This window comes from Mesoplodon densirostris, chromosome 11, assembly GCF_025265405.1.
Source record: "Mesoplodon densirostris isolate mMesDen1 chromosome 11, mMesDen1 primary haplotype, whole genome shotgun sequence".
In the NCBI taxonomy this organism is placed as follows: Eukaryota; Metazoa; Chordata; class Mammalia; order Artiodactyla; family Ziphiidae; genus Mesoplodon; species Mesoplodon densirostris.
Window position 1 is genome coordinate 31,980,408 of NC_082671.1, and position 230,822 is coordinate 32,211,229.

Sequence of the window (230,822 nt, forward strand, 5' to 3'; positions counted from 1 at the left end):
TGAACTGAACGGACATGAATCTGTTTATAGTCTTTTTCTCGTTTCGTGTTAATATTCGCGCAGTTTGCCACAGAAATGTTGATGTGTTTGATTGCAGGGTGCTTCCTCAGACTCCACTGGGGGTTTTACATAATATATGGGATATCATTCCCAATATAGTCTATTTTTCAAATCCTCCAACATTCTGCATTTGCAGCATCTGTGAGCTTGACATTTTTGACAAAGGGATTATGAACCTATAAACATTAGCAAACTTTGGAATATTCATCTCATAAACAATTTTCAGAAAAAAGACAGAAAAAAGGAGCGTTAGAACTTGTTGGATGAGGAAAGAGAGGGAAGTACCTTCGAAAGCACAACCCAGAGAGAGGAGAAAGGAAGTGGTCAGCTCAGGTGAGTGAGTGGCCATCACTGGACACATTCTCCTTTGCAGAGTACAGGGCAGAACTTCCTGTCTCTTCTTCTGGGGACATATCTGTAGAGTAGCTAGTAGAAACCATTCTATATGTTAGGAATGAACTCTATCTCAAACACTAGAGAATAAATAACCATTGATAAGCATATTTCAGGAAAGAAAAACCAGAGGTGTTGAGCAGATAGTAATAGTAAAAGTAAGGGGAAGGTATTGTACAGCTCACTTAGAAGAACAAATTTATGGATTTTATTCCATGGACATGCAGGATTTATAAAGGAAAGTAAACAAATAGAGAGCACGCTATTTCCCCAAATGCTTTGTTTTGATAAGTCTGGTGTATTTTAATTGAGTATGCATAGTAGCATTTCACTGCAAGCGCAGTCTCATAAAGCAGGGCAAAATATATTGTGCAAACATTGTGGCTCAAGTCAATGAGTCATAATAAAACATTGTCCAGATTGCTGCAATTAAAACTTACAGAAGCTTTTTGTTGAGTGTTGTTAGGTTTGTGGATTAATAAATTGAGCCTGTTTGTTTTACTTTTTCTTTAACAAGGATAACATTTTGATTTTAAGTTTCATAGATTTTTCTTTTGCATAGATTTTAGATTGTATTTAGTAGGAAGAAATTTCATTGCAGCTTTAAAAATATATAGATATTCTAAATACATTTTCTAAGAGGCGATCCCTCTCCTTTTCTTCCCATCCTTCACTCTCCTTTGTTCACATTCTGTCTGTTTTTCCTCCTCCCATTTTCTCCCTAACTTCCCATGGGGATGGCTGGGAGAGGGTGGAATGGTGTGAGGGTCATTGGCTTGGTCACCTATGAGAAAGGCAGCATGACATAGCAGCACAGTACAGGTTTTGGGTTCTCACAGACCAGGGTTCAAATCTCTGCTCTGTCATTTACAAGTTGTGGGACTTGGTGGAACTTCATCTGTGAGGCCCAATTTCCTCATGTGCACGATGAGGACAATTGTACCAACTTTGTAGAGCCATTAGCAGAACAAGACAATGTGTTACAGGGACTTCCATGCAGTTAGCACTTAATATATGGTAGTAATAAAGGACCTTCCATTCTTTTCTTGAATTTTTTCCTTGAGAAAGTCTATTCAACTCTTTAGAGCCTTTCACTTTTTTCTTTCGCTAATGACATGGTACTTCGAACATTTACTGTGGTTTCACATGAAAGTAGAGTGTTTCACAAAATTGTGAGATCACCTTGGTCGGGAACATTTGCTAGTGAAACAGTCTGAGTTACATTTATCAGGCCTCGGTTTCCAGTTTTAGTAAAGCCTCAATTCCCAGTTTTAATTAAAATGTATCTATCCAAAGACATATATTGCACATTCAATAGATGCCAAGCACTGGAAGTGTGGGGATAAATACATATGGCGCCTGCTTTCAAGTAATTCACCACTGAGTTGAGAAGACAGACGTGAAAAACAGAAAATTAAAATGCAGGATAATAACAGGGATAAAAAAAATGCTGCTAGGGTAAAAAGGAGGGAGGAACTAACTCTGCCTCAGAGAAAGGCTTCACAGAAAAGGTGAGGTGTGGAGCAAGTTCTTGAAGGCTCAGCATGAGTTTGTTAAATGAAGAGAAGTGGAAGGCCATCCCTGGGAGTGTGATGAGGACAAAGTAATTTTTAGACAGTGATTAGCATGGTGCTAGCTCAGGGTGAACATGTGTGAATCTTGGGAAACTGGCATAAGGAGAAGCTGGAGAGATACACTAAGGCAGAGGGATTGTGAAAAGGGTGTTATATGCCATCTTATTAAGCTTGGGCTTGATCCTGGGTGCAATAGGGGGCCAGGGCATCTTTAAGCAGGGGAATGATGTCACATTTTATCTTTGGGAAAAGAGAACTTTAGTGTCAGCATGGGGCACTGTGAGAGCAGGTGTCAGGAGTTATCACTGATTTCAGTATGTGCATATTTGGGCAAGAGGTGAGAAACACTACAATCAGTATGTAGCACTGGACATGGCGAGGTAGTAGGTGTTAGATTCCTGAGATATTTCAGGGGTGGAATTGGCACACCTTCGTGCCTATGATACCTACAAGGGACAGAATGGTTGTAATGCCTTTGTTGCCTTTAGCCTGGGAGGCTGGATAGATGATGATTATTTACTGAAAACTGTTGTTACCATTTTTGAGTCCTTATTTGTGCCAGGTGCTGTGCTAGGTGATTTAAATGCATCTTTTAAAAAATTTATCCCTGTCAACAACTTGTAGGGGAAATATAATTATCCTCTTTTAAACAAATAAGGAAAGTGAGGCTCAGAGAAATTAAATAACTTTCCAAAGTTTCTTTTCCAATAAGTGGCGAAGTTGACATTGAATCTGTGGTCCAAAAGGACTCCAAAACCGCACTTTTAAGCCCCGGAAGAGGATCAGGCTTTGAAAAAAAGATAGTAAATTTAACTTTGGACACGTCAAGTTTGCAGTTGAAAAAAGTTTTCAAAAATCACTTAGGGTGCTGACTGTAGCTTGGAATTTTACAGCTTCAAATCTTTCTTGTGGACTCTTTGATTTAAGCCAGACATAAATTCTTGATCGCAGGCTTGATGCAATGGCCTCCGTGTTTGTGTTGCTCTCTCCCAATGGTAGATCACATGCAGGGCTCAGAAAACCCAAAATTTAGGAGCTGTGACAATGTCCTAACCAATTATGGTGGCAAATATTTTTGGCAAGTGATTTCTAAGGTTCTTTATTCTACTTGAGCTTTTTCCAGTCACATAATGGCAGAAATTTAATGCATTTTGAAGACATAGAAGAGTTTTCCCCCTTTTATGAATGATATTACCGAAGTAATTAAAACATTTTTCCTCTTATAAACTGTCATTTTTCTTCATCTTTCTGTTTCAGCAGGCCATAATGTAGTTTCTGAAGGCATTTTATAAATGTTTCTTTGATAAGTCAGTTACAAGAGGAATGAATACAAGCTAGTTGTAGAAATATTGAAAATAAGCAATTACAGAACACAATTAAAATCATGTGCAACCCCTCCACTTGAACATAAGAGCTGTTAACATTTTACCTATTTCATTTCAGTGTTCTTAGTACATATATATATATTTTACCCAATTGTGGTAGTTCTCCACTTATAATGGGAAAATATTATCCCTCATTAATAATATTTGTAAATACCAGTTTTTTTTATGTCTTCATGATGGTTTATTCTCCCTATCCCACAGATGAGGAAATTGGTGCTCAAAGAAGTTGAAAAACTTCCCTAAGTATGAAGCAGATTTGACCCCGTTCTATACACTATGTGACCTCTCAATTTAGCAAGGAGGATTCAAGATTGAGAGAAATGACCATACTGGAATGCAGGGTACGGGAAGTTCGTTAGGAGAAGTTCAGAGGTTATGGGAGTTTGGAGGCAGAAGGGAGTATGTCCTGCTGGTAGAATTAGGGAAGGCTTTATGGAGCAGACTGCATCTGAGATGCATCTTAAAGCAAGGACAGTAATTTGACATTGGAGAAAGATATTTAAGGACAGGGAACAGTATGAACAAAGGGATGATGGCAGGAAAGCTTGGAACCTATTTGGGAAATTGTGTTTAATTCAAACTTGGTTGACTTTTGGGCTTTTAAAAAGTTTTTGTGTGCAAAGCTATAAAATTGAAAGTTAGGAGAAGATTGAATTAATTTCCGATAGATGGATGGGTAGGAAAGGAATTATGCCTTAGGAGCCTAACTTTGGCATTGGGGCCTGGGGCTGATTGAAGGGAGAAGGTGGCAGAAAGACTACTGATTCAGTGTACACTTATTGGGCACTATTATATTCGGGGTATACCAGCTAGAACAATACAACAGACAAAGTTTCCAAGCTGGCTGGTTGTGCTATTAAAAAATGAGCAGATGAGGGAAAGAAAAGTCCAGATTTGGGTACGTTGAGTTTGGGTGGCCCAGGACTCAACTGGATATTCAGGCTGGTTCTTCAGAGAGAGGGGAGGGATAGACGTCCATATGTTTGGGAATTCTAGCTGATGAGGTGGTCATGGTTGATACTGATATTGAGAGGTGATGGATGTAAGTGTGGGAACTGGCGGAATTGTGGAGGAAGGGATTGTAGATAAATATCTTACATTTACTGACAATTCATCAGGCACTGTTCTAAGCATTTTACAGGTATTATCTCATTTAATCCTCAAAACAACCTCATGAGGTAGTTACTATTTACTTCCCCACTTTGTAGATACCCCCATTTTACCTAGAGATATGGGTTTGCTTCCAGACGACTGCAATAAAGCAAGCCACACAAATTTTTCGGTTTCCCACTATGTGAAAATTATGTTTATACTATGCTGTAGTCTATTAAGTGTGCAATAGCAGTATGTCTAAGAAACTGATGTACATATCTTAAAAAATACTTTGTTGCTAAAAAATGGTACCCATCATTTGAAACTTCAGTGATTCATAATCTTTTTGCTAGTGGAGGGTCTTGCCTTGATGCTGATGGCTGCTGACTTTTCAGGGTGGTGGTTGCTAAAGGTTGGAGTGGCTGTGGACGTTTCTTAAATTAAGACAACAATGAAGTTTGCTGCATTGATTGACTCTTCCTGTCACGAACAGTTTCTCTGTAGCATGTAATGCTGTTTGAGAGCATTTACCTACAAGCAGAACTCCTTTCAAAATTGGAGTCAATCTTCTCAAATCCTGCTGCTGCTTCGACACCTAGATTTATGTAATATTCTAAATCCTTTGTTAACAATCGATTAAATTCACCTTCTCATATGGGTACAGTTCATGCACCCAAAACAATTAGAGTAGTAACATCAAAGATCTAACTAAAGATCGCGGTAACAAATATAATAATAATGAGAAAGCTTGAAATGTTGCAAGAATTACCAAAATGTGACACAGAAACACAAAGTGAGCAAATGACGTTGGAAAAATGGCGCTGATAGACTTGCTTGACACAGGGTTGCCACAAACCTTCAGTTGTAAGAAATGCAGTATCTGCAAAGTGCAATACAACGAGATATGACTGTATAGTTGAGGAGACTGAGGCCCAGGATCACACAGCTGGAGAATGTTAGATCTGGGATTTGACCTCAAGCAGGCTGACTCTAAACCTATGTTGTCAGGCTCTCCTTTCTGCTTCCCAAGGAGAAGAGAGAGAGAAGACAGATCTGAGAAATCTCAACACTTCGAGGAGAAATCAGGAAGAGGAGTCAGCAGAGACCAGAAAGGAACAGTTACAAAAGGGCATTGGAAGGAAGCCCAGAGAGGCTGTCACCAGGAGGATGGGTAGGCACAGTGTCAAAACTATAGGCACATCTGTTGAAAGGCACATCATTGTGGGTATGAAGCAGGTGTCAGTGAAACACTAAGGCTGCATCTTTGTGGTTTGAAACAAGATTTTGTTCAGTTACTTAGCCAGGAAGAATATTCAGAAGAAGTATGGTTATTAAGCAACGGGTACCTGGTCGGTTGATCATGGTCTATATCTACATTTACATATTCTTAGTTTTCAATACCAGGACTAATCACTTATTCATGGAAATCTGACGTAACCTCACCCACTAATAATTTTGAATAGCTGGGGGAATAACTCATTTGAGGGAGAGAAAAGTCTGACTCATATGCTTTTTGCTGAAAAGAAATATGTTTACTAATTTAGAGTACGAACAAGAAAGAAATCTACTCCTGGAATTGGGTTTAACAAAATTGCGTCAAATTAAGCACATGCCTGAAGGAAAGTTACAAATGACTTACAATTATTATTTCAGTGGTTTTATGAGTAAATTTGTAGTTCCAGAACCACCTTCCTTAAGGCTATCCTCTTAATTTAATTCAATAAGAATTTATTGACCACTATTACAGATTTAAACTGTGCCAGGTACAAAGAGTGCTGTAAAAGGGATATTTACTTATTTATGGAATAAATATTTACTGAGAACTTACTTGGTTTGGCACTGTGTTTGGTACTGAGGATAGAACGGTGAGTAAAATGGAAATGGTCCCTGATCTCCTGGAGCTTCTGGTCTAGTGGGAGTGATAGACGTTGATTAAAAACAGACACACCACAAATAAGTACTTGTTTACAAACTGATCTGAGGGCCATGAATGATCTTTTTGGGAAACAAGATTTACCAATGAGAGAATAAAATAAAATGACACGCAAAAATGAGTGGCATTGCCTAGAATGATGTTTATACCATTAATTTGTTTAGTAATCTCTCTTTTAATAGACAGATGAAGTAAACACTATTCCAAACACTAATAAAATTATTATCCTTCTCAATTAGTGCGAGTAATTGAGTTTTACTCAACTGAGTTTTACAGTTTTACTTTCATTCACCCTTTTCCTTTAGGCATTGTTTATCTCTATTTTTCCTTTGCTTGTAAAACTATATAATTGTGGTGGCAGCTCATTGGTCTGCAGGTTCATGCTAGTGGCAGGCAAATGAAGACAATGGAGGAGGAATCATATTAATAAGAGTTTTAACACTTCAATTTTGAGGCTGCTTTGAGTGTTGTAAAGGTGTGTGTGTCATCTCCAGCAAGGGGACAGGTGGCTATACTAAGTAGCTGAACTTCCTCAGATACTTACTCGGTTGAAATCTCTTAAAAGAGAGATCAGTGTTTTCTACAGTGTTAAAAAATTTCTTGCGTGGGCTTCCCTGGTGGCGCAGTGGTTGAGAGTCCGCCTGCCGATGCAGGGGACACGGGTTCGTGCCCCGGTCCGGGAAGGTCCCACATGCCGCGGAGCGGCTGGGCCCGTGAGCCATGGCCGCTGAGCCTGCGCGTCTGGAGCCTGTGCTCCGCAACGGGAGAGGCCACAACAGCGAGAGGCCTGCGTACCCCCCCAAAAAAAAAAAAAAAATTTCTTGCGTGACCACTTCAGTGCCAAGTCACTGTGGACAGTCAATTGTTGATCGACATTAATGTTGACTTCCAGTGTTGGCTTGAGCCGTTGGTTTGTCTGTATATGAAATGTCAGAAGAGGTGTTGTTTTTCCAGGAAATTCAAAACCTTTGAGAATGTGCTTTTCATTTCATTTCCAAATGCTTTTCAACCTTCACAGTGAGCTTGTACTCATAGCCCAGGACAGAACATGTGGCAAAAATCTGGCAAATCTTTTTCAGAGGAAGAGGTGTATTAGTTACAAAGAAAGAAAAAGTGAATATCACAGAGTTTGGAAATGGAGAAAAGCTAAAAGAAGAGGCCATCTTGAAAAATATAATATGATTTCTAAAATTAACTTGTCTTTCTTTAGAAACTGTCAAGATAGGCAACTCTTTTTCACTAAAAGTCCTTTAAAAGTAAAGTTTTTGTTTATTTTACATAATGTGGGTAAGACAAAGGGAATTTTTAAAAAGTTATAAAAAGTCTATGGTGGAAGAGTATTAAAAAGAGTAATTCCTTAGATGGTAAATTTAGAATAGTAAAGGAAAACATTTATTCTAATAATAATATTTAGTTACTGTCTCTGGCTGGTAGAACTTGAGTTTTTATGTCAATTTACTGGCCATAGCTCTAGGGTGGCTTTTTATAAGAATCAGGATTTCTTGACATACTAGAGGATAGTAAAAACAAAAACCAAACACTAAAACCCAAAAAATGTGGTTAACAAAAACTTGTGATGGAATTTCACGTCCTGTGATTTCTTCCCCTGTTGGCTGTTTCACTTAAGGTTCCAGGTTCTAGGATGAAGAAATGGATTCTTTTCATGTTATTGAAAACTCTTAGGAAAAAGGGGAACTGTTTCCTGACTTCTAATTTAAATTCTTATGTATATTAACTATAATTCCCCCAAAGTGCTGTTTTGCAAAACACATATTATGTAGTACCCCCAAAGAGAAACAAGAATGGAAATCCTTAGAGGAAAAAGAGCAGCATATGAGTAAGGTTTAAGTTCTGGTTTGATGTATAAACTAAACTTAGTGTGGTGCTATAAAAGGAATGTGTTTGCCTGTAGTTTATATTTATCTATGAGTAAATATACATATATATATATATATAAATATATACACAGAGTATATACACAAACAGAGGATCTTAAGGGACCAACTATTTTACGTGCTATATAATAGAATTTGTTTCATAAGCAAGTTAAAATTTAAAATTGATCAACTTAAATGCCAAAAACCTTAAGGTTTTAATTATATTTAGGAGGTTAATTAACATTCTATTCTTGGCCTAGGAAAACTATCCCTTCATCATTTTCACTTGTTCAACAAATATTTATTGAGCACTTGCTATGGCAAGATGGCGTTCTTGGTTCTGGAGACACAGCAACCAAACAAAATAGACACAAATTCTTGCCCTTTACATTCCAGAGTGAGTGTACATTCTAGACAGGCACACAATGAACAAACTGATAATTAAAATACATAGAATGTCAGGTGGTAATTAGCAAAAGTAAAGCAGGAATGGGGAGGTAGGGAATGTGAAGGCAGGGAGGGTGAATTGCAGTTTTAAGTAGAATGACCAGGGTAGGGTTCAAAGAGAGGTGACATCTGGATAAGACCTGAAGGAAGTAAGAGAGTGGGTCGTGCAGGCGGCGGTGCAGAGGACCTTTCTGGGAAGAAGAAATAGCAAATGCAAGGCCTCTGAGTGGCAGGGGCAGGACTACCATGTTTGAAGGACAGAGAGGAGACCAGTGCAGCTTGAGTGCCCTGAAGACAGAAGGCAAGGCTACTGTAATCCGGGTAATGGGTTTGGGCCTGGGTAGTAGCAGTGGAAGTGATGACAAGTGGCTGGTTTAGGGGTTAGAGTCTGGAGATGTTCTGAAAATAGAGCTGACAGAATTTGCTGATGGATTGGATGTGGGGTTTGTGAGAGGGAGGGAGGAATCAAGGAAGAATCCAAGGTTTTTGACCTGAGCAACTGGAAGGATTGAAGTTGCCATTAATTGAGATGGGGAAGACTGCAGGAAGGAAAGGTCTGGGGGAAAGAAAAGAAGGTTGGAATTGGACATGTTCATTTTGAGAGCATATTGTATGTCTGAATGGAAACACTGAGTTTGTAGTTGAATATGTATGTCTGGCATTCAGAGGAGAACACCAGGCTGGCAATTTAAAGTTGATAATTGTCGGAACACAGGAGGCATTAAAAATGAGCTTTTCTTTTTTTTAACAATAATATCCTTTCAGAAATTTCTAACTACTTTGTAACTGCATGACTTAACCTGGTGACAAAAGCAGTTATTAAAAAGACTACCTTTTCCAAAAAAAGAATAAATAAATAAATAAAATAGAATAAAAGCAACAAGACTTTTTGAGATCATTAAGGGAGTGAGTGCAGATAGAAAAGAGAGGAGATCTGAAGACCAAGCCTGAAATACTCTGAAACTACCCTATAAAAAGTCTACAGTAGAGGTTGGGGCTCTGAAGCATTACCAGCAAAGGTTAAGAAGGAGAATGCCCAGTGTGGGAGGAGGAAAATCAGGAGAAAACGGTGTTCTGGAGGCCATGGGAAGAAAATACTTCAAGTGGGAATGAGTGATCAACAGTGAAATATGCTCCTAACAGATTTAAGATGAAGAGGGAGAATTGTCTATTGGGTTTAGCATAGTGCAGGTCATTAATAAATCTTAGCAAGAGCAATTCTGATGGAGTGATGGGAACAGTCAGTCTACTTGGAGTGCATTCATTTAACCTGTTTGAAACAGAAATACAAGTTATCTAATCTATTTGAGAATGTCTGAGATAAATAAAACAGTCAAAAATATTCTATGTTCAAAAGACCTAAAACAGGCTTTCAGATATTGAAACAAAAAATAACAATGGACATTTATTCAGCACCTACTTGTGCCAGGTACTATGCAAAAGTGCTTTAGAGGCACGATTTTATCTTTCACAATAAAGCTATGAATTAGGTGCTATTATCTTCATTTTATAAGTGAGGAAATTCAAGTTTGCCAAGTTTAAGGGGCTTTTCTAAAGTCATGTAACTAGTAAGTGATAGAGCTGAGGTGTTGGAAGTATTTTCATAATACCCTTAAACTGACCAATGATTTTGCTTCTAAGTTATATCTATTGATTTTGGAAATTAACAACCTCATTCTTAGGAAACTATTATTCTTTCATTTTGTTCATTCCATTTATTTCATGTATCTATTTTCCTAATATCTAGCACTTCTGCAATATTGAAAATTATAACCAGTTTCTTTGATAGTTGTTTGATTTTTTTTTTGATGCAGAGAATTGAACCTCAAAATGTTTCAATTTATTGAATTTGATTGACGTGGTCAATCATGTTAAAATGTTATCAAAGACCTATATGGGAAAAGAATCTAAAGAGTGGATATGTGTATAAGTATAACTGAGTCACTTTGCTGTACACCTGAAATTAACACAACATGGTAAATAACTATACTCCAATAAAAACTTAAAAAAAATAAGTAAAGCAAGCCAAAAAAATGTTATTGAAGAGAATGTAATTTTCTAGAATGATTTCTATTTTTTGTACAGAAGTTTTATTTTGAGGAACTTGATTAAATTTTTGGAAGTACATTCTTTTTTTGATTGAAGGATAGTTGATATACAATATTATATAAGCTACAGGTGTACAATATAATGATTCACAATTTTAAAGGTTATATTCCATTTACAGTTATTATAAAATATTTCCTATATTACCTGTGTTGTACAATATATCCTTGTAGCTTATTTTACACTGAATAGTATATACATTCTTAAAGTAGTGATGTGGAAAGCCACTGAGCATTGAACATGCTCATTTCATGTTCACGACCTCTCCGTGAGGTGGACATTATTATTATCTACATTTTACACTCACGGAACCAGATGTTTGCGGACGTCAAGTAAATTGCCCAAAGATACGACTTGTAAGTGGTGGAGTAAGGATTGACCCCACGTCCTCTGAAATTATAGTCCATGCTCTTTCCACTACAACATGCATGTAAATTTAGTTAATTCCAAAGCTTGGCTTGAAATATTATATCTTTCCTCATCTGTGTAAAATTGATTACCCTCATTTGATGCACCATTGTAATTCTAACAGCTGGTGCAACGAGGGGTTGCAATTTTAGGAAGCATGTATACATTTTTAAATTAGACGTGTTTTCTCTGGGAAACATGTGTGTACATTGATTTTTTCCCCCCTGTATTATTAAGAATGGCTCTACATAACTTCAGAGAGGGAAAAGCAGTGTTACTGTTTGCTTGGGTATGCTTTTCATAGTTGCTGATTCTTTTTGAAGATGTGGCTAGGATTGGTGTTGGTAGAGAACTAGGGTAAACACAGATTATGCCATGGATTCTGGAGCCTGCCATGAAATGGGCCTGGGAGTATGTCATTGTTTTTCTAGAATGACTCTTAAAACTTCCCACCGCCCCTCAACCTCACATTTCATTCACAACAAACTGGATGGTTTCTTTCAACTAGCATGCCCTTCCCACTTCTGCTTTTGAGACTCTTTAATCAAGTTTCCACTTTATGACCAGAGTGGTCTAATAAAAATGCAACTCTGACAACCCACTTGTGTGCTTACAATTCTTCAGTGGCTCCCCGTTACATTTAAAGTAAAATACACCCCCCTTCCTAGAGCCCACAGGGCCTTACATGACCTGGCACTTACCCTACTCTCTAACCTCTTCTAGCACCATGTTCCCTCTGCTCATTAGGCTCTAGCCCAAGCCTTCTTGAAGCTCCTTCAAGTCTTTTCCTGACTCAAGATGCACACAGTACTATTTCCTCCACCTAGAACATTCTGTCTTCCATTGTCAGTGTAATTGCTAACTCCTCAGAGACTTTCCCTGACCGCCCAATCTAAATTAGACACACCTGTTATCATTTCTCTAATTACCTTGTGCTTTTCCTTCAGTGTACTTATTATAATTTAGGATTACATCTTATTTATATGTTTGTTTAATATCACCTTTCCCCCACCTGAGTATAAGTCATAAGGACAGTTTCTATACCTGTTTTTTCCCCACCACTGACTAGCTTATAGTAGATATTCAATAAACTTTCTTGAATAAATAAATGACCTTTCAAAAGCTGTTTCTCAGCCTGGAATGCAACAAAAATAGCTAACATTTATCTTGCACTAAAATCCTAAGCAGTGTGATAATATTACAAATCAGTTGGTCCCAGAGCTGGAGCAAAGATGGGAGGTGCAACTAGGTAGCGAGTAATGATAAAGACATTCTATACATAGGATGCTAACTTTTTGTTCTTCTGCTGGATTTCACTGACTGTTTTAAAAGCAATTTATAGGGAAAGAGCACAGAAGTATTCGGTCAAACATCATAGTCTATCCTATTATAATCTAGATATTCTTGTGTTATGGAGAATACAATGTAATTGAAAAGCTGAGATGTGTAAGAGGATCGATGTGGGTTTGTTTTAAAGAGATGAATGCTCATATCAACTTTTCAATCCTTTTGGTGGGGATAAGTAAGGATAAAACTCAACTATCTTTCATTTTCTCTAAATTGAAAATAGTCTTTCTGTCCTCACAGCTGTTTGTGATTGGGAGCAGAGAACGGATAAAGCTATCATTTGAGCTCCCCCAGCTGGTCGTGAGTGATGCTTTTACCAGAAGACAGATGAAGAGAGTGCAAGCAGTATGGCTGAAAGGTGGGGATGAAACACCTCTACCGTTGCTGTTACACTCCCCATGGTAAAGGTAGGAAGCAAACATGCTCATTTTAAAACAATTTTTAACAGCCATGTTGAGATATAATTTACATGCCATAAAGTTCACCCGCTTAAAGTTTACAGTTCAATAGGCTTTTTTTTTTTTTTGGTGGTACGCAAGCCTCTCACTGTTGTGGCCTCTCCCGTTGTGGAGCACAGGCTCCGGACGCGCAGGCTCAGCGGCCATGGCTCACGAGCCCAGCCGCTCCACGGCATGTAGGATCTTCCCGGACCGGGGCACGAACCCGTGTCCCCTGTATCAGCAGGTGGACTCTCAACCACTGTGCCACCAGGGAAGCCCTACAGTTCAATCGTTTTTAGTATATTTACAGAGCTGTGCAACCTTCACCATAATCTAATTATAGAACATTTTCGTCACCCTCCAAATAAAACTTCTATCCATTAGCTATTATTCCTTATTTCTCACTCCATTCTCCCCTGCCCTTAGCGCCTGGCAACCACTAACTAATCTTTCTGTCTCTGTCACTTACCTATTTTGGACATTTTGTGTAAATGGGATCATACAATATGTGGTCTTTTGTGATTGCCTTACTTCACTTAGCATAATGTTTTTGAGGTTCACCCATATTGTAGCATGTACTGATGTTTCATTGCTTTTTATTGGCAGATAGTCTCCCACCGTATAGATATACCACACTTCATTTATCTATTTATTAGTTGCTGGACATTTGGATTATTGTTTCTATGTTTTGGCATATGAACAATGCTGCTATGAACATTAAACATTAGTGTACACGTCTTTATGTGGACATGTGTTTTCAATTCTCTTGGGTGTATACTTGAGTGGAATTGTTGGGTCATATCTGTTTAACATTTTGAGGGACTGTCAAATTGTTTTCCAAAATGGGTGTACCTTTTTACCTTCTTACACGATGCTCTCTTGGATAGATTTTAAAAGTAGTACTTCAGATAAAGATAACTTCAATTTAATAAATGTGCTTTATCAATTACACATTCTTCTATTATACTTGTGTTTTTTTGCATTGTCCCCATTTGCTTTTTTATTGTTGCTCCATCTATCTCTTCTTCATTATACTGTGAAATCTCTCTAGTTTTCTCCCCTGTAAAGATGGGTGATGAGCTGATGTCCAAGTTCTTGCTCAGCTCAGAAATATTAGGTCAGGATGAAAAACGAAAGTGCTGTCTTGATTGCCTGCTTCCTCAATGATATTCCTGGACAACTTCTAGAGAAGCATATCACAATGGCTTAGACTGTTGATTCTGGAGTCAGACCATCTGGGTTTAGATTTTTGGTCTTACCACTTTCTCATTGCATAACCTTGGGCAAGGACTTAATTTTCTAACTCTCATGCATGAAATGGGAATACTAGCAGTAGTAATCTAATGGGATTGTTATGGAGACCGAGTGAGAAAAAATGCTTCACAGAGTGCTGGGTACATATATCAGGAGCTCTCAGTAAATACTGGCTATTATTGAGTCTATCTTACTCTCAGCTCTCTGAACCTGGCACTGGAACTACAAATAGGTCTGTAGGTGTAGAGATTGCTCCTGGAATGGGTATTTCATTAATTTGGGGCTCCTGTAGAAAGGAGGAAGAGAACAGGATAAACAATCAAGACGGCTGCTATTTTATCAATGTCTTCAATCAGCAGAATCTTCAATCTATACTTCTATCTTCAGATGCAAGGTGCTCAACCATGGCAAAAATTTTGTGGCATTGAAGGGCTGAAAGATAGTATGAAATAGAAAATTTGCACTTCTTGTTAATTTAACTCCTCTAAAACTTGTTTTGGGGGGCCATCTACCATATTTAAAATTTTATAAAAGCAATGAGCCCCATCTACATAAAGTACTAAAATGTGTATGCACCCTAAATTTGCATAAACTTTCCGGGTAATCGTGTACTGAAGCATTGAAGGCCATAGGAGTCCATGTTAATAAGCGCTGCATTAGACATAAAAGATTATTTATTTATGTAGCTTCCTTTAGGCATTCTGAAATTCTTTTTTACTTTGAAAAATTTTTATTCCCATTCTTCTTAGAAAACTTGGGAAAATGCATGTAAATCCTGTGCTTACACCATTAAAATGGCCAATCCGTTTCCCGCTCATACTTTAAAAAATTATACTCATGGGATTTAGGGAAAGATACTATGAATCTAAAGTTCTCGGTACAATAGAGACAAAAATGATACTCAGAGAAAAATGCATGTCTTCCATGTATGTAAAGATTTTTGAGCTCAACTCTGGGATACTAAGCCTGTGTTATGAGAGCCTTGAGCATTTTGTACATGAAGGTAAAGAGAGTAGAATGGAGAATGTGATGTCTTTTCTCCACATTGGGATGGACAGGAAGGCAGCACTGAGTGGGACTCTGTGGTCCCTTCTGAGGTTTCCAGAGGCCTGGAGATCTGGGAATAGTCCAAAATCATCTCCCAGATCTTGGAGCTCTGTCAGCTTCTCAGAGACTATGAGGACAGAGGAGGTGGAGAGTGCCTAGTGCTTTGGGATTCGTTCCTTGATGGCTGAGAAGTTCCCACTTTATCTCTAGAACATGCAATATAGGGTTGAGATTAGATATGGAATGAGGCACTTTTTTCATCTTTACATAGATGCTGGTAGAAGAAGATGGTACCTCAAGATTTCTCCTCTGTTCCACCCTCCTCTTGGACTGCCATTCTATTACCTCCTCAATTCTTCTCTGCTTGCTTTTCTCCTGCCCAGTTCCAAGCCCTGTGTGCACAATGCAAGACTTACCCTTCCTATACCCAGGAGCTCTCGTTGGATCCACTGTCTAATTTACTCTCAGGAAATTGAAAGTTGTAAACTGTAGCTCCAATCTGCTACTGTGAATAAGTTGATAACCAAAGGTTTTGTTTTATTTTTTCATGAGGGCTCTTTGGACCTGTAATGCAAGAGGCATTTCAAAGTTTGGATCGCCCTTAAAAAAGAAAATGCCAAGTATGTTAAATTGTGCACTTAGCTTTCAGTGTGGAGGAACAAATCCCAGATTCAATGAACTAACACAATTTTTCAGAGCTTGAAAGAGCATTTTCAATTAAGACACTGTACTTGCTGTGCACTGGCCGATTCTTTCTCTTGGAAAGCTTTGTTTCTCTGTGAAACTGAAAATCTTGTCATTGATCTGTACTCACAAAACCCCGTTGATTTAAACAGGACTCCCAGAGGTGGAACAACAGCAAAACCAAGAGACTCAATTTACTGAGCTTGGGTTACAGGAAACATATTTAATAGCAGACAGTTCCTGTTTTCATTGTTTTCCATCTAAGTTCCTACAAAATCAGATTGTCTTTAAATAGATGCTGCTGCCATTGGGACAAGGTTCAGTTTCACATCCCTAAAGAAATAAAGAGTTTTGTAAAAATTCACTCTACCTTGGCCTCACATATAATGGGCTTAGGTCAAGCCAAAAGGATCAAGATGGATATCACGCTAAAACAGTGATAGAATAACGACACCAAAGATGTGAAACACATACTTTTTTAGACTCTTTAATGTAGCCCTCAATAACCAAGGAATGAGTGCTGGTGGAAGGAAGTGAAAAGGGATTTCATTTGAGAGCAACCTCTTTTTGTCTTTTTTAGAAGCATAATACAGGTTGGTTTTAAAGACCTCTAAGGAAGAAAAGCAGGGGAAGTAGTTTGAGAAAACCATCACTTAATGATTGATCTCATTGTTTGGAAAGATCCTGCGTTTGGCAGGATTCCTGGAGTTTTGCGTTGAAAGAGATGAACTTTGACCAAACAGTGATAAAGCTAATGCTAATAATGATTATGATGGTGATGATGATGGCTAATATTTATTGAGCACATAGTATATGTCACAGGTCCTATGCTAAGCATTTTCTCTCTCTACAATCTTGCTTAATATAATAACAATTCATAGTGCTTGGATTAAGGCTCTACCCTGGGTGGCTGCATAGTATGATAGTTAAGGGAAGATACAGGGTTTTAGTTCTTCTCCCACCATGAAATAAGTGACCTCAAGTAAGTTATCACTGAGTCTTTGTTTCTTAATCTGTACAATGGCACAGTAAGGCCTACCTCATTGGTTTTCAGAAGGATTAAATAACACAGGCCAGCAGTGGAGACAAACAAACTGCCTTACAATTTGAATACAGTGAGATCCATGGGATATGGATTAAAGCACTGGGAGCACCTTGCGGGAGGATTTTCTGCTCTCCCAAGACTCTGGGGATGCGGGACTCCTGGAGAAGCTTCCCTCTAAGTGGACCCCTGGGCTATGGATGGAAATAAGTCAGGAGAAGCTGAGGGAAGGGTGTGCTAGGTTGAAGGATTAGCATGTTTGTGGGGAATTGCGTGTTGCTGAGCAGCCTTGATGCGAGGAGGGGGAAGGCTGAGAGACAAGCCAGAGAAATAAGCTGACCCAGGTCCTGAAGGCTTTGGATGGCGTGCTAGGTAGTTTGAACTTTCTCCTGAGGTCAGAAGGTAGCCGTTGAAGAGTTTTAAATAGGAGATTGACATAATTAGATTTGCTTTTTTGTGAAGTTCATTCTCTTTGAGATTAAAGATACTGTCTGTCAGGACTTCCCTGGAGGTCCAGTGGTTAGGACTCCACACTTCCAATGCAGGAGGCATGGGTTTGATCCCTGGTTGGGGAACTAAGATCCTACGTGCTGTGCAGCGTGCTCAAAAAAAAAAAAAAAAAAAAATACTGTGAACAGAGACCCTTTCTTGACCTCATGTTTGAGCAGATTCATAACCTTGACCTCTTTGGTTTGGGGACTGTCATCAAGTGAGCTAGCAGGTGTTTGACTCGCACTGCTCTGACTGCTGTTATAGGATTTTATTGCTTTGAATTGTTTCTTATCTGAGATAAGTGTGGTGGTTCAGAGGATGGAAGGCTTCATCTCTGCTCACAGGCATGGCTGTGGTCCATGGGTGGGCCACTCGAATACATTTTTTTTCTTCTTTTTTTTTTTTTGACTGTGTTGCATGTGGGATCTTAGTTCCCCGACCAGGGATTGAACCCGGGCCCCTGGCAGTGAGAGCGCCAAGTCCTGACCACTGGACCGCCAGGGAATTCCCCTTTTTTTTCTTGAGTTGCCTTGTTTGTGGATTATATACTTACTATATTATATGCAGCTAAAATTTAATCTCAGATTGACTTTCAACTGCTTTCTTCTGGATTGCAAACATTTCTGAGAGGTGGTTAGGCAAAGAGAATCATTTTCTAATGTTAATCTAAGTAAAACAATAGTAAAGAACATTTGTAGACATCCTGTCTCTTCTTATCCTCAACCTGGCTCCTTGTTATTTGAGTAAAACACACAATAAAATTCAATTGCATGAGTAATTTTTTTTGGAGTGGGGAGGGTTATCTGTGCTTCTGCTCACCTTGAATAGAAAATTGACTCCATTTTATGACAATATTATATATTCCCTGAAAAGTCCAAGAAAATCATATTTAAAAAAAATTAGGTAGTAATGTCTTTCTAGGTTATATTTTATTAAATGATTTGCAATTACTATTTTGTAAAATATTTGTCAAAATATTAACTCCTGCATAGTTACAAGGTTAAAGTTAGATATGACGAGAATAAAAAGTGACGTTAGACTGTTGGATTTCTGATGAAGCAAACATTTAAATATTGAAATCAGGTGAATGCTTATTTAGAACTCCATATGTTCTATACTTGTGGTAAAATTAGAAAGTTGTTAATATATCCACAAATAATAATCTGTGCATAGTGTCCAAAGGGTAAATAATTATAATTTAATTTTAAGAGAAATTAAGTGTTTGAGGACTATGATAAAACTTTTATTGGAAAATTTTAGAATTTCTTAAGAAAGAAAAATATGTATAATGGAAATCAAATATATTTGCTTTGAGTTGTTCGTGAAGTGACTTAGCGCTCTTGGAGCATTTTATGTTTTAGTAATGCTGTTAAATCCCATCTGGTGTTTGTAAAGTCTTTTACTATCCCCTGCTGGGACAGGCAGACATTGGTTTGCATGACTGTGTGTTCCCAAAATATTTTTAAAAAGTATCTAGTGGATTTATACCAACTGTAGCAGGATGATAGAAGACCACATTTCCATTATAATGCCTTCAGAAATGGAGACAAATGTCATCAGGTCACAAAAGATCCATCAGTTTTACACTGTGTGACATTTGGGGAAGAATGTGAATGATTAGTGGTTTTCAAAGGTTGTTTGGAATTCAATATCCTGTGTAGATATTACTTGAAAAATATTTATAGGTTCTGAGTCAGTGAGATGCAATTTATTCCTCCATGGAATTCATTCTAGAATGCGTGGAATATTGCCTTGAACCTTAGTTGTTCCGTTATATTCCCTGGAAATATCATTATTGTCAACAAACAGGTTGTTCTGCCTCCTTGAGTTCTTTTTATTGTATTTTGACCACCCAACATCTCTGGAAATCAACAAGATCTTTTTGTAGAGAGAAAATAATTTAATTCAGCAAGAATTTATTGAAAAACTTCTATATTTAAGGCAGTCTGATAGGCATAGGGAGAAATGAAAAAGAATTAGACACCATCACTATCTTCAGACAGTTTATAGTCTAGATAAAAAAGAAGGTAAGCTAAGAGTCAGGAGAGCCAGATAAAAAACAAGGTAAGTTAAGTTTCCAAAATGAAATATAACAAAGATGTTATACTAATACTGAGAAAGGATTGATTAAATTTGATTGTGTGATTAAAAAAAAAAGCACCATGGTGAAAATAAAACAGGCCTTAAAAGGTAAGTATACTTTTAATTTAAAGGAGGTGGTAGGTAGAGGTTAATATAGGTAAAGTAAGTAGCACATGTTAAAATTTATTATATTCGGTGGGAATGTAAGTTGATACGGCCACTATGGAGAACAGTATGTAGGTTCCTTAAAAAACTAAAAATAGAACTACCATATGACCCAGCAATCCCACTACTGGGCATATACCCTGAGAAAACCGTAATTCAAAAAGAGACATGTACCACAATGTTCATTGCAGCTCTGTTTACAATAGCCAGGACATGGAAGCAACCAAGTGTCCATTGACAGATGAATGGATAAAGAAGATGTGGCACATATATACAATGGAATATTACTCAGCCATAAAAAGAAACGAAATTGAGTTATTTGTAGTGAGATGGATAGACCTAGAGTCTGTCATACAGAGTGAAGTAAGTCAGAAAGAGAAAAACAAATACCGTATGCTAACACATATATATGGAAGCTAAAAAAAGAAAGGTTATGAAGAACCTAGGGACAGGACAGGAATAATGATGCAGATGTAGAGAATGGACTTGAGGACACGGCAGGGGGAAGGGTAAGCTGGGACGAAGTGAGAGAGTGGCATGGACTAATATATACTACCAAATGTAAAATAGATAGCTAGTGGGAAGCAGCCGCATAGCACAGGGAGATCAGCTTGGTGCTTTGTGACCACCTAGAGGGGTGGGATAGGAAGGGTGGGAGGGAGATGCAAGAGGGAGGGGATATGGGGATATATGTATATGTATAGCTGATTCACTTTGTTATAAAGCAGAAACTAACACACCATTGTAAAGCAATTATACTCCAATAAAGATGTTTAAAAAAATTTATTATATTCCAAGATAAAGTCATGTAGAAGTCAGAATGCAGTGAAAAGAATTGGTGGCTAGACATCTGAATTTTAATCTTGGCTCTGGAACTAACAGTGTAAACTTAGGCAATGCTCAGCTAACATTTATTGAGTACTCATTCTCAGTCACTGCTTTACCTCCTGGAGTTACAATGCAGCTGACAGTCAGGGTATCTAATAGTACGCATTTTAGCTGGAGGAAATGAGAAGAAATAAATACAAAAATTAAAGGAAAAAAAGAAAACAGCTGGGTTCCCTGGTGGCGCAGTGGTTGAGAGTCCTCCTGCCGATGCAGGGGACACGGGTTCGTGCCCTGGTCCGGGAGGATCCCACATGCCGCGGAGCGGCTGGGCCTGTGAGCCATGGCGCTGAGCCTGCGCGTCCGGAGCCTGGCTCCTCAACGGGAGAGGCCACAACAGTGAGAGGCCTGCGTACTGCAAAAAAATACAAACAATAAAAAAAAAAAAAAAAAAAGAAAACAGCAAGTAGTAACTAGTACTGTGATAAAATAAAACTGGGTAATGTGATAAGGAGATAAGAGTGGGCTGCTTTAGGCTATCATGAGAAAGGACCCATCTGAGGAGGAGGTGACATTTCAGCTGAGACCTGAATGACAGTGAACTTTCCATGTGAAGGTCTGTGTAAAGATAGTTCCAGAGCAATAGCAAATGTAGATATCATCTTTCTATTCTTCACTCCCCCAGACTCAAGAAGAAGAGATAGCAGGATGTAAACTGGAGGGAAGGCAGAATGATCGCCAGGTTCTAATTAAAGAACTAGTAATAGAGCTAGTGAGTTTAACCACAGGGCTGGGCCGAGGGCAGGGAAGCAGGTAGAGGTAGTATCATGGGTTGGTTGTAAGTAAGCACATTAAAATGGTTCCTCCATTTGTTTATATTTTTCTGTATATCAAGGTCTGATCAGTGATATTTCAAACATCATTGAGCTGACTGATCTTTTGCTTTCACAGTAGTTCTTCCGATATCTTTTCATTATAATATCATGTTAATCCATTACCTGCCTTTAAAAAGTGGTTAGTTGTTGTCACATCTTGAAAATGTGTTGCAGAAATAGTTGCTTTCTCTGCTGCCTCTGATTTGGAGTGTGATTTGTGTTGACTTTTATGGATGGAGAAGAGGAATGAAATGAATTATGTGATAAAAGGGCACTGGACTGGGAGCCAGGCATACTGAGTTTTAGACAGTCCCAGCTCTGGCAGCTGTGTGACCTGGGATAAGACACTTAATATCTTTGGACCTTGGTTTTCTAATTTGTATAACTAGTGAGTTAGATGATCTGTGTAATTGAACAGTCTGTAGTATGCTAAAATCCAGCCCACGAGAAGACTATAGAATGTAATTTGAAATACTCATTTACATTAGTCAGTGTTATCAGTGGGTTGGCAATGGCTGCAAATAATAGTGGAAAGCACACACTGAAAATAGCTTTAAGAATAGGGGAAATTTACTATAACATAAGAAAAAGATTCTGAGGTAGGTTGGCTCCAGGTTTGCTTAATAATATTTATTACCTCCTAGGATTATTATGGTTATTCTATGAGGTGATAATGTTATTATCCCTACTTTACAGATGTGTCAGCTGAAAGCAAGAAAATTAATTCATTCATCCATGGTCACAAAACCAGCAAGTGGCAGTGCAAGGTTTTACCCTGCCAGGCTGTCAGACTCCAGACCATATTCTTAGATGCTCTGTCGCCTCCTTTTGGCCGCTAAATCAGGATGCTTTAAATTACATTGTTTGCTTTGTTGACTGATTATCAAGATTAAGTGGAAAACCATGTGGAAACTTGAAAAATAGTCACCAGATTGACTACCACGTATCAGGCTGTGGGCAGGGAGAGCTGATCCTTGATCTTGTGACTGGAGAAAGTTTTCTATTTTTACATGCAGTGAGAGCCTTTGGACACTAGAGGACACTTTGCAGATTATGTACATACTTCAGGACAGCAACTGCCTTCACTGAGCTTAAGTCTTCAGGCAGCACCATGTTTTATGGCCTCAGAAAAGAGGCTACTTTTACATCTGGCTGCTGCTCCAGTTCTGTGTCGTAAACTCCTAGAGGCCATGTTGGGGGTCTTATCTTTGTTTCAGGGCAGCCCCCATGTTGGAGTTGTCTTCCAAATCTCAGTATGGGCTCCCTCAGCCCTTTATGGCCTTCCCCTTTTCACCCAAGGTACCTATTCTGCAGGTAATGCCCCAGATATTGTACTTTCTAGTTAGGCTAAATGTCCCCATCTTCCCATTGGCACATCTGCTTCGGGTAACAACTGCCTGTGTTCTACATTTAGTTAAAATGAATTATGGTTTTCATTCATTCCTCTGCTCTTCGAGTAATCATAATAACTTAACTATTAGAAAAAAATTCTAGCATCGGCTATTGTTTGTTTTATTGTTCCTTTTTTTATAAGTAAGTTTAGGTTTGTTCATATCGATATTAGTTAGTATGATTTTTTTAAAATCCTTTTTTTTTTAAAACAAAGTCTTCAACACATATGGGTACTTAAAATGCCATTAAATGATGAAGTTGATTAATTATTCATAGTTAAAATTCAACAGGACAAATTTAAACAAGAAATACAAAGTTTTTCTGGATAATAGACAATTTAATTTACAGGTTCTTAAATATGCTTGCCACACAGTCATAGGGTAGAGAGGACAGCGTGACAATAGAAGTCCTGCTGTGTCACTTCAGTGGGTGAAGATGTGAGGAGACCTGGGGGCAGGATGGAGAGCAGCCATGCTCTTCTAGCCTTGCAGCTGGGTCAGCCTGGAGGAGGGAAATTCTCAGCTATTGATACCAGTACTGAGCTAGGTTTTTAAAATGAACTACTTTCCCTTTGTTAAAAATTGTAGCATAGATTTATACTTAGAGTGCTTGAAGATATGGTGTCTATGAAATTATTAATTGGGATACTTTGTGAAGATAAAAGTATAAATTTTTAATATATTTATAATTTATGAAATCTATAGGAACCTATTACAATAGATCTTATATATTTTTCTTTTAAATTCAGGCATGAAGTGGGACATTATTATACCTTAATTCTTAATTCCATTTGTTTTTAAAGGCCTAGGCCTTCTGTTACACCTATTTACCACCACTTATTACATAGCTTTGCAAGTCAACTTGTCTCTTTCCTCCACCAGACTCTTTGCTTATCTGTTGTTGTCTTTAGTAGACAAGAGGGTTTGGAGAAGCTTCCTGTTGCAAACACCTCACTAGTTGTTTGGTGGGAGAGTTAACTTGCTGTTGGTATAACGGCACATCCAAGCACAACAGAGGGTAATGGATTGTTTCGCAAGGTGAGGGACAGGTACCATGAAGAGGTACACGTACAGGACTCCTCAGTCTGTTTGATATGATCATCAGCTATAATGAACTTAAAAACAGATAGTAAGTAAATCATTCCTTTTGAGTTTTCTTTCGATTCTTCTAATTAGCTCAAAAGAAAGGTTTAGTTTGGCATTAATCACACTTACAACATCTAACACTTTGAATCTCTCATTTGAAGAGGGGGACTAAGTCTCACACTCAGTCTTTGCAGGTATTTATGTAGCATTAAAGACATCTTTTTGTTCTTTTTTAAACCTTTAAAAATAAAGGATTTTTTAAAGAGTTGATTTTAAAGAAAAACATAAGTAAATAATAATACAGAAATATAGATTGTCTACAAATATTTCAACCATGTGAAACTCATATCTGACTGATAAAAGCTTGTGAAACATTGATGTAATTGTGTAAGGGCACAGCCTTTGGACTTGAATACTGTCTCTTCCATTTCATCTGTGAGGTATGTGGGCATGAAATTCTCTCTAAGGCCTGGTCTCCTCAACTCTAGAATGGGTTGATAACAGTACCTATATCATAGGGTTATTTTGAGGATTAAATAACATTTAATATTAAGTTCTTAGCACATTGTAAGTCAAAGGGTGTTAGCTTCCTCTACTTCTACTACTATTTCTGTTACCGCCATTACTTTTATCTGTATTTTTTGTCAAATCATATACAGATTTTGAGCAGCAATTAAAAATTACAAATAATAGGGATCTACTTTCATCACTATAGCTTTATTTTTATGAGCACAATAAGGCCCTCTACTTCCCTTTAGATAACTTAGTGACTAAATATATTGAATTATGATTGATAAGGTTAGTGAGATCTCTGAGGATAGTAAGGGTAAAGTATGGGGGTGGATGGTAGAGCAAGGAAAATTTAAGAAGGAAAACACAAAATCAGGATAACTCTTGGGCCTACCTTGAGGAAATGACTCTAACTCCTCTAGGAATCCAGACAACTGATTTGTAATACTTTTTATTCTCCCTATTTTAGGTAGATTTTATTTCTCCTGTATGAAACTTAAGGACATTTCTTTAAACATTTGTTCTATTTTATTATAATATTCAAAAGTTTTCTATATTAATTGAGTATAGGTGATCTATAACAAAGTGCACTGTGCCTTTTAGAGTCAAATAATTAGAAAAGTAAATCCATGAAGCAACATAGTATAATGATTTTCTGCTCTGTTGATAGAAGTGGGTATGGCCTGTAGAAGAAGTGAATTTATTATTCCAGGTAATAGACTGCAGTTTTATTATTCAATACTTATAATAGAATTTATTATAAGGTGAGTTATTTAAAATGACATAAACAGCATGCTAAGGCCATCCAATGGGAAAAGGACAGTCTTTTCATCAAATGATGTTGGGAAAACTGTATATTCACATGTGAAATAATAAAATTGAACCCTTACCTTACACCATATATAAAAATAACTTGAAATGGATCAAGTGGACCTAAATGTGATCAATGGACCTAAATGTGAGAGCTAAAACTCTAAAACTCTTAGAAGAAAACATAGGGCAAAACCTCATGACATTGGATTTGGCAATAATTTCTTGGATATGACATCAAAGCCATAGGAGATGAAAGAAAAAGTAATAAGTTGGACTTCATCAAAACTAAAAAGTTTTGTGCATCCAAGGAAATTATCAACAGAGTGAAAAGGCAATGCTTGGAATGGGAGACATTTTTGCAAATCATATATCTGATAAGGGATTAATATCCTGAATATGCGAAGATCTTCTACAGTTCAACAACAGCAAAATAACCCAATTAAAAAATGGTCAAAGTGAGGATGATTATAATTTTTGTGACTTTCTGTTTGAAAAAAAAAATGGTCAAAGGACTTGAACAGACATCTCTCCAAGGAAGATATACAAATGGCCAATAGCACATGAAAAGATGTTCAACATCACTAATCACTAGGGAAATGCAAGTCAAAACCACAGTGAAATGCCACTTTACACACATTAAGATGACTATTATTAAAAGAACCAACCAAACAGAAATAATAAGTGTTGACAAGGGTGTGGAGAAATTAGAACCTTTGTGTGTTATGGGTGAGAATATAAAATGGTATAGCTGCTGTAGAAAACAGTATGGAAATTCCTCCAAAAATTAAACATAGAATAACCATATGATCTAGAATTCCACTTCTGGGTATACACACAAAAGAAATGAAAGCAGAGAGTGGAACAGATATTTGTACACCCATTTTTATAGCAGCATTATTCACAATAGCCAAAAGGTGGAAGCAACCCGAGTGGCCACTGATGGTTGAATGGAGAAGCAAAATAGGACGCATACATAAGATGGAATATTATTCAGCATTAAAAGAGAGGGAAATTCTGATACATGTGACAACATGGATGAACCTTGAGGACATTATGCTAAGTGAAATAAGCCAGTTACAAAAGGATAAACATTGTACGACTTCACTTATATGAGGTCCCTAGAGTAGTCAAATTCATAGAGACAGAAAGTAGAATGGTGGTTCCCAGGGGCTGCAGGGGTGAGGAAGGGGAGTTAGTGTTTAATGGGTACAGAGTTTCATTCACCCAATCCCAACATTCCCCAAAGTCTCAATGTATTATAGCAGCAACTTGAAGTCCAAATAATCTAATCTCATCTAACTCTCATTAGCTCAGAGTCCCAGATCTCATAATCTAGCCAGATATGTGAGATGCTCATCTCTAATCCATCCCGAGGCACAATTTCTCTCTATTAATGAACCTGTGAAACTCAAGAAACAATTAGCTGGTGCTAAAATACAGTTGTGAGACAGGCATGGGATAAAAGTTATAGACCTTCTCACTCAAAAAGGGAGAAAAATGGAAGAAAAAAAGGGGTCACCAGTCCCAAGCAATTTTGAATCCAGGAGGGCAGGTGACATTATGTTCTAAGGCCTTGGAACAATCCAGTGTGGTTTCTGGTTCCACCCTCTGGGCTTGGGCCTCCACCTCTGGAGCTGTCATTTTTTTCATGAAGGGTAGCATGTACTTGGAACTGAATAGTTTTGTCAGTCTGTTTTCTGCTTGTGGAAAACCTTTCATTCATCCTCTCTCTCTCCAAACTGGTTCTGCTTGTCCAGACTGGTTCTGTTTGTATAAAATTCTCAAGAATCTTGTGGGTCTCTTGTGTATGTGTTGGAAATTATTCCATGAAACAAGAGGTTCTTCCACAGGTCTTTCTTAGATAATCCCGTCCTTATTTTTGGCTTTTGTTGAGCTGGCTGGGGAGGATCTATTAACTACATATTTAAATTTTTCAAAATACTCCAACATTTTGACCCTTCTAAGGAACTAGCAATACATATTACACACATATGAATACTTATTTGAGGTATGATTAATATTCAATAAAACTTATAAATTTTAAGTAAACAGTTTGATGGATTTTAGCATGTGTATGCATCCTTGTAACCGCCCAGATCACACTATAGAACATTTTAATTTTCCTAACGTTCTTTGGTGTTGTTTCAGCAATTCCTTCAGCAACTTCCCAGAGGCAATGATTATTCTGATCTCTATCACCATAGATTAGGTTGGCTAGTTCTTGAATTTCACGTAAATTAACTCCACTGTATATACTCTTTTGTGTCTAACTTCTTTGGCTCAAAGTAATATTTTTGAAACTCATCCCTGTGTGCTTGCAGTGTGTGTGTGTGCATGTGTGTGTGTGCCCTTTTTCATTGCCAAGTAGTTTTCTATTGGCTAAGTTGGGAGAGTGAAGCCAAGAAAAATTTCTGTTGGATTGGATGTAGGATGTGAGGGAAAGAGGAGAATCAAGATGATCCCAAGGTTCCTGGCCTGAGAAACTAGAAGTTGCTATTTACAGAGATGAGGAAAACTGTGAGGGGAGTGGGTTGGAGGGCAGGGAGTTTAAACTATCAGGCACTCAGCCTAATGGAGATGTTGAGTAAGCAGTTGGGTGTATGAGTCTGGAGTTTAGAACTAGTGTTATAAATTTCGGCATCCCTGGCTTTTTGATGGTCTTCAAAGCCCTGAAAGTTGAAGTGATCTATGTATAGAGAGATGACTGAAGAAGAAGTGCTTCAATATTCCAGTTAAGTGTTAAGAGATCAGGAAGTTGAGGAGGAACCTGCAAAGGTAATGGCGAAGGAGGAATCTATGAAGTAAGAGGAAAAGCAGTAGCATTGCTACCCTGAAAACCATGTTAGAGTCCTATGAGACATTATAACAATGCTAAATATTTATTTTGCGTTTATTTTAACATAAAATCACTTTTAAGGTTCTTAAAAAGTTTATAAACAACTGCATTAATACTGTTTTTCCAGGACTACAACTAGGGAACTGGTGGCTATTACAAAAGTGGTCAACAAATTCTATCACTAATAATTTTGAAATGACTAAGGATCTATTAATCAATATTCTTTTATGGTGACTGCTTACTTTGGACTTCAATTTGATACTTGGGCTTTGTTAGTCCCTGAAACTGAGCTTCTCTCATGAGAAAATTGGCCGTGGTAAGCTTCTCAGGAAACAGATTATAGAACTAGAGACCCAAGAAAAATATCTGAAATCCATACAGCATCAAATAGAGGTTTTAAAAAAAGTCTTGTAATTCCACACGAACGAACAGGCCGTGTGTTTAGACATCCCTCAACTTTTAGAGAGAGTAGGGAGTTTCTCTTTAAATCTCACCCTAAAAGTTAGGATTTAGCTGGAATAAGCTTAAACGATGCACCTGGATAAGCTAAGTCTGGGCTAATTTCCACCCCAATATCCACTAACAGTCAGCCAAATGACATCCCAATTGTTCTGAGTTTCTCCCAAGCAGTGATTGTCAGCTCTGCTTATATCATTGCTGGCTTTGGTTTTCTAATGAGAATAAATGACTCCTGGAACTAGGTAGCTACCATTAAATTTTGTTTTTGATGTGATTGTAAGCAAATCACAACCATAGAGCCTTATATTACTTATGATACGTTTATGGAACTTTTGATGCTAGTGATGAGAATACCATGTGTGCTAGTCTGATAGCATAAAACTGTAAGTGGGAAATTATACACCAAGTCATATTCTCCATCCTAAACATTTTTCAGATTTCCCAGAGCTGTTTAACACAATGGTGCTATGTGACCTTCATGCCTTCAGAGAGGAAATGATATAGAAAATGACTCTCAGCAGATTGACTGATGACTTGCTAATGATGGCAGTGTAACCTGTCCTAATGGAAGAGTTGTCAGCAGCATTTCAGATGTCTGACCACATGGTGCTGTGGTCTCTGTTACAGTTCCTGGTTGGTTTGGTTGGCAAATGCCTGCTTTTTTAAACTGGCTTTTGGAGGTAGGTGAAAAGGGCATTGAATTCCCTGGAAGAGCTTTCCCTCCTGTTTTAAATATGATTGGAAACTATTTTTTATTTATTGAGAGTGAAGTCATGGCCAGATAAACAAAGATCTGAGCAGTGAACTAATCAGCATCAAATTTAGGTATGATTAACCAATAGATGCCTTTATGTATTGTTATCTTTTTGCTTAGTTTTCTGTGTGTGTGTGTGTGTGTGTGAGAGAGAGAGAGAGAGAGAGAGACAGAGACAGAGACAGAGAGAGACAGAGAGAGAGGTATGTGTTTTCTGAAGATGTGGAAAGTTGCTTTCTTTTATGCAAATATTGAATATCAAATATGGAATTGACAAGGATGTTTTTCCACTCCAAAGATGTGGGGACTCAAAATGTATTAAAAAAAAACAACCCATAGTCAATGCTGATTAGATTATTTGGTTTTACACTGTAGGTCTTGTATTTTTACAAGGTTTAACTGCCTGGCTCAGAGCAGTTGATCAGTAAATACTCATTGAATTTAACTGGGGAATTAAGTTGGGCTGGGCTAGAAATCTCATCATCATTAATCAGTTTCTTTTGCTAGCTTATTAATTAATTCACTTATTCAATTATTTTTATAGTTGATACCTGACATCAACTATAAAATATACTGTATTTTATAGTAGAGTATAGTTGAATGTGCTAGGTCTTATGAGGAAATATAAGGAATTTGACATGGACCTTGATTTCTAAGGGTTTATAATTTCAAGTGGGTGATGATATATATGCAAGGAACCAGAAAATAAAGTAGGGAATTATTACAATTGGAAAAGATATTCTGAGTTCCAGGTTTATAAGTTCCAAGCTCACAGATTTTTGAACCCAAAATGGTAAGCTCAAGGACACATGTGAACATTTATTTATCTTTATTTACCTGTTAAAAACTCTTTAAAAATGATGTATACAGAATTTTCATTTATTTATTTAAATTTATTTATTTATTTATTTATTTTTAGCTGCCTTGGGTCTTCGTTGCTGCGCGTGGGCTTTCTCTAGTTGCGGTGAGCGGGGGCTACTCTTCGTTGTGGTGCGTGGGCTTCTCATTGCAGTCGTTTCTCATTGCGGAGCATGGGCTCTAGGCACGCAGGCTTCAGTAGCTGTGGCTCGTGGGCTCAGTCGTTGTGGATCTTCCTTGAAAATATGAATGTGAAAACTTAAAATATGATAGTAAAAACCAGTTCCACTATTTATACACCTCGTATACGGTGTTATAGAACTTGTGTATCTCTAGTTCAAAGCATAAATTATTTTAGCCATTTTTCAGATGACTATAATACTGTTTCTCTATCCCCATGGTCAAAATTTGGCAAAGGGAAATGAGAAAACCCAGGAGGTAAAAGCACAATTAAAACCATTTTAAGTTGGAAAATGTGTTCAAATTTTTAGTTTAGTTTGGAGCTTAGTGTTATATTGGCAAGAAATTCTATCTCCCAAAATAAAGTTTTCAATTTCTTTGTTAATAAAAACACCATTAGACATTGTGTTGCCTAAGTAGCAGATCCAGTAGAAATGTTCAAACATCACACTTAACAGAGAAACCTTAGAAGCCTTCCCTTTAAGGTCAGTAACAAACAAGGACGCCTGCTATGACCCTTTCTGTTCAACAAAGGACTGCATGTCCTGGCCAATGAAAGATGAGAAGTAAGAGAAATAAGGGTTAAGACTAGAAAGGAAGAGACAAAACTGTCAATATGTGTAGATGATTTAATTATTTATATAGAAAACTCAAGAGAATCAACAGACAAGCTATTAATGCTAAAAAGAGAGTTCAGCATGGTTGCTTGAGCACAAATCAATAAGCAAAAACCAATAGAATTCTTTTACACCAATAGCCAGTTAGCAAAAGTAGTAGACCATAATATGATATTTACAATTGTCAAAAGGAAATAAATAAAATATATAGGAACTGACTTAAAGATGCAAAAGTTGTTATGGATAATATTTAAAAACTTTTTTAAAGGACAGAAAAGTAGACTGGAGTAGGAAAAACTAATGTTGTATGTCAATTGTATCTCAATGAAACAAAAACAAAAAAACACATAAAAATAAAAAACCCCATCAGCAGTGAATTGGGCACATACAAATCCACACATAGCTAAACCAATTCTTAGAAAGAAAAACAATGTGGAGAATATCTTACCAGATATTAATACATGTTATCAAGCTATAGTAATTCAGTGTGATACTGGTTCTAGAAATGCCAAATAGACAAAGAATAGGATATAATCTAAGACAAATCCATGTATGTATGGGAACTTGATGAGTTGTTGGTAGATCATTGAGGAAATGGGAGAAACAGGATTTTGAAAACTGACAAAATATTTGGAGAAAAAACAGCCCCCAAACTCACACCACAATATCATACAAAAATAATCTCCTATTGGAATAAAGATCAAACAGTAAAAGACAAAACTATAAAGCTATTATAAGGTAATGTTGGAGAAAGTCTCAAAACTATAAAGCTATTATAAGGTGATGTTGGAGAAAGTCTTTGTAGAAACAGTGGGAAAGGTTTTCTTAAATGAGGTGAAAAAAAAAAACACAGACCATAAAAAAATGGTGTAATTGATGACATGAAAATGAATGATTTCATGTTTTGTGTAAGAAACTATCAACACAATGGGAGAAGATGTTTGGGATGTGAACAACCAATAAAGGATTAAAACATAATATAAAGTGACAATTCACAGAAGGGGAAAACTAAAATACCTAAAAAGCAAATGAAAAGAAGCTCGATTGTATAATTGCAAATTAAAACTTGGCACACGAGAATGGCAATGATAAAGAGAGTTGGATAATATCAAGTACTGCCAAGGCTGTGGGAATCAAGAACCCTTCATCATTGCTGGATGGGTATATGTTTGTGCAGCCATTCTGAAGACTTAGGGACATAAGGAGGATTTAGGGACATGGCATGTGTACAAACCCATTGCCATACACTTCTGTGACTGGATATATCCCCCAGAGGAAATCTTGCACAGGGGAACAAGGAGACATGGATGAGAATAATCTTTTTCAGTATTGTTTGTGATAGAGTTTTCTAAACTTATTGAATACCTACTTTTACTCTTAGAATATCTAATTGGACTGGAATTCTGTAGCAAACCCTAGGGAAACAGTGATTTTAGTGAATAGTTCTTTTTTTTTAATTTTAAAAAACTTTTTATTGGAGTATAACTGCTTTACAATACTGTTAGTTTATACTGTACAGCAAAGTGAATCAGCTATATGTATACATATATCCCCTCTTTTTTTGGATTTCCTTCTCATTTAGGTCACCACAGAGCATTGAGTAGAGCTCCCTGTGCTATACAGTAGGTTCTCATTAGTTATCTATTTTATACATAGTACCAATAGTATATATATGTCAATCCCAATCTCCCAATTCATCCCGCCCCCCCTTTCCTCCTTGGTATTCCATACATTTGTTCTCTGTGTCTGTGTCTCTATTTCTGCTTTGTAAATAAGATCGTCTATACCATTTTTTTCAGATTCCTCATATATGCATTAATTTGTTTTTCTCTTTCTGACTTCACTCTGTATGACAGTCTCTAGGTCCATCCATGTCTCTACAAATGACCCAATTTTGTTCCTTTTTATGGCTGAGTAATATTCCATTGTATATATGTACCACATCTTTTTTATCCATTCCTCTGTCGATGGACATTTAGGTTTCTTCCATGTCCTGGCTGTTGTAAATAGTGCTGCAATGAACATTGAGGTGCATGTGTCTTTTTGAATTATGGTTTTCTCAAGGTATGCCCAGTAGTGGGATTGCTGGGTCATATGATAGTTCTATTTTTAGTTTTTTAAGGAACCTCCATATGGTTCTAGTGAGTAGTTCTTAAATTTAAGGTCATGCCCAATTAGAATGTCAATGAGCGTAAGTACATTTCTACATCACTATCAAACAAGATCAGCTTGTCTGGCATAAAATGATCTCTTTAGTACAAAATAGAATTGTACTCAGTAAAAGTGCTCTAGACTTGTGCAGCATTTAATCCATACCAAATGTAATTTATCATAGTTTGAGAGTTTGCTAAACTCTCAAACATAGTAACAGAGTTTGCCATCTCTCTCTCCAATTATCTAAGGTGGAGAGTGAAGAGACCATTTAGTTCTGAGAGCTGTAGCAATTATGGATATGATTATGCTTTAGAATACCAAGTTGAGAATTTCTTTAAATAGAAATGGAGTATTTGTGGAGCCATTTTTAAATATACCATCTAACATGTTAAACAGGATCTTAGCTAATATATGTATACAAATTAAGATTATGGACCAAATGGATATGGCTTGTATCTCTGGAAAATGAGATTGCTAATGTTTATTTTTTTCTTTATACCTTTCTGTATCAAGTAAATCTTTTATAACTAGTATTTATTGATTTTTAATCAGAAACACAATAAACCTTTATCCTTTTGAAAATAAATTGTGTATTAATTTCTCTAACAATGTAAAGAATGAAATAGTAACTATTTTCATCCTCCATATAAGTTGAGGAATGTATTACACTTTCAATTCCTTCTCCTATCTCATCCCACTTTTGAGTTTTGTCAAAAGAATCTGGGATTTTTAGATCCAGAATATTATTACTAATGTTTTTTAGCATCCTGTATCATATCTTTTAAGGTATATGTTTTTTACTTTTGAACAGTTTTATGGCAATATTAACAACAATTAGGTAATACATTATGTTTCATTTCAGGATCTATTGCTATGTAACAAACCACTCCAAAAGTTAGTGTCTTAAAAAACAGCAATTTGTTATTACCTCTCAGAGTTTTCTGGGCTGATGGGGCTTATTTGGGTGGTTCTCGCTTGAGGTCTCTCATGTGTTTACAGTTAGATAGAGGCTGAAATTGGAGTCATTTGAAGGCTCAACTGGGCTAGATGTCTGGGGCGCTTCATGGCCCTCTATGCAGCCCCTCTCTCTAGCAGAACTGCTGGTCCTTCCTACAGGGAGCTCCGAGAGGAAGGAAGCAGAAGCTGCCAGGTCAGTTAAGGGCTTTGTCTGGACTGAGCATAGTGTCCTGTTTATAGCGTTCTACTGGCCACAACAGTCACAGGTCTAACCCAGAGGCATGATTGTGGAGAAATAGATTCTACCTCATCGCTGGGGAGCAGCAAGGCCACATCACTGAAGAGTTCGTGGGAAGGGAGATAATGTTGCAGCTGTCTTTCAAAACTTATCACAGTTGTTCATTTATTCTTTTGTTATGCTTTTTCCATCCTTAAAATACTTTGATTCAAGTCTCGGTTGGAATACTTCTTAGCGTAATTATTTCACAGAACTGATATACTTCCTGAATCTTTATAAAACTTTTTGTCCTTAGATGTGAATGAATTCAGAATCCTTGGATCACAGTCTTTGTCTTTAAAAGCATCCAAAGCATGTAGTGTTGTAGAGGAGATGTCTGTTTCTAAACATTTTTCTCGTCGTGCATTTTCTCTTCTCTTCTCACCTCCCATTCCCTGTCTGGTCTGGGTATATGTAGTTTTCTTTTCCTAAAGACCTCAAATTCATTGATTTTATCAGTAAATATCTAGGTTTATTTCTTTCTACGTAAATTTGACCTGTCATTCATTAATCCATTTGGGCTGAAGAAACAAACCTTCTCTTAAGGAAAAGTTGTTCCATAATTTCTAATTTCTATGATAAAGTAATGATTTACTTTATATGTTCTACTTCTACACAGAGTTCCTATTATAAGCAAATTTTACTTTGTGGATTTGTTCTCCATATCTCTTATTTTTGCATCTTTAAAAAAACAAATTTACAGATTCAATTTTCTATAGTAACCTCATATAAAAATTGATATCCTGTGGTAATAATAATTTTGAATAAAACAATATTTATATACTTTAGGTTATTCCTTTTTCATAGATACAGTGTATTTTCAACTCTTGCTTGGAATACAGGTAAAACATTTGTAATGCTGTCTCCCATTTCTTTCAGAAAAGTCTGTTTAGAGGGAAATGTTTACCTAGTGCTTCAGACCCCTAACCCTCTTTCAAACTACTAAATTATGTCTTAAGTTGAGTGATCTTTCTCTTTTTTGCAAATTCTCACACTGGGGATGCAGGGGTTGATGTTTTCCCACCATTTGGAGTTATGAATTTTGTAGATTATGTGGATTGCCATTCAAATCCTTTAGATGGTAACAAAAGAATAAAACACTTGTTTGTTGTCGTTACCAGTTCAGAGGCTGGTGGGTGGAAGAAAGGAGGTTTGGCGCCTTGTGCCTTTCAGGTTTCAGTTGTAATGCCACCTCTTCAGAGAGACCATCATTGACCCTTTTATCAAAAATGATCCATCGCAATTTTTCTCCCTCTCAAGGGTTGGCAAACTACAGTCCACAGGCTAACTCTGGCACACTGCCTGGTTTTGTAAATGACATTTTATTGGAACACAGTCACACCCATTCATGTATATTTCACCCGTAGCTCCTTTTGTGCTGCGGCAGCAGAGTTGAGTCATTGCAACAGAGGCCATTTGGTCTGCAAAGCCTAAAACATTTACTGTATGGCCCTTCAACAGAAAAAATTCTCTTACACCTGCTCTATCTCATCATCCTATTTGTTGCCTTTATGCTGTGTATCACACTTGTAATTGTCTTATGTATTTCTTTGGTTATTTATTATCCATCCCCACAAGGATGAAAGCTTCGTGAGGTCAGATACTTAGTCTGCCTCTTCATCTATCTCTGTATCTCCCATCCTGGCACAGTGTTTGAAATGTGATATTTGCTGAATACATAAATGAAATAGATTTTTAAAATGTTATATTGATCTACTCATTTCACTGGGAATTTGGGAGCAGGATGGGGGAATTAAATGTATCTTGGCTCAGTTAACATATTAAATTGGAAATAGGTAACAGGAATATTTAGGGTATGAAACAAAGAAAATTTAGAAGGGAAGGTTCAGATAGAGGAGGCTAAGAGCTATGAAGAAACCCATAGACAGTGGTGCCCAAAAGTCAAGAGCAGGAGGATTTCAATGGCAGGGAGTAAAAAATTTTGCCAAATGCTATAGCGAGACATCAAATTTAAAAAGTCTTAAAAATTGCCCTCTGGATTACAAAGAGCCCATTATGGCATTGTTTCAGTGCAGTGGCTGGGAGCTGTATTAATTTGCTAGGGCTGCCATCACAAAGTACCACAAACTCAGTGACTTAAAATAAGAGAACTTTATTCTCTCACTGTAAAGAATAAATCAGAAGTCTAGAAGCTAGAGGTCTGAAATCAGAGTGTCAGCAGGGCCATGCAGACTGGAGCGGAGGATCCTTCCTTGCCTTTTCCTAGCTGTTGGTGGTTGCCAGCAATCCTTGGTGTTACTTGGCTTGTTGATATATCACTCCAATCCCTGCTTCCATTCTCACATGGTGTTCTTTAGGTGTGCCTCAGTGTTGCTATGCTTCCATATGGCCTTCTTATAAGGACACCAGTTATTGGATTTAGGGCCCACTCTAATCCAGTATGACCACATCTTAACTTAATCTCATCTGCAAAAATCCTATGTCCAAATGAGGTCATATTTACAGGTACTGGGGGGTTAGGATTTCAACATATCTTTTTTAGGGGTCACAATTAACCCACAGTGGGGGCCAAAGTCAGGTTGCAGGGGGCTGAGAAGTGAATGCTGCAAGTAAGTAAAGACAATAAAATCTTCAAAAATCTTGGTAGTGAAGAGAAGGAGAGAAGTAAAGCGGTAGTTAGAGAGAGAGACAGGGTTTAGAGAGATGTGTGAAGGGCTAAGAGGAAGATGCACTAGAGGGAAAATGAAAAGATACAGGAGAGAGAAAACATGAATATACTGAAGAACACGAGAAGGAAGGAGAGGACTGTGGTTGACACTGTTACTTCTCCCTCAGTATCCATTCTTCCTCTCTCTGCTTCCCTTGATTTTTAGCTATGTTCATTTAATTGTTCATATTAAGAATAAATTTCCTAGCTTCTTTTGCAGCTATGTGGGCCTTATGATTAAGTTCTGGCCAACAAGAGGGAAGCCGATGCATTGTTTGTTGACTGGAATGCATACACATTGGCTGGAGCTCAGTAGTTATCTTGGACCATGAGGTGGAAGCCGTGGGTTGAGAATAATGGAGACACATGTCAAAAGGAACCATATCTCTGATGATTGTGGAGATACTATATTAGCCCTGATTTGTTTATGTAAGGTCTTAATTTTTACAAAAGGGAAATACATTTTGTGTATTCCCTTCCCTCGTAGTTGAACTTAATTGTGCTTGAACACAGATCTAGAACATTATGTGAAGATTAGTCTCAGTTCAAGCAGAAGATAACCTAATTCACTGAAATGGGAGGGAAGGATGGAATAATGGTTGTGAATATAGATGCACTGCTAAGTAGATGGTAGGAAGTTTAGGAGTTCCTATCTTAAGGCACTGATTTTCTCTGTAAGTTAAATGTAGAAATTAGTTGTTGAGAACAGCAGAAGAGAGATTTTAGTAGAGCAGGTTTGAGGTTTAAGGTAGATAGTGAAGATTTAACAACAAGTTGTGAGGCATGAGAGAGAGCTAATAAGTAAGGGTTTGGGAGTGGCATTGAGATTAGAGACTACATAATTATAATAGTCAAGTGAATTCCTCTTGTAGTGTTCTGTGGAATGGAAGAAGTTTCGCAGTAAAGGATCAATGACTAGAACTTATGCTTTATGGGAATAAATAAGGGACCAGGGGACTTAGCTACTGTCAATTCGACATTTTCTATATGGTAGGTGGACTACACAAACATGCCAAAATGCAACAATTCAGACTTCACTCCAACTGTGAAAGGAACCAGCTTGGAAGATTTGGCCCTTGAAGAAAGCTCCTGAACACAACAGCAGAGTGTGTGGGGAAATGGGTGGTTACCACTTCTGAACATGTTGAGCAGTGAAGAAATGACCTAACATTTCATAGTTTATACCATTATTACCATCTTTAAGACAAAGGGAAATAAATCGAACAGGGCAGGTAACTCACTGCTGCTCCATGCTTAATTCTATTCAGAGTTATTAGGACTTTTGTATAAGTAACACAACGTATGGAGAATGCAGCAAGCCCTACTTCAAACTTTTTTTTAATGTAAAGAAGTCTTTTAAAAAAATTTATTTATTTTTGTCTGCGCTGGGTCTTCATTGCTGTTCACGGGCTTTCTCTAGTTGCAGCGAGTGGGGGCTACTCTTTGTTGTGCTGCATGGGCTTTTCATTGCGGTGGCTTCTCTTGCTGCGGAGCACGGGCTCTAGGCATGCGGGCTTCAGTAGTTGTGGCACATGGGCTCAGTAGTTGTGACTCGCGGGCTGTAGAGCACAGGCTCGGTAGTTGTGGCACACGGGCTTAGTTGCTCCGCGGCATGTGGGATCTTTCCGGACCAGGGCTCGAACCCGTGTTGCCTGCAATGGCAGGCAGATTCTTAACCACTGCGCCACCAGGGAAGCCCTGTAAAGAATTCTTTATCGGACTAATATTTTGTTTCGGTTTTATCACTGTGGTGAAAAAAGTATTATCATTTAGAGACAAAAGGAAGCATCTGAACAAACAGTGATAAAATCATGATGAAATTTGTGTTACAGATTTAGTACCTGACAGTTTTCAAGATATATTCCAAATATATGTTCCCTCATTTAATCTATAAGCATCACTGTAAGGCAGGTTTTATTATGACTACTTAATTTACAAATAAGGACACTGAGACTCAGAGGTTAATGATTTTTCCAGATCATATAACAAGCAAATACTAGAATCCAGTTTTGCCTCCAAAGTCCAATGGGTGCATTTTACCATGTTCATCCTCAATATGATGATTACTCACAATAAGTAATTAGTCTGGACAGCTCCACCATGAAGTAGGCAAGGTTTTCATTTTCCATGAAGGTTCTCCAAAAGTCTGAGGCTTTTTCAAATTATTATTTAAAGCTTCAATTTGTGGTTTGTGGTTGTTAGTTCAAGGCAATATATCCACCTAAAATGGAACCTCTCTTCTCTTGAATTTGCTCTGTTTTCTAAAGCCTATAAATCTTAAACTCTTGAAGATTGTACTTTGAGGCACTGTTGAATGAATAAAATATATCACATTCATGTTGGCCTCTAGAGGTCACAAATGCAACAGAATCTTGTTTCTCTTCTCTTCAAGAGTGATTTTGACAGCCCACAAACCACAATGGTTTTGATGCATGTGTGTGGTCACTGTAATTCTTGTGATTCTAATGATTGCATTACAAGGATAAGTTTGCTTACAAATATGTTCAGAACCTTACTTTTAAGACCAGCATTTTCTAAATATTAATAGCCTTGGAGAATAGGAGAAAGCAATAGAAAGATGTCTTCAGCATCTCTGCAAATGTTTTTTAAAAATGCAGAAAGTAAGGATATATTATTCTGAAGAAGACCAGCTGGAATTGTTTGCTATCACTTTTGTGTACCAATGACAAATAAAAAACATTTATTTTATATATTCAATAAAAATATTTGAAAAATACTTTATGTATTTGTGTATAAAAATAAATGGAAAAGTACTGTTAGTGTGCTATTTACATAAAGTAGTTAAAACATAATTTAAGTTGGTTAAAATATTATGAAAACATTTTAAGAAGCAATAAATTTGGTGGTCAGTAGAGCTCTGAATTTTTTAATATGTTAATTTTGTGGTGTTTTCTAATAAAAATCTCTACCACTTATTGGTCATTTACAACCCATGAGGCATCACCTAAATGCTCTTTAAACATATTATTCCATTTATTTTCACAACAACCCTATGCAGACCTTTTGCTAAATTTAAAAACTGATGCTTTTTATTTGCTTGTTTTTTCTTAGGAAGTGTTTCCAACAAAGAGTTGGAAAGACCCATTTATATTAATCTGGAGAAAATAAGCATAGGTATTTCAAATTTTAAGTAACTATTTTAAATGAAAATATCGGTCAAACAAGTACATAGATTCATTTAATTGAGAGACAATTAAAAAAAAGAATTCCAGGTCAATATAGGCAGTTAATAAAACATGACTATTATTGCTATATCACTATCCTAATTTTTGCTTACTTTATGTTCCCTAGAGATTACTTCATAAAGCCACTTCTCAATATTTTGCAAGCTATGAATTGCAATAATGCATACTAAGTATTTAGTAGTACTACTGAAGTGGAGCAGGACCCTATGGTCCTTGCCCCGCATATCCTCAGTCTGCCTTTTTTCTGTGGAAAAACTTTAGCCAAAGAATAAGTTTAATCAGAGAAGTGAGAAAATGCAGAAGCAAAGAAAAGCAGTCAAACAGGACAAAACAATAATAGTTTAGTCAGTAAGCATAGTCAAGGACCTTTAGTTCCTTCTCAAGGGCTGTAGATAATATTCTGAGCCATATCCTATGAGCTGTCTTATAGATACTGAAATCCCCACCAGGTGGAAGAAGTTAACTACGTGATGACCAGACTGTCATAAGATGCCACAATTCTGAGAATTGGCCTCAAGGAAATGTGAAAAAACCGACCCGGAGCTGAAGATTAACTGTACTTAAAATAATCAAGATGACGCTGGTCAGACCACCGATGACCAATTTCAAGATGACTGTCAGAGCCGACTATCGTTTCTGCATGTAGCCCCTCCCTCCACCTATAACAGCTCTTGCCCACTGACTGTCAGTGCGGGGGAGTCGGCCTCTGGACAGAAGTCCCCCCTCCGCCCCGCACTGGTTGCTGTCATCCAAAATAAAGCAAACTTTCCTTTCCACTAACCTTGCCGCTTTATTGGCTTTTGAGCGGCGAGCCGCCGGACCCCACTTTTGGTTACAATACCAACCCAGGAACCAATGTTGAAAATTACTCAATATGTCATTTTTATAGAAGAAATGTTAAGACCCAGTGAAATGTACAGATATCATCAAGGGAATTGTCGTCTCCCGTCTGAGCTTGCTTCTTCACAGTGTGGAAAGAACATGCCTGGGCTTTGGAGTTAGAGCTGGGTTTAAATTCTGACTCCTTTATCGTGGGCAAGTTATTTATCCACTCTGAGCCAGATTTCTCTCTGTGAAAGGTGATAATTATATATTCTTAGCATGAAGCTGCCAGCATGGTGACTGCCCAGCCTTCCTCTCCTTCTCTTTACCTTCCTCTGACAGGCAGTCATTAACTCCTTAACGCTACAGGAAAGAAGGAAGGAAACAGCTGTGAGGTGGAGTCTTCCCTGCTCTCCATTATCTTCCACACTTCCTCCCCAGCAGAGTTCTATTAACTCTCAGCAGCCACTCTTTTTTAATTAGATGATTGGAAAAGGAAAGGGATCATGGAGACTACTGGCTGGCATCTGGATTAGTTGGCAAGGGCAGTTTGGATGCACAAACAACGTGAAGAAAGGGTTTTGTACCTACGCCCCAGGGGTCTCAGAGCAAATCTTCAAATACAAGAGATGGTAAAAGAGAAATACTATTTGTAAAGTGGACAGACAATACAGCAGAAGAGTTGTGAGAACGGGTTCCAAAGCCAGACCGTCGGGCTTTAAATTCCATCTCTGCCACTTGCCCGCTGTGGAACCCTTTGCAAATTACTTAACCTTTCTGTGCCTCAGTTTCTTCATCTTTTTTTTTTTTTTTTTTTTTTTTTTTTTTGCGGTACGTGGGCCTCTCACTGTTGTGGTCCCTCCCGTTGCGGAGCACAGGCTCCGGACGCGCAGGCTCAGCGGCCATGGCTCACGGGCCCAGCCGCTCCGCGGCATGCGGGGTCCTCCCAGACCGGGGCACGAACCGGCGTCCCCTGCATCGGCAGGCGGACTCTCAACCACCGCGCCACCAGGGAAGCCCAGTTTCTTCAACTTTAACATGGTGATTATTAGAGTCCTCACCTCAGGGGCTGTTGTGAAGTTTCCATGAGTTAATATGTGTGAAGCGTTAGAACAGTGCCCAACATTGTAAGCTCCACATGGGTGTTTATTGCTGTTATGAATGATTACAAAATAAACCAATGCAAACGTGACTGCCTAAGTTAAGAAAAGTTTAAATTATGCTCTTTAAAAAAAATGTCATTAATATAGGCTACTTCCTTCCCCACCTTGAATTTTGATCCTGGTATATGGGTTTGAATAACTGAAAACAATGCACAGTTGAAGTCAGAGTGTAAATTCCAGGAGATGAAATAGAGCAGAGTCACTGCATTACAGTTTTCATACCAAACCTAAAATGAATCCAGGTTTGCTTTAAGCTGGCACCTTTGTTTTGTTTGGTTTGGTTTTAAAGAGTAGGTTGTTCCTAAAAGGCAGTATGGCTTTTGGTAAGTGTTTCAAAGTCTCGGATGAAGGTTCAGTGTTTGAACTAAGACCAGGCCAGGTGATTTTGTTATAAAAAAAAAATTGTGTTGGGGCTTCCCTGGTGGTGCAGTGGTTGCGAGTCTGGCCGATGCAGGGGACACGGGTTCGTGACCTCGTCCGGGAGGATCCCACATGCTGCGGAGTGGCTCGGCCCGTGAGCCATGGCCACTGAGCCTGCGCTTCCAGAGCCTGTGCTCTGCAAGGGGAGAGGCCGCAGCAGTGAGAGACCCGTGTACCGCAAAAAAAAAAAAGAAAAAAAAAATTGTGTTGATTTGCAAAATGCAGTTAAGACCTCTGAAAAAGAGGACTAAATCGTGCCAAATCTAGTATTATAAAGACACAATGATATTATCTACCTTTGTTTGTCTTTTCTTTTTCCCTTTTCTTTCTTTTCTTTTTTTCCCCTGCACACTAATTTAAGAAAACTCAAAAAATAGAGTAAGACCTGAATTTAGACTGCATTTAATTGCTTGTGCATGGATAACTCCCCTCACATCCGGATGAATTTTTACATAGATATCTATAGTTATTTCAAACTCAACACACTCTAATGAAACTTATATTCTCTTTTAAAACTCTATCATTTGTGGGGCTCCTCTAGTTCCATTAAGAGCACCGTCACCCACCCAGTTTTCCGTCTTGATACCTTTGAGTCATCATTTTGATCATAGAATCTTGTTAAATCTACATCTGGAATAACTGTGAAGTCTGCCTTTTTCTTTCCCAGGGCCAGCCTCACCCTCTGCCCCTCTTTGTCCCACAGCTTTTGCTCGTCCATGTTGGATAGTCTAAGTAACTTCCTGGTTTTGGGCCTCAAATCTAAAAATTTGCAACAGGTTTTTAAAAATATATTGTTTTAGTTACTCCCTAGACTCTCAGTTTGATTACAGTATTCAGCTTCTCTCTTTAGCCATCCTGGAGATCTTCTCTTGTCTTTGTTTCCTGAGTATTGTGTGTCCTAGAACATGGTAGATGTTCCACGAATGTTTGTTGAATGAATGAATAAGCCCCCCAAAGAGTGTCAATTTATTCATGTGCCAAAATGGTTTCACACAAGGAGGTGTCAACTATGAAGTAGTTCTAAGAAAAAAAATGTAAACATAATTTATTTGAATTGATGGCTTGAAGAGATTCTAGTTTCAAAAGCATACACATTTTGGTAGGAAATCTAAGATTTGAAGAGAAGTATTTGTGAAGACCAAGTTTATTTAACACTCAGAGAGAATCATAGATGAGATCCACAATCAGATATTTTTTAAATGTGGTAGGAAAAAAAACCCCAATTCCCCTCCCCATCCACAAATGAAATCTATATCAGGAATGGCCAGGTGTCCACCAGAGATTTGTGCTCCACCCTCTCTAGTGTTGAGTTGTTGCTGGGAAGCAGCTGCCTAGCCAGCCGTCCAGGTGTCAGTGGGGCTATGTCATCGTTCCCACCAGTGGGTAGTAGGGAAGGTGAGTTATTTCACTTCTGGACTAAGGAGGTTAAGAAGTGGCATACCTTCTTTATTCTATCTTTCCCCATCCACCAGCTAGTATCAGAGGACTACAAGACTTCCAGAAAGTGGCAGAGAAACAAGGTGGAAAGAGCCTGTATCTCTGCATCATTGTTGTTGTGATTTTTAAGAATTAACCTTTGTTACATAGAGTCTGGGGTGTTGGATGGTGAGCTCTGATTCAACAAAAGGCCACAGGGGAATTGAAATAGAGAAGCTTGTTACTCAGAGGTCCTGGAGGAGGTACATGGTATGCCTCAAGGACCTTGTGGGGAGGCCAAGAAAGAGTACAGGAAGAGAGACAGCAGAACTTGGGGCTCATGCCTTTATTAGGGTCTCTGGGTAGAGTAGTTTGGGATTCCTTGGCTAAGACCAGATTGGTCAGTTCAAACCAAGAGTGGGTGAGAATGCTTATCACAAGTTGGTTGGGGGAGCATATCAGGAACTTACATCTACTTGCAACTCTATGGGCTGTTATCTAATGCATGTGCTTGAGGGAGGGGCTAGTGGCAGTTTAAGGCCCCCCACAGGCTACTTAGCCACACAAAACGTATGCCAATGCAGCGATATTATATAATCATCAAATGGAGGGAAGCCACCTTCAAACAAGGAACATGCACAATAGACTCTTACATGAATACGAAATAGACTTTTATTGGGTTAGGCCAGCAGAATTTTGGGGTATATTTGTTATAGTATTGCTGGTATTTGTGTGTATTATATATGCTAGTATTCCTCTAACTAATACACTGTCTGATTCCCATGTGTTCATATACTGACTCTATAATAATATTGCATGTCCTTCGCAGGCTGGCAATGTGTCTCATAAATTTTTGTACCTACCATAACACTTAATCTAGGGCTGATCACATTCTTTTCAATTCATAAGCATATATGTTTATAAAATTGTGTATATCAGATAAGATGATTGAACGTTGTTTTTTTTTTTTTTTTTTTTTTTTTTTTTTTCTTTTTGCGGTATGCGGGCCTCTCACTGTTGTGGCCTCTCCCGTTGCGGAGCACAGGCTCCGGACGCGCAGGCCCAGCGGCCATGGCTCACGGGCCCAGCCGCTCCTCGGCATATGGGACCCTCCCAGACCGGGGCACGAACCCGCATCCCCTGCATCGGCAGGCGGACTCTTAACCACTGCGCCACCAGGGAGGCCCTTGAACGTTGTTTTGAGGGAAACCATCTTCTACGAAATATCTCTTGCTGTCTTAATACATAGGGCAGTCATTTGAATGGTAAAGTCATTAAACTTGGTTGCTAGTTTTTTTTTTTTTAATAACTTGAAATTTATTGAAGAATTTTCAGCTCGAGTTTGACTTTACAGAGCATTTCCTGACAACCTTACCTCATATGCCCCGAGGTAGAAATAATTAATCCCTCTTTTAAACTTGTAAAGACCATTCTATAGTAACTACAACCCTGTATTGCTTAGTTGCTTGTGTATCTGTCTGTCTCTACTATAAGCTCTTTGAAATCAGGCACCATGTCATATGCATCTTTTTATCTCAATAGGCTAGAAATTCACTAATGACAAGACTTGGCCTGTGGTGCTTACTGTCTTTTACTTACTAGTAAGTAAGGAATAGATGTTTCAATTTTTACTTTCTGTATTACTTTCTCTTCCTAAACTAAGATCACTGAAGAAAATTGTGATTTGTTATCAAGAGCAGAAATATCTGAAATGAGATCAAGATAATAAAATAATAAAAATTTAAAATATATCAAAAGTCTTACCCATATGCAAACCTGAAAATGTGAGAATGTTTTAAGATAAAGCAGCTACTATTTCTAGAGATGAACTCATAAATGAGAGATGAACAAGACAATCACATATTTGAAAAACATGGTACTACACTATGTGTTAAATCTCAGCATTTTAATTTATTAACTTTTTTAGTATTTTTAGAGAGGCAAAATTATAAAATAGAGGATGGCTATATTGTGAGTCTTGATTCTAAAGTGGACTGGCTATATATTATTGGATAAATCAGTCACTTAACCTTTCTGGGCATGAATCAATTTCTTACCTGTGAGATGGGATTGTTAGACTGTGCATTCTAATTTTATGGTTTCAAGACTCATTATGAATGCAGGATGATTAAAAAATATGATATTCATTTAAAATGTTTTGTCTAGTATTTATTCTACTCATATATATTATCTTCAAAAGGTTGCATTTTAAACATTTGCAATCACTTTAATCTTGTGGCTTAGTTTCTTTTCTTGTTTATCAATTACTAACCTTTTAAATAATGTAATTTAATAGTTATTTTGATTTGATTTAAAAATACATAAAAGTATAAAGAAAAAAGTATAAATCACTTAGAGTGTTTTCACCAAAAGGAAGAAAGCACTTCATATTTTGTTATAGGTCTTTTCAGTATTTTTATTGTACATATTTTAAAAATTAGAATTGTGTTCTATATAAACATTTTCTCTTTCTCTTTCTTTCTTTTTGATTGTAACATTATCTTTAAAGCATTTTCACTTGTCACTGATTTGATTTTTTTTGGTATGGAAGATCCAGAATTTATTTAACCATTTCCCTGAATTTACTGTTTAATTATTTAGTCATTTTCACATTTTTAGTTTAAAAAAAGCTACTCTAAACATATTTCATTCACATCAAGCCCTGTTTATCAAAGCTGATTTTGAAATATAGTAAAGTGTACTTCAAATAGAAAAGACTAAAATTCTATATTCTTAAGTTAGTTTTCTATGCACAAGAAGTCAGCCATCTATTAACTTACATTTTACTTTTAACTAAGAATTCCTTAATTACTAGTAAAGAAAAAAAACCTGGAAAAACCAAATAGCATGAGAATACATTTTATGGATCAGGAAGTGTTTTGATAAACCTTAAATAAGTGATTAGCATGGTTTATGTTCTACTCTTTTAAGAAATTATTAATTCAAGTGACACAGAGTCAAACTTATAAATCACAATAAGCCCATTTATATAATTTTCTTTCAATAGTATTTAGGCCTTGTATTTAATCACTATTATGTTTATATTTCTTAATGATGGATAATGATGGATAGAGTCATTTGTAAAAAGTTGCTTTGTGTTCATAATATTTTCTGCAAATGAAGATTTCACTATTTGTATTAAAACACTACACATATCCAAATATTGTTCTGAAAAAAAAATGCATCCTGATGAAAAATTTCTACTACCACATTATTTAAAGAGGCTGAACACTCCAGAGAGCTAAGGCCATGGTGCAATGGAAGGGCACAGATCCAGAAAATCTTTTTATCTTGGCTTTGTAACTCTTTAGCTATTTGATTATAAGTGAGCAAACCTCCTTGTGCTTCCACATAGAGTAAATGAAAGGATTTGAGAGCATAATCACTCAATTCCCTTTCAGCTCTAAAATTCTATACACCTCTGATTCTCCTTTCCTAAGGTGAGGAAACAGATTGTATCAGAAAAATCTGATTCTGATCTATGATACTTTGATTGCAGAAATGGCCCCAATTTTCCACCCCTCCCTGATTTGTACCCATTGCCATGTGACTTTGAATTTCTTCCCGTTAGAAGGTAGAGTCTATTTCTCTACTCCTAGAATCTGAGTTGGCCTTTGACTTGCTCTGGCTGGTAGAATGTGCAGAGGTGAAGCTGTGCCCAGTTCTGAGCCAGGCCTCAATAGCCCTTGTGAACTTTCACGCTCCCTGGCTGAAACTTGCCACCGTCTTGAGAATGAGCCTGTTGGAGGATGAGAGATTATGCTGGGCAGTGCTGAGTCAGCCCAGTTGTCACAGCCAAAACTTTAAACCCAGCCAAGACAGCTGGTACCTGACTACAAAAGCATGAGTGAGTCTAGCTGGGACCAGAAGAACCATTCAATCACCAGCAGAATCTAGAACTAAATAATTGCTTATTATTTAAAGCCATTGAATTATGTAGTTGTTTGTTATGTTGTGCAGCATCCTTGTGGCAAATGGATAGCTGGTACATAATCCTTTAGAGCATTGTACATACTTTGTTTGGCCCTTACTCTTGAGAATTCAGCTAGGGGTGTTATTTTCTTCTACCAATCCAATAGCTTACCTGAAATTACTTGGTCCTGTGGGCATTGCACATGCAATGTATTTATGATTGATGTCATCATTTCTCCCCCTCTGCGCCACACCAGAGCTGCTCCTTATGTATTTCCCATCTTGGTAGATATAGTACCACAATTCTTCCAGGTTGCCAACTAGAAACAGTCCTGGAGACACACTTAATACTCTTTCTCTTCTCCACTGCCTCACTGCCCCTTTTACTGCTGCTGTCTTTGTTTCAGCCTTAACTTCGCTTCAGAAAAGTTGCATTAAGTTTCTAACTGAGCTCTCTTAATATATAAATTCTCCCATAAGCTAAGCCTGGAGGCTCTGAAAGACAAGAGCCCATGCTAAACCTTCCATAGAGAAAAGAACTGTGTCATTTTTCTACACTTGATCAAACTATCAAAAGAATATAAGATCAGCTATATACACTATGGACCCAAGTCAACAGTTTTTTTGAATCTGCCAAAAAAAAAAAATCTTAAAATCTCAGCAATACAGGAAAGAAAAACCAATTGTTACCACATCTAAATAATTTTCTTTGCTGAAACATCATTTCTTTGGGGAAACTTAAATACTTGCTGGGAAATATTAATGAAGGAATTCATCAATCATGGCACTGAAATCACTAAAATGCTATTTTTTTTTAATGAAAGTTTTTGTTTATCTGTCCATTGCCTGGCACATATAGACACTCAGCAAATATTTGTTGTTGTTGTTTTTCTTTATTTTAATCATTGGTGCTGTGTGTCTGAATTTCGCAAGTGTGATGGGTGGAATTTCACATTGTTGCATTGAATTCCATACTTAGGTTCTGTAAATATTTTCACATACTGATGTGTGTAATCAGGGCAGAAGATATTTAAACTGACACATGGTTTTTCTTCAGTCAGAACTAGAAACAGTCACTTTATTTTGTGGCTTTATGAAAAGTACACTTCTGTGTGTGAACATCAGCCTCTGTTTTCAAAGATTGGAATAGCTACAAAATGAAAGAGGGTCTGTGGTTGTTAAGACAGATGCTGGGCTTACAGTAAGAGTAAATAGGATTTTGTGGCTGGCACCTAATTTTTGGTGAAGATCAAAAGGATGAAAATAAAATCTACTCACTGCTGAGAAAAGGAATCTGGGGCCTCTTGAATCATCATTAAAGTGTTGACTAGATGCAGCAGTCTTGCTGGGAGAGTCTTCTGGTGCAGGGGTTCCCAAATCTGAAATGCCGTGAGGACCATCTGAAGAGTACCCCAATCAAAACTAACAGAGTCCTCAGCCAGACCCTTTAGTGGGGCCCAGTCCTCTGTATGCTTTAAAGACTGACCAGATAATTTCAATAACCAGGCATATATGGGCTCCAGTATAGGATAAGGTAGCTACAAACTTTTTATTTTTTTTTTTAGGGCAGTGCTAGTTTTCCCAGTGCTAATTTTCTGAAGCCTCTAGATACAATTTTTTGAAGAAAAGAAAGATATTATAGTAAGACTTTTTGAAAAAATAGATCAGAAAAAGGAATGGAAGTCAGGTATATTTTTTTCTATCCTGAATATTGAGTTTTTTTTTTTGGTTGAGAAACTATATAGGCCTCTGCCAGTGGAACCTAAAAACGTTGAACTCATAGACACAGCAGAATAGTGGTTACCAGGAGCTGGGGGTAGAGGAAATGGGGAGATGTTGGTCAAATGTACAAACTTCCAGTTATAAGATGAATAAGTTCTCCAGAGATAGACTCACAGACTTAGAGAAGGAACTTATGGTTACCAGTGGAGAAGAGTGGTGGGGGGGAGGGATAGATTGGGAGTTCGGGATTGACATGTACACACTACTACAATATATTTAAATAAATGCCTTTCCGTGAAAAAAACAAGAATAAGTTCTGGAGCTCTAATGTACAGCATGGCGGCTATAGTAAATAATAATGTATTATATACATGAATTTTGCTGAGAGTAAGTCTTAATGGTCCTCACCACACGTAAAAATAGGGCAACTATGTGAGTTGATGGATATGTTAATTAGCTTGATAGTGGTAGTCATTTCACAGTGTATATGTATATCAAATTATCATGTTGTAGACCTTAAATATATGCAATTTTTATTTGTCAACTCTAACTCAATAGACCTGGAAGAAAAACATTTAAAAAAAGCTAAGCAGAAAAAAAAAGAAACTATACAGGTCTCTTCTTATGATGAATTTTTGTTACAAACCTTAATACTGACATTTCTCTATTTAACTAGAGGACAAATCATTTATTTTGGGTGATTATTATTCTTCTTTCCTTTATTTTGCCACCTGAGCATCTTATGATAGGGGATATTGTGCAAATGCCTTAAAAATAGTATGCTTACCGATTCATAAGGCTTATTTGCAATGTCACCTTGTTTATTTTGCACTGAAAGTTAAAAACTCTTTTTATAGCAGTAAGCTATCAGCTGTGACAGTTGACTGCTAAAAGAGAGAATTCCTGAAAGAGAAGGAAGATATGAAGCCTTTCTGGGAAAAGTTGGTCCGAAAACAAGTTTTAAAACTGAATAATTTCTCTAGGGACAGAGGGTTGAATTTTGTCAAAACATTGGCTGCCTTCATTACAAAAAAAAAAATCAACTGCCAAAGTTTTAGCTAAAACCACTGAGAACTGTCAAGAATCAACCAGATGGCAGCCTACCTGCCTGATGAAGCTGAAAAATTAAAACAACATGTGAATGGGAACACACGAAAAAGAAGCAGCTCTTCAATTTGTCTGTTTCTACTTGGAGCACTTTTTTAAAAAATTATTTATTTATTTATTTATGGCTGTGTTGGGTCTTCGTTGCTGCACGCGGGCTTTCTCTAGTTGCGGTGAGTGGGGGCTACTCTTCATTGCGGTGTGCGGGCTTCTCATTGCAGTGGCTTCTCTTATTGTGGAGCATGGGCTCTAGGCATGCAGGCTTCAGTAGTTGCGGCACACGGACTCAGTAGTTGTGGCTCATGGGCTCTAGAGCACAGGCTCAGTAGTTGTGGCACACGGGCTTAGTTGCTCCGCGGCATGTGGGATCTTCCCGGACCAGGGATCGAACCTGTGTCCCCTGCATTGGCAGGCGGATTCTCAACCACTGTGCCACCGGGGAAGCCCTACTTGGAGCACTTTTTAAAGGAGCAAATATATGCAAGGCCACAGACTAAGTTTTAAAGCATCTTTAAAAAAAATTAATTATTTTTATTTATTTTTGGCTGCATTGGGTCTCAGTTGCTGTGCACAGGCTTTCTCTAGTTTTGGTGAGCGGGTGCTACTCTTCGTTGCGGTGCGCGGGCTTCTCATTGCATTGGCTTCTCTTGTTGCGGAGCTCGGGCTCTAGGCTCACGGGCTCAGTAGTTGTGGCGCATAGGCTTAGTTGCTCCGCGGCACGTGGGATCTTCCTGGACCAGGGCTCGAACCTGTGTCCGCTGCACTGGCAGGCAGATTCTTAACCACTGTGCCACCAGGGAAGCCCTAATGCATCTTTTAATGATGTTTTAAAACAAGAATAAATTCCCAAAAGATAATCCAGTGCATAAGTCAAGAATAAAAAGACAGATTAATCATGGGTGTGAAATAAAATGGAGTTCCAGTTATTCAGCAAATGTTTCTCTACTGACAAGTTACTTTGTTCCACACTGACAGGTGTGAAACACTACCCATTTGCTATTATGATTGATCTAGGATAGTTTCTTGGTCCTTTGAAATTTGTTCTTATTCATTTAGTTAACAGATTTGAATATCCACAGTGTGCTAGGTGCTAGGGACACAAGAAGAGATCATTTCTTGCCCTCATCAACCTTTTGGTTTAGATCATGATCATCAAACTATGGCTACATCTGGCCTGTCACCTCTTTCGGTAAATAAAGTTTTATTGAGACACAGACACATTCATTTGTTTACATATTGATCAGGACTGCTTTCACGTTACAATGGCAGAGTGAGTAGTGGTGACAGAGGGACTGTATGGTCCTTGCCTAAAATACTTACTATCTGACTTTCTCAGAAATGTTTGAACGTGTTTGCTGACCCAGGACTAGGTTCTTTCTAAAGCAGTAAATCTAGGATGGGGAAAGTAAAGACAAGACACAAAAACACTGATTTTTTAAAAATCACTGTGCCATACATATAGTACATAGGTACTAAAAAAGTTTTTAATTGGATAAGAAATATCTTTTCCTGGCTAGCTCAAATAGTTATAACAGCATGTTAACAAGTCCAAGACCATATTATTGATCCTCATAAGGGACAGTTATCTTCCCTCTAGGTATTACCATCTAGACTATGAACACAGACTTAACTATCAATGCCAGTGAACTCTGCTGCACATTAACGGTGCTGGTTATAAGGGTGAGAGATTGAAAGTGTGTGACTTAATCAATGCAAAATTTCCAACATGGCAGAACAAATAACTTAAAGCATATCCCTTTCCAGTGATGGGCTTATAGTGTCTTTGCAGGTTAAACTGAGAAAGAAATGTTGAGGAAGAGTAATGGCAGACAGAAAAGAGACTGCCACCAGTCTTAGCACTTCTAAGATAGCCTTTCTGCTCAATGGGAGTGGCTGATGTCACAGTCAGATCACTATCCCCTTGGAAGATATTTTAGTTGGGAAAAATCAAGATTCCCATTTTGTAAGACAAAATTAAGGGACAGGGGCATAGTGCTGCCTCTGTATCACTAAACTGCTAGTTTAAGAATCTCCAGTATTGCCCCTGTAACCTTGAACCACATGGAGAAAGCCTGCTTCTAATTTTGGGCTGTAAAGTAGAAGGGTCACCAGGGAGGATGTGGACATTACTGAATTTCTTGTCTGCCTATGAAGGTGGAATCCGTCACCAACTCCATGCTGCCATGACTGTGCATCTATTGAAGCCTGACAACCCTGCAAGGGTACAGAGGAAGCGACTAGCTTTTCACTGCATTGCTCTACTAGAGGAGGAACACTGGGCTTCTCCCAGCTCTGGGAAATTGGGGCTAAAGATATTCCTGACTTCCTTATGTGACAGATAGAGGCTAAGCTTACTGTATATGCAAAATGCCTGGGGTGGGATAGGGAGGGTGGGAGGGAGGGAGACTCAAGAGGGAAGAGATATAGGGATATATGTATATGGATAGCTGATTCACTTTGTTATAAAGCAGAAACTAACACACCATTGTAAAGCAATTATACTCCAATAAAGATGTTAAAAAAAGAAAAAGCCTAACAGTTGATTTTAAAGTGGCTTGGATAAATGACCTCAATGCAATGCTTTGGGTTGGGAGAGAAAGTGAGATAATGAACAACTCAACTTCACTGAATCATCAAAGAATGCAGGATCTCATTTTCTTCAATTAAATTAGCTTTACTTGTTCATAATTTGACTTATATCAAACTTGGTGAAACATATAAATTGTCTGATTTTTAGTAAATAGGGGTGACCAATTCAAGCAAATGACTTCACTTGATCCAGGAAAAATCTAGTCAGTACTCAGTAGAAGCCCTAGAGAGAGAAAGGAATAACATCCCAGCAGAGTAAATTTATTTAAAAAGATCAAGCTTGGTGAATTAGGCAGACTATCTGGTTTCAGCACTTTGGCCTTTAATCTTGGCCTAGTGAATTCCTTGCTGTGTCACTTTAAGTTAGCTTCCTGCCTTTGTTTTGTCTTCAGAGGTTTTTTGTTTTGTTTTTGTTTTTAACAAAATCAAACATCCAGATTGACTAAATGTATAGCTCTCTCCATTTTCTTCTTCTACTTAAAAACAGAACTGGAATTTTGGGAAACTCAGTTACTTTCCTAGAAAGTATCTCCATAGTAAAATCAATACTGCTTAATAGGTAGTTGAAAAGTGCAAATATAAGCTGATGTATATAAGCACTGTTGAATAATAATCAATATAGAGGCTGCAAAGAACAAAGAGCTTTATTTGGGGTCTTAAGAATTGCGATTTGGGAGACACAGATTTGGATAAAACTGAAAGAGTGTTCCAGGGAAGAGAAAGAGTCAGGAGCTTATAAAGGCAAAGGCCACAAGGCTGTACTCTGACACAAGAAAGGAAATACTTCTCCTTAAGGGATAGGCTGTTATGAGTTGTTTTAGGTAAAGGGTCTGATAATAGATAGGCTGTCACAAGTTATTTTAGGGTAAGGGTCTGATAAGTATCTTGAGTTTCTGGCTGATGTTCTGGATGTGTTCGTTAGGACAATAAGAGCTCAAAAATTCAGATTCCATCCAGGCTGAGATGTGCATAAGTCACACTTCCTCTATGGCCACCAGGTTCCTTTTTAGAGAGCTCTCTTAGCAATACCAGCTCCGTTTGGATTTTCCTTTCACAATATGAAAAGGTGTTTTTTTTTTTTTTTTCTCCTTCCTCTTCTTATAAGCTTATTCTTTTCTTTTTTTTTTTTTTTTTCCATACACGGGCCTCTCACTGTTGTGGCCTCTCTCGTTGTGGAGCACAGGCTCTGGACGCGCAGGCTCAGCGGCCATGGCTCACGGGCCTAGCCGCTCCGCGGCATGTGGGATCTTCCTGGACCGGGGCACGAACCCGTGTCCCCTGCATTGGCAGGTGGACTCTCAACCACTGCGCCACCAGGGAAGCCCTATAAGCTTACTCTTATTGGTGGTTCTCTCTAGTTCTTATGTCCTTCAGCTCCCTGTTCAATCTGGTTGAGCTGATAACTAGGGTGGCCCCAACTTTCCATTCCTCCTAGAATCAGGGGGAAGGATACTTTCTTTGACACTGTTTTCCTTCTTTTATAAAATTGGGATTATTATAATAACTAACTAGGTTTCTCATGAGGCTTAATAACACAATGCAGAAAAACACTTAGCAGAGTGTCTGGCACATAGTAAGTGTTAAATAGATATTAATTATTGTATTTCAAAGTCCAAAATAAAATGTGGCAAACATTTACCTACCCAAACAGTGATTGTGATTGAGGGGGTGTGTCCCTTGCTGGAAATCAGAGTTTGTGGGTTTAAGTCTCAATATGGGATTCTAAATATTTAATTCAGGAGAATCCAGCCTATTTTTCTGAGCAGGAATAATTTCTATTCCTCTGAAGACCCAGATCTTTTGGGTGTGATGGGATGCTTTGTCCTGAGCATCAGGGCTGAACAAAGGGGAAGTGAGGAGCCCTCATCTTCCCAGGAAAAGAGAGTGTGTCTTAGATGTTCTAACCATTCAAGGTGGGTTTTACATTATGTCTAGGACCTGGGTAAGAGGCATGATGATAAAGACCTAGAGAGGGTAGATATCGCTTCTGGAATCTGTATGTGTATTGTGAGTCAGAATAGGTATATTGTAAAGGAGATGTGACACAGTCTGGGAAGGCAAATTATTCACTTACTGACTGTGATTTGCTTTGATGACAATGGAGTGGTTGCATGAGCAGAACCATCAGAGAGTTTTTTAGAAAAGAGTGAGATTGTTGGATTGAGGATATATGGAATGCCCACTGTGCTATGTGCTTAATGTGGGTTATCTCATGGGAACCTCACAACAACCATATGAGATGGCTATTATTACTCCCGTACACAGATGATAAAAAAGAGGCTACAAGAGGTTAATCCATTCTTCTGAGATGCATAGCAAGTAAATAACAGAGCTGGGATTAAAATTCAGTTCTCAGACTCTAAAGTTCATGTTCTTTTATTTTAACTTTTAATTATAGGTTAAAGGATGTTAAAATAGGATGTTCTTTTAAAATAGGATGTTTGGACAAAAAGACAGAAACACACACAGAGAAAATTCATATACTAAATACCTGGCATTTTGGGGTTGAGAAACAGCCTTAAAGGAAAAACCAAAAGCTCAGGGCACAAGAAATTGAAAACAGAGGCTGAGCCATGTTAACAAAAGTTGGGATTTGTGAATGGGAAATTGATCTGAACCACTGTGCCTTCAACCCTTCTTACTGCATCTCACACACCTCTCATTTAGAGTGATGTGGCTGGAGAAAAGGGAACCCTCTTGCACTGTTGGTGGGAATGTAAATGGATACAGCCACTATGGAGAACAGTATGGAGGTTCCTTCAAAAACTAAAAATAGAACTACCATATGACCCAGCAATCCCACTACTGGGCATATACCCTGAGAAAACCATAATTCAAAAAGATACATGCACCCCAATGTTCATTGCAGCCCTATTTACAATAGCCAGAACATGGAAGCAACCTAAGTGTCCATCGACAGACGAATGGATAAAGAAGATGTAGCACATAGATACAATGGAATATTATTCAGCCACAAAAAGGAACAAAACTGAGTTATTTGTAATGAGGTGGATGGACCTAGAGTCTGTCATACAGAGTGAAGTAAGTCAGAAAGAGAAAAACAAATACCGTATGCTAACGCACATATATGGAATCTAAAAAAACGGTACTGATGAAACTAGTGGTAGGGCAGGAATAAAGATGCAGATGTAGAAACTGGACTTGAGGACATGGCGGGGGGAAGGGGAAGCTGGGATGAAGTGAGAAAGTAGCATTGACATACATACACTACCAAATGTAAAATAGATAGCTAGTGGGAAGCTGCTGCATAGCACAGGGAGATCAGCTCGATGCTTTGTGACCACCTAGAGGGGTGGGATAGGGAGGGTGGGAGGGAGACGCAAGAGGTAGGGGATATGGGGATATATGTATACCTATAGCTGATTCACTTTGTTGTACAGCAGAAACTAACACAATATTGTAAAGCAATTATACTCCAACAAAGATATTAAAAAATAAATAAATAAAGTGATGTGGTTGGGAGACAGCAGGATGCAGTAGAAAGAGTCTAGACTTCAGTGATGGATAAACTTGGGCTGAAAGTTTTTCAGTTAATTGGTGGCTCTGTGATATTAGGCAAATCACTTAACCTCTCTTAATCTGTCGAATGGGGATAATCACACATGTAGTTGAAGAGAAAAACTATGCGAATGATCTAGTATAATTATAATATTAATCATTCATGATCTCAGAAAATCCCTGCTTCTTCACATTGAACTAATCCACCCTCTCCTCCACTTATATTACCTTTTATCCTAGGGAGATAGATAGACTTTGAGATGGAAATTTGCAGGCGGGAGATTTATTTGGGAGTGTTCGCAGGAACAGCACCTGTAAAGGGAGGAGGGAAGCTGTACTGGGCAGTGGGAGAAGTTGATCTGTGCTGCATTCGCAACAGAAATCCCAGTGGATCCCATCCGGCACTCTGAAGCTGCGACGGCACTTTATGAATGTCCTGAGTTGAGCCTTTGGATGCCTTTTCCTCCAGCCATTGAATGCAGCTGCCTCCGGGACGGGGTATGGCTTTGGGAGAGACACCTCCATTCAGGCCATTCCCTGAAAGGGACTCTGCTGTGACCTGTCAGCAGGCAACACTGTTGGTGGCTGTAGGAAGTGGGGCTCCGGCAGCACACCACAGCAGCCACTGCATCTCTGTTGTCCCAGGTTAGCTCATCATCCACTTGCATCCTTCACTGTCCCTTCACTGCTTCCTTCTCCTACCTCACTCCTTCAGTCTAGGGGACAGAGCATTCATGTTTACTATCTTTTGTGTACCTGGTACTGTGGTGGTATGTAGCACATATATAGTTATATGTGTTATGTAAGGCATATAACATATGCAAAAAAAATCTTATTTAACCCTGTGAAGGAGAAAAATTTGCCACCCCAAAGTGTGTCTCTTTGGCCTGAGGTTTCAATTAAGTTGATTATTTTATTTTATTTTATTTTTTTGTTTTGTTTTGTTTTTTTGCGGTACACGGGCCTCTCACTGTCGTGGCCTCTCCCGTTGCGGAGCACAGGCTCCGGACGCACAGGCTCAGCGGCCATGGCTCACGGGCCCAGCCACTCCCCTGCATGTGGGATCTTCCCGGACCGGGGCATGAACCCGCGTTCCCTGCATCGGCAGGCGACTCTCAACCACTGCGCCACCAGGGAAGCCCTAAGTTGATTATTTTTAAGGAACAGAAGAGTCAGGAAGTCTTTCTTTTTACTTCCCCCTTAGTTGCCTAAGGAATTTAAATGGAGGACCATTCCAGAAAGGGAGGTATCACCATAGTTCACTATAGTATGAACTAGGTATAGTAGACAAGGAGGAGTCTAGCAAAGTCTGCTTGTTAAAATTCCTCTCTGTGTCCCACTGTCTCTGCAGGGCTCAGCAAAGATTTATTTACCAAACATTTGCTTTTCTATCTTCATGTCACTTACTTTCCTCCTCTTCGAAGTTCCAAATCACTACTCCCAACATCTCTGTTGTCTTTAGCTGAAGGTGATATTTAAGGTGAAGTTTTCAGCCATTTTGGTGAGTTATTCAGTTTTCCTGGGTCTCTTCCATGTATATGTGTTATTAAACTTTCGTTTAATTTTCTCCTGTTAATCTGTCTCATGTCAATTTAATTCTTAGACCAGCCAGGAGAACCTAGAAGGATAGAGGAAAATTTCCTCCTCCCTGACTCTCCTCAAAACAGTTCTAAGAAGTAGGAAGAAACTGGTTTATAGAGTAACTTGCTAAAGGTAGCAAGAGCCAGGGCCATGTTTCAAATGCCAAGCAGTTTATGGCCAAAGGCCATGGCCCTCCCCCAACATTGCTACACCTCTTCTTTGCCTGCATCATCTCCATTCCATTTACAGTTTCCAATATGACTATTTCTAGTGTTCCCGCTGCAGATATCTCTAAAATACACCTTACCATGTAGCTTTTTGAAAATGTGTTTATTTTATTTAAAAATACCTACATCATCCCTTTTAATACACTGTATTTAATTTACAGGGAGTTATACAAGTTAAAGTCTGGTAATCATCAAGGATCTATAAATATTAAGGTGAAGACAAAATAATTTCATTATGTTTGTTGGAAGCTCACTAATTTAATTTAAAATTTTTTCATCAAAAATCCTTACAGTATGATAAAAATATATCTTTAGGTTGGGATCAGTTTTTTTGACCTCACATACTGAGTCATTAAATTCTGTCTTCCCTTAACTTTCAGTAATGGAGTTAAGAGAATCACCTTGGAGAATCACCTCTTGAAAGTAAAAACAATCAAAGAAGGTCATCTGACTATAATAAATTGTGAAGTTTTTCAAAAAATGAGGATAGTAAACTAATGTCAGCTTAGTAACAGATAAAAGGTAATTTTCTCTCCTTGATTTTTTTTCCCTGTGAATTTTCATAGTACTTCCTAACCCCAAACAGATCATCGTTGTTGTTTTAAAGAGGTGTCCAAGGGAGAAAAATGTTTCTTGGTCAAATTCTTTCCTTTCATAACTGTTGACAGTTTAATAAATCTTATAACAATTTCCAGTTCTATCCTTTCCTCCAAAGAAATCTTTAAAATATCTTTGAAAAACTTTTGTGTGTTAGTCCCACACATTATCTCTAAAATATATAGCTGTGAATCAAACTTTCAAATCAGTGCCTTCTTTTCCCTACTGTAAATGGTAACATAATTCTTTAGTATTCTTTGGACACTAAATTTCCAAGTCCCAGACGCTACTGGTTTTTTATACCCACCTATCAAATCAACAAATCCTGCTTATTACAGAGATGCCTCTAGAGAATGCTGAAAAAAATCTTATTGCTTCTTTGCTCCATGGAAGGAGCTACCTTCTATTTTGTGCAGTTCCCTACAAAGAGTAGATTTAAGAAACAAAACTCACCTGTCAAAGTCAAAATCATGGTGCTTACCAGGGAAATGTGGCAAAGTCCATGGCCAACATGCCTCTTTTTCTTCCATTCTAGGAGCAATGGCAGAAGTGAATTTTAGTTTCTGACCTAGTAGTTCATTTGGTTTTTCAGGTAGTTCACTTTTTAAACAAAAGATTTTTATTTTATATTGGACTATAGTTGATTTGCAATGTTGTGTCAGTTTCAGGTGTACAGCAAAGTGATTAAGTTATACATATATCTATTCTTTTTTTTTTTTTTTTTTTGCGGTACGCTGGCCTCTCACTGCTGTGGCCTCTCCCGTTGCAGAGCACAGGCTCCGGATGCGCAGGCTCAGTGGCCATGGCTCACAGGCCCAGCTGCTCCCTGGCATGTGGGATCTTCCCGGACCGGGGCACGAACCCGTGTCCCCTGCATCGGCAGGCGGACTCTCAACCACTGTGCCACCAGGGAAGCCCCCATATATCTATTCTTTTTCAGGTTCTTTTCCATATAGGTTATTACAGAGTATTAAATAGAGTTCCCTGTGCTATACAGTAGGTCCTTGTTGATTATCTATTTTATATACAGTAGGATGTATATGTTAATCCCAACCTCCTAATTTATCCCTACTCCCTTCCCCTTTGTTCTTTTTCTTTTTAAACATCTTTATTGGAGTATAATTGCTTTACAATGGTGTGTTAGTTTCTGCTGTATAACAAAGTGAATCAGCTATACATATACCTATATCCCCATATCTCCTCCCTCTTGCGTCTCTCTCCCACCCTCCCTATCCCACCCCTCTAGGTCCTCATACTTGCAGCTAGACTCCTGGGAAGTCTGTCCCCAGGAGCCTTCTCTGCTAGAGTTTCCTAAACGTTTACTTCATGCAGACTGGCCACCCAGTATTATAGCAATATAACTTTTGGAAGGCTCTCTGTTTCTTTCATGCCATGTCCTTCTCCATTATTTTGTTTCATTTAAAACCAATAGTACTTTTTTTTTCTTAAGTACCCTACTGGTTAAGCATTTTCCATCAGCATCTCAAAAAAGAGAAAGTGTTTTTGAGTTTTGACCACCCTGACTAGTAAAAACATTGAAGCACAAAATGATTTAAAGTTTGTATGCTTTAAAGATCAAGTAATTAAAAAATACTCTTTGTTCTTAGTTTTATGTGTAGGAAAATGTTGAGGTTAATTCACTGACCGTGTGGGATAATTTGACTCTCAATCAGTAAATTTAAAAGATCTTTCATAACATAAAAAAGATCCAGCCCTGCCAAGGACAAATGACTGGCACTGAAATTCCTTTGTTAGCTTAAGTCATTGATATGTAAAACAAAAGAAAATTCTTTGGCAGAAAACAGAAGAATGTCCAGATGGTTTCTATCTATTTTCTCATTGATTGTATAATTAAAATCCCCTTTAATCATCAGAAAAATTGAGATAGAATGCTTGTAATAGAACAGTACTGTGTTTTAAAGAAATACTTCTTTTGTGGTAGGTTCACTAGTAATGAAGTAAGAAAAATTGAGATAGAATATTTGTAATAGAACAGTACTGTGTTTTAAAGAAATACTTCTGTAGTAGGTTCACTAGTAATGAAGTACTGGCAGCAATATTTTGTGAATTTGCCCTGTGCAGAAAAGATATCCAGATAGTTCACCAGGGGATGTGACTGTCTACTTGTAGCATTATGTTGGTTGTGTCAGATAAGATCAAACACTGATCCATTAAAATTGATATGAATTAGCAATGATCACCTGATTTTCACGTAATATTTTTCCTTACCTGAAGCAGGATTCACACCTTAGATTAATTAAGAGGTGGATTAGTTTCTTTGTGAGGTTAGTTACTAATAAAAGCACTAATAAACTAGTTAGTAAACTAATTATGATGACTTATGTCATCAACAATTATGAGGTGGAATTTACTTACTCAGGGAAATGACCTAATCTTGCTACACTATATTCTGTGAAATGATGTTTCTGCTGATCAACATGAATGATATTGGTCAACGGAACTACATTCCCTTGTGTTCCTTCTTCATTCTACATCATTAGGTTGTATATTATTACTCTATACATACAGAATGTGCATGTATATGCATGATTTTAGTTGATGATGACTTCATCTTTTTAGCTTGAGTGACTACTTAGAACTTTGTGGTGACCTTGCATGACATTACATCTATGTCTAGATCCAGATCTAGATCTCTTTGTATCCTTCGTTTATAAATGGTGTCAGTAATGGTTTTAAAGTGGAAAACAAACAAACAAAAGCAAAAATTACAGCGACTGATCTATAATTTCTAGGGTGTTTTTTTACTTAGTGGTTATTTTCAAGGTCTTTACTTTGGTCTGAGGAATGAGGCCATATCGTCATGATTTAGGATGCTGATGAGACAAAATACAGGAACATAGGATCTCCTTCCCAGCAGTTCTGAGAAAAGGTTATAGGGGTAAAGTTATGGTGGACCCAGTACTACAGAGAAAGCAGTACTGTTATTCTAGTTGCTGGGTTCAGGAAGAAGGAGTGGAGAAAAATGAGGATAGGTTTTTTTTTGTGTGTGTGTGTGGTACGCGGGCCTCTCACTGCTGCGGCCTCTCCCGCCGCGGAGCACAGGCTCCGGACGCGCAGGCTCAGCGGCCATGGCCCACGGGCCCAGCCGCTCCGCGGCATGCGGGATCCTCCCAGACTGGGGCACGAACCCGCGTCCCCTGCACAGGCAGGCGGACTCCCAACCACTGTGCCACCAGGGGAGCCCAGGGTTTTGTTTTTTTTATGGCTCCTTGCAAGCTCCTCGTGTGGTTTCTGATGGGTAATGACTCACAAAAGGCACAAGAGGATAGGGTAAAAATCATAGGTTCAAATAACTGCTATGCTTATTAAGTATTTACTATAAGCCGTGTGCAGTGCTAAGGACGTCAGACGGATGATCTCATTTAACAGCCAGAGATGTATACTGTCATTATCCCCATACCATGCACGAGGAGAGAAGAGGTTTAGGGAAATTAGTTAATTTGGAGGATCTGCAATTCAAATCTGAATAATTTGACGTGAGAAGCATGTCTCAGTCATTACATTGTTCTGCCTCAAAGAAGGACTTTGAAACATCTGTATCGATACCAGGGAACATTCCAAGAAGGGAAACTGCTGTCTGCTTCTGTCTGTTGCTTTCCTTTCCTCTCTCTGAGCCTAGGAGGTTCAACAGGGAGTAATGGTCATAGGAAAGATTGGAAAGGGGGTTTATGGCACTCAGGGTTTGCCCTGTAGTGACTCTGCTTGTCAGTTGCAAGAATGCCTCAATACCTGCTGTGTATTTCCAAGCCAAGATTTGTTTTTGTGTAGGTTTTGTTTGATTTGGTTGTATGTGACTGTTGTTTTAGCTAATAACTTAGAACTCTGTGGTGATTCTGCAACATGACCTATTTTTTAGCACACTGCTTTATTTAATTTTCCGATAATCCAAGGAGGCAGATATTATTACTATATTTCCTCAATTCATTGCATCCTCCCTTCCCCTCATATTTTAATATCGCTAAGTCAGAATGTCTTTTGGAATTGATGGTATGTACAAATCTAGTTTAGTTGGTGGTACTGTTTTTTCTTTTACTTAGTGGCCCATAGAATAATATCACAGCTTTAAAAAAGATGGTGTTTTGGATGCAATGAGATACAGTATCTCCATTTTTCAGAGGCAACTGTAGAGATTAAATAATTTTTTTAGGTTACCCAACTAGAGATTGGTTGTGACAGGTAATGGATAGCTGTTGAGAAAATCAGTTTATTTTTCATCCTGGGCACAGTTGATCTATATTTTAAAACCTCTCTTGCAGTTAAGTTAGGCATGAGGCACAATTCTGGACAATGGAACATAGATGGATAACTGGACCCACAGAAACCACTTGATTTTCTCCACTCTTTCTTTTTCCTAGTCAGCCAGTTGGACACCAATGTCCAAGGCAAACGTGGGAGCCCCCTGTTGAAGACAGCTGAACTTCTGCCAATACAGCTCATGAATGACTCCATGGAACAGAGCTGCCTTCCCTCCCCCACATTCTTTAGTCTACAGACTGGCTTTACATGCATGAGAGAAAAACATATTGTGTTAAAAAACTGAAATTTGGGGATTAATGGAGCCTTGTAAATGCGTTTCAAATTATACTTATATAGAAACTTCTCTAATCTTAATGATTTTCTGGTGTTACATTTTCCAGCCTAGTCAGTAAATTTTCTATCCATTCAATGACCTTAGTTACTATATAACTGATTTGTGTAAATTATCAAATAATAATTTTTATTAAAATTCTTTTGAGAACAGGGTCTGAGGTTTTCTTATTTACCACTGTATTCACAGCTCCCTGGCACAGTATCTAGTGCATGGTAGACACTCAGAAAATATATGCTACTCTTGTTAAAGGGGTAGCATGGGGTAGTGGAAGGGATGTTGAATTAAGTGCTAAAATGTGTCCCTAATATGGAATCTCTGAGTCTCAATTTTCCTCATTTATAAAATAAGAATACTATTATTCCATTTACTTAAAAGGATTCTATGATGATCAAATGAAATAATATATACATGAGTGCTTTGTGAAACTGTAATGTAAGATACTAGTACCACTACTGGAATTAAATGTGTAGAGTTCAGGAGACTATTTAAAACATATATTTTCCCACAACTGTTTGGCTTTAGTACAGACTTTACATTACATATGGGTGATAAAACTGAATCATATGTCTTTTTGCCTTGGAACATGAGGGAAGTTGAACCTCAGTAAAACTTGTGTGCTCATCCTTGCTTAGGTCCCAGAGTTATCCTGTTTTCTGAGCATGTCACAGTCACATGGAAATGCATTCAGCAAGTACTTAAAAGAAGGATATAAAGAACAACAGAAGCACCAGAAAAAGTTAAAAACCACATAATGAATAATCTTTTAGATAATTTATTTGAGAAAAACAGAATTCAAGTTTGGAAGTCTTTTTTCTTCCTTTCTGAATGTTGCTGTATCTGCCTTAGAAGGAGCAACACGTTAATAGTCAAAAGCAGATTAGTGTTTGAGTAAGTGTCCTTCCCATCAACGTCTGATTTCCCTTCGGTTCTGTGTAAGAAAGGGCTCATTACTTTCATTGGCATAAGCTTCTGATTTTGAAAAGTGTTTGGTTGGAATGTGCCCTGTGGTACTGAGTATTCTCCTTGTTAATGTACCTTGTATATTGGATGTGTTGTCGAGTTTATTTGGACCCTCTCTAAGTGCTAGCAGTGAAATTATCTTGGATTGCTTTCCTTCAAACGTGAATCTTTTGTCACTGCTGGATGCGATGTTTTTATTGCCAAATTATAGGACCACATGTGTGGGATATTTTCAGGCAGCAATATATGGTGCTGTAGCAAGAGAAGGCAATAAAGCTTTAGGTTTTGGTAATGAACTGAATGGCTTACTCCCTTTTCCAACAAACAATTCCAGAAACAAAATGTTTTCTCCTGAGCTTAAATGAAAAGCAGATACAACAAAGGCTTTAAACTGAGAAATAATAGATTCCCTGGCATCAGGTACTGAAGAAATTGTACATTATTTAGACTTCTCAAAAAATTGGCTATGCTTCTTAGCTGGGGGTCCAAAAATTCTCTGGAAATTATTGTCTATGTTAACCATAAAACTACTAAACAGTTTATTATTGTCAAATTCACTTAAAATGAATAACCTTGATCTCTAAGTAATTCCCTTTAGGGAATCTCCTGTGGTAAGAATATATTTTAGAAGTCCATTGTTAAGCATTTCAATAAATCAATATGATTGAGGAAAATTTGATATTCCTATGGAAATTTCCATGCTTTCATTGCTCTTTCCATATTATTAAGATTAGTGATTCCCATGCTAAAGAATCTGGGACTAACATTTTCTCAGTTTAAAGTATGGTTTATGAATACTGATGGAAAGAATGTTACTGTGGAAATTCATTTGTTTTCCTTAGTCTACATTATCTATCTTCTTATTCTCCTAGTTTACCTTAAACTCCTGTCAACCTAAATTAGTTCTGTTATCCAATCATAGCTATAGCCTACATATTTACCATGAGAGGGAGGCAGGCCCCAAATATTTGCTTAATCTAGTTTTCTGATGGAGCCTTATAAAAGTTATTGTTGAGATCGTATAGAGAAAGTATAATGCAGATTTTAGTGATAGGTAAACAACCATCCGTGTTTGCCCAGGACTGAGGAGTTTCCTGGGACATGGGACAGTTCTCTGAAAACTTGAACAGTCATCCTAGTGTATTAATAATATACATTAAAAATTATATGAAAAATACCTAACTCGATAGCATAACATTAATTATGAAATATATATCCCAAGTGGGTCTTCAGTTTTTGGGGGATTACCATTAGGATTTAACTAATTCTTTGAAATATTACTTATTTTTTTTTTTAAACCCACATTTGTTTATTTTTATTTATTTTTGGCTATGTTGGTTCTTTACTTCTGTGCGAGGGCTTTCTCTAGTTGTGGCAAGTGGGGGGTCACTCTTCATCGCGGTGCGCGGGCCTCTCACTATCGAGGCCTCTTTTGTTGCTGGCGCACAGGCTCCAGATGCGCAGGCTCAGTAGCTGTGGCTCACGGGCCCAGTTGTTCCGCGGCATGTGGGATCTTCCCAGACCAGGGCTCGAACCCGTGTCCCCTGCATTAGCAGGCAGATTCTCAACCACTGCACCACCAGGGAAGCCCTGAAATATTACTTATTTAAGTATTGATCTTCTTAGCAAGGAGATAATTGGATATTTCTGACTTTAAAAAAAATTTAGTTATTTATAGATCTATATTTAGCCCAGATTTTACTATGTTAAAAATACAGAATTTGCTGTAAACCTTTTACATTATTTCTTAGTTTTCATTCAATAAAACATAAGAAATTACTGACCAAGAACCTCATTAAGAAATATTTTTTATTAATTTCTTTTCCAGTTGCTTATTTTCTGTGTTGAGATATTTACTTTTAGAGGTCACTAAACATATTTCTACTTCTTTGTGAGTCTGAGCAGAGTAATTATGAAGTTCCCCATGTACTGTTTTTGCTGAGAATCAGACACTCGGGTTTTACATGTCTGAAAAATAAATCTCTTGTCAACACTCCTTACTCCTTTTTCTTTTCCCAGAGCTCTGGTTTGTGAAACAGGCTTGATGTGCGTTGGCTTTCTCTTATAGACAACTCTGCTCCCTCTCATGAAATGCTGTAATCCAAAACTCCAAAGAGCTTGAATTATCCCAAATATTGAGTATTTTAAGATTTATTTCAGTGAGACATAGCATATGAGACAAAGAATACCTAGCAGATTCCTGGAGACATTGAGCTTGGAGGAACCATCTTAGAAAAAAAGGCTCTCCTTTCTTAAACTTTAATCTGAAGGGCTTCCTTCTTTCAGAGTTGCAAAGAATCAATTTTAACCTGCAGGAGTAAAGTGGGTCATAATATTGAACATAAAATGTTACAAAAGCTCATTAATTCACTCTGGTTATAACTAATAGTTGCATTGTATGGGCACCCCTATCTGGTCCGTTTATTCCTGCTGATTGGACATGGAATGACAAATGCGTTGAATGTCCATTTCATTCCTGAAGGTGTGAAAGGAAAATAAAAATGGAGTTGGTACTAAGAGAGTTCTCTAAAATGGAGCCAGGGGGCCACTGAGGAAGTGTGACTTATGCACATCTCAACCCAGATGAAATCTGACCTTTGACCACTTACTGTCTTAACATAGACATCCAGAACATCTGTCCAAAGTTCCAGAAATGCAAGATACTTATCAAACGCTTACCCTAAATAACTCATGACAGCCTATTCCTTAAGGACAAGTATTTCTTTTCTTGTGTCAGAGTACAGCCTCATGGCTTTCCCTTTATAAGCACCTGACTCTTTCTTTTCCCCAGAACATTCTTTCAGTTTTACCCATATCCGTGTCTCCCAAATTGCAATTCTTAAGACTCCAAATAAGACTCTTTCCTTATTTGCAGGCTTCTGTGTGTTTTTGTTTTGTTTTATTTTTGTTTTTTGTGGGTTTCTTTTGTTTGTTTTGGTCAACAAAGAAAGTGAGAGGAAATAGAAGGTCCCCTTCTTTAGGAACTTAGGGAAATAGATGTTCTAATATTACATGTCAGGGGATGGCCATATTAAATGATAGAATTAGTTGTAACCACGTTTTCCTTTCTTTTGTAGTTCATGGGCTGTTTTGCCATACTGCACATAATCAAGGCCTCAACTGCCCTCTGTGGTCTTCTTCTCCTCTTCATTCTTTAATAGTGAGCAGACCCTAATATAAAAAAGGGCAAAGGCAATAAAAATGGAAGAGATATAATTACTAAAAAAAAAAAAAAGAGCAAAGAGTTGAACTGCATGCCATACCTAGTGTCAGGTGAAATACCGCTTTCAGGAAGAACTAGTATCATTTCCTTTGTAGGTCCTATGTAGGATCAATCTCTCAGTATATATATATTTTATAATTATATTTTAATTATATAATTATATATAATTATACTTTAAATATTTTAATGTTATTTAATTATATTTTAAATATTTTAGTTTTTAGTATATTTAATATTTTTAATATTCATATTATATATTTTTCCAATGATAAAAGACAGATTTTAATTATATCACAAATAGCTTTTTTAAAAAATTGGTGTATAATTGCTTTACAATATTATGTTAGTTTCTGCTGTACAGCAAAGTGAATCAACTACATGTGTACACATATCCCCTCCCTCTTGGACCTCCCTCTCAGCTCCCCCCATCCCACCCATCTAGGTCACCACAGAGAATTGAGCTGAGCTCCCTGTGCTATACAGCAGGCTCCCACTAGCTATCTGTTTTACACATGGTAGTGTATTTATGTCAATCCCAATCTCCCAATTTATCCCACCCCCTCTTCCCCCTCTGTGTCCACACATCTGTTCTCTATGTCTGTGTCTCTATTCCTGCCCTACAAATAGGTTCATCTGTACCATTTTTCTAGATTCCACATATATGCATTAATATATGATATTTGTTTTTCTTTTTCTGACACTTCACTCTGTATGACAGACTCTAGACACTATAAAACTCTTAGAGGAAAACATAGGCAGAACACTGTTTGACATAAATCACAGCAATATCCTTTTTGACCCACCTCCTAGAGTAATGGAAATAAAACCAAAAATAAACAAATGAGACCTAATTAAACTTAAAAGCTTTTGCACAGCAAGGAAAACCATAAACAAGACAAAAGACAACCCTCAGAATGGGAGAAAATATTTGCCAACGAAGCAACTGACAAGGGATTAATCTCCAAAATATATAAACAGCTCATGCAGCTCAATATCAAAAAACAAACAACCCGATCAAAAAATGGGTGGAAGACCTAAATAGACATTTCTCCAAAGAAGACATACAGATGGCCAAGAGGCACATGAAAAGATGCTCAACATCCCTAATTATTAGAGAAATACAGATCAAAACTACAATGAGGTATCACCTCACAAATAGCTTTTCACGACACTAATTTATATCTACAGATCTGGCTGTAGATATATTCCTTGAGTGTAAAATAGATATAGATAGATAGGTAGAAAGATAGATGGATAGATAAACAGATAGATAGGTAGTCTTCTGTAAGGGAATAAAGCTGCATACTAACTCAGCAGTATTTCACGATGCCTTTTCCTACTGCAGTAGTTCAGTCGCCTATTCAGGATTTCTACCTGACAGTTGCACAAAAAATGTTACTTGTTTTTGACTTTTTTTAATTATTTTTTTTAAAAAAATAATTAATTAATTAATTTTTGGCTGAGTTGGGTCTTCGTTGCGGCACGCAGGGTTTCTCTAGTTGTGGTGAGCGGGCACGACTCTGTTGCGGTGCACGGGGTTCTCATCACGGTGGCTTCTCTTGTTGCAGGGCACAGGCTCTAGGTGCGTGGGCTTCAGAAGCTGTGGCTCGAGAGCTCTAGAGCATGGGCTTCAGTAGTTGTTGCACACAGACTTAGTTGCTCCGTGGCATGTGGGATCTTCCTGGGCCAGTGATTGAACCCGTCTCCCCCGCATTGGCAGGCAGATTCTTAACCACTGCGCCACCAGGGAAGTCCCTTGTTTTTGACTTTTGAAGAGTAAATTTGTGTTTCTCTCTTTGGGTAGTAATGGGAAAACCAGGAAATGTGAATTTTAACCCCTAATGACCACCCTTAAGATTTTGTTTCCAGGTCATTCTTTTTTTAATGGTTAATAGTCTTCCTTATAGTCCTAAGCAATGTATAGCAAGCTATCTATATCCTAAGAAATGTAAATCATACATTATCTTTATTCAGAATTAGAACATCTTCTGGGTTTTCCTCTCCAGCAAATTATTCTTTAACCACATGTACTAAATTATTCATTCCCACCTGTCAGCAGTTTTTCAAATGGAGCAATGGAGGAAGCCTGAAGTGGTCAATGGTTAGCTGTTCTCTGGACAGTCATAAATATACAGTATGTGTAGCTCAGTACCCATGATAAGGGCAGAGTGCCAGAAGTAATTAGGCATCAGGGCTGTGCAAAAGTAAGCTGAGGGGTTAAAAAGGAAGTAAATAAACACAGCATTTCCTTCTGATGGCATCTTTTGTCAGGCATGCTGTTTCCAAGGAAAGGGTAATAGTTCTTCACCAGACTTTAATACTGAAGCAAATTAACCATCCTGTACTTGTGGGGCCCAAAGAAAAGTATTCTGAGTCTTTCTTCCTTACTTTGTTTAGATAAATGAATTAGACATGAGAGATCTCTAGGAATCTCTGTCTTTCAGAATATCTATTGGGGAAGAAAATCTGAGGAATTCGACATCTTGATGAAATGAGAGCTAGTGAAGTCCACGAGAGCAATGCTGGAGGAAGTGGGACCTGATAAGTTCTGAGTCTTTCTTGTCTTCTCAACATTTTACTGAGGTTGCAGAAGAACCTGCTGTTCTTTGGCAAATAAAAATTGTATGTATTTAGGTTGTACAACATGATTTTTTGAGGTGTACGATGTGATGATTTAATATATGTATACATTGTAAAATAATTGCCACAGTGAAGTTAATTAACACATTAATTAACTCACACAGTTACCATTTGTGTGTGTGTGTATGTGTGTGTGTATGTGTGTAGAGTCTTAGCAAATTCCAAATACACAATACAGTATTATTAACTACACTCATCTACATAATGGGAGAAAATATTTGCAAAACATATATCTGATAGGGGTTAATATCCAAAATATATAAGGAACTCATACAACTCAAATAGCAAAAACAAAACAAGAAAAAACCCAAATAATTTGATTGAAAAATGGCCAAAGGACCTGTATAGGTATTTTTCAAAGATGACATACAAATGGCCAACTGGTAGATGAAAAGGTGCTCAACATCACTAATTATGAAGAAAATGCAAATCAAAACACAATGAAATATCACCTCACACCTGTTAGAATGGCTATCATCAAGAACACTGAGATAACACACGCTGACAAGGATGTGGAGAAAAGGGAACCCTTGTGCACTATTGGTGGGAACGTAGATTAGCGCAGTCACTATGGAAAACATTATGGAGAGTCCTCCAAAAACTAAAAATAGAACTACCATATGATCCAGCCATTCCACTGCTGGGTACATATCCAAAGGAAATACTATTCTTTGAACTTGCCAAGATCCCATGCTAAGCCTCAGAGACTTTGCATTTGCTGTTCTCTCTGCCAGGAATGCTCCTTCTCCAAATCTCAGAGTGGGTCTTTCACCCTCCTCATTCCAGTCTCAGCTCAAGTGTCTTCTCAGGGAGGTCTTGCCTTGTAGACCACACTATCTGCTTTACTGTTTCCACTAGAACACTTACGACAGAGAGTCTGAGACTGCACAGCTGTATTCACTCACTCATTTAGTATCTGTCTCAGCCACTAGAATGTAAGTTCCATGTGGGCTGGAGGTTTGTCTAGTTTATGACTGCACCCCCAGCCACATATACTTCAGGTGCTTGATAAATGCGTGTTGGTGAATGAGTGATTGAATTTAGGGTAAAATAGAAAATGTCATATATTAGCTCTTTTACCATAAGGAGGAAATACTAATTTTTCAAGTAAGAAGCACAAAGAATCTGTTTCTGGCTTTAACATATGCCAAGATCAAGTGAGAAATTGTAAATTATAATAGACACTAGATGGTGAGTTGTATTGGAACAAAGGTCCGACTGGGAAAAAAAATGACTCTTAAGGTCTAAATCAGAAGAAGATCCTGGATTTGCTTCCTCTGCAGTCAATCAACATCAGCATCATCCCGCCAGGAACACATGCTTTTTGACCAGTGAAACTGTACCTGCCTCTCTTCTGACAATACCTACAGGCAGCAAGGAAGAAGCAGGTGGTGACTGCAAATGAGAACGAGCATGAGAAGGGGCGTAAAGATTATGGGGCCATATAGGCTCTAAATCTCTTCCCAGCCTCACTTTAGTTAATCACCCAAGAGCATATGGCACTGATCACTCACTACTTCTTGAAAATATTCCTCCTTCTTGCCTTCTATGAAGATAGTTTCCTGATGTTTGTCTACTGCCCTGTTATCTTAACCAGCTCCTCTTCCTTGTCTACACCTTAAAAATTCACTAGAACTCTGTCCTCTGTCCTCTTCTCATTCAAATCCTGCCTAACAGCCTCCTCTGTCATCTTCATGCTGATGATAATTCCTTAACATATGCCTCTAGCATCAACATTTCTTTCGGTTCCCAGGTTTGAATTTCCAACTGTTACTTGATATCTTTGCATAGATTTTCCTTTTGGTACCTCAAGATTATGATGTGTCAAACCAAATATGTTATATTGTTTCTTCTACTTTTCTCATTTTATTGGGTTGGCCAAAAGGTCTGTTCGGTTCTTCTATACCATGTTATGGATATTTTCTAGTCAACTAAGGAGCTATCGACTTCTTATCCCACATCTCACTTGCTGTCTTTTGTTTTTCTCCTCATCTTCTTCTCAGTCACTCTGAAGCTTAGACTTTCATCATTTCCTATGTTGACTAATATAGTAACCAACATGGCTTCTGATATCATCATTTCCCTTTCCTGCAAACTCCTTGCTTTTTTTTTCCCCCCAGAAGAGGTTTCCAATTTCTTTATGAAGTCATAGAAATTCTCCTGAAATCTGGTCCCAAATATCTTTCTAGCTTCACATGCTCATAGTCTCAACACACCCAACCACACTAGATTGTTTGTGCCCCTTGGGTGTCCCCAGGTCTGTCTCCTCTGTGCCTTTAAGCACACCCTGGTCTCAGTTTATGTGCCTTTCCTTGAGTCTTTACATATAAAAAAAATCCCATTCACTCTTTGAGATGCTGTTTAAACGTCTACTATGAAGCCTCCCTTTGCACTTTGAGAGCTCATATCTCTCCATTTATTTAATTCTACCTTGTGTTAGGATGGTTTCTCCCTCACTAGACTGCAGTCCCCATTCAGATCAGTTGCCTGACCTGTCTCTCTGATTCCCTTCTTAGCATCTTCTAGTATAGTGTCTTGACTATAGTAGACATTCAATAAATGTTCCTTAAAATGACCTCTGTTGTATGTCTTGGGCTCATAGTAAAGTGCCCATTCTAAGTGATGGCTGATAAACTATTGAAGATTCATTGTCTCATATTTGTAGGATGCCATTCATAAGCTCTTCACATTTGGCAAAGTGGTTAAGACGTGGGCTATAGAATGAAGCAGATCTGAGGTTGAGTCCTGGCTTTGCCATATACTAGTTCTGAAGCCTTGGGCAAATTACTAACCTCTTGTAAACTTCAATTTATTTACATACAAATGGGGCATAATAATATTAGATAAGAATATCTAATGTAGGGTGGTTGTTAGGACTGATGAAATACTAATATAAAGTACCTAGCACAGTGTCTAGCACATAGTAGGTTTTCAATAAAAACGACTTATTATTTCAAGCTTCTAAATAGTTATGTCCAGTCCAAAGATATCTTCATATCGAATGTTAGCTGGAGAGCACACTTCCCATGTAACTACTTTATGTCTTTGGAAATAGATGTGTCTCGTGATACAACGTCTTTGATGGTATAATTTCTTGATATGCTTCTTGTCATTCTTGTCTTTTGTCTATGGTCTTTTGAAAAAGCAAGACACATAAGTATAAACATTATTCATGGCATAAACAATGCTCATCAATGATATGAAAACAAAACAATTGTAACCTGATGTGGATTACAAAGATAGCACACTGGAGTCACCAAGATTGTCCTTTTTACTTTCCTTTTGAACAGCCATTTAAAGCTAAATTAATTTAGATTGCTGAAATATAATCTTGGCTACAGTTTCTGGCATCTTAAAGGCAAAAGTAAAATTGCATTTAATTGGCTTCCCTGACTTTGGCAATAAATAGTATAATAGATTTTCCTTAGGAAATTTTGACATTTCCAAAAGAATCATGATTTTTTTTAACAGTCTCTAAAAGACTATATTTAAACCTAGGAAGAAAGAGAAGGAGAGAAAGAGGGAGAGAGAGAGAGAGAGAGAAGGAATCATGAGAGAAGTTTATATTCTGGCTCTGGACAAGTATAATTTTTGGACAAGAAATTGGGCTGAGGTGGTGTTTGTAAGGCAGTTTAAGCTTCATGAAAGGAAATTGGCATTACAAACACAGAGTTATTATCTGCATATGTGTTCATGTGGCATCTATCTATATGCTGTAAAAGAATTTAGAAAGAGATATTAAATTGACGTTATTGAACATGAAGGTTATCAGGTTAGCACTCCAAGGAACACTGTATCCTAGAGTCTCTAAGGAATCCCCAGAGTTGTCTAGCCAAGTCCTCTCCTCTGCCCAGAAATATACTTAAGGTCTACAAGGAAATGGCTTCTCTGGGTTCATCTAAAGGCTTTCCACAGGTAAAACCTGTTCGTTGATCTCAATGTGTAATAATCTTTCCTGGGAAAAATGCTTCCATTTCCTGAAAATCTAGTCATCATTGGTGTGAGGCTACTATTTTTGTGCCTCTCTTATCTGAACACAACTGTCTTATTTGCATGTGCACTTAAAAATTGCTATTAAAGAGTGAGTAGACTTACTGTAGTGATCATTTCACAATATATACATATTTTGAATCATTATGTTGTACACCTGAAACTCATATAATGTTATATGGCAATTATATCTCAATAAAAAATAGCAACGTATGTGCATGCAAATAGTTAAAACAAGATAGATATGTGCACATGGGAACAGGAAGTTTTCCCTTTCCTCACCCTTGTCTTACTCTTCAGAGGAAACTTTTTGATCTCAGGACCCTTTTAGACTCTTAGAAATTATTAAAGACCCCAAAGAGCGTTTGCTAATCTATCAATATTTATCACATTAGCAACTGAGAAAATTATAAAATATTTATTTATTAATTCATTTAAAAATAATGATAAACCCATTGCATATTAACATTAAAAAATGCCATTTAAGGAAAAAATAATGAAAAAGATTTTCCATGATAGTGAGAAGAATAGTATTGTTTGTTTTTGTACATCTCTTTAATGTCTGGATTAATACAAGGCAAGAGGATTCTCATCTCTGCTTCTGTGTTCAATCTGTTGTAATATTATTCATCATGTAGCCTCTAGAGAACTCCACTGTACAACGATGTCAATGTAAGATTGAAAAAGGAAAATAACATTTTGGTATTATCAGGAAAACAGTTTTGACCCGTGGATCCCCTGAAAAGGGTCTGTGGAGTCACTTGGTCCTGGGCTATATTTGGAGAATCACTTTCTCCAACAAAACTATTTTGGACCATTTCTGGATTTGTCTTTTCTGATTATTAAGTATTAATGTTAAATATTATGTTTACACCTCTAGTTGTTTACTTTTTAGTTAAAGTTGTATCTGATTGCTCCCCCTCCTTAAATTGTCTCCTGATAATTGTTAGACACTTCTCTTTCCTTCCAATTACATAAGATGAACACTTTGGTCCCCCTCCTCCATTTCTTCTTTTCCTGTCTCTTTTCAAAATCTGCCAACTGTACTAGGACTTTACATGTACCAGTACTTTACATGGTCAAGTTTTATAGCTTGAATTCTTTGCCATTGTTATAAACAGAGTTTTCATATCATTTCTGTAAATTGAATTTCAAATGGAAACTAATAAGAAGCATTTAAAATATGATGATTATGTAAATATTTGTTTGTGTAAAAATCCATGGAAAAAGAAACAGAATCAGAAGAGAGTGGCATTTATGTGATGGGTGAGAAGCACTATCTCTTTTTTAAAAAAATATATATTTCTGTATTTGCAATGTTTATGAATGCTTGTAATGTTTATATTCATGTATTGAGTAATTTAAAAATACAAATACATTTTATAAATGGTTAAAAAAAAAAAAGAAACAGAATCTTACATCCCTAAATCTGTACAGTTTGGAAGAAGTTGCTCTAAGCATAAAAGTCAAGCAGGTTGTCTTTCTCAGATGTCTATTGCCCCAAACAATGACTGGGTTTTTTTTTTTGTTTTGTTTTTTTTGCCACATGGCTTGTGGGATCCTAATTCCCCAACCAGGGATCAAACCTAGGTTCCCGGCAGTGAAAATGCAGAGTCCTAACCACTGGACTGCCAGGAAATCCCCAAACAATGACATTTTAATATGCTCCTACTTGGATCATAAATTTCTTCTACAGTTTTAAATTCTTTTTAGAGTTTCTAAATGCCTTTTGTGTTTTTTGTTTTTTTCAGAAAAAAACTTGTGCCTTAAAAAACTATATTCCTAAGATAATTCAGTTTCTTAATTATGCTATTTGTTATATACACCAATATGTGTCCTAGGCCTGCTGTAGAGGCATTATTATGGGTCGGCATTATTATGGGTTCTCTTGGATCTTATTTCTTCATTTTTTTTTTTTTTTTTTTTTTTTGGTTTCCTTCTTAATTTAAATGTAGTGTATCTTCAAGTAATGTTTTTTTTCACAGAAAGGGAAATATACCTACTGATTATCTGTAGGTACAAAAATGTTTTTATAACCTCTTTACAGTTTGATTGAAAATTTGGCTAGGTACAGAATTCTAAGTTGAAAATAATTTCCTGTTTTATCTGAGAAGCCATTGTTTCCTTAGTTTCCAAGAGTCAGTGTGTCTGATGAGAAATGTGATACTAATCTGTTTTTTCTTCCTTGTAGGTAACTTCTTTCTTCCTGTGGATACTTTTTGGTCATTTTGTTTGTCTTGCTATGCTGAAGTTTTATAAGTATGCCCTTAGGTATGGGTGTGATTTCGTTTATCCTGCTCTGCAGCCAGTGAGACAGTTTAATTTGAAGACTTATATTTTTGGTTCTGACAAGTTTTATTCTATTATTTCTTTTATTATTTCTTTCTCTTGATTTTGTTTGTCTCTGGAACTCTTATTAAGTGGAAATTGGATATCCTTGATTGATTATCTTTTTGTCATTTTTCTCTCATATTTTAAATAATTACATCTTTTTTCTTTACTTGTGCATTACCTTAACTTTTTCTTCCAGATTTCTAGTGAAAATTTATCTTGGCTATCAGATTATTATTTTCCAAGAGCTCTTTCTTTCTTATTACTCCTTTTTAAGCCTTTTCTTTATGTGTTATTAAAACCTTTCTTGATGTCATTGACAACATTAATTAAAAACTCTCTTGATTGGATCTGAATTATTTTTGTTTCCTCTTGGGTCAGTTCTATTTTTATTCAGCTTGATCCTTTTCCTTGGCTTTGCTGGTCTTCCCCACGTGTCTGATGACCTCGGTTTTCTATTTATATTTGTGAATGAAGAGTGAGGTTTGACTCATACAGATAAGTGCTTTGCTGTCCACCTGACTTTACTAACCTGTGTCCTGAGTGAGAGAGGTGACTGAGCTCTGTGTAACGTGAACAGCTTGTTGACTGTTGATCTCACTCCAGGCTGTATAGGCTTGGAACAGGAAAGCAAAATTCTCCACCTTAACCCCCTAAGACTTGCCAAAATAATGAGAGCTCTGCTATGTGTGTCCAGTCCCTGACTTGGAAGCCTTAATTCTTTTAAGGCAGATAGCTCAATTTCTTCACAGCATAATTTTCTGCTTCAGCTTGGGTGCATATGACCCTGCTGCACAGGAAGGAGTGGGGACAGTCACTCAATGCAGGCATACTGCAAACAGTTCTTCAACCCATCGCCCTGTTTTCTCTCCTTCTTTCTTCTTACTCTCACTCTCTGTTTATTCCTACTTCTGCTCTCTATCAGCTGTCTGGGTTAGGACAGGGCTGGAAAGAGAGCTCAGCAATGAGGAATTCTTCTATTCCACTGATGTTTTCTCTTGAGGATCCCTAGGCTTGTAATGCAATGTTCCTTAGTGTATTTTTGGCCCCAGTTAAACAAGGTGGTCATTAGTTTTCCTTTCAGCCTGGTTGAAATAGCATGTCTGGTCAATTCTCATTTTCTACTTATACCCGGAGAAGACAGTTTTGGAGCCTCATGAGACCAGATGGGCATGTGTAGGCAAGCACATCTAACTGACAAATTAATTGGTGAAGCATCCTGCTGAAGAATTCTTAAATGGTTTGCCCTTTATGATTTCAAACATTATTTCAGGAAACCTGACACCGAGACCTGCAAACTTGGCTCCATTTGAAAGAGGTATGGAGTCCCCTAGAAGTACAGGGAGGCTCCAAAAGCAGTTCTTTGGAACATAAGCTGTGCTTTTGGGCAGAGAGAAAGAATTCTGCGTATTAATTAAAATGAAACAAGCTTGATTTAATGAATGCACGTACATTTTTACAGCAGCTTTCTAAGATGACGCTCTCAATGATGTATATAAACCTTTATGAACAAAACAAGAATGTTTGCCAAATGATATTTTTAGGAAGCATTTAATGAGTGCCAATACACTTACAGGACACTGAAAAGAGAATAACAAGTGTTGCATTTTATCGATGTCAGTAATAGCTTGTAAATCTCAGATGTGACTTCACACCCAGGGGTGGCTTCACTGCCCGGAATGAAAAGCCATTTTCAAGGGAACTCCTGGCATCTGTTTTAAGAGAACGGCGTGCATGGCCACACTCCGAGGCTTCGTGTGAAAGGCAGAAGTGGCAGCTGGTGAGTACACAGGCCTCTCACCTCTGGAGGTCTGAGTTTATAACTCAGCCTTGCTTTGGCCACAGGAAAAAACTTACTTGGTTCATTCTCTCCCTGCTTAGCTTCATTAGAAAACCACCACATCATCTGGCTTGGTTTGCTCCAACTGGCAGTGTCTGTTGAAGGGGAGGCCCGGGTTGGGTAAACAGGATCAGGCTGAGGTGTGCTGGCTCTGCCTGCCACCTGCCTGGACGTGTGCTTGCTTCAGGCCAAGCGCTATTAATCCTTCTCTGTCATGAACATGAAATCCATGACAAAGTGTTTTTTATCTTAAAACCAATTCATTAGGTATTTGCTCTTCTGAAGTTGGAATTGGCAAAGGGTTAAAACCTCAGACCGATTGTAAGTAAAACTGTTAACTGCGATGGGGTCCTATTTTTGAAAACATTTTGTTTTTATCTCACCAGGGTACTCCCTAGCCATTCGTGCATTACGGTTTTTTTTTTTTTTGTGGATTGGAAGTAAGGTGTGAGTGTTTAAGGTTTTCCATCTGAGACTAAAAATAATGGGAAGAGTGGAAGCCTTTTTTTTTTTTAACATCTTTATTGGAGTATAATTGCTTTACAATGGTGTGTTAGTTTCTGCTGTATTACAAAGTGAATCAGCTATATGTATACATATATCCCCATATCCCCTCCCTCTTGCATCTCCCTCCCACCCTCCCTATCCCACCCCTCTAGGTGGTCACAAAGCAGCGAGCTGATCTCCCTGTGCTATGCCTTTTGAAACAGCTTTAAGGGAAACAAAGGATTATCAGTTCTATAGGGTGGGGAGATACTGACAAATTCTGCTCTTTCTGCACCATGAATCCTAAGGACCGTCTTGATCCAATGACAATAGGAATCTCGCAAGGTTTTATATTTGAGATATAAAGTTTCCTCATCGGCTTTTCTGGGGCACCACACCAGGGCCCCTGCTCCAGCCCAGGCAGGTCCTCACTTTCTGTCCTTTTCTTTCATGGACGGCATCCACCCCTCCACCCTCTCTTGTCTCTGCCCAGCTTGGCCGCTGCACCTGAACATAAGCATGCTGGCCCGTTCAGTTTTAAAATTGTCTCCAAATTAGCCTCAAACCTCCTAAGTTCTTATTAGGATTTTAAAAACTTTCTCTGAAAATAAAATTACACATTGTCATGAAGTCAGATCAAAGAACCAACAGGGAGGAATCTTTTTTAAATTTTGGGAAAAAAGAGATTCAGGAAAAATTAATTTCAGTATTTTAAGGGGATGCACCCTGATTATCCCTTGACAGATCTGTTTTTAAGATAAGCTGTAAATGATCTGTCATTCACTTTGCTGCTCCAATCCTGCCATTTGGGGAGGGAGGGCAGAAATTTTTAAGAAGCTGAGATTCAAGAGGAAAGAACCCACAGAGGACACAGAATCTCTGAGGCTACATTCCTTGACCCACTAGAGGCAAAGAAGTAAAGATATAAGATGTTTATACTAGCAATCTAAAAGACAAAAGCGTTTCTGGAGAGGCTTTGTCTCTGAATGATATTTTCAAATTCTCACAGCAGAGTAAAGAGGAGACTAGAGGAGTAATCAGAGTTCACACCTTAAATGTCACTTCCTTCATTAAACGTTTGTCACCAAGGAGTCCCCAGGGATCACTCCCCCTCACTTTTGAATTTAGATCTCTACCAAACACTTGTTCCACAAATATTTATCCAGCACCATCTATTTGCTAGGTACTGGACTAAGTGCTGGGGATACAGTGATAAGTAAAGTAGACATCATCTCATCTTGGAAGGAGCTTACATTCTAGTGACAGAGACAACCTAATAAGTTCTCAGTTTTATCCTCCTTTCAAGAGTCTGAGTTTCATCCTATTTGCAAGCTAACAAGTTAGCTGCTGGAGTTTCACGAATGCTGTTAGAAGAGATGAGACACCTGGATCAGAGATAAAGGTCATTTTATTACTCAGAGTAATAGCAGTTGCTGGAGAGTCAGCATTTATGTGCAAGTTCCTCAAAGCCCACTTCCCGCAGGGTGTATGTGAAGAGGGCCAGATGATACCTGCAAGGGCAGGAGAGGACTGCTCCTGTTTAGCAGTTTAGTAGCCTGAATCCACAATAATGGGCAGTAAGCATGCCTGGCCTTTATTTTGGAGAGAGACATTATCTTTTATTATGCTGGAAAGTAAGCATGCCTGCCCTTTTCCCTAGAGGGAGACCCTGTCTCTGCCTTCCAAAGCTGTTCACTATATAAACATCCTGAAAAAGGTGGTCTGGAACAAAAAGCTCTCAGTACCTCATTTGCAAGACGTGCAGAAACAAGAGAGACCTGTGGAGAATTCTTTTCCAACAGTTCAAAGCCATGGGCTGATTCATCAGATTAGAGACAGCTCTACTTATAGGGGTGAAAAGCAGTTTTTTCAAATGCTGCCTTCTGGGACTTCTGGATGTGACCACAATACTAAAAGGGGCATGTCTTTGGGTGGGACAGAGGAGGAACAGGGCTGAGCCAAGGAAATCTCTGATGTGTCAGTTCAGTTGGCAGCTTCCAACAGTCCTATGACAACATGAAACATTAACTATGCATCTCATAGTTAGAAGGTTGGGCTGCAGGTGTCAGCCACACCAGCCACCAGGGTGACCAGGCATCCATCCAGGGTGTTGGATGAAGGACTTGGAGAAGAGATGAGAGCTAGGCATGGAATAGTTGCATTAAAAAAAACCAAAACCTGGTTTTGATGTGAATTAGTTTAAATAAGTGTCTTGTGTTGGCCAGGATATATTTTATTTGAGCCTGATATACAGGAATTTAGAAACAGCCATATGGATTTTCTTGAAGGTTGGTCGAAACAAAGTGTGCTTCTAAACTCTCTGCCAAGTTTCAGCCTTAGTTAATTTTTATGGATGAGTTTAAACTCCTAAGACACAAATGCACAGTAGAAGAGCTGATGTAGACATCGACTTAACTGTAAAAACATGCAGTGGAAGCTGAGACAGACATCATGGAATTTTGCAGGAAAAGTTTGATAAAGGTGCATTTGGTATGAGAATAAATTTGAAACAGAAGTAAAATGAAGTAAAAATAAGAAAATACTTATTGGTGAGAAGGATGTGTAAAATGAGTTATAATGTCTCTTAATCAGAAATCCAAGAATACAGGATGTATATTTCCTGAAATTCTCAGGGCATATCTGTCTGGAGTAACAAATTGACCTGATGAAAATTGTTGTTGATAGGATTCTTGTCTGAATTCTTCCTCACTAATACCATTCACATAGTAGTAGCTGTATAACTAATTTTCCAGGCTGCCTAGGAGAGAAGCTACTGTGCATTTGTTTAGTCTTAAATTCTTTTTTAATCCCCCTTCTATACACTCGCTGTGCCAAAGCTTGCCATATGTGTGCTGGAAAAGAATATTTGTGTTTAATTTTTTTTAACATCTACAAAGTGCTTTTGCTACATTGTTGTGTTGGATCCCATTTGTTCCCAAGAATTACACTTTGCATAGAGGAATTATTATCTCCTTTTTACAGATGGAGAAACTGAGACAAGTGGAACCTCAGTGGTTGCCTAGAGCCATATCACTAATGAGAGCACAGGATAATGAATTGTCAAAAAATACTCCAACTTGGTTCCTCTTGAAACAACCTCATTATGTAAACAGCTTATTTACTTGGTGACATGGCAATTTCTAGTTTTAGATAACCATTACAGTGAAATTATCTCCATTAAAAAAAAGTAATAAAAATATGTAAATAAACAACACACACAAGTGTTTTCTGTGGTTCAGTTTTATAAGAGGAGAAATTATACCAGTTCTTTCAATGCTTCAAAAATAAAGAAAAGGAGAAAATTAAAGGGAAAAAAAAGGATGCCAGGCAATGCCTGAGATTCTTTTTGGACCTTAATTTCTGGCCTATGAAAACTTAAGAAATAGGGGCAAAACGGCTGGAAGATTTGGAATTCAGGAGATCACTTTCTCTTTTAAGAAATTATACATCCTATTTTGCTGAATAATTAGGGGAAAACATAAAAAATTCATTTACTTAGTAAATATAGTCTAAGAAAACAAACGTTTTTTAACAAGGAGATCAATTTTAACTATTCAGAAGATGTTAAATGTATTTAAACAAATTTAATTCTATCCCATACAGTTTTGAATGATTTCCAGTTTAAGAGATAAACAAATTTTAGGGCTGGTTTAGTACTAAATTCAATGGCAACTGACATTTTCATGGTAAAGAAAGCTTTACCATCATATAGATATTAAATTCAGCAGTAGCTTAGCAAATAGAATTAGAAAACTGTGTCAGTATTAACATAATCATGAATTTTTAAATCTTTATGCAAAGAAAGTTGAAGTCAAAACGGATATAACTGCCATACCTCTTCTTCTACACTGAGAATTATGACAGTCATAAAACACAAAATAATATGAGACCACAGAGATCCATTCTGCCTATGCTTCTGTTTCTAATAGTGACCAAGAAATAGATTAACCAAATCCATTGCTTTCTGAAATGGCTATGGTAAACTTTTCAATGAAAGCCCCCCTTCTCCCTAACCTCTCCCTCCATATACAGACACAGAAATACGAAAGGCATAACTTGCCTCATCCTGAAGATGGGAAAGGTGGAAATAAGTTGAAATTTAATAAGGCGTAGAGAATGAACTTATGGTTACCAGCAGGGAAGGGGGGGAGGGGTAGATTGGGAGTTTGGGATTGACATGTATACACTGGTATATTTAAAATAGATAATCAACAAGGGCCTACTGTATAGCACAGGAAACTCTTCTCAATATTCTGTAATACCCTAAATGGGAAAAGAATTTGAAAAAGAATGGATACATGTATATGTATATAAGTGAATCACTTTGCTGTACACCTGAAACTAACACAACATTGTTTTTTGTGGTACGTGGGCCTCTCACTGTTGTGGCCTCTCTCGCTGCGGACCACAGGCTCCGGACACGCAGGCTCAGTGGCCATGGCTCACAGGCTCAGCCGCTCCGTGGCATGTGGGATCTTCCTGGACCAGGGCACAAACCCATGTCCCCTGCATCGGCAGGCGGACTCTCAACCACTGCGCCACCAGGGAAGCCCCAACACAACATTGTTAATCAACTATACTCCAATATAAAATAAAAATTAAAAAAATAAGGCTTACAGGATTTACCAAAGTATTTTCACAAATACTATCATGGCTATTTGTGTGGTTCCCTGCTCCCAAATACAAGCACTACCAGATATCCTAGTGCTTAAAATTTCACCAGTGGATTTATTATTTTGGGTTTCAAATGGCTTTGGGTCACTGAGAATCTTTCTGGGAGAAATAACACCCAGTATTGGGTCTGACACACAGTGAATGCCCAATAAATGTTTTTAAATGGAATTTTTATTACCTTCTTTTGGGGATTAGTTGACAGCTAAGTGAGAGTAAGTTAGGTCCTCAGTTAAGACTGGGAGCAAATAGAGAGTATCTCAGAAGCCAAGAGTGAGGATATGGGATATGAAAGAAAGCACAAAGGAAACCCTTTGTTCAATTCACAGATTCACTGAGGTTTGTCTTTCTTATAAATAATTTTTCAGAACTTATTTTCTCTTCCTTTTATTCTTTCTCCTTTATTAATTTTTCACTTTTACATCTTCTTTGTCCCTTCCGTTTCTTCCTTATATGTCTAGTCCCCAAATGGATTTAAAGGTGTACTAGAAGTCAGCATTATTAGAATCATAGGTATTATGAGCGATAAGTAATTTGTATGGATGGTAAACTAGAATTATTTCAGCTATGCATCAATTCAGAGAATTTTCTGTATCTTTCTTATGCCTTTCCTCACTGCTTTTCAGGATATTTAGAGACATTAAACACATTTGGAAATAGTGTACATTTTGTTCTGAATTCACAGAGGAGCAGCCAACTTGCCTTACTGTCTTTTCCTTTAATCCCATAGTTAGCATTAAATAAATCTTTATTGATGTCAGAGGGTGGTGAGATCACTACTTAATATTTGAAATAAAAAGACAGCACTGAATTTGTTCATAAGGGAGAGCTATGCCTGAGAAGTCTCCCTGAGGAGAGTAGACTGCTGATGTTTTATAGGGGTTTTGAACCGCATGGGGTTCAGGGATTGGTCTACTTTGAGAGGCATAAGTAGGTTGACATCATCTGTTTAAGCATGATTACTCAAGTGAGATTGTTGCTGATTGGTTGGCATTCAGAGGCATTTTTCTTAGAGTGAGTTTGTTTCTCATTGGCTGACTTTTTGAAGCGAAGACCTGTTATTGATTGGTTGGCTTGCAAAAGCACGTTAATTGAAACAAAATTGTCATTGATCAATTGAATAAATGTAAAAGTGGTTGTGCTGGCTACTTGCTACTGCAGTTATAGAACAATCATTCTTTGTCCTAAGATTGTGAGAATATCTTTGTTTGCACTCTCCCATTTTGGTCCTTATCCAGATAAAGCTGCAGGAAGATTGCCAAGATATATACTACTTTTGTTTATTCTCAGGAAGATGAGATTTCATCTTTGACTAACATGTTTTCATTTTTTAATTATTTGTTAAATCATCTGTTTGGACAGTGGCTGTGCAGAATCATTTAAGACAATGAATAACAAATATTGAATAACTGTGGCACAAACAAGTATAACTAGAAGTGTTACAAAAAGGGCCTAGAAGACACTCTGGAACCATGACTCAAGATTTCTCAGGCCTGGTCAGGAAAATAAGAATTCCTGGAGTCTAATTTAGAAAGAATACTTTTTCTTTTAGCTTAAATATATATCATTCCATCTCACCTGTAGCATTAATCCAGGTATAACATGAAGTGGAAACAATGGTGTAGAATCCTCCTAGTTGACCAAAGTAAATAAGTAAATAAATAATAAGTAAACAAACAAACAAATACATGCACAAATAAAGAAAATCCAAGGCTATTGTATTGGATTAAGGAATTAAATTGGCTTATTGTGCCCTCATTGCCTGAGCTGATTTGTTAGTGAGGAAACAAATATTTTTGATGACTACACCAAGCTATCTAGCTCATCTTTAGGAGAGTTATTACTTATTTCCCCAGTCATTTTCTGCTGTGTTTATTAAAAAATAAAATAGACAATTTCATGGAAGATCTGAGTTAAGAACAAAAAAAGAAAAATTATATAATATTAAGTATGGTAAAGGAAATATAACTCTAAATATTAATAAGATTAATAAAATTTTATAAATGTTATGTGGAACTGTCTGGTATAAATTGGAAAATTTATCACATAGTTTATTAGGTAATTTAACAAGCAAAATATAAATACCGGATTTTGCCCTAAAAAAGATAAAAAACATAAGTAGACTAGTTGCTGTAAAAGAAATTAGAAATGTTGTTATAAAATGTTACAGAACACTCAGAATTTTTGAACATATGAGGCCCAGGTGGTTTTACAACTGTGTTCTAAGTAACATTCGAAAAGAAATAATTCATGCATAATACAATAATTCAGGATCACAGAAAAACTACAAATACCATTTACAAAGCTAGCATAACCTTAATATCAAACTCAATACTGAGAGTATAAAAATTATAGATCTAGAAATGTATAGGCAAATAACATTTAGCAGTGTATTAAAAGAATAATACATCAAGTAAATTTTGTTCCAGGAATGCAAGGATGGTTCAATTAAAAAAGGCGAGCAACATAACTCATTTCATTATCATATGAAAGAAGAAAAAAACCCCAGTATCATTCTACCAATAGTCTTTAAAAAGCAGATTAAATTAAATTTAAAATTAACTGCATTTATAATAAATAATGCTAAGAAAAATAGTGACAGAGGAAATTATCACAACACAATAAAACCACTTATCAAAAAGTTTGACAGCAAACCTCAAAGTAAACAATAAAATATTAGTGTTATTCTCATTTAAAGTAAGACTAATGCTAGGATACTCACTGTTTTCCTCACTGTTAAATGCTGTTTTGGAGGTTCTAGATAAAGCAATGAGACAAGAGAACAAAGGAGTGGTATAAATATTAAAAGGGACAAATCTCCTTATTTATTTATTTACTGGCTGTGTTGGGTCCTCATTGCTACACTCAGGCTTTCTCTAGTTGTGGTGAGCAGGGGCTACTCTCCATTGTGGTGTGCAGCTTTCTCATCACAGTGGCTTCTCCTGTTGCAGAGCACAGACTTTAGGCATGTGGGCTTCAGTAGTTGCAGCATGTAAGCTCAGTAGTTGTGGCACATGGGCCCTAGAGGGCACGGGCTTCAGTAATTGTGGCGAGTGGGCTCAGTAGTTGTGGCACGCAGCCTCTAGGGCACACAGGCTTCAGTAGTTGTGGTGCATGGGCTCAGTAGTTGTGGCTTGTGGGCTCTAGAGTGCAGGTTCAGTAGTTGTGGCACGTGGGCTTAGTTGCTCCACGGCATGTGAGATCTTCCTGGACCAGGTATCGAACCTGTGTCCCCTGCAATGGATGGCGGGTTCTTAACCACTGTGCCACCAGGGAAGTCCCCAAAGAGACATATATCCTTAATTGCATGTAATTCAAGTGATTCTACTAAAGGTATTAGAGTTTGGTAGAGTGGCTGGATATAAGATTACTGTAAAAACAAGTTGATTGTTCTTCATATTAGTAAACAGCTAGAATGGAAGGAATGCATTTAAAAGAACATTTAAGGATTTGTGTGGACAAAACTATAAGACATTATTGAAGGTTCTAAATAAATGAAGAGACATGCCCTGTTCCTGAATTGAATGAGTTAATATGATGAAACTATCAGTTACTCAAAAATGAATATATAAAATCAAGTTATATATGTTCAATCAGAGTTTTCACATGTAATTTTTAAAATAGGAAAAAAATTTTTTAATTCATCTGGAAGAATATGTGTTGCAGAATTGCCAACAATTCTTGGGACAATATTAGTGGTGGGGTTCTTTCATTACCAGATATCAAAGCTTATCATAAAGCTGTTATCTATAATCAAACCTGTACAGTTTGGCACAGAAGTAGATGAGTAGAGCCAAATAGAGAGTATATGTGTATAGTAGAGCCTAATATATTATGAAGATGACATTTCAGTTCAGTGGGAAAAATGATATGTTTAATAAATGGTGCTGGCAGAAAGACAATTTAGTTGGGAAACACAAAAGTTAGATTCTTACCTGTTGTCATACATTAAAATAAGTCAGTCAATGAAGGCAGTCAAAAGGTACAAACTTCCAGTTATAAGATAAATAAGTACTAGGGATGTAATGTACAACATGATAAGTATAGTTAACACTGCTGTATGTTATATATGAAAGTTGTTGAGAATAAATCCTAAGAGTTCTCATCACAAGAAAACAATTTTTTTCTATTTTAAAAAATTTTATATCTATATGAGATGATGGATGTTCACTAAACTTATTGTGATCATCATTTCATGATGAATGTAAGTGAAATCCTTATGCTGTACACCTTCAACTTATACAGTACTGTATGTCAGTTATATCTCAATAAAACTGGAAAAAAATAAAAGTGAAAAAAAAGGAAAAGAAAAATTACGACAGAAGGAACACAAAGAAATAAATAGATGGATGACTATAGAAAACAATTAAATTTCTCTATATGTGGAACTACATCATTAAAAAAGTCAAATGACAAATTCGGAGAAAATGTTTTCAACGCTAATAACAAATAAAGGGTTACTGTTGCAAACATTTAAGGTATTGCTACACATTGATTAGCAAAAGCCTAGTAGAAAAAAATAAAGTCAAATGTCCAATAAATATTTGAAAATGTGATCAAACTTACTAATAGTCAAGAAAATACATCATAAAGTAATAATGAAACATAATTTTCACCCATTATATTGGAAAACATTAAAGAGCTTGATAACATTAATATTCATATACCTGGAGTGAGATCATTTAATCTTCAGGAAAGTTATTTGTCAGCAAATTCCTCTTTTGGGACTATGTCCAGGAGAAATACTTGCCCAACTGCATAAGGAAACATGTACAGTTGACCCTTGAACACTACATGTTTGAACTGCGCGGGTCCACTTAAACATGGGGGAACTCAGCTCAGTGCTTTGTAATAACCTAAATGGGAAAATAATTTGAAAAAGAATAGATACATGTATATGTATAGTTGAATTACTCTGCTGTACACCTAAAACTAACACAACATTGTTAATCAGCTATACTCCAATATAAAATAAAACTTTAAAAAATTTAGAATATTATATAGTAAAAAAAAAAAAGTAAATACTACAGTACTGCACTATCCACCAGTGGCTGAGAATAGGAAGGAACCACGTATATAGAGGACCGACTATAAGTTATATGTATATTTTCTTCTGCGAGGTGGGTCAGCGCCCCAAACCCTATGTTGTTCAAGGGTACAACCGTATATGGATGTTTGTAGTAGAAACACCTGGAAACAAACCCTGAACGTCTATCAGTTTAAAGAATTACTGAAAATATTTAATTTAATAAATCTACTTTGTGGAATATGATGCAAGTCAACTCAATTATATATATGTGTATATAATATGTATATTCATCTAGAGGCATGTCCAAGATACATTTTTAAGTGAAATAAAACAAGTTGCAGAGTAATATATAAAGAACAATCTGAATTTTTAAAAATATGAAGTAAGCAAAATTCAATATATGTATATATATGTTGGTATATACCTTAATGAGTATAGAGACAAGATTAGATACCACACAGATGACACTGGTAATCTCTTGAGATGGGATTGATTGCAGTTAATGGAGATTATTAAGTTTTCTTTTTACTACCTCTCTATTGTTTACTTTTTAAAATGAGCACATACTACTTCAAATAATTAGAATAGTAAAAAAACAAGCAAAATGGATATTTATTCATAGACAAATAGATCATGTAAAGCATTTTAAGATGTTAGACCTCTTAGAAAATTAGGAAACCTAAGTAAAAGAATAAATCATACAAATGAAACAGGTACACTAAAGGCGTTTCAGGAACCAAGGGAATGAAGAGAGATGATAAAAATCCTATGTATTTTTGGACTTCCTATAAACCATAGCTCTAACATTGTTATAACACTAGATAACTAGTTATTAGGTATTAGTTATTATATCCTACATCTATGTATTCATGACCAACTTGAATTAGTATATATAAAAAAGCAAGCAACAGGCAAGCAAGAACCTTGAAGACTGACTGTTGGAGATTTATCTAGTGGTGGGGATCTGGAATTATCAGTCCTGAGTCTTGTGTCAAAAACACAACCTCTGGTTCTCTTGGTTCTCATCCAGCTTTGCTGTCCGTATACAGATATGGTATTTAAAGTATTCTCTGAGGACTCCCCTCGTGGTGCAGTGGTTAAGAATCTGCCTGTCAATGCAGGGGCTACGGGTTCTAGCCCTGGTCTGGGAAGATGCCGCAGAGCAACTAAGCCCGTGCACCACAACTTCTGAGCCCACGTGCCACAACTACTGAAGCCTGCATGCCTAGAGCCCGTGCTCTGCAGCAAAGAGAAGCCACCGCAATGAGAAGCCTGTGCACTGCAACGAAGAGTAACCCCTGCTCACCGCAACTAGAGAAAGCCTGCATGCAGCAATGAAGATTCAACTCAGCCAAAAGTAAATAAATTAATTTATTAAAAATAAATAAAGTATTCTCTGAATCACAATAAGTTAACCAAAATAATTATCACGAGAAGTTAACAATGAGGAAATTGTGATTCAGGAGGTTCTAACTTGCCAATGTTCAGGTGAGTCAGTGGTGAAGTTGAGATGGGCCCCCGACAATCATTTTAAATAAAATTCTCCCTCTCCTTCTAAATTTTAGGTACTAAGATAAGCCCTTGTAAGATTACACCTTTCCCCCCAGCAAGCCATAAATAATGCTGCTTTAACATAAAAATGAACACATGTGATAAGACTGTACTTGCTTGATTTTTAAAATACCTAAAGGTTGTCTCATTATTCATAGTTTTGGTTTTCAGTTTGCTTTCTATAGCCAATATATAAACTGACTAGATTAGTAGAGATTTAAATCTCACAGATATCCTGTTCCTGTTTTTTTCCTGCAGTGACATTTTAGAGGAGATAGAGCCAGAGATAACAGAAATGCAGTGTAAGTAACGATGTGGATGCTTATCTGAACTCTGTAAACATATATGGTTAATTCATTTAGATTCTGTGCATGAGTTTAAAGTGAACAAAAAATATATAATGAAACTTAGGCCCTCAAGAAGATCCTAATGGGTACCCTTATATTCATGGAACAACCTTTGATTTTCCCTATAAATGATCATTTAGAAGAAGAAATGTTTACATTTAAGGGAATATATCTCTTAACTGAGTATGTTTTTTCTACTTATATTTATAGTAAAGACCCTCATGTGTCTATATCATGATGCAAGCATATCAGGTCAACGATTCGAGGTTGAAAATTAAAATAAAGTTACCATTTGTACGTATTTTGAGTTTGGTCCCATATAAAAAATACTTGTCGTGTTGGAGAAATGGCTTTAAATTCAGCCCCTTTTTCCTAATTGGAAACAGCTTTGCATGGGAACATTTACCGATGCTTGTGGAAATGACCAGAGTCTAGGACAGCCTGCCTGTTTGTGTACTGACCACGAGCTGAGAATGGTCCTTACGTTTAAAATGATTGATTGAAAAATATTTTTAAAAAGAATATGTTATGACACATGAAAATGATAGGAAATTTAAATTTCAGTATCCATAAATCACACAGACCCATTCGTTTTTGCATTGTCTATGGCTGCTTTTATGCTCCAATGGGAAAGTTGAGTATATATGACAGAGACTGTATGTTCATCAAAGTTTAAAATAGTTATGGTATGGTCCTTTACAGAGAAAGTTTGCTGTCCTCTGGATTAGAAAATTCCTTAGTGTACTTGCTGTGAGGACTTGTTTATGTTTTGTTTCTTTTGTGGAAGCCTGAATGACATTAATTAATTCATTTATTCTTTCATTCAATAAAACCTTTATTGAGTACTGATGCTGAACCAGGAGAAGGAATAGAGAGATGTGTAGGACAAGTTCTTTGTCCTAGAGAAGATTATATGAAACGATTACATGTTATTTAGACAGTCATACTAAAAAATTTTTACAAAAAAATACCGAATTGGGCAGAGAGCCATAGTAACTTTAGGTCCTCCAAATTCTTTCCTAAGAAGAGCTCTATCCCAAGGTTTGATGCAATGCGTGCAGACTGTGAACTTTTCTCTCTCCACCGTCTATGCCAGCATCCTGAACCTCCTTTTCTCTTCCCACATGGTTACACAAGTTCCCTGCTCTCTGGAGATGAGCACTGTGCTTCCCTATCGTGACAGTTTTAGAGGTCCAGATTTGTGGCCAGAGGCTTTGCTTAAATGATGCCATTTGAAATCTCACATGCTGCAAGGTAGGCATGATCACCTCCTTGTAAATGAGGAAACAGAATTTCAGTAAAGTCAAGTAAACTGCTAGTAAGTGACAGAGGCAGGGCTTCAAACAAGGTTGTGTGTTTCCAAGAACCAATTCTTTCTGTGCCAGTTTACTAAGTTTGCCTTGTTTTTAAGACAGATTTTCTCCCCGCAGTGCTGTCTTTTGAGGTTACTTTTGAGATGTCAGTTGTTAGCTAAGTTTTCTAGGCTGTGGCTATGGGATAGAAAATAAATATTTTTCTGGAAATATGCTGTTTCCATGTTTGTGGGTGGCAGTGTCTTTATACAAGAACTAGTTTCACCCTGAATTCCACTTTTGTTTCCTACCTTTGTTTTTAAAGCATTTGTGTTTACTAGGATGAGAAGAATTTTCCAGGCAGTGACTCACTGTAGGTTAGAATCACAGGGTAGGTGGCAGAAGAAACACGGGTTCAGATTTAGACTCTGCCACTTTCTTGAGTGAGCCCTTGTCAACATCACTTCACTCTCTTAGCCTCAGTTTCTTCATTTGTAAAATCATTCGTGGTGGACTTTAAGATAGGTGTCTGTCTGTTCCCTATAGGAATAGGGCTGTCTTTAGAATGTTTCCCACCCAGTCCTATTAATGGTGATGTCTTTGGCTGGTAGGATCATAGACTCTTAGAGTTGGGAGGAGCAATAGAATGGATAATCTTTGAAAACAGACTGAAGTCACTACTAGCTGAAGGATCTGAGGCAACTGACTTCACTTCCTTGAGTCTCAATTTCCTTATGTGTAAATGGGGGAAGTATCATACTACCTCAAAGGAATGTAATGTTAAGTGCTTACTATGTGCCCAGCACTGTTCTAAGCACTTTGTATGAATTGAATGATTTAATCTTTATAACTCTATGAGGTCATTACTGATATAAGCCCCATTTTGCAGGAAAGGAAATTGAGATGGGGAAAATTTTAGGAAGTCAGAATTTGAACCTTAATAGCTTTGTTCTTGAAACCAAGTCCTTAATAATTATGCCATAGCTCCCAGAGAACTATGTGGAGGTTTAATTAAGAAAAACCACACAAAGCCATTAACACAGAGTGGATTTTCAATAAATGTTGACTACTCTCCTTTGAAGAGTGTTTTTAAAAATGTGACCCATGTTCACATGTATTGAAATCACCTGGGGTGGGGGGCAGGTTTGTCAGAAATGCTGATTCTTGGACTCCAATCTGGACCTACTGGATTCTGGGAATTCTACCTTTTAAAAACATGCTTCTTGGCTGATTTTTAATACACCAAAGCTTAGGAGACTCTACCTTAGCATGAATCCAGCCCAGTTTGCTAACAATGCAGAAATCCTTTCATGGCATTACTACAATCATTCCCAGGCTTCTTGGGAGTTCCTGAGGATGGCGAGCTTCCTCTCACAAAAGGAAGCCCAACTTGTTTTTAAAAAGGCTTGGATTATTAGAAACATCATCTTTGTAACTGAATGAAAAACATCTTCACCTTATTTTCTCTACATCTGACCTATTCAGTCTTCTGAGCCACGAAGATTATCGGCGAGGGAGGCAATGGGAAAGCCATTGTGGGAGCATATGGGACCTGAGGATTAGATATGTTTACAAGTCTGACAGGTGGAACAGTCTCCAGAGTCAACAGTTCCATAAGGAATACGTCCTCAAGGTGATGTCTATCCCAGCACAGTGACAGGGAACCTGTGCATGGATCAAACACAGAAATCCAGGTGGGGAGGCAGACAGGTGATAACATCATCGGGAAGATGATCAAAGCATACAGAACACCAAGGACTCAGATGCTGAAATGGAGAATGGGTTATAGTTTGGTCACAGGATAAGAGTCCATAAACTCATTGTGGAGTCACCAGTAATTTTACTTGACTCTGAAACAAGTGAGTTGCTAAATCAGGGTTCTTTAAGTTTTCCCTTAGTAGAGACAGGATTCATGTTTCCACATAGTGCACATTAGAGGTATTTAATGAATGAATAAAAATGGTGCCAGGTGGAGATCTTGTGGAGATCGCAAGACAGAGAACAGGGCATATTTCGATCATCAAAATATTCAAGGGGGGGCCTCCCTGGTGGCGCAGTGGTTGAGAGTCCGCCTGCCGACGCAGGGGATATGGGTTCGTGCCCCGGTCCGGGAGGATCCCATATGCCGCGGAGCGGCTGGGCCCGTGAGCCATGGCCGCTGAGCCTGCGCATCCGGAGCCTGTGCTCCGCAACGGGAGAGGCCACAGCAGTGAGAGGCCCGCATACCGCAAAAAAAAAAAAAAAAAAAAAAAAAAAAAAAAAAATTCAAGGGAAGCCTTTCCTTCTCCAGCTTAAAAAATTCCGAGTTTTTTCTGCTGTCCAGCATTGGAGCATAGGATCTGTTTTCTGGAGCCCTTTCCAATTGGCAGCATCTTCAGACACTTGGGTTTGTCAATATCCCTCTTAAAATATGGTACTCAGAGCTGAACACAGGGTACTGATGTGGCATGACCATACTGAGTGCAACAGGCCCTCTAATTCCCTTATTTTATGTGTTACACCCTCACTAATGGCCACACCAAGCTATTTCCTAATTAAATGGGCTTATATCATAACTAACTCACTTCTGCTAAGGCAGCCTACACTCACACTAGCTTTTCTAGCCGCCAAAACATGCACTTGGCTCATATGAAAAATTCTGTCAGTGAAATCCTTGAAGTTTTTTGTCACATAAAGTACTACTAAACTAAGACAAATTTGGCTTGTAGTTGTGCAATTGAGTGCTTGAACCCAAGTGCAGGATTTTACATTTATCTCTGCTAAATTGCTTCTTGTTAGTTTTGGCCCAAAAGTCATGCCTCTAGAGGTATTTTTAAATTTTATTTCTGTCATACAATATATTTAGCTAACCCTTCCATCCTTGTGCCATTTAAAAATATCACCAAGCTTTCTATACCCTCATCCAAGTCACCAATAGAAAATATTTAATAGTAATAGGCTTGTGCATTTCCCTAGGATCTCCCTTCTAGATGACATTGCTGCACTTGTCAGTATTCTCTTAGGTACCTATGATATACCAAATGACACATTATGTCCTAAGGATAAATTATGAACTGCTTATCTCTGCTATCAAGAGGCCCACAGCCTAAGGAAGAAGACTAACACATTAACAGACAAATCAATACTAGAAGGATGCACGAGATACGCAGGTAGAATCAGGACTTGGGTAGAATAATCATAGAATGATGAAAATCCATTTGGGGTCAAGTAGACCTACATAGTTTAGAAACACTTGTCTCAGGTAGTTCCAATCTTATGAACCCTTTTTGTCACTCTTATGCAACATTTAAAAAATTACCACCATTGTGGGTTTATTGGCCATTAAGCTGAAGGCCCAGCAATGGTGTGGTACTGAACTCTTTATCTTGTCTGGATGCTCTTTACCAGATAGATGAGATCAACCACTTACTGCTCTCTTGTGAAGACAATTTTTGACCTTTTCCTTTTACAGAATTTATCTATGCTCCCCCCACCCCCGATTCTGCCCCATACCCATGACTAAGGTGACTTTGCTTAGTCACAGATGGCAACAATTAGCTGTTTCCATTTCCAATTACACTTGTATTTGTATTTAAAGGATAGTTGCTCTAGTCTTGTTTAACCTAAGTTGGGGTAGAATGCCAACGCTGCTTTAGAGTGCTTCTAATTGGGTCTCCCACACAAAGCAAAATAGTTAGAGGAACAGTTAGCTTGCTTCTCCCCACCCACTCAACATCATTCAGGCCAAAAACCTTGCCTCAAGATTCCATGGAAAATATTAGTTATTTTTATATATACAAGTCAGCTCTGAATTAGTTTAGAAATCTTTTTTTCTTTTAAGCATAAAATGAAACTAGAGAGATTTGAGAACCACCCAGATGGAAACTGGACTAATTCAGTATTTGTAACTCGGGCCATTTCTAGTCATTCCCATGTGTAAAAAAAGGGGGGAGGTGCTGGGCTTCTTTGGATTGAGTGCTGGTAATGGTGGGTGGGGGAGACAGAGCTGATTAAGTACAATTTAATTTCATCCAGCAGCTCATTAAAAAAATCTTGTTTTTTTTTCTCTTTCAGGGAATTGTCTTTAAGTTCTCTCCTCTGGTTTCTATTTCTGTGGCTATTTTGTGGGGTGTTGTGGATTAAGGATTTGCTTCTGGAGTCAGATGGACCTCGGTTTGCATCTCATTCCTTTGTAGCTGTGTGTCCTGGGTGGCTCACATCCTCCCTATGCCTCAATTTTCTTGACTGTGACATGGTGACAAGAGTTTATCGCTCATTGGGCTGTGGGGAAGATTAAACAATATGTGAAAATGCTTAGGAAGGCACGTGGTATAAAGAGACTGCTCAGTAAATGTGAGCTATTTTGTTGTTGATCTTAAGATAATGCTTTGAAGATCTGGATGATGAAACTGAAAAAATAAAAGTGAAATTATTGGATTCCCATAAGTAGAGTACGATAGTTCTAGAATATTTCTAACATTGTCTCAGGGATTTTGTTCTCTGAAGTAGTATTGATATGTCGGACCAGATGATTTTCTCTTTTTTTTCCTTTGGGGGTGTTGGTGCTATGGTGTGCCTTGTAGAATGTTTACCAGCATTCCTGGTCTCTACCTACTAGGTGCCAGTTGCACCCCACCCCCAGTGTGACAACCAAAAATGTTTTCTGACATTGCCAAAATGTCCTTTGAGAGACAAATAGCCCCTGGTTGAGAACCACTGTTCTAGGCAAAGAATGATCAAAAGTCACTTTCTTCAGCTGTAGGATCACATAGTTCCTATTGTCTTTCCCGAGAGCTGTGAAATTGAGTTTGGCTTTGGCGGAGTGGATCTCTGTAACATTTCATTAGGTGTGTTCTTTAGAAATAATATTCATGTTCTAATATTACTGACAATGTACCTATCTGACACACATGTACCACTCCAGTGGGCTTCCTGGTATAATTCTGGAGTGGAGAATAACAGTGCATTGCATTTTCAGGTTATTTCAATTTCACTTGCTTCCTTTTTTTTTTTCTTTTCTTTTTCTTTTTTTTTTTTTTTGTAGTACGCGGGCCTCTCACTGTTGTGGCCTCTCCCGTTGCGGAGCACAGGCTCCGGACGCGCAGGCTCAGCGGCCATGGCTCATGGGCCCAGCCGCTCCGCGGCATGTGGGATCTTCCTGGACGGGGGCACGAGCCCGTGTCCCCCGCATCAGCAAGCGGACTCTCAACCACTGCGCCACCAGGGAAGCCCTCACTTGCTACTTTTGATCCAGCACTGAATTCTGCAGGAGGAAAGAAGTAACTTTCATTAATAATAAATGCCGTTTTCAATAAATATTTTTAGGACTCATTAAAGGCAAAACACTGAACTAAGAAAAGGAGATGGCAGAAAAATATTATTCACGTAAAATAAATGTGTTAATTGGCAAGAGTGGTTCAACAGGACTTCTCTGCTCTCCAGGCACTTTGAACTTTGCCCATTTTTTCCTTGGCAGTGCGGTATAAAATTGGATTCTGTGAGCCTCTCGATGACATTTTTTTTAGATGCTAAGACATACTGCATTTAGATTTGTGATCTGCAAGAATTCCATCTGTACCATTCACTGGAGACAGTGCCACTGATTATGATTCCAAATGGTCTACTTTTATTATTTATTTACCTGGCTAATAAAAGTGAATTAAACTGAAAGAATAGTTTAAATTGATTTGGAGAATTCAGTCAATTATTTTATGTCTTAGAGTGGTTTGTGTGGAACGAAAAATGGTCCACATTTTGTATAGAAATAGTTAATTTTTTTTTTTCATTCCCGAACCCACCTCAGAGATTTTTAAAGAAACTACTGTCAAAGGACCCTCTTACCAGGTGAGTGGTAGAGGTAAATAGCATAATAAAACCTACAATTATTTTATATCAATTACTTTTTGCCTTTATCCTAACCCAAGTTAATAATGTCAATTAATTTAATGAGTCAACATTGTACCACTTTCTAGAAGCTGTGATTCTTTGAGGTACGGCCCCCATGAGAATGAAACACAAGCCGCTGGCTCAACCTTGGAGGAGCAATTATGTAGATTCAGTTGGTGGCTATTGTCATGGCCACTTAAGTGTCAAGGCTTTTGATATCCATTTGTAACCATAACCTTACATTTAAAAACACTACTACTTTCTTTGGCAGCCATCCTAACCTAATTAGGAACTAACGCAGACTTGTACATTTCTTGTAAACACATCCCAGACCATAGCGTCTGGCCAGGGCTAGGGCATGATTGGAGCTTGATTGAGGGGTTTATCTTTTTCCTCCTTCCTATAATGCTCTTACAGGTCTGGACTATATTCAGCAGAGCTGCTTTTCCTTTTATTTCCCAGTTTTGACATTTTAAATAGATTTACGCTCCTGTTCTCATTCTCTTGCTCTTAGTCCTCTTTGGCTTTGCTTCCCCCCCCCCCCTACTATTTTGTTTTGCTCTTTTTAAAAATTGTTACAACTTTATCATTTAAATATTAACAGAAGAGCTAGTCTGATAGTGAGGAACAAGACTTAGTGATGACATCAGGGATGATTGTATTTTTTAAAATGAGAATTGTATATTATAAGTTTGATATTTTTTAAAAAACTTACTTTGAGAGAAGGGCTGCTCTGTTTCCTGGATGGTTCTAGCAGTAGTTTGCCATCTGATGAGCACACAGAATAAGATACCTATTCTGATGTAAGCCGTGGTAAAATGAGCACTTTTGAGTCGTCAGGGCATACAGTTCTACCCTAGAGATGAGTTTTGGTGGACCATGTAAATATTTTACATATTGCAGATCACCAGTGATAAGGACATAGTCACCAATCTGGGTTGTAAAAAGTAGTAATAGGATTAATAGCTAATTTTATGTGTCCACTATGTGTCAGGTTCTGTGCCAAGTACTTGACCTATTTTTCATATAATCTTCACAACAACCTTATGGATATGAAAATCATTTTCATCACCATTTTGAGATGAAACTGAATCTCAAGGAAGTTATGTAGCTTTTATATAATCATGCAGCCAGTAAGTCTGATTTCAAAACCTATATTATCAGACACTACCTTTGACTGTCTCCCCATTAATTTGAATATAATTCTTTCTATAATCCTCTAGAAAAAGAGCATGAAAAATTGAATTGATAAGATAGAGATGAGCAAACATTGTTCCTGGTAAATGTCTATCTGGACCTGGGCTAAGAAAAATCCTGTTGGGTACTGGTATTGTCTGTGCCTTGTATTACTCCCTGGGTGTACTAACAGGTTTTGGCAAATGATAAGGGGCAATGTGGCTTTTCTTTCAAGATTTGTTACATTTCGTCTGTAAAACCTGTTCTTTGAAACTAGTTCCTCTACCAACTTTGGAAACAGAGAAGTTTGTTCAGCATAGAAGTGAGCATAACGTGCAAGTAACACCTTTTCCTGTGGCCCTTAATCTCCGGAGTGAGGTTTCAGCTAATTGGAGGTGATAAGAAATGGAGCTAAAATTATAACACAGTTCTTGAACTTCAAATGATGTTGAACTAGATGGTGTTGCTGTTGGCCAGATGATCTTCCAGGTTTTGGCTTTTAAGATGAAAATGCTGAAGAGTTGTTTAGAGATTTGATGTGAGAGTAATAAATGTGGAAAGTTAAAACCAGGGTTTTGTTGTGATATTTACAGGATGGGCTGCTCTAGTACAGATAATTAGGTATCTGGTCCTGCCTGCTCCCTGTGTGGCTTGGGAATGCCTGTGGGTACGAGGAACAAGTTGGGGCAAAGGAAAAAGCAGGAAAATAAGAGTTAAGAGAACAGAGCAGAAAAGGAAAGGATGGAAAGGGAAGGGAGACCTGGAAGGAAGTAAGATTGATGGAGTAACAGGAAACCAGTAGAAGAAAGCTGTGTTCATGGTGGGAATAATTTTTTTTTTTTTTTTTTTTTTTTTTTTTGTGGCAAGGAATAGTGACTTTATTTGGAAAGTCAGCAGACCTAGAAGATGATGGACCAGTGTCGGTGGGAATAATTAACTGTTGTCTCAGGCAGATGCCAATGTCATGGTCTATAGTTTAATTCCTGTAAACACTGGTATGGGAGAATTTATTCTATCATTGAATGACTTCCTTGATGGGATAACAAACCCCTTGAAGAATGATTCTTTTTTTTTTTCCTTTTCTCTTTTATTAACCAAAAAGGAAGCATATGATACATGGCTGTTTGCCTCTTGCTTTTTACACTTCATCATATATCTTGGAGATTGTCTATCTCAGAACACTGAATACCTCCTCAGTTTTTTTGTAAGTAACTTAGTATTCCTTTGGTGATATAGGCTGGTGCATATAATTAGTCCCCTGTGTTTTTTTTTAATCTTTATCTTTTTCAAACAATGAGCCAATTACCAATATTGTACACACCATGCTGTGTGTGAGCAGGTTTATCTGTTGGACAAATTCCCAGGCTCAGGATTACTAAGTTAACAAGTGAATGCCAAATTGACCTCCACTGAGTGTTACTATTTTGGGACTTCCAACAGCAGTGTATGACTATTCGGTAAACCACTGCGTTAATACTGATGACAATAAACATTAAATGACTGCTTACTATTTGCCGTATTTTGTGCTAAGAGCTTTGTATTTAATGTACCCTGATTTAGGTAGTATTATCTCTATACATAAGGAAAATGAGACACAGAGAAACAAGTAACTTGAACAAAATTGAAGACATTTCAAACTCTGGTAGCCTGACCTCAGAATTTACATTCTCACTGTCACAATCTGCTATTCCACTGAAACCGGGCAGGTCACCAATGGCTATTTGTTTCCAAATCTAACAATTCTTAGTCCTTATCTTTATCTTTTTCAACTTCGTGGCTGCATTCAGTGCAAGGGACTAAGTCTTTGAAGAGTTACTCCTTAATTACCCCTCATTATGGGTATTTTAGGCCTTTACTACAAGTAAAATAGAAAATAAAACATATGTAATTTCCAAAATTATTTAGGAAGAAAATGCCATATGTCAGTTCAGACTTGATGAAAACATCCTTGAAGGGCTTCCCTGGTGGCGCAGTGGTTGAGAGTCTGCCTGCCAATTCAGGGGGCACGGGTTCGTGCCCCGGTCCGGGAAGATCCCACATGCCGCGGAGCGGCTGGGTGCGTGAGCCATGGCCGCTGAGCCTGTGCGTCCAGAGCCTGTGCTCCACAACGGGAGAGGCCACAACAGTGAGAGGCCCGTGTACCGCAAAACAAACAAACAAACAAAAACTCCTTGAATAAAAAATTAAAGTGTCAACAAGAGGTCTCAAAAAGGTTCTGCCATTTAATAATAATGTTAGAAATTTGTAAAAGTCTCTACTAAAACTAAGATTTTAAAATTTGGAAATATCTTATTTTAATGATTTACATATTTGGAGGAAATTTTCTTTAGCATTCTTAAATATTTATACTTTGTTGTTCATATAATTACTTAAGCAATATTTATTTGTAAGAGTAAAAATTTTGACACTATACATCAACTTTCTGGCCTGCCCTTGAGAATTCAGGGTAATAAGTAGGATAATAAATTACACTATCTCTGACCCTGATTTAGTCTTGGATAAAAGAGAATATGTGGATAAATACGCATATATTGATATTTTTCAGGTCCATGATTAGGTGGAAGGTAGAGGAAAGTAGAAAATCTAGTTCTCAACTAAACCATATGTTAACTGGTAATTAAAAATTGCCCAACATCACTAATCATCAGAAAAATGCAAATCAAAACTACAATGACCTCCCTGGTGGCGCAAGTGGTTGAGAGTCCGCCTGCCGATGCAGGGGATACGGGTTCGTGCCCCGGTCTGGGAGGATCCCATATGCCGCGGAGCGGCTGGGCCCGTGAGCCATGGCCGCTGAGCCTGCGCGTCCGGAGCCTGCGCGTCCGGAGCCTGTGCTCCGCAGCGGGGGAGGCCACAACAGTGAGAGGCCCGCATACCGAAAAAAAAAAAAAAAAAAAAAAAAACTACAATGAGATATCACCTCACACCAGTTAGAATTTCTGTCATCAAAAAGATAAGAGATAACAAGTGTTGGTGAGGGTGTAGAGAAAAGGGAACACTTCTGTACTGTTCCTGGGGATCTAAATTGATACAGCCACTATGAAAAATAGTATGGAGGTTCCGCAAAAGATTAAAAACAGACCTACCATATGTTCCAGCAATCCCACTTCTGTGTATATCTCCAAAGAAATTGAAATCAGGATCTCGTAGAGATATCTGCACTCCCATGTTCATTGCAGTGTTACTCATGATAGCCAAGATATAGAAACAACCTAAGTGTCTGTCAACAGATGGAACAAATCAAGATAATGTGATACACACAGACACATGCAGACGCATGCACAATGGAATTATTCAACCATAAGAAGGAAATCCTGCCACTTGTGACAACATGGATGGACTTTGAGGGCATTATGCTAAGTAGAATAAGTCAGACAGAGAAAGACAAATACTGTATGATCTCATTTATGTGTGGAATCCAAAAAAAAACAAAGTCCTGGAAACAGAGTAGAGTGCTGGTTATCAGGGGTTATGGGGTGGGGAAAATGGGGAGATATTTGGTTAAAGGATACAGACTTCCAGCTATAAGATTAACAAGCTTGGGGATCTAATATACAGGATAGTGATTATAGGTAATAATACTGTATGAATGTTGCTAAGACAGTAGATCTTAGATGTTCTCACCAAAAAAAAAAAAAAAAAAAAGAGATGTGATAGAATGGAGGTGATAGTTAATACCATGGTGGTAACTTGTAAATTTATAAGTGTAATTTATGTTGCAATTTATAAATGTATCAAATGAACATGTTGTACACCTTAAACTTACACAATGCTTTGTGTCAGTTATATCTCAGTAAAGTCGGAAAATATGTTGCCGGGAGAAAAAAACTAAAACATTGACTATAGTCTTGAACTAATTGCTCCTTTTCTTCATTTCTGAGAAGACAATTGAACTCCTCTTGAAAATGTAAAATATGCTTTAGTTAGTTGCTGAGAGTATCTGACCTCTCAGTTTCACCCCTGCCCTTCTCTATCCTCCTCTCCATTTTGGGGGCCGAAAGCCTGCATGCCACTTTCCCTGGATTCCCTGGCCAGTTGCCTTCCTATTAAGTTCTGCTAATGGGAGACACTGGCAAGTGATTAGGAGTTGGGAAGAGGGCAGGAGACATGTTCTTCCTCCTGGCATCTGGCAGCTGCGTCTGGCAGTAGATAGATGTCACTAGACAGCGTGGGCTCTGGATTCTTGCTCCAATGGCAGCTACGGTGGGTGTTTGAAGAGGCACTGGCACCAGGAGCCCCAGTGGAGCATCGCTAGTAGGGGTTCTCAGCAGCTTCAGATGCCCACACTCTGGGTTCTGGTAATACGATTTCCTCTTTCACTCCCCTGGTCCTAGTGGCTTCCTGCAGTTACTGATTTTGGAGTGAACTTCTCTCTTCTGGCTCATGGAGCTCTTCCAGCATTTTTGTGACGGGTTTCCTGTATTAAATTCTCTCTGCTTGAAATGCAGAGTGGTTTCTCTTATCCTGACTGGACAGTGACTGATACAATTTATGAAAGTTTTTCTCTAGTCCAGAAACTAGAGCTTACTTCCCTTAAGGTGATAGTACCCAGACAGGATGGTGTCAAATTTTTATGGCAATGGAGATATTTATGGTACAACTACATGCACGCCAAAGCAAGTGACTATAAAGCTAAAGTGAAAAGAATCACAGTCTTCTCGTGCTGTTCCTGTGTGTGTGCCAGTGCCCCTCTCCTGTCACTACATTCTTGGATTGAACTTCCAGCAATTGGTAAAATCTTTTATATTGCACAAATATGGAGTTCCTTTTTCCCCTTATCTGAAGGGCAATAAAGTTGGGAGAAAAAAGACTATTAAGAGCCATATTAATTTCTACCTTTTGTGGCCACATGTCTTATTATAGGAACTCATCAGAATTATTGTATAAAAGGATTGTCAACCAGTTTGTAAATGTGTGTATATAAGAAGGTATTGATAAATGTTTAAGGCAGATATTTGTCTCACTTTTGATTTTATTGTATTTTATGAAATAAGTGGTCCATTCCTGGGCTACAGACTATTATGTGTCCATTAGAAGATAAGACACTTACATCAGAAGGCAAATCACGTACATCATTAAGCATACAGAATTAGTTCACTAGTTATTATTACTGTAATAAGACTTTCCTGATGAAGGAAGCAGTGTATTGACTTATTTTAAGGAGCACTTCTCAAGAAGACTTTAATAAAAGGTTCAAATTTAGTGCACCCTTCTCTATAGTTTCATATCATTTTGCATATACTGTGATATAGAATTTAAGGATAATATAATATATAATAATATGATAATATAAATAAGAATTACTTGACTGTGACTTTGTCTTCCTAATTTATTATGGCATCTTTGAAGATTACCTGTGGCCTAATGATAATAACAATTTTTAAAAATTATTTATCTTTAGGAACCCTATTAGCATATTCTAAATACTTGTTAAATAAATGTTGTATGAACATATAAAGATAAGTTAGATTCTCATTGTTTTTGAGGGAGTGGAAAGCTAGTTAAGGTATAAATAAGGGTAGGAGAATAAAACTAATGATTTCTATAAAGGACAACTCAAGGAGAGTTTATTTAAAAAATGAACTATTTACAAGGGATAGCACAGGGACTAAGGGCTAATATCAGCTCGATTCTTACCACTCATAGGCACAGAGAGATGAAGCAGAGAGCAGTTATTGGAATTAGAAAGAAGCACAAAGGAGAGAGAATTATCTTGAGTTATGTTGAGCAGACCAATGAACTTTGGTGGATGGGCAGGCCAATTCAAGGCAACCTAGCAGAAGGGAGGCAAAGGAATAAATATTTTGACCTAAATTTACCCCTTCCGTTTGATTTCTTGGGTGCTCACTATTGATTGAGCCCAACCAGAACCCAGAGGATGGAGAAATCCTGTTGATGCCATTGGTCCAGGTCAGACTCCAAAGTCACAGAGCAGGGTACAGAAATATGGTGAGTGGAATGGAAGATTATATACAACTGTAGCTTTCTTTCAAAAGATTTCTCTTTTGGTCCACTGAAGGAAAGGATTTCTAAAAGACATACATGAAAAGAGAGACATAGGATATTTATTTGAATGGAAATATCTCTCTCTATAGCATTGCCACCTATTCTGAGGCTACTTAATGATTTTTTTATTTTAAGAATTATTTCAGACCTATATAAGTAGGTTTATATAGAGAGCACAGTCATATACCTATCATCCAGCCTAATAAATAACACATTAAAAAAACAGATGGAAGCCCCTTGGGTATTCTCCTCATTCACTTTCCCTTCCACCTCCACAGAGGTAACCAGCATCTGGAATCGGGTGGTTATCATTCTCATTCATGTCTAGAAATGTTACCATATATATATTTTTTAATGCTTTAAAATTTTATTTATTTATTTATTTTTGGCTGTGTTGGGTGTTCGTTTCTGTGCGAGGGCTTTCTCTAGTTGTGGCAAGCGGGGGCCACTCTTCATTGCAGTGCGCGGCCTCTCACTGTCGCGGCCTCTCTTGTTGCGGAGCACAGGCTCCAGACGTGCAGGCTCAGTAGTTGTGGCTCACGGGCCTAGTTGCTCCGCGGCATGTGGGATCCTCCCAGACCAGGGCTTGAACCCATGTCCCCTGCATTAGCAGGCAGATTCTCAACCGCTGCGCCACCAGGGAAGCCCTGTATTTTCTTAATATTAGTTCATTTCCTTCTCAGGTTGCATTCTGCAGTAGTGAAGATTAGTGAATCCCAGTAATTTTCTTTTTTAAAGTTACTCCATGTCAGGGGAAGCCCTAGGTAAATTTTATCTTCCACTGTCTTTATCGTGACTTGCAACCTCAAACGTGTTAACCTGTGCAAAGTGCTTGGAAGGGAATGAGGCACAGAGTAAGAGCTGGAGAACTGTTGTCTGAGGAGCACTTGGGAGCATTAGGGTAAGAAACCAGATGGTCTGGGTGTGAATCTCAACTATGCTACTTGGTACCTCTGTGTGACTTTGGGCAAGTTACTCAGCCTTTCTGTGCTTCAATTCCCTGATCTGTAAAATGGGGGTGTAATAATAGTCCCTACCTCATAGGGCTGTCTTGAGGACTAAATGAATACATGAGAACATACAGAGAACACAGAACATACCCAGCCAGTCATAAGTTGTTTTTGTTATTTCAGGTTCCTCGTGCCCTCACTCCAGGCACTGTGCACTCTGGTCCCTGCACTCTCTGCCGTCTCGGAACCTGGATACTCCAGCTCTTGCCAAGGTGCTGGTGAGTGCTACATTGCTCCTTTCAGTGGTATTTCCCTTTAACACACTCATGCTGAATGAGCCTGATGGTGAAATGAGCCTGATGGCTCACCTTCCTGGTGCCACACTTCTATTTCCATCTGGTCTAGACCATCTGCGTCTATTCATCTTCCTTCGCAAGGTGTTATGACACAAGAGACTTTCAAGTATACATTGTTTTCCCTTCTACACGAATGTACATTTTTGTCGAAAAAGCTGCTAGGAGCTGAACTGGTGACATGACTTAAACTTTGAAAAGTTTTTTTCCTTTCCTTTCAGCTTAATGCTTCTTACTCATGCCACGTTTCTTTCCTCTAGCTGGAGGTAGGGGGTGGGAACAATGGTCTGAGCCTTGTTTGGTAGGAAATCCAATCTTTCTCACCTCATTGAGTTTTTCCCAAGAAGTCTGACAGGGTCTCACACATAATTAGAGCCGTGGGCTCTCCATCTGATGCTCTCTGCTTTTGCATTGCTCTTCCATGAACCTTTTGTTTCAGTGGGTCACTGATCTGCTGCCGCCCTCATTGCCCATTTGCTGCTAACCTTTGGGCATTCTGCTCCCCTCCCGCTAGGCTCAGACCCAGGCATGGACCCAGATCGAATACAGTCCCTGGAACCCATCTTCCTTGAAGCTCAATCTGCCCACTTGGTCAGGCTGTTGTCTCCATTTGGGCAATTTTTGTTTTTGTTTTTGTTTTCAATGCTGGACTTTCTCTTCCCTCAGTCTGGTTTCTTTCAGGGAACCCTTGTACCATATAATGGGCACATGTCCAAACTCCAATTGCTGGTCAGGTTTCAGTTCTTTCCTACAGAGCTCCGGGGCCCATGCAGAGTAGGGTCCCTGGCCATTCCATGTCAGGAAACAGTCTGAACTGCTTGGAGCACACAGGAGGCATCTAGGGGTGGGGTGACCTGCCTCTTCAAGTCATCCTGAAGGACTGCTCTTTGTATCCAAGATCATATCAGCTGCTTGAGTTTCTAGGTGGATATGGCAGTCACTTTATAAGCAGAAAGCCCAGAACCTGTAAAGCTTTTAAAAATGACAATTATTTGAGTATTGCAATAAGAGTGTTCTTGTGAAACCACAAGAATGTAAAATATCAGCGATGGAAAAATTTAAAATTCTAGACAATGTTCTGTCTGTAGGGTATGAAAGGATTATGGGAGTCTTTATGATTGACAAGTATCTAAAGAAACTGATGTAACACGGTTCCCTTCATAATGTTGCATATTAACCGAGTACTGTTTTGTACCACAAACATTGTTGAGACTAGATCTGACCATTGCCAGGCTGTGTTCTGTAAAGCAGGCTACGGTGATGAACACAGGGAAGCTCCCTGCTCTCATGGAGCTTATGTTCTAGAAGTTTTGGATTTGATTAGACTATATTCTAGGAGATTTGGGAATCTAGTCATTTCATATGCAGAAAAGGTGGCTCTTCCTAGTATGAAAGCGTATATTATGAGAGACAGAACTGTCTGTTTGAGGATAAATGAGGGGAAAAATGAATGTTCAGAAAATAGTGAAGACATCAGATGTGAGTATAGTTAAAATATAATATGAAAAATGCTGTGGTAGCATATAAACAAGATATACCTTAGAATAATGGGCATTAATCAGATTTCACAAGAGGGTAAATTTAGGCTTTAATAACAACCTAATAAACGAGTTTCAGGAAACAGCACCAAGCTGGACCAGATGAGAGACTTCCCTATCTGAGAATCAAGGAGACATCCAGGAGGTAATTACAGGATAGCTCAGGACATCTGAAATATAAGAGAGGAGTCTCACGAGCAGATATGGGTAGACCTTTCTCCCTGAGGGTCAGAGGTGAAGGCAGGTCAGACAACAGTTATAATATCTGGGGGCATGGTGGAGGCATGTCTAATATAATGAAATAGCCAGAAGCCCAGATTCATAGCTGGAGAAGCTCTGCTTTCTGGTTAGGCTTTGCATCATTGCAAAATAGAAATAACAGTTTAATAAAATAATTCAAATTCCTACTAAAAGGAAGTCTCAATAACAGAAATCTCTTGCAATTCAAAGTTTATTATATGAAAATTATACAATAATTGGTAGGATAACATATGGTTCCTTTTCCCAATTTCTACTTAAGAAAAGGAACAGACTTTAGTCAAGTTAGATGGGGTTAGAATAGGACAGGAAAACTTTATTCTCCTCCAGAATACTCTCAATTTAGTTGTAATAATAATATGTCTTTCATATAGAAAGATGAAACTTTTGAACCACCATTAGGAGGAATATCTTTTGAGGGTTCCCGTAACCACCCCCTCAAAGGTGAGGTAATTGGATTGGTGCCCTGGTCTCACCTGATCGCTAACATGCTGGCCACCAAATATATGTGTGCAAGTTACTAGGAACATAAAGAGGCATGAGATGTGATGTATATTCCCAACCTTCATAGAACTTAAAATCTTGAGAGAAAGACACAAGAAAAAGCAACACCAGGTAGGATAGCATTAAGGTATAGACTAAGGTCTTGGATCAGAAACCAGCTGTGTCGCCCATACACAAACCTGGAACCTTGATAGAAGAAGAATGTGTAAGCAACTGAGGCTAGACATTTCTCCCAACAATTTCTCAGGACAATTCACCAAAAATAAATTTCCAAAAAGTCAATATGTCGAAACTGATGAATTATGGAAGATTTTTTTCAAAGTTTTAGTTTTGTTATAGTCTTTCCACATTTTACTAAGGATTTATCTGTCCAATTTAGTTGGATGCTAATTTCACACATATTTTACACTCCAGATGCCTAGTATTTTTCAAATGCTTAATGTTTTATCTGTGAATGTGTGGTCTTTTAAAAAATAACCGGTTTATTGCTGGACTATTTAAGGCTCATCTGTTATTGGGACTTAAGGGTTTATTTTCTTTCAGATCCCTCCTATTCCTCTTGAGATCTAAGTAAAGAAAGGGGAAGCCCAAATGGGAAAGGGAAACCTATTTGAAGCCATGAAAACATAGACATTACTGAATTGTTTCAGCAATGCTTTATTGTCAGAAAAAGATTCAAAAGATAAATCAGTATGGGCTGCCTGGGGATTATGTTATGGGAATTTTGATTATCAAATAACTAAGATTTACTCCAGGAGGCATATTTGTAGTCATTCCTTGCTAGGGATAAAAGAGGGTGATGTAAGCTTCAAGAGTAAAGTAATGTGTGATATACTTTGGAAGAAATAACTGGAAAAAAATAACAAGAGCTTCTGGCTTGATGTTCCAGGAATACAGCTAAGCAGACCAAGATTTTATTAAAAGAGAAAAATTGCATATTACAGAAATGAGAAGACAATGTTGCATGGGTAAAAAGGCACTGTGATGTTTTAAGCTGGATGAATAAAATAGAAGATGACAATGGAAATATGAATAGGAGGCATAGAAATGGGGGCTAGAAAAAGCCAGATGTACAAATTTTTTTTCTGGGAGCAGAGAGAAGTTCATGTTGATAAATGAAACCACTGTGAACCTGCCTTATAAATGAACGTGTGAATTTTGAGGAGTTGGTTGACTTTTGCTCACATGGTTAGAATATTGCAAAAGTTGCATTTAAAAATTTTTTTTAAACTTTATATCAGAGCATAGTTGACTAAGAATATTGTGTTAGTTTCAGGTGTACAGCAAAATGATTCAGTTATATACATATACATATACATGTATCCATTCTTTTTCAAATTGTGTTCCCATTTAGGTTATTACAGAATATTGAGTAGAGTTCCCTGTGCTATACAGTAGGTCCTTGTTGGTTATCTATTTTAAATATAGTAATGTGTACATGTCAAGTCAGACAGGGTAAGTTGCATTTAATGAAGAGATAAAAAATCTTGATTTGAGGAGGAACATATTTTTTTCTAGGCTTTTAACATATTTGAATAGAAAACATAAGGTAAAGGGAAGATGAAAAAATTAGAGGTAACCAAATTTGATCCTGCCTGTATTTTGTAGAAGCAGAGAAAAGATCTCTTAAGGGAAAAAGAAAATATTTTTATTAATCAAACAATTATTCAGAGGGATTGGAGAACAGAAGGTATAGGAAAAAATTTCCCTGTGTGATGCATCAACCTGATTCTTATTTTGTGACCACTAACCTGTTAGAAGGTACTATCTGCTTAACAGGCTTTTACTTTTTAGTTTTATTTTTAGCTGTTAGAAGAACCAAAAGGACATTGCTATAATTCACCACTGCTGGCAACATTATGTTGGGACATAAATTCCAAGAACTGTATTCTATAGAGTAAGGGCAAGATTGTATGAGAGTAAGATAAGATAGGAAAAGAAGAGAGGAATAATGAAAACGGACACCATAATCATGTTCAGAAGAGAACAGTGAAAGTAGAGTGGAGTACTGGGGAAAGTGCTCTGGCTGAGGCCCAAATCGTCAGAGAAAGGCTTTCGAAAATTAGAGAATTCATAGAGCATGTGTCAAGTCTTATTTGATACCCCAATGTGTATCGGTCCGGTGGGGCATAGAAAGTTTAAGCATCTTTGTATTTAGAGAGAAGTTCCCATGATCGTGTGCTTCCTGTCTAACTTCCTTCCCTTTAAGTTGTGTCATTTTGTCCCCTTCATTGTTATGTGGTATCCCAAGTCAGTAGGTCACAGATTCTGTAAGCCTGTGGAGAACAGTGCAGGCAAGAAAGGCAAACCCATATTAGGAATATGTGTGGATTTCAGTCTAGATAAATGCATCTTCCAGGGTGAAAAGAGTCTAGTGTAATCAGCTTGACACCAAGTTGGTCTGGAGAGCTGGTGCCGTATTGGCTGCTCAGAATTTGTCTCTGCCAGTGGCAGGTTTGTACCTTCAGCAGAAGCAAAATTGAAATCAGCTCTGGAGAGTGGGAGCCCATGCAGTTAGGCGCATGCCCCCGTCTGGATCACCATGGCTGTCCTGTTCATGTCCACATTGTGCCAAGACGGGACAGAGGCTGCTGATGGCCACTGGCAGTCATTCTGTCTACTTTATTGTCTTCTCTGCGATAGGCGTTCTCTGATGGATAGAATGCAGTACATTTCCCCACTCCCACAGGTGCCTCCATATATGCCTTTCCAGACCTTTGTGTCTTCAATCTTACTATTTATTCTTTAAGCCATATTTATTCTTGACTCAAACCCTTCTCTTTCCACACAAAGTGGATGACCAGGTGGACTGCCTAAAGCCCTATGCATTGAAAGGATTTCCCTCCCCGCTTCCGTTCAGGGTTGCTCTGAATTGGGCTATAGAGCGGCAACCTTCTATTTTTGGCTTATACTCACATATGGAGTTGATCAGGCTGTGAAACAAACTTGGCCATTTCCCTCCTCCATTAGCTGATCATAGTGGACTCCCCATGGAGCCATAGATATGAGCTGGGAGAGAGGTACTGGTGTGATGGTGGTAGATAACACAAGGGTCTGGGGCAGCTGCTATGCAGCTTATGTACACCTGATCCCAAATGTACCATCTGCATCTTATGGGATGCTGCTGGGCCCACCCGACCTTATGTTTTGGTGGGTCTGGTAGAACTCAGCTTGTGGTGGACATGCATGTCCCATATAGTCTGTCACATCTCTTCTGTGAGAGAAGAATCTCTTAATTCACTTAAGTTTCTGTAGTTGGCTCTTTTATCAGCAGCTGAATACAATTTCTAACTGACACAAAACTTTATATCTCACAACATGATACTCGAGCTGTGTTGTATAAGCTACTGTCAGTCCCGGACTTTGCTAGCAGTGGCAATAAAATCAGAAACTAGCGCCAGAATATAGACCAGTTTCTCCACTAAACACACTGTTCAATTCAACTAATTTTTTTTGGGGGGGGTTGCAAGATGTTCTCAATCAATGAAACAGTATGATGATTTATTTTCTGGTGTAAGCTCTTTATCTCATGATGGACTGGTAGCAAAGAGTTTGTATACTGCCATCTTAAGAAGCACCGATCTAAGAGATACATCCCAAAGTGTAATTTTGAGACAGATGCACTGGGAGATAAACAAAAATTCTTTCATTCAATTGTTGATTCCATTTTGAAATTTAAAACTGTCATTATTGACTGGGACTATTGAGAAATCTTTTAAGGAATCCCTTAACTACCTCACTTGAAAGTATGATAGTGAAAAATTATTACACATGATTTGGTTTCACAGACTGCTGTAATCACAGCAGTGTCTGACATTTTGTTTCCCTGAAAGCGAAATAAAAACTTTTCATTACATGCTTCTTAGTATGCCATTTGTCTGACAGCAACCTTTGCATACCACAAAGCAGTTGTTTTACATGTAGATTCAGCTTCAGTTTCAGAGTGGAGATCGAATTACATGGTTTGCCAATACATGTAGTAAGTGCTAAATATATGGCAGCTATTATTCTTATTTGAACTTGGGTTAGTTCAACACTATTCGACCCCCATCCCCCAGATCCTACTGTGTTTATCACAATGTATTTTGTATGGATGGAAATAAATGGACAGACCTGTGTAAACCTTTAAGGACAGTCTTTATTACTGCTAAAATTACTTAGCTAAGCCCCAACCTGAACCACTACACTTCTACCTTTATCTGTAGAAAACCAAGGAATAAATACCAATAGCTACTCACTGCTCTAGATCCCATAACTCTTTCAACTTTCTAGTGAGGGTTAAAATGCTCTCTTTCAAGATCATATTATTCTTGGGAAGCACTTATTCTGACTCTATGCACAACTTTTCTTTCCATATGAATTCAATTGGCATTAATTCCATTAGAAATTCTTCCATAGAAAATCTTTCCTCATTGCCAAATGATCAAATGGTATGATTCTTATCATCTTTTTAGTCTAATGAGGTCAGCCTTCTGGATATGGTAAGGATAATGCTTTCTTAACTACAGAACTCAATTTCCCTAGTCTGCCTTTCAAGGAAGTGTACTCTTTGAAGAAATTCTATGGCCAAGTAGAAGAGATTTCTAACTAAGTCATCTGCAAATCAGTGGAGGATGCTCATATAAAGAGGGACAATAGCTAGAATTTCTACTTTTGAACAAAAATGGTCTGTGACAACTGGGCATGACCAGGTTAGCATCTTAAATTTTTATGGGATTAGAAAGGGAAGAAATGAATTTTTCTTCTCAACAGTGACTGAAACTGAAAAACCAAAACCCCAAAACCAAAAAAACAGGAAAGAGAGAAGGTCTAGGTGGGAGAGGGGGGTTGGAGAGGGTGGAATGCAACCGAGGAAAGCATCACCAGTGGGACTCAGAATGGCTCAGGTTTCCTTCCCTTTTTAGGTCAGTCCTTGGGGAGTGAATTAGGTGCTCTCCTGTCTTGTGTTTCTTCTCACTTTTCTTATTCTAGGGACTTAATGTATTTGTATTTAATTCAACTTATAGGAGAAGAAATCATGTCACTGTTCTATGCTTTAATTACCTCATAAGCATATCTGATACTAAAAATATCTAACAACTGGTATGGCATGGGCACTGACCAATTAGAAAAAACACTGTAATCAATCAGAAGGTTCATGAGCCACAAGTAAAGAGACCATATAATTAACTGTCCAAATCAGGACACGGTGGAGGGTGAAATGAGGCACTATTAAAAATTATGTCAGAATGAGAGGCATAAACAGGGGCCATCCCAAGCAAACTTGGATGTATGGTCACTCCAGTCATAAATAAAGAGTAATGTGTGTATTGGCTGAATAAAATTAAATGTTTAGCTTGGAGTCCTTTTCAAATCTGTAACATTTTATGTATCCATTGAACATATTTAGTCTTAAGAGTATTTGATACATTTGTCTAACACTGATTTCTAGAGCACATTTCTAAAAGAAGCCAGTCTACATGAGGGAGCGACCTTTAGACACGCCTGCAGAGTGACAACAAGGTTAGACGCTGCTAATACCCTAGGCAGATACACAGATTTACATGTAGCTATAGCTACAGATATAAACAGATACAGATATTCAAAACTATCGTCATATTTTGTAATTTTTAAAAAATTATTTGGTTGCACCAGGTCTTAGTTGTGGCAGGAGGGCTCCTTAGTTGTGGCATACAAACTCTTAGTTTCAGTATGCATGTGCGATCTAGTTCCCTGACCAGGAATTGAACCCAAACCCCCTGCACTGGGAGCGTGGAGTATTAACCACTGCACCACCAGGGAAGTCCCTATCATGTTTTGGAGTGTTTACTGTTAGCCAGGCTTTTTCAGTTTTAGATGAATGCTGAAATTGATGATGAAATTGAGGTCAGTTCAGGAAGGTAAATGGTGTGACCACCCGACTCATAACCTCTTATCACTTGTATGTGATGAGCACCTCCCACTACCAAACGCCTCCCTTATTGCTGATACTTTGCTTCCTTGCTTAGGGTCTTGTAGAGCAGAGGACAGACAAATAAATCTACCACCTGTAATTCCATATAAAATTTGCTGTGATACATGTAGAGCAAATGAAATCATATGGGTAAGGGAAAACTTCCTGCTGAAGGACTGCTCGAGGTGAATTTTTAAGGATGGGTAGGAAATAACCAGAAGCAAAGGGATCTGTGTGTGCAAAGACACCCAGCACAAAACCCTGCATGACACATTTGGGGAATAATAAGTATTTGGGGATAGTTGGAGGTGAAGGGGTGGTCTTCGTGCTCAGTTGATTAAGGTGACAGCATTCTTTACACCTTCAGGAATCATTTCAAAAGGCTTCCAGTGTAGTAACAATGTGATTTATTTGCACTTTAGGAAGAACTTTCTGGCAGAGGTGTGGCAGACAGATTAGTGAGAGGCCAGCTTGGTGGCAGAGAGATCAGTTAGGAATTGTAGGAATTTAGACGAAACGTTATGGTTTTGAAAAACCATCCATCTCCCCCTTCTTAGTTCCAAAGCACTCTGAGTCATAAATAAAGTGTGAAAATAGCAGAAGAATGAACAAGAACAGCCTAAGGAGCTAGTTTATTAAATGGAGGAGAGATGCTTGGAAGCTTCAAAGGAGATGAAGAGATCAAGCAAATGGAAGATGAGAGGAGGGGAGGGAGGGAAGGAGGGAGGGGAAAAAAGAGGGAGGGAGGGGTGGGGAGGAAGATAGAGGGAGGGAGAGAGGGGGATGGGGAGAGAGAGAGAGAGAGAGAGAGAGAGAGAGAGAGAGAAAATCCATCCTGTTGCTTACTTCCCATCTTTGCTCTACTTTTTGTTTCCTTTGCCCAACTCTGCCCTTGCAACTACTCTCGATAGTTTTTCCTTTGCTTCCTTCTCCTAAATATAACTACCTCAGTTTCTTTGTATTCTTAAAAAGGGAAGAGTACTGCAGTAAGACAAGTGAGATCAAACCAGAAAAGTCTTTGCCAAGTGTGGACTTGTTGATAAGTTCTTCTTATCTCCTTTACTTCGTACCTTAGACATCCGCCTTGTCATTGAAGAAGGTGGTGAGTGACATTGAGGCAAGGAAAGACCCAGAATATTCACTAATGAATGTTCAATTATTAGTGATTTACTTAAACCCATTAACTTATGACTGATTCAGTGTCATGTGTATGAAGTGATTCGCCCTGAACCACTTTAAAATTGCTCTTGCCCTTCTCTGTGCTTCTTGAATCATCTTCCTTCTCGCCTCATTGCTACGTAAGCTTTCCTCTCTGACTCTCATTGCTTGGGATTTTATCTGTCACATTCCTACCTTTGCTCCCCGTTTAATGTAATGAAAGCTGCCACCTGTACACTAGCCAGGCTGTTCTCTTTAGCACAGGAAGCAAAGGAGTCCACTTTTGGGCCTCCCTGGTGGCGCAAGTGGTTGAGAGTCCGCCTGCCGATGCAGGGGATACGGGTTCGTGCCCCGGTCTGGGAGGATCCCATATGCCGCGGAGCGGCTGGGCCCGTGAGCCATGGCCGCTGAGCCTGCGCGTCTGGAGCCTGCGCGTCCGGAGCCTGTGCTCCGCAACGGGGGAGGCCACAACAGTGAGAGGCCCGCATACCGCAAAAAAAAAAAAAAAAAAAAAAAAAAAAGAGTCCACTTTTAAAAAAGAAAATAAGCTTTTACCCTAAATATAGTGAAAATGTAATTCTTTAATATTTAGGTTGAAGTTAATGCAAATAAATAGAAGAGAGAAAGAGAATGAAGAATAAAGAAAGATAGAAGATTAAAAAAAAAAAAAAAAAAGACTGCAGAAAGTGACCAGGAAATAGAGTAGTTTTGTTTGTACATTTATGTCTGTGTTTTTCTAATAGTCGTTGGAATTGCTCCATGTGGTTCTATTTATTCTATTAATAAAATCTGATGATTTAAGACATTAGAAATAGGGAATGGAAAAATAATGTATTTTCCCAGCCAAACCAAACCCAGTCCTTAGCTCTTATTTTCTAAGGTTGGCCCCCTATAGACCTTACTTTTACCAACTGCTAGCATCACAGAAACCACAAAAACCTCAGGTAAAGAAAGAGCCCTAATGATTTTAAATGAAAGAAAATTCAAATTTGAGAACTAAATAATTTTTGAATTATTATTGGGTATAGACTACTTATATTTTTAACCTTTCCTCTTGTTATACATTTAGGATAACATTCACTACACCAAAAAAAAATCTAATTTAAGTGTTGGAAAGATTGACCAAAACAAAAGTTCTAGGAATAAAAGCAGAAAATAAGCATATCCTTTCATCTAAGTTTTGGACTCAGAAGACCCCACCATAACGTAGAAATAATGTATGAGGGACTTTTTCATGCTTGACACACACTTTTAGTATAAGATTCTTCTGCAAGAAGCTTCTAAAGAATAGAAATATTCATAAAACAGCTTATGTAAGTACCATATAACTAATCCATGAACAATTTAGTTCCACTCAGGCATTTAGAAGGTAAATGTTATCCATTTCTATGTATTTAAAAATTTCAGCCCAAACTATTTTAGCCATATAACTTTACAGCATACAGAAAAAAAAAATACACATAAAAGTAAAAAATGTGTTTTGCAATGAATCTGCCACTGATATGATATGAATGTGCAATTAAATGGACCATGCTGAAGAAAGGAAAGATTGGCTACTGGGTGGATGCCAGTGATATCCTTTGACGCTTCTTGGCCTCATGTGTTCCTGATCAGGCAGCCAGGGATCTGGCAAACCCAGGCCAGGAAGGTAGAAAACGGAACAGATTTTACTTTCAATTATGGGGTTGAGAGGGAATGGGACATAGAACACACATTTGATCTGCTGTCAAATATTTTATTTCAAAGCCGAACACTAAATTGTAGCATAGAATTGTTTTGTTTTTTTGTTTTTTTTTTGCGGTACGCGGGCCTCTCACTGCTGTGGCCTCTCCCGTTGCGGAGCACAGGCTCCGGACGCGCAGGCTCAGTGGCCATGGCTCACGGGCCCAGCCACTCGGCAGCATGTGGGATCCTCCCGGACCGGGGCACGAATCCATGTCCCCTGCATCGGCAGGTGGACTCTCAACCACTGCGCCACCAGGGAAGCCCGAATTGTTACTTTTAGAGACATTTTTTTCTTATTTGCTTATTCTGAACTTCACTGTGGCATTTTATGATGGTGTAGTGTAAGGAGTACTAAATTCAAAGACTAAAAACCTGACCAGGTGTGGTTAGCTACGTGACCGGTTGCTAGTTACTTAAGCACTCGAAGCCTCTGTTTCCCTGTCTAGAAAATGACGTGATTGGTTTAGATGATTATAAATTGTATTGAGTGGCCCTTGGGTAAATCTGGCTTGCAGATGTACTTTTGGCTTTTGCAGTATCACAAGATGTGTTAACTAGTAACCAATATTAAAAAGGACATTTCACTAAAACATAGATTTCTGGCTTCTCTTGAAAAATTGGAAGGTCTGGTAACTCAGGACCCACAGTTTAATGGAGCAAAAATATGCTGGTACTGAGTGCATCAGATACCTTTTGATCTAATTGGGAATGTTCTCTTTAGGCTGTCCCATTGCCAGCCACTGGACCCATTCAACTCACTACATTTATTTACTTTACCCACCTGACCTTTTTAGACATTTTAGTTTTCCACCCCTTGTCTAGAGCAATGGTTTCTAAATGTGTTTTACAGAGCCTTAGTCATTAAAGGAAACTTATGAGGAATCAAGAGGCTGGGAACAGGGGTCCAACCTCTCACCACCTTTAAGCAAAGAGTTCAGTTTTTATTTGTTTTATATATTAGGATCTAAAATGGCCTCTGGGGCACAGACTTTTAGCTAATCCTCTCAAATATCTTCTGTCCTTCTTCCATAGTAATTGAATTTTAGCTGAGCATGTGAATGTTAAGAATAAACACTACAGCTCCCAGCATCTTTTGCATCTAGGTATGGCCATGTGACTGATTTCTAGCCAATGGGATAGGAGCAGAGTGATGTGTACAAAATTCAGGTTGTGCCTGAAATAGGAATTTGGTGATGAGCAATCTAGGACCATGTGGACAAAGATATCACACTAGAAATGACAGAACAACATTATGGAAGAATCCTGGGTCCCTAGATGACTCCATAGAGCAGAGTATCCCTATTAGCAGTTCACTACTTCAGTAGTGTTACATGAGAGAAAAATTAACTTCCATCTTGTTTAAGCCAATTTTAATTTGGGTCTCGATTACACACATGTAAAGCTGTACCTGAATTAAAACAACCTCTTAGGTCTTTCAAGCTCCAAAATTCTCTGATTATTTTACCCCTAGTTGATTTGGAATTTGAATATATTTGAGTAATTTTGACTTGAAAAAGACAAATCATTGTTTTAAGCTTTTGGAATTACTTCCTTGAATGCTTTTTTTTTTTTTTTTTTACTTAGTGGAACTTAAATTTATTTTCAGGCATGCACATGGTTATATTTTTATGAAATCATTATACAAAAATACCGATGACCTAATGTATATTGACCAGGGAGTGTATGTTCTATTTCCTTCTAAATGATCAAGTGTTACTAACACCCTTTGTAGTTCCATTTCATCCAGAGAATGAATTTGCCCCAAGGGAGTGGAGTCAAATGTGCAAAATAAATGATGTGAGTTTGCTCTGTTTAACTATGTAGATGGCTAGAGTAGAAAAAGATAAAGTTACTAAGCTGCCCAAGAGAGGTCTTTGAGGTAGGCTGTTTCAGGCTCAATTTAAAATCTGGCAATGATGGTCCCTAAAACTTGGACTGCTGTAACTGTTGTTATAAATAAGCAGAAGATTTCATTTTTCAAAGTCTGGGGAAAGAGAAAATTTCTATGGCAATGAATTTTATTTTTAAAATAATGTACCTGAGTGGAGATTACTAATGTTGCTCATCATTTTGAATCCATGTAGCTGCCTCATAAAACTTATGGATTGTTGAAGATAAGAAAATAAATCCAAGACAAACCAACCTTGGATGTCATTCAAGTGATGCCTTGGAAATGATGTTTTTAGTAAGTTTAACATACATCCCCCTCCTTGCCCCAAAACCTGTTACGTAATATTCAGAAGATCCTGGGAAATATTTAAATACTAACATTTGTAACTAAAAGCAGCCACCAATAGAGATGATAAGGTTAGAGCTGGTTCTGATGAGACTCATATGTTGGGACAGATATGTTCTTGATGTTTAGAAAGTAAAATTCTTTCTTCATGATGTTTATGGGATTTGAAGTGATATAAGCATCTCACATCAATAAACTACCCCTTGAGCATAAACAAATTCTTTTTGACAAATAGACCATCATAACGAAAGGTATAGCTATTTTGCATTAATGATTTAATTCAGCTTTCTAATGTCCTCATTTTGCTCACTTCAAAATTTGGCTTAATAAAGTACAAGGGACCATTCTCATAACACTTGGGCAGAGTAAAACATTTATTTTTAAGGTTAATTTGGGTCTTTACATGCATAGAATTAAAAGAGAAACCTGTTTTCTATGTGGATCGTCATATTTGGAGCTAGGAGTTGTTTTAAAGGCCTTAATTAATTTCTTTGTGCCCGATGGCTAGAAGGACATGTTAGGTTCCTTTCCTTTGGTTGAATTTCAGAATTGAGTATGTACTCTCAAGACTTATTTAGGAAAATATTAATATTTCTCCCTAATTTGATGACTCAAATAATAGGTAAAAAATAATTTCTCTCAGGAAAGTTTATGAATAGACACTGAGCTCTTTGATTTCATTCTGAAATAAATGTACTTAACTGTGAAATCTCCTTTCTTATATAACAGTGAACTAGGGAGCCATGTGGTCTTGGATATTTACATGTTATCTATGCTAAAGTTCTGAAATTTTTATTATATTTCTACATATATGAATATAAAAGAGAAGGGGCCTTCTTATACTAAAATAACAGTGATTTGGGTTCTGGTTTGTTACTTATTTTTAACTTTGGTAAGTCCTCTTGCTTCTCCACCAAAACAATAGAGATATACGCTTTCCTAATTATCTCCCAGGCTGTTGTCATGAGAAACTCATGGTCATTTTACATCAAAAAATGCCACCAAATAACTAGGTGGCTACTTTGAGCAAACACTGAAATAGATGCTCTGTTATAAAATAAGATGCTCTATTTTGAGTGTAATTAAATACTACCTGTGCAGCCATGAAAAAGAGCCTCTCAGAGCTCCTACTGCAGAAGGCATAATTAACAGATGGTCCCAGCTGCCTCACTCTAAATCCCCCACTGCTGTCACATGGAAGCCACACTTACCACGGGCTGCTTCAAGTCTGTGATTGAATACGGTAGGATTACTAAGAGAGGGCAATTTCTTGAAGAGAAAGGACTCCTCTGGTGGGAGACTTTGTCTCAAGGACTTCCCAGCAACCTCACTGAACTTCCTTCAAATTGCATTGCAGTCTCAGATGCTTTTTACCCAACCCCACATCCTTTCCTCTTTCCTTCACAGGGGTCAGACTTGCATTATGGTCTGACAGTTCTCTGAGCCTCCCCTGGAGCCCTTCATCATTTTCCCTCATAGATGTTTCCTCCATTAAATCTTTTGCATAACTAATCCCATCTTGACATCTGCTTTTACACAATACCTTTTTGAAGGAAAATCCCTTTGAGAATACATTGTGAGATTTTTCTATGGTTTTGTAATTTGATAGCTAAGTTTCCCTATCAATCTGTAGTATCCATTTACGTGGGCATAAGCAATAACCTATTTTATACCATATAACAATACAGACATTTTCAACTGTTAAATACTTTCTTTAAGAATTATAAGAATGGTTTGTCAGGAACACATCTGATGCTTTTTATGATACTATTTCAAAAGAACTTGAGTAACTATCCTCCTAAGAATAATAAGGATAACATGCAAACAAAGGAAACATGCATACATGGCATGGTTTTGAGTCATTGTGACTATTTCTTTCTCTTATTCCTCCCAGGACACCCATCAAAACAGCAAAAGCAAAGCCAATGGAAAGTATTTTTTATTTCTTTTTAACAAAGATGTAATTAGTAGACCAGCTCACATGAACAAAGTAAAGTGGAAATTTAAGACTAATTAGGGCACAAGTTCTGTTTTCACTGAATTAGCAGAATAATTATGACTGCTAGTTAAATGAAATATTTTCAGCCCCTTTCTTATACATAGTTTTTATGTACTTAATCATACTGTACTTAAAAATTTATATTTCTTATTTTTTCACTTATAAGCTATTTTTCTATTGCTTCTTAATCATTCTCACAAAATTATATAATAATCTAACTAGAGGATATGTCATGTCTTACATTGTCTATCTTATTGAATATTTAATTTGCTTCTAATTTTTTACTGCTGAAAATAATGCTGCTTTGTGTAGTTTTATAAATCTCTCATACTTATAATTGTTTAGGATGAATTCCTAAGGGTGTACCCATTAAAGTTACACATTAACTAATTTGTTTCAAAAACATTTGGATCAATTTATACCTCCCACAGAAATTATATGAGATTATTCCTTTCATCACACCCTTGCTAGGATGCTAGCATTAGAAAACAAAATCTCCAAGTCAGTTTGCATGGAAAAGTGGATATTTCACTGAAGTGGGGTTAAATAGTTGCCTATATGTTTATTAATGAGCCCTATTTACACTTTTGTGAACTATTACACATTTATACGTTGAGCATTTTCCTTATTTGTATGAGCCTTTAGCTAATAAAGAAATTACTCTTGATCTATGATATTGGCATCAAATATTTTTCCCAGTTGGTTGTACCTTCTTTTCTGTTTCTTTGTGTTTTGCCTTATTCATTCTTCTTTTTTTTTAATTTAATTTTATTTATTTATTTTTATACAGCAGGTTCTTATTAGTTATCCATTTTATACATATTAGTGTATATATGTCAATCCCAATCTCCCAGTTCATCACCACCCCCCTCCCCTGCCATTTTCCCCACTTGGTGTCCATAGCCTTATTCATTCTTAATGCTCAATAAGCATCTACTGAGCACTTAGTTTTTGTTAGGCTCATTACTGGAAGTTGAGGATTCAATTTTAAACAAAGACAGATGCAATCTGTGCTATCTTGTAGCTTCTACAGCATATCAGGAATAATGGAAAATTAAACAAGCAGTTATCAAAAATATATGATATGTGCTAAATTAGGGAATCAGGTAACAAACAGGGAGCTATTGGTGTTCTTTACAGGCCATCTAGCTCAACAGAGAGATCAAGGAATTGTAGCTGGATAAAGAGGTGGAAATGGGAGAATGGAGCCAGCAGATGAGACCGGAAAGGGCAGAAGAAGGTAGAGTTGGAGGGTTTTAAGCCATGTTAAGGAGTTTGGCTTTTATTACAAGGACTATTAGAGGTAATTTAATGGTTGTTCAGTAGAAGAGAAACATGACACTACTTATTTTAGAAAGATCATTCTGGCTGCTGTGTGGAGAATGGCTTAAAGGAGAGCAAGCCTGGACACAGACCTGGTGGAATAACACAGATAAGGGCCAGTGGTGGCCTGGATGGGCATTGTATCAGTGAACACATTCCAGAAATATTTAGGGGATAGAATCCAAAGGACCTGGGAATGAGATGTGGGCAGCAAAGGGACATGGCAGATTCCCAGACTTCTGACTTGAGTAGCTAAAGTGAAGGTGCCATTTTTTGCAGAAACTAGTTAGCAGGAAGGAATCAGCTATAGATTTTTAAATGCTGTATATTCATATAATAACATTCTTGGCAATTTGTTATTATGTAATGCTAATTAATTCATTGCCATCTTTATTTTAAGTAAATTTTTGAATTTCTTTTGGGCTTAGTTAAATGGACATTTGCGATTTGCTTTAGGAGAGAATTTTCAGTCATTCTAAATAACAAGAAGTTAGATTATCCATTGGGATTCCCCAGATGGATGAGAAACTGTTGCATCTAGTTATGCAATTCTAACAGCCCTAAAGTGAGTTTCAAGATTTAGTTGATAAGCATGAGAAAAATGTTTTAAAAGAACAAACAATTACTTATTATCTCCAAAGTATACACATAAATAGATGACACAGAGATGATTTTAAATGTTGCCAGTTTGAAACATCTTTACTATCTTTTAAACATAGTGACCCCTAGCAGATAAATGAGTTTATGGTCTATTCTTACACATCTTTAGAATTAGGTGAAAGAATATGTGTATGCATAAGATGTTAGCCTCTTTGTTGGAGAGGAGAAAGTTTCTTTCTTGGAGGGCATGTTTCTCTCCATTGTTTTTTTTTTTGGAGGGGAAAAGTTTTCTTTGCAGAAAGCAAAGACCCCGGGCAATTCTGAAAAGTATGGTTAACAAAATAAGACATAAATGATCTTGGCAAAAGGTTCTGGAACACAAAACTTTTATTATATTTATACACTAGTGTCTTTTGGGCTCACCTACAAGTACTAAAAATTTTGTTTGCTAAACAGTAGTTGGGAACATTTCTTGTACTTTATAACTTTCTTAATGGATCATTTGGAAGCTAAATAAATTCCTGTTGGGAGTATCATGTTCTCAGGTACACTAGACCCTCAAGCATACCGTATGCTTCTGAAACTGGTTGTGATAACTTTAAACTCCAACAGTGGTAAACTAGCTCCATCTTTTCTCTCCCTCCCTCTCTCTCGCTCTCTCTCTCTTTCTCTCTGTAATCATGTAGTCTTGTAGAATACTGCTATGGTTTAATTTTATGTTCCACAAACATCCTCATTAAATAATAATTTAATATTCCTTGGATTTAGTATTCAGCCTGTTTTCAGTCTGTGCTTTCATACAAGCAAACAAATGGCTTTGGAAAGGGCATAGGGCACGGCAGTGAATGTGGGTGACTGGCAGGGTTCTTATTGCCTGACCATAGCCCACAATGAAACATTTCTTTAAAAAAATTATTTGGTCTATCCTGTCAAAACTAGAAAAGGCTTATATACGAAGCATTTGTTTTCCATCACATGGACAGCCCAGATTACCGGCTGGCTAAAGTAATTACGTGACTAGTATGTCTGGTTTGAAGGCTGCATGGTCAAACCGGAAATCATGTCTTAAAGACAGGAAATTGAGTTGTATTTATTAAACTGATTTTTAATATACATTATATTCATTTATACTATACAAATTTATATTATATACATACATAATTATATGAATATATATTCATAACATATACATTATATCACAACTATTTTTCTGAACACTAAGGTTCTTTGAAGCTCTTAGTTTTCTTTCTGTTTAACTGTAAAATAATGCAACAGTGGGTTTGCCCAGTTTTTTCAGCTTAACTCAACTCAGTAGGCAATGGGCAATAAGCCACAGGCAATCCATTCTGCAGGGTATAGTGAGGTCTTCTAACGTGGTACAAAACGGACTTCTGATTTTTAGAAGAACAAAGTTTGTCCCTAGTTTTTCCCTGGTGATAAGGCAATTGTGAATAGTACCATGACTTCTTGAGCCAAATGACTTGTTCATTATGTTTCAGGGGTTGAGGTAGGGTGGAGTGGTGGGGAGGAACCTTGTCTCATGTGCAATTGGCTCCTGTTGAATTAGTTTTTAATTTAGCAATGCAACTGATTTTAATCTTTCTTGGAATTTTGCTTCTTTATGTTATTTCAGTGCTTAGACTGAAAACAGCACACTATTCTGGTGACATTTTGGGAAGTGATGGAAAACTCATGATAGAATCTATTCTCAGCAACTTTGTAATCAGAATCATGATAGTGTCATTGATGGTTTGAAGTTTCTAAGTTTGTGCTTGCATCCAAACAATTATCTTCCCTACCTTTATGTATATGATTTCATAATTGAACTGTAAATACTGTGGAGACGGAGCTTTTTGCACTTAAGGTAGTTGAGGTAGGAAATAGGCATGTTGTCAAGAAACAGAAACTCGAAATGATTGTTTGTGTACTTAAAAGGTTACCAACCAAAGATAGGCAAGACAAAAACCCTTTTTATTAATCAATACTAACCAGAATTCTGGATCCCAAGAGAAAGGATCTTTGGGATATGTGAAGAAGGACAAAACAGTTTCTCTTCCTAATTTTGGATTAGCAAAACAAAATTTTGAAGCACATGAAATTTGATTTTGACATTGCCTCCCTCACCTTGCTTTCTATAGTCCTTTCCTGCCATCTAGTCTCAATCCTTAGTACTTCTATGTTACCCTCAGTGCTCCACTGCAACATGCTGTTAATATTTGATCCCTTTCCCCCCCACCAGTGGCTTCATATGCCATGGTTATCTGCCTTCCTTTATCCCCAATCCTGAGCCCAATTCACTCAACCCATAATTAAGAGGAAAGCAACTGGGTCAAGCAAATCATTCTAAAATGTAATTGGAAAATAGTAACCTTCAAAATGGTATTTACAGTTTAAAGAGAAGGTGATTTTCTAACCTGAATGAATCTAGGGTTAATGCCATTCCGATGAGGAAAACAGTTAGGGTCAGCTCCCCTAAGCTGGTTTTATTTATTTTTTTCTCCACTTTTTCCCATAAGGTATTTAAAAGCCACAGATTTTTTTTCATAATGGCTCCAAAGCAGTAGTTGAGGGGGATTCTGGTTCAGAAGGTAGGGCATGGGTGGGATAGTCATTTCTATGTATGGGTGAAATATATGGTATGTGTTTGTAAGTATGGCAACTGTTTGTAAGTATGACATCATGCATCATAACAGAGTAAAGGGGAAAGCTGTTTACTAAATCAAAAACACCTACAAAGAGGTTTAAGTTTAACTGATTTGTTACATAAGTATTTTATATACTACAGCATGCTTATAAAATAATAAAGCATGATTCATTTGATTAAAACTCAACAAAAAAGCTATCTCTTTGTATGTACAATTCATCCAACATGTTTCAGTGGGGGAGAGGGTGCTATGATTCTCTCTTTCTTCTATCCCCTTTTCTACTCTGTTGAAAGCTGGATCGCATATTTAATCATTTTTTAGTCACGTTGAATGACCCGGATGTAATGTCACATCACGTCTCAAGCTCCCCAAGTCAGTAAATATTACCTTAAGATCAAAGAATTAGTTTAACAGCGATGGAACATACCAACCCTGACACCAACTTCAGTTGTGCCTGGTAGCAGTAAAGCAAATTCAATCTTGTTTTTATAAGGAGAAAGACTGGAAATCAAGAGATGTGATGGATGGTTATAGAAGAATTGGCTAGAAACTACATTTCTCTCTATAAGACTTCTCACAATATGCGGGTTTTTCTTGGCTCGGAGGAGATTTTGCAGGCAGTAACACCCAATGCTTTCCAGTAATGATAATGGGAAAATCATAAGGTTCAAATTAATTTTAAAACTTTTCTGAGAGTGTTTAAGATTGCTAACAATTTTTCTGCTAGCAAAACGCATGACAAACATTAAAAAAATAGAATGAATGTATATAGAGCTCCTTATATAATAGCCTTATTCATAGGTAATGTAGGAAGTTCAATGTTTCCCACCAAAAATATTTTTCTTCTGGCTTCCTCAGGGCTGGAAAATCCACTATTAAAGTTTTATAGTTTTGGCTTAAGCTTTTTGGTTATTCCTGTTGTCTTCTTTCAAAGACTAAATGCATCTAAGTGGGAAAATTTATGAAGGGTCATGGCTTTAGGGAATCTAAATCTATATTCATTTATTCATTAAGTCAGCAAAAAGCTACTGAACACCTCCTGTGTGTCAGGTATACCATGAGCACTGAGGATGGAAGAATAAGGGAAGGTTCCTGCCCTCACAATGCAAATGGTCTTTTGATCCTTAGCTTGAACTGCACTAAAATCATGCATTTCCAAGTGTCAGTGATATGAACTTTCTTTTGGTCCATCAGTCCCTCTAGCTCAGTATATCTGTGATGAAACATATCATCTTTTCTTACAAATTGGCCATACTTTCTGCCTTTCTCAATTTCATCGGTGTTACCACCTTTCCCAGGCAATGGAACTTTTCCTGACAATTCAACTCCACATTAATCTTTCCCTTCGCAAAACTCCACTGCATTAAACTCAAAATCACATAGATTAGCACTCAACTGTTCTCTAATTATTCAATTTGCTTCCCAGCTATGTTATAAAATACTTAAAGGCAAGGATTTCTTTTATTTCCTCTAAACCAGAGGTTCTTCAAATGTAGACCTCATAACAAACCGCCCAGATGCATGTGGTTAAGCTAAAGTTTGAGAACCTTTGCTCTAGACCACTGTCTCAAATTTTAATGTGTTTACAAATCACTTGGAGATTATGTTAAAATGCAGGTTTCAATTTAGTTGGTCTGAGATTCTGCATTTCTATCAGGATGGCAGGTAATACTGATGCTTTAGGAGATAGTCTGAAGATCAAAGAAAGAACGTCTGTAGTCCCAAGTACAGAGTTTGATCCATGGGGAGATGTCCAACAAATATTTAGAGATTTCAATCAAAATTACTCTAGTGTGAATTAGTTTATACAACTGATTGAAAAAGTGCATACACAACTGAGAGAAAATAGCATTAAGAAGGATAAGGAGAGCAAAGGAAGACAATATTTACTTATGTAACAATTTTACCCAAAGACTTACCTGAACCCCTAATTTGAAACACTTGTAAAGTTTTATTTTGTTTCCTAATTTCTTGTATATCTTTTTTCTAAATATCCCTGTACTCATAGGCAAATATACAAATCTTGTCTTTGAAAAAAAAAGTATATTTACAGGATTTACCACAATGCCAGTCACTTAACTTGACATAAGCTTATTAAATTGAATTTCCTTAAGCAGACCCTTCCTTTTAGGTACAGGAAAAAAGTTATCTTTCTCCAAAAAATTTTAAAGCATAGCACTAAAAATTATAGAATATCTACAGTATATGTTCTTGAAACAATTTAAAAATGTTCTAAACACTGCCTTTAGCAGAATGTAGTAGTTGAATGGCAAATGGTAGAGAAGAAAATACATATTCTGAAAGAACCAACATGATTCATCATTAAGGCTTTTCAGGGATACACGAATGAAATAATGAACATCAGTGTCCTGGCCCTGATGGGTTTTATGTTAAACTATGACAACAGTATCCTTGGTTTTCTGCTATTTCAGAATTACTTACTTAGCACAAAACACTGTCAACGCCTGGTGTATGGTACGCTCACCAAGCAGTCAAAAGCAATTAAATGAATGGTTTGGACAAAGTCAATTTTTATACATTCCATGCACATTGAAAAAACAAGTTCAAATAAACCTCAAACAAGACAAATTTAATAATGAATGGGTTTTATATTTCATGAGACTCAAGTACAGGCAAGTAACACCTACAGCATGTTACTCTACATCTGTGGCAAAGTTGGAATAAATAGTTACTTAAATGATCCACTTCTGGCAAGATCCATCAATGTTATGACCTCCTTTGAAATTATGGCAAAAACAATGCTTTTATTACAATTTTTTTAATCATGAAGAGGAGGACAAAAGTAACACGATTTCCCTTCAATGACTCAGATTTGTGGAAGCCTCTCCAATATTTTCACCTCTGACTGTGGTGGAACTTGTTCACAAGGGCACAGATGAACATTCAGTTCAGGAACCAGCTGTATGATCCAGAGAAAAAAAATAAGTGGACTAACTTATACCCCACATCAAACCAGAATTGAATGCTTTCCAGGGTTTTAAAACATCTGGAAAATCTCTTTAATATTGTCCCTTCTTTTGGTTCTATCTTTTCACTTATTTCTATCCAAGATGGGAGGGGAAAAAAAGGCTGAAATGTCATGAGAAAGTTATATTCAGCTGAAGTTTATGTAAGAAGAACCAATGCTTTTTCCTACTTGACTTTCATTCCAATGTTGCATACTTAAGGGCTAGTCTTCTAAAGGTGCCAGCATTCCCCTGAACCAAAATAAGCAAACATCCAAGTACTTTGAATTCTCTTCCTCAAAATTATGTTTCATTATTCTGGGATCTTGACAGAATAAAAGAACACTGCTGAATTCTAAAAGGTTTTCACATTTATCTGTATATGCAATAATGTGGAGGAATTTATCCATTGGATTTACCTTTTTTCCATTTGAATCCTACCCTGCAAAATTCCTGACAAATCTGAATTATCCTCTGTGAAAAGAAGAGGCCATCAAAGGAAATGTTCCTCTTATTTTCCCAGAATCCCCCAATCCACAGCCTAGTCCAGAAGCTTAAAGAAACTTAGTCAAGGGAGTTCTGCTAAAAGACATTGTCCCCACTGACATGGTCACGTTGTTGGAAATCACTTTGAATGAAGGCATTGAAGGCCCCCGTGAAAACAAATTTTACTGCTTTTGTATGCAAGAGACCCAAACAAATTGAGACTGGAGAATTTTCCACTTTGGCCTTTACAAGTCCTTGTATCCCCACTCTCACCCCACAGCTGTTCCTTCCCATCCCCTCTTACATGTGACTTTAACCCCTAATTCTTCCTTTTTACCTTGCTCAGTAAAATCCAGCCTGCCCGAACAATGACTCTTATTCCGCAAGAACAATCCCTCTATTCCCATTTCCAAAACTAGCTGGACTTCAGCCAACCCCTTATCCTGCTAGGTCTAGCTGAACTTCAACCAACCCCCTCCTGCTAAAGCCATGCAAAATTTTCCGTTGTCCTTCTCCAAGTAGAATGCTTCTTTGGAGCCCTCCTTCAGAGCCTTATGCTAATAGCTCTCTAGTTGATTTCTTCCACAGTTTTGCTGCTGAGATTCAGGCAGGATTGGCCCCTTTGCTGCTCAGCCCAGGCCACTTCATAGAGGAGCAAGTCCTTCTATGGACCACACCAGTGCCCAGCTCTCTTGGTGTTGAAGCACTGCCTAAGCCTTTATTCTTCCTCTTTATTATCTTTGGTATACATCTCTTGGTTTGATTCATTCTACTAATAGAAGTTCTCCTAGTCATGGTGGGGCCATAGTGCCAAGGAGGTTTCGTTAGTTTGTTCAGGCCACTTGAATATAGGTTTACCATTATAAAGCCAACAGCACTAAACATTGGAAGCTTTGGGAGTAGTTTAGAACAACAGAGGCCACCCTGGGGAACTTGGGATATGAGTAAGACAATGCCTTTGTATGGCACCTTAGCATGAAAAGATTCAAAGATTCCAAATATTCAATGGTCAACAAATTTTAACTGGTATGAAGAAGACTTTTAAAGTCAGCAAAGTTATAAAATTACTTCTCTTAAGGACTCCTTAGGAAAATCTAATAAAAATGTGAAGGATCTAAAAATCCAAACTTAAGCTCTCTTTTTCCACTTCTGCTCCATCTCTGGATTGGCTTTCCTCCTGGCCCCCTGTGTCTCAATTTCCTCCTGTCCCTGCTCTTCTCCTTCCCTCCTTCTCCTGCACCTTCTCTCAGCCCCCTTCTCTATCCTCCACTGCCCATTCCTAAATATAGTCCTCTCACTGGAGAATATCTCCTCATAGTATCTTTTAAGGTAGATGGAAATGATTCTGCAGCTTTAAATCTTGGTCCAGATCAGATTTTCATAATGTAGCAAGGGACTTTCTTATTCCTCCTAGGGAAAAATGGAAGTTAGTTGAAGATTTTAAGCATTGTTGTAGGAATTTAGAATCTGGGCTTCCCTGATCTCTATCAGTTAGTTCATCTCTTTGTGGGAAACCAGAGATGGTAGAACTTCATTTGAAAAGCAGGATGGATTGATTACCAAAATGATACAAAAAAAGGGGGGGGGACAAATTTTAACTGTAAATGAATATAAAAAGTATAAAAATAGGATCAGATCTCTTAGCAGCTATTCCTGAGGTATTTCCTGTCAAAATTCATTGGTGAAAAATCCAGTTATGTAAGGAGGGAGAAAAATAGATCCATCCCTGATTTCAGAAACAGCTTAACTATCACATTCTAGAATATTCTTTTCTCAATCGGAATGAAGATATCACAACTGCCCTAACTATGTTCTTTGTTGATGGTCTTAAACCTGATGTGACAGATTTAGTTAGAAAACAGAATATAGAATGGTAGACTGCTTTCCCTCTGAATTACAAGAGCTTGATGAGCACTTTGAAGATACTTTGGCTCAGAAAAAAAAATTACAGATTAACTTAATAACTTTTCAGATTAAGCACTTAGATAAATCTAGGGACAAAAACATCTCTATGGCTAGTCTAGACAAAGATACCTGTGGATATCATAAGGAAAAAGGACACTGAAAAACACTTGCTTTGCCTTAACTTTCATTGAAAGACAGACTCTAAAGTGACAAAGTACCAACTTTGTCTAACACAATGACTCCTCTGAGTAAGTAGATTCTCTGGTTTTCTAAAATTGCCCTTAAAACAAAAAGAAGAAATTTCCATGCAATCGTGAAAAAAACTCTAGGATCTTCCTTTTTTGATACCAGACATACACATTTCTACCATCAACCTAGCTTTCCATCATTCCTGCCTTGGAGTAACCAAAACATTTCAGTGGTAGGAATCTCAGATATTCCTCTCACTAATCAGCATTCTCTTCTGGGTAATGAATCTGTTGAATGAATATGGTGAATCTGTTGGAGTGAAAGCTACTTTGCTAATGCGGTGCCACTCTTAAATGTGCCATGGCTGGACCACGTCTTTCTGGAATTCTATAGAAGAGAAGAATCATTTGGTGTTGGTACAGATTGATTTTTCCAGTAACTGAGCCCCTGTCTGGGATAGACTCACTGGGATACAGCCTTGTGTAACTTTAAAAATGCCTTTCAGAAGCTCCTATGCTTCTACTCCCCAATTACCATAGACCTTTCTTTCTGTTTGTATACAAAAGATCCAAAGACAAGCTGTGAGGGTTCTAACTCAACAGCACAATGGGTTTCAAACACCCATCACTTAAACAGCCTCTCATTTTACCCTACACCAAAAGCCTACCCTCTTTGTTTGCGTTCAGTGGCAACAGCAGCAAAGTTGACTGAGGCTTCTACTGACTTAGTCTTAAGATCTCCACTTAACCTTTGGTCCTTCATGTCATGCAGATCTTACTCTTTATTGAAAACACTCAATGCTTTTCTGTTTCTAGACTGACCTTCTATGAAATCCTCCTCTTCTCATTCACACATATTTCTATCCATTGCTGTAGTCCCCAAAGCCCTCCAACTTTTTTCCTCTCTCAAAAGAAGGAAAACCTCACCACTGTCATGCACGTATTCAGGAATTTTCCTTGCCTCACTCTGATATCCTCGAAACTCTTTTAGACAACCCAGATTTAGAACTGTTTTTGGAAGGAGCCCATTTGAGAACTGAACAAAGAGGCTATCAAGCCTAGTGTGTGATTGCAGCCCACTCAGACTTAGGTGAATATTGTCTTTTCCCAGAGGCAAAATCTATACAAGTTGCTGAAATTGCAGCACTTACAATTGCAGCCTGCCAGTTAGGTAGAGATAAGAGAGCAAATATCTATACATATAACAAATATGTGTGTGGAGTAATTCATGATTTTGATATGCTTTGGAAGCAGTATATGGCTTCTTAACTGCATCTGGTTTTCCAATTAAACATGGCAATCACATAAAAGTCCTATTAGATGCCTTGTTTTGCCAAAGGAATTGGCTATTTTAGGGTTGAGCCCCACAGTAAAAAGCAGACTCAAGGATCAAAGGGTAATGCTTTAGCAGGTTACTACACTAAATGAGCTGCTTTAACACCTCCAAGCTGTCCAGCAAGTCCAAGAGTCAAAGCCAAAACTAACTCCTAACTATTGGCATCAGGTCTTGAGTTAACTCCAATATTAAGCGTTTGATTCTGCAAATGTGTACTGAAAAATATCAAATTGTTTTCTTCTCGCAGAAAGCTATAGTGGCACCAAGATGATCTCTTGGTCTGCCCCAAGATGCTGAAATGAATCTTCTCAAAAAGTGTTAAATGTTGTGACCCACTCTGGAAAGGCAAATTTAAAAACCATCAAAAATAAACGTTGGTAGGGACATTTCAATAAGATCTCAAAGTACATCTCTGATGTATTTCCCATCTGTCAAACCTACCATCTTGAGAGAATTGTAAAGCTGAGCCATAAAGACAAGCCAAAACCTTTAGGACCTTTTGGAAATCTATCTACAAATGGACTTCATTCAGTTACTCACTTCATGTGGTTATGAATATGTCCTTACTAATGTGTTTTGTGTGTCCTGGTCTTCTAGAAGTCTTTCATTGCCATAAAGCAACTCCTTTGATAGTAGCAAAGAAACTTTTAGACTTTGTTTTTTCCACTTGTCAATACCCACCTATTTATCTAGTGATTGAGGTACTAACTGAGACTTGTAAAGCTATCTGAAGAACTTTAGTTACCAAGGCCAAAGGCTTTGCCCTTAGTTCTCATGGCCATTAGGGCCAGTCTAACAGGAACTCATAGACTGTCCCCCTATGAACTTGCCTTTAGGGTTCTCACCCCCTTTCTTTTTCTTTCTTTCTTTTTTTTTTTTTTTTTTTTTTTTTTTTGTGGTACGCAGACCTCTCACTGCTGTGGCCTCTCCCGTTGAAGAGCATAGGCTCCGGACGTGCAGGCCCAGCGGCCATGGCTCACGGGCCCAGTCTCTCCGCGGCATGTGGGATCTTCCCAGACCGGGGCACGAACCCGTGTCCCCTGCATCGGCAGGCGGACTCTCAACCACTGCGCCACCAGGGATGCCCTCACCCCCTCTCTTGACTGCTCTTTTACAGTCCAACATGGCAAATACTGTAGAAAATGAATGCAGCATATTCAAGTTCATAATCAACAGGTCCAAGCAGCTTCTCTCAATGATAAAGCACAGGAACCCCTGCATGACCTTCAGCCTCAAGTCTTGGATTACAGGAAACAACAAAAGCATAAGACTCTTCTCAAACTTCATTGGAAAGGATCATATCAAGTGTTGTTAGCCATAAGCACTGCAGTAAAACTCTAGGGAATCAACCCTTGGATCCTTGTTTCCAGTAAAAAAGTTATCATACATTTATTTCCTAGACTTCTATATCAACAGGAGATCCAAAACAGAATCCCTTGGAATCTTCCAGAAGATGACATCAAGAAGGTGACAGCTTTTCCAAGATCTTTGGACAAAGCAGCAGGCTGCTCAAAATGGATAGCTTCTATCCAAGATCTTCAGTTCAAGACCTCCTGTACCCTAAAAGTAACAAACTACCACATCCTTCTTCATCTCCTTCTTTTCATAACCATCTGTGAGATTCTTAAACTTTCTTTCCATAGTTTTGTTTCTCTGGATAAATCAGGAGGATGAACAAGTATTATACAAACCTATTTAGGTCAAACCTCCCTTCGCTATAGACTCAGGGTGGAGATGGGATTTGTTTTCCTGGATAATCCCAGATGGGGCAGGATCTTGTCTAAGAGGCATTATCCAAGGCCTTCTAATGATTCTCATGTCAATACTTGTCTCCACAGTCATTTGCTATATTCTCTCTAGAATTTTAAATACTTCAGCCACTCACTTGACAAATGATTAAAATTCAATCACAAAGGCAAAATTTACCAGGAAGACAGGAAAAAGAGGTACAATGTTAAGAAAAGCCCCAATGGCATCATTACCAATGAGTCTGTGACTATAATTGACTCAAGTGATATAGACCTAGAAAACTGAACAAATCAAGATTAGGTTGAATGAGACTGTCTCCCCACTGACCTAGAGGAAGGACTGTGAGAATTTTCCACTGTGGCCTTCTATGTCCTGGTCTCCTTTAGCTGTTCCTCTATACCCCTCTTATGCATAACTTTAGTTCCTGTTTGTCCTCATCCTTCTTGAGAACATCCAGACTGCTCAGAGAATGGCTGCTAATCCACAAGAATAATCCCCTTTCTTCCCATCTGAATTCTGCATTGGGGAGCCTGGGAAAATATCACAAATAAACCCAGGCACAGCTTTGCATGAGGTAGTAACCATCCTGGAGAATCATGTTTGGAACAGAAGGTATTTGAGGCTGTGACATAGAGACCTCAAAAAGAAGTAGCTTTATAGAATGAAGAAGTTCTTATCTCTTTCTCATAACAGCCTTGGATTTAACAGTCCAGGTTTGGCCATGTCTCTGATCCATGTAGACATTTAGAGATTTGCCGTCTTGTTGGTCTATTATCCCCTAGAGCATAGCAGAAGCTGGTCACAGGCAGTAGCTTTTAGACTGTAGGAAGGGGAAGAAGCTGCATAGGAACACATGTCCTATGTCTTAAGGCCTAAACACAAGGACACATACCTCTTCTACTCACATTCAGTTGGTGAGAGGATGGACAAACGCTCACATCTAGCTGCAGGAAGGTCTAAGAAATGTGTACTAGCTGAGCAGTCATGTGCTCAATTTTATATCTCTCTATCTCTCTATCTATCCATCTATCCACCTATTTATCCACCTCTCCCTCTCTCTCTCTCTCTCTGAGTGTCTATAAGTCTCTTCCTTTTGATTTCCAATGGCCTAAAGAGTTATGGGAGCAAAGCAGATTTCTAATATAGATAAAATGTTAAGTATGTCAGGCACCAATAGCTGCCTACACAGTATCTATTTTCTTTCCATCCTTTTGAAGAGAACTCGAATTCTCCCAACTAAAGACAATTGCTGGACACATTCTCTTGTAGTCCAAGGGTTCAAGGTGGTTATATGACACAATCTGGCCAATGAGATATAAATGATGCATTTCTGGGAGGACTTTTTCTTCCTCTTTTTCCTTTATCCTTCTTTCGGCCTACTACACAGATGTACTGATGTGATGCTTGGAGCAGTAACAGCCATCTTAGAACCATAAGACAACCAGAGTGAGGATGAAAGCGAAAATGTCAATGATGATAGATCTGAAAGATGGGCTCTCAATAGCTCATTGGGTCATAAAACTACTTATGTGAACCACGTAAACTTTTTGTGTTTAAGCCAATATATGGCAGACCCTCTAATATTGGCAGTTGAGTGGGTTTCTAAGAAATGGAGAGGGTGAGCAAAGGGAGAGAGAGAGAGAAATTGAAAGAGAGAGAAAAGAGCTTCCTTTCTGCTCCTGCCAGCTTCCTGAATATATATATATATATATATATATATATATATATATATATATATATATATATATACCTGCGCACCCCAGACATATATATATATATATATATTTGTCTGTTTGTTTTTTACCTAGACTGGGGAGAGAAGAGAGGGAGGAGGAGTGATAAAAGCATAGATATCAGTAAGCCTATGATGGACATTTTCCATTTTACCTCACAGATCCACTTCCCATCCTTCATCCTGCCTGGTGCCCTGGGTGGCTGTCCATATGGACTGCATCGACAATTTCCTTTCCTTCCATTCCGTTGGGTTTGACTAGTAGAAGACATTGGCAAGAGATCTGGAGAGCAGGAGGAAAGTAAGGTCAGGATATCTATTCCTTTGTCTTCCCAGCTGTGCTCCTCAACTAAAGGCCACAGGTCCTCTCAGATGGCCTTCTCTCCACAACTCACTTTCTTGGTTCCTGTAACCACTTCCTCCCCTCATTCATTCAGGCTGGGGTCTAGGGTTGGTGATGGGTCCCTGTCCCATTCTCTGTTTCTTTTCCTAAACTCTTCCCACATTTTTGTAAACAGTTCCTTTATGAGTTCTCCTTAAATTACCCAGTTTGAAAGTGCCATTTGATATCTGCCTGGATCCTGGATGACCCATTTCTGGAGAGTGGGATTAGAGCCCTGCTTCCAGGATTAGATTCACATGGAAGCAGGAAGCTCTAGAGGTAGAGACAGCCTCTTGGAACGTCCTGTGCACCAAAGCAGCTCAGTTTTATCATGTAGTGGTAGGATGAGAGGGACCAGGAAGACAAGGAAGAGAGGTATAATGCAGAGGTTAGAGCACAGAATCTGAAGCCAGACAGCCTGAGTCCAGCAGCAGGCAGATGCCATTACATCTTCTTTTTTTTTTTAAACATTTATTTATTTATTTGTTTGTTTGTTTATTATTATTTTGGCCACACCACTCGGCTTGTGGGATCTTAGTTCCCCAACCAGGGACCAAACCCGTGCCCCCCGCAGTGGAAGCACAGAGACTTAACCACTGAACAGCCAGGTAAGTCCCAGATGCCATTACTTCTGTGCCTCACTTTCCTCATCTGTAATTGGGATAATAATAGTACTTGTCTCATAAGATTGCAGTCAGGATTAAATGAAATGTACATGTAAGACACAAGAGTTCCTGGGACTTTCTAATTAATCAATAAATATAACTGTAATAATAATTATTCTTAAATACCAAGGATCAGACAAGATGCTGGTTGCTTCAGAGGATTTCTGTGTGGACAAGTGAAATCAAAGACAAATGCCCTTCTAATGAAGAATCTGATTTCATATTTTGATATTTGACTGCCTACACCTTCTAAGCCTTACCTCTTCCTCTTTCCTTTCTGCCCCACATCTGGACACACTGATAAAAAAGCATGGGTGCTCACCATTTTGGCACCAGCCAAACCACAAGACGTTGCTGCATGGGGACTCTCATGCCCAGCCCCAAACCCTAACCACAACAAAAACCCAGGCCAGTCTCATTTCCTTGCTTTTTTATTTCAGACTTGCTTAAGAAGCCTATCCTGTGCACCCCAGACACAGACACCAATTATGTAAGTAATAAACATTTTTATACCGTTTTGGTGTGTATGTGTGGCAGCATCAGTAGCAACATCTGAACCAAACTTTGGGTGTGGATCCATCTGCCTCTGCAGGTGACATAGTAACCTTCCATTCAAAACACATTGGCACTAAAACTACTGGTCCACTACCCTACTTTTGACCCACCTTGGGGTAAGAGAAGGAAAACCTTGAACTGACTGAACTTATTTTCCTTCCTACAATGAATGGGCATCTCAAAAATAGAAAATAAGTTGAATCACAGAAAATGAACTTCTATTTCTTTCCCACCTTGAGTTGTAGACTGAGATTCACATTTGCTCTATCAGGTTACTGACAATTTAGTCACTGTGCAGGACACCATCTTGCCCAGCCTTAAAAGTCTCCCCCAACCAAGCAAAGCAGAACGAGGACCAGAAAAGAGGGAAGACTCAATAGTGCCTAAGGTTTGAGAACTTAGACTCTGAACGGTGCTACTTTACTTCCATCTCCTTCTCTTGACCTCCAAATTGATGACCACTGCCTGTATGCCTCTTATATCTTTACCAGGACCTTCCAGTGAACACACCCATCCACTGTTTCTTGGCCACCAGCAGTTTCCTTTTCCTCCTTAATGTCCTGTTTCTCTTTTTTGGTAAGTTATAAAAGTATTCTGACATAGGCTTGTGTGGACAGCCCCCTTCTGGGTATGGCTTAGCCCAGAAGACTCCCATGGATAGACATGAGAATCATTAGAAGAATTTTAAAAAATTAAATAACTGCTGGAAGCCTATCTCAGACATGTAAAGTGAGACTTTGCTGACTTGGGACAGATAGGGATGGAAGAGGTGGGTTAGGAACCTGTATGTTTAAAAGAAGTTCCCCAGCTGATTCCAACGATGAATCAGGTATAGAACACATTGAACAGATTAATTTTGTGACCCAGGATTATACTGATCCAGGGACATTTGACCCAAGTATATGATAATCCCACCATTTGCTCATTGCTCGGCCATCAACATGAGTGGTTAGTACAGAATACCCAACTTGATTGGAAATGTGTTAAAGAATTAAGTCATCAATACAGAGAAATTCCAGACAGCAGAACAACTTTGAAATAGCTGAGGGAAACTTCTCACAGTTTTCTCATTAATTAGCTAAAAAGAAAAAAATTTCCAACTATCAGTCCTTTATCCATTTCCTACTAAATATTATTGGCAGGAATAATCAGTACAAAAGAAAATGACGGTGGTGAAAACTGTACATGATAAAATTTGTTAGAAATGAAAATCTGAAGAATCATGCCTTGATGCTCACATTGAAACATGCAAACGTTAAGCAGGGAAAAATTAAACTAAAAAAAATTAAATTAAAAAATTAAACTAAAAATTAAACTAAAAAAATTAAACGCTAAATAAAACTTCCAACAACTACATTGGCACATGTTAAAATTTATTATTGCCTAAAAATTGACAGAAGAATCCCATTTTTTGACTAAGTTTAGGTATGAATAATTTGACCTGAGACAATTGGATTTGGTACAATTAATGGTTATAAAAGAAAAGCTGCAGTTGCAGCAACTATAATCAGTAAAAATTTGATATGAGCAATAAGGAGAAAAACCACATTGAATAACATTTTCATTTAAACCGTATGTGGAAAATAATTGATTCCAATGAAAAGAATTTCAGTAAATTAAAAATTAAAATGGAAAAAAATTAGAAATATCTTAATGCCTGGGAATAAAAATTTTATCAAGGAATTATAGTAGCTTAATAGAAATTACTATGGCTCCAGAAATACTTTCTTAATGAGTATTTTAATCTATGTATGCATAATTTTAATGTAAAGTTTTAACTCCCAAACACAGGGGTCAAAATATTCTCAGATCAGGAAGTCCACAGGGTCGACATGGATAGGTCAAAACAAAAAGGCTTAAAACTTTCTGCATCCAATTATTTATTGTGGGGTGTCATGAAAGGAGCGGTCAGGAAAAGTCTGGAACATGGGGTAAACCCAAGAAGGGTAAGCATTCATGGAGTGCCACCACTTCAGGTCCCTGGGCATCCAGATGGCAGGATAAGGTATGTGTACCTAGGAGAAAGAGCACAGAAGACAAATCCTTTCAAATGTTTCCTAAGCCCCTCTCTCCTTATCTAGTTTCTTTTTTTTGTTTTGTTTTTTGTGGTACGCAGGCCTCTCACTCTTGTGGCCTCTCCCGTTGCAGAGCACAGGCTCCGGACTAGTTTCTTACTGAGGGAACTGAACCATAATTCTAAGTCTTGAAGTTGACCAAAGTAGTCATCTCTCAAAATGCAAATCCCACTATAAAAAAGAGGAATAATAACAAGTGTGGGGGGAGGATGTGGAGAAACGGGAACCCTCTACACTGCTAAGGAGATTGTAAAAGGACACAGACACTTTGGAAAAGAGTCTGGCAGTTCCTCAGAAAGGTTACACATTGATTACCATATGACCCAACAATTCTGTTCCTAGGTATATACCCAAGAAAAATAAAAATATATTTTCACATAAAAACTTGTTTACAAATGTTCATAGCAGTATTATCCATGATAGGCAAAATGGAAACAATCCAAGTGTTGATCACGTGATGAATGGATAAACAAATTTGTGCTTTATCCATACAGTGCCATATTTTGGGGCAATAAAAAGAGATAAAGGAATGATCCATGCTACAACACAGATGAACCTTGAAATCATGAAGGTGAGTGAAAGAAGCCAGTCACAAAAGACCACACATTGTATGACGTCCTTTATATTAAATGTCCAGAATATGCAAATCTATAGAGACAGGAGGTAGATTAGTGGTTGCTTAGGGCTGAAGGGGCTGAGGAGAAAATAGGAAGAAAATGCTAAAGAGTACAAGGTTTCTTTTTGGTCTGGTTAAAATATTCTAAAATTGATCATGGTGATGGTTGCACAACATGTGAACATACTAAAAACCATTTCTTTGTACATTTTAAATTAGTGAATTGTATGGTGTGTGATTTATATCTCTATAAAGACTATATTAAAAATGCAAATCACCAAAAATGGAGTCACATTCTAAAGCCTCAATTTTTATCTCTGGGTATCAGTCTCCTTCTCTGTATAATAGGAATGATCTTAATAACTTATGAAGATGTTGAAAGTATTAATGAAGCAATGTATGTGAAAATGCTTACATATCATGCAACATGCGTGGTAGAAATAGCTAACTGCCCAAGATCTGTGCTTTTCCTTCTACGGCATAGAATTGGCACAGGGAAAGAGTTGCCCAGGCAGAGACTGCAATTTCCATGGCTTCCTGCCTCCAGTTATTCCATGATCTAGTTCTAACCAATGGTATGTGAGCAGAAGTGATGTGTGTGGTCAAGGTGGTTAGGCAGCTGCTCTGTCTCTTTCATCCTCTGTTTCCTCTCCTAACTGGGTGCTAAGCAACTGACAGGGAGGGTGGAGCCATAAGATGGGACATGCCTGGGCTCTTAAATCCCTCTGTGGGTAAAACCCCACCCACCAGCCACCCTGGGTTGATCATCTCAGTGAGAAATAGGTTCTATTTGGTTGAAATGTTTTTGTTATAGCAGCTAGAATTACCTTCACTAACACAAAAATTTAAGTATATATGCCCTCAATAAATTTTTGATTAAAAAAATAAGACATCTTTGTCATTTGTTAGTACCTTTGGAGTTTTAAAATAAAAGCCAGTAGAGGCTGAGAAGAGGACAGTTATGGAAATATGAAAAGTGGAGGACATGAATGGATGGGGGGGTGGCCTGATACTGACTTGATCCCACCCCAAATCATATGAGGTTTTTATGGTACCATTCAGTGCTCATCTTTACTTAAGGCATTGATGCACTTCATTGAACCCCAAGGTCATGGAGCAGATACCGTATCAATTCTGAGTCCTCTGCACTATTTATCAGCCCTAATCTCTACAGTGAACCTACATTCATGAGGTGGGAAACAGATAATAATAAATCAAACAAATAAGCAAAGCATATGATATATTTGATAGTGTTGATTGTCATGGATAAAATAAAGCAAGAAGGGAGTGTGGGAGCTCAGGAGTCATGTTCAGTTTTAAATAAGATGGTTAAGGAATGTGTAGAGAAGATGACATTGGAGCAAAGGCTTGAATACAGTGAGGGAGCAAGCCATGACTTCCAAACAGAGGGAACAGTGGTACAAAGACCCTGACGTAGAAACATGCCAGGTGCATTAAGGAACAGCAAGGAGATTAATGTGCTTGGGGAAGATTAGGCAAAGGGAAGAGTGACAAGGAAGAGGCCAGAGAGGTAATGGAGTGGGACTAGATTGTATGGAGTTCTGAGGACTAGTCAAAGAACATAATGGGGGATATGAAAGAGTTCAAGACCAGAGATAATTGGCTGTTCTTATTGACTTCAGCAGTGAATGCCAGCACAATGCCCCAAAGACAGATAGGTCCATTTTCACTTCAGCAGATATCAGTTCAGGGCCTAGATATAGTCCCACAGCAGGAACCAGCAAGAACTCAGATGGTAGGGCCTCCCTGGTGGCGCAAGTGGTTGAGAGTCCGCCTGCCGATGCAGGGGATGCGGGTTCGTGCCCCGGTCTGGGAGGATCCCATATGCCGCGGAGCGGCTGGGCCCGTGGGCCATGGCCGCTGAGCCTGCGCGTCCAGAGCCTGCGCGTCCAGAGCCTGTGCTCCGCAACGGGGGAGGCCACAACAGTGAGAGACCCGCATACCGCAAAAAAAAAAAAAAAAAAAAAAAAGAACTCAGATGGTGAATGGGATCCAAGATCCTCCCATCCTCCCAACACTTGCCATAATGAAGTCACATCAGTGCCTATGTACCCCAAGATGACACTTCCTGTAGGAGCAAAGAGGGAGGAAGTTTGAAAGACTGAGCATTTACCAGACATAGATTGTTTAATCAGAAGAGATTGAGTTATAAGGATAAGAAAATAAAGATGCTATATATTTTTTTGCACATCTTAGTTTTACTGGATTAGATTTATGGTGTCCCACAGGTTCCTTGGGTCTTGTTCACTTGTTTTCTTTTAATTGGTGATGGTTAAATTTTATTTTATTATTATTATTATTATTTTATTGAAATATAGTTGACTTACAATATTATATTGTTTCAGTTTTAAAATACAGTAATTTGATATTTTTATAGATTATACTCCATACAAAGTTATTATAAAATATTGACTATATTATTCCCTGTGCTGTACAGAAATAAGTGTTGGAGAGACTATGGAGAAAAGGGAACCCTCCTACATTGTTGGTGGGAATGTAAATTGATACAGCCACTATGGAGAACAGTATGGAGGTTCCTCAAAAAATTAAACATAGAACTACCATAGGATTCATCAACTCACTTCTGGGTATTTATCCAAAGAAAAATGAAAACACTAACTTGAAAAGTTACCTGTACCTCCACATTCACTGCAGCATTATTTACAATAGCCAAGATATGGAAGCAGCCTGAATGTCCACTGATAGCTGAATGGATAAAGAAGATGTGGTACATATACACAGTGGAATACTACTCAGCTATAAAAAGAATGAAATTTTGCCATTTGCAATAACATAGATAGATTCGTTTGCTTTCCTTTAATCATTTTTCTTTCTGTTCCTCATACTTAATAATTTCCATTTTCCTATCTTAAAATTTGCTGATACTTTCTTCTGATTGCTCAAACCTGCCTTTACCTGTAGTGAATTTTTTCATTTCAGTTACTATACTTTTCGGCTCCAGAATTTCCTTTTGATTTATTTTTAGATCTTCTATCTCTTTAATAATATTTCCATTTTGTTCACACATCATCTTCTTGAGTTTTTCTATATCTTCCTTTAATTCTTTGAGCATTTTTAAGACAGTTGTTTTAAGTCTTTGTCTTGGAGATCTGCCATTAGGTCTTTACGGAGAAAGTTTCTGTTGATTTATTTTTTGCCTTTAAATGAGCTGTACTTTCCTGTTTCTTTGTATGCCATGTGCTTTTTTTGCACACTGGACATTTGAATCTAGTAATGTGGTAACTCTGGAAGTCAGATTCTCCCTCTTCCCCAGGATTTGCTGTTTTTTGTCATTATTCTTGTTTCTTGTTTTTGTTTGTTTATATGTTTGTTTTTAGTTGTGTCAGGTGTCTTTATGCTGAGGGTCAGGCTGAGTTGTAAACTTAAGGTCTTATCAGCCCTTTTCTGAGCCTTTCCCTGGTCATGCATGGTTACTTTCTAATTTTCCCCATATAGGTATTTGTTTTTGAATGTCCTAATTTGTTTTGAATGTCCTAATCTTTAACGTCTGGCATCTGAAAGAGGGAAGAGTGAAAAATGAAGGGGCGGAAGGGTGGCCCTTTAAATTCCCTGGAATTCCTTTCAGCTGGAAGGGCTTGCAACAATGTGTGGAAGAGCAACAATGGTTGCCTGCCTTTTTGTCTGCACCTCTGTGATCAGAAACAGCAATCAGTGAGCAGTGCATAGATTTCCAGTATTTAGAGGACAGCATCCTTTTTGCCTGCCCTGGCTCCCACAAGATGTGTGCAAGCTGCTCCAGGAACATCAGCACAGCTGCCTGCCATGGGGTTGGGAGTGGGGGATGGATAGCTGCTACTGTGCTAAGAGCTGAAATTGACTAAAATTAACTGCAATTTACCATCCAAGGCTTTCCCTAGAAATTGCAAGCCTTCAACAGATTCCAGAGTTCCAAGTACATCAGAGCGATTCTGCCAATTGTTGTTTGCGTGGGGAGGCGGATTCCTGGTGCTCCCTACTCCACTATCTTCCCAGAATCCTCTATCAGTGGACAGAATCTTCCATGTTGAATAATATGTTGGTTCTTATGTGTTCTATTAGTCAGTGTTCTCAAGAGAAGGAAAACCAATAGAATGTGTATGTAAAGAGATAGAGATTTATTGTAAGGAATTGGCTTGTGTAATTATGGAGGCTGGCAAGTTTCAAGATCTGCAGGGTGAGTGGGTGAAGCTGGAGACCCACAAGAGCTAATGGTGTAGTTCCAGTCTGAAGGCCAGTAGGCTCATGACTCGGAAAGGGCCAATGTTTCAGTTCAAGTTCAAAGGCAGGAAAAAGTCAATATACTGGTATGTAGGCCATCAGGCAGGAAGAATCCTCACTTTGGTGGGGAGTCAGACTTTTTTTTTTTTTTTTCCTTTTTGCGGTATGTGGGCCTCTCACTGTTGTGGCTTCTCCCGTTGCGGAGCACAGGCTCCGGATGCGCAGGTCCAGCGGCCATGGCTCACGGGCCCAGCCGCTCCGCGGCATATGGGATCCTCCCAGACCGGGGCACGAACCCGTATCCCCTGCATCGGCAGGCGGACTCTCAACCACTGCGCCACCAGGGAGGCCCGGGAGTCAGACTTTTTATTCTATTCAGGCCTTCAACTGACTGGATGAGTCACACTCACATTATGGAAGGCAATCTGCTTGACTCAGTCTACCAATTTAAATGTTAATCTCATCCAGAAATACCCTCACAGAAACACTGGATAACGTTTGACCAAATACCTGGGCATCCCGTGGTCCAGTCAAGTTGACACATAAAATTAGCCATCACACTTAAAATATAGAAATTATATCTGGAAACAACTGGATGTTATGGTCCCTTTAGAAAAGTTTGATAAAAACCCAGTGGCTGCATCTTCTCAACGTGTTACTCAAATATCTGTGGAATATGCCCAGTACACTATGATCCTAGCCCTGGACAAAAAGGCACTTTACTGTTTTGGTGATGATGATGATGAAGTGTAAGTCACTTAAGTACTTGACAGTTATATTTATGGAGCGAGACATTTCCTTTAATGCTATTTTATAAGCCAGAGGGAAATGCTGCAAACATATTTTGGAAAACATACAAGTTTGTCAGGGTCTTGAGTTACTCCATGCTCAGAGTGCAGGAGTACCTTATGTTAATATGGAACATTCACACATAAGCAGGGCTTGGGGAAGTTTCAAAATATCCGGAAAACAGACTTTGTATAAAGATGCTCATACTGTAATGATGAGCCTATCGCAATGTCCCCAGGGAACAGCTGAATAGACAAGGCTGATTCAGAGGCAACTTTGACATAGTAAAAAGTCTAAACTTTGGAGTCTACTGTTGCAGGAGTACGCGACGGGAAAATCAAGAGTGGACGACATCTCATGTTTTTTTCCACCTTGTTTAAAGCTCAAGCACTTCTTTCAGTGCCAGACCAGGGAACAAAGCCTGGACCTGAGAGGTGAGCTGTGGATAGAAACATTAATCTAATTTGCTTTGAGCAAAGTTACTTACCTGGATCACAAAACATCTGGGAACTTTGTCACAGGCCATTCTTGGTTGGTAAATCAGGGGCCAGGTGCTTGGGACACTAGTCCTTTGGCAATTACTCTCTCTCACTTTTCTCCTAATCCAGGTTGCAGAATCATATCTTAAGAGTTGGAGGCATATTTAGAGACTGGCTAATTTCTCTGTCTCTTCCAATTCAGAATGTGGGAACTCAGGGCCACATATATCACCAAGGAGGAGCCAGTTTCAAAACACTGTGAGTGCATGCCTTCTGAGATGTTTCTAATTGATCCTTAGAGTAGAGCAGGCCTTCTTTTCTCACTCGCATATGTGCTATTGGTAGAAGTGATTTCATTCTTTCTTCTACAACCATGGTTTAAAAATGTAGATGATTCACTCATTTCATTTACTTCTTCACTTAACAAATACTTATTCGTATTTAGGCACTGTGGCAAAAAAAATCAGAAACTTATCATTCGCAGACAGGAAACCCCAATTCTACTGTTTCTCCCAAAGTCCACCTCCTCAATTTGGGATGATTCGTTGTCTATTCAGGTATTCCACAGATGCAGGTACATCAAGTTGATTGTGGGGATTTAATCTGCTGCTCCTGAGGCTGCTGGGAGAAATTTCCCTTTCTCTTCTTTGTTTGCACAGCTCCTGGGGTTCAGCTTTGGATTTGGACCCGCTTCTGCGTGTAGGTTGCCCTCAGGCTTCTGTTCCCCACCCATACAGGAGGGGGTTAAAGCCGTGGCTGATTAGGGTGCTCTTGCTCGCTCAGGCGTGTGAGGGTGGGGGGAGGGTATGATAGTCATAACTGGAATGCGGGGCAAGCCTGCGGTGGCAGAGGCCCATGTGACATTGCAACAGCCTGAGGTGCGCCGTGTGTTCTCCCGGGGAAGTTGTCCCTGGATTACGGGACCCTGGCAGTGGCAGGCTGCACAGGCTCCCAGGAGGGGAGGTGTGGATAGTGACCTGTGCTTGCACATAGGCTTCTTGGTGGCGGCAGCAGCAGCCTTAGCATTTCGTGCCCGTCTCTGGTGTCCGCGCTGATAGCCACGGCTTGTGCCCGTCCCTGGAGCTCCTTTAAGCTGCGCTCTGAATCCCCTCTCCTCTCGCACCAGGAAACAAAGAGGCAAGAAAAAATCTCTTGCCTCTTCGGCAGCTCCAGACTTTTCCCTGGACTCCCTCCCGGCCAGCTGTGCCGCACTAGCCCCTTCAGGCTGTGTTCACGCCATCAACCCCAGTCCTCTCCCTGCGATCCGACCTAAGCCCGAGCCTCAGCTCCCAGCTCCGCCCGCCCCGGCAGGTGAGCAGACAAGCCTCTCGGGCTGGTGAGTGCCGGTCGGCACCGATCCTCTGTGTGGGAATCTCTCTGCTGTGCCCTCCGCACCCCTGTGGCTGCGCTCTCCTCCGTGGCTCCGAAACTTCCCCGCTCCTCCACCTGCAGTCTCCGCCTGCGAAGGGGCTTCCTAGTGTGTAGAAACCTTTCCTCCTTCACAGATCCTCCCAGAGGTGCAGGTCCTGTCCCTATTTTTTGTCTCTGTTTATTCTTTTTTCTTTTGCCCTACCCAGGTATGTGGGGAGTTTCTTGCCTTTTGGGAAGTCTGAGGTCTTCTGCCAGCGTTCAGTAGGTGTTCTGTGGGAGTTGTTCCTCATGTAGATGTATTTTTGATGTATCTGTGGGGAGGAACTTGGTTTCCATGTCTTGCTCCTCCGCCATCTTGAAGGTCCCTCCTGATACCTTAGTTTTAATCACAGTGTACATTTTGCATTCAACTTTTCACTTATGAATCATCTTAGCAGAGTCTTCTCCATGAATGTTATATCACAAGCATTTTCTCCATCACTATCTTCAAAATGATTTCTTTAAATATGTATAGATTGCCATATAATTTGTTTATTCTTTTACTTGGGACATGTAGTTGTATATAATTCAGTAATAAATAACATTGTGCAGTAGCTTCTTTTTTCTTCTCTTGAACTGTATCTTTCAGAAAGTAAAGAGTTGAAATTCTACAAACTGGAGTGGTGAGATGCTTTTCTTCTGTGTTGAGGAAGGTGAGAAATAGACTGATTATATACTTTTGGGTCACTCAATTTATCCTAGAATCCCAGCTGACTAGAAGAACCAGTGTGAAGCACAAAACCAAACTCAACATTTTGTTACCCAGTGCATGATACAAAGATGTTATCCTCTTCATTTTATTAAAAAAAAAAAAGGAAGTAGAGGGAAAGTTTTCTATGTATACACATTCATAGGATTATATATACACAGAAAAAGAAACATTGAAACTATTGACAGGGTTTTAAAATATATTTTTAGAAGTATAAATTATACTTAAGTTATGACATATTTATGTTAGCCTACTGAATTCTGAAATGTGAGATCATCACCAAAATGACCACAACCTCTTGTAATATAGAAAGAATTCTTTTCGCACCATTTTGTGATAGATCCATCATCGGTTAGTATTCTTTCCCTTGCCAACCATAGACTTTTCTTCTCGTAAAAGTAAGTATGGAGTTAATGGAAGAAAAGTCTGTGCCATTTTAACTCTCTTGCTTTGATTCTCCAAAGGGTTATGGTTGGGGAGCTGGGGGTTGATATTCCTGCTGGGAGCCCCCCTGTGGCTCTCATGGCAATGTCTCTAACAAAGGACAAGTAGGATCTAATGAAGAGCAGCATACAGTAAAGCAGTTAAGTCGAGTCTTGCATGCTTCCTCTGGATTTCAATTATTCTGGGCAGTCTGGTAGATTCTGAATTACCAGCAGCTGCTCACTTGCTCACTTTCTTATCTGCCACAGCTGCCAGCCGCTGTTCTCTCTTTCTTACCCCATATCCAGATGCAAACAGCTGTTCTCTCTTTCTTTACAATTGTCAAGCAGTGGCTCATTTTGCCCCAAACACATGCAGCAATAGGAATTTTATTTGGCAGTTGTGGTGAAATACTGGACAGCTTCAGGAAGGTTTAATGGAGGGAGGGAAAGAGGGAATGAGAGGTGGTTAGATGTAGAAGAAGCCTGTGTTGGCAAGCTGGAAGGTAGACAGGACACTTCTAGTTGTTTTTCAGGGGTGAATAAGTCAGCGATTACAAATACCCATACTTCTTCCTTGGAAAGCGGGGCATCATCACTAAGCACCTAGGAAGAAATTATGATGGTGCTTTAAGGGTTTAGTCTTCATTCATTAAAAAAAAATATTTATGGACATTTACTACATGGCAAGCACTATTCTAGACACACAGTAGGTGCTAAATAAATGAGTATGCTTTTTATAAATGAGCATATACACGCATACCTACACACATTTCTCAGTCTAGTCTCTGTTAATGATATCAAAAGCTAACAACATTTTAAATGAATTTTCTCTGTGGAATTCAGCCTCTTCTGCTCCCAACATTGTGACTGGGGACTTTGGTCCTTGACCAAGAAACATTCCTAGTTCTCATGTTTCTCTCTTTTAGAGAGGGAAGGTGGAACTATAGAAGAAGGAAACTCACATTTATTGAGTATTTACTATATTCCCAGTACTGTGCATTGTCCTTTTACATAGATTATTTCATTTCATCTTCATCAGAAACTTAGGAAATCAGCATCACTATTCCCATCCAGCTGATGAGGAAACTGAAGTTGGAGGCATGAAGCTGCTTACCTAAGGCCACACAGCCAGGGAATGTCAGAGGTAGATAGGACTGGGCACAGACTCTCCCACTCCCAAGCACAAGCTCATTTCATCACAGCCTACTTCCTTACATACTTTTTCTTTCTGCTATTCAGAGAATATTAATGTTAGTATTAGAGAATACTAGTGATAATTGGGTTTAATACTGTGATTGTAGAAGTCGATGTATAATTGGCCCAAAGCCTTTATCCTCAATTGGAAATTGGTCCAAACTTCACTTAACCATTTTAAGCTGTGGGTCACTGTCATCAAGGGTGAAATAAAAGGTGAGATACCGAGGGCACCTAGATTAAGTTGTTATCACAAAAATCATCTCTGCACCCCAGGCTGTTCTCTGTTAATAGTGCGTTTTGAAAGAGTATTTGGTCAAATATGGGAGGACTCAGTACCCTCATTTCACACCCTAAATCCATCCATTAGTGTCCAAACAATGTTAATGATTATCCTCTGGGATATTGAGTGGGAAAGAACTGGCTGAGGCTCTAAAGAAACTTCCTATGGTTTAGGGATCCATTAGGAAAAACTCCTTATTCTTGTAAAAATTTCCTGAACTTTCAGGGCCAGGTTTCTGTGGCTGGCCAAGAGTCAGCCTCAGTTAGGATGCTGCCAAACTGAGCATCAGCAGCTCATTTGGCTTGGAAGGCAAAGAAATGAAAAACAACTGATATGTGTATACTTGAAATTATGAGCTGTTTCTCTAACAAAGAGACCAAACACTTTCGGCTTGTTTTACAATAAACATACACATTGAACAATCTGGTTGGTTAGCAGCTGGCTGTGCATATGTAGGGCATATGTGAACACATATGGATGCATAAAACTCACATATGTTCACTTAAAAGGACACTGTCAAGTCATTTTATGACTTTTTTTTTTTTTGTTCTCTGGGCTCCATTGTTTATAAAATCTTCTTAGAAGCTTAAAAATACAATTTCTTTCCCTACTGATTTTTGTTCTTTTCTTTTTTTAAAACACATATTTTGAATGACACTTAAATAAATGGGGCTGGTTCTATTTAATAACAAATCCTACTTAAGCATATACAATAATACATCATCCAATCAGAAAAGAAGCACTAAGAGGGAGACAATCCCTTATGAAAAAAAAAAATCATCATCTTTGGCCCTGAGAGTAGACATTCCAGAATTGAATAGTACTCACAAGGTTATTTCCTGGCACCCCAGGGCTTTTAGTTAGTGTTAGACATTACATATAGATACTGGTGACTATGATAAATCCTATTTTTCTATTTTCTAAAATATTTTAGCAATATTTTTCTAGCATCTTCACTAAGCAAAGATCCTTTTAAAATATTCTTGCTTTGGGCAAAAGCTGTGAAGAATCAAATCAGAATGGCCAAAACACCTGGCAGGATGCTCAAAATCACAACCAGTGAGGAAAACAAAAAGTAAAATAATGATGAGTTATCCCTTTACATCCATCAGGCTGGCAAAAAGCGAAAAGCAAAATCGTAACATTGCTAGTGGAGATGTGAAGAAAAGGGCACTTTCATATATTGCTGGTGGAAATGGGAATTTTTAAACAGCTTTTTTGGGAAGTAAATCTGGCAACATTTTTTTTAAAACTAAAAATACATACTTAGCCTTCAATCCAGCATTCCGCTCTTGGGAATCTAACTCATAGGGACAAAAGCACTAGTACATAAGATATAGGCCCAGGATTTCTACAGCAGCATTATTTATTGTAGCAAAACAAACAAACAAAAAAAGTGAAACCATGTGAATACCCTTCAGTAAGGGACTGTTGTTGAAAGAATTAAGGTATGCCTATACCATGGAATATTATGTAGACTCACAAAAAAGTGAATTGGAGCAATACTGGTTGCTTAGAAGGATTACCACCAGATATTGCTGAGGGAGAAAAGCAAGATGTATAGACGAGTGTATTACGAGCCCATTTTACAAATCACTGATCAAAAAACTTTTATAGGTATACGTTTAATCTGTCTATAATTTGTCTAGACACACATTTGTGTAAGGTCCTATGGTGATGGAAATGGATATGGATGGACACACACTAGGTTAAGATGGGTTTTCTGGAAGGGGGTGGGAGGAATTGCAGTGGTGACGTGAGAAAGATAAAGGAAGAGGCTGATATAAGAAAATTAGGTATGAAAGTTATGGTCACATTTATGCAAAAGTATATGTATAATACATGCAAAAGAATTTTTGAAATAATAAGAGATCATTATCAAAATAAAATATACTATCTTCCAGTTTTCAGGATCTCTATAGATTAAGATAAAGGAGGATGTAAATGTTCTGGAAGAAGTCAAATAATCATGAAAAATAATTTAACCTTGAAGATTGGCTGAAGACCATTATGAGTCTAAAGTTTCCAGTGTAAGATCAGGAGCAGCGAGTTGCATTCAATCATTTCAAGGTACTGGTGCCACCAAGTGGTGTCTGAAGCAATTGTTGGTGCCATTTTATCACCCTACCAGTGAAAGAAACTCTTGGCTTACCTATGCCGTGCATAGTAACAAGAGGTCTATGGAGGGCTTCAATCCTCCTTGGGATGAAACACACACCTATGATCCTGGTACTGATATGAACAGAAAGTATGAAAATGGATAGGGAGCAAAGGCTTTTGCTCTAGAATCTGAGCTCCTATTGGTTTTTCCTATTGGCAGGTGCTCTGCTATGCCCGACCTTCACCTGTCAAGACCCTTGAGCGGTGTTCAATAAGTTATAACTACTTGGACTAGTTTACAACCTGTCTGACTTCTTTAGCTGCCCTATCTCTTTATATAGGTTTTCTCTTTTTATTGCCACCATCCTAGCTTGGCCTTTCATTATTTCTTTCCTAGCCATAAGAACGTCTTCATGGGCTTTCCTATCCTCAGTCTGTCTGTGCTCCAATCCAGCCATAACCCACTTTTATACTAAGCTTCCTGAAGTCTTGGTCATTTATCAGCAGTATTCAAAAGCCTTCAATTGTTTCTCCCTGTCCACGAACAAATTCTGACCTCAGCGCACAAGCTTTCAATAGGGTGTCTGTATGTCTCTGTTTGCCTGGGATGGTCCCAGGTTACTACTGCTATCCAAAAGTAATTGTTGTGACTTTATTCACTTCCAAAAGTGCTCTGGTTTGGATAACATATTATATGGATGCCCTAGCTTTTAACCACTTGGTTCTCCTGCCTCTAATATATACAATAACTAAACTAACGGAAGAATGTATAAAGTTCCTGGTGGATGGAGGAATTGGGTACAGGAAGAGAGTATATCTTTTTCCTCAAATATTCAAAAACTAAATATAAATTACTTGGGATTTATTACCCTATCTAAAATTTGTTTTCTTCTGCCATTTAAATGATAAGTGAGGTTTTTTGTTCTAACTCTACTAAGAAAATCTACCTTTGTATTTTTTTATGTAGCTCTTTTTGTTTCTAGCAGATGAGTATAGTCCTATCTGGGACCTGATGAATATCACATTCACAATTTGTTACTCAATGTGAGAAATCTTCAGCGAAGTAATAATATAGAAATTTAAAGAACTCTGAAGAGGTAGAAACACTTATACTATGAGCTCCTTCAGCAAAATGTCATATCTTTTTTTATCCAGCAATTAGTACAGTGCTTGTATATAAATGCTGTCAAGCAGAAATTAGAGCATTCTCTACCAGGTTATAGAAATGAAATTTGAGTACTGTATTCTGGTTTAAATATTTTTTCTTCCACTTTTATTGAGATAAAATTGACATACAGCCCTGTATAAGTTTAAGGTGTACAGCATAATGATTTGGCTTACATACATCATGAAGTGATGATCACAGTAAATTTAGTGAACATCCATCATCTCATATAGATACAAAATTAAAGAAATAGAAAAGACTTTTTTCTTGTAATGAGAACTCTTATGATTTGCTCTTTTGACAACTTTCATATACAACATAGAGCAGTGTTAATTATATTTATCATATCATACATTACTTCCCTAGTACTTATTTATCTTATAACTGGAAGTTTGCACATTTAACTTCCTTTATTCAATCACCCCTCCCCCTACTCCCCTCCTCTCATGACCACAAATCTGATCTCTTTTTCTATGAGTTTGTTTTTGAAGTATAATTGACTTACAACACCATTAGTTCCTGTTACACAACATAGTGATTTGATAATTGTATACATTTCAAACTGATCACCACAATAAGTTTAGTTATGATATGTCACTATACCAATATATCTTTGACTATATTCCCTACACTGTACATTTCATACCCATGACTCATTTATAGCAACTGGAAGTTTGTACATCTTAAACTCCCTGTTTGAGTTGATCCTATTGCGGACTCTCCATGCTTCCTGGACCTGGATGTCTGTTTCCCTTTCCAGGTTAGGGAAGTTTTCAGCTATTATGTCTTCAAGTGTGTTCTCTGCCCCTTTCTCTTGCTCTTCTCCTTCTAGGACCCCTATAATGCAAAGGTTAGTATGCCTGATGTTGTCCCAGAGGTCTCTTAAACTGTCCTCATTTCTTTTTTTCCTTTTGTCTTCTTTCTGTTCAGCTTCAGTGATTTCCACTACTCTGTCTTCCAGTTTGCTGATCTGCTCCTCCATATCATGTAATCTACTGGTGATACCTTCTAATGTATTTTTCATTTCAGTTATTGTATTACTTCATCTCTGTTTGTTTCTTCTTTATATTTTCTAACTCTTTGTTAAAAAATTCTAACTTCTCACTCTGTTCGTCCAATCTTCTCCTGATTTCTTTGAACATCTTTATGATCATTACCTTGAACTCTTTGTCGGGTAGATTGCATATCTCCTCTTTACTTAGTTCTTCTTCTGGGGTTTTATCTCGTTGCTTCTCTTTGAACACATTCCTTTGTCATCTCATTTTTATTTCTATGTATTTAGTAGGTTGGTTACATTTCCTGACCTTGGAGAAGTGGCCTTTTGTAGGAGACATCCTGTGTATCTCAGCAGCACACTCCCCTCTGGTCACCAGAGTTACATGCTCTAGGGGTGCCCCCTATGTGGGCTGAGTGTGCCCTTCTATTGTGGCAGGCTGACTACTGTGGGTGGTCTGGTAGGTGTGGCTGGCCCTGGACTGGTTGGTTGCCAGGCTGTGCCTTGTATGGAGGCTGTTGGCCTCTGGTTGGCAGGGCTGGGTCATGAGATGCCTGGCTGTGGAGCCCAGGGTGGAAATGGGGTGATCCCAGGGCTAGTGCTGGCCCACTAGTAGGTGGAGCCTGGTTTTGGGGTGGGTGGTTACAGGGCTGAGGTTCCTGGATCTAGTGTTGGCCTGCTAGTGGGTGGGGCCAGTTCCTGACACAGCTAGCTGCAGGATCCGGGGTGTCCCAAAGCTGGTGCTGGCCCACTGGTGAATGGGGCTGGATCTGGGCATGGCTGGCTGAAGGGTCCAGGGTGTCTTGGAGCTAGTGTTAGCCTGCTGGTGAGTGGGCTGGGTGCTGACATGGCAGGCTGCAGGGCTGTGGTAGTCCTAGGACTGGTATCTGCCTACTGGTGGGCAGAATTGGGTCCTGGGGTCTCTAGCTGTAGGACCTGGGGGTCCCAAGGCTGGTGTGCACTGGCTGGTGGGTAGGGCCATGGCCCAGGGTGTCCTGGGGCTGTTGCTTGCTCACTGGTGGATGAGGCTGGGTCCTGGGGTTAGTGCCAGCTCACTGGTATTTGTTACAGTTTCCAGAGTAGACTCTCGTGTTCCAGAAGAGAAGTGTGGGTCATCTCCATCTTTATACCTCCACGGGCTTCCCTCTGCCTATGGACAAAGTCCAAACCCTTTGGCAGAGCATGTGAGACTCTTGTGTGTCTCTTTTTGCCTGTGAAATGTCCGTCCTCAGCTTTCCTGGGAGCCGTACAACTCCAGGAAATACCCAGATCCAATGCCTGCAGGCTTGCAGGGCTGTTATTCAAGAAGCCCTCTGCTCCCCTGGCCAAGTTAGACCAATTCTCTCCTGAACATTTTCAATTCTGAATACAGAGAAGGAAGGATTGAAAGTAGTTGGAAGCGATTTGTTTCAGGTACATATTGTAGATTCTGTTGCTGACACGTATTCTAGAGTAAGGCACGCTAAGAAAATTGACCATTTGCTCCTGTTACCTGGATTCCCTTAGTCGTCCTGGATTCTTTCAAAGACCTGCTTATTCAATGTTTTCTTTGCTTCTGTATGTTATCTGCAACTTCTCAATAAATTGTCTTCTCCTTTTCCCTGTTTTCTTTGGCTTAAGTTGACAAAACTTTGTCCTGACTAGATGAAACTGCTAACCAAACAGAACTGACACAAAATTCTTTGGTAATCTGACCCAGAGGTAGTTTGCCAGATGCCATCTTCTGACTTAGGTTCCTAAAACGGTTCATGTTTTCTCATAAAACATAAAAGACTCGGAAAAGTCTTTCTTATCTGCCGAATGAATTCCTATTCCCTCAATGCTGGGATCAGACACCCCTTTGGTAAGGCTTCCCTGGCGCCTTTCCACACACAGTTATAGGCTCTTCCTTCCCTGATCCTTGTGCATCCTGTGTGTACATAGCAAAATAAGGAGTCAACTTTTATTACCTGTCCAAAACCACGTATTTTTAATCCATTAACTAATTTACTTCTTCCTACTGTCTAATAAAGGTAAGTATGTTATTAACATTCCATATTATGCATGATGAAACAGGGGCAGAAAGGTTAAGTAACACCCTAAAGCCCAGCTAGTAAGCGGCACAGCTAGGATCTTAACCTAGACAGTCAGACTGTGAACCACTGTGTTCTACTACCTCTCAGAGGTTCTTTATGATGGTCTTTTTATTATTTTATTATTTATTATTATTATTATATTTTGCAGTACGCGGGCCTCTCACTGTTGTGGCCTCTCCCGTTGCGGAGCACAGGCTCTGGACGCGCAGGCTCAGCGGCCATGGCTCACGGGCCCAGCCGCTCCGCGGCACGTGGGATCTTCCTGGACCAGGGCACGAACCCGTGTCCCAGGCTGCATCGGCAGGTGGGCTCTCAACCACTGTGCCACCAGGGAAGCCCTATTATGGTCTTTTTAAATGTGTTCACATGCTTATCTCCACCTCCAGGCTGAGATTCTGTTGAGGGCAAGGATTTTGCTTTGTTCAACTTTGTAATTCTAGGCCACAGTGTGTGTGTAGCACATCAAAAGAGTCAGTAAATGAGAGAATGAACCAATGAATAAATTCCCCTTTTGATGCATGCAATTACTTTATTTCCTCCTTCTAAGATACATGTTTTTAAAACTTTCTGAAATTAGAAAATATCTTACAAATGATATATATATATATATATATATATATATATATATATATATATTTAATAGGGTGCCTCTTTGCCCTTCACCATCTTGGAAAACAATATTAAAGTGGTACATCCTCCAATCCATGGAGTCAGGGAAATATGAGGATCATTGTGGTGATCCAAAATGATCCAATGCCGATGGCATTTGGTTTGCTATTGGCAAACCATAGCAATTGAGCTCCTTCTTACTGGTGTCTCCCTTCTGAAGCATCATCTCTATCTGTTTGTCTCGCTCATACTGAATGGGGTTGTTCCTATTCGTTTCAGGGAACCTCATGAATTTTCCCCCCCAAAACCAGGGCTGTGACCATAGTTGGACAATTGTTTGTTACCATGGTGAATTGATATGACCTTGAAAGGGGCCAAGACAGGTTCAGATATTAGAGAAAATCAGTTTGGAAACAGTTTTCATCTGGGACAGGGCCTGAGCCTTTGTTGGTAAGGAGTCAGGTGCATAAAAAAGGGTCCATGCTTTGATTACCTTCTGTACCTGACTCAAGGTGTGATCGCAGAATGTTTCAGTGACATTGCTTTGTTTTCTCTCTTTTCATCACAGTTTACCTGCCCTTGCATATGGGCTCCTTTTTTAAAAACTCAAGCGCAGTTGATTTTTAATACTATCATATGAGCCACTTTTGAAGAATATACTCAGGAAGGCCAATCATTTTTCTCTTCCCCCTGTTCTAGGTCTGAATAACAGGATTAGTGTGGTTTTCTTCACGTGCCTATTCCTTTCCTCTTAATCATGACCTATATATTAGAATGACAACTGCATATTTTAGGTGCTGTTGCTTAAATGTCTCTTGGATTTGCTCCGATTTCTTTTCGGTCCCAGAGAAATAGCCTCTAAATTGCTGACCTTGTTCACTGCTCCTGCTGCCCTCTCTAGTCCTTCCTCTCTACTAGTTTTGACTAGTTACTATAGTAAAACCAATCCAATCTACTCAGTCACTTGTTTAAACTACGTGTACTGCTTCTCCGTTACTTTCCAAGTGGAGACCCTTGCACGTAAGCGGATATTCACAACCTGCTTTCTGTTGGGATTTTATGGAAAGACTCTATACCGTATTTTTTCAGTGTTAGGATGTCGTGGGTATCAAGTTACCCTACCAATTTAATGTAACATTTTCAAGGAGAAACAATAAACAAACAAACAAAACAGGCTTTTTTTGGTTTTGTTTTCAAACAAGTATATTAAAATGCATGGTGAGACCTCAGTAGCTAGTACTTGGTTAGTAATTTTCCAAAATTGAATTCTTTCAGGTCAGCTGGAGGCCTCTTTTACTTGTTGTGAGTGAATGCCTAACCAGAGATCTGCAGAGGTGACTTTTTTTTTTCCTCAGAGACTTTGATCGTTATTTGCAGGAGAGAAAATGAAGCAAATCTTCCTCATTCTGTGCAAAACATTTAATTGGTTTACCTCAGTTATATAAGTGTGAGAAAGTATGAATCATTTTCCTGATGGAAAGGTATAACTAGCTCTTTTATATTTCGACCTATTTAAACCAAAATCCAGGAAAGCTTCCTTCATCCTGGGGGAGGAAGTGGTGTTGGGCACGGTGCTGTCTACATATGTGACGAAGGAAGGCCCAGTGCTCTGGGAAGTGGCTGTACAGGTCACCAGAAAGCAAGCATCTGATGTAGGACAGCTGGGACCTCGGCTCCAGCTGCGACCACAGGGCAGAGGAGGGTGAAGAGTCCTTTATCAGTGGGACCTTAGAGTGCGGCTCTTGCAGTCCCAGAGCCTTACATCCAAAGAAGCCTAATTCCAGAGGGTTCTGTAATTAGGAAACCAATAAACCTCTTGACCCCAGAACATTTGTTTTCATATTTTACTTTTTATTAGTCATCTGGCAAAAAGAGATATTTTAAGGCTTGAGTACTGATTTGAGTCGCACATACTATAAAGCCTCTCATCTCCACCTCTCCCCATCCCTGAAAAGCCAAAGTGACAGCTTCTTTAAAGACTTAACCTGTTGCTGTTATTTCATATCAGCTGGAGTTTATACTCCCAGCATACGTCTATCATCATAAGTTAGGATTGGGTTGTAAGAACTATTTCAGTTTCTTCTTGTCCCATAGCTACCTCTTGCCTTAAATACAGTATTCATAGAAAGTACATTTAAGTGCAGCTTAAAGTGCAGCTTTAAGTGCAGCTTCCAAGTTCAGGGATTCCTTTAATGGTCTGCATCTCATGTGACATAGCAAAGATGGTGCAACCTCCACTAAGAAGCCAAGTTGAAAGGTGATAGAGCTCCTGCAGACCTAACCAAAGACACACATCTATAATGGGACCAGAACTACAGAAAAAATCCTAATGGATTGAATTGTGTTTCTCTCCCTTCAGATTTTAGGAGAAAGAGGCAAATAGCCATAGCATAACTTTACAAAGAGATTTATTTAAAAATTTTAAAACAAGCAAATAATTTTGAAGCTATATCTTATATGTGTCTCTCATCACCTAGAAGGAAGGTAACAAGAAAAAAACAGTGCCTGGCACATTACGGTACTCAATAATGATTTTGTAAATGAATAAAGCTTGCTCTCTTTATACATTTAGCTGACTCCCTGTACCTTCTCAGTCTTTTAGCCTCACTATTTTTTTCCATATGTACTTATCTTTAATGTCCAGAATGTTAATGTTAATCATAATGGCTAATACTTAAAAACTTACATAGAATTACTGTTATTAAGCTCTCTCTCTCCATATATATATACATATGTGTGTATATGTGTATGTGTGTGTATATCTCCATGCAATAACCCTAATAGCCTAAGAATTAGGTATTATTATTCTTCTAACCTTAAAGACATGGGACTGAGGCATAGAAAGGGTTAAAAAAACTTGCAAAGTCACAATAAGTGACAAGATTCAAATCTAAACTGAGTCACTGCTAGGTCCTCAGTTACCAAAAAATCCCCTAAATCTGTTCCTCCAGGCCTGCTTATTTGAAGTAAGAAAGTGAATCCAGGTCTCTTAGTGACTGGGGACAGGAGATTGTTATATAACCTCAGTTTACCAGGAACCTAATGATTATGCCCTGGATTCTGGCTTTGCAGGGTTTTTAAATTGAGACTAGCATAATCTGATCTCTTCAGAAAAGTTGACACTGATTGGAAGCCTGCTCTGTGCCTGGTGCTGTCCTGAGCCCTCTTCTAGACAGCATGTCATGGTATTCCCACAACAAACCTACACGGGTAAGAATTCCTACCCATGTTTCACACACGAGGACTTTGAGTCTTGGGAAGTAGACATCACTTTCCTGAGGTCACACTGCTGTTAGATGGCTGAGCTGGAACTCAAATCTGGAACCATCCAACTCTAGAGTTTATTTCATCTCTGTTGTTACCCCCTATTTTTTAGGCATTTCCAATCAATCTGCCTTTCCAACACTGTTAGTGACAATATGGTAATTAATGTATATTTTAATGAGCTGAATGTTCCACAGAGAATTTCTTGAGCTTTGTTCCTACCACAAAGTATTAGTGAAGCAAATGGTAGGAAATCTTGTCAAACTCAAATTGGGATTATTCCTTTTATGTATTTTTCTTGCGCATGGTTGATTAACCATTACATTAGTATTGAATAACAAATGTATTCTGGTTACAAATGTGAGAAAAAATATATAAGCAAAAGGATCTGGTAGGCAGTCAGCTCAGTGTAGCATTACACTGCAGATTTCATTATGGAGTATTTTGAATGAAAATGGATACTTCTGAAATTCCCAATTAACTTTGGCTTTGTTACTAGACTACAGTTGACCTTTTAGTTTAATGTTAGCTATTATTAACACAGGAAGAATGCTCAATCATATTTCTGTGTTTATAAGCATTGCAAAGGTAAAGGTTCTGGTTTCCAACTTTGAATTGAGGGGGAGCGCAATAAATGCTACGGAATGAATGGCAAGAATCCACTTAGCCTGAGTTATGAAACTGACAGTTCGGGTGCTTCCTCCTTGTTGACCTTCTTCTTTCTTCTCCTTGAATGCCTGATCCCCCCCACCGTTTGCTCCAAGCTCTGAGTGAAATAATCTGATCAACATGAACATTGGTGACTTAATGAGTTATTTTTTTGAGAAGTATTTGCAATTTCCAAAGGGAGTTAGACTGAGTGTACATGTAGAATTTTTCTATCCACGAGGGGCAGGGGACCTCTAAGACCTGTCAAACCAGTTTGGGAGCGGGTGACTACTGAGGTACTAGATAAGCTCTGTTAGCTGGGAGAATGCTGCGTTTCATGTGCAGACACCAACATGGCATTGCCTGTATCGTGTGCGGGCTCCCGCCTTTATCTTTCCTTTCATCTCACGGTGATTCTGTGGCAAGGGCAGCATCAGCGGTCAGACATCCTGCCACCTGGCTCCGGACTTGTCACAGCGATCAGAGATCCTGCCAGCTGGCTTCAGACTACTGCTTGCCTTTGTCTCAGTGCCACATGTGAGATGTTTGGTTTTGGTTTTTTTCCCTCCCTCAGTGTATTCACTTTGTGCAGTGTCCCTGATCCACGGACACAACTACCATACCTTGCCAAGGGTTATCGGTGCTGAGAACATTTAATAATCACACAATGTAACCCAAACAGACATCTCAACAGAGTCCAGATGAAAAACCTCTATAATTTCCTAACATTTATCTAGAGATTGGCAAACTAAGGCCCTTGAGACAAATTCTGGAGAACTCTTGCTTTTGTACACTGAAGAGCTAAGAATGGTTTTTACATTTTTAAACAGCTGGAAAAGAAAAGAAAAGAAGAATAATATTTTGTGATATGTGAAAATTATATGAAATTTAAATGTCAATGACCGTAAAGTTTCACTGGAACAGAGCCACACTCTTCATGTATATATAGTCTGTGGCTGCTTTTGTACAATAATGGTAGGGTTGAGTAGCTTTGACAAAGGCCTGCAAAGCTTAAAATATTTATTATCTGGCCTTTACAGGGAAAGTTTGCTGAATCCTGATTTAGTCAGTCATCTGGCATCTACCAGGAGAGCTGCCTGGAAATCATTGTGAAGCAGATCCATGCCATTTTCCCCTTGTAGGCATTTGTTTTCCCTGGAAGTTCTGCCAGCTTGATTAATTGCATCAGTGGATATTAACACTGGACAAGGAAGCTCATATTTGCCTGTGCTGCTGAGCTGTCTAGGTTGCCTAGTAATGGTTGTGTGTTACCAGTTGCCTGGGAATAATGCAATAGAAATAGAAGGAGCTATAACTGCAAGTTAACATTATTAGTTTTACAATGTAATTTTTCTGTTCTGTATATATTTCAGTAACTGAGTTTAAAAACCATTATGGTTACAGAACAAAGCAAGACAAAGATAGTTCCTATTCATTTGGAAAACATGAACAAACGAAGGCCCAGAGAATTTAGACAACCTTTCTAATATCATATAGCTACTGAATGGGAAAACCAGGTCTAGAAACCAGGTACCTGACACCTCACTGCATTATGCTGCTTCTCATTAATGGAACTGCCATATGTATGACACTGTGTAGAATACACTTATAGATTTCAGACTGAGGTTCTTCTTTTTACTCATTTCCCTGGAAAAGCAATGTACGGGCATTTAACTAATTAAATTAGGCCTAATCTATTCACTTTCTTCATTAGTAGGTAATTAAAAGATTCTTGGGGGAATTTTTTTCCAACTCTTTCACTTGAGAGGATGAGACTGTTATTAGATGAAGCTTGGAACTAATACTGAATGCATCTATGGCCTCTAGATTCTCATCCCCAATCAGTGTATCACAGATGCATACACTTCTGTTCTACACAGATTTTTAAATTTTTTTCTAGAGACAAGACCCTCCTAAAATATAGGATGTGCTTATGTGGTGATATAATATAGGATGTGCTTATGTGGTGATCCAGGGTGCTATGTACATATACTTTGCTACCAGTGGTTGTAGCAGTGTGAGTTAAGAGTTAATGGCTTTTGACATTGTACTTCTTGCACTGCTAGGTTTTTATAACTATAAACATACCTCCTGGAGATGCTGAGTCTGTACTCTTTTGAATATTTTGCCCCAATAAAGAAGCATGTTTGCAAAGTTGCATCCTAGGGATTTCAAAGGAACAATGCCAAGCTTCTGAACTTAGCTAGTATTTCTTTATATATGGAAATTCACAAGGAAAAAAAGAGGACCGTATGTGTGAAATTAAAAAGAATTAAAAGTTTAATGCTATACATTCAAAATGTGTGTAAATTTAGTGTCAGCATTTCCTTTCATTGATTTTCAGGATTCAGTCTTGGCAGTTCTGCTTTATTGATGGTGATTCTATGTGTAATGTATGGAGGAACATCTGATTAGTTTATTAAAGCAGAGTGTATTTATGTTCATCTTAACAGCTAAAATGTTTTCTTTAATTTGTTCTTTGACTTTTGTCTATATGTCTTTGTTTTTTTTTTGCATTAAATAGTTTATTGAATCCTAACCAATTTGAAACATAGTGTGGTGAAGTAAGATTATTCAAATAATGGTGGAGCGGGGCGGAGTGGGCCGGAGCGGGCGGGGCGGGGCTGCACAGGAGGAGGGCGCATGGTGGCGCTTTACAGGTTCCAGCCTGAAGAGTGTGGGCTCATTGGCCAAATGATGTCACAATAGATAACGTAAGATACGTCACTATATTTCATATACTGAAGCCAGCAGAGCAAATGAATACTTCCTGTCTCAGCACCGACTCCTGTCCCAGGGTAACTGATTTATGCTAATGATAATACAGCTATCATGTTGATTAGTTATGCCAAAAAGTAAAAAAAAAAAGGACCATGGCAAACCGTTATAAAAAATTCTCAATTGATGACTAATAAGAACCTGCTGTATAAAAAAATAAATAAAATTCAAAAATTCAAGAAATAAAAATTCTCCCTCCCTCCTTCTTTCCTTCCATCCTTCCTCCCTTCCTTCCTTTTTAATTGTTAAAGCTTGTTTGTTCTCCCTATAAAAAATACACTCATGTTGCTCATCTACTCATACTCACCTGGGAGAAACAACAATTAACTTTGAACATGGAGACAGGTGGCTGGGCACACTTAGCACAAATCTGGTTAATCAAGTCTAGTCTGGAAACAAAACAAAAAGGAATACTCAGTAGTATTAATGTGAGAGAAGAGACCTGCATTGCAGCTGTTCTCACTAAGCTCATTGAAGATATTTTAAATGAAACAAACTGTTTGCTTTGATGAAACTGTAACATATGATGTAGTTTGAAAAGAGAGAAGAGTACAAATCTCTGAAAGCCACACAAGTGATGAGATTTTTAATTTTGAGTGTTTTCCTTGGGTGTGACAGCCTCATATTTGGGATGTTTTGCGTAATTATGAACGTGGAACTGTTTTGTATTTTAAAGTCGATTCTGGGTTTAGCTGGCATCGGTGTGCAAATTTATTCTTTATTTTCTAACAAGGTAAGCTTGGATAGTTTCTAGAATCTTCCTTGTGGAAAAAAAATGTCTGTTAAAGTAGGCAGAGCTTTCTGAAGATGGTGTGCATAGCATGCACAAACATACTCTATTTTTTGATGTCCTTAGTGTATCTGGGTTTGGAGTATACAGCAAGATAACCTTAGAAGGAAAATATAATTTTATATGATTTTAAAAAGAATTGAATTATCCTTTTCTAACTCCTGAGAGTGTGACTTATTAAAATGGCTCTGTACTATGCCAGGCCTCTGTCTGCTCCAACTGAAATAAACAAACAAGGGCTCTTTCAACAGCCAAAGAATAAGATGTGAGGAAAGTAAAAACCATGATTAAACAGTTCAGGTAGTGGAAATTTCTCACAAAACTTTTTTTTGGGGGGGAAAGGAGGTCCCAAGGACAGTTTTCATATTGATTCTACTTCAAAAAATCTCAAGGTCAGGATAATTTTGTAAGGCAACTTTTCCATAGAAAGCAGAGTATTGTTTCCTGGTTCTTTGGGAGAAAAGGTTGTCCTTTGAATATTGCAAGGCAGAGAAACTCATGATTAGCACTACTGCTTTAGCAGGAAAGAAATGAAGTTGTTCAGGGAAATGCCTTTGTCTTTTTTATTTATTTATTTATTTATTTATTTATTTATTTATGGTACGCGGGCCTCTCACTGTTGTGGCCTCTCCCGGAGCACAGGCTCTGGATGCGCAGGCTCAGTGGCCATGGCTCGCGGGCCCAGCCGCTCAGCGGCACGTGGGATCTTCCCGGACCGGGGCACGAACCCGTGTCCCCTGCATCGGCAGGAGGACTCTCAACCACTGCGCCACCAGGGAAGCCCTGCCTTTGTCTTTTAAAAGGCCCAGGCATATCTGTTTGCATATCTGTTTGCAGCAACCACTTGCGATTGTTGAACCTTGTGTTGTACAGTGTGAGACTTATGAAGGAGTAATTGTTGTATGATCTTATATTTATGCACAATGAGCATCCTTGGTCTGTTCCTTTATCACAAAAAATAATGAGCTGAGTTTAACCTATCAACTCTTGCATTTAGATTATGTGGGGGGCTTCCCTGGTGGCGCAGTGGTTGAGAGCCCGCCTACCAATGCAGGGGACACGGGTTCGTGCCCCGGTCCGGGAAGATCCCACATGCCACGGAGCGGCTGGGCCCGTGAGCCATGGCCGCTGGGCCTGTGCGTCCGGAGCCTGTGCTCTGCAACAGGAGAGGCCACAGCAGTGAGAGGCCCGTGTACCGCAAAAAAAATAAAATAAAATAAAAATAAATAAATAAATAAATTATGTGGGAATTAGGATGCACTTTGTGTGTCTCCATATAATAGTATGCATATATAATTTCCTAAATTGAAGCCATCAAGTGTCTTTAAAAAAATTAATGAGAAATATTTACCTATCACCTTTGGACCACATACATAACAGCAACAGATAAAGGGAATTCAGCTCTACACACTGTTATATTCCCAGCTATAGTATTCAGAGCTGGTTTTATTGCTGCACTTTCTCCCAAACTCTTAGTCAGTTCTGAGCTATTTAAAGCAGGGCATGTCACTTAGCCAATCTGAATCCCAATTTTTTCCATAAAACATGGATAATCATGTATAACTCGTGTTATTGCTAAATTTGATAAAGTAACATAGAGCTCTAGCATATAAGCACATGTACACACATACGTAGTCATCTCCAAACCCTAAAGAATTCAGGAAGAATGTTTGTAATAGGAGGGGGGTTTATATAAGCTTTGTAGTGGATGTCAGCTCTATTAGAGACTTGCATCAAATGTGCTGTGGAGCAAAAAGGAGAAATGGTCTTTTCCATGGACCGTTGTTTAGGGTTAAGCCCTCATTCTTTTGCCCTTACACCTTGGGAGCGAGAAAGGCAGTAGCACTCGCTATTCTAGGACTCTGGAGGGTGACACGCCTGGGTTGGAATCATAGCTCAGTCACTTCTAATTCCTTAAAGTGAGGCTAATATGTATCATACTTCTGCTCTAGGGTGGCTGTTAGGAGAATAAAAGAAGTTAATGAAATGTAAAATGCTGACACGAATATACCAAACATAGACAGTGTCTGACACACTGTAAGTTCTCTATTAATGATAGTCATTTGTGTTTGAAATGCAACTAGGAATGACATTTGACAAAGTGCATTAATGCGGGAAAACGGAAATGAAACTTTAACACCGTCTAAGAGGATGGAGGTAATTGATTACATATTGCTCCAGGGCTATGATTTATCATTTGGAAGGTATGATTTTACAGGACAACTCTTGGTGGCATGACAGATTTATGTGGCTCTAGAAGTGCAAAGAAAATGTAATTTGGTGAACCTGTTGTTGAACTGCCGTCCCTATGTTAAGTGTAGACTTAAGCTGGTAGCCACCACAAGGTACCGCTACTGCCTTTCTCCTTGAGAGATGCAAAAAGGAAAAGATTTCTTTTAATTATAAGAAAATACCAAAGCCTTCTTTGTTATGCTTTCAGCATAGTTTCTCAGGAAGCAGGTGCCTATCAGTAAGTAAAAGAGGTGCCCGTGTTGGGCTTCCCTGGTGGCGCAGTGGTTGAGAGTCCGCCTGTCGATGTAGGGGACACGGGTTCGTGCCCTGGTCCGGGAAGATCTCATCTGCCGCGGAGCGGCTAGGCCCGTGAGCCATGGCCGCTGAGCCTGCGCGTCCGGACCCTGTGTGCTCCGCAACGGACGAGGCCACAAAAAATAAAAAGAGGGGTGTGTGTGTGTGTGTGTGTGTGTGTGTACGTGTACATGAACACAAGCCCACATTTACTGTTGCAGGAGTGGCTTGAAAAGACCAGGGATCACTGAGTGCATTGACTTCACAACATAAAAACAAAAATAGTGGAGACTGATTTTGGAAAGGAGGAAGAGTATCTCAAATGTCTAGTGAAGATTCAAATTCCATAGTTCATTGAGTTTTGAGAATTTGGCATTAGAATGTTGTGTTTTTATTGCTCCTCCCTGCCAAGATCACTTCATTTTTGTCTGTAATCACATACACTTCCCCCCACCTCAAATTTCGGAAGAGGTTTCTCCTCTTTGCAAAGTTGTGCATTCCAAGTCAGTTCTCCCCACCCCCATCAAGGGGAGGACCCTGGTCCTGTACAGTTTCCTCTGTCATCTATATTTGTAACTTCTTTAGATGTTCTGACTCTGACATTGCAACTCGTATAATGCTCAAGCGTCTCATATTTTTAAAAAAACTTCTCGTGTCTTTCTTTCCCTACCTACCTACCTGTCTCTTACCTTTTCTTCCCCACCAAATTCATCCAAAATTCATGTGTGCTTATCTCAACATCCTCAACTCCCATTCACTTTTTTTAAAATTTAGTTTACATTTTTACCAAAATGTAAAATTTGATTAAAATTTCAGCTTAAGAGGTCAGATAGTTTTCCAAAACTTGTAACAAAACCGCTAGCTTTGCCTCTCTGGCAGCCCATAGGCAATACACTTTTATTTCCTTTATGTTTTACCCTTTATATCTCTGTGTAACTTACTACTCCTCGATTTTTCCATTGTAGGCAATATCTATTGACCACTTCTATTCTATGAAAGATGAGGATTCTTCTATTGCCAACACCATCCTTCACACATACGTTTCCCAGAACTCCCTTTCCTATATAGTTAAATACTAATTTTGTTGTCACGTGACTATGACTTATAAATGTCATTCATAGGTGAATCACATGATTATGTTTCCTTTCCTGCACACCTCTTTGTATTTCCTAGAGTTAACAATTCTTCTTTCCCTCATTTGCTTAGTTTTTCTATGAACTGATTTAATCCCTCGACTGTCTAAATTTGCTCTCATGTTCAAACACACCAGGGATTCTATCAAATTCACCTTTTGCAGACTTTTTTTTTGTGGGCTTATTCCTTTATTAGGTTTTTTAATTAAACTTTTTCTTTTGAGATAATTATAGATTCACATGTAGTTGTTAGAAATAATACAGAGATCCCATATACACTTCACACAGTTTCTCCAATGGTAACATATTACAGAAGTATAGTACAATATCACAACCAGGATATTGACATTGATACAGTCAAGATACAGAATTGTTCCACCACCAGAAGGATCCCTCATTACAGACTTCTTTGCTGGACCTTCTGATCTGCTTCAGTTTGGGCTGGTTGTTACCAATGCCTGTCCTTTTGTAATCTTTCTTCATCACTCAGGATTTCCTCTGCCTAACCCTTGAGGTGGATTCCATTTCCATACCCTCTTTTTTTTTTTTTTTTTTTTTTTGCGGTACGCGGGCCTCTCACTGCTGTGGCCTCTCCCATTGTGGAGCACAGGCTCCAGACACGCAGGCCCAGTGGCCATGGCCCACGGGCCCAGCCGCTCCGCGGTATGCGGGATCCTCCCGGACCGGGGCATGAACCCGCATCCCCTGCACCGGCAGGTGGACTCCCAACCACTGCGCCACCAGGGAAGCCCCATACCCTCATTTTGGTAGGGTATTTGCGATAACTTCTGCAGAAAGGGTACATAGGGGAAGTGTGTAAATATTTTGGTTTCCTACATGTCTAAAAATGTGTGTAGTCTTATCACACTTAATTAGTAGTGTGTTTCTATGTAGAATTCAGAGCCAGAAATCACTTTCCATCAGAATTTTGAAAACATTCTGCCATTGTTCCTGTGTTGCTAAGAAATCCAAAGCCATTCTAATTCCTGATCTCTTGTATGTGACTTAGTTTTGCTTATTTATTTAGTTTTACTAAAGAATAGTTGATTTACAATACTAGTTTCAGGTATACAGCACAGCTTTTCAATATTTTTATAGATTATACTCCATTTAAAGTTATTATAAAATATTGGCTATAGTCCCTGTGCTGTACATTATATCCTGTATCTTATTTATTTTATATATAGTAGTTTGTACCTCTTAATCCTCTAACCCTATATTGCCCCTCTCCACTCCCCTCTCCCCACGGGTAACCACTAGTTTTTCTCTGTATCTGAGTCTGTTTCTGTTTTGTTATATTCATTTGTTTGTTTTATTTTTTAGATTCTACATATAAGTGAAAACATATAGTATTTGTCTTTCTCTGTCTGTTATTTTACTAAGCATAATACCCTCCAGGTCCATCCATGTTGTTGTAAATGGCAAAATTTTGTTCTTTTTTATGGCTGAGTAATATTTCATTATATACATTTTATATACATATGTATTTTTAGTATATATATATATATATTTGTGTCTGTGTGTGTGTATCTCACATCTTCTTTATCTGTTCATCTGTTGATGGACACTTAGGTTGCTACCATATCTTGGATGTTGCAAATAATGCTGCTATGAACATTGGGGTGCATATATCTTTTCAAATTAGTGTTTTTGATTTCTTCAGATATACTAAGGAGTGGAATTGCTGGATCATGGTTCTATTTCTAGTTTTTTGAGTGTGACAGGACTCAAGTGCTGGACTCCAGGGCTGGGGTGCCTAATATGTGGCTTGAACTTCTCACTCCCCAGGGAGGATACCTGAGCCCATTATATTTCTTTCTTTTTCTGTGTCCCCTGTTAGGAGTGTGAGTCCTGACCAGATTGCTTCTCCATGCTTCCCACCAGACTCTGTGTGGATCTTTCCTTATAGCCTTGGTTGTAGAAGAGTCTTTCTGCCAGTCTCCAGGTTGTTTTCAGGAGAGTTGCTCCACATGTGGTCATATTTTTGATGTGTTCACAGGGAGAGATGAGCTCAGTGTCCTACTCTGCCATCTTCATCTTCCCTGCCTATATTTTCATTTTATTTTTTCTCCACGGTTACTTTTTAGGACCACCTATTTGTGCATAGTGTCCTGAAATTTCTTAGGTTCTGCCTTGATATGGATATATTTTATCTGTTGTATTTTGGGAGAACGCTCTGTGGATGCTTTCAATGTAGGAAGTGTTCTTGAATTTGTTACTTTATGATTTCCTTTCCTCCATTTTCTCTAATCATTCTTTCCGAAACTTCTACTATTTGAAGGTTGGACATCTTTGGTTGATTTTCCAATTTATTTTCTCTATTTTCTTGTTATATTTTGCTTTACTTTTTAGATTTCCTCACTATCTTCTAACCCCCTTTTTAGTTTTTCATTTCTGCAAACATATTTTTATTTTTCCAAGAATTCTTTCTTATTCTTTGATTGTTCCCTTATCAATAACATTCTGTTCATGTTTCAAGGGTAACACTCCTATTTCTCTGACTATGTAAATATCAGTGTTTTGAGGTTTTCACTTCCCTGCACAGGTGATTATTTGCTGCTTGTTTTGTTTTCTGTCTTTCATTTTAGAGGTTTTCTTTAGTTGTTTGGGGATCCTTGACTGTATGTTCATGTTTAAGGTTGAAGAAGTAAAAAGCTGATGGAAATTTCTGACGGGGTCGTGTGCATTCTGCATTGTAGACTGTGAGCTTGATGGTGGAGAAGAAGTTCGTTGTTTCCTCAGAGAACCCCTGATGTCAGTATTTTAGGTCTTTTCCCTTATGCTGGTTAGAGTCTGTGGAGAAGACTCTTTTAGTCTCCTGCCTGGAAGGTATAATTCCAGCTGCCAGTTTTATGGGGGCAGAGTTAGGGAGGAGGGCTGAAGATTTCAGTATTTCGTATTAAAGTGTCCTTTAAATTGCAACCTCCACTGTCCCGGAATTCAATATGGCACACTTCAATGACTTGGTGTCTTCTCATGCAAGAACTTTTTCACTCTCTGCAGACTATTAATTTCTAGTCTTCCATAAGAGGTGAAGTCTACCTGCCAGAGAGGGCTGCCATCTTGGAGTCTGTTCTGTACAAATTCTCAAATGATTCTTCTCTTTTTAACCCCACTTTCATTCAAACTTCCAGCAGCATCACAATCTGGTGCCACTACTTCCAGAATATTTGGATAAGGGATTTGTGGTACGAATTGGTTGGCTTCTTAACTTTCCTCACTATTGATTTAGGATTCTGCTTTCTTGATGTCATGAAATCATCTACCACTCATCTGTCAGTTTTCCAGATTCCAAAATTTTTTTGTTGCCTCCTTGCATGTTGGCTTTGTCTTCACAGGTTAGTGGATTTCAAAAGCTCTTTACTCTTATCTTGGTGGATTCAAAAAAGAACAAGAGTACATGAATATTTTCAATCTGCTACCTTTAACCAGGTATTCCTACACAGCTTTCAAGTAACTTTTCCAACCACACTTTTCACTACTGAAACCTCTCCGGCAAGGAAACTGATGACCCAGGCCTCAGCAGGACTTGTCTTATAAGTAGCATTTTATCATCTTTGAAACCATTCCTTTCCCTAGGATTTGCAACTGTTTCACTCTTGAATCCCCTACTTCTCCTCATTACTAGTCCCTTCACGGGGTCCTCCTTCTTAGTCCACACTTTTAATGTTAGAGTGTCCCAACATTCTTATCTCTGTCTCTTCTTTTTTGACTTTTCTGCCTACCTGGGGTCATTTAATTCCCTCTCATGGTTTCACCTACCTCCTTACGATGAGAGATTCATGAATCTCTATCACTGCTTAGACTTTTCTCCTGAGCTCTAGTCCTTGGTATACAACTTTCTTCTGGATGTTTTTAACCTCAACTTCAAAATATTCATAACTAAGCTCATCTTTCCTCCAAATCTGTCTTTTCTTACCTTCCTTCTACCTCAATGGATGATTTAACGTCTCCCCAGTAACTTAAAATAGAAACTTTGTTATAAGTTACCTTAAAATCATTGGTCTCTAATGGCCCTATATCTAAGTTATATCAACTCTATTTCCTTTACATTGTGTGTGTGTGTGTGTGTGTGCACATTCCTCCTTTACTTCTCCAGTATTACTGCCTTATTTTAGGTCTTTATCATCTTTTGCTTGCTCTATTCCCATAGTGTCTTAATGATTATCCCAGTCTCGAATCCATTTTCCATATTGCCATCAAAAGAATAAAGAGCATAGTTCTTTCTAAAAAGCATAATGGATCATGACTTCCCCAGCTTTAAACTCTTTGTCAGTTCTCCATTCACCATAGGTAAAGCTAAACAGGTTTAGTTTGGCCTAAGAGGCTCTTCATGATCTGATCTCTTCCTAGCAATACATATCTCGGTATGTTGGTTCATATGGCTCTTTTTCTTTCTGGAAAGGCCCTGTCCAAATCTATAGATGCACCCTCATCATCTTTCAAAATTCAGCTCAGCTGTCTCTCCAGTGTTCTACCTGTATCCCTTACCCAAGGTAGAATTAAGTGCTCTGATCTTTGTGGATTGTGTAGAATAGAGATTGGAGTATGGGCTCTGGAACCCTGCTTAGGTCTATATTCTGATTCTACCACTTGTGATCTGTCACATTTTGGATACATGTCTTTTATTCCTCTGTGCCTCAGTTTCTTCATCTGTAAAATGGGGATAGTAATTGTATCTACCACATGACACTTGAAAGGAAACACTAATGTAAAAGCACTTAGAACAATTCCAGGCACTTACTGAAGTTTACTCATTATTTCTGTCCCCATAGTGTTCTGTATAAACCTTTATTATAAACCCTGTGGCACTTTTTTGCCCTCAGTTGTTTACACATATGTCTCTCCCTGTGATATTTGAAGGTATTTGAGGACAAGGACTATGTATAATTCACCTCTGGGTCCACAGAGATTAGCACTCTGTCTGGCATATAGGAATATTTCCATATACATTTGGGGTTGAATGAGTATAGGAATGACAGACAGTGGAAAGCATATGTACCATTTACACTGTAGGGAAAAATTTGTGCTTCAGTGGAAACTCTGCTTTGTTTAGAACATTTCTTTCTGGGTTATCCAATTCTGATTTTATGAAAGCACTGGGCCTTTTATTGCCTTTGAGTTATTTTGCAATTCTGTAAATTATAGATAATTGATAGCAATGAATAATAGTTCTTGTCTTAGGCATGCAAATAAATTCAGCACAGTAGGGACTCAGTTGATTCCTGTCCCTCACTATGAAAGCAGCTAACTTTTCCTCCATTTGCACATTCATTTCAATACTCTTGACCTACATATCGTCTTTGGAGTCTTCTTTAAGCTGATTGTAACCTCTTATCAACTCCTTCATTAATGACTAATTAAATACAATCTTCAACACATGCTTATTTGATATTTGCATGAGCATCATGACTTCATCTTTTTTTTAAAAAATCCTTTAACAGTACCCAAAAGTTGTCTTGGATGATTGTCTTCTCTAATGATTATCTTGGATATTTTAAAATATTTTATGAGATGGTTTGAATAAAACACACTCTAGAGGTGATCTGAAACCATCCTTCCTATAGGACATCAAGATTATCATTCAACACATTAGTCATTTAGGGCCAAGTTTAAAACTTTTTGTCTAATGAGAGACCTGACTTCAGGATCTTGGTGCGAAAACTTGCAAAACTTTTCTAACAAATCATCTCCTCCCATGAGGCTGAGAACAAAGACAATTTTTAAAAAAGTATGTAGAGTATCATATGCGGCCCTTATGAGGCTCTGGACATATGGAATTAGAGATGTGGGAATAGTCTTGAGGATTATAGAAAGGAATATTTGGCAGAATAATAAAGGAAGGAAAATTACATCTTGAACACCCTTTCAATCTTTATCAAATTATAATTATTATAAAAATCATTTAACCATAAAAGAGTACACCTTAATTGGATCCACTAACTTATGGAAAATGACAAAGTATGAATTATAAAAATCTACTAAAGGAAAGCAGGTCAATTTAGGACTGGTCACACAGAGAACTCTAATTTGGACTAACTGAAGAAAAGAATCTGTCTCAGTTAGCGGTATACCTTATTTATGGCAAACTTTGACAAGAAATATAAGTTTATGAAGGTCAAGTGTTACAGAGTAAGAACTTAACATGTTTTGCTTTCATGAGAAAATCCATCATTTGTAATCAACACATTAATTGTACGCAAATGTATGTGGTTAAAAATGTTCGGAAACAACAGGTTTCCTTAATTAAATGAAACATTCTGCCTCCTTCCATTTTGATTACATTATTCATTTGCTTCACAGAACAAATGTAAAATCCCTAATTATCAGCATGTGAATTAGCGAGGTTTTGTCATAATACAGAAATCCAGAGAATGACTAATCAAGGAAAGAAGAGAGAAAGGATACTGAATTTCTCATGAGATTTTCTCTGTTTTGTAAAATTTTCTGTATATTTCCCTCTTATCTAAATATGTAACTGCTGATGCTTATTATTTGAGTGTCCATTAGGGTTTAGAAGATCACTCAGTGTTCTGTAGGCTTTTATAGACTGGCTACTAAGAATATAAGGTCAACAGTCCTAGCAATTACAAGAATGAACACTTGCTGAGAATTTACAAAAAGTAGTCTTGTGCCAAACACTTTGTATGTAACCATCTTGTGGAAGAAGTAAAACACCTTTCCTCTTCCTGAATAATTTTTCCCCTGCACTCTTAGTATGACTGGCTCCTTATTTTTCACATCAACTAAAATATTACCTCCCAAGAGGTACCTTCAAAGTATCAATAGGTTCTTACTATCATTGACATTCTTGACACCTTGTCCTTTTCCTTCATGGCACTCATCATAATTTTTAAGTTAAAATTGATTTGTTTATTTGCATTGTAACTATGCCCTGCTAGATTGTAAACTCTACCAGGACTGAGACTATATTTGCTCTACTGACTATCATATACCCAGAATCTAGCACTTTATAGGCACTTAGAATATTTGTTGAATAGACAAAAGAACAAAGTTCTCTGAGTTGGTAAGAAGCAGATTCTTACTTTACACACTCAGGACTCCGTGAAGGCAAAGCCCATGCTTTTGCCAACAGCAAGTGGTTTGCACCTCCTTCTCTTCGGATCGCTGTGGTCTCCCTTTTTTTGCCCCTTTACCTCACAGTCTCTCTGATGGAGCCTTCTTATCTTCCCTGCAAGCTGGGCTGCCTTGGACATTCCTGTTTCTGGGAAAAAAAGTTGTGAACTTTTCATTCTTGAAAACATCGTGTTATTCTGGTGTCAATGGACACTGTTTTCAACCTGCTGTCTGTTAGCTTAATTGGAACCTGCCTTCCTCTTGGGAAGGCTGGGCTGTGCAAGTTGACTTCATGATGAGCAGTGCTAGCATGAAAGCACTCAAGGTGTGTCAGGAAGCTAGGAAAGTTGGAGGGGATTTTAGTTGAGACTAAAAGGAATAAAAAGAGAATAAAAGTCACAATGCAGTTTTTGATTTTGCTTTGTTACTCTCACATTAGGTTAAAGTATTGGGTTGGCCAGAAAACCCGAACAAAATTTTTGGCCAACCCAAATATTACAGCAGATTGAATAAAAAGAAGCAGTGGGTTTTGTGACAAAACCACCAGGAAGTCTAAAAAGTATCTCTAATTATGGTGATGGTGAGAAAAAGTTGGTGACTTGGGAAACAGTTGTTTCACTGACAAAAGGTGATAATTTTTCAAAATCATATCCTCTTACAGAAATTACTTAGGGAGAAACAATAATCACAATATTTATTTATTCATTCATACATTCAATATTCACTAGATATGGGTCATAGTATGAGAGACACAAAGTTGAAGAATATAGACCCTGTTGCTTGCACTCTAGTAGAAAGAAAATACAAATAGATGACTAACTTTTTTTTTTTTTTTTTTTTTTTGCGGTACGCGGGCCTCTCACTGTTGTGGCCTCTCCCGTTGCGGAGCACAGGCTCCGGACGCGCAGGCTCAGAGGCCATGGCTCATGGGCCCAGCCGCTCCATGGTGTGTGGGATCTTCCTGGACTGGGGCACGAACCCGTGTCCCCTGCATCGGCAGGCAGACTCTCAACCACTGCACCACCAGGGAAGCCCAAATAGATGACTAACTTTAATAGAGTTATGGGGAAATGCTGTAAGAGATGAGAAGGAAGAGATCTATTTAAAAAACATGTCGTGATAGGTATCTTTTGAGTTAAGAGTTGAACAGATCTGATTGTATCAGTGATTGTTGTTATGGGGAGAACATTTGAGACAGAAAGAATGGAAGGAATAAAAGGGTAGATAGAGCTGGTAAAAGCAAAAAAGTCAATATTGCTTGGCATGGATGGTACATGTTGTCAAGTTTTAGGAACTAATATTAAAAGGGGAGATTGGGAGACTGGTGTTGAAGGGCCTTGAATGCTCTGCTAAGGAATTTATATTTTGTTTAGGAAATGGAGAACTATTAAAGGTATTTTTGTTACACATAAGGAGTTTTTAATTGAATCCTTATTCTGACTGTCCACCATGAACTGGAGAGATGGAAGACTATCCAGGGGAAAATTCTCTATGGGTCACTCACACTTCTGCATATCTTCTGAGCAGACATTGAAAGCTTTCATTTCAGATAACTTTTCAAGAATATCCTTGGAAGCTACTGTATTTCCCTTGTGGCAGAGGGAAGATTTTTAAAGGGGAAGGAAGCCCTGTAACAAATCAGAGCTTCCTAACCTCAGAGTTTCTCAGTGTGATACAAACTTACTGTGTGTTCACCATCTACCTGGGCTGCTGGGCATCTCTCCTTTGGCACTTGGGGAACAAGAAGAAACAATACAAATGAGATTCATAGAGCTTGCTGTGCTGTGGGTTATAAAGACGCTCATCTCTGACCCAGGAGTTTCATGTCTTCCAACAACAGCCATTGAACTGCAGCAGGCTAACTTGTTAGTTTGGAAGTAGGGTAAAATCTCAGAGCTTTCCCAGCTCTTGACAGGCTGAAATCTTGAAGTCCTAGGAGACTGTTAATGTAGTAATGTAATAACGTATGATAAGGTATTGGCAGTGGACATGAGGCTGGAAATTTTCAGAGATGGAATTAACAAAATGTGTCTGTAAACTGGAAAAAGAATTAGTCAAGAATAATGGATTTCGGGTCTCAGTTTCCTGTGGAATGATGCTTGTCTCATTAGAAAACAAACGGGATTAAGAGAATGAAAAGACAAGCCACAGAATGGGAGAAAATATTTGCAAAACACATTATCTGATAAAAGACTGTTTCTAAAAACTTAGCAATAAGAAAACAAACAACCCAATTAAGAATTGGGCAAAATATCTGAAACACACCTCACAGAAGAAGATATACAGATGGTAAATAAGAGTATGAAAAAAGACTCAAATCATATGTTATTAAAGAATTGCATGTTAGGGCTTCCCTGGTGGCGCAGTGGTTGGGAGTCCGCCTGCCAATGCAGGGGACACGGGTTCGTGCCCCGGTCCGGGAAGATCCCACATGCCGCGGAGCGGCTGGGCCCGTGAGCCATGGCCGCTGAGCCTGCGCGTCCGGAGCCTGTGCTCCGCAACGGGAGAGGCCACAACAGTGAGAGGCCAGCGTACTGCAAAAAAAAAAAAAAAAAAAAAAAAAAAAGCACGTTAAAACAGTGAGGTACCACTACACACTTATTAGAATGGCCAAAATCCAGAATACTGACAACATCAAATGCTGCCAAGGATGTGGAGAATCAGCAACTCTCAGTCATTGCTGGTGAGAACATAAAATGGTAGAGCCACTTTGGAGGACAGTTGGCAGTTTCTTACAAAACTGAACATACTCTTACCATATGATCCAGCAGTCGTGCTCCCTGGTATTTAACTAATTGAGTTGAAAACTTCTGTCGATATAAAAACTTGTACATGCACATTTATAGCAGCTCTATTCATGCTGCCAAAATTTGGAAGCAATCAAAATGTCCTTCAGTAGGTGAATGGGTAAATAAACTGGTACATCCATAAATGGAATATTATTTAGCATTAAAAAGAAATGAGTTATTGAGCCATGAAAAGTCATGGAGGAAATTTAAATGCACATTCATAAGTGAAAGAGGCCATTCTGAAAAGGGTGCTTTGAACTGCTTTTACTCACAACACTTCTGATCCCAAATATGTGTTTTTCCCCCCCATATCCACCAGTTCTCCCACTTTCCAGACACCAACTAGATGTCCTACAATTCAGTTCAGTCCTGACCCTAACTACTCGCAGTTAGCACACACCCCAGGGGTTAAGGGCTCAGTCCCACAATGTTTCCCCCTCCCCACTTCAAATGCTGGTCACTTCTGAGGGACTGGCTCTAAACTCGGGGGTTCCCACACTCCCCCTTCAGGTTCTGTAGTTTGTTAGAGTGACTCACAGAACCTAGGAAAGCACTTAACTTAAAATTACTGCTTTGTTATAAAGGATACAACTCAAGAACAGCCAAATGGAAGCGATACATAGGAGAAGGTACGGGGGGTTGCTGTGCACAGAGCTTCCATGCCCGCTCTGGCCGTGCCACCCTCCCAGCACCTCGCTGTGTTCACCAACTCAGAAGCTCTCTGAATACCATCATTTAGGGGTTTTTATGGAGGTCTCATAAGATAGGCATGATCGATTAAACCCTTAGCTATTGATGATTAATTCAACGTCCAGCCTCTCTTCCCTCCCAGAGGTAGAGGGGTGCGGCTGAAAGTTGCAATCATGCCTTGGTCTTCCTGGCAACCAGCTACCATCCTTAAGTTACTTAGGGCTCCCCAGCCGCCAATCTTTTCATTAGCATACAAAAGACACTGTTATCCTCTGGAAGTTCTAAGGGTTTTAGAAGTCTGCTGGGAACTGGGGACAAAGACTAAATATATATTTCTTATTATGCCACAGATACAAACTGTATGGTTCCAACTCTGCAGCACTTTAAAAAAGGCAAAACTGAAGATACTGTAAAAAAAAAAAAAATCAGTGGTTGTCAGCAGTTGAAGGAGGTGAAGGAAAGGGATGGGTCAGTGGAGCACAGGAGATTTTAGGGCAATGAAACTATTCTGCATGATACTTTAATGGTAGATATATGTCATATACATTGGCCAATACCCATCAAATGTACAACACAAAGAGTGGACCTTAATATGAACTATGGACTTTAGTTATTAATAATGTATTAATAGTAACACATCAATTGTAATAAATGTACCACACTAAAGCAAGATGCTGTTAATAGGGGAAACTGTCACGGGGTCAGGGGTTTCCTCCATTTTCTCCATCTTGGTGACATCACTATCCACCAAGTTGTTCACATTAAGATCTGAGTGGCATCCATGATCCTCTCTTTCTCTCACTCTCAACATTGATTTCACCTCTAGAGCGTACCTTGAATCCAGTTGCTTCTCTTCCTCTATACTCTCATCCTAGACCAGCCACCATCATCTTCTGCCTGGATCACTGCATCGTGTCACTTTAACTGCTTAAAACCCGCTATATTAATTTGCTAGGGTTACCATACCAAAGTACCACAACTGCGTGACTTAACAGAAATTAATCTTCTTACAATTCTGGAGGTTAGAAGTCTAAGCTCAAGGTGTCGGTGGGGTTGGTTTCTTCTGAGCCCTCTCTTCTTGGCTTGTAGGTGGTATTCTCTTTGTCTTCACATGGTCTTTCCTCTGTGTGTCTGTATCCTAATTTTCTCTTCCTGTTAGGACATTAATCATATTGGATTAGGGCCACCTTAATGACCTCATTTTACCTTAACTACCTCTTTAAAGAGGTATGACCAAATATAGCCACATTCTCCTTTTTTTCCCTTCTTTCTTTCCCTTCCTTCCTTCCTTCCTCCCTCCCTCCCTCCCTCCCTCCCTCTCTCTCTCTTTCTTTCTTTCTTTCTTTTTCTTTCTTTCAGTTTTATTGTGGTAAGGACACTTAACCTGAGATCTATTCTCTTAATGAAATTTAAGTGTACAATACCTTATTATTGAATGAATGTACAATATTGTAAAGCAGATCTCTATAGCTTATTTATCTTTACTGAAACTTTATGCCTGTTAATATATAACTCCCCCTCCCCTCCTCCCCCCCGCCCCCAGTTCCTGGTTTTGATTTTGTGAATGTGACTATTTTAGATACCTCATGTAAGTGGAATCATGCAGTACTTGTCTTCCTTTGTCTAGCTTACTTCACTTAGCAAAATGTCCTCAAAGTTCACCATGTTGTCCCATATTGCACAATTTCTCTCTTTTTTTAAGACTAACTAGTATTTCATTTTATGTTTATACCACATTTTATTTATTCATCTGGTGATCAAAATTTAGGTTGTTTGTACATCCTAGCTATTGTGAATAGTGCTCCAATGAGCATAGGAGTGAAGATAACTCAGTGAAATCCTGATTTCAGTTCATTTGGATATGCACCCAGAAGTGGGGTTGCTGGTTATATGGTAGTTCTATCTTTAATTTTTTGAGGAACCCAATACCATTTTCCATAGTGGCTATACCATTCTCCATACCTATTTACAGTGTGCAAGGGTTCCAATTTCTCCACATCCTCACCAACACCTGTTGTTTTTGGTTTTTTTTGATAATAGCCATCCGTACAAGTGTAAGATGATATCTCATTGTGGTTTTGATTTGCATTTCCCTATCTTAGTGACCATAAGCATTTTTTTGTATGCTTGTTGGCAATTTGTATGTCTTCTTTGGAAAAATGTCTATTCATACCTTAGCCCATCTTTAAATTAGGTTATTAGTTTTTTTGTTATTAAGTTGTATAACTCCAAGTCAGGCAGGGCAGAGGTCAGTGCCCGGGGGAGCCCCCTCAGAAAAGTAGGGGTGCTGTACACATGGCTCTACTCTTTCCCTCCCTGGCGGAAGCTGAGGGCTGGGCTCTTTCATCCACACACTCTGTGCTGAGCAGGAGGTAGGGCTATGATGTGTCTGTGATCCCATGCTGCTGTTTCCATTTTCCTTCAGGCTGTTAGGCTATGGTGGACCCATCTAGCCTCCAAGACTGACAGGACTGAGGTCAAGCTTCTGGGGAGGAGCACTGGATAGGCAGACCAATCCCTCCCTCCCCTGGTAGAAGGGGAGAAGTCAGGAGCCAGGAGCTCTCTTTCTGACCATATGACACTGCACCAGGGGAAGGGACTCCAGGAAGAGGATATCCTGAATCCCTTTACTGGTTTCAATAAATATGTTTTCATGGTCACTCAGTGTTTAGGAGCCTTTCACTTAGTTTCTAGATGCCTCATAAAGGGAATTTGTGAACTATTGCTTATTTGGTGTGTTTGTGGGCAGAAGGATGGTCCAGGGACCCCTACTCTGACATCTTGCTGATGTCACTTACATAGTCACATTCTGAGGCAATGAGGGTAAGGGTTTTACCATATGCATTTGGTGGGGGGTACAATTCAGCCCATAAAACTTGCCTACACTTCCAATAACATGCAAATACATGACATTCTTTTTCTCCTGGCTTACAACTCTCTGCAGCGTCTGACCTGAAGAACTGCCTCTGATCTCATCTCAAACCCTGCTCCCCATAACTTTTGATGCTACCTACACACCAGACTTTTTTCTCCAACATGCCAAGTTTGTGCTCACCTTAGGGCCTTTGTACGCTCTGTTACCTTTGTCTGGAATTCTCTTACCCTAGCTCCTAGCATGGCTTGTGTCTTCTTATCATGCAGGACTCAGATTATTTGTTTGTTTACAGTATATTAATTTTTAATAGTAATAGATATTGCTTGAGAGCTTACTTTGCATGAGACGTTATGCTAATATACTCTATTTTATAGAAGCAACATGGTTGAAGACACCTAGTTGGGAGCTAGACTGCCTGGGTTCACATCCAGGCTTTACCACATATTATGGGACCTTGGGAAAGTTATTTAACTTTTCTGTGCCTCAATTTTTCCCCCCACAGAGGCCGTTTATTTTTATTCTAAATAATTTCAAACCTTCAGAGAAGTTACAAGAACAATATCAAGAATCTCTATATATCCTTGCTCAGAGACTCCATTCACATTCACTAATTTGGTAAGTACCATCTTTTATATAGCAAAGGATCCAATTCAGGGTCATGCATTTCACCAAGTTGCCATGTCTCTCTCTAGCCTCTCTCTCTCTTTTTTTTTTGCGGTATGCGGGCCTCTCACTGTTGTGGCCTCTCTCATTGCGAATCATATGCTCCGGACGTGCAGGCTCAGCGGCCATGGCTCACGGGCCTAGCTGCTCTGCGGCATGTGGGATCTTCCTGGACCGGGGCACAAACCCGCGTCCCCTGCATCGGCAGGTGGACTCTCAACCACTGCGCCGCCACCAGGGAAGCCCTAGCCTCTCTTGAATAGGGGTTAATTCCTTAGTCTTTCCCTAACTTTCATGATCTTAACATTTTAATTGATTTAGGCCAGTTATTTTGTAGAATGCCCTTGATTTGGGCTTTTTCAGTGTTTCTTCACGATTTGACCCAGGTGCAGGACCCAGTTTAAGTGTCACCTCCTTAAGCATTCCATCTCATATGACATAAGTAGTTCCCTTGGTCACTCTGTAGCACAGGATCCTGCCATTTTTCTCTCCCTGGTGTTTTCTTGCATGTTTATTTGTGTATTTGTTTGTTTGGTGGAATATAAGGTCCATACAAGCAGCCTCATTTTTCTTTTGCAGTGCTGTATCGCAGCACATATGGAGATTATAATTGGCCAGTCACTGTGCTAGGCAGTGAGAATGTAATGGTGAACACAACAGATGCTCTTTGTTATTATAAAAAAATAAATTAGTGTATTCAGATAACTTGCTGTTTAGTCATTCATTCAATAAATGTTTACTGAACACCTACTATATTCTGAGCCCCAGGGATAAGCAATGAACAACACAGAAATTTTTCCTGATCTCCTGAAGTTTACACTCCAAAAGGAAACTGACAGTAAGACAAACAGACAAATGAACATGTAATACAGTGAGCGGAGAGGATGAGCCATCTCCTCTGTGGATGAAGCCATCTGCAGATGAAGAGAATTCCACAGGGGAGAGAGGAGATGGAAAGGCCCCTGAGCTGGGAGTACACTTGACAAGTCCAAGGGCCAGCATGGAGTCCACTGTGGCTGGAGCAGCATGAGTGAGGGAGAAAGTAGTTGGAAATGAGGTCAGTGAGGCAGCCAAGGGCCCATCTTGTGTGGCTTTGGATTTCATTTTAATTGTGATGGGAATCCATTAGAGGGTTCAAAGCCTGGGAAACCTCTTAAATATCTATTAAAGAGGTATCTATTAAAGAGAGATTAAAGTGATATCTATTACTATTATTTAAATTTAAAGTAAATCTCTAACTGCATGGAGAATTGCTTTATGAACTATTTCCTTCTCAGAAAGCTCTTCAGGGGATTGGCTGAGACTCACTGATTCTCGAGAAACTCGATATTTCTGGCTGGTACTTCTTATACTTCAGGCCCTGTACTGGTAGCTAGAAATACTGGAATGTGTTCCCAGATTTGCACATTCCTTTTTGGGGGACTTGGCTAGGCCAATATTTTTGGCTTAACAATACCTCTTCACACTCATGTATTCAAGAGAGCATGAAGAGTGAAGAGGAAACAGAGCAGACCACTTACAGGAATTCTCTGGCTCAATGAAGCTTCAAGTATGAACTTGTATAAATATATTAGCATGGGGCTTCCCTGGTGGTGCAGTGGTTGAGAATCTGCCTGCCAATGCAGGGGACATGGGTTCGAGCCCTGGTCTGGGAAGATCCCACATGCCGCGGAGCAGCTAGCCCTGTGAGCCACAATTACTGAGCCTGCGCGTCTGGAGCCTGTGCTCCGCAACAAGAGAGGCTGCGATAATGAGAGGCCCGCGCACCGTGATGAGGAGTGGCCCCCACTTGCCACAACTAGAGGAAGCCCTCGCACAGAAACGAAGACCCAACACAGCCATAAATAAATAAATAAAATTAAAAAAAAAACAAAAAACAAATTTTTAAATATATATATATATATATATATATATATTAGCATGCAGAAAAGGTTTGGGTTCTTTCCACAATTAAAAAAAATCAGTATGTTTTCCCTTGGAATATTTCCTGAAGGTTTAATGATTAGTGTAGGCAAAATTAGAGGTCAATATGACTCCATGTAAAGAAAAACAATCCCGTGGTTTTGTTTTACCCATAGGCACTTGATGACCCCAAGAGTAGCTTACTTAAAAATGTTCTGACCTCCTCACATGGTTGGTCTATGGCTGAAGCATTTTCTGAATCAATCACATTGTTAATAAACAAGGGAATGACTTGGAAGTTCAGGGAAGGATACATTAATGCCTGAGTATAAATGAAGAAAGGAGCTAGAGGAGATTTCTAGGAGAAATGGTATAGTCCATGCCCGGTTTCTAGAAAAATTTCATTTGGATATTGTATCTTTAAAGATTGCATTTGGAGAGTGTACTTTCATTTCATACGGATTGAAATTAGGGTGATCCATTCATATGGGTTGACAGTGAGGAAAATGCAGCCAGACCCTCTTGTTGCAGGAATGATGGTCTAAGTGTTGATCACAGGCTTCCTGGGATATCTGTTTCTTTTGCCTTCTCGCATTAAGAGAGGCCTTCCAAGTGCTTAAAGAAAATCTAAATAGGACTCTCTCTACTTAAAAAAAATTCAAACCAGAGTCTGAGTTCTTTTCTACCTGAGCTTATTTGGGATACATTTTGTCGCTTCTTATAAAGGTATAAAATGGAAGTTTGGGATATCCTGATAAATGACCTTTTATAGTGACTTCCTGTTATTTTATTTTCTCCTGGGAACCAGAATAGCCATGCAATTCATTCCCACTCTGTGAGGTTGAATAAACCTTTATAATTTGGAATTAATCACTTGTGAGATCCTAATTAGCATTATGAGTAAAATGTCTATGTTTTTCCTGACCAGTCATGGGAGAAGCCTGTGTTAAATTCTGTGTCACATTTTCTTGGCTCCTTTAGTATGAGAATCTGGTGTCTGATACAAGCATTAAATATCCCCACCGTATTCTATTTTTTTTTCTTTTTAAATTCTGTGTTGGTGGCCTCCACTTACTTCCCTACCTCTTAATCACTGTTACCCCAGAGCCTAATCATGCTGGCAGCCAATGTGTACCTTGTGAGCTGACCAAACAAAGTCTGATTCAGAAAGAACTCACGGGAAAGCAGGTTGGCATTTAAACTTTACATTTAAAAGCAAACAACCAGGCAAATATTCAGCACAAAAATGGAGAATCCAGTGATTCTGGGCTGGTGATTACAAAGCTCTGTTTTGTATCCTTCATTCTCTTGTTGAATATCATTGTCTGTACAAGGACACACATCCCAATTTGGAGAGAAGGACAATAAGATTGACCTCAGAGAAATCAACTAGTAAAATCTATAGGAATGGATCAAGAAAGCAGTCATGTTTAAGTGAAGTATTTTGGAAATATTTAAAATGCAATGAAAAGGCAATCTTGGAAGCAGGACTGAACGGTAATTACAGTTTGGTAAATGAATACCTAGTGAATTTTGATGTCCTCTTATCTAGGGTTAGATTGTGATCACAAGAGGGGGCATGGACTGAAGAGAGTACAGGGAAAGCAACCTGGGGGAGAAAGAATAAGGTGGTGTGTCACAGCCATATTGAGAGAGAAGAACATCTTTTGGAGGGTTTAGCTTTTGGATTCCTGGGATGGTTCTAGACTCACCAACAGCCTATCAACTCTTGGCAATGTATCTACTACCTCCTTTACTGAATTTACCATCCACTCCCTCCACCAAGAAACTATCTCTGTATGCTCTCCTTCTGTGCTGTTTTCTTATAGGAAGAGGATTTTCTTTCTTTTTAGTATTATTTTTTAAACTTTTAAAATTGAGGTATAGTTGATGTACAATATAATATGTTTCAGGTGATTCACAATTTTTAAAAGCCATATTCCATTTATAGTTATTATAAACTATTGGCTATATTCCCTGTGCTGTACAATATATCCTTGTAGCTTATTTATTTTATGTACAGTAGTTTGTACTTCTTCATCCGTTACCCCTCTACTGCCTCTCCCCCTTCCCTCTACCCACTGATAAGTACTAGTTTGTTCTCTATATCTATGAGTCTGTTTCTTTATGGTAGAGGATTTTCTGATCTGCTTTTATATTATGCTGGGTGGCTTGATGTGTGCATTTCTCATGATAAACTAAGAAATTGACATTCTGGCTCCTGTGAGATACTTAAGGAAAGGCTGGCAAAGCTGAGCTTAGAGGGCTGCCAAGCCAAGGACCAGACCCTGGACCCCACCCAGAAGCTGGCCACTTTTTCATTTTGCTGTAATTGTTGCAAATATAAAAGGAGTATAAACATGGCAGTGAGGCTAATAAGAATTCATGAGCATCTCTAATCCATCATGGTCAGAGTACACATTTTTAATTACTGCACCATTTTGCCTCAATCTTTACTTATGAACACTTAATAGATTTTGGTGATCCAGAGTCTATTTTCTTATACATACTTTCATGTTTTTCTTTATATGACCTTTATTGGTTATTAACTTTATGTCCAGGTAAAAATCGTGAATATTTTAGAATAAAAATATCTATAAAAAGAGGAAGAATATCGGTACCCATTTTTTTTGTTTGTTTTGTTTTGTTTTTTGTGGTTACGCGGGCCTCTCACTGTTGTGGCCTCTCCCGTTGCGGAGCACAGCCTCCGGACACGCAGGCTCAGCGGCCATGGCTCACGGGCCCAGCTGCTCCGCGGCATGTGGGATCTTCCCGGACCGGGGCACGAAGCCGTGTCCCCTGCATCGGCAGGCGGACTCTCAACCAGTGCGCCACCAGGGAAGCCTGGTACCCATTCTTTATAAACACCATATTGCTACTTCACAATAACAATTCCAAGCACATTCTTTTCTGAGCTGGAATTAATACTGCAAGTAGATATGGTGGTTTCAAAATGTCCTGCAAAGCAGGAGATGGATCATTCTCATACCAGATGCTTCCCATCCCCAGTGGGAATATGCAGGAGGTTTTTATGAGCCAGGCTCCATGAGCACACAGGATAGGAAGCATAGAGCATTGTGTTCAAATGAAAGCATAAGAGGAATGTTGGTCTCAGGAATGCTGGAATCAGACTGGAGGACAAACGCCAAGCTTCTGCTCCTGTAAAAGGGATCATGAAATCCATAAATGAGCAACCTCAATTTTCCTAAAATAAGAAAAAAGATTTTTGAAAATGAGAAATGCTAAAGAGTACCGTAACTTTCTCTTCACTCTGCTTAGAATGCATGATGTCATGACCTCATGCACCCACACGCCCACACCTAAGCACAGTCATAGGGAAGAGAAACTTCAGCATCATGTTTCTTGCTCCTGCTACCAGCCTTTGAGAAAATGAATTGAATATTCACAATGCCATAAAAAAGTCCCTTTAGTATAGCGTGATGGTGATAATGGGAGAATATATAAGATGAAAGAGAATGTAATCTTTTCTCTAAAACACATTGTTTCGTTTTCCAGTACACACTCCACTGACAAATATATCGGGTAACTAGATTTTCGAAGCAAAAATACAAGAGGAAGTTATCTTCCTTTCTGGAATGTAAACTTCAAGAGATCAGGAGTATTTCTGTGTTGCTGTTTACTGCCATATCCCCAGGGCTCAGAATATAATAGGTAATCAATAAATATTTGTTGAAAGAATGACTAAATAGCAAGTTATCTGAATATGCTAATTTATTTTTTAATAATAACAAAGAACATCTGTTTTTGTTCACATTATAATGAGAAGATAACTTCCTTTTTATACATTTGTTTCCAAAATCTAGTTACCTAATATGTGTGTGTGTGTGTGTGTGTGTGTGTATATATATATATATATATATATATATATACACACACACACACATATATATATATATATATATTAAAATCCTCCGTGAAGGTAGGGGTTTTTATCTTATTTTGTTAACTGCAGTATTACCAGTTCCTAGTATCACGCACGGGACATAGAAGGCATTCAAAACATTTGTTGAATGAATTATTGGGCCTATCTTGTAGAGGGAAACATGATATAGTGATAAAAATATGAACCTCCTATCAATGCCTGTTTTCTGGTTCAAGCCCCAAATGTGGGCCTGATTTGCTTGATGACCTAGAGAAAATGCCATAATTTACATAGGGTATCTGATGGTTCTATTCATGCCCTTTCCTCTACTCTGAGCACAGAGAATCTCTGTCTTTTTTCTGTGCCAGCGTCCCCCGTACTGCTCTCAAAGCCTAGTTTAATATGACTGCCTCGTGGCGAGTCTTCATGATTAATCAGATTTGAATCCTCATCCTGCTCTGCCCTGTGCATTCACTGTGTGTGATAATAATTGACATGATGGCAGCATTAGGAAAACTTTATCTAAAATTATTGAGACTTACCTTCTGCTCTTTCCTTCAGTTATTGTTTCTTGTGATATCCCACTCTTCATTGCCTCTCCTCCCAGACGTGGCCTTTTTCACTGGGCCTAAGAGTTATTGCTTACACTCTCTAGCCCTGCCCTACCCCCTTCCCTTCACTGTTAACTGTGTTGTATGACAATTTCTCATGATCTAAGGTGGTAGCTGACTCATCTTACAATCACACTACGTAACCCAGGAGATAGTTGATGCAAGTGGACAGGATACTGATCTGATCATCACGAGACCTCAATTTTAGAAAGAGCTCTGCCACTAACCAGCTTTGTGATCTTGGGCTACTCAGTCTGTCTGGGATACCCTTTTCTCATGTATAAAATGTGTGGGCTTGTCTAGATCAGTGTTTCTATAAGTAAGTGCTATAGCACTTGTCTTTCAAAAATATGTTCTCGGGTCACATGCATTTGGGAATTGCTATGTACTTTGTCACCTTCTTAAACATTTGCAAGTTAAGGTGCTGACAAGTCCCAAAATAAAGGAAATCTTTTTCTTTACCCAATAACTGACTTTTATTGTGAGGAGGGGAAACACGTTGGTAGTTGCTTGGAAATCCATGAGGGAATCTCAGTTGAACTTCCTAGAAATCTTGGCTGTAATCACGCATCCCTTTATCTTCAATGCCAGCCGCTGTGGGTATAGAGATAAGTAAGTCAGGATCTTGGCCTTTCATGTATTAAAAAATCAGAGGTTGGACACAAAAATCAGTGTTGTAAAGGATGGCAATTTTAGACTAAAGCTTTGTTCAAATTGTAATGGGCATAAGGATTGAGAAGCAAGGAGGTCTGCCCAGAGTAGGGGCAGTGGATATAGAAGGGGACGCTTCCACAGATGAGATGCCATTTGAGCTGAGCACCAAGGGGTGGTTGCAATAATTCACTAAGTAGAGAAGGTGGGAAAGGATAGTCCAGGAAGAAGGAACAACATGCACAGAGGCATAAAAGACCCAGGTATATTCTAGGCCTGTGAAATAATTTTGTGGTTATGGAATCTAAGAGTGGAAGCTATCTTGGGAGAGAGGAACAGGAGAAAGTTCTGGGAGATGAGTTGAGGCCTGTTTGCCATGTGCTTTAAGTGCCATTCTATGGAGTCTGAATTTATCCTTTAGGTAGTAGGAAACCATCCTTAGATTGTTTTTTTTTTTTTTTTTTTTTTTTTTCGGTATGCGGGCCTCTCACTGTTGTGGCCTCCCCCGTTGCGGAGCACAGGCTCCGGACGCGCAGGCTCCGGACGCACAGGCTCAGCGGCCATGGCTCACGGGCCCAGCCGCTCCGCGGCATATGGGATCCTCCCAGACCGGGGCACGAACCCGTATCCCCTGCATCGGCAGGCGGACTCTCAACCACTTGCGCCACCAGGGAGGCCCATTAGATTGGTTTTTAATCAGGGGAATTACATTATCAATAAGTATTTTATAAAGGGAATTATGGAAAAAAAAGAGAAAATTCTGGAGTGCTAAGATGGATAGGAGGGGGAAAATGTTGGCAAGAAAACTAATTATGATTCTATTGAAATGGCTCAAGTAAGAGATGATAAAAAGCTGAAAAGCAAAAGGATGAGATGGAAGAAACAGGTTTGAAGGAAATGTAGGAGCTCAACACACTCTGGGAAGTGATTGGACATAAGGCAACAAAGAAAGAGGAATACAAAATGACTCTGCAGCATTTAGCTTGGGCAAATGTTGTGTGATTATAAAATTTACTGAGATAGGAACTTAGAGGAGTGAACTGTTTCATATAGATTTGAATTGGACTGGGTGTTCTATTACACAGAGTAATTTTGCTGTAAAAGCACAACCATCGATTTTTACGTTTTAGGGTTCAATAATGATTTAGCTAAAGACTATATTCTTCTTAAGGAGATTCAGCATCTACAAAAAGTCTATTCCAAACTGGAATTTGGTAGGTACTCAATATATTCTTGTCAACAAAACAGCATTGTAATCTATATATTTCTTTTGATTTTATCTCTAAACTATAAATAATCATTTCTAGGTCTATAAATCCATTTGTTTTTTTTCATTTAAGCAAAAACTCTCTTCTTTCAGCCATGGATAATCCTATATACATTAATGTCTCAGTAGAAGTTCGTGAAATTATTTCCATTTTCTAGGAGGAGACAGCATAGAGCACCAACAATTTTAGTGATTATTTAAATATTAAGCCATTATTTTTGAACTAGTCCTAAATTTGGTCTTAACACTAGATATTATTGTCACTATTACATTAAAAATATATTATGTTTAATAGTCAGGTAATGGGATTGTTTCAAAGACACCTTAGTCAGTGAAAATTAGAAAAATATTCTTTTAACTAATCAAATTTTTAAGAAGTCCATGCTTGCCTATTGTATAGAACTTCAGAAAGATTTTAAAGAATTTTTTTTCCCAACAATTTTTGAAGTATACATTTCTTTTATTTGGGGGAAAAGAGCTCCCTTTTAGAGGCAGGATGTGAAAACTAGCCTGACCCAAACTGTTTACAGAAAAGCAGTCTACACCTCCCTGATTAGGTCAGGGAATTTTGCCTTTACCTGTGCCAGCTGCCTTCTATTAGCACGAAAAACAAATTGTACAATCTATGGTCACTGAACTATGACCACCTTCTCATTCTGAATTTTTTGTCCAAGAGGACCAGGGAATCCAGAAACTGAGTTAGTGGAGAGGAGTGTTGTTAGATACAATTTGTCAGAGGAAGAGTAGAGGGCCCACCTTAAAAATAGACAGCTCTCAGAATGGCTACATGTTAGAAAATGAACACAATAGGGACAGTCAGAGAGTAACTCCTGAGAATTTTTTTCCTTTTACATCATAAAGAAATAAAGATAAAAACTAAATGGTCTTGTGATAGAGAGGGCAGCCTCTCCCTCCCCATTTCCCCCAGCTGCACTGAAGGCAGCTCCATGGAATTGTTTTGAAATACATTTAGAAGCTTTGGAAGGCAGGTCCATGTAATGGTTGTTCCCACCATTCTGGGGTTAAGGATGAAAGGTTGCTGTGTCTTAAGCCTTCAGACTTTGCAGATTTCTAAATGCATTTTTGTTGTATCTAGAAGAAATTTTGCACTCTTGAGAAAAGACAGTGCAAAAATGAGTTGAGACACAATGTCCCTTTATCTCAGGGCAAAACAATCTTATTTCCCTGTAGTTGAAATAGAGGCAGGGGAAGTCGGGTTGTGGTATCTGAAATCAGCAACCTGTATCGCTGTGCCATTCTCTCGCTGCTTTAGCACCACTCCCTTAACTTGGTATCTGTTTACTTTACAGAAGGCAGTTTTGGAGAAAGGATCATAAATATTCTGGCCCAGTACCCTAGGGGCCACGACAAGCAAAAGAACACACCTACCTAGAGATAGAACTTGTGATATTTAACTGTGTGTGTTACTTTTTTAATCTACTTTAATAACTGGATTATCCACCCTCCACCCCCACCCCCAGCCCCAACTTCTTTGCTTTCTATTTCTGCTGTGAGGCCGTGAACAGAGAAATCTCTGCAGGCAAATTACTCCAGAGCCATTGCAGAACAATCCTAGAAGGAACGGTTAAACTCACAGCATCTGGATTCCTGATCCTTTTCCGACATGGCAGGTGTGAGTGTATAAAATATTCTATGTTTATCTTCAACTTCGTGTCCTGGGTGAGTGTTTTTCTTGTAATTATCAATTTTATGCAAGAAAAGGGATCTTGATATAAATATCATAAATGAGAACAGACTCTGCCCTAGAGAAACAGAAGAGGAGGAGAGTGTATTTTCCATTTACTTGTTTGGATATGTTTGTTCTTTCTTTGGTTATTTCAGTAATTGAAAATGAGCCAATGACTCAAAAAAGTGCACTTTGGGTTCTGTGGGGGTAAACATTTCATAAATGTTTTGATATTGTTACAAAACAATCACAGAGGGAAAAAAATACCCCTAACTAAAAGACAATTCTTAGTTGTATATCATTCAGGCCTCCCTAGTTTAAGGACCCTGTGGGAAAAATCTGATTTGATTCCATTTGGAGCCTAACTCCTAAATTCTAACCTTTACATCTGGGTTTGAAACAGGTGAATGGTGGGGTGTGATGAGAAAGACATGAGAAGAAGATCATTTTCATAGATCCAAAGAAGAAACAATGGTCATGCTAAACTTTAAAGAGAAACAGTAAAATTACTTAATCATGGAAAGATTAAACTAAGGCACTAGTGTTGTATCAGAAATTTAAAGTTAGTATTTTGATGTGTCATTGCACCATCTTTTAATCAACAGGGTTTGTGTTTTAGCCAGCTCTTATGTTTCTCTTGAAAGTCTGCAGACACAAGAAATAACAAATAAATTGATAAGCAAAATCTAACATTGGAAAGTTGAAAAATGAAATATGGAAAGGCAAAATGGTTAAGGGATGTTGGATGTTGGGATGTTGGAAAATTGATGTTATCATTTGTAATATAAATGATGCCATTAAAGATTGTTCAAAAGTAAGTCAATAGAAATAGCCCAAAATACTTAAATGAAAAAAATTATTTTGTGTGCTGGATTAAAAAATGGCTTATGCAGTATAAGCGGGAGAAAGTTCTGGTTTTGTTTTTTACCTGGTTATCTTTAGTAAATAGGCAGCTGGTATCTACATGTTGGTAAATATCTGTCCTGTTAAAATAATGATGTACCTAGCTAAACTTAAATAGATGAATATAGTCTTATTGTCTAGAATGACTTTCCATTCAATGTCAGTAGCCTAATGAGTACAAGTGATATATATATTGGTAAAGTAAGTAAGTGAGACTATAAATAAATAAAATAAAATAAGAAAGGTTTGTTCTTTGTACTTCCTCTTTTCCTTAGAAAAATGGGCAGCTTTTGCAAATACTAAATGAAGCTCATGAATATATGCCAGATTTTAAAAGTTTGTTCTGATAAATTTCTTCCCTTGAAATATTTTAAATTGGTTAAACATTGAGATTAGAATATAAACAAAGAAATTCCTATGTACTTTGGCTGGTTTTGCTTTTAACTTTTTATTATGGAGAACCTGAAACATTCACAAAATAGAAAAGGATAATCAACCCCATCATCCAGCCCCAAAAGCCATGAAACCATGGCCAATCTTTCCTGGTCCATATTCTCATCCACTTTCCCCACCCCATATTATTTTGAAGCAAATCCTGGATATACTATTTCATCTGTAAATACTTTAGTGTATATTTCTAAAAGACAAATAATTCTTTTTTTGAAAAAATGTACCCACAATGTCATCACACTAAAAACTTAATAAGAATTTTAAAATTGATTATCAAGTGTCTATCCAGGGTTCAAATTTCCAATTGCCTCACAAGTGTTCCTCTTTGAATCTGAATACAAACAAGGTCCACGACTGTGATTGATTGGTTGATATATCTTTTATGTCAACTCTCATCTTTAGGTTCTCCATCCATCTTCATCTTTCCCCCACCCTGGAAGTTTTATGTACTTGTGTGTTTGGTTTGTCCTATTGCATTTTCTGTGACCTGGATTTTGCTATTTGCATACCCATGGTATAGTTTAACATGTTCCCTTGTCTTCTGTGTTATCTCTAACTTAGTAGTTGCACTTGGCAGTTTGATAAGATTCAGGATATTATTTCAGGGGATTGGGTACAACTAGCTTATAAGTGATATTTTGTTCTTTCATCAGGAGGTGTATACTGTCTGACCATCTCACTTTTTGTGATGTTAGTAGCTATTGATGCTTAAGAACCTCAACCCATCAGTTCACTGAGTTTCAAACCGGTGACATACTATTTCTATCATTTTCTTCATTTACTAGCTGGAATACTTTCAATAAGGAGAGATTTAGCATTACTAATTGGTTACCATTACCTTATTTTTTAAGAAAGGCAGCATAAATGTTTCTTACTCTTTACTCAACAGATTTCAAAATGATGAGTTTATTTTCTGGTATCATACAACAGTGATAAGCAAGTATTTCTTTAAATATCCTTATGAAATAATAGATTTAAATACCATCACAGTTCTTATCCTCATTGATGTGCAATTTATTCCATTTTTGGCCAGTGGGAGAGTCTTCAAGTTGGCTCCTGAGTCCTTTTGATGTGACCCTAATAACTTTGATAACTTCTTCACTATTTGGGATGATAAGATGTTCCAGGCTCACTTCCCTAATTCTTGCCCCAGACCTGGAATCAGGATTTCTCCAAGATATCTGTTTCTGAAAAGCTGCAACCATTGTCTCTTTATGATGCAGAATATATATGGGCCATTTAAACAAACTGAAATATAAATATGCTAATAAATGCATGGCTTCTACTTTAATAACGTCTCAAAGTCTTCAAACTAGTAGCAGTCCTCAAATTATGAAATAGTCAAAATATATCCATGTTGTATAAAAACAGCATACAAAGTGTTGATGGCTGTTTTAAATACATCAGAGGTCAGTATTTCATTAAATAGCTAATGAATAGCTATTCAGTAGCTAATAAGAATTTGAAACAGATCTGAATTTTAAACTGAAATGAAAAAGACAGTCTAGGAAAGGGGTATGTTATAGGTTCAGGATTATAAATTTGATATAAGAGTACAAGGTGAGTTGTGGACAGCTGTACAATACTGTACCCAGACATTGTTACTGCTTTCCTGGAGAGCTCTGATTATTTTATGATTACCGTTATCTCTGTTTTTCTGATAATGAAGTCTTTCTGATGCTATGGATTTCAGTTAGATATTTCTGATTTCCCTTAAAAGGCCTTGTTCTTCCCATCAGCATAGTGATAGGACCTATAATCTTTATATGAGACATCTTGAGTAAGAGCAACAGTTGTAAAGACCAATGATAATTTCTCAGCCAACAGGTGACATCAATATTTTCATTCAAAAGTTAGAGCAGGAGTCTGTGAGGTTAGGGAACCATTCCTATTTCTACTCTCCCCTCTACTCCCAGCCCAGAGTTCTCAGCTGGAATTTTATAATCCTTCATAGGAAATTAGCAATTTGTCACATTTCTAATGTTTACTTAAGCAAATATTTTACGGTCCCACTGATGTGGTTTTCTTGTAGACATCCATGGCCTTATGTTTTCAAATGAATTCTTTCTGGTGTAACTTTAGAGAAACTAAGCCTTTGCAAAGTAGGGCCAGATGTTGGAATATCTCTAAAATATGCATATGTTCATTTAAGCTAAACATACCAGTTTCTTTTGTGAGAGAACTTGAGATATGCCACATAAATACGCAGTGATTTCTATTTGTTAGAATTAGTAATTGAAGAAAAATGTGAGAAAGTAAAAATCATTCCTAATCACTCATGCTAGAGTTTGATGCAAATTAGAGTGAATTAGAGGTGCAGTAGATAATAGGTAAGTCATAGGTGCAAAACCTATTTCTCTGAGTCTTGTGTCAAAACAGATAAACTGCCCACATTTTCTTATGCTCCTCTTAGATAAGTCAGGCATGGGAGTGTGTGGATGCTTGGAGCATCTTAGGGGTCTGGGTAAGCATGGAATACAGGGCCTTTAGCCCACAGATTCAGTGGAACCATTGCCAGAGGTAGAGAGCTGTGGAAAGGCTGGCTCTTTATGAAGGAAAGCAGAGTGACGTAACATTACCAAACCCAAATGGGGGAACGTAGAAGGAGCCAAGCTGTAAAGCCAAAGGTGTTAGCAACTGAAGGAAGCCAACCATGAAGAGTTTTGAAGAGAGCAGAAGGAAGTCAGGAATTGAGAGAGTTCAGGAACCAGCATTTCAATGTCATCGTTGTACTTTATATGGTACCTGGGACACTAGATTGGTTGTGCTGAGCGCAATGAACAGAGTTGAAGCAGAGCAGACATAACTATGAGACGGGATAACTGAAAAATAGGGTGTAATTATATTTCATTCTGATTGATGAAATCCCCCAAGATAGACTTGACTATGGCTGAAATGTGTGAACTTTGTAAATACAGTGGTTGCCTGCCACTGTGCAGTCAGCTTGGAACTTAAATAGTGACGAAGACACTGGAGCCCAGAGGCTAAGAGCTGAACCTCAGCTCCTTCACCACCAGCTGAGTGGCCCTGGGGAAATTGGTTAACCTCTCTGTGCTTTATAGTTCCTTATCTGTAAAATCGGGATAGTAGTAATATCTAATTCATGGGTTTTTGTGAAGTTTAGATGGGTTAATACATATAAAGAACTCAGAATAATGCTAAATAAATGTTTAAGAAACAGACATTTCAGCCATCATTGTACAGGCTTTTGTATGAGTCAGGAGCATGAAACCACTCTGCAGTGATGAATAAATTCCAATTTGGATTTTGAAACAGAGGAAGAAATAAAATGGCAAGAATTATGATAAGACAGAATTTCTTCTATCATAAATTAGAAGAATGGAAAGTTGATTTTGAAGAAACAGGCAGACTGAGATTCAAATCCTGAATCTACATTGCTCTGTGGCCTGGAACATGTTCCTTGATTTTTCTTTGCCTCAGTCTCTGCACTTGTTAAACGAGGATGGTAATTTTACGCAGCAGGATCAATGGTGAAGATTAACTAAGATACTTTATGAAAGCCTATGTCCAAGGACTGACACACAATAATAATTCAATTAATGCTGTTTTCCCAATTCCAACAATCATATTGATTTTTAATTTAAAAATATTGGAATCCGGTGTGATAGTATTTTAGTCCTACTCTTATCCTCCTCTGGCCTCATGGGGCAAGGAATCTGTGGGGCTGGAGGGAGATGCTCACCCTGAGTCTGGCCTCCACTCTGGGTACTTATCTCAAAATACAGTCACATTGGGGATTAGGGTTTCAACATATGAATTTAGGGGCACATAATTCAGTCCATAGCATATTCATAAGCAAACATCAATTATGTAATTTCTTAGAATGCTGGCTCAGACCAACTGCATCTTAATTTCATAAAAAGAAGGATGTCCCATGAGAGCTGATTGGCAACAACAGTGACTTTCTTCAAAAAGAAACCAGAAAGGGGTAGTGGGGAGTAGGCCTAGTAAGTTCTGCAGTGTCCACTGATGGCTAACCTGGTGGCATAACATATCAGCTAATTTCCTTTTACAACCTTATCAACAGAAAGAAGGACATACTTAGATGCTTATTTCTTAATTCATACTCCAAATTATTTAAAACATTATAAAAAGATCAGGGGCAAACCCTTAAAGCCAAACTGGAGAAGGGACTCAAAGAACAATTATGATGATCAATCTTATAACAATTGGGATAAAACAGGTTAGTATCAATCATGGCTCTAGACTGATTGTTCTTGATAGAAAACCATTTACTTTTAATTAATTTAATTAGCAAATTATGATACATTTCTTAAAATATTCTCATTGATAGTTTTATAAAAACATCAGATTAAGATGATAATCATAATAGCTATTCAGATAATGTTATTTTCATTTAAAGCTGAAAGCGAGAGTGACTATTAAGACAAACAATGTAAATCTACCTGTGAAAGGAGAAAAAAGAGAAAGAAAAATATCAGTGAACAAATTGGAAAAACAAAAAATCCAACTGTTATAAAATTACTGAAAATCACAGAGGGTCTCATTATCATTTGATATAAATTCTTGCAGATTTATTTATTAACAAAGAACCACTAAAATGAGCATTTATCTCCATCTGCAAATGAAATTAGGATTTAGTGGAAAAGAGGAAAAGAAATAAGGAGAGTTTTCAGGCTCTAAAGCTGTTTATTCAAAGATTTGTAGTTAAAAAAAAAAGATTTGCAGTTTATAGTGTGTGCGTGTGCACACCTATAAGATAATTAAGTTGTATAGGTGATTTGGTGATTTGGCAAAGAGCTCTTTGGTAAAAAGCTTTGCTTTTCCATTGCATTTGTTGTTTTGCAGGAGTTGAAGCATGTAGTAAGGGTGGGGCTAGATTAGGAGTGCTGCTGGATTTTCACCATGTGACCGTTGTTATCTCTTGGGATCCCAGTTTCTTTGATCTGAAATGAAGGGCTTGAACCTAGATGAATTTTGAGATCTTTTAGGGAGCACAGGTTCAGCTGCTCTTTGCACTCCCTATTGCTTTCACAAAGCCCCAACTCTACTCCCAAAGCAAACGTAATGAGAAGCCGGTAAGTGAAACTGCTGTTTGGGGGTTTTGGGCATGTGGCCCAACCATGCATGATACTACAAAGCCATGGGGTTTGGAGGACTCAGGCATTTCTCTGTCAGAGAACCCTAAGGCCAGAATAGTCTAGAAACTCCTCCAAAGTCTACTGCTGTGTCTGGTATGTTACCGAGCTTGTTCTCAACATCTCTATCTAATAATAGATCTTTGATTTTTTTTTTTGAGGCCACAACATCTATACCTTAAAAAACAAAACAAAACAAAAAGCTGAAAGACAAGGTTTTTTTCTTACATTAAAGTAAAATGTGTTTCACATTTTATGTGTTGGTCTTGGTCCAAATTAAATAATCTGGTAAAGTCATTAAAGGAATTTAAGACTTTAAATACTGTTCCTCATTGTTCCTCTTCTCTGGGTAAGCTTTACTACCTAAAAGAGCTTATTTTGGGCTTCCCTGGTGGCGCAGTGGTTGAGAGTCCACTTGCCGATGCAGGGGACGTGGGTTTGTGCCCGGATCCGGGAAGATCCCACATGCCGCAGAGCAGCTGGGCCCTTGAGCCATGGCCGCTGAGCCTGCGCGTCCGGAGCCTGTGCTCTGCAACAGGAGAGGCCGCAACAGTGAGAGGCCCACGTACCGCAAAAAAAAAAAAAAAAAAAAAAAGAGCCTATTTTTAAAAGAGCTTATTTGGGTACAAAAAGTGTCGTAAACCCTTGTTGCTTAACTGCAAATTTTGTCAAATGTTCTGCTGTTCCCTGTACATCCCGAATTCTTGAATCTTGAAGGAACGTTTGGTGATTAATCAGTTATTCCCTTCCTTTATGGTCTAAGACAGCTTCTCAAAGACAAACCTAGAGGCCCAATAAGGATATTTTGTCTTTAAACTGTTATTACTTATCTTTTATATGTTAAAATCTAGCAGAAACACAGTTAAGAGTTGAAACATGGAAAACCATCTTTCCCCTCCCCTGTAGTGGATGGAAAACAGATTATTCTTATCAAACTTTCCAATTATAACAGAACATTTTAGCAATTATCTACACATAAATATGCCTCATTTATGTCTTTTAGGTTGTAATGGTAGAATTAATGATAAACCATCGTTACCACATGGCTAGAGGTGTGCGGAATTAGAGTTGTAGTTTATCTTGGGCGTACTCTAACATTTTTTTCTTTTTTCTGCAGCTATGTGGTGCCTCAATCCTGGCAGTAGCAATTTGGCTACGAGTTGGCAAAGATGGTCCAGAGGTAAATAAATACAAGTTTCTCCACTGCCAAAGTAGTTTATTTCTCTTATAATGATGAAAGTAATGACAGTAATAATAATAAAATATTTCTATAGCATTTCCTTAACTGCCTCATGTAATCATCTGTGCTGATCTGTGATTTTATAATTTAATTAAATTTAATTAATCAAAATTACCCACTATGTGCCTGGCACTGTGCTAGGCATTGATCAATCCTTCTAGAGAATGGAGAAGATGTTATTCCCCTAATAGGAAGATGGCAATGAAAGAGGAGGTGGGAAGGGGCCAAAGCAGAAATTAGCCTCCTTTGTTATTTGCTCAAGTGCAGCCTGAAGTTATCTAGAGGATATAGACTACCTTGCCTCCCCACCAAGAGCAATTTTTGTACAAGGTATTGACAATAATTTGGCTGATTCCCAAGGTGGGGTAGTGATCCAAAAGAAAAGAAGGTGAGAAGTTCTCTTGGAGAAGAAGTATTTGAATCTGTGTTTTAAAGGCAGCAAAGTACAAAGATAGTTGGTAATTACTTGGGGCACTTGGTATTGAGGGTAACCCCTTGTAACAGCAAGAGGCTGGTCACCGGTGTAACTCAGCAGTTGACTGGCGATCAAGCCTCCTGACATCAAGATAAGATTAGCATGATCCCCTGTGCCCCACGGCACACTGTTCCATGGGTGTCAAAAGTCTTACCAAGATTTCTGCGGGTCTGGAGGAAGTTTAGTTCCTACAATTAATTCTAGCTCTGGTCTTTGGATTCCACACACACTGTCTCTGTTCTGTACCACAGTGTCACAAGTGTGGAAAGAGTGTGTTTGGGGGGGTGGGAGAAGGGTGAGCATGTGGGAGGGTTGGTCTGTCAGTTTCACTTAACACGGTGCCTGGCACCATTTCCTGGCTCCCCTGCTTCCATTCTCCCAGCTCGCTTCTTCCCAGGGGTGTTCCGCCCTGCAAGTTACGATTCTTATCTCACGCAGGGCAGTTACCTTGTTCTTTGTTATCTGGGCTCTTGCCACTATTCAGGCTCACGCTCCTAGGGCCCTTTCGAAGTATTTGCCTAAATAAAGTTTCCCTCTCTAAGAGGAATGTTGATTCCTATTTAATAATTATTAAGATATTATTAAAACAGAAATTAAGGTAATGCATTTCCTATTAAAACTTAAACCACGGTGCAGTTACATGCCATTGGACATAGCCTAGTTGAAAGAAATATTAAAAGCAAAAGCAAATTGACATCTGTTCTGATTCCCTTTTTAAAAGGATTTTTTTTGGACTTTTTTCCTTGCTCTCTCACTCTGTTTCTCTCCTTCTTTTCCTTCTTTCTTTCCTTCCTTCCTGCCTTTTTCCCCTTCCTTCTCTCCTTCCCTCTTTCTTTTCCCTTTCCTTTCCTTTTTCCCTTTCCCTTTCTTTCATTTTCTCTTCTTTCCTTTCTTTTATTTCCTCTTCTCTCTTTCCTTTTCTTTTCTTTTCCTTAAAATTTGCTTTCTACCATTAGAGAACCCAGAGAATCACAGTGGCAATTCTCTGCCTCTTCATTCTGTGCCTCACCATGGTGAAGAAATTGAATGGGGGATAGGTGTGGCAATAGTTGGTAACATTCTAGTCCATCAGGATTTCATTTGTTGTTTTATAGTGATATAAATATATCTGTGACTTCTTGATGCCCTTGGACTCTGGGATTTGAGTCCTGGAAGAGTATTTGAAGATTCTTAGAATCATTTAGAAGCTGATGTTTGACTTTGGGACTCAGAGCACAGAGATTAAAAGCTATTGATTTAGAGGGTGCTTTGGGCTTTTTAAGATGTGTATGCAACCTGTATTTTATTTTTAAATTTTATTTTATTTCTGTTTGATATGGGAACATTTTACTTCCCCCCAGTGCTTCTGGTAAACAAACTTGGTGTTTAGTCTAAGAAATCACACACATTGAATGTATTAAAGAACTGTTGTCCTTGAGAGGGTGTTACTATGAATCTGGGGATAAGAATGACTTAATAGAGCTAGGCAGCATCTTTAGTTACATTTTGACTCTTGTGCTCTGTCAGCCTCTAACCCTAAACAAAAGTCAGTATCTTCCAGGACGATTTTAACCAGCTTGACTTACGTGAAATTGGCTTGATTTATTTTTATTCAAAGTCAGTGACAAAGGATCAAGACTGTGCAGAAAACTGAATTTTACTAGTGGAAAAACAGAGGAAGAAGTTTTAGAAGGAGAAACCTGAGTGCAAACACAGAAAACAAGGATGTCAGGATGTCTTTATGAACATCTTTTAGCAAAGCTTTTGGTGCTAAAGTGTCTCTTAGGGATGCCTTGTTCTCCATCAGGATGAACTCAGCCCTGCATGAGGCAAAATGTATGCACAGCCATCCTTGTCCCAGGAGATCCTTTATAATCCAAAGAAGACCCTCAGCCCTCTTCTTCAAAGTTCAGCCATGTCCCTTTCTGTAGAAATTCTCCCCTTGTTCTAAGACACACACAGACAGTGTTCATCCAAGGCAGCTTTTAAAACTCTGCTGTCTTTCCCCTGGAACAAATACCTGAACTCAGATTTCTGTTTCTTTTCTGAATAAGAATAGCCACTTGTTGGGCTGGACTTGAAGCAGTGATCCTCAGGTAGCCAACACATAGCTTTCTGGCCACTCTGGCAGTGGATCATTCTGCCCAGATCAGTCTCAGAGAAGTGCCTCATTAGCTGCCAAATAAGTGCTGGCTGCACTATCCAGGTCTCACTGGTAGGTATTTGACCTACTGTTTCTATATCTGAACTGACTAACCAAGTCTTCATAACTCAGCCATTGAGGCTTGAACTGTCTTAGATACCTTAGGGTTTTCCTGCATTGGCCACAATGTACTAGTGAAGCAGTTTTTGATGGTGAGTAGATAGAATGGGGTTACTAATGCTGCTTTTTTTGGGTTTTTTTTTGTCATTACCTATTTTGACTCAGTTACCATGCCTGTTTATTAACGAAACTGATTTCTTAGCTCCAGTCTTAACAAGCAAACCAACAACAACAATAAAAAAAAACAGAAAACCTGAAAAAGAGACAAAAAGAAAATCTTTAGGACATAACCCAGCTTTCTAAATGTAAATCGAAACATTGTCTGTAAGCATAGACTCTTAGAGACAAAGGAAGCCTTAGGTATCACAGAGGCTGATACCTTTATAAGTGAGAAACTGGAGCCCAGTAGGGTTAGTTGACTGTTCTATGGTTAGAAACTTAGTTATTTATAAAGACTCTGACTGGAATATAGATTTTGGTTTTTAGTGCTCTTACAACTTTAGCATATTCCTTCCTCCTGATTATCAAATAAAGGTTTTGTCTAGGCTATGAGTTGATATAAAAAGTCTTTAAAAATGTAAAGATCATGAATAGTAGTGTGTGTTTGTTTGCTTGTTTTGTTTTTTATTTTGGTATTTCCTGTTAAAGGAGCTGGTCTACATGCTGTGCAGCAGATTCCAAGAGGCAGTCTCTGAGCTAGTGTAAGACCTAGTGGTCTACCTAGAAATAGCCCAGTAGATAGAGGTCATAAGAGGTAGATGGACTACACATAGCACTCAAATATAACAGAGGCACAAGGTTTCACTTTTTAATTGTGATTTACTTCTGGACATATCTGTAGAGCAAGAGATAGATTGAGGCTAGGTGTTATGAAAGTGATAAAGAGTATACATGTGGGGGAGAGAAGAACCAAATTATGCAGAATGGGTAGCCCAACCATCATAATGGGCCCTAGGATATTTTCCTCAATATCCCATTACTAAATAGTCAGTCAAAATAAAGAGTTTCTGGAAGACTCTATAGACTATGCTTCCTGGGAAGAAGGAGATAGACTTGATATGGAATATTAGAAACTAGACTTATTTTATTTTCTTAGTTTAAATTTTTGTTTGTTTTGGCAAATGTATAGACCTATGTAATCACTATTACAATCAAAATGCAAAGCGTTTGTATTAACTCATAAAAGTTCCTTCATATCCCATTGCAGTCAGTTCCTTCTTTCCTTTATACTCTGCTCAAAGGCCACACTGCTCTGATTTCTATCATCATAGCTTAGATTTACCTATTCTTTTTTATTTATTCCCCAAATGGATACTTTTTAACATTGAAATATAGTTGATTTACAATGTTGTGTTAATTTCTGCTGTACAGCAAAGTGACTCAGTCATGCATATATATTCTTTTTCATATTCTTTTCCATTCTGGTTTATCACAGAATATTGAATATAGTTCCCTGTGCTATACAGTAGGACCTAGTTGTTTATCCATTCTATAGATAATAGTTTACATCTGCTAATACCACATTCTCAGTCCTTCCGTTCTCCACTCCCCTCCCCCTTGGCAACCACAAGTCTGTTCTCTACGAGTCTGTTTCTGTTTCATAAAAGTTCACTTGTGTCATATTTTAGATTCCACATATGTTATGTCATATGGTATTTGTCTTTCTCTTTCTGACTTACTTCACTTAATATGATAATCTCTAGGTCCATGCATGTTGCTGCACATAGCATTATTTCATTCTTTTTGATGGCTGAGTAATATTCCATTGTATATATATACACACACACACACACACACACACACACACACACATATATATACACATACACTACATCGTCTTTATCCATTCATCTGTCTATGGACATTTAGGTTGTTTCCATGTTTGTCTATTGTAAATAGTGCTGCTATGAACATAGGGGTGCATATATCTTTTTGAATTGTAGTTTTGTCTGGATATATGCCCAGGAGTGGGATTGCTGGATCATATGACAACTCTATTTTTAGTTTTTTGAGGAACCTCCATACTGTTTACCATAGTAACTGTACCAACTTACATTCCCACCAACAGTGTAGGAGGGTTCCCCTTTCTCCATACCCTCTCCGGAATTTGTTTTTTTGTAAACTTTCTAATGATGACCATTCTGACCTGTGTGAGATGGTACCTCATTGTAGTTTTGACTCACATTTCTCTAATAATTAACAATGTTGAACATCCTTTCATGTGCCTGTTAGGCATCTGTATGTCTTCTTTGAAGAAATGTCTATTTAGCTCTTCTGCCCATTTTTTGATTGGGTTGTTTGTTTTTTTTGTTGTTGAGTTGCATGAGCTGTTTGTATATTTTGGAAATTCATCCCTTGTGAGTCGCATTGTCTGCAATATTTTCTTCCATTCCATAGGTTGTCTTTTCGTTTTGTTTATGGTTTCCTTTGTTATGCAAAAGCTTGTAAGCTTGATTAGGACCAATTTGTTTATTTTTGCATAGATTTACCTATTCTTTTTTTTTTTTTTCGGTATGCGGGCCCCTCACTGTTGTGGCCTCCCCCGCTGCAGAGCACAGGCTCCGGACGCGCAGGCTCCGGACGCGCAGGCTCAGCGGCCATGGCTCACGGGCCCAGCCGCTCCGCGGCATATGGGATCCTCCCAGACCGGGGCACGAACCCGTATCCCCTGCATCGGCAGGCGGACTCTCAACCACTTGCGCCACCAGGGAGGCCCTGATTTACCTATTCTTGAATGCCATATGAATGGAATCATACAGCAATCACTCTTTTGAATATGGTTTATTTAGCTCAATGTAATGTTTTTGAGAGTCACTCATATTGTTGAGTCTATCTGTTTGAGGAACTTAGGCTTTATAATTTAAATAATTAAACTGCCATAAAAACATACTTTATGATGCTACTGTCAGGTATAAAACACAAAATATGCAAATCAAAGATCACATCGTGGGTGAAACTACCGGTCTTTCTAAGCTTTTTAGAATAATTGATGTTTTAAAAGCCTATTTCATTTCTTCCATCCAACGTCCAATATATCATCTTCAAAAATATAAAATTGGAAACATTATCTGAACAAGTAATACCTCAATAGAATAGAATGTAAGTGCCTCGAAGGCAGGAATTTTTGCTTGTTTACATCCTTGAGGTATCTCAAGGTCCTAGAACAGGGCCTGGCACAACAGTAGTTACCCAGTGGATATTTGTTGAATAAAAAACATCAAGAAAAGGAATTTTCTGTCATTGATCTTTTTCATTTTCAGATTCTCAGTCCTGGGGATGCTACCATTAACCCCTATATTGCTGTGAATATCTTGATTGTTGTGGGTGCTATCATCATGATTCTGGGTTTCCTGGGATGTTTTGGTGCCATGAAAGAAAACCAGTTCATGCTTGTTTTGGTGAGTTTTCCCAACAAATCCCGATACCCAACCTTCAGACTTTAAGGATTATCTCCCATCCCCATTGTCTGTCAAAAGGACTTGCCAAGATTGATGAAACTCTCTCACTTTTGTTTAGAGGGTTTGGTTGTGGAAGCTAATATATTTATCTTAGATTAGAGGATACTGTGAGAGAAGACAAATTTTAGTTACTCATTCAGTCATTCATTCAATTACTAAGTACCTGCTATATGCCAGATACTGTGCTAAAAGATACATAGGTATGAAAACAATTAGAACCCATTAGGGAAGATTGACAAGTAAACAATTAGCAACAGTGAAGGTGACCCAAGAGGAGAAGGGCAAGGATAGAGAAGGGAACTTTCAAGCCAGAAGCAGAAGTGAATAAGGTGTTTGTATGGGTGAGTGTGTGATGAGCTTTCCAGGGAGAGGACCTGGCAGTACAATGCTAGCATGTTTGGGGAACTGCAAAGCCTTGGGTATGGCTAGAGAGTGCAAGGGCTATTTTCAGTAAATAATGGAAGATGGGTCTGGGTGTGGGCTACAGTCAAATCATAGTCCATGCTAAGAAAATTGTAAGGGTGTGAGATAATCAAATTTGTCCCTTAGAAAGCTTCAGGGATGGATTGGGTTGGGATAACCCACAGATATTCACTTTTAACACATATACAGTAGAAAATAATAAATGGGTATAGAAAAAAATGTTAGAAAAGTTCATCAAGTATTTACTAGATAGAAATCTGACATGAGTTTATCAGAGCTCATCTAAACTTGTTTCTCTGATAAAAGTAGTATTGTGTTAGTCCCTGAACAAATAATTTTTAACTGATGGTTGATTATGAGGGAAGGTAAAGATAGAGTTTTAATGGGACTCTAATAGCATCCCTGGTGGTTGCTTTTTGATTAATAAGGCCTCATTTGCAATTTGGGGAATTTAATTACTTGAGGAGCTTGTTTTAACAAAAAAACTAATTTGTGGGATCCTCCAAAAGTAGGATTTGGTAGATCTGAGGCAGATTTCAGGACTCTATATTTATAACAAGACCCCAGGTGATTCTAATAGTGGTAGAGATGTTTTGTATTCAGTTCTGAAGTTTGTCTTGAAGTTTGAGTTTGTGTTTGATGAAGGACGAGAAAGATCATATTCAAATAACTTCATCTAAGTTTTCAAACTTCCCTCCATTCAACATCATACCGATGCATACAGTCCTATCAATCGATTTTAGTTTTAACCATTTTCCTTAGTCAGTCTTTGGAGAAAATGTTTCTGAGTAGTAATGACCCCAATTTTGATTCTTGAGGCAAAGGATGGAATAAATGAAGAGTTAATACTCCAACTGTAATATGATCCCAACTGCAGAAAGAAGCATGGTGCCAAAATGTCCCTAGATGTTACTGAATGTACTGGGTGTAATATATATTCCTTTTCTTTTCTTTCAGTTTTTCGTAGGATTGATTCTGATCCAACTTCTGCAAGTGGTGGCAGGTATCCTAGGAGCTACTAACAAATCTAAGGTGTGTACACGTATGATACTTAATAATCTTGGAAAAGTCTGAAAAATTGACATGCTACCTCTGGCATGAATAATTTAACAATACTTTTCAATTTTCAGACTGAACGTGCTCTGAATGAGACTCTCCAGACTAATGTACATCTTTTGAGTGCAACAAATGAAAATGGAAAACTATTCCAGAAAGCCTTTTCTGAAATTCAAGAAAAGGTAATTAGAATTTGTAAGTTATCTGGAGAGTTGGACATAGTTCTCTGTTTACTTAATTTTTAACAGGTGTATTCTTTAAAGATTGAAAAATGTCTCTCCCTTCTGCAGATTTTGACTGATTATTCTGTCACTATGCCATAAGAAAAATCCAGGAATATTTCTAATTTTTTTCCCACCTTCTTACGAAGTTCTGAGGCAGCTTAGGACAGAGATTAAGAAGATATGTTTATGAAAGATTAAGCCTTGATTGAGCCAGATCAATAAGGGTTTTAATGTTTACCATTTAGAAGGATAGTGTGTTTGGGATGCTTGGAGTTTCTCTCTCTCCTCTGCCTCCATGCCCACGCTTCTCTCATAAAATTAATTATAGCTATCATTTATTGCTACTTAGTATGTACCAGATTTACATTCAGTAGCTCATTTAATTCTCACAACAACTCTATGAGATGGATAATATCGTTATCCTCATTATCTTTATTATACAGATGAGGGGATTATGACTTCGAGAGGTCTGACAGCTAACAAGTGATGGGGTTAGAATTTGAATACAGATCTGTCTGACTCACTAATTCTTTTTAATCAGTACAGTAGCCCTTCCAGTATATATGTATGTATGTATTTACTTTGGCTACTTCACTGTCTTCAGGGTGAAGTCAAAATTTGGGCAGGTATTGAAGGTATTCTACTATCTGGATCCTACCTAATATTTTAACTTTACTAAATACTACTCCATGAAGAAAGCACTCTAGTCCAACCAGGTTTGTTTTCTCAGGATCTCTTAAACAAATCTGCCTTCCTGACTTTGCATCATTCCTCATCCTTGGAATGTACTTACTACTTTTCTTTCTTTACAAATACTACATATACTTTGAGGTTTGACTAAAGTATTGCTCTGTGAAACTCCTCCCAACCACATCTTCTTTACTCAGAATTTCCATCATATTAACTACATGTAGCATTTATTTCACATATGTCATAGAAATCCTCCTAATCTTAGAGGGGAGCTAGATTTTACAGGACATTTAACCTGACTTCTCATTAATTGAAGCATTTTATGTTAATGTTCACACACCCTCTAATTAAATATTGAAGAGCTGAAAGTTTGCCCATTTTTGCCCATTCCATCCCATTCCCTTTACATCTAAGTCTGATGATTAATGTGTTCTTTCTTAATTTGAAACAAAATCTTCCTCCCTAGAATTTATATCATTTAGTCTTAGTTCTTCCTTCTGGAATTTCAGAAGAAAAAAAATCTACTCCTACATATTGCAATTTTTTCTTTGAAAATGGCTTCTTGTATGACTTCTAAAAGCTTTGATTTTGAACTTGTTTCTTGAACTATTTATCAGATGACATTTTTCCAGAGCATTCCCCAGTTCCTATTTGGATAGACCCCAGCTTGTAAAAATTCTGCTTAAAGCATCATTTCCAGGAGCTGAAACCTGATATGATTTAGTCTCTGTTTAACTTCCTCTGTGTTGTGTTTTTCCTAGCTCCCCCAGAGCTGTATTCCTTGATTCTCTCTCCTCCAGGATTATTCCCACTTTAGAGTCCAGATTAATCCAGGTTTAAAAGCAGGAAGAATTTAGGCAACTCAGTTTCTCCACTGAGTGGGACCAAGCATCCTTGATCTTCCCTGCTTGCTGATCTAGGACAAAATGTACTACAGGTAACCACTGGGTCTCTAGGTTGGGTCCTGCATCATACTTGTTGCACGTTGTCCCTGGTATCCAAGGTCTTAGTGCCAACCATAGGGTTTTAAATGTTCTGTTTGATGTAGCACAATTCTGAATTACTTCTGCTCTTGTACACAAATTCTGTGCCTGAAGCTCCTTGGGTTCCCAGGACTATGGTTCTCTTTTATTGTCTATTCTGTCTTTTTTTTTTGCGGCACGCGGGCCTCTCACTGTTGTGGCCTCTCCCGTTGCAGAGCACAGGCTCCGGACGCGCAGGCTCAGTGGCCATGGCTCACGGGCCCAGCCGCTCCACAGCATGTGGGATCTTCCCGGACCGGGGCGCGAACCCACGTCCCCTGCATCGGCAGGTGGACTCTCAACCACTGTGCCACCAGGGAAGCCCAGAAATTTCACTTTTTAAACCTCTCATCTTTTTTGAGTAAAAGTTCTTTAAAGAGACCTTGACTCTCTCATGAACTCTCTGGAAGCTTCTTTTCTAAGACCTAAGAAGCATAAATCTGATTCTGCCCCTCTCTTTTTTCATTAAAAACTAGAAGGTGAATTTTTTATATTCTCTCCAAGTTCTTCAGACTTTTTCATTTGAAACTCTATTTTTTCCTTCATTAACATGAAGGCCAAAATGGAAGATTCCTTCATTTTTGTTTCTTCATTCAGGGAGTTAGGTGAGGTGACTTATACGATATTCTAGTATAAGAAACATCTTCATAGTGGTTTCAGAAGAATGTGATTCAATGTATTGACAACGTTTTTGTCTTCTCTCGTGACTGTTTTTCATATCTACTTTTCATCAAACAGTTAAAATGTTGTGGTTTGATCAGTGGAGCTTCTGACTGGGGAAATAATTTTCAATACTATTACAAGTCATGTGAATGTCCAAGTGCATCAGATTCTTCTTGTATAAAGTATGATGGAAAAACTATTTACAAACAGGTGAGAACAAATCAAATTTGGCACAGTAAGTGCTTCTGTTGTTTTTTTTTTCCACAATGAAAGTCTCTACAAAATATTAAATTGCAGCAATTACAATGGGAATCATGATGTAAAAGTCCCAGGAATTTCCCAAATAAAAAAGAAATCCTTATTTAAAGATAAAAGTGGATATAAAAAATGAAAGTATTTTATTTCTTCTATGAGTCTGGCATCATTTAAATTCAACTTTAGTAGATCAAAGAAACATTCTACTGCAAGGGGAGGCAAAGTACAAGCTAACAGATAAAAGTTTATTTTGTCCTCTCTTTGGCGACTTTAATCATTATTCTCCTCTATTTTTCTATTTTAACATAGGTCTTAGAAATCTATATTTTCACTTTAATTTTCAAAGTAAAGCTTTCTTTTTCTAATCAAAGTTTCTCTTTCTCAAGTAATTGTATTGGGTGTAAAGAAATAACTTGGGCTTTAGAGGTTTCCGCTCTGGTTGTTAAATGTACCTACCAATTTGCCTAATTATTGCTCCAATTGAGAATTTGCCACATGCCTTTAAAGTCAATTGAAAAACTTAGGGGACTTCCCTGGTGGTCCAGTGGTTACAACTCTGTGCTTCCACTGCAGGGGGCACATCCCTGGTTTGGAAATTAAGATCCCGCTTGCCACTTGGCACAGCCAAAAAAAAAAAAGAAAAACTTAGGTTTGTCTTTCATGTGTTGTAGATGACATATTTATGTCACTTGCGAATGTTAATATGTGGATGTTACATTTCTTATTATTGCTTAATTCATCAAATATTTATTGACCACTTCCTATGTACTGGCCTTTTACCAGTTGCTGGTAAATAAACCTAAATAGGGCGCAATGTCTGCACTCACAGAGTGAATGCTTTAATAGGGAAGAGAGAAAGATAATTAGGCAACTTCAATCCAGTGAACTATTGGTATTTCTTGGATAGGACCAGGCACAAGATATGATGGGACCCATTTAACTCAGTCTTTGGGGTTCAAGATACAGCTTCCTGCAGGACATGATATGTCTCTTACCATAGGGCTTTACATAATTTGTTCCTTCTGCCTGGAAGGAAAGTGTACAGAAATGACAGTTGATATTAATGTTTCATTTATTTGCTGTTATTCTTCACTGCTTACTAGGTGTCAGACAGACCTTTGCTGGAATCAGACATGCTTGTGGACCCTCTAGGAGATTATAGTCTAGATGAGAGAGAGATACGTGAAAGCTATTATAGTCCAGTGAGTTAATTTCTGTAATCCCTAAAGAATATTTTCAATCTAGCATTGGTTTAGTAATGGCTACTGAGGTTAATTATATACTAGGAAATAGAAAGTACCTCAGGGGAAATGTCTCACCTGTTGACTATCACATCCCTTTTATTAATTTTATCAAAATAAAGGAGACTGTTCTGAAGGGAAATTGCTGTTACTAGTATTTAAAGTAACACATGGGGGAGAAGTTATCTATCAGATTACAGAGCTACCATGTCTTTTCATCATCAAAGTAATATCATTAAAATTTTTCATTATTAATTTTTATGTTCCTCCCTTCTCTCCTCCTCTCTATGTAATTTTAGTGACACAATATCCACAAGAAGGAGGGGAAATAACTATGGTGTAAGAAAATGTGGTTTCCACTTAGGATAATGAGGAAATTAGTAAATTAAATTGGAGATTGCTATCTGTGTCCTGTTAAAGATTCAACTCGAAGATGTGTTTCCTCAGGATAGATTTTGAAATGCCCTAGCATTATCCTGAAAAATAATAGATATTCCCTCCAAATTCACACATAATTCAGCTGAAGATAGACTTATGGCTGCACCCGTTTCCCAAAAGGAAGATCATAAATTCATGAAAGACTTCCATCTGCCTTGTGTCACTTGCAAGAAGTCTGGAAAAATAAGAAATCTGGAATGGCCATAATTCACATTCTCTTTTCCCCTCCCTTTTGCCAAGATAACCTGGTTATCTAGAGGGGGAGGGGGGAGAAAACCCCTAAAATATAATGAATGTGACTCAGTAGATACCATTAATCTCATAGTTAATCTTAGATGAGGTAATAATTTCCTCTAATGTTTACCACTTTGGATCAGATGAGAATAGAGAAACCCATTACATTCAGGAATGAAGGGGAAGAGACTGTCTTAACCTCACAGAGAACTTTTATTTTATTTAACAAATAGCAATATTTTGTTAGCCCTTTGCACATATAAGACCATCATAGGGATTATATATTTTCTGGCAATACAGACAATAACACTATTAGATTGTATATTATTTTTCCGTTTTTAAAATTATTCATATAATTTACAATTGTTGAAATTTTTAGGTCTTGTCTAAAATATGTTAAGCTTGAAATTTCATGCTGGTTTGAATAAATGTTTAAAAATGTGGCAGAGAGGCAAATTTCTAAATTCTCTTTTTTGTCTAAAGTAAGAGCATAACAGTGGACATAATGATTTTTTTTCCTTTTTAAGGTAAAAATAACCCGGACACATATTAAGGGATTTTTGAAAAAAAACTTGTTTTAAAAATGAAAATGTAGGGACTCCCCTGGTGGCTCAGTGGTTAAGAATCCACCTGCCAATGTAGGGAACATGGGTTCGATCCCTGGTCCAGGAAGATGCCACATGCCACGGAGCAACTAAGCCTGTGCACCACAACTACTGAGCCTGCACTCTAGAGTCCGTGAGCCACAACTGCTGAGCCTGTGTGCCACAACTACTGAGCCTGCACTCTAGAGTCCATGAGCCACAACTACTGAGCCCGTGTGCCACAACTACTGAAGCCCGTGTGCCTAGAGCCTGTGCTCTGCAACAAGAGAAGCCACTGCAATGAGAAGCCTGCGCACCACAACGAACAGTAGCCCCTGCTCGTTGCAACTAGAGAAAACCCGCAAACAGCAACGAAGACCCAACATGCCAAAAAATAAATTAAAAATTTTTTTAAATCATTAAAAAAAATGAAAATCTGCACTATAATTAGCTGAAACCTCAACAAGGGAACACTCTGCTGCAAGTTACAAACCTAAAAAATACACAGTCAAGGTGATAACAGCTCTAAAATGAACAATCAGAAGTTAGGATAAAATGAGTATTTATAACTAAATAGCCCTAGATTCAGTAATTAGGTAGTTGAAGCAAAACTTTGTTCCTCAAATGCTTCCTAATGTATGAACAAACCACAACAGTTATAACCTTTCAGAGGGGGGAAGGAACTTGGAGTGGCGGGAATAATCCAATTCCTTTCTGTTGAGTATGTTCCTTGATAGCAATGTAAAAAGTTAAACCAATAAATAAAAATTTGTACTGTACTAAAATAAGGTCAAAATTTGACTAAAAGTAATTTTTTAATGTTTTTAACAGTCATGCTTTTCTTTGATAAGAGGCTTATTTTCAAGACGTCTTTCCATAGTTATTGGACTAGCGTTTGGACTGGCAGCTGTTGAGGTATAGTATTATCTTGTATTATTAATTATTTGTTTATTCCCTTGTTTGCTCATTAATTTTTCTAACAAATATTTATGAAGAGCCAAATAAAAACCAGGTTCTTCAGAAAAGCACTGGGTACCAAGTGCCCAAGGCCCAGCATCTGCCTCTACTGGCCTTGGGTCTGGGGAGGGGATTATAGTCTTAGGAAATTGGCAGGACAGAAGCTATTATTTCTGAATGATCTGTCTCCTGGGGGAAGAAGTTGAATTAATTTCCACACAGTTCTTAGTCCCAGATATCCTTTTCCCATTGAAAACTAGCACACGTGTTAATGTTTCCTGAAGTTAGAAGAAGCACCAAACAAAGTGAAAACACAAGCTTTACAAGTTTTTAATCCCTCTTGCTGATTTTGAAACAGAAAATAAAAACTGAGCTCAAGAGTGTGGAGAACTGTTTTCCTGCTATTCTAGTCTAGAGAAATCTAACAAGTTCTAAAAGCTTGTTGACTTTGATTTTCTCACTGTAAGGACTATGGACTCACTTGGAGAAGTTTTTAAGGATGCTCTGCTTGAGGTTTCTGCATTTACTCTCATCAATTTGATTATTGACTTTGAAAAAAAAATCCTGTGTAGGATTTTTATCTTGCTAGACTCTGCTGGCATGGTGTTTTCAGAACCTGAAGGATTTTTTTTTTTTAACGTGGCCTGAAATTCTTTGCAAAAAGATGAAATAAAACTATTTCAGGGAAGTGTTTTTGTAATCATCCCAGATCTTGCTAATTTAGATATCAAGTGAGTCAAATTCACTCACCAGTCCACGTCAGGGCATTGGCAAGAATCCTAACGTTGTGAGGGGTCTCCCTAGTTAACGCCTCTGCGGGCTGGTTTGCTCAGCTAAGTGACTTCTACTTCACTCTCATGAAATATTGTGCAATGTTCTCCTTGGGTTTTCTGGTAGCTTTTACCTCTTACTTGTGCCACATCACTGTCAGAGAGTAATTTTAGCTGAGATTGAAGCAATTTAGTGTCCTAAGTGGTCTTTTAGGTTACCGGTGGAATTTCTCAGCCAACCATAAGAGAAAGGGCTGGAACTATGAGAAGCAAATTGGGCTATAAGCATGACCTCCTTGTAGCCCAAACGAATAGGTCCAAATATGAAGCATTTTCTGTTGGTAGATGCGGCTGTCTTCCTTTATGTCCGATATATGACCAAAGTCAAATGGTGCTGTGCGTTAGGTCTGTTTCTCTCAATTCTACCCACTGTAAAATGTCCTTTGTTTCTCTGCTTTGTATTTTGGGTTTATGCTAATTTAGAAATATGAGTTAATGGCTGTGGATGTAAGTGAGCAATCACACATATGTACTAACACATCCATAAACTAAAACACACACATGTGTTGGTAAAGTAGACTTTAAATGAGCCAGCTTTAAATGAAGTATTCAGGACTTCCCTGGTGGCACAGTGTTTAGGAATCTGCCTGCCAATGCAGGGGATAGGGGTTCGAGCCCTGGTCTGGGAAGATCCCACATGCTGTGGAGCAACTAAGCCCGTGCACCACAACTACTGAGCCTGCGCTCTAGAGCCTGTGAGCTACAATTACTGAGCCCATGTGCCACAACTAATGAAACCTTTGTGTCTAGATAGAGTCCATGCTCCGCAACAAGAGAAGCCACTGCAATGAGAAGCCCGTGCACCGCAACTAAGAGTAGCCCCTGCTCACCGCAACTAGATAAAGCCCACATGCAGCAACGATGACCCAACACAGCCAAAAATAAAATAAATTTATTAAAAAAATAATTGAGGTATTCAATGTAAGTGTCAAATTCCATCTTAGACTCAAATTCAGACAATTGACTTTGGCCACAACCCACAGATGCTTTTAAGAAGCTTCTCAAAAGCAAAGCCGGGGAAAAAAGGACATAATCAGCTGGGAAGATTGATGTCTCTCATATCATAGCCAAAGACATTGCCAAGAATCTAAAGACATCTGATGGAAAATAAGGTTACAAGAGGAATAGCATTTCAGTATTTTATGAAATTGGTATACTCCATGTGTTTGTTATATATTTAGATATTCTATTGGTTGTTCTAAATATATATATATATATATATATATATATATATATATATGAAAATACCTTACTGAAAACCTTTCATAGAGGAATTTTTAGGTATAGAATTTACATGGTAATATCACAAAATATAACCATTTCAAGTTATGCCAGTTAAGTGTGATTTCTAGACTTTATGTAGATATGATAAATAGTTGGTTCAAAGAACTGTTTGAAATTTTTTTTCATTCACTCTCTCAATAGAAAATCTGCCCTCCCTCTGGGATTTGAAGAGAAAGAAAAATCATTTTGTATTCCCTCTCATTTTTACTTAAAAAAATAGTTTTGAAAATAGTCTATAGCTAAGATAGCTATTCTATAAAAACGTATCCAAAAAATGTCCATCAGTCTGTCTTACAGTCTTTTTTTTTAATTTCCATGTCTCAGTCTGTCAATAGTCAGGTTTTTTTTTTTTTTAAGATGTTGGGAGTAGGAGTTTATTAATTGATTTATTTATTTTGGCTGTGTTGGGTCTTCGTTTCTGTGCGAGGGTTTTCTCTAGTTGTGGCAAGCGGGGGCCACTCTTCATCACGGTGCGTGGGCCTCTCACTATCGCGGCCTCTCTTGTTGTGGAGCACAGGCTCCAGACACACAGGCTCAGTAGTTGTGGCTCACGGGCCCAGTTGCTCCACAGCATGTAGGATCCTCCCAGACCAGGGCTTGAACCCGGGTCCCCTGCATTGGCAGGCAGATTCTCAACCACTGCGCCACCAGCAAAGCCCTGTCTTACAGTCTTAATACTAGTTGCCTAACACTTAGGCCCATCTACATTCTCTTTTCCCCAACTTCAAATTCAAGAAAACATAAAGATATATAGACAGAAAAATACTTCTGATAAGTATTTTTAAGAAGCAAATATCTCCCTGCAGAAAATACATTTAAACTATCTCCATAGAAAAATATCATATGAAAAAAAACACCCTCTGACGTTTACACCTTTGGTGTTAGTCTGTTTAGGTATAGTCTCTGATGGAATGGCCAATAGTTATTGTGAAGGCTCTGTTAAGAACATATACCTGAGGTATTCTTGTCAGGTAGGATGCTAGAAATCTATGCAAAATGCTTTATTTTGTAAGAAAATGTTATCTATAGACACTGGAATTCTCATTATTCTGCATTAACCAGACTATCATATCTCTCCTTATTTGACTGCAGCAACTTACAAGCACAAAAAATGATCAGCACTTTCTCTCCTCACTTTAATTAAGAAGAAGAAGAAGAAAAAAAAAAAGCCATTGACACTGCTAGTCACCACTTTGTAGGATAAAAGTTATCCTGACAGGAGGTCCCAGGAATGGATCCAGGAATGGTCCCAGGAATGGAGCAGTTAAAAGAGAGAAAAAATAATTTTACATTTTTTAGATGGCTTCAGAATATGGGGAGCGTGTGTACATTACTTAGCAAGTTTATTCTGAGTCTTAGCATACATTACTATAGGATGAATCTCTTAATTATTACCTATTTTTACGAACAATGATACATTTTCTTTTCAGAGGCAGTGAAATGCAAGAAAGTATGGTATTAACTGTCTAGTCTGCTGATGCAAGCTGGGCTTCTATTTCACGGACGTAACAGTGAAAGATGATAGCTGCCTTATCCCACTGTTTTGCCCATTTTCGTTTTTCTTTCCTGATACTCATCTCCCAGACTTAAGGCTTGGGACCAAAGCAAAAGACTAACTTGTAACATTTTCTCCGGTCATTCAAAAAGAATGACTTCTAGAACATTCTGAATGAAAGTCATTATTTTTGCAAAGAATTGGTGTCAATATTTTTAAAGATTTTTTGACTTGCACTATTTTTATTTTTATTTATTTATTTTTCCTGACTTCATTTTTATTTTATTTTTGTATTAGTTTCTGCTTTATAACAAAGTGAATCAGTCATACATATACATCTGCTCCCACATCCCTTTCCTCTTGCGTATCCCTCCCTATCCCACCCCTCCAGGCGGTCACCAAGCACCAAGCTGATCTCCCTGTACTATGCGGCCGCTTCCCACTATCTATCTACCTTACGTTTGGTACTGTATATATGTCCATGCCTCTCTCTCGCCTCATCACAGCTTACCCTTCCCCCTCCCCATATCCTCAAGTCCACTCTCAAGCAGGTCTGTGTCTTTATTCCTGTCCTACCCCTAGGTTCTTCATGACATTTTTTTTCTTAAATTCCATATGTATGTGTTAGCATACGGTATTTGTCTTTCTCTTTCTGACTTACTTCACTCTGTATGACAGACTCTAGGTCTATCCACCTCATTACAAATAGCTCAGTTTCATTTCTTTTTATGGCTGAGTAATATTCCATTATATATATGTGCCACATTTTCTTTATCCATTCATCCAATGATGGACACTTAGGTTGTTTCCATCTCTGGGCTATTGTGAATAGAGCTGCAATGAACATTTTGGTACATGTCTCTTTTTGAATTATGGTTTTCTCAGGGTATATGCCTAGTAGTGGGATTGCTGGGTCATATGGTAGTTATATTTTTAGTTTTTTAAGGAACCTCCATACTGTTCTCCATAGTGGCTGTACCAATTCACATTCCCACCAGCAGGACTTGCACTATTTTTAAAGTCTTTATTGAATTTGTTACAATATTGCTTCTGTTTTCTTTTTGGTTTTTTGGCCATGAGGCATGTGGGATCTTAGCTCCTGACCAGGGATCGAGCCCGCACCCCCTGCATTGGAAGGCGAAGTCTTAACCACTGGATGGCCAGGGAAGTCCCTCAATATTTTTTTTTGAAGGAAAACATATTGGGCAGCAGTTCTCATTTGAAAGGCATTTCCGGGAAAGAATTAGTAAGCAGGACATCTCCGTACAGTAGGAGCACTGGAGATGACTCAACATAAATGGCATCTCATCCTCTCCCTGACTCCCCTCAGAGGAGGCTGGTGGAGAGGAAACTTTCTATCTGCAATACACACAGGTTCTGTCATTTCTACATCAAAGCCACAGCATGCCACTCACCAACTTCAGAGCCAATTAGGGCAAGTGCTGGGGTCCCTCATTCTTGGGAGAGCCACTTAATGAGATGGAAATTATGCCCCAGATTTTCAGCTGTACATTTTCACTTCAAAGGAAATTCCTGAATGATGCTATTCCCCTTCAGTTTAGAAGCTTTTTAAGAAAAGAGTTACTTTTTCTTTCATTCCTCTTGGCGATGCCTAAAAATATGGCAAGAGAAATTCTAGACTCCTTGATTTTTATGTGGATGATCTAAACCAGATGATTATAAGCTTTTCATAGAAGCAGTAAGCATCTTTAGACCCAGAGGCCTGAGTTCCCCAGAGTTCCATGGCCATGCCCTACAGAAGGGTGTGTGTATTCCAAAAGGGTGGGTTGCTTCAGTGACAGCTGCTACTGCACAATCAAATAGGGCCAGTTAGAGGCAGACTGCTAACTGAAAACCCTGATTGAAACACAAAAATACTGAGTGCTTTCTCAATGTTAGAGTCTCTAATTTCCCAGGAAGAGAGATGACTTAGATAAATAACATTCGAATTGTCAGTAGCCAGAATCTTTTCATATACAATGTTCTTTTTATTTATAATACATCTAGTGTTTTACTTTAAATTCCATGTTAATCCTCTTATTTTATTTTCTAGGTACTTGGTCTGATATTTTCTATTGTCCTGTACTGCCAGATCAGGAAGAAATAAGTCTGTGGATGTGTCAAGTCATCATCGGTCAAACCCCTTTAAAATTTTGCTTCGGATCTGTAACTTTAAATATATGAGTGCTGTGTTAAGCGCAGCTGTCCTATTAAAATGTGTCATTTAGCTAGATCACAGAGATCTTCCAGTCATATTGAACATATTTAAGATTTCAGGGACACAAGGAAATTAGATGAATGTGCATTTTTCCTCAAAATAAAAGTAACATTGTTTACATTGATGCTTCTTCCTGTCTGATCTTTGTGTTCAGGTGGTACTGTGCTTAAAGCATTCATCTGGAGCCACCCAGTGGAATAATAATCTCTAAGTAACAGGACCATAGTTAGTTAAGGCAGTGCGTCTAGGCTTTTCAGAAGCAACACTCTGTCTTGTGTGATGTATCAACCATGGGTGGTAAGATCGAACTAAGCCTCATGTTGGAAGGTTGAGAGTGGCCCAGCTAAAAGAGTCACCGTCTCTTGTCTGTTTATGCCAGTGTCTATTAATGGTGTTTCTTTTTCTCTCTGTTGTGAGGACAAGAAGATCTGAATGCTGCCTTTCCAGCCATTGAATCTCTGGTACGTCTCTGAATCTTCCTCTGGGAAATAGTTATAAGTGCTTTTCTCTTTGTAGCTCTTGCAGGCATTTTTACATTTTACTTTATATCAAGGTATAGTATACACACAATAAAGTGAACAAATCTTAAGTATTCACTACCTGGATAGCAAGCACTGTCCAGATCAAGATATAGAGCATTTCCAGCACACCAGAACACCCCTTCATGTTACCCGCCCGGGGCGGCTGGAGTTGGAGCTCACCGACTTGCCAGAGCAGACTATATACATATACATCTCTTCCCAACTTAGTGCTCAGTGACATCAAGTTGGTAAGTTGAAATCCACCACACTGGGGGTATTTAAGTATTTACATCATAGAAATAGGCAAATTCTATAAAATCAGGGCTTTTTTCGGAGTGCTGGTTGTGAAACATTTACCAGTACACCACTGCCCTTCTCAGCAAATACCTCCCCAAAGGTAACAATTCTTCTGATTTCTATGACCATAGATTTGTTTTACTCCTTCTTGAACTTTCTATAAATAGAAAGTAAAGTCTGCACTCTAGCTTCTTTCACTCAACATGTTGTCTGTGAGATTCATCTGTATTGCTTTGTGTCACTTAAGTTTATTCTCATTGCTATGTAGTATCCCATGCTATATGAATATATCACAGTGTATTTATCCATCCTCTTGTTGATGGGCATTGGGTTTGCTTCCAGTTTGGTGCTATTGTGAGCAAAGCTGCTATAAACATTCTTTTACGTCTTTCGGTACACATATGTACTCATTTCTAGAGACATGCAGGAGTGGAACTACTTTGTATACATATACATACTGTAATTAGATTTCATAGAGTCTGTAGAGAAATTTTATAAGTGGCTATATTAATCTATACTCATAGTAGAAAAGTGTGATAGACTCAGCCGCCTCTTCTGAGGAGGAAGAGGAAGTAGATGAAATAGATCAGAGGAGCCAGTGAGGAGCAAGGACTTGGGGGAGCCCTGGGCTAGGTTAGGCAACCCAATTCTCCACTCCCTATTCATGACAAATATAACTATCCTTTTCTGAGCATGCCATCTTCCAGGAACTATACCAGAAACTACTTGTATTATCTGTTTCTTCTCACCACATCCATATGCCGTAGATACTACTACTAACCTCGTTTTGTAAGTGAGAAAATAGAGGCTTAGAGGAGTTAGGTAATTTGCCCAGAGCCAAACCATAAGTAATTGGCAGAACTGGGATTCAAACATTGACAGTTGCCTCTCAAACCCTGTCTGTGGATTGTGCTCTATTTGGCTTTCCCAGAATATATCTGTTAATAAACGTGCCATATTTTATTATGATTACCTGTTTATGTGTTTGCCTCTGTGAGTATACTGCAACTCCTTGAAGACATCGATTGTTTCTTATTTGTCTTTATGTCCCTAGTACCTATCCCAGGCCTTGGCACATAACAGGCACTCAATAAATTGTAGCTAAAAATAATATTTAGATTTATTGAGAGCTTACTATATGCCTAAAAATGTTGTAAGTACATTGCATAGAGTAACTCATTTAATCCAGAACAACCCTCTTAGGTTAGTACTATTATTAGACCCATTTAATAGAGAAGGCTACCAGGGTCTAATGAGATTAACTACCTTTCCTTGGGTCATGCGGCTGGTAAGTAGAGGAGTTGTGACTGAGTCAAGTGACTCAAAACTTGTGCTCCTTATGTTGTATCATTTTGCCCTACCTTACAGAGTTTTTGGAAGAAATAGATTAGGAAATGAATATGAACATGGCTTTTGCATAGTCAGGCATATATTAAGATAGTTCATGGTAAATATTTTATGGTATCAATGATGTAAAGAACTGTGTCAGTCAGGGTTGGCAGAGAAACAAAACCTCTCTAGCCATTACAAGTAATGGAAATATAACACAGGGAACTGCTGTTTCAGTTAGCTCAGGCTGCTGTAATAAAATATGACAGACTGGTGGCTCGAACAACAGAAATGAATCTTCTCACAGTTCTGGAGGCTGGGAGTCCAAGATCGGGGCAGATTCAGTTCCTGGTGAGAGCTCTCTTCCTAGCTCGCAGACAGCCACCTGCTTGCTTCGTTCTCACATGACAGGGAGAGAGAGTGAGCTCTCTAGTGTCTCATCTTAAAAGTACAGCAATCCTGTCAGATCTGGGCTTCACCCTTTGACCTCATTTAACCTTAATTACTTCCTTAGTCCAAATACAGCCACACTGAGGGTTAGGGCCCAAACATATGAATTTGGGGTACAGGGGGGACACAGTTTAGTTTGTAGCAACTGCTTGCACAGGTAGGTGATGGAAGAAGTAAGAAGTCAAATGCGATGGCAAGGTAAACCAGAGACTAGCAACAGTAGGAAGTTGCTACCACTTGTAGGCCTGGAGGGACAGAGAAAATGTTACCAGATCCCAGGATCTAAGGCCACCTGGTGGAAGATGGAACCATGGCAGAGACACAGAAGAAGGACTGTCTAGCAGGAATAGAAGCCATGAAGGTGACTCAGTGGCTACTGTCAGAACAGAGAAAGGGAGACGTGCCATGGTTTCTTCCTTCTTCCCCTCTCCAATCTTCTGACAGTGCCTTCCACTGGCTGACCTCACCTGGACGCCAGAAAGCAAGGGAGCCTGGGAAAGGCAGTTTCCTCTGATGCGAAGCAAAGCTGAGATAGGCAAGGATTGGACTAAGCAGACCGGGAAGACTGACATAGCAATTGGCAGGTGTTGAACTTTTTGATTAAAGGGTATGAAAATTGTGGAAAGTATAACTAAGATTTAAAATTTTCATGTGAAATTCTATGAAGTTTCCTGGATTCTTTCTGCTTTGATGAATATTCAAAGCAATTTAGAGATAGAGAGGACTTTAGAGCAGCTGTTCTTACCTGAGGCCATTTGCTCCTCAGGGGATATTTGACAATGTCTGAAGGGTGGTCACAGCTGGGGTAGAGGGGAAGTGGTACTGGTATCTAGTGGGCGGAAGCCAGGGATGCTGCTAAACATCCTACAGTACATCTCTTTATCTACCATGTCTAGTTTGTCACTCTGCCTTGTTGATACTTCTATTGTATCTTCTTTCCTCCTCTTCCCTTAGCCATGGACCTGGTTCAGGTCATCATCACTTCTCTCTAAGCTCATTGCAACAATCTCTTGATGAGTTTTTCTACTTTATACTGTCTTCAAATCCATTGCCCGTTGTGCCAGAGGAATGATATTTCCAAAATGCAGATGTTATCATTTTATATTACTCGCTCACAAGTTTGGAATTGACTACAAGGCTCTTAGTAAGAACTAATCCCCCTCTTCCGGCTCAACTCCAGACACTGCTCCAGTAGCACCTCATGAGCCTTCAACTTTCTTTTCTTCTGTTATCTCTTCATATCTTTTCCATGCTGCTCCCTATGCCACGAATGACCTTGGTAATCATTTGGTTGGATTCCTTCAAGGTCTGGCTCAAAAGTCAGTGAAGCTTTTCTGGATCCATCAGGACTGAATTAATTTTTCCCATTCATCTGCATTTTCCCATAGCACTTTATATTCAAATATCACTTATTCTAATGTATTTTGCCTAGTTTTTTTGTTGCCTCCATTTTATTATAAGCTTCTTGAGTATTCCTGAGCCCCTAAATTGAATTTGTTCCCCAGACCCTGGCAAGGTACCTAGAATATATTAGAGGCTCATTAATAATACCTGGTCCATTTGAAGAAAGTTATCCATTCTTAGTTTATAAAGATTTTTCATAGATTACCAATATTTTTATTTATAGTAAAAATATTTAATACATATAGTAGTATATGTGTTATATGTCAGGTAATGCTCTAAGGAATTCACATGTATTAACTCATTCAATTCTCACAACAATTCCATTATTAAAATTATTATCCTCATTTTATAGATAAGGAAACTGAGCCACAGGGAGGTTTAGTAAGTTGCCCAAAATTCATGGAACCAGGATTCAAATTCAACTACCCTGACTCCACAGCTTACATTCTTAAAACACAACACTGTAGTATATCTCTTGGAAAAAAGCTGATTTGTTAAAGAAACAGTTTTAGATTCTTTCCAGAGTAGCTAAATAGCTGAGGGTAATACCTGAACATCAGAGTATGTTGACATATTGCCATAAACCCAAATTGAGTGGTCTCCTTTCCTTCAGCCTTATGCTTTATGCAAACCCCCATCATAACATGTATCACTCTGTATTTCAAGCCTTTGTTTTCATGCCTGCTGCTTTTGTCTTTTTGGGAACAATTGAGGCAAGAAATGTGTCTTTTTTAACTTTATGTACTACCCACACATAGTATGGTAACTTCTGGCAGATGCTTATCCAACCAATGTTTATTAAATGAAAGAATAAGAAATAGTGCTTGCATTTTTAAAGACATTAAAATTGCCATATCCATAAATGAAAGTTGACAGGTCCTATGACTTACAACCAATTAACTTGACTCCAAAAGATACCTGAAGATGAAAATATCCTGTCCTTTTTCCTGAGAAGAGTTTGTTTAGTACCACTTTGATCTCCTCTTTCTATTACACTAGGTGGTGGTTAAGAGCTATAGAATCTGGAATCAGATTTGTTCAAGTTCCAATCATGGCTTCACTATCTAGTCATTGAGTGATCTTGGACCTATTACTTACTTTCTCTGTACCTCACCTGAGAACCAAGGATGAAAAGAAATCTCTATAGGGCTGTTGTGAGATTAAATGAGGCAATCAATGCATGCAAAATATTTAGAACATATACTACAATTAGTACATAATAAATGTTAGTAGCTGTAATATCACCATCATTATAAGAATAAGTAGACCTAGCATTAGCATTTCAATACTCACTTATCGAGTTTTGGTTTTGATTATGCAGCTTCTTTATACTTCAAAGAAAGTTTGGGGCCATCAAGGAATTCATCTTCAAAGATCTGAATTTTTGAAATGGATTTTGACACCAGCTCCTCCACAGAATGATAAATCTGCTCAGACTCTCTTTCCAAGACTGCTATCCAGCGATCATGTTAAGTTATGGAACAAAAAGACAGAGAAGGAATAATGAGCCAGGAAGTGAGCCGCATGGAATGACAGACAGTAAATGAAAAGGGATGTAATCCAGGAATCATCGTGATGTTAAACAGCACACATCAAGTGGAGAGAAAGCTCAGTCAGCTTTGCCAGTAAGGTGAGACCCGAATAAGTCATGTCTATTTAATACAATCTGAGCATCAGTTGCGGCAAAGCCAAGAGCAATAACTAAACGAGGCAAACATGACATTGCACCTGGCTCACGATATCTCCAAGAGTAATTTGTGACATTATTTCAAGTGATTCCAACAAAACATGTTGTTCTCTGCAGAAATTGTGATTTTGGAAAACAGGTTAAGGGTCATGGCAAAATTTGAAATGGAAATGGTCAGGAATGTTATAGACATGCAAGAAATCATTAATAAGTTCATAACTGGAAGCCATCATAACTGGCAATCGGACCTCTTTTTTCTAATAACCAAAAAAAAAAATCTTAACCTTGAGACAGTTAAGTCAAGAAAACTAAGCCCAATAAGTACTCAGAAATAAAATGAATATCAAATGTGTATAATGACATTAGGATGCGGTGAATCCTTGTTGACCTGGGAAAAGCAAAGTCTCATGGGTCTGGCAGCTGGAGCTGTCAGGCTGTGGGCCTGGCTTTGTGCGATGCTGGCTAAACCCCCAATACCTTTTTTATCCTCATTAATTATCCCTCAGTGGTTTAAAGTTCTGGACTTTGGAAAGTACTTTCCAAAGATCTGAAAATCCTTAGATAGAGCAAATTTCTGATGGAAGAACCAACTTTCCTGGGAAGAATCCAGCCATAAAAAGTCTAAAAATATCTTGGAAACAGCATATATTTGAAACATATAAAGCAGAAATTCTATTTCCCTACTGCTCAGATTACTCTTATATGTAATTATCCTATATCTTTATGGTTGGTAGTAATGTGTGTCCTGGTTAGAGAACTGAGAAACTTGTATTTTTTAGTTCAAGGAAGAGGAAAAAGAAGGAACAATGTTGGGATTATGAGACTACTAAGTCTCCAAAGAAAAATAACTGTTCAAATAAGCTTTTCTGAGATGGCTGGATTTAAACTGCAGTGTTGGATTACCTGTTGTGAAAAAAATGTTGGTAAGACCATTTAAATTCTTTGGGTAATTTACCCAGTCATCCTAGGAAAAGGAAAGACCACATTGTGTAGAGGAGGAAATTGGGGCAGGCACCAATATCTATTTAGAAGATGCCAGCTATTTGCCAGGTTCAAGGCTAGGCACTTTACATACTTTATTCCAAGTTGATAGCTCAATACCAATGCCTGGTTCCTATCCCTAGAGATTTTGAATTAATTGATGATTATATGTGCTGTGCAGTTGAGAACCATGTGCTTAGAGGAGTCCAGTGAGAACCAGTTTCTGCTCCATAGTACCTATTTTTGGTATGTTGAACTTCATAAATTTTCTCAAACATGTTCCCTCAGAGCACCTGCATGCCACCTACAATAACGGGATCATCTTAAAACACACCCAAAAATTCTTAAATATTTTCTACTTTTGAGCCTATGGACAAACTTCATAAATTCAATATTAGGCCTTCCATAGATTCCATCTCATCCTTATTTCAGAGTGAATTTGGGGCAGCTGATCAAGTTCTGCCTTCGTAAAGACTGGCTCTGAGAATTCATAGCTATTATCTCCCCAGTGTTCTGGAGCATGGAAGGGACTCAAGAGTCTTGCATTGAAAGCAGCAAACATTATTCTTTCTTCTACTGTCTAATGTGGAATGACTGTCTTTTAGACTTGAGTCTCTGCCTCAGGTGTGCCTGTGGAGTAAAATGCAACAGCCTGTGTTATAAACCCTCCAGCATTTGGCTTAGGGTGGGCTAATGGCACACATTTTTCCTGAGATTAGAACTGCACCTCTTCAACCCACCCCAGGTCTCCCACCCCCATGCCTTTGCTGTGGCCTACATGGTCCAAAGACTTGCATGAATCCACCCATGTGCACAGTTCTGCCTCTATGAAACAGCCACTAGCCTGTGGACAAAATTGCCAAAAGTAGGAATCACCTGCCAAGGTCAAGTTGCAGCAGTTAAATTCCAATCACACCATGGTAAACCCCCTCTTGGCACAGTGTAAGTCAGGCTTTATGATCTGCCAAAGGGTCATTCCCTCCCCACACATTCAAGTCGATTGTCCATTAATCCAAGCCCTGCAAGAATACTCAACGTGTTATTTGGGTTTATAAATTCTACTCTGTTTTATTTCTGTGTCAAAGCACATACACCAAAAGTTGGGCTTGAGATAACACTTCACAAACTATAAAATTCGGCCATGAAGTGAGCTATCTGAGACACTTGCTGGCTTCCAAAGGGGAAAAGGAGGAATTAAGCCCAGTTTATTCATCTCCAATTTACCATCAGATGAATCCCTCTACCTCCCCTGGGGAGGGGAGGCCCCTAGGACAGTTTGGTGTTGAAGAGGGGCTGAGAAGGGCATGAAGAGAGCCTTCCAGAGTTAAACTAACAGAGCTCCCTGAATATGGAAGAAATATCAGATATGGGGAAGAAGAGCTCCCTAACAATGCCCATTTGAAAGAATATTTATTTTTAATTTTTATTTTTTTAGGCTTAGATTCTTTATTTCCAGTTTTATTAAAGATATAATTGACATACAGCACTGTATAAGTTGAAAGAATATTTATTTTAAATTTGCATTATTTGATAGGGGGACCTTCAAGATGGCGGAAGAGTAAGACCTGGATATCACCTTCCTCCGCACAAATACATCAGAAATACGTCTACATGTGGAACAACTCCTACAGAACACCTACTGAATGCTGGCAGAAGACCTCAGACCTCCCAAAAGGTAAGACACTCCCCACGTACCTGGGTAGGGCAAAAGAAAAAACAAAAAACAGAGACAAAATGATAGGGACGGGACCTGCACCAGTGGGAGGGATCCATGAAGAAGGCAAGGTTCCCACACACTAGGAAGCCCCTTCACGGGCGGAGACTGCGGGTGGTGGAGGGGGAAAGCTTCGGAGCCGTGAAGGAGAGCACAGCAACGGGGGTGTGGAGGGCAAAGCAGGGAGATTCCCGCACAGAGGATCGGTGTCGACCAGCACTCACCAGCCCCAGAGGCTTGTCTGCTCACCCGCCGGGGTGGGCGGGGGCTGGGAGCTGAGGCTCGGGCCTCGGAGGTCGGATACCAGGGAGAGGACTGGGGTTGGTGGCATGAACACAGCCTGAAGGGGTTAGTGCACCACGGCTGGCCGGGAGGGAGTCCGGGAAAATGTCTGGAGCTGCCGAAGAGGCAAGAGACTTTTTCTTACCTCTTTGTTTCCTGGTGTGCGAGGAGAGGGGATTAAAAGCACCACTTAAAGGAGCTCCAGAGATGGGAGTGAGCTGCGGCTATCAGCGCGGACCCCAGAGGCAGGCATGAGACGCTAAGGCTGCTGCTTCCGCCACCAAGAAGCCTGTGTGTGAGCACAGGTCACTATCCACACCTCCCCTCCCGGGAGCCTGTGCAGCCCGCCACTGCCAGGGCCCCGTAATCCAGGGACAACTTCCCTGGGAGAACACACGGCACGCCTCAGGCTGTTGCAATCTCACGTGGGCCTCTGCCACCGCAGGCTTGCCCCGCATTCCAGTCAGCAAGAGCTCTCCCAGAGGTCTCCATCTCAGCACTAAGACCCAGCTCCACCCAAAGGCCAGCAAGCTCCAGTGCTGGATGCCTCATGCCAAACAACTACCAAGACAGAAACACAACCCCACTTATTAGCAGCGAGGCTGCCTAAAATCATACTAAGTTTACAGACACCCCAAAACACACTGTCAGACATGGCCCTGCCCACCAGAAAGACAAGATCCAGCCCCACCTACCAGAACACAAGCACCAGTCCCCTCCACCAGGAAGCCTACACAAGCCACTGAACCAACCTCACCCACTGGGGGAAGACACCAAAAACAATGGGAACTACAAATGTGCAGCCTGCGAAAAGGAGACCCCAAACCCAGTAACTAAAACAAAATGAGAAGACAGAGAAATATGCAGCAGATGAAGGAGCAAGGTAAAAACGCCTCACACCAAACAAATGAAGAGGAAATAGGCAGTCTACCTAAAAAAGAATTCAGAGTAACGATAGTAAAGGATCCAAAATCTTGGAAATAGAATGGAGAAAATACAAGAAACATTTAACAAAGACCTAGAAGAACTAAAGAGCAAACAAACAATGATGAACAACACAACCAATGAAATTTAAAGTTCTCTAGAAGGAATCAATAGCAGAATAACTGGGGCAGAAGAGCAGATAAGTGACCTGGAAGATAAAATAGTGGAAATAACTACTGCAGAGAAGAATAAAGAAAAAAGAATGACAAGAATTGAGGACAGTCTCAGAGACCTCTGGGGTAACATTAAACACACCAACATTTGAATTATAGGGGTCCCAGAAGAGGAAGAGAAAAAGAAAGGGTCTGAGAAAATATTTGAGATTATAGTTGAAAACTTCCCTAATATGGGAAAGGAAATAGTCAATCAGATCCAGGAAGTGCAGAGAGTCCTATACAGGGTAAATCCAAGGAGAAACATGCCAAGACACATATTAATCAAACTATCAAAAATTAAATACAAAGAAAAAATATTAAAAGCAGCAAGGGAAAAGCAACAAATAACATACAAGGGAATCCCCATAAGGTTAACATCTGATCTTTCAGCAGAAACTCTGCAAGCCAGAAGGGAGTGGCAAGACATATTTAAAGTGAGGAAAGGGAAAAAACCTACAACCAAGATTACTCTACCCAGCAAGGATCTCATTCAGATTTGATGGAGAAACTAAAACCTTTACAGACAAGCAAAAGCCAAGAGAATTCAGCA

At 38.5% G+C, this 230,822-nt stretch overlaps 1 protein-coding gene across 1 annotated transcript; it reads left to right on the plus strand.

The window, feature by feature from the left end:
• The first annotated feature begins 57,461 nt into the window (after positions 1 to 57,461).
• Positions 57,462 to 220,357, plus strand: TSPAN8 (tetraspanin 8). The gene is made up of 10 exons (XM_060114164.1): positions 57,462 to 57,606; positions 106,519 to 106,613; positions 199,293 to 199,379; positions 200,557 to 200,619; positions 206,657 to 206,794; positions 208,235 to 208,309; positions 208,408 to 208,515; positions 211,008 to 211,142; positions 214,516 to 214,599; positions 220,304 to 220,357. The coding sequence occupies exons 1-10, from the start codon at positions 57,462 to 57,464 to the stop codon at positions 220,355 to 220,357; spliced, it is 984 nt and encodes a 327-aa protein (XP_059970147.1).
• The last annotated feature ends 10,465 nt before the right edge of the window (positions 220,358 to 230,822 follow it).

Bases quoted from the DNA above. Each gene is read 5' to 3' on its own strand.
- TSPAN8 (XM_060114164.1), top strand. From the start codon at position 57,462: ATGGCTTTGGGAGAGACACCTCCATTCAGGCCATTCCCTGAAAGGGAC. The intron at 106,614-199,292 runs GTGAGTGCTACA...GAGATCTTTTAG, and splicing joins CAGCTCTTGCCAAGGTGCTG to GGAGCACAGGTTCAGCTGCT. The intron at 211,143-214,515 runs GTGAGAACAAAT...TGTTTTTAACAG, and splicing joins GAAAAACTATTTACAAACAG to TCATGCTTTTCTTTGATAAG.